General features: G+C 39.5%; 3 protein-coding genes and 2 long non-coding RNA genes across 5 annotated transcripts in view; 4 read left to right on the forward strand and 1 right to left on the reverse strand.

Annotated features, from left to right (window-relative positions):
• The first annotated feature begins 6,911 nt into the window (after positions 1-6,911).
• On the forward strand, positions 6,912-9,727 carry LOC135473811 (cAMP-dependent protein kinase type II regulatory subunit-like). Its single transcript, XM_064753718.1, has one exon. The coding sequence runs from the start codon at positions 7,314-7,316 to the stop codon at positions 8,421-8,423; it is 1,110 nt and encodes a 369-aa protein (XP_064609788.1). The 5' UTR covers positions 6,912-7,313; the 3' UTR covers positions 8,424-9,727.
• A 19,998-nt stretch (positions 9,728-29,725) lies between these two features.
• On the reverse strand, positions 29,726-155,941 carry LOC135473375 (carbonic anhydrase-related protein 10-like). The gene is made up of 9 exons (XM_064753225.1): positions 155,893-155,941; positions 113,216-113,263; positions 110,458-110,594; positions 109,863-110,060; positions 108,853-108,948; positions 106,871-106,937; positions 105,549-105,703; positions 105,062-105,190; positions 29,726-29,893 (listed from the first exon to the last, which is right to left on the reverse strand). The coding sequence occupies exons 1-9, from the start codon at positions 155,939-155,941 to the stop codon at positions 29,726-29,728; spliced, it is 1,047 nt and encodes a 348-aa protein (XP_064609295.1).
• Positions 155,942-181,761: 25,820 nt separating this feature from the next.
• LOC135472711 (uncharacterized) lies at positions 181,762-192,539 on the forward strand. Its single transcript, XR_010444549.1, has 3 exons — positions 181,762-181,848; positions 189,911-189,958; positions 192,510-192,539. It is a non-coding gene; the product is annotated as an uncharacterized LOC135472711 (long non-coding RNA).
• Positions 192,540-207,515: 14,976 nt separating this feature from the next.
• Positions 207,516-211,015, forward strand: LOC135474055 (uncharacterized). Its single transcript, XR_010444618.1, has 3 exons — positions 207,516-207,578; positions 208,071-208,110; positions 209,571-211,015. It is a non-coding gene; the product is annotated as an uncharacterized LOC135474055 (long non-coding RNA).
• A 71,313-nt stretch (positions 211,016-282,328) lies between these two features.
• The window catches only part of LOC135473376 (putative carbonic anhydrase-like protein 2), a 9,461-nt gene continuing 3,431 nt past the window's right edge, over positions 282,329-288,358 (forward strand). The window contains exons 1-5 of the mRNA XM_064753226.1: positions 282,329-282,478; positions 284,413-284,610; positions 285,797-285,892; positions 286,761-286,827; positions 287,918-288,072. Of these exons, the coding sequence (XP_064609296.1) occupies positions 282,329-282,478; positions 284,413-284,610; positions 285,797-285,892; positions 286,761-286,827; positions 287,918-288,072 (666 nt within the window). The remainder of the gene's footprint in view (positions 282,479-284,412; positions 284,611-285,796; positions 285,893-286,760; positions 286,828-287,917; positions 288,073-288,358) is intronic.

A 288,358-nucleotide genomic window follows, 5' to 3' on the forward strand; every position in this document is an offset into this window, starting at 1 on the left:
GGATAAATACGCTTTGCTGCTTCATGATGCGGACTAGCCGGAGATTACACAGTGGAGATAGAAGGCTGCCTAGCGTAGGTTTCTCCGAGACTTCCGCTGAATGTGTCCTCGTTGAAAAGTCAAACAGCTTTCTAACTTTGCAACACAAACTGGCATAAAAGCCTAACCTAGTACTAAATTAGGGTTTGGTGCCTATAAAATAAAGGGCAAAATAAGATGTCATGTGATACATGTTTCGAGTTCTTACTAGATGCAGCTTTCTGCAACAGATATACAATGTACACATGCAGATACGACAAACAAATGTATTTATCTTAACATTTGCAGATGAAACAATCAAAATTGCGGAAGAACAGCATGCTGTGAACACAAGTTTAATAACAATAAATGTTTATGGCACGCAGGCACGTAGTGCAGCCATACGTTGGCTTAGAATTCTGAGAGCTAATTTTTAAAGCGACCTGTGCACAGTGTGATTTGCTGTCATGACAGCTCAGAATTCAACAAATCGTACTAATGTAGTCTGTTCGCTGACAAATCACACCGAGTGAACGTGGCTTAATACCTTTCTCTGATAGATGATCGAGAATACTATAACAGAGAAGGTACTAATTAGGAAGGGGTAATCAGAACAAAAGCCCACGAGTACGACCTTGCACACCGGCCTATACACATGACGCTTACCTCTCTCTCCCGTTCTCCCCTTCTAACGGTACATACAAGAAGCCTTCATACGCTTCACAAAGTCCAAAACCAAGTTATATTTGTCCTATTAAATCTTCAATAAAAACAAGACACGAGATGTTTATATGAATTATACGTGAATGTCCTCCACATCTTTGCCATTACCGCTATTGCAGAGATGCCGATTTTACTACACCTTCATTGTATGTCTCTAATACAAATTAGCCTTTTACGTAAGCGTTGAATTTTTATTATGATGGGCATCATGTGTGGTGATAACTAAAGTAATTAATATCTTCATACAAACGAGCAATTCGATATGGAGACTAGAACGCCTAAGCCGCGGGGTGTTAATCAAGTATGACTGTCCACAAATATGACAACAGCTAAGCCATAGTAAGTTACAGAAGCCGAAGAAATTGGCTCATGTGGCAAAAATATGATTAAAATAAAAAATAAAAAATAATTGCTTTGCAAGATAAACTATCAGAGAAGTAATAGTTGTTATAAATTTGCAGAAATAATCATTGCATTAGACAAGAGCTATAGCTACATATTATATTTATCCAAATCTCATCTTGCACGCACTCATTCCTCCTTAGGTCACAATGCTCAGCAATTCATACTTTATCACGTATATGACCTTAACTTTGTATTGATAGTTTAATGCTTTACGTGCCCATGGTTTTTGAGTGCAACAACGAACCAATATCCAATTCTGTGGAGAAAGGCGAAGTCTAATTTGATAAATTTAGTCTCTGTTTTGTCCTTGTACGGATCATGCGCTTGCTCCAACAGCAGATCTGCCCAAGGCGAGCTTGAAGCAAATCCAGGGAAAGGACAGACATCAGGTGATTCTTAAGTCAATATCTCACACGTCTACTGGTCTCCAGGCTTCCCCAGTGACTGGCTATAGGTCACCGCTGAGACAAACGGTAGGTAACTCCATTAAGAACTGTTGACATTCTTCTCGAGACCAATCGTCTAAGGAGGAGACAAGGATACACTACATGCATTTATTTAAAACTCAGTGGACAGGCTTTAGCATTTAGCACCGTCATTCAATTCACCAACAGTAATAATTATATTAGAGTAAATATTCTCATAGGAGAAAGCAGTCATACGTTTTCGCTCCATTTTACTCATTTCAGTTTCATACTGGCCGTCGCTTACGGCCAAAAATGGTTTCATGCAGAATACTAAACACAAGATCCGTGCAACTCAATTAGTTTTACTTACACGAGGGCTAATCATTTATCCACACAGAATGAAAATGCATGCGCTTGTTGAGCATGTACACAGTAAGTGTAGTAGTTAGGACCAGCGAGGTCAGAAAGAATTATAGTTCTGTGCAGCGTGAAACAATAATCGCGGAAAATCAAATACACCAAAATTAATTTCACCTTGTGTGAGTGATACATGTAACATTTATGACATGTAATGCCAGTGTCAGGCTACAAGAGCTTGAGGCAACTATAAAAGCTTACCTCTTATGCTGATGTGCTAATGACATATCGCTTCCTACACAACTTTAAATAAGGGTGGAGAATGGAGCTACTTACAATTACCAATGCTGATAATCATGGCCATCAACAGCCACCTTACAATTCACCCTGATGATAATGAGTTGGACATAATTAAATTTTCTTAGAACTAGACAAAAACACCACTATTAAATCATACCTTGATATGGAAACGATAAAACGCGTAAGGAAAGCCTGGGTTGCCTTATTTGATTTCATTCTCCTTATTTGATTTTTTTTTTGGATTTGCCTTCTCGTAAACAGCTGCAGTTGTTAATTAAGGTGAATATCTTGTAGATATGATATGCCAGTGTGACGTGGTTAAGTTGTTTTAGTGCCTGTGACACATAGAACGGCGGTCATGCCTTGTGCAATAAGCCCTCCGGCTGTATGTGACGTTCCTGGCTAGTTCAGGCTCCTGCTGGTTGAAGGTTTCACCGGCTAGAATCGTATGAGGTTAATTGAGAGTTGCCCTGATCGATAATAGACCCACACGCCCGCAAGTCAATCAGTTTTCGAAGTAGGAAACTCCATATTTCACTTCCAGGGTTCTAGGCAAGTTAAGTTCATGGGAATTCAATAGTTGTCGACACCTTGCTCCATGCAAAGATGTAGACATTATTCATTACGTCTGTGAGAAGCAACCCTTATTCATTCAGCTACCCCAGAGGCCAAATTACATTAAGAGAGTTGATAAAGAGTCAACGCTGCCTTACTCGAACAAGTCTATCAGGCCCAATTCCAGGCTCATCTCCCTCGCTCTAGGGTAAATTGTTTATCTGATCAACTGACAGTCAGTTGCACCAGACGCCTGCTTGACTGTCTGGACTTTTGATCAGATAAACATGTAAATATCACTCAAAAGCTCAATGCTTGATCTTTGTGCTGGCATGAAGCTGGCATTTTTCTTGGCGCATCCCAGATGAAAGAATGTTTCTAACAGTTTAAATGACCTAAGATTTTCGTCAAACAAATATCGTGTTTCGGTGAAAGTTATTTTCTCATCTACACCACAATTGTTGTTCAGTCTTGATTTTTAGACAAACCTGTATAAAGTGTTATAACACATAAGAGACAGGTCTGACGTCAAACCCTCTTACTGGCTGTACTGTTAGCGTTGTTCGGTGTGATGTCCAGTATAGTACACAGCTATTGCGGGATGGGTCCTTGTGGATAGATCGTCTTTCTGAGACAGCTCTGAGATGGGATGTCTGATAGTGTTACTCTGGAATCACACTGATGGGTTGCTATAGGCTGATAGTCTGACTCTGGAATCACACTGATGGGTTGCCATTGGCGGATAGTTTGACTCTGGATCACAGTTATGGGTTGCTATAGGCGGATAGTCTGACTCTGGGATCACACTGATGGGTTGCCATTGGCGGATAGTTGACTCTGGATCACAGTTATGGGTTGCCATTGGCGGATAGTTTGACTCTGGATCACAGTTATGGGTTGCTATAGGCGGATAGTCTGACTCTGGGATCACACTAATGGGTTGCCATTGGCGGATAGTTTGACTCTGGATCACAGTTATGGGTTGCTATAGGCTGATAGGCTGGTAGAGTTACTCTGGAATCACAGTGATGGGTTGCTATAGGCTGATAGCCTGACTCTGGAATCACACTGATGGGTTGCCATTGGCGGATAGTTTGACTCTGGATCACAGTTATGTGTTGCTATAGGCTGATAGCCTGACTCTGGGATCACACTGATGGGTTGCCATTGGCGGATAGTTTGACTCTGGATCACAGTTATGGGTTGCTATAGGCTGATAGGCTGGTAGAGTTACTCTGGAATCACACTGATGGGTTGCTATAGGCGGATAGTCTGACTCTGGAATCACACTGATGGGTTGCCATTGGCGGATAGTTTGACTCTGGATCACAGTTATGGGTTGCTATAGGCGGATAGTCTGACTCTGGGATCACACTGATGGGTTGCCATTGGCGGATAGTTTGACTCTGGATCACAGTTATGAGCTACTATAAGGTGACAGCGCGACTCTAGAATCACACCTTTTGCCTGCTGTAGGCGGATAGTCTTACTCTGGAGGTCACAGTGAGGATTTCTTAAAATCTGATGGTTTTACCCTGGCACCACAGCGGTGGGTTATTAAACTCGGGTGGTCTTACTCTGGTACCCCTGTGATGGGTTGTTGTAGGTCGATCGACTTAATCTGGTACCACAGTGATGGATTATTGCAGTTTGAACGTCTTCCTGTGAGATCTAAGTGACAATTTCTTACAGTGTGGTGGTCTTACTCTGGTGCAACAGTGATGGGTTGTTAAAGTCGGAAGGGTTTTACTCTGGTACAACAATGATGGGTTGTTGTAGTCCCATTGTCTTACTCTGGTACCGCAGTGGTGGATTGTTGTAGTTCGAGTGTCTTTCTCTGGAACCACGGTTTTGGGTTGCCACACTGTTATGGTCTTACTCTAGTACCGCAGTGGTGGGTTGTTGTAGTTTCATTGCCTTATTCTGGTAGCACAGTAATGGGTTGTTGTGGTTTGATTGGCTTACTCTGGTATTGCAGTGGTGGGTTGCTGTGGTTCGATTCTCGATTCTTGATTGTCTTACTCTGGTACCTCTGGTGCATTGGGTTAATCACCGACCATTCGCAGGTTACTAACACACTTTTTCACGTGTGACGAACAAACATATTATTGGCAGGGGAGAAGTGACATGGGTAAACGGCCACACATGTACGACAAATTGTAATTTAACTTAGTCATACTGGAGCTAAGAGTTTGGAAGATTCTGTACACCGGTAGTGACCTATCAAATTGCATCTTGTAATCACATATTTTTGTTTTAGTTTGCCATTATGGAGAAGGGGTACGTTTCACCTTGAACTTCATGCCTCACGGTGGTAAGTTGAAAGTAAATATTTTGGAAAAGGCAAAAGGCGGCGTTCTGTTACATTCACTGAGTTCGTGTTAGTTATATACCCACAACACCCTAATATTAACTACATAATAAGAACTGACTACAATTTACAATCCTTTTAGTACTGGGTCGATTAAAGTATTATCATTAATCCCTACCAAATATAAAACCAAGTCTTTGCGGACCCTATATCACCCTTTGTTGGGTGATGTCTGTAAGTAAATACAAGACGGTTCAAGTTGCATGAAATCCGCACATAATCCGATGCATAATCCGATCACACATCCGACTAAACTGGCTGGCAACCATTGTGTTATTTGAATGCGGATATGCACCACAGGGCCTATTACAACTTGTAACAGACTTAAGCTACCTTGTACATTTACCTTATAGATGTGAGCGATAAACTGTTACCACTTGCCAATAACTCAGTAGGTTCATGGTATCAGTCATGTGTCCTTAAAATATCGTGGATGTGTTTAAGCTTTGACCTATCGTAGCTTTAGAGGATGGTGATGTTCTTGTGTAATAAATATTAAACTAATTATTACGACAGACAAACCAATATAAACACTTGTATTATAATAAATCATTCTTAGTTACAACACATACATCTGTGATTATTAGGTCCATGCAAAGATATGCCATCTCCACATATCAGTATAAGTACAGTGTATGCCAGTTTAAATAACGACTATATCTGCACATCTAACAGAGACGCCATTTTGTATCAAAGCCTTTGTACAATACATGTGTTGTACTGCAGATCTACTGTTTTAACAAGCGCAACGTATGGCAGGCTATCTGTGTTGACATTCACAGGTTTATCATTTTCAGGAGGCCCTACACCTGTTAGAATATCTGCGTGGCCTTAAATTATTCATACCAACGACAGACAGCTACCGAGCCGACATTATTACCTGTGAAACAAGGTGGAAAAACACGCTAAAATTTCTCAACGAATTTGTCCCATGATTAAAATTGAGAATAATTTGAAACTGTGACCTTCAAGGGCAAGCCATGTCAGCGGCGTACTCTTCCACAGTTGTTTTGTACATCTATAATTCAGCACTCAGGTACACGATTGTCAGAGGCATACACTTGCATGCTATTAAGATATATTGATTTACCACCATACATACATGGATGTGAAACCCAGACCCGACTGGATTCAGCTAATTACTTTCACAAACCCAGAAGTAAATCAATGGAATGCGTTGTTGTTGTGAATGAGGCATTCCTTGGTGAGCCTCTCTGGAGCTCTTTTTGATACATAGATGTATATATTCCCCCTGAAATGCTCACATGAAGGTAGCAACACACCTGCGTTTATCATTGATCATTCATGTTGCTGCTAAATAAATCCTGTTTCGTATAATCGATCTGGGACATATCACATGGGCGATGCCAGTTTGACAGATCTGAGCTCTACATATATGGACGTTTTGCGTCAGCTTTGATATTTCGTCTTCCTACGAGACCTGGACATGTTCTGGCATATAGACATATGAAAAGCATTTTGTTATGTACAAGTCCAGCTAAATTTCGCTATATAGAGATACACTCATAACCCATGGGTCAATAGCTGGTGCTCGCTGAAGATCTACCTGCATATGAACGTAATTATTTGTTAGCACAAACAGACCCGATCCTTACATTGCAGTATTGATCACAGCCCTTTGAGCCATCTGCGTCCTTCCCATTGGCCCAGCGAGCCGACTTCCAGCAACGCTTGGCTGAAACAAGCTCAGTCCGTTCGTTGGGTTAGCAAAGCTGTAAGCCTATAACGGGTGAGCCTCGAAGTGAGCGCATTAACCATTGCAGACGGATAGCAGCTTGGTATAACAGGCAAGGCAAATCAGCTCTGCCTCGATTTTACATTTGTCCAACTGCTCAGTGCGTTTGTTTTCAGAGACTGGACACTGATGGTATGTGGAGCTCTTGAGTGAATCGGTTTACTTGCTGGAATGGTATTGGAACCACCGTCAGATGGCTTTCAAGTGTTATTCGGATCACTATAATCGACATTGAACAGTTAAAGTGCTGGTCTTCCTGGATATACCAAAGTTTTGCGAATGACACTGCTGGAATGAACGGCTTGTGCAGCTGACCCTTGGTTTAGTTCTCTAATAGGAATGTGCAAGGTATGATTGGTATTTGATCTTCACTCTTCACAGTATTCGTTATCACGTAGTTTAGGTTAACAACTCTCGCTACATGCCTTGTGCTGAAATGAATTTCGAAATCCCTGAAGGCCTTGGAGACTTGCTGAGAGATTTCACAGTGTCTGTGTTACGTGAAAGGCCTGGAAACATATATGACTTCGCTGTGGATTACTTTACAAAAATCCGTGAAACCCGGCGTCCTAAGTCCATCCCGATGTACATCATTGTGGACGACGAGGAGGCCGGGGAACCAGACCCCTCCCAGTTCAGACCCAAAACACAGAAAAGTAAGTTCGCCAGACGCCACTCAGTGTCCGCTGAAAGATATGACCCCGAGGCTGACGATGATGACGACGAAAAGGTGGTTCATCCGAAGACGGACGAACAGAGGGAACGACTAGTCCAAGCCGTGGGTGGGATCCTTCTGTTCCGTTCTCTGGACTCCGATCAGATGCAGGACGTCGTGGACGCCATGTTCGAGAAGACCGTGGAGCCGGGAGAACAAGTCATCGTCCAAGGTGACGACGGAGATAACTTCTATGTGATTGACAGTGGTATTTACGACGTCTTAGTTCTGGTGAATGGAGAGAATAAAAAAGTTCACCAGTTTGAAAACAGCGGCAGTTTTGGTGAGTTAGCTCTGATGTATAATATGCCTAGATCTGCTACTATAGTCGCACAAACAAAGGGCACTGTCTGGGCAATGGACAGAAATTCGTTTCGTCGCATCGTACTAAAAAGTGCCTTTAAAAAACGAAAAATGTATGAAGAACTTTTAGAAAATGTGACCATTCTTAAATCACTGGAGCCGTACGAGAGAATGAATCTGGCAGACGCGTTGGTGCCAAAGATTTACACTGATGAGGCTATCATTAAGCAGGGCGACGACGCCGATGGAGTTTATTTTGTGGAGACAGGGACTATTAGGGTAACAATAACGGGGGTTTCCGGCAAGGAAGAAGAGGTTGCCAGAAAATCCAAAGGTGCTTATTTTGGAGAACTGGCGCTACTGGAAAACAAACCTCGCTCGGCAAATGTGTATGCAGAGGGTAAGGTCAAAGTGGCTTTTCTGGAACGGGATTCATTCGAGCGCCTTTTAGGCCCCTGTGTTGAAATAATGAAGAGAAATAGCTCATTATATCAGCAGTACGTAGGCAAATAAAACACAGCCGTCATGAAGTCAACTGAAATCTGGCGTAATTAACTCTGTGGAAAAGACTGTTTCCCATCGCTAATTACTCATGGTGAACTGGCCAAGTGTAATGAGTATTTAGTCGTGACCATCGAATGTTTAGTATGTTTTAAGTCAGCTAAATCAATAGGAGGTATACAGAGACCAGCCTGTGGAGCCCACCTCCCCTACTGCACGGGACGCCATAGTGTTCGGCGCCGCATAGCTTAAACACGAATATAGCCGTATCGGTAGTGAGGAAAACCATCCCCATGTGGATGATATAACATGCTATTCACGTCAAGCAACGGATTAACAATGACTGTTTACGCCTATCACCGGTCACTGGTCACCGGTCCCCTGAAACAAAGCACAACGAGAAGTCTTTGTTAATGAAAAACCTTCGATCATGGTCTGTATTGATACTCTACCAATGTACAATGGGTAACGACTAGGAAATGCTAGGAGTGTATGCGGCAGAAGTTCCGCCGTGTCGATCTGGACTTATTCAAACAAGCCATTTGCAGATTGAGAAAGGCACTGGCTCATTGTTTCCTCGCGGTATATCGAGCTTGTGAGTATGGGATGGTTTTGTGTTGGGGTCTGATCTGAACAATAGATTTACACCACAGGCTTACTTGTGTTGGGGTGTGATATTCAGGAGACCTCCCTGTAGGATTACTTAACCTGCTTACTCATGTATATCCATTTCGTGTAGTGCCGATGGGACTGTGTAGTCCTATGATAATAGTGGTCCGGTCGTGATCATTTCTCCAAATACTTTACACAATTTACTCAATCTGCCTTCACAACGTATAAATGGATAAGATCAAATATTTTGCCATTCGGTTTTTCTCAATTTGTTATCATATTCTACTATGCTAGTTCACGTTTTGTTAAAGTGATGTATACAATATTGTCTGTTGTTTTCACCATTGTATATTTAAACTGTCTGTTCATAGTATTTGTAACACTGTGGTTGTAACTGTTGCCATCAGTTTACCAGAGTAACGTGCTGACATTCCGACAGCAAGTTGTGTATCATTTTAAAAGAGGTTTACATCATTTGAACATTAATTTATCAAAGTGTTTAAATAGGCAGTAATTTGTCTGAGACCGAATGCTCAAGAGATGCTCGTAATTGCGACTGATACAAAAACAGCCCTGGCACCGTGTTGATTTCTCCCGTCAAACACAAGTGCTTAATTAATAAGGCCCTTGTTAATAGGTACCTTTACAATTCGATTTCCAACAAGCTACTCGCAAGTAAATCTGCGTTGGAAAAAATTCGTGATGCTGACTGAATACTAAAATGCTGTAAAAATAAATAAATTTACTTGCATTTGTTTCTGTTTACAAATATTAATTTGTCTTCTGTTTTTTGTTTTTAAATGATACTGACGCTGGCTTTCGGGCGTTTCAAGGCATTGGAGCGGTTTAGCGCCAAACTCTTTGCATCTGTAATTAGAGACACATTTGCACAGTTCATAAATGAATATATATATATATATATATATATATATATATATATATATATATATATATATATATATATATATATATATATATATATATATATATATATAATCAAAGCTGAATAGATATTATTATAGCTAAAATTTACCGAATATATGCCTGCACATGAATGCGATAGATCATTTTTTTGTCTCACAAATATCAGAGCATTGAATAACGTTACATTCATCAGTTATTAAGTAACCTTTAACTATGTATGGTATGTATGCTTAGTGTTTAAAGCCATACTTAACAATTTGTCAGTCAAATGAAGACGAGCAGCTTTTATGTATTGGTGGTAAACAGTTACGCCAAATTCCATGAATTTAATTTCTTGTAAATTTTCTTTTGACCTACGTTACAATATTTGCAGGTGCTACTTAAAAGAGTTCAAACAAATCGAAATTACATTTAAATAGGTAAACATGTAGCTTGGGTTTGTATGGATGCTTAGGGTTTTAACCATTAGGCCACCGAAGTGACATCAGTTGTCAAATGTGTAGGACGTGTAAAGACTTTCACCGTCAGATATGTAAAGCGCCTCGTGACAAAGTGGTCGTAGAATGAGACCTACTATTTTATTTTTCGTGAAATTATTTTCTTTTTACTATACTATGTGTCTAACTTCTTGACCTTTGACTCTTGGTTGTGAACACAAAAGTAACAGAGAACAAAGAATGGTGTGAAAAGCGTATGCGGTTGCATGCTATAGAAAATTTGTCTAACTGAGCAAAAAAAAAAAAAAACAATTGTTCTGACTTGAGTATTTTCAACAACGTTATTTCGCAGCTATGCTCTGTCTTAAGAGCAAACAAACGTCACAAAGGTTGATTTATAGGGATGGTCTTTTTGGGGTGTGCAAAAGTGATTAATTATATATGACTTCTGTTTGGGGGGGGGATTTTAACGCCGTCCTCAAGAATGTTTTACTAATACTACCACTGTCAGTGTTTTGGGTGAAGGAAAGTTGGCAGAGCCATTTTACCAGTTGTTTAATAAACCTCTTGATTTTGAATCTCAGACTGAGCGGTGGAGTATAGCCCCATTGTTCAGTTGCCCGTCAGCTCTGACCAGAATCATTCTATAAGCAAAAGGACCAAGTATACGGCGTACTATTTTGACTCAATACTTGCCTTGTGTGGATAATTAGAGCTGTTTAGTAACCCAAACATCCATCTATATCTTTCAGCTTCTTGTAAAGCATTCTCTATTCTGCGAGTTTTTGCCAAATTGTGAGCAAGGAAGACTTTTGTGATCTAAATCATATTTTGTTATCATAATAACCTTACCTTTGCAAATCTTTCTTTACCTGAAAAGTAAGTTCAAGTTCATTACTGAATGTTTTATTGACCCATTTCACTGGAGTTTTATGACGTACTCAAGAATATTTCACTTGTACGTGGGCGGCCAGCACTAGTTAAGGTCACAGCAATCACATAGAGGAGAGGGTGTTGGGTCGGTGTGATTCATTAGCACGCTAACCACTTCATTGCTGAAAGCCAACATTTGTTTTGATACCTGGTTTTCTCAACAGGTATAAAACATTTGCTTGATGTGTTCCTTAAATATCTCAAAACAATCTGGCCACAATCTGGTTTGGTACTTTCCAAACCAAACAGGCAGCAATGATGGAAAACAGTACAGTAATGTTCACCTAGGATTTTTACACAGTTCGGGCAAATTGCAGTTATTGTGCCCTCGTCTAGTATTCCTTCGAAATACTTACGAAGAATAAAAAGATCATCACTTAAGCATTGTGTCACTGGTTTAAATTTAACAGACAAAAGGAATAGTCTCGCACAGCAAAGTTTCCGTAATTTAACTGCGCTATTTCCCGTTACTTCGTTTTCTAGACTGCTACATTATTGCAAATGAAATATACATGCAGATGTATGTATTACGTTTGGATCAAACATGAAACAGATATCAACATCTTTGGGGTAATAATCAGATTAACAAGATTCAAAGCCAAATTCTTGTAAACAACTGAGCCCGGATTTGTATTTATCGCACGGTCAAAGCAGGTATTTGTAATTGACTGTTAGTATTACGATCCCTACTATGGAAGTGATTGTGGCTGCGACTTGTCTTCACCACCTGCAGGTCCAAACATGTACCTGATGTAGTTTAGCAGCCGCAGGCGATTGTGCAATAAACTGTTAGTGTGAGAGACGATAATTAACATTAATCAGTAGGAATATATAGGAATATGAGACGGACCATTATAGGACTGAATGACAAATGAAAACGTGTCCTGCCTAACAAAGAGCTAATACAACGTAGTTTCTCCCGCTTCAATTCACATGGTTTATTAATGGCTCGCGGTGGCAATAGAAAGATAATTGCAACACGGCTTTATACATCATAAAATATATTATACTGTATTCGCATTACATAATATATTTCTTGTAATAGGCCAGGTTGTTTTCTGTCTTTGAAGGGAATGTAAGTTTGAGGTCTTTCTAATCTATGACGGAATCATAAGACATAAGACCCAAACCAGACAAAATGTACCAAACGGATAAAATGCCATGTTAAGATAGAGTGATATCAATTGCAATGTTTTTTAACAATTTTTTGTCAAGTAGACATACTGTTTATATTAATTGCACAAATATTTACCTGCAATTATCTGTGGTTGGGGTTCATATATTTTTTAATATATCTTGTTTTGTTGCATTAAAGATTAGGAATTTTGGAGATCACTCACCCAGGGGGTAACGTTAAAGGAGAGTAAACAACAATGATTCACTAATATATATGTTTTTAGCAGGTAGTATTTCAGTATTATTATATGTGCCCGGAACGTGGAATGAGGACATCAGATATGAATGACTGCTTTCTTTTTGGCATATACTCTACTTTTAATGTATAATTGTTTGTCTGAGAATTGTCTTAAAAAATACCCTGTGATGTCGATTTTAAATATCCATTTTTTTCGGCGTAAGCTGTGTGTATGTAGGATCGAATCTCTTATCTAACGACATTAGGTTCTAATATTCATATCACACATCTGTTTTGCCCATTGCTCACTTTGTCTCTTCGGTTCCAGGTCAGTATCCAAAGCCTTCGTTTCGTACATTGCTACTTTCGTCCTAGGTAATAGCTCAGCCAGTTTTCTCAAACAGACATCACATCCAACTTCTCCGATATACCTAACATTATAAGTTACATCTGAGCAGGTACACATCACATTAGACATCTCACGTCACATATATCTCAGCCAGTGTATATGACAGTAATCATTTCTATCTGTATACATTCTTTATATATTTGAGCTGATATCTATGACATTATACACCTTATACATATGTGTCGCATCATACATTTTGCCCACATATTATACATAGTAGTGTACATTTCGCCTGATATACATCACGTCATACATTTCGGCAAGTATACATCCCGTTATACACCTGAGCATATTTACACACCACTGTATCTCGGTCGATTTACATCACACCAAACATATCGGCAAGTATACATCGCAGATATACATAACACTGTACAAATCGGCCGATATATACATCGCGTCAATTATTTCGGCAAGTATACATCACATTATACATTCTACATAATGTTATTGGTCGTAAATATAAATTACATTATACATGGAGGCTTATTTGGGGGTTTCATGGCGGTGTTTGAACAGTACTGTGATTTTACTTGGGTTTGGATGGGTTTGCATCTGTCCTGAAGAATATTCTTGGGCCGGTTTTGAGCGTCTGACACTGGATTAGGCTTTTTCACTGAACTCAAGAATATTTGCATAAAATAATGGGCACACAACTTAGGTGGAGTTCTTACTTGGGTTGATGGCTCAGAGTTTAAATATTTAGCAAAACAGTGAGAAAACTTTATACTTGTCTTCAGCCGTTCTGTAAATCCTTATGCAGACTGACAGTCGTCATCACTGTTATTTTTACTGGCATCATTTTTGCAGAATTGACTTTGCGTGGACAATTTTTTCTTGCCTCTTGCAGCTTTCCAGAGAATTTTCCAGCTGAGTTGTGGGAACACTCAGGTGGTCGTGTATATGCTGATTACGTGTAGCTGGATATCACTTTCTTTCCACCAACATCGCAATTACATTAAGCTCGCTGTGCATTGCATTTCCCATTTATTTGGAAAAAGTCGATGATTTACTCTGGTCGCTTTTGTTCCTCAGTCTTACCGTCGTCGTAAAATAGACAAAATCAATTCTTTCACCAATCAATCATTCAGACGCCAATTAATCAATCAGTCAATCAGTCAATCAGTCAATCAGTCAATCAATCAATCAATCAATCAATCAGAAGCCTGTATCAGTGCTTCCGGCCTCCAAGTTATCTGTATATAACATACGTGAACCTCTCAAATTTTTAAATCTAACAAAAAAACCTAAACAATCATAATCTTCACACGTTATGGCAGGAACATTTCTAACCTTCATGTTTGTTTAAATTGTGGCTAACCTTGAAGTATGATAACACTGTCCGTCGTTACACGTCATGGAAGGAACATTTCTAACCTTCATGTTTGTTTAAATTGTGGCTAACCTTGAAGTATGATAACACTGTCCGTCGTTACACGTCATGGAAGGAACATTTCTAACCTTCATGTTTGTTTAAATTGTGGCTAACCTTGAAGTATGATAACACTGGCCGTCGTTACACGTCATGGAAGGAACATTTCTAACCTTCATGTTTGTTTAAATTGTGGCTAACCTTGAAGTATGATAACACTGGCCGTTGTTACACGTCATGGAAGGAACATTTCTAACCTTCATGTTTGTTTAAATTGTGGCTAACCTTGAAGTATGATAACGCTGGCCGTCGATACTGACCACAAGTCCTGTGTATTGCAGATATTTCTTTTTAGAAATGATTACTTTGGTCAAAGTTGTGCCCATATTAGACGACATCATCTAGAGATTTAGTGTTTGTTATGGACAAAAGCCCGGAAACGGCAGATTTGAATTTCGGAGGCGAAATTAACTCAGGTGTTTAATGGTTAAGTCAAGAACACACTGCTGCGCGAACAAGATCTGACTAGTATCTAAATCTGAAGCATGATTAAGTTGTGTATTTGGTATTCATTGTTTCACCTAGCTGACTTTGGCTACTCGGCGGCATTGCCATTATCCATCGTAAATAGCAACTGCATGGGAGGCAGAGTTTTCGCTCGATATCTAACTTTCGAAACGAATTGATAAGATTAAGAGTCCCTTGCATAAACTGTACATAGAAACCGGCTAAGGGATACGATCGAAGACAAATCTGGAGATCCGAGTTTGTCATCACTGTAACCAGGTTGAGGACGAGTACAATTTCCTGAAACCCCATTATATGCAATGCATTCGTCAAAAGCATTTACCCTTTTAAGGTAACCATACTTTATCCAATAATGCATGTCCTTGTATGGAGTTGTTGTGCAACAATAGTGAGAAAATGTCTTGCAAATTGTCAATGTTTGTAAAACATATTTTGCTTTGTGCACTTAATAGTGCTGTAACCATTCTTATTGTTTCGTCGACCCATATAACGTTCATTTCTGGAGGCCAATCAGGTAACGACGAGACTAAGTGCATGGCTACATACGACCCTCTGCGGAATCTTGCAGCAGTTAAGAAACATGGACTGCCATGCAATTCATGCTATATGTTCACGAGTAATGTTTACGATTCTATTCCCTGATGTTCTATACATAATTTTTTAAACATTTCTAAGAATTGGAAATATTATAAGAATACGGTGACATGAGACACCAATAACGCCTGGACTTGATCAAAGCCCTGTCTATGGTAGCCCCACACACATCTGTTTTCATCGTCCCACCAAACCGTGTATATTATTTAGTTCTGCTATAGCCTAATGCTTGCGTCCACGATATGGCCGTCAACACCTAGGAGAGATCCTTCTTGGAGTGTCTATTGAACTAGGTTAGGTGAGTTGTACACAGAGTACAACTGAGTCTTCATCTGTCCTTTATACATTGGTGGGTGGTGACAGCTGGCAAATTTCCGGTAATTTATCAACGTTTATAAGCTAAACAGAAATATTTTAGTCATTGCAACAAAAATGTGCTATCAGCGTGATTTATGGATTGCTCAATTGTGTGTTTTGCATTTAAGTGGACACGTGTACAGTTCCGTCCGCTTCTCACACAATTCTGGCTTACTAAGCATGTATCAGTCCTGATCACAGTTTTGAACCTTTGTAATGTTTAGTGCATTTAAACAAGATGGGATCCTATGCCAAAAAATTATCATGAATCTCTCTGAATTTTCTTATCAGCTGATGAGATGAACACGTTTCGCCATGGCTGGCCTGATGCTTGGTCCATTTTAGTTCATTGCCTTCTAGATTATGATCAGATAATTTGCTCCATGTTCGCATAAAGGTGCCCGTCCCCTCGGGTTCATATCTCTTTTGATGAAGAACATTGGCAATGGACGGCCACGGATATTGTGTTTACAGTGTTTTAGATTAGGCCAAATTGCTCTAACTCCTTTGTAGAAATTCTATTTCTAGCTGCACATGCAGACTGCTTTGTTCTGTACTGTGCAGACGTGTGCACCTAGGTTGACAAAAGGGGCTGGTACTGGTGAGGTGCTTATCTGTTTTATAATACAATACACGATTGTGTAGCTGCGTGCACCTTGTCCACTTTCTCCAGCTTAGATCTGGGGCCGGTTTCATGAAGTATACTTTATATCAAGCACTTCATCTCTCTACAACATACGTCGTCATGGTAGTTAAGCGCAAACTTAGTTAAGTGAGCTTCATGAAACCGGTCCCTGGATATCAAAAGAAAAACCATTGTCGTTTGCAAGACGGCGCATCATGTCTTAAGCGGAATATCATTAAATGTGCTTGTCAAAATAATATTGTCGTTATTTAAAAAGTGATCAACTAGATTTTCAAAAACAATATCATAATATATTTTGAGGAGCTGGGAAACAGTGGAACTGATTGACTTTATGCGAGATTGGAATGAACGAATGATTATGGCTTACCATCACACTAGCAGCATTCAGCTATATCATATGAGAACGTGCAAGAACCGGGAAACAGTTATCTTTTGACATGAGGATTACAATATCCAAAAGAAACGGCAGAAACTTCTTAAAACTCGTCCCCTAAAGTCACATAAAAGTAGTTATACAATATTAAACTACATTGAAAAACATTTTGTGGCCTAAAATGATTCACCTAGCGCAGAACATCTAAGGCTAAGATAAATTTGGCTCCCATTGAAAACGTTGCATGTGTAAATGTCGGCGCTCTCAGAAGAATACTTGCTTAACAGTACGATTGCCGTTATGGTAATACCGGACTGTGGATGCCTGTGGCAAGCAAATATGGACATTCAATGGACAACGCCTGTTAGACACGCATCAATTGTCCACGAAGACTTTATCCAGACGCACAGCACTCAGCAGTTACCGTTTTTTGTTTTTTTTCGGTGTTGACGGCACACACATCGTTGTTTCGTGCTGTTTTGGCTCGTAATGTTATTTTGCTATATTACTAAAGCTAATCTACTGGATATGTGCAAGAACTTTGAAAGCTGTATCGATCAATAAGTTTCACCCCTGTGGCGATTCCGAGAACGAATAACAATAACACATAATGGCAGCAAGTGTGTCATACTAAACACATTGTAAGTAACGGATAAACGCATAGGCATATCTAAAATATGCACGTAGCTAGGCACGATGACAAATCATCCGATACGTGTGACTCATCCACCTAAAACTTTAAAGCCTAAAGCTGTTGTCAGCTACAAAGAAAAACAACATACATCTTCTCTCTTTGCAGGTGTTCCGAATTAACAGGAAACCCCGTAGCTCGATGAGAGTTGGATTAATTGGCTGAATTTGCAGAATTTACAACGACTTTTAATATGACTGTAAAACAGCTCAGTTTTGCTTTAAGATGAGACGGTTGGTACATGTAACATCTATGTCCAAGATTTATTTATTTATTTATTTCATTGGTGTTTTACGCCGTATTCAAGAATGTTTCTTGAATACGGGGGAAACCTACGACCATCCGCAGGTTGCTGGTTGATCTTCCATCGTACGGTCGGAAAGGAAGCCAACATGGACTTGAACTCAAAGCGACCGCATTGGCGAGAGGCTCTTGAGTCATTGTGCTGTGCTGGTTTGCTAACCACCTCGCCCATGGAGGCCCCTTTGTATCTAAGACGAGCACGTTCTTACTAGACAGTGACAAAATGAAAAGCTTCAAAATTTTATGCCCCTATAGTCTGGAGAGGTATAATATAGCCTCCGAACTCGGACAGAAGCTATCGGATTAGCCACATAGAAGTTTGCGGGAAAATTTATTAGGGTTTTACAGCGCTTGGTCATAGCACTGTGGCCGTGAGGTCTCCCTATCATGAGGCCAAGGGCAGTATCAACATAACCTTATATTGTTACACTGAGTCCTAAAGGAAGATATTTAGTCCCAAGTCACAAAGATTTGGCTGAGGACTGTAACCCTTCCCCCACCTCCCTCTCTCTCTCTCACGCACACACAAAAGATAAATGTGCTATCTGTCAAAGCCGGATACAGATATTGCTGGATTAGTATGCGACCAGTGAAGGAATAGTTTCGGGAGCGGTAGATCCAGGGTCAATCCTCGGTCGAGCCACACCTAAGACTTTAAAAGGGGCAACTGTGACTTCCTCGCTCGGCGTTCAGCATGAACGTGCAAGACTGCTTGACCCGTATCAGTATAATGGCTCAGGCGGGGCAGCTTACTTGCCCTCGGAAAGGCGTCTCAGTGAAGCAGCACTAGAGCGGTGGAAATCCGCCCTGCAACAAGGAAGCACATTACATACACTCTAAGGATTCCTTCGTCCTCATATGGCTGAAAAATTGTTAAGTACGACGTTAAACCCGTAGCACTCACTCTCTCAAAATGTTATCGTGGAATATCAAAATTATTTCCGATTATTTAACACTCAGACTGAGATTATTTCCTGTACACTGAAAATTTCTTTAAACTATCAATCCAGTCACAATATATTGTGAGCAAATTTTAATTAGACATTAATCCGCAAGTTTCGAGATATGACGTTACCACAACAGAGTGACGTCTCTTTGTTATATAACGTCGTCACTTTACGGCACGGTAGGGACAATCTGGTAATTTTAACATCCTTTTTAACTAATTAAGAAGGATAAGACTGGTCTTCTGAATGGTGTTCTTGGGTCGATTCGCGTTCCCAATATTGCACAAAAAAATGTTTTGCTGGTACTTTGATCTGAACACAATTAGACAGGCAAGTAGCCTATTGTGCCATAAAGTGGCGTTAAATCTTGCGCTGGGACGTCATTCTGTGGTCGTACAGCGTAACATGAAAACTGCGTATTGCTTTATAACTATCTGTACTTTTCCCAAAAAAATAGCTAAAAACTAGATAAAAAAGTTAATAGAAATGATGAAAAATTAATTGGCAAATCTAAAATAGAAGAGATCCGAACGATTTAAGATTCCACACGTGTAAGAGCATTGAGGATCCCATGTAGGGTTCAGCACATCGTCCGGTATTTCACAGAATGGTATGTGTACGGGCTGCTGAAAAATCCTCACGTTCACACAGAAAGCCTTGGGAAATAACGTGACAGACACAATTGATTTTATTTTGTTTTATTACTTGATTGCATGGTGTTAAACGCCGTACATAATAATTTCTCACTTACAAGAGGCTCGTCAGCTTATTGATGGAAGAAATCGTAATGCCCGGAATAATCTACCGTCCTTCGGGAGGCAACTGACAAACCCCTTTGACTTAAAGCAGTATCGGTCACGGCGAGAGCTGGATTCGAGTATGCGACCCTATTGCCCGAGAGTTGCCGTGAACCAGAGTTTTAACAGTATAAAAGACTTTAATATGTGTTCATTATGTACGGTGTTTTCAGCAGGGACAGGCCAATCAATGTGACTTTAATTTGTGCTGGTACTTTCAGCAAGGCATTCCAGTGGGATCAGGTTGGTATTGGAACTGGTCAGCTGCAAGAGACACTGCGTGGTTTGACCGAAATAATGTTAACACTGACACTAACCCCCAGCGAAGCGAACAACTGCCAAATGAGAGCAGAAAGCCCCCAGCAGCCTTACTTAAGAATTCCTTTTATTACTTACAAAAACATGATTGCATCAACTAGCATAATAATTGCTAATATTTGGAATAGTTTGCATCACTCTTCCTTAACATCAAATATTTGGTAATAATCTTGGTTCACGTAATAATATTTTCATTGAAATGGGACATGAATTTACGGCCATAGCATTGGTGAGAGGTTCAATGGAGCAATGAAGTAAGTCCAAATGTCAACAAACTATGAGACGAATGGTGGATGTATGGGAAGCACCAGTTCGAGAGTCACCAGGTGTCATGCTCAAAGTACATGTATGGATATAAGAGCAGCGAGGACAGTTAATTTGTAGATTGTCACGCCTAACCGATGAAGTCTGCCTCCTCATTTTATCTTATGTGTTAATTCTAACTCATCATGTACATACATAAGCAATGGGGAAGCAGCATATGTTTAATCCCGTGAAGTTACGCTAGTGTGAGGCAGGATTTATTTATTTATTTATTTGATTGGTGTTTTACCCCGTACTCAAGAATATTTCACTTATACGACGGCGGTCAGCATTATGGTGGGTAGAAACCGGGCAGAGCCCGGGGGAAACCCACGACTATCCGCAGGTTGCTGGAAGACCCTCTCACGTTCGGCTAGAGAGGAAGCCAGCATAAGCAGGACTTGAACTCACAGCGATCGCATTGCTGAGAGACTGCTGCGTCATCACACTGCGCTGGCGCGCTAACCAACTGAGCCACGGAGGCCCCGTGTGAGGCAAGACCCCGAGCCATTGTTATGTCGTACAGTCCTGGTAAAGGAACACTTGACGTGAATAAATGATTCATCGACAGCTGAAAATTATTAATCCCTTCACTTGGACAAGGCACCGTTCGGGAGAATCTTCAAACGCACGGTATGGTATAACTTGCTGTGTGCCTGGACTGAACGAAAAGCCCCATGGGTGGTATTAGTTAACCTGAATATTTCCACTAAGTACGTGATCAGAAATGATGATTTGCCTTTCCCAATAGCGGAGTTTCGATGTAGAGCTCTTTTGTCGTTGAAGATAGAAGAAGTCTAACTGTATCATGTGACCTGTCAAAAATGTTAGGCAAATATTTTTGATCACATTCACTATAACATGGGCGTCTAAAAAAAGTGTCATAAAAAGTCATTTAGAGGAGAGGAATGATAGAGAAGATTAAGAATCTGAATGTTTGTGATCTTGAGAAGTTCCTAAAGGAAAGGCGTGTCATTTTTGCCTTTGCAAAAGGGTGAAACTGGTAATCAGTAAATTAATGTCAACAAAGGTTGCCTAACATTTTCACCGTTCACATGACACAGTAGGACTGTTTTTACCTTTGATGACAAAAAGGGTTCAACTCGAAACTCCCTATTCATTATTTCAACGTCTATCTTTTTTACTTCCATATATACACAGGTACATGTTCACACTGGGTGCTTTCCTTCTGATATAGTTTAACGACAAATTACCGTGTATCTTGTTGTATTTACCGGAAAAATCTATACTGACTTAAAGGCGCAAACGGCCTACAAAGAATGAGATTCAAAGATGCCATCTGATATAAATAGACTACGCACCGAGCAGCTGTTGAAAAGGGGCCCTTTCAATAGAACAAACCTGCACAGAGCACTAGAAAGCTGTCTGTGTGGCAATAGTACTCCCAGCTTACTTGTGCACCAAAAGTGGTCATACTTAATAATTCAAAATCAGATAACCTAGTATTGTGTTCACCATAAGTGACGTAAAGAACGTACTCGTCTGAGCGTCGGCATACTGTTGTATCTGGCATGCCATACTATTATGTTGGCACTCTAAATAAGTGGGAATCAGACCACCATTCCCTAAGAAAGGATCATCGTCATATGGCCAACTTATGTTGAAATCTAAATTCAACTCCAGGCAAGAATAAAAATGTAATACATACAGATTCTCAGACCTGTCGGGCACAACTTATGTTCGCTACTTTCGTCATTAGTTTTTCCCTTACTTTTTAGTGTGCTTGTTCCAGAATATATAAACTATTTGTCTATTCTTGCAACACTTTCGTCTTGTTAAGATAGAAATATCTACAGATATAAAGACAACAATAACTGGTATGTTTAGAGTGTTTTAGAGCATTTTTATGTGACCCGATTCTTCGGGACAAATATGCCCACATCCTGGAACAGTGGAGATGGCCGACATTTATAATTAGTTCTTAGAAATGAACTAATTTCATTTAGTTCTGATAATGGCATTTACTGACATACAACAGTTGATCCTGCGCACCACTTTATTGCATTGCTTTCTTATCCATTTGCGCGATCACATGAAAAGAGTTAAGTAACCCCCATCAAATTTGTTTTGAAATTAGAGAATGAGCACTACCACACAGAACAGGCGCCAGCGGGAAAAGAACAGCTTATCTACGGTTAGCCAAGGGCTCGTGCTTTGTTTTTATACATTGCGTGGCATGCAATAATTACACACTAATGTAGTCACGTCACCTGACAATACACCCAAAGGGCACCATTTAAATTGTTCCGAAAGAGCAAACAAAAAGAGAAGCTTAAGTTGGTTTCCTTGAAAATCCCTTTAATATATCCCCTTGGGAATCCAAAGCACTTTAACGGATCAAAGACTGTTCACTAAGCTATGTCGTGTTGGTTCAAACAACAAAAGCAATTATCTTTAATGCAGCCTTCTGATGTGAGGACTCTTTATGTTGCTGCGTAAATTCACTGTTGTATTTGATATATTCGTTTTATTTTTATATTCTATATTTTTAACTTGATTTCCTCATATGGAAATATCATATCGCAGTCTGAGGAGAAATATATGTTCATTGTTTTTCAATGTTTTTCAACACATTTTCCCGACAATTGGACAGTACAGCACACATTAATTACGAATTCAACAAAATGTACAACCGTTCTCTATCGTAGCTTCATGTGTGAAAGTATCAGACAGAATTGTGTACACTCCAGTTTACTTACGAAGCACTTGTCACTGTATAAGTGCACATCTAAATCTAACGGTTGAAACGATGTGTGTCAACGGAGTCTGTACTGATGGACCGAGGCAATATCTTAATGGAAATCATAAAGAGCCATTTGTTAATGGAGAGCTCTCTACCAAGATCTATTCGATGACTTAGAAGTCCTTGATAAGTAGCCGGTGGTCCAGAATAGGGCCAAATTTAGATAGGAAGCGGTGTAACACTTAGACGTGAAACCTTTAGCTGATGAGTATTGACGCGGCCGGGATAAATGTTCACCTGAGGGAGGATAATGGCGGTAAATGCGACTAGCTACAGTGTAAACGCCTTGGGTTAAGGGTCGACATTAACGTAACATAGATCTTTCTGGGGGCGAATTGGCAGCTGTTCCTCTGTAGAACACGCGTCTTGGAGGCACGGCGTGACTCTTTACTCAGTGTGTTAAGTAATGTATCACTAGGCTGATTGATACAGGTTTTACAATATGTGACATAATGAATAATGCAAAAATATCTCAGACGTACTTTACTTAGGGTTTCGCTAACGTTAAACGAAGAATTCGCCTTCGAGATACAAAAGAAAATTCCAAACACATAACCGTCTTAGATGGCATGTAAACATTAGAAATGTTATATTTTGATAAGAAATTCTGGTGGCCAACGATATGACTGTGGAGCAATATTTTATTATATATTTACAAATTCATATATATTTACAAATGCAATCTTGCCGGCTAATTATGCTGTTAGGTAAAAGTAAAATCCTCTGAATCCACTGAGCAATGTCAAGGCTAGGTCCCCATTCGAGAAGGGTAGATTGATAGATCATGTGTACGTGTGTATCGGTTAGAAACTGTTTGTGTGTGGACAAACTTACCCATGATAGCATTGGGGTTTCCCAGGTTTGACTTCACTTACAAAGCTTGTTGTGCACATGACAAAGGTATTCCATGATGGCTACCAGGAGCCCGTCAATTACAAAGCTTGTGCACATGACAAAGGTATTCCATGATGGTTACCACAAGTCCTTCACTTACAAAGCTTGTTGTGCACATGACAAAGGTATTCCATGATGGCTACCAGGAGCCTGTCACTTACAAAGCTTGTTGTGAACACTACAAAGGTATTCCATGATGGCTACCAGGAGCCTGTCACTTACAAAGCTTGTTGTGAACATTACAAAGGCATTCCATGATGGCTACCAGGAGTATTTGAATCAGTTATGTCATATGTCATCACTTCTCTAATATACTTCTGAATACGCAAAGGTTTCCTATTCTTAAAATGGCAATGGGGAAAATTTTGTTTGAAAGGCTCGACTTGGATTTTAAAGAGCCATTCACACTTCTCTTTGGCACTACCAATCAGGTAATGACACACCAGGCAGGTCGACCTAGGTTAAAGGGAAATTATACAGTATGGGACCAAATCAAGGCCTTGTAAGCCTCGATACAGAAATGGGTCATCGTGTATTGGCCTCTACTGATCTTGTGGTTAGTCTGATAAACCGGGGGAATGAGCTTGAGGTCCAAATGAGGGGATCAACATCAAACCGGAAGGTTTCCTCATAATGAATATGACATAGAAACATTCGCTGTATCTTGCTTCAGTACAATAAATATTCCCCAAAATGGGCATTTTCATTTTAAAAATTTTTGGTATGCATCTTTCTTCAACATGTGTTTTTCTGTGTTTTTGATGACATTTATTTACGTGTTTGCCTGTTAGTGTCAGCAATGTACGTGTCAGCAATTTTACGAAAACTGCTACTCAGATATTTGGGTGAAATTATGCACACATGTTAACCTTGGGCTATTGGCTAATCTAACAAATCACCACAAACATGGTCGGGAATCGGATCGGGATGTGGGTTTGATCATTGATAGATCAGACAAAAATGCAGACTAATGTCCTTTGATCTGTAATGCGCAAATTTTTAAATTTAGCTGTGACAAAAGTTGGTGCTCCATATTAAGTGCCATGCTAAGAAGATTGTAAAAGAAAGAAATTTCCTGGCCTAATTTTCAAATAAAATTTAATATATTTGACAATCGATACTCTCAAGAAACTAAATCAGTTAAGATATTCGACACTGTATCTAGCAGTGGCTGGAGCTCGAACCCTTGACCATGTTCAATGGCGAACAGCCTTAAATTCCGATTTCTCCAGGCATCACAATGACTTGAGTACTACATTAACAGCAATGAATCAAACAACAATTCACATATCTTAAAATTTCGTGTTATTTAATTAAAAACGTATATTATTTGAAAATTATAGTTAGACGTTGGCAGTATAATTACTTAATCCATAAGGTTTTCGGAACATTTAGAGATCAACAAAGGCAAATGCCCATCCCTTAGTTTTCGCTACGCACACATGTAACCAATGTTTTTGATTTTCCTTGCACCACGAATATACTGACATTGAATACGTCACCAGTCATGTCGGTTGACTCCGATCAAAGTGAGCGAATATGTTCTATCCACTTAGTGTCTCAGCACTGGCGTGTAACTGGCTAGTTTGTATAAGTCTACTGTTTGTCGCACTAAATCCAATCCAGGCTCTGTACATTGAATTTGTGAACTCCCATTGTTCTTTGAGCCTTGCAGACAATAAGTGATCAATAACACTCACGTGGCCGTCAGCGCTGTCTGCATAATGTTAGTTCAGGACCTTTTATAACGTGGCCAAGCACTCTGTTCTGGCACACCTGTCGAAATCGTTCCAAGTTCTTTTGAAATTTGATATACTTGTAGAGTGATCTCAGTTAGAACAAGTTTGAAAAAATCTTGATCATACATTGAAAACTTTGGAAGCTCGCCAACGGTGAACTTTTGAGGACATAAAACGTGTCTATGTTTGATAATGTTTTCATGTTTTCTGGTGTATTTGACAATGTTTATTCCGAATCTGCTTTCGGATTTTGCCTATCTTTGTAACTTTTTGAGATATAGTCAAAAACTTTTTTCAGTCACGTAATTTCAATGATCTGTAACTCGAGAATTACGAGACATTAAAATTGTAGCTCAAGACATGTTGACACCACGCTACTTCAGAAATAGAAATGTAAGCCTGTGCATTTAACATAGACTTTGGCGGTAACTGTGTATTACTATACATGTGCTGCACGTAACTTGCCACATAGGTCGGCTGCCTGTCACTCAAAACCGAGAAATGAACAACTCTCCAAAGCTATCAACGGACAATTTTGAATGTTCGTGCGTAAGCCAGCCATTTTCGCAATGCTTCATGGGTAATTCTTAATAATCCCAGCGGCATTCCCCCGTACCCTCTAGCCGCACGAATGTGGATCAGCTGATCTAACGATGCACTGACGTGCCGAGCAGAGGCGGCCACATTGACTTCTGGTATCATACAGGATGCCTAACACGTTCTTTGAGTATCGTTTGCAAAATATTAGGTCTTTGACGATGTTGTTTTGTCGGGGTCGGGGAAGACCATTGAAAAACCACACGTGATGCGAAGACCGGGGTTTCACGATGTTACGTGACATGAATTTGATGATTGCGTGAAATTTCCAGATACGGCGGACGTATACCGAAGCGAAGACGTTTCGTCAAAACACCAAAGATTTACTCTACCAGTTGATCGAAACATAAAAACACATATGCAGACATGATTTATGTGTCATCGATGCATAAACCTACAAGGTCAGGGTTTTATTTAAGATTTAATACTTAAGATTTAACACCGCTGTTAAGGTAGGACAGCCAGCTCCTCTGGGATCATTGTAGGAGTGACTTAAGCTGACCTAGCAGCTCTGTACGGTAAGTAAATCTTTAAATCTGCTGTTAGCCTCACTCATGGAGCTACCATATCCCCGTGCTATCACCAAAATAATATAAGTCCAAAGCCATAGCCATATATACCAAAAATTTATGTCCACACATGTACCTTGCGTCACGGCGAACCCAAGAAATGTAACTCTTATTAGGCCAAATTCAACCGTTAAAGAAATATCGCGCTTTCCAGTTTCTTTTCAGGTCAAGAAATTAAATGCAAGCAAGGAAGAGACGGGGTTTAGTAGAGTAAAGTAACTACGAAACCGTACGCCATGGCTTTCGACTGTGTTACGACCCAAACTGTCTGTATTATTGCACAGAGGCAATATTCATAAGAGGGAAAATCCACAGTATAACTGAGTGTATGACGAAATATACACAAAATTCCACAGACAGGGTCCGTGTACTAATAAGCATTGTGTAAACAAGAGCACAGATTAAATATACAAGTTCAGACTGAACAAGTTCTCGGTGGAGATAGGATATAACAAAGCCAGAGGCTATAAAGACACCAAAATTCAGCACAAAAGGCCTACTAAAGTAACATACAGCGAAAGCATCCAAAACTCTCAATAATTCTCCTTTCTCCTCCTTTGACCTGCTTTCATAGGTCTTATATAGACTGGTGTAATTTTCTAGAATAAGAAAATTCTTGAACACTTGTAAACAAACAGGCCCCGAACTGAGCGTATTCTGGAACATTCTAAGGCAGAGGCAGACAACAGGCCCTGAACTCAGCATATGTAAATAGTGGCAAGCTAAATTTAGAAGCTGACGCCAGTTGTGCACATAACAACTGGGGATCTTTTTTAAACTAAACATCACACAACACCGCTTATTCCTTCTAACCATTAATATCAAAATTTCAGATCTTTATAGGCTCCTAACATTTCCTGTCAACTACATGCACTCTGTCCTCACCCGCCCTCAAAACTGAACTGAGCCCAGGCAACCAGATGGGACACTAGAGTGGGGTGATTGCACACCATGTGTCCAGAAACCTTAAATATACATTACTAGGTGCGGTGATCGCTAAGGCCTTACACGGGCAAGACACTGTGGTGGTTTCCAGCACTAGACGCATTTTAAATGATATCTAGTGATGTGGGGTTCAAACCCAGTTGATTATTTTTCATTTTGTCATGCTTTTTCTCCATGTTGTCTGTATTTGTAAATACTGTTACAATTCGTACACTCAGGTTGAATTTGTTGAATTTTCCATTGTCTATGTATTTGGGCAGTTTAAACCAAACTATTCGCCGTTATGTGTGTTAGCATCTGTTCGTAAACAGATGTTTGCCAGCTTAATGTTTCCGATCGTGGCAAATCAGTTTAGTGCATTACTTTCATGCACTTCTTATTTGACCTCGATGCTGGTGCAGTGGTATCGCTGTAAGGAACGCAACAGCTTTCATTGTCGTTGGTGTGCGTATCTGTCGTCAGTAACTTGCCTGAGGTTCACCGCATTACTTACCGCCATCGTGGAAGTGGAAAATTTCTAAATATGGCGTTAAACAACCGTCGAAAAAAATGAATATCTTCCAAATTTTTACATGCACTAATATGTACATGTACTGGAAAAGGTCGCTTTGTGATAAAAATCAAAAACAACAACCTTAACATATCGAATTTCAGCAGAAAATGGTATTCTACAGGTTATATTGCAAATGGCCAGAATTGCAAACCAGGGAAAACAGATCGCTCTAAATAGTCTCCGTGCATTAAGAATTTCACTGAGCAATGGGCGCTGTGGGTGGTAACACACCTGTGCTTATATGCTCACGGTACTGTCAACAGAAGATGATTGGATAAGACGTTATGGCCCTGCCCAGCTGACGTCAGTAGTGGCTTGTAGGGCCGTGCGGTACTAGGTGTCTACAAGTCGTCCACCACTTCATGTTACACATCCAACATGCGATCAATCAATACATTAAGGCATATACCGGATCTCTGATGTTGTGTAAACATAATTAGTCAGTGACAGTCACCCCCACTAACTATCTTCGTTTAATGCCTGCTGTATGTGATGACATATAGGGTAGCCTATTGACTGCGGCCAGGTAAGTAATCAGATAGCAGGTGCTCTCCACATCATCTTGGTGATCACAATCACTAATTATGCCTGTAGTTGTCAATCTGATCCCTGTTGACTTGTATAAATGAAAACGTGGTAAAAGATGGTATGAACACGTCTACATGAAATTTTACTCAATGTTATTTTGCCACTCTCCCAAATATGAACAATGCCATGAGAATGTTGCTGCATACAGACGTTTCACGGTCACACATGCCATCTGGAAGAACTTATCTTAAACAGTTTTAACAGCATTTACAATCTACAATAACACATTTAGGAGGTACAAACTATATTGATTTTGTAAGGCACAGAGCCATTTCTAAAGGTATGCCAAAATATAGACCATTGCGCTGTATGCGCTTTTGTGGCTTTCTTCTGTACACAAACAGACACAAGTCGAGCGTCGGCAGCTAATCCCTTCAAAAATGTCATTTGCAATCAACTAACAGTACGTTTGTTTTTTGCTTTTTTTATTTATTTATTTTTTGTTTGTTTTTTTTTTCTCTAGAATTTCAACAGTCATCAAACTTGAGCGCTTAAGTTAGTAGTTTAGATTATTTGTGTAAAAAAACCAGCAAAGGGCACGAGGTTAAATGGCCACCTTACCGTTCCGCTTAACGGTGTTGCCATGGTACGGTGACAAATACAGATAATAAAGGCCGTGTATTTGAACAGTTGGGTCTCTACTTAACGTTGCGAAGGTTATACCGTATCGGGAGGAACATCTATGTGGTTTGGTATCTTGACGCGAAGCGAAACTTTGTAGCACTCTCAAGCATTAAGTTATCTGATCAAGTTTGGGTTAGATGCGGCTAGCCTAGAGCTCTCTTGTGGGCACGGTGAATAGAACTTGCCTTCAGTTTCATCGGCCCACTGCTCCGTTTCTGCACAACATTTTCCTGCAGTAGTTTTCCGATGCGTTTGGTCCGATCAATGGCCTTGTCACGTCTTGTCTTGTGCTGTGTAGACCCTATGTCCTTCTGTACATCAGTCAGAGGAAAATCAATTGACCCAAATGGGTAAGTCGGGCAGTGCGTGTCTGTGATGTGCGACAGGATGGGACAAGATACATGTAGTGCTCACAGGGAATGCTGTGGCATAATCTGTTAAATAAAGCTTACAATGTTACAAAATGAATATCAAACCTGGTTCCCTAATAAGTAATATGTTAACATATTTCGTCATTATGGGCATATCTTTCATAATACTACATGTACGTCTTCCCTAAAAATTAGTCAGAACATAATGCATGACACAGTGAGAATAATTCAGACCGTATCAAGGAACATCCCCAATGGTAACATTCTAAAATGTTATGATCTCTGTGGGGTGTAATATATATTTTTTATTTTTATTTGGGTAGTGCCGTACTTTTGAACAGTTTTAGGTGGACAGCACGATCGGTGTTCTTGAACAGCAGAGCGAGCTTAGGTTGTAACATATATCACTAGCAGCTAAGTCATCTTAGACGACAATCATGTATATGTAAGACAACCTAATTTGTCTGTCCTGCTCCATTTGCCTATGTTCCTCAAAACCAATGCCATACTGGTTGTGGAATTAGATCAATGCTGATTTGATTTCCGCCAACTCAAGGCCTTTGGTCTGTTTTGAAAAGGACTCTTTAAATCACTGACCCGAAAGCGAATGTCTTTTATTTATACGTATTAGTTTTATTGTAATGTTCTTTATCGGACAGGGTCAAGTCTTGAGGGACAGGGATTGACCTCATGGGAGGATGTGTGAGGTGGGTTGGGTCAAGTGATGAGGGATAGAGATTGACCTCACGCGAGGCGTATAAGGTGGACAGAGTCAACTGATGAGGGACAGAGGTTGACCTCACGGGAGGTGTGTGAGGTGGACAGGGTCAAGTAATGAGGGATAGAGATTGCCCTTACGAAGAGTGTGTGAGGTGGGCGGGGACAAGTAATGAAGGACAGAGATTGTCCTTACGAGAGTTGTGTGTGGTGGGCGGGGACAAGTAATGAAGGACAGAGATTGTCCTTACGAGAGGTGTGTGAGGTGGGCGGGGACAAGTAATGAAGGACATAGATTGTTCTTACGAGAGGTGTGTGTGGTGGGTGGGGACAAGTAATGAAGATCAAAGATTGTCCTTACAGGGGATAAGTAATGAAGGACAGAGATTGCCCTTACGAGAGGTGTATAAGGTGGACAGAGTCAACTGATGAGGGATAGAGGCTGACATCACGGGAGGTGTGTGAGGTGGACAGGTGAAGTAATGAGGGATAGAGATTGCCCTTACGAAGGGTGTGTGAGGTGGGCGGGGACAGTTAATGAAGGACAGAGATTGTCCTTACGAGAGGTGTGTGTGGTGGGCGGGGACAAGTAATGAAGGACAGAGATTGTCCTTACGAGAGGTGTGTGTGGTGGGCGGGGACAAGTAATGAAGATCAGAGATTGTCTTTACAGCGGACAAGTAATGAAGGACAGAGATTGTAATTACGAGAGGTGTGTGAGGTGGACAGGGTCAAGTTATGAGCGACCGAGGTTGATCTCACGGGAGGTGTGTGAGGTGGACTGGGTCAAGTGATGAGGGATAGAGATTGACCTCACGCGAGGCGTATGAGGTGGACAGAGTCAACTGATGAGGGACAGAGGTTGACCTCACGGGAGGTGTGTGCGGTGGACAGGGTCAAGTAATGAGGGATAGAGATTGCCCTTACGAAGAGTGTGTGAGGTGGGCGGGGACAAGTAATGAAGGACAGAGATTGTCCTTACGAGAGGTGTGTGTGGTGGGCGGGGACAAGTAATGAAGGCCAGAGATTGTCCTTACGAGAGGTGTGTGTGGTGGGCGGGGACAAGTAATGAAGATCAGAGATTGTCCTTACAGCGGACAAGTAATGAAGGACATAGATTGCCCTTACGAGAGGTGTGTGAGGTGGACAGGGTCAAGTTATGAGGGACAGAGGTTGATCTCACGGGAGGTGTGTGAGGTGGGCTGGGTCAAGTGATGAGGGATAGAGATTGACCTCACGCGAGGCGTAGGAGGTGGACAGAGTCAACTGATGAGGGACAGAGGTTGACCTCACGGGAGGTGTGTGAGGTGGACAGGGTCAAGTAATGAGGGGTAGAGATTGCCCTTACGAAGAGTGTGTGAGGTGGGCGGGGACAAGTAATGAAGGACAGAGATTGTCCTTACGAGAGGTGTGTGTGGTGGGCAGGGACAAGTGATGAAGGACAGAGATTGTCCTTACGAGAGGTGTGTGTGGTGGGCAGGGACAAGTAATGAAGATCAGAGATTGTCCTTACGAGAGGTGTGTGAGGTAGGCGGGGACAAATAATGAAGATCAGAAATTGTCCTTACAGGGGACAAGTAATGAAGCACAGAGATTGTGATTACGAAAGGTGTGTGTGGTGGACGAGGACAAGTAATGAAGATCAGAAATTGTCCTTACAGGGGACAAGTAATGAAGGAAAGCGATTGTCCTTACGAGAGGTGTGTGTGGTAGGCGGGGACAAGTAATGAAGGACAGAGATTGTCCTTACAGGGGACAAGTAATGAAGGACAGAGATTGTCCTTACGAGAGGTGTGTGAGGTGAGCGGGTTCAAGTGAAGAGAGATAGAACTTGCACCCACGAGAGGTGTGCAAAGTGGGCGGGAATAAATGGTGAGGGACTGAGATTGCCCCTTCGAAAGATGAGCGAGATGGGCGGTGATAATTTGTATCTTGTCCCATCCTCGTGCCCTCCTCCTTCTGCTTTAACTGCTCATTGAGACAAATTACAAACTTAGGCCCATGTTTGAAGATGGACTGTGGTAAGAGCTTAATTTGATCTCGACTGTTAATTACTGTCAGACGAAGAAGAGTTGTGTCTGAGTTCCTTTAATAGTCTATAATGCGACAATGGGCATGCTAAGGGAGATTGCGTCTTACTGATGCTTGGATCCTCATGCGTTTTGAGCGTTTACTGTTCAGCTTACAGCAGTTGCCATTGCCAGGAATCATTCGAGTTGGCATTGGTTTTGACCATTTGTATCCTTCAGTCAATTAGAAAGCGGAACAACTTATATGGCGAGGGTAAGATGAAGCAACATAAGTGTTAATGTTGAGGAATAACTGGTAAGTGTGTACATGACATGTATACTTTAAGTACAGTGAGTTAGAAGCGACAAGCGGTGACTACCTAGAATACTCAGCAAAACAAAAGACTTGCGAAAACTTGGACACACTGATGTTAGTCATTGCTTTGAGCATTTTATACTAAGCCACATTTTTTTGGAATTTAATGTATTTATGTGAAATGAATTTATATGAAAATACTGGGAAAATACCCTTATCACAGGATTAGGTATACTACTTTACACGCATTCGTGTTAGGTTTTTATATGTCTACCGATATACATGTACGTTGTAACATGTAAGTCCATTGTTAAATCTATGAAACATATGAGGGGCCAAATTAACATTTAATCGACAATTATTGATATCGATAAATGAATAATCGATATCGATAAATGAATAATCGATATAGATTATACATTTATCGAAATCGATAAACATTTATCGATATCAGTAATTCTTTTATCGATATCAATAAATGGATTAGTGATATCGATAATTCTCGATTAAATGTTAATTTTACCGAGCATAAAAACAAGCCAACCCTAAATTACTTATTGAATCTAAGCAAATGCAATTTATATGTGCCTTTAAGCATGGAACAGCGCGCATAACGAGCATCTGTAATCCTTACTGCGCTGTATTTGTACAGAGCAAAATTGACTCCAATTGTGCATGTTTGACGCACTCAGCGCTGTTCTGGTAGGAACCTTGGTATTACAGCCTGAAAGCGTGACGAGACATAGTGCTGCTTCAATCCAACAAAAGACCACTTCAAGAATTCCAAGACTCTTTCGACAGTTTCAAACACCGAAGTGTATTTTTGGAATGTGTAAAACAACTTGATAACAAGATATTGTGTCTCTTTCTAATGAATTACACACAGACAGGTTTGTTTACCCAAGATTACCCTAACTTTCGTTAACTTAACTGGACTACATTGAGATTTTAGCCACACCAATGTATACGTCTAGAAACTGACAGAAAGTAAACATATGATCACATCTGTTCGAGACCTTTTTTGGCTTTCATGCATCAGAATTGCATCAGATATCAGATCAGATCTCCAGGAAATATCCAGTAGACACCCTTGTCTAATAAGTTAATACACATCCACACACTACTGGCAACATTACCTCCTCAAAATGATGCGAAAGAGTCCATTGCACTGGTTTAATGTTCTACGATGCAAGAAGTTTGCCTCCCATTCGGCCATTTAGAGCTATTTGCCTATTTCTACAACATGACCAGTTTTTACTGACTTTGACGAGTTCTGAGCATCCAATAAGCCTTTGAGCTGTTTCCATGAAGTAACCAACAATCACTGTCTGGTCGGTAGATGAGCTGTATAAATTTAGCAAATTTATATCAGTGCAGTCATTTATGAAGACGCAATATTTCTCGAGTTTATCGTGTAAATTCGTATGCCAAAAAATCTGGACTACATCTCAAATATTGTCTTGTGTGGTCGTTTTTCTTTCCTGAAACAATTATTTTCAGCATGTACATTCATCATTTTCGCCACCAGACACGTACACAACATGAAGACGGAAAGAATACTTAGCCCTTCGTCAAACTGTTGTGCAAGAAGCTAGGAAAACTGTGACGGATCGACAGACAAACAAACTGGTAGAGGCGAGGAAAATCTATAGTTCCCTCTTGTACCAGTGTAATAATAATATCGATAAAATCCATCGCTAAAAACGATTGGCTTGTCAAACACATTTCTTGGCTCTTAATAAACATGGTGTTTTCCATAAGATGCCTTTTTTGCAATAGAAAACTATTTGTCAAAATAGGGACGCAGAGTAATGTCCTATTTAGATATAAAGTACATCAACAACCCACGAGAAGGACTTATGGTGTTCTATTTATCTTCTTATATGGGACAATCTAGAGCAGGGCAATTGTCGTGACTGCTATTGGTTGCCTAAAGCAGCTGTCCTCAGGAAACACCTAATAAAACCCATGAGAACAATGATAGCGATTCTTGAAGTGAACATAATGACGATATTAAGAACAATGATATAAACAATAGCGTGGTAGATGTAATAACCATAAAGATAAAGCCAGCAACTATTGAGGCACTAGTAATAACACCATTGATAAGGTTAACTAAAAACCATAAAGCACACGCACGTATAGTAACCCTGAGGTAATCACAGAAATTCAGGGCAATAGCCTTAATACCATTTTTTGCGGTACGTGAAATAACAATGAGGGCAATTAGAATAATGATAGAGCGTCCGCCTCGAAATCGGGACACTCCGGCATCAAACCCGGGTTGGGTCATACCAAAGACTTCACAAATCGTACTTACTGCAGCCTCGCTTAGCGCTCAGCAGTGATAGGTTAAAGCAAGGAAACATGATTGGTTGGCCCGATGTCGGTACAATAGGACTGGGTGAGGTGTCATGTCTGGTGTCTTCGGCATAATGCTTCAGTGACGACAGCACTGCGGCGGTATGGACTCGCCATGAACTCGAATGTACATACACATAATGACTCCTCGTTATCATATGTCTGAAAGATTGTTAAGTACGACGTTAAACCCCAAGCATTCAAACACACATACAATAATGATATCAATTCTTCCGGTAACCGTTTATAACAATAGGTATGATATTAGGCAGCAATTATCGAGATACACGTTGTGACTATAATGGTAATGACAACAACACTTGAGGGACACGTATAATAACTATGCTACAGCAATCCTTGAGGTAAATGCAATAAATTTAATATGGCTTCTTGTGTCACTGAGATGGTACCATTAATTCTTAAGGTACACCTTTATTGCCTTAATGACAATGACAGCTCACGGATGGAGTACACATAACGACCATTAGTATAAAGACAGCAAATCTGGAAGTGCATGTACTCGTAACGACCATGAACGTAATGACATATATTTCTTGGGGAACTTACAATAATGACAATTAGCATAATGATCATTTACATAGGCTACACAATTACATGCCATAACTATAAGGTAAATCTTGAGTTACACTTTCTGTAAGCATAATGGGGGCATATCCCCGTGGTACACATAATTGCGATAAACATAGTGAAAGCAATCTGGGTGGTACATGTAGTAACGACAGCAACTCTCCAGACACATGGGCATAAGCATATGCGATATGAGTTAATCAATAAACACAAATTAATAAACCCTTTTTGATGTCGATTACCTCCTGGGGATACATCAGTACTCCTATTGCTACATGTAGAAGCACATTCATAAAGCTTCACTGTACAAACATCCTCATAACGCGTCAATTTATTCTCAAGTGAGAAAAATGTAGTCATCCAGGGATATTTGCTGATCTCCACCGAGATAGAAAGTGGTAGCATGTGCGACAATCATATTCGCTTTCTTATTTGGGTCCTGTTTTTGGCCGTGATATGGTCAGCGCGGATAACAGAAAATTGCTAATCCATCTTCCTGGGAGCCTTTTGACAATCGAAATACTGCATCCATTTCCACAGGAGTTCGCCGTGCCACACGAAGACCTTTCTCTGAAAAATTACACATTGATTATCGGGTAATCCTTTCCAACCAGAGGGTAGTAGTTTGCGGCCTGGGTAAGAGACTCCGAAGATTCTGGCACTGTTCATTACGACAACGACATCATTTTCTCATAATGTGCCATTTGTGATTTGCAGAACATCAAAACTACGATTGACAAGTGCGCTAATTTTAGTACGCTTGTATGGCATACATGTATATCGATTTGCATCACGATTTATGCCATATACAATTTTTATTCTGGTACTACTTGGAGAGTTTAACCTACGAAGTGCCAGCCACGATGGTGTTGCATAATTTGACGTAATTTGTTATTTTTTACAAGTCTCAAACTTCCTGAAGCTCGTTGACAGCTTATGCTCAGTTTAAGTGCAGATGGCATGTAATTGGCCTCATAGTCTTTTTTATTACCACTCCGTCCTTGATTTATCGACTATTATACATTTATATTGTAGCGAGTTGTGTTGAGACTACTTTATAATAAGTTGAGCTGTTCCCTAAATTTCACTGGACTTCATGCATGTTCATTCTAGTCAGGTTGGGTGTATATTGTACGCTGTTTTTCAAGGCTTACTTAACTAAAAGTAATACATCAGCCATTATATACATACTAAACAGTGTTCTTAAAGCGGTGAATTAACTGTCAGATAAATATATAAATCAACAGACATAATCGCATGTGTCCCCAAGCTGACATGCACTCTAGAATACGGTTGTCAAGAAGTGAAGTAATTCGATGTTTAGATTACGGACATATGTTTTCCATCAAATGGATTATTTATAAAGCTGTTCTGTAGATCAATCAGCAATAACCCACAAGTATAGCGCCCATTTAATGGGACAAGCTTAATGCCGCTCTATCTGTTGGTTAGATTTCAAGCATACAGAGCACAAGTGGCATATTAACTTTGACAATTCCAAAGAAACACACTGCTAGCACAGAGATGAAGTAGGCATTCGAATAAATCATATGGCCTGACAGCAGGTTTTTGAAATAATCATACTCAGTTCCGGCGTAAAGGCCAAGGACTATGGTTTCGGTGTAGAAAACGACTTAATTGCTCTCTTCGCAGGCAGTGTTCGCATAGAGTGGTAAAGGCGACGTGAGAAGTCTCACCTCGGTTACAATTGCACAGACGGGCTGCAGAGTAATCAATATTCTGTCAGGAAATGGGAAGAAGTGTGGAAGTATAGGAATCACAGCCACGTGAAACGGCAAAAAGAGGAAAAGCAATATTACGTGTTACTGCCGTGCTTATAATGTAGTGTTTTCGCCTACTAGAGGAACTTACACAGGCGAAATGTTTGGCTTTTCGAAGGAAAACTGGACAGTGTCCGCAAGAAATCGCTCTTCGATGCGCTTCATTAGTGTACAACGCTATTATACAGGGGACTAATGTTTAATTTTCACCAAACCTTGTGAGTTAAAGTTTAAAATCATATTTATCTGAGATAGGCATGGCAATAGTTTATACAAGTTGGTAAATTTACAAGGTATCTCAGCACAGCTATGTATTTTACTGTAACACGGACGGAGCACACGCAATCGTTTTATATTGCATATTTTGATTGGTTTCGGCACTGCTTAAAGGTAGTCGCCATGATCCATGGGTAAGGACTGTTTTCTGGCAGTTTCTTTTCAGTCTTCGAGGTACTTTTATAATATTAAAAAGTACAGAACGAATGAACTATTTCCTTTGGAGTTCATCGGTGTTAAGAGAGTCAAAGACAGCAGTCATCACTGAGTCTAGGCAAACTACACTCAGACCCTGCTATTATAGTATCATAATGGCTTACGCCGATGTACATTTCATCACTTATGTGAGCGATCAAAGCGGTCATCCAAATCTTCTAGCAAAGTGTAAAAGACGAACATTATCACTAAAATGGACATCAACAATTCTGTAATAAAACTGGTGTGAAGGTTTAAAGCCTGCTGTTACGTCTGCGGGGCGGACGGGGAGGTCGTAAACTTCCATTTCCTGTGCGTGCGTGTTTTCATCCCTTGCTGCATCCGCCATCGATTAGTCATTACGTGTATTCTTTGAAATGGCCGCTGTAACAAAAACGGATTACGACCTTCCGCGGACCAATAAAATAAATCACCAGGCGTTTTTACAAGACACAAGAATAGATCACTCTTCGCTGGCATTCACAGCCTGGAGCCGCTTCACCTTCAGTACAACGAACGACACAAACAAACCCAAACAAGGAGATTTGGTGATGGATGGACTGAGTACCGACATTTTAGGACATTGTACTCAGTGTGCCAGGTTCATTTTGATACTACATGGATTCATTCTGAGATCCGGAAGCCATGAATCGACAAAAAGATATGACTTATTGATTCTGGTTTGAAATTCGCTTGTCGCAATGAAGACAGTGCACTTCATATCGTTGACTCAGAACATATACAAATGTAAATGTTTAGTCTTCACACAGTCTACATGTGTATATACAATGTGCAAGTGCATCTTAATTATACTGACCAGCAACATTCACCAACAACCATGAAGTAATGATAAACGACCGCTGGCTGTTCGCATTCTCCAATATACTGTCCTCTGACTAAGGATAAAATGAAGCAAATGCATGCCTGAGTTCCTCGTATGTAGATTCCAATACTACAATGTAAGTCATTTATACCGGACGCTCCATGGCAGTTTATTGTTCTGGTGTAAGGCCATATAGCTCCAGTACGGGAGTAAATTAACGTATGTCGTTAATCACGAAAATGTATACTTAATGCTATTATAACGTCAGCTTCTTGCTCCATGGTAATTAATTCCACAGATGAAACCGAGACCATAAAGGGAAATTCACGATCAATGGCTTGAAGGTAACTGGATCGTGCTTATCGGTAATGAAGCGTGGGGAAATGAGTGGGTATGAACTCCTCAGTTAGTTGCTATGCAAAGTGCAGTTTGGTTTGACGGAGATACAGGTGAACCAGATCAATCTGGATGAAAAATTTACCTTCCAGCTAGATTTGCCAGAACGTCAGTGTGACATACCAGACATTGATAGCTCTAGGACACAGGTATCATCCATTAGGTATAAGAGCTATGCCAGCCCCAGACACACGGCTGAAACTCACAAGCCTATTATCAGCATGCAAGCAAGTAGAAAACACATAAATTACATCTGTCTGAGAATAAAAGCGACATATTCATGCACATATCTCTATGGAAGACCAGCAGGATCAAAAGGGTATGATTTTTTTAACGTGTATCGAAAAAGAAACGAAGAAAAGTTGCTTTTTAACCAAAAATAAGTTAAACTAACCGGAATGCTTATTTTTGACTAAAGTATTTTAAGACAATAAATAAAGATATCCAAAAAAGATTAAGATGTTTTACCTGACAGACAGCGACATATGTCAAAACACCCAGGTATATAAAAATGATCTCAAATCCAGTTTTTGTTGCATTTTAGGGGAGTCTGAGTTTCCACAGCTTCTTTATACAATCTTCTCTTTCACTTGCTTTTAAGGGTTTTCCTGTGATAATTGCTGGAATAAATAAATAGAAGCTTGATTTGTTCAACAAATTAACGCCTTATAAAACAGAAAAAAAAATCTTAGGTTAGAAGGATAACAATTAGCCGCGAACTGGGGAGGAATCTCAAATAGAGGAAACACTGACCGGGCTCTCATTCTGGTCTCTCATGTGTGGGTGTATTAATAGATTTCATAGCTATCAAAAGGTAATGAGATCGAGGTCTTCTTACATTAATTTTCGTTTCTACTACAGAATGATAACGTATTCATCGCTGGCTTTCTATTACTCCTGTCATCTTCCTCGGACAGTCACGTAAATGAAAATATAAATAACGATTTTAATCTAAAATTTGGTGACTTGATCTGAGAAAATATTATTCAAACAGACTGTAAAATAAATACCCTGGGTCAGTGGAATTCGAAGAATTAATGTTTACCTGATATACGTATTAATCCAATGTAAATAATACGATTCCCATCATTCCATTCACTTCAGTATAATGAAACTATTTTGGTTTAATGTTATATAAGTTGTCATTGTGAGTTCAAGTCCAGGTCATGCTAACTTCCTCTCCGGCCGTGCGCAGGAAGGTTTGTCAGCAACTTGCGGATGGTCGTTTGCACCTGGCACTACCTTGTTCCCCCATGCCATAATACTGACGGGAAAAACCAGTCAAACAAATAAACACATCAAATATCATTTAATTGGGATTTTACGTCGTACATAACAATTTTTCAGTCATATGAGATGGGGAGTCATTATATGTGAGTACATGTACTGTGTCAATTTGTGGCAGGGCCGCCAAAGTGCTGTCATCACTAAAGTATCATGTTGAAGACACCAGACATGACACCTCACCGAGTCACATTACACTGACACATGGTCAACCAGTCCTGTTTCGTTGCTCTAACCTCTCACCGATGAGCAACAAGCGAGGCAGCGGCAAGTGCCAGTTTTTCTTAAGTCTTTGGTATGAGCCGACACAGGGTTAATCTCGAGTCTCTCGACTTGGTTGATATTAAGATCAAATTGTTTATTTGGCTTAAGCTCATTAGTGTTTCTTACCTCAAAACAAATATATACAACGCTGACAAGAATAATGATTACACTATTAATTACATGGTAAAGGATGAAAGACAAATTAATGTTGAACACAAAACATATTGAAGGTTTATAAGTTTCAAGCGTTAGCATATTAGTTACGCTACACGTTTATGAGTTGTTTTGGATGATTTGGAAAACAAATGAGAAGACTATAAAACATTTACCATGACCGACAGCAGTGTTATGTATTCGAAAAATCTATTGGATTAATTTTAACCTACTTTATTCAGTTTATTTGGAGAAGGAGTATATTTAGAAGAAGATAATATTTTGCAATATATGTACATCTAGGATGTTCTTCATTGGTTGGTTTGTCCAACACTGACAGAACGTTAAGTGGTCACAGGACACGACACCGCGTCCCAATGTTCCCGAAATTAAGTCAAGTCAGGTCAAGTCATATATGGTGTAAACTGCTGGAAAGCATTCTTTATTAGTTAAAAGGCACTCAGGAGTTATTACTATTTGGTAACGCGATACATGCGTGTTAGAGAACTGAAAAGATTTATTTGTACCACCGACAAACACAGAGTCTGCCTCAAAAGTATATCCTCCAAAATCGAGTAGAATATTTTGGGTCGATCTTCACACAATCATGACGTTAGATGTTAGAATGTCTGAACGTCAAGTAGTTGATTTTGAGCTCGAGTACGTCCTATTCAGTCCACCAACGGTGTTATAAGTGCGCAATAAATGTCTTAGACGTGATCTCTGATTGAAATTCTGCCAGATATGTGCTCTTAACATTGTACCTAACCGGCTTATTATTTTTAGATCTTTGCAATGATTATAGAGCTAGATTTTTAGTCAAAATTTCTAGATATCTTAGGGACAGGTCTTTGTAAGTTGTTTATGTAAACTTCTGCAAAGATTACCATATGACCATGTGCTTCACTGAGAATTTCTGACCAGGTATTCTATTTGCAGAATATCTTAAATCTGGTACAGTTCCATCTGATTGGTCAAATTATTCACCTTGGCACTTTCTTCAGCGCCAGTTGAAACCTGCCAAATCTGCCGGCGTATACAGCTTCCATGGACAACTTGAGAGAAATTATTCATCCCTGATGAACAGATTTTATTACTTCTCCACATTTTGTCTAGAATGTACAACATTCGACAGCCAAATGCCCATTGTCTAGACCATTCTGGAAAGCGCAGGATAAATGTTCGCTCTCGGGCGAGTTCGTGGAGTGAGTGTTTTGTATACAATGACGAGGAATTAGTCTTTGCCTGCATTGAAATTGTCTTTTGAGTTTGTTCAACTAAAGAACCAGTAATTCACGTATTTCAGCCATTGGCCTAACTGATTTAACAGGTGGTGGAGTCATAAATAATGTTCAAGACAACGTATTTCTGACTCTAATACTAATAATACTATTGGAACTGTCCTCTCTGGCTAGTATTACATCATATCGAAAAAGGGATAAAATATATTCTTCCACAGCAAAATGATGCAAAACAGCTTGACTCAATTTGGCCCTTTCAGGACTGTTAATAGTGTTAATAGGCGATTTTAGCTAAAAGGCTTCTATTTCTTTCTATTTGTACCATCTCTCTTTCATGAGTGGGGTATCGGCATTAAAGTCACACATAAAAGCACATAGTTTACCTGACTGACAGTTACCGGTGTCACGTCTAACGGTGAGACAGTCAAATGTACATTTAAGGCAATATAAAAATTCATTCTGTGAAACATTTATTACATTTATGCACAACAGGAATTCTAGTGTGAATACAAAAATGGGAAAACTATATTAGATAAGCATTAAATTTATGTAGTTCAGATTTATTAGTGGATGTTTTTCATCCAGACGTAATAAGTTGTCTATCTAGATGATACGTGAGTTGTCCATCTAGACGTACGTTAATTGTTCATCTAAATGTAAGTTGTCCATCTAGACGTAGGTCAGTTGTCCATCTAGACGTAAGTCAGTTGTCCATCTGGACGCATTATCAGCAATACGTATGTGGTTCTAAGGATGGAAAAGATTGTCATGCTTTTTCTTAGATATGGTCTTCCTCGTACGAACCTCTCCTTGCTGAAAAAGAACCTAATGTGTATTGCCAGGAATACAAGTTTAGTCAAATTACGTCACAAGAATTCAGCTTAATCAAATGACGTCACAAGAAAACATACGTAATGTATTTGCCTAGACGGCGCATAACTTACAAACCTCGAAACTGGTCTTCGCTTCGCCCAAAATCACGAGAACCTAAAACTTGCTGTACCAAGGCAAGATGTGGTACACTGTTTCCCAAACTGCTACTCACCGCTTGTGGACAGTAACAATGCTCACTTACCAAAAATCATGCTTATGCTTGGTATCATTTCTTCTGCATTATATAGTGACGTGAAATTTATGTGCGGCGAAATAATGCTTCTAGAGCAAAATTGGCGTATTATCAGATAGAACCGACAAGTGAACATTAGTGTATCATCTTGAAGATGACAGACTTCAATCGAGAAGCAGAATTTCGTGTGGCAATTATACAGTTGTATCACAGTATAGTTCTTTAGAGCTGCCCCGTTTTAATCATGTTGCATGTGAAGTATTCACATAGATCTTTTGCCCCTCACACTAATACGATAGCTGAAAGTATGGTACATTGGTTCATGTGTCAGCCTACTACGGGTGTATGAGAAAAGGTATGACACTAACCTATATCTCACACATAATTGCTGGCCGGATGTGATGCCGGTTGAAATCAACACACTTTAATTGCCAGGCCCTGGATCTATTACATAATAGTCCCATCTAGGTCAGTACTTCTGATTAGCTGAGATGTGTTGGGAAGCTGTGGGAATTGGGGACAGGATATTTTTTTAGGAATATATATATAGTTATCGCTTTTCCTTCCATCATTGTTTGTTCTATTAATCTTGGCTACGCCATATTTCAGAACTGGTTGGTGGTAGGAATCTGAAATTTGATTTACTCTTTATTTAAATAAATTTATTTATTCATTTACTATATTGTTGCTTTACGTCCAGCCTGACACTAAGTGATTATAATAACTGCTCCCCACCTCGCTGCATCGCCAACTCGCTACCCCGCTGCTTCGTTACCTTGATTCATCGCTGCCTGCGTACTTCGCTGCCTGGGTACTTCGCTGTCTTGCTGCCTCGCTACCTCACTATTTCGCTTCCTCGATGTCTCGCTATCTCTCCCTTTGCAAAGGTCGAGGTAACAAGGCAGATAGGCAGCTAGGCAGCTAGGCAGCGAGGTATCGATGCGAGGTAGCAAGGTAGCGGTGCGAGGCAGCAAGATCATGTTAACCTCGATACATTGCTGTTTTGCATCGCTACCTCGCTGTCTCGCATCGCTGCCTCGTAACCTCGCATTGCTACCTCTCTGCCTCGCCCCGTATTAGAAAGATCGATAGAGCGAGGTAGCGAGATGTCCTCCATCGGTTTCCACACAAATGAGCAGATTTAGCATTTGACAACACAGATTTTGCAATCAACAACTGACAGTTATTCAAGTATTTTTAGAAAACAAGCTGGTTTATTTCAGATACGCAGGAAATAACAAGTCATAACATGTGCATGTATATACAAGCTTCCTGGCCATGCGGTATGGGAATAGCCTGAAAATTGGGATATCCGTAATACAAGTGTATGTTGTATTCCATTGATTCACACTTTGGGCCAGTTTGTTACGTGAACTTCTTCGACTGGACATGCACTAAATTTGAGATTTGACCTCTGGTTTGTTATAACAAAGTAATACATGTATGCTTGCTGAGTTCTTCCATATCAAAGTCCAGAAGCTCTACTTAAAATTACAGTTTGTTAATATTTTAGATAACAATTATTTTGTTGTTGTTGTTTTTTCCCCCCAAAGAAATCCATGAATAAGCAATAGGGGTGGTGGCTGGGCGACTGTAAATACAATTTATTTGCATAATTTTACTAGCTTCAATGATCCTTAGCATCCCGGTAGGCAAAACAGATAAATACCGCAGATATGTACAGTTCTTCAGTGACATTGTATTTAAGTTGATAAACGTTAACATATGCGAATGTTACACGTATACCCTGTATTTTCACGGAAAATATCTGAGTGCAATATGAAGAGAACGTGATCAATATGTTACATTCTCCAGATGATGTTTCCAATTGTTTCACCATATTAATGTTCCTTGAATTTAAATCTGCATAAATATCATCCTTAGTTGGACAAAGATGTCAAGAAGAATATCCCCATATTTTGATACAAACCGGCCTAACAGAAAGCCGTAGCCACTACTCATTTGCGTAACAAATAAGGGTACATTTTTAAGCTTGCTTCTATTGCCCTGGACCGGCCAGATAACATGGTTGGTAGAGCGTCCACTTCGGGACCGGTAGATCCAGGATGAATCCTTGATCGAGTCACACCTAAGACTTTAAAAGAGGAAGTTGTAACTTCCTCGCTTGGCGTTCAGCATGAAGGGGATAGTGCAACGACTAGTTGACCCGTATCAGTATAATGGCTCGGGCGGGGCGGCTTACTTGCCTTCGGTAAGTCGTCTCAGTGAAGCAGCACTAAATAAAAGAGCGGTGGAAATCCGTCCTGCAACAAGGAGGCACATTACACGTACATGCACCCTAATGATTCCTTCGTCGTCATATGACTGAAAAATTGTTGAGTACGACGTTAAACCCCAAGCACCCACTCACTCACTCGGGAACAGTAGATCCGAGTCAATCTTTGTCGGGTCACACCTAAGACTTTAAAAGAGGAAGTTGTAGCTTCCTCACTTGGTGTTCAGCATTAAGGGGATAGTGAAACGACTGCTTGACTCGTATCAGTATAATGGCTCGGGCGGGGCAGTTTACTTGCCTTCGGTAAGTCGTCTTAGTGAAACAGCACTAGATACAAGAGCGGTGGAAATCCGTTCTGCAGCAAGGAGGCACATTACACGTATATGCACGCTAAGGGCTCCTTCGACGTCATGTGGCTGAAAAATTGTTAAGTAAGACGTTAAACCCCAAGACATCACTCACTCACTCTATTGCCGTTTGTACGGAGGAGACCACACTCCTGGTTGCCATGGTAGTTATGATCCTTGTTATTAGTTATAAGACAGTCTCATTTCCCTGGGCTTGGAAGAGTATACAGAAAGCTGAGGAAAATATATACTTCTAATGTACCATATTCAACTTCTGTTTCTTTGTGTACATAAACAATTGGATCTCATCTAAATCAGGGTCCACTTGCACAATTTATTTATGGTATTTATTTATTTGATTGGTGTTTTACGACGCACTCAAGAATATTTCTCTTATACGACATTGGCCAGGGGGACAGAGCCCGGGGGAAAGCCGAGGGAAACCCATAACAATCCAACAGGCTGCTGGAAGAGGAAGCCAGCGTGAGTGTACCTGCATACCAGCCTTATGCGACATTTAGATTATTTTTATGTGATATAGTAGTTTGGAAAACGGAAATAAAACCTTTCAGAATTCTAATACTATTTGCGAGAATGAAACATTAGACAGTGGTTAAAAACGAAAGATAATACTACACAACATCTGCAAGTGGCAGTAGATTAAAAAAAAGATGTTAATATTTATAGGCTAACCTACCATATTAAATTTGGTATAGTTTCAGGATTATTTAATTAGAAGATTTGAACACGCATTCTTTTGTCTGTGGGACAATTTATTCCACTGACAGACGCTATAGGCTTGCTTGGAAAAGGAATGGAGATCTGTACTTTGAATGGATGAGGACTGGTTGACTGTGTCAATAAGAATTACTCCAAGAAATTTGAATTAATAGCTTATAAGAATTTGGTGAAGCTTTCGTTGAATATTCGTTGAAATGTTACTAAGCTGAATGCTTTGATTGACTTCATAACATTCTCTAGAAGAAAGAAAAACTAATTACAGTATTTTACTCCCTAAAGTCAGTTCCACCATTGGATTTTTCCAATTGCAAAAATATGGCAAAAAAAAAATACGTGATTTTTCCACAGGTTTTTATATTGATCAAACTTTTGCTTTTAATTACTGAACTGAGCGATGCCGACTAAATGGCTTACAGAGATGACGTCGTACACGAAAATTTTCCGATAAATTATCGTTTGTTCAGTCGTTACGGACAGTCCGCCTCCTTTCCTTTGCCAGTGTTCATAACCAGGGTTATCGCTATTCATGTAATTAAACAATAGTATTCGTCGTATTTACTCGGGAACAAAGAGAGAGTGAAAAGTGTAATACTACATCAGCCAGTATCTTTTTTTCTGTATTAAACAGTTGTCTACTTACCTTTGCCTTCACATGTATATTTGCACAGTCATGCATTGCCTACTAAAATCATGCATTTATTTGCAAAACCGTAGCTCGTTCACTCTAGTCTCAAATTAACTTACAAACACTAAACCATGACGTGTAAGGCCTAGACGGTTCCAAAAAGCCAACAAGGCCAGCAGTAAACGTATCTGCCAGTGTGAAGAAGTAAGTGATGTATAAATCATCTATTGATATACCTCATTAGACCTCCACCCCATCCCCTTCCTCAACGATGAGCACGGAGGGAACATACGCCAAATCAATGAATAGGAAGCAATTCGACAATACTTTGGTGGGTAATACTGGCGAAAGCGTGAGGCGAATTGATTAAAACGTCATGTGGCATGTCAGGATATCTGAATCTAGCGATTTTTTTTAGCCATGGTGACCAGAATTTGACTTGTAGCCGCGCTCATACATCTGTCACCTATTGGCAAATCACCCTAGTTTGTTTCTTTGAGAGTTCGACTTAATTAACCCGTTCTAGAGCAGAATTTCCTGACGATCCCTCTTAAAGTACTGTAGCGCAATGCTATAGCGATACAAAATGTTTAATAACATTTGACTTTAACTTCATAGCTCTTGTTAGCGGTGTTAGTACTCAATTTCATTTTCACTTAGTTTTATGAGATGAAATGATACTAGTCGCTGGAACGTATATAAACAGCATTTTCATGGTTGAAGTAAGTAAGGAAGAGTAACGAAGATGACCACAGCGATGTCCGATTCGTCCAATACTCTGTACCCAGGCGTAAATGTACACAGCAAAGGTGAGCTAAGTGGATGCTTATGATCCGCTACATTGCTTTCACCGTTTAGAACATCACACATCAACCCTATTCATAAATCTCTGTAAAATAAATATTGATATATTCTCTGTGTGTTCCAATGTGCATCACACGCATAAATGAGAAGGCGGAAAACGTAATGAGAGAATGCCGGACCACGACTGAGCTCAAGCAACGAGCAGGGCACTCATGGTGTCCTCTTCATAAACAACCCTCTTCCAGAAAACGTCGCCAACATGGCAGCTGATATAGTTTTCCGTTATCTTTGAGAGCTATAATTAGTAAAAACGCCGACATAGTTCATCCCCTATTAAAACCTGACTGATCTTGAACAATTTGCCGACGAAAATGTCAGCTCGCCAGATTAACATCGTTACAGTTTCGGGTTCATATCTGTAGTAATGTAAGTCAACAACCCAGCAGACTTATGTCGACATGCATCAGACAGGGTTAGGCTGTACTGTAATAACAACATTCTAAATTTACACCATGCTGCCAAATGGTTGACCAGCAAATCTCACTAAGTACTCACAGCAGTCTGGAATATATTAATTGCACTATATTATCAATTAACAGCATCGTGTACGGTAACAATTAGTTGTAATTCCATGTAACTTTTGTGTGGAGTTTCACATTGTTACATGTTTTAACCATTATGCTTTGTAAAGGTAATGAGAGCAAAACACTGTTTTATTCTCAAATGTATTTTTATCAAGATCAGTATAAAGGAAAGCACATATTTTCCGCTGCTGTAATTATACTGTGAAATTTGCGATCCACCCATTTGCGAACATTTTTGCTGTAAATTTACAAGTTTGTTAACATAGGGAGTAGAATAAATGAATGAATGAATGATTATGGCTTAACGCCAACTTGGCACTGTTGTAGCCATATTGCGGCGAGAACATGTTCAAAAGCTGAGACAGTAAATGGTTTTCATTGCAATGACAACATCCAAAATCAAACAAAAATAGACGGATATTTTCGAAACAACTAGAATACACATGATAGACAGGTTGATCAACAAAATTCACTTAAAATTACTTGAACATAGTTCTTACACAATTTCAATATCATAAAATATAGTTCTTATACAAGGAACTTAAAAATATGTGTTAAAAATCTATCTACAGCATAGCCAGCAACATTGATTTTAACAAATACACACAACACATCTTACGAGCAATTCTGATGTGGACCTTTTCTGTTCACCGGGCCCACACGCCAGAGCTCTAGGTTTTGTCGCTTTTAACGCAAAGCTTATTGATGTCCTATTCTTTTTACCGAGGAGACACCACGGGTGTATAATGGGTAGAGAATATGGAGTGCATGAGTGTTCGAACAAATGGCGTTGACGTAAAGCTTCCGATTTTATTTCAGAATCTAAAATCTGCCCACACTGCGTACTATTTTGGTTGCGGTAGTTACAATTTTGACACCTTTACACTCAAAAAGGTGGTTTCGAGGTGGTTAAGATTTTAGTATCTAGGGCCTAAAAACAATTCTAAAATCACATTTAAAATTTTTAGTGAAGTCAGAAATGGCTTTGTGAAATTGACGTCTGATCTCATTGATAAGCTTGCACAGACACTAGCTGCATGCTGCCTCTAATCAAAGTATCAATGCCATGTCTAGTTTTAACCGCGCTTTTAAAGTGACCGAAATAATTCCACGACTCCAAAATGTGGCAATGAGACAATTTTAGCCCAGTAACGACATTTAAAAAATGACGTTGACTTCTTTATAGAGGGTCAGCAGCTTTTGGGATTATTTGGGGTCCATGCCATAATGACCGATCCCTATTGAAGTTCTTGTAAATCATTATCGTCTTTTCCAAGAGCTCTTCTTGTCAAAAAGGAATGGTTGCAATTTGACTTAGATAACACATGAGGAGAGTAGACATACTTAAACCCCAAAATTCCATCGGCAAATTAGATTTCAGATTAGGTTGGCAATTCTTAACAGATTTTTTTCCCGTTATTCCATTTTCTCGGTTATTTCATCACACAATGATGTAAGTTTGATCTCAACTGATGCATCTTTTTACGGTAAGTGCATGGATGACATTTTTTTTTTTAAATTCCGATCAATTCTTTTTTCTACAGATTTGTAAATGATGGAGACTCCCTGGTAAAACACTTACCTTACACAATATTACCCTCCACCATTCAATTAGCATAGGATCTTCATTGCCAGGGAGCAAATGTATACGGATAAAATTTGCAACACCGTTTCGTTTCTTTCGTCTACTAGACTATCAGCAATATACCAAAGATGCAAAATAGCGTCAGAATATATATCCAATTCAAATCCAGTTTATACCTTTTCATACTTTCCATTTGTTTTTCTATCAAGCTACCAGAAATTGTAACACGGTAATAGCGTGAACACCCACAACGCCGTTGGTTATTCAAAATTTTGAATTTTAAAAAGGAATTTGAATAGCATTCAATGAAATTGTTTTTGGTGCGCGCTGAAATAGAGTTGTGAATGTGTTAGGTAAATGCAATGCATATTCACTGAGTATTGATTGAAACAACAGTTTTCTTTCCTGGCATCAATTTCTGTCTCATCACAGTTACCTTAGTGTTACTAAAGATTTCTCCACAAAACCTGTTAGTGGAGGCAATGGCATAAAGCGAGAAAAGATTATGATAAGAGCTTTTTGAGAACACTCTTCTCTTCTGCTGTAGATTGCAACCAACATCACACACTCATGTTTCGATTTAAACATGGGAAAATTTCTAAATTTAAATATATTGTAAAACACAAACCATGCCTGCAAATATACATTTTTATATTTCATTGCTGAATAACGTCACAATCAAAATCATCATTTTTATGATGGTGGCCAGCTTTATGAGTGGTGGAAAACAGAGTGCCCTAAGTAAACCACCCAACACTGACAAGTTAATAACAAACTTCCCCCACGCACATATATGCATACCTTAATGATGGAAGATGGGTGGTCTTCAAACAATCCATTTGAACCCGCTCCACATGTGCCCCAGCGACGCATCATTTGCTATTCTTCTACGTGCTATTTTTCACGACCACATGCAAGTACTGAGCTACTAAAAAATACACAACTCAGTCACATCCGACAATGCAAAGCCATAAATGAAACTGTACAAATCAGTCATTTTGTCCACACTTTACTGCCATCTCAGTGACAGTGTTGTGTTATTGCCCTGGTAAATTAATTATTGAAAACCAAAGGATCAGCCTCTTTTCTTAATTGTAGAATGGTTGGCATTTCCACAGAGGACACAATTTGGAACCAGTACGCTTTCTATGAGAAGCCAGAATCAGATGTGTCCAGCTTGTCGCCTTCTGTAATGTTTTCATTTCGTTGAGGCTTACGGGGAACTATGGTTTCTCTACAAGTTACAGTAATACATAGTGTATATGCTGAAATAACGATATTGGTAGCTGAACATTGATCTCATGGCTATCATTGCCTCAAGTCACCAAAGGCCAAACATGGAAATTTGTGTGACTAGTTTTAGACTATACTGAACACTTTACGATTGGTCCATTGACGACCCGCACGGGAAGAATGTTAATTTTTGCGTCCAGTGGCCGGTTGGGTAGCCCATTTATTTTACATAATGGTGCATGCGCGCCGGTAACTTGTTCCTTGTCTGTCGTGTAATGACCAATGACAGCTGAAGCTAATGATGTGAAGAACTATATAACCATATCGTCATTTCGGCAAGCTGGAATTGAAGGTGAAAGAATAGGAAACAAAGCAACACTTTAGTCATTCTTTTATATATGGTCAGGAAAAATTGTTTCGACATGTTTACATTTCTAACGTTTAACTAAATGACCAAATCCATGTAGTGGCATTAAAAGTGAAAGAAAATGAAACAGGGAGGCACATTCATCTTAGTCATTGTTTGTTGAGAACAATTTTAACATGGTTGCATTTCTAACACCGGTTGAAGTCTTGCATGTATCTCTTTGTATCTCCAATCCAGATTGCTAGACTGATATAAGCTAAACTAGATCACGATGACTTTGCCAAGTTTACAGAGTTTTGAAATTTAACACTTTCAAGCCATGTATACCTGCCCGTCATCCAAAAGCCTAATATGTCCAGACTTCGGTTTACATCCACTGGTTTCACTGCCTGGCAGCATTCCTGTGGATAAACATCACAGGCCATCTATGTGGGATCAAAATACTAGACAGCTGCCGCACAAGGCAAAAGCTCTCGGGAAAGCATAAATCTCTGATGCGTTGAATATTTCATATGGATCTTCCGCAGAATGGAATGTCAGGTTATGAGTTCCCTATACAGAGTGTATTAGGCCATGAGAAACGCACAGGAGGAACGGATGTGTTACAGCTGTTGAACAAGGACTGGTTTCTTGACTCTTGACATAACACAAACCACAAATAGACCTTATGCATTGCTAAGAAGTCGGATGAGAGCTGACCAGTGACTCCTATCACGTAAGTGGCTGTCGTTAATGTACATAGACAAAACAACGCTGAGTGAAAATAACCACCCACTTATGCGGTTGACTATATGCTGAAAAATAAACCGAGTAAATAATGTGCTATGCTGCACACATTTGTTGACACTTTCCAGAAAATATACTCTGACTATCTGGCAAAGACAGGCTGAGATTTATGCTGTTCACTATCACATTGTCGTGGACAATAACTTGCATTGGTTCTAACTACACCTGATGTCGCGGAAATATGACACTTGTTTATATTTGGGAATGGTCAAAAGCAGATGTCTTCTGCCGGAGGCATGTCAACATGATCATCACTAAAATTGATTGGGGCGTAGGTTGCATGGAATTCATTCTCTAAATATAGCTGTTGAACGGATGGCAGTGAACATGGAGCGGAGATAAAGCTCACGCGCTGGTGAGGAGACACGGAGCATTAATCTAGAACTGGGTGTTCACCGATTGCGTGATAACCAATATCCGTTCAGGTATAATCAGTGAAAAAACAAATATCTAACGCCTAGATGTACATGAACGTAGCCTATATTAATCCAAGCTTTGAAGCTACCTTGCTTCTCACATGGTCGATTCCTGTGGGAATTCACAACAAAGATATCGGACATCATAAGCAAGGTTAAAGCACAATAACTTTGCTCTTTAATCAAATATCGTTCCAAGTAACCGGCTATCAAACACTTGACGCCATTATAAGAGCAAGTATTATGTGCAAACCATCCTTAAAAAATGTCTCGTAAACCTGACTATGAACACTGTGATCGACATTATGTTCAATGAGCTTTCACTACAGACCAGTCTTCCTCCGTAAGTGGGAAGGTCTGTCACAACCTGCAGATGGTCGTGGGTTTCCTCTGGGCTCTGGCCGATTTCCTCCCACCATAATGCTGGCCGCCGTCGTATAGGTAAAATATTCTTGAGTACGGCGTAAAACACAAATCAAATAAATAAATAAATTCCATACCAGCTTCCACTGCATCTTATCCTGTTTAATGCACGAAGATATTTTTATCAAAAAAGGAATGGATTAAACTGTTTGTCATTTTGTCCTGACATCTGACTAATTTTACATATTTAGCGGTACAAACAAGTGGTTACTAAACCCATGACTTGCGCAACATAGCTTAGATTAGCAAGTCGCCTATGGACGCTTTACAAAAATAGGCCCATGATTAATTTACTTATTTATTTGATCTTTATTTAACGCAGTGCACAATATGTTTATTTTGTTTATGGGTGGACCGATGTAAGTTTGTATGCTTGTGGTTTTGCGTCGTACTTAACAATTTTTCAGCCATATGACGATCAGGGATTCTTTAGGTGTGTGTACATAGTGCATTCTTCTGGACTAAAGTGCTGCTGCCACTGAACTGTCTTGCCGAATACACCAATCATGACAGTGCAACCAGTCACGTCATACTGGCACCAGGTCAACCAGTTATGTTTCATTTATTTTTATGTCCTTGCGCTGAGCATCAAGTGAGGCAGCAACAAGTTGAATACAAGGAGTAAACCACCGACCTCAGCTATATCTGTCCGTTTTGAGGGCTTGGAAAATACACTCTGGATATCTATTTAATCGAGTAGATGTAAAGCATGCTTGCCCTCCTCAAACGTGGCCCAAAATAAGTCATAGATCACAAGCTGAAGATTCTGGACACCTCTTACATGTCTTTTTCAAAATGTGACATTCCGATAAGAAAAATTCCACTGACAAGGAAGAACCTGTGGCAGTAAACAAGCCACAGCATGTGGATGTGACGAAAAAGAGTTTTCCTAAGAGGTTAAGACCTTGTTCTTACAAACCCAGAAACTCACCGGAAAATGGATAAATAAATATCATCTGAAAACAACAAGCATATAATTTTATATTTCTTCAAACCTGATTGCGTCCATTTTTTTTATCTCTATTTCATCTGCATAATGCGAGATCAATGTAGTTATAAATTCTATGACAGCTGATCGATTCTGTATTTGTATTTCAAATCATATATTGCATATATGGATTATTACACAAATGTGTGTAAAGTATTTAAACATGGTATTCGAATATTAATATAACTAAACTTGCTGTAGGTAATTTTCTTGTCATATGTCAGTCAACAACGGTTTATGAGGAATGAAAGGATCAAACGTTTACCAATGAAACTATTGTAGGTTTATGGGATTTACATTTGAATCTCGAACAAGGAAATGGTTGTCCAGTGTCGACATGCAAATTGTACACAAGAACGGTCGACACTCCGGGTTGTGCATTACCTTCAAATAAAATTGCATTTGAACGAGACCCTCTACGTTAGATCTGAAATGGAATTATTTAGCTGAAAGTGATAAACATCTAAGCGATCATGATTTATTGGACCTGTAAGGTAGTTAGTATCATGGAATGCTATGTGAGATCTGAGCAAAATTGCGGGGGAATAAAACATTTGAAGTCAAACTGAGATGTTCGGAAGAAAGAGATACATCAAGTCCTCTGGCTACGTTTTATAATGAAATATTGGCTTTCGACTCTTTGATTTCGTCACTTAAAAGCCGCTTATCGTTCATCTGGTCATTTTCAAAAGACAGATTTTTGGTTATTCTTGCCCAATGGGCAAGCCGTAATCAGAGTGGATATAAATTAAAAGGCATAGCGGCTATAAATATTAACAGTTTTTTTTGCTTATGTCAGGATAAAACCGTTTCATGTCCTGCCTTCAGGCAAGATTGTCGGCAATGTTATCTACTCGTGATATCGGTAAAGTATAAGAAGATGAAAACAACGAAAGTAATGCCCCCGACTGTAATTATCCTGATTATTGCATAACCAACAGAGATTTCATTTTTTTATTCACAAGAACAATTCATATACGCATGCATACATATTGATATAATCTGAATCAGTCTAGACGAAAAATAGGAAATGCATATACCAGTAGCAAGTGACATTGTGAAATTCTCTGGTAGGAGGAGAAATTCAATCGACCGGGGTTATTTTTTATACTCATCTACGTTTTTATAAAATTTGTTTGATCGTTATTAAAGAAAACTAAAACATGATTAGGTCTACATGAAGTACACGTTCTGTGAGCAGTTAGCTCTAATTCTCAATGTGTCACCATGTGAAATGAGAGGGAAATTCCAATTACTTACTTGAATGAGTAGAAAAATGAAAATGCTATAAATGACTCTTGTCCAGACGCTACTGGCCTCTCTATGTATGCAAAAATAAACATTAAAAGCCAGTCGGATTATGTCTTGCTTCGCTCTTTTGTTGACATTTTCATGTATGTGACACTGCCATTGGATGATTATCTCTGGCCCCGAGTCATGCCAGGGGCACGAGAAAATCATCCAATGACAGTGTCCGATTGGATTATTCCGATCCTTAATCCGACTGGCTTATTGTGTCGGAGCCCGAGATCTTTTTATGGGAGTTTTTCTTTTTTCGATCTGCCTTAAAAAAAAAACAGAAAAACTTCCACCCGATATCTTTTTAGGGAGTGGGGGGGGGGGGGGGGGGGCGCTTAAAAAAAGATTTAAAAAAACGCACAAATTAGAAAAAACAAAAACCACCAGGTCCCTTTTACAGCTCCGTATTTTACGGCTCCGAATCCACAAATGTCTGGTGATAAATTTAAGAAAGCACTTAGCGTTTTCATGGCTATAAAGCCATAATATGTATTCAGATGAAAAACAAAAATCTCCCTTCCAAGAAGGAATTATATTAGAGTATGCTGAGTGAACGAGGCCATAGTTTAAATTCTAACATATCACTTGTTTCGACTAATTTTGGGCTTCTTCTTAGGTTTTCTTCTCATGTGACTCCTTTTTCTCAGTTCACCAGGAATACACTTTCCAAGCGTTGATTCACTAATTACTAATTAGAAAATGGAATTCGCATCAACAAGAAAAAGAAATAACCTGGACCAACATGAGGACAAACATGGCCTTAAAACTGCCTATGGTTAATAGTTCAAATCTTAGACTTTTGTTTTTTCGAAGAAAAAAGTAAGTAAGCAACGTACTCGTAAAATTGTCGTTATTTTAACTGTGAACACTTTGTGGCCTGAAAGATGTAAATCAACACTGATTATTGTAAGCAAACCATGTGCAAAATGAATATGCTGGGGCGTCTCTCGCAAAACGATGTACGTCAGATTTCTTGTATAATTTTCGTAGGTTATAGCGCGATAGGGCTATAAGATGACGTGATTTGAGACGCAGTCCTTGATGAAATATTTTGTAATATTTTATGCCTTCCTCGAAGCAGGAGTCTTGTTAGCTCTGGATGATCACAAACTGGATTTCCATGAAAACAGGTCTCTAGTCAATGCTTTATGCCTAAGAGGAAAATGATTGGAAAGAAGCCAACTTAAAACTTGACTGTGCACGACAACGCCGAATGTCTCCACACACTTCACAAATGCACCACGCACAGGAAATCTAGGTGTACAGAGGCATCCAACTGTTACAAGTACAGGTTGATTTCAAAATTAACTGCAAACAATACGTGCCGCCAGAGAAATGAGCTGAACCGTTCATGCCCATTCTTTTCTCAGCTTCGTCCGGAATGTGGCCTCTTGTGCAGATGTTAGCGTTATCTATTTTTCTCATATTTTTACCAATAACCACACACCTGGGATCGTTTAGGTTCGGGTCATGCCACCAGCTTACTGTCGCTTTTTTCAGCAATTTTCCTTGACAGTACAAAAAACGGAACCGGTGGCGTGCTGGTGGGCAGTTTATAAGGGTAAAATGTTTTTGTTTTGTTTTCTTACTTTTTTTGTTTTACTGACCAATGAAGCTGCAGTCTCGAATCCAGCTGTCGCTGTTTCGTTTATTTCGTCAACCTGTTTTCTGAAGCCATAAACTTAAACGTACGTCGTACATGTACAAGTAAAGCGTTCTTGAGAACGGCGTTAAACAACGAATCGAATAAATAAACAAGTGAATAGCGTGATAAGGGTCTGTGATAAAATGGCAATGTCGATCATCTTACGATCTGCCTGATGAATTTTCGTCTACATTCAGAAGTTCTAATGAGAGGTTTAATTAACACCAACCTATATCACTGATGGTTGGTCCTTCCAGGAAGAAACACCCGGTACGTGCTACTAACTAAACTGTAATTACTGTCATTGTCTTTCGGACGGGGATCATTGACTGGTAATAAAATTAAATGGCGATTCTGTGTGAGAGGGTAATTATATTTTGCCGGTATGACTTGGAGCTGGAGATAATTGCTCATCAGTTACAAATCAGCCTTGCGCCGTGGATCAGGTCGCCCACGATGATTAATATTAGTTCAGTACCTAGATGTACAACACCTGAGACTGATGGGTAACAGGTGCGCTCTAATATGAGGGAAGTACGATTAAACCTTTCTCTCGTGTATATGCAGGATCTAGAAGCTACGTCAACCATACTAACAGACAATTACATGTTCCCTATAGTAATCAATTGATGGGTCCTTCGTGTTTCAGTAACAAAGGGACATCTGATAAAGATATACAGGTCGGTTTAACGACAGTTGACTATAAACTTGATGTGCACTGTGGAAAATTACCCTACCGTCCAACACGACATTTAAAGAGTGAAAATCGTCACATAGTTTGAATCCCCCTTCATTCGCATGACATAAATGAGCCCCTGATCAAAAGTCCGATTCAATTCGGTTCGGTCAGTTTCACCTCTCTTGCAGAGCAGCTCAAATTTTCCTATGTGTGGTCGCTGGCTATTGGCGTTGACTTTCGCCCCCTGATAAGCCTATCACACACATATTCAGTGGTAGAAAGGTCTGAACTTCTAACGTTGTAATTTTTTTTTTTTCTGTTGGAATCTGTGCTCCGCGGTCCACTGACACCACTTGTGCTTCCATTACGTTACCCAGTTGGCACTGGGCAGTGATATACCCGTGGACAACATGTAAAGGCGTCTTCCCGCTATCTTGATCGCTTGTTGCGTCATAGTCACACTCTGATGCGTCTGTCATTGAATTCTTGAGTGAATCTGGATCCACCCGAAAACATCACATTTGTCCAGCGACAAAAGCCCAAGAGCAGCTGCTCTTCACTCCAACAAACGTCTTGCAGTCATAAGACTGCCCGTCACGAGTGGAACAATCCATTTACTTTATCCATCTGAAATACCGTCTGTGAAGCCCATTACAATTGGTCTGACCAGCTACTTGAACGCGGTTAATTAAACCAGGCCATCAAATCAGACATCTCTATCCAAATCGTTAAATACAAAGGACTTTTCGAGTCAATAAAGACAAATTTCTTAACATACATTAAATATAAATCACCAAAAAAAGAAAATATATATAAATATATATAATTCTAAAATGGAGAGTTGAGAAATTCGTACAGTATGTGTAATATGAGCACCTTGTTCTTCAGTGAGGCGTTTTAAGTTCTTAGCAACGCACAAGAAACTGACGCCTGATTTTCTCCAATTCCTCAATGACACTTTTTCCTGAATCGACCGTAACACTCTATGTTCCACAATTCACGTAAAAATTCAGACAAAAAACTATCATGTTAAAGATTTCACGGCTTTGAGAGAGAGTAGTGGGCCCTCTGTGCGAACCAACTTCTCTCGGGAATGAAGTTTGATTAATAGGGAGGTCGGGCTAGGCAAATTCCGAGCCCTGCTCCTTATGCCGGAAACGTACAGGTTCAAGCAGATGAGACAGACTGATTAGCCTAGCCGTGGCTACGCCCGTGGTATGCCAGTCATGATCAAAGGTTTGTAGCCACACGGGATTCAGAGGCTTACTCTCTTTCTAGCATCATGGAGCCTTCGTCGTCTCGAACCAAACGGATGATTTGTTTAGATAACGAAAGCAGACAAGGAAATGGGTTTTCTCTTTGACAACAAAATCAATGATTTGTCCTGACCTTTGTTTTCTACGCCCGGGAGAACGAAATTGTCAGCATTTGTTCTTACTGTTCTTGCTACTACATGTACCATTGTTTAAAATGTACATTGAATAACCCTAAGGGCGGCATCTTCTATCGTTGAACGAGGTTAAACATATGGAGTTGGATTGATTTTGGAGATAAGTGGGCCTTCAGTGTGGGGCTTACGTGATATATCTTATTTTATTTATTTGATTGGTGTTTTACGCCGTACTCAAGAGTATTTCACTTACCAAATTTATGCGGTAAAATATTATAACAAATGAATATGATTATTTGATACCAAAATATTGCATCGCGTTGACAAATTGTGCATATCATAAATACTCATTGTGCGGCGTATACATATTCTTACGTCCGTTATACTGCTTCCACCAATGTTGCATGCAATTCTGTACGACACGTGGGGAAGTTCGAAAGTAACTTGCCAATGGTCGGTGGTTTACCGAGGAGAACCCGATTTAAACGACCCTTAACACTGATCACCTTGAATAAACAAAACAATTCTTCACAATGGCGTTAAAATAACGTAATATCCACACTGCAGTTTCTCCCTACGTGAATGTCGAGTGGAGGGGGGGGGGGGGAATCGGAGTATCCGGAATATGCACACAGCAACTTCTCCCAAAATTAGAGTATCTTTTCATATAAAATATTAATACAGATTAATAAACAGAATGCTGTGGTCAAGTGTGAAGGTTAACATAGATCTAAGACAAAAATACCAGATTTTAGCGTCTCGCTGTGACGGAGCGCATTTCACGACAGAGAAAAGACTGCCCTGCAGAGAGCAGAAATATTTTTTACAGCTTGTGGAAAGGGAACTCGCGCTATTACCCTTCGCCGACTGGGTATTAATATTACGATGCGATCGGTGAAACGCTAGAATTTCCTTCCGAGTTGATTTCGTGTATATGTGGGATTGTGAAGTGTGATACAGAAATGGTATTCTCCAGGCGAGCCACTAATCTGCCTCAATCTCTCTCTTCTCTAGTCCTCCGTCTTCCACTTCCCATCGACGCTGCTCGAATGTATCGATCCCCTATCAAATCTTTGCGCCTTGATGGAAAAACAGCTGTAATCCGTTCTACATAATGACAATCCCAGGGGCAATGGCTCAGGAGTGGCTTTCTTCATTTCTTTGCAAGCTAGACACGACTGTGGGTTTAATTCTCTCGTGGTAATGTTAACTGCTTTTTTTCTATGGTGCCTTTATACGATCCTGGCCGCTGGCAGTTTATTTCAGCAAACCATCTTAAGGCACTTGTTGGTGGACTGGAACAAAAAATTCTAGGATTCATCGCAGACACTGTTGGTACAGTGCAGTATGGCCAATTCGAGTGGTTTCAATAAGCTTTCTTCCGCTCGCCTCTCTAAGGTCATTCAGCCGGCCCTTGAAGTTGATCTTTGCATTTCAACTACTAATAACATAGCAACAGTCGTGTCGAGAATAGCACGACCGATTCACGAGCAGAAAATGGTCTTACAGAGCTGACCAAATCCCCTGAGAATTTTTAAATAGAGCAGGCTTTATGTTTTTAGCTAGCTAATGATTTGAAATGCTTTCTCTGAGTTTGTCGATCAAGGTCAAGGGTACGTATATATATATATATATATATATATATATATATATATATATATATATATATATATATATATATATATACAGAGCGGCATTAACTATTTATCTGATTGGTGATTTACGCCGTACTCAAGAATATTTCACTTATGTGACGGCGGCCAGCATTATTGGAGGAAACCAGGCAGAGCCTGGGGGAAACCCACGACTATCCGCAGGTTGTTGTCAGACCTTCCCACGTACAGCCGAGCTGCATTAATAGCTACAGCTATAGGGCCACTGAGCTGGAATTAGGATTGTCTATTGACAATAGGAGGTATATGAGGCCGCTATATCCATTTTTAGCCTACACCTGCGTGTACGTTCACATACATATTTATGTATGTATTTATCTATTGGTATAAAAAACCTGACATGATTTTGACAAAATGTAGGCAATCGCCATATGTTTATAGCCAGAGGCGACAAAAGCATAATTATTCGGACCTATCCAGGAATCGAAAATACAGGGCAAAGCACGCCTAAATGTTTAAATTCAAGTGATCCTGAAAATTATGGGAATTCCCATGTTTATCTTAACCGTTATAGCTGTTGCACATACCATAAACATAACGTTTGCTGTAGAAAGTAAGCCCAAAAAAGCAAAGGCTTCGATGAGATACATGGCGTTTCTCATACGTTTGTATCCTTAATCTCCATTTTTCATGGAACTGAGAAGAAATTATATAAATAATAGCGTCTTGGATGATGGCGAGATAGCTGGTATGCCCGACCTTGGAAAATTATTCTGGTGGCAAAGTGTAAGCGAAGGCAGCAAATACTGATTCCGTTTTGTTGGCTGGAGGAAATAAGCCTACCTATGTATATGCTACAACCAAATAAACGGCCAGAACCATGACCGGCTGCACATACATCCCCCAGCAGCACTGATAACAGGAAAGGATATAGGATAAATAATTGAAGAGATTTTATCTGGGTATGAAACTGATTTCACATCACTCTGCAGGATGTCATCACAGTATGGATGTTATTGGTGTAGGGTGGAAGCTATGAAAGCTCAGTGACAGAGGTATAGGGATTCACTTCACAATATGGCATACATTAAAATCTAATATATTATTGACATCTGTCAGTCAAGCATCAGTAGGTATACATGTAGGCCCAGGGAACAGGAAACTGAAAAAAAATTCCCAACTGATAAATGCGAAACCGGTAAAGTTGGCCTTTGCACTGACGTTGAAATAAGACCATCTCCAGGACACTTACACAGACAATGCTCAGTGTCATCATTATTTGTGATTGTCTACACAGAATTTGGTGTAGACATATGCAGGATAATCTACAGAGCAACTGGTGCATTCTGCTAAACATCAAAAAAGGGAGAAAATCGAAGTGCCCGGAGTATCCACACAGCAGCTCCTACCTATGAGAATGTCCAGGAGAAAATCGAAGTGTGCGGAATATCAACCCAGCAACTTCTCCCTACCTGAACGTCCGGGTGGAGATGAGAGTATACGTAATATCCACACTGCAGTTTCTCCCTACGTGAATGTCGAGTGGAAGGGGAGGAGGAATTGGAGCATCCGGAATATGCACACAGCAACTTCTCCCAATCTCAACGCCAGGGTGGATATCGGAGTATCCATAGTATCAACACAGCAGCTTCTTCCTGCCTGAACGCCACGGTGGATATCGGAGTATCCGGAGCATAAATTACCACGACCTTCGCCCGGTAAACATTTATAAAATGTATTCTTGCTGATGTGGGGAATTTCCCCCATTGTCCAAAATTATGAATGTCGTAGCCATATTCGTGAATAAATACTAAATACTTCACGCAACATTGAGAATTAAAAATAAATACATTATTCTTTGCGCAGTGAAATCGCTATAAACTGCGGAAAATCTTTCACACTTCACAGAAACATCGGGGTTTTTAAGCCGTGTAATGGATTTTTCCCAGTATGAGCCGACCATGTCTTGTTGTTTTTTTTTTTTTTTTTTGATTGGTGTTTTACGCCGTACTCAAGAATATTTCACTTATACCACGGCGGCCAGCATTATGGTGGGTGAAAACCGGGCACAGCCCGGGGGAAAAACACGACCATCCGCAGATCGTTGACAGACCTTCCCACTTACGGCCGCATGTCTTGTTGAGGGTTGTTGCATTGATTGAGTCTCCATTCCTGACCAAAAACTGAGAAAGTGGCCGTCAAGTCCACAAACTGTAAAAGTAACATTCGCGTTAACAAATGCTGAGCCTTGGACTGTATTAAATAACTGTGTTATTACCGATGCAGTTTGATGCTGGTAAAACATTTATGATAAACTAAGCTAGGGAGGGTACAATTGTAGTTATCAGACTGGATTTAACTGATAGAATCAGACTAATATAACTTCCATAAGTTCACACCTGTAAAATTAATATAAGAAAAACTGTACAATATTGTTTTCATTGTAACGACATTGAACATCTGTAAACTTTGGACATGTAATATCACCCACGGTGTCAGGTGGGTCACATGGCTGTTGCACGTTTGGAACATATGATTTGCTCCAATACCATGGTATACACATCGCTTTACAATTAAGGAAACGTACTTGGGAAGGTCTTCCAGCAACCTGCGGATGTTCGTCGGTTTCCTCCCACCATAATGCTGGCCGCCGTCGTATAAGTGAAAAATTCTTGAATACTTAATAAATAAATCAAGTTAAAGATAGCCTATTAATTAATCAAAATGGTAGCATTTAAGACATCGTCGAACAAGGATTACATCTACATCGACACGATTGCTTAGTTTAAAGCAATGTATTAAAAGAATTAAAATACATGCAATAACGCTGTTGTACTAGTACATACAAATCACTACATACAAATCAGTACAGGCATACATATAAGTATTACACATAAACAACACATGAGCCACGATCCAGTGATTGGCAGGCCGGTTGGGTAGACCATACATACTGCATGAAATCAACAGACATTCTACTCAATACAAATGCCACAGTTTACAATAAAAACAAATACATAAACGATTTGAATGAAGCCATCTTTGTTTGAAACACGCGTAACCATAGCAGCCGGCTAAGGTCACAGTTCAGGTCGTCTGCTAATAGGAAAATATTCAAACTCAAATTCCTTAAGACTAATTTTATGGATAAAATTAACAGGAAACTCATAAAAATATATCTGTATCATTTTAACGCAAGATAACTATTTGGACGAAAAAATATTGAGCAGTTCCTAATCGCATCTGAAAGACATACGCGTGTTATATCCGATGTGCGCCAACGCCATTCCTCTACTTGACTAAACGCTTTGGGGGCGGTAGGTCCAGGATCAGTCCTGGGTCGAGTCACACCTTGAAAAGACTTGAAAAGAGGAAATTGTAATCTTGTCTGGCGTTCAGCATCAAGGGGATAGTGCAACGACTGGTTGACTATCAGTTTAATGGCTCGGGTGGGGCAGCTTACTTGCCTTCGGTAAGTCGTCTCAGTGAAGCAGCACTAAATCAAAGAGCTCCATCAAAATGGAAACAAGGAACAATGAGGCTTTTACACGTACATGCACTCGTCGTCATATGACTAAAAAAATTGTTAAATACGACGTTAAACCGTAAGCACTCGCTCACTCACTCACTCTACTTGGCCAACATGTAAGTTATTAAAACGTGCACAATTTTGTGTTTTATTCTGGAAATTGCTGCCACTGGATGTTGAAATAGCTTCCAAAAATTTATGCTTAACAAGAGTTTATGTCACAGTACACGTATTCAGACCTCACAGAGATAGGTGTTTCAGTAATAATTACTGAGAAAATTTGAGTTTGACCATGCTGGTAACCTCTACGAGATGTTGCAATCAATATAAAGTTTCGCTCGAATTCATGCACCACAGCGTTAAGAGACTATCCCGCGTGGAGATCGATAAACCTGAATCGTTTGATCACCATGTCGCCCTGCTCCGAAGGCATCTGTGTGACCAGAACGGCTTAATTCTAAATGACTAATGATATTTTGCGCTCCTCTAATAGCTTTGCAAATAATCCATCAATTCGTCTGAGATGTAAACACAGTCTACCTGCTTCTCGATTGTAGGAGTAGCCTTCACAGATCCCCGTTCATTTATATTCTATTTATTTAGATGAAAGACCTGTGTCAATGTACCCAGTCACAGGCTCCAATAATTACAATTCACACGACAGACAATACCGGTGAAAGTAATGACAAGATAGGCTTATACAATTATTTACAATCTATTTATCACCATTATCCTAATTTCTAAAAATTAGCATAATAAAGAGCTGTTTGGTACTGGTTAGGATAAATGTCTTCGTTTAGAGGTTTGCTACGAGCACAAGACAATGATCTCTACAGCTCTTTAGTACATACCGCTAACATTATGCCAGATACATACTGTTTGGACTATACGTATTTTTAGGAACACTCGAGTGAGTGAGTGCTTGGGGTTTAACGTCGTACTCAACAATTTTTCAGTCATATGACGACGAAGGAATCATTAGGGTGCATGCACGTGTAATGTGCCTCCTTTGTTGCAGGACGGATTTCCACCGCTCTTTTATTTAGTGCTGCATCACTGAGACGACTTACCGAAGGCAAGTAAGCCGCCCCGCCCGAGCCATTATACTGATACGGGTCAACCAGTCGTTGCACTATCCCCTTCATGCTGAACGCCAAGCGAGGAAGTTACAACTTCCTCTTTTAAAGTCTTAGGTGTGACTCGACCAAGGATTGATCCTGGATCTACCGGTCCCGAAGGAACACTCGAGTGAGATATTAACAGTGGGCTGTTTACACACCTAAGTAAGTCTCCTACCAGAACAATGGAGTGTATATATAAAATCACCGAAAAGAAAACGGCAATATGCAATACTGGTTAGTACACACAGTTTTTACCAGATCTCTCTTTGTTTAAGCAAGAGATCAGAAGTCCGTCGAGTCTGTTGATTCATTTTATTCCATGTAAGTAACTGACGTTCTTGTGGAATGTAAACACAACTCACTTGTACAAAAAAGCTAACCGGATCCACAGATATTTTTCCCTGCATCTTTCTTTCTTCTGTGCTAATATAACAAAGGAAACTATCTACCTTCACTTATCACGAAAGATATATAACACAGAAGGTAACCGGGTCCGTGGCTATGTGGATAAGGTGTTTGTCTTGCAGATTCGATCAGTGGGCAGTTCGAGGGTGTTCTCTTGTTTGGTCTTGCATGACGTTTGTGCGAGGCCACTTCGCTCCTACCGATACAACAAATGTTACACGTGAGAGAGCTCCATCACCAACCGCCGTGTTTGAATGCATGCTCCTTACAGTGAGGGGAATCATGTAACATCACTGCCATTACTGCTAGACAAGTTGGACCTTTTGGCACACATGGGCTAATTGAAAACATTTCTCAAACAATTAAAGAAAAGAATAAAGAAGGCGTACATTTTACCAATGGGAATTTCTTGGCATTTCTCACGCTATTACAATGCCCCATATACCGCCACGTGGTCTTGGCGTAGACGGTTGATAGTGTTACAATGTTATAACTATTACGGCATCCAACATGCAGAAAGTACATATTTTTTTATTCGACAATGTAAAAACGAAAAGTGGAAGGCTAATTATTATATACAGTGGTAAACCAACCCCACCCAAACCGCCCATATATTTCCAAAATCACAGGGTCAAAAGACATCTGCTTTCATTATTGCACCTTAAGATGTACAAATATGCTAATAGCCAGTAGTGTCAGTAGTTACTTCCCTTGTATGGGCTGCGAGGAATATGCATTCAAACATGGCGGATGAAAATGGAATTTATCCAATTTCACCGGACCAAGTTTATGCTTGTGTGGATTAACTAAGGATGACACATTTGGACATCTACTTGAAATCGACGGCTGAAACGACTATGAGTAGGCCTACGGTCAGACGCATTATTTAGCAATGTACTGAAGCAAACACGAAAAGTACAGAGGTATTCTAGGTAAGCTTATGGATCAAAACAGGGCTGTGATAGTGTACGTAATCACGGCGCTACAGAGCTAGTTTACGGCATGGTCCTATTGGGATGCTTGGTTCTCAGTCCCTCAGATTCACGAGATGTTGATTCAGTCCAGGTCATGCGTAGTCAACTCTTGCGGTTACGCTGCGTGGATGTACGCGGAGTTGTGGCGCCAGCAATACGGATGACATCGTTAGTAGTGCCACTTTACATTGTAAGCGGCCTTACTTAGGCCTAAAGATGGAGCCAACCCGTCTAAAACAAATATGACATGCACGCAGAACTCGCTCCAAGAGAGTCTGTTTGAAAGTTTCTTGTCTTCATAACGGGTTCACAACGGGCACTCCTATTCTTCCAAGTACTAAAATGACTGTTAAGCTGACCGTCTACGTCAAAATGAAATATCAGTAGGTAGTACGCTACATACCAAGGGAGCGAGCAAGCAGCCCTGATCATAGCGGGAGCAATGGTCTTGTGTGGTGGGAACTGACCTATATATAATAAGCGAATAATCTTCTATGATTGGAATAAGGCTTTCTAAAGTTTACACTGTTTAGTAGCGACAACACTAAATAAATGTAGTTATTCTTGGTGTTGATCAGCTATTGAGTTATAGCAGGTCGTGTTAGGTGCAGACTTTTAGAAGTCTTTTACAATCAAACATGATATTCACGTTATAGACACAGTTTCTACAAATATATGCTGAAACTATAGCTTCTAAAGCAGCGTTGCAGCGGTTCAAGCTAGCTTTTCTGGCCTATGCGGTGTCACTTGCGGTTAATTGAATGGTGGTGTCTTTGCATTGCAATTTAGTTAGAAAGCGTACTGTCTTCCAGTCCGTCGGTGTCTTGTATGTACGCCTTATACCATGTATATTTAGAGTGAGTGAGTGCTTATGGTTTAACGTCTTGCTTAACAATTTTTAAGTCATGTGACGACGAAGGAATCCTTAAAGTGCATGAAATGTGCCTCCTTGTTGCAGGATGGATATCCACCGCTCTTTTATCTAGTGCTGCTTCACTGAGGCGACTTACTGAAGGCTATTATACTGACACGGATCAACCAGTCGTTGCACTATCCCCTTCATGCTGAACGTCAAGCGAGGAAGCTACAACTTCCTCTTTTAACGTCTAAGGTGTGACTCGACCCATGACTGATCCTGGATCTTCCGCTCCCGAAGTGGACTCTCTACCAACTGTGCTATCGGGGCCGATATGTATATTTAGATATGACAAATGTAGTAAATCGACCTATCGACTATTTAAAGGCGTGTATGTCGTCTGCATGTTAATACAGCTCGGCGATTTTTACATACAGAGCATATGTAGTCCTAACACAGAGCTGTTCTCAGCATTACAGCCGTAACAGTTTACTGTCACGTGACCTGTATGTATGAGGGGGGGGGGGGGAATGGCTTTTTTCAATATACAAAAGTATACAACTCAGGAAAAAATAAGACTGGATTCGTAATCAAGACATCAAACTACGTGGGGTAGCATGGCAAGAATTCTCAAATTCAATTTTTCCGCTGTATTTCCTTGTCTTGGGATGACTTTAGGTTTTAGGATTCTATCTCTGGCTCTATTTTGGCTAAGGAGATATACTCACTTTGGGTTTTGGAATTTCACTTCCGGTTTGACAAAATTGCATTTTCGGCATCAGCGTTCAAAACTGCATTAAACAAGAAGATTTGCCGGACATCATCGGTAGAAATGTAGAAAGTATTTAACAGCAAAAACAAATTTGTTGGTCACATGACATTTCACAAAATGGTGAGCTTGTACAATTTCCAACGGAGAAAGCACGTATTATCACCCTGAATCACCAACTGCAGTTTAATTTTCAGCTCAATCGTATCAGCCGTTCTGATTGGAGAAGGAGATTTTATTAGGTTTAGCCCAAAATCCAGTATGGCCCCCAAGTCACGCAACCAAATGTTCCCAAAAGCCACAAAGCACAATTTCAGATCCATTCCTAAAACATATTGAAACTTCAGGAATGTGCCTTATGTCGTTTTCTCATAAAATGTATCACAAAATTGCCGAGAATAATAATAAACCGAACAGATAAAACAGGGATTCAAGCCTGAATGGCTTAAACAATTTACTAGCGTCACTGTCGTTCCTACTCTGCGTAACGTATTATCGCAATTTTACACCAAGAAAGCATCTCAATTACTGATATTCTCATATGGTTTGCACGCTTTTAACAATCTGAGACTACCATAACGAATGGCGGAAAAGACGAACTAGTGTGGAAAATTCCCTGTAACTAAATGCTGTGAAGAGCCCAAAATCGTAAGAAAACACATTGCTTTCTGTGAAAACTTTGAAGTGATTGTGTATTACCTGAGTATGTTATGTTTACAAATATACCAAAAAGTGTGAAGTTCTAAAGAAACATGTCCGTAGCGTTTGATTGATTATAGTAGAGGGTCCATCATTACTTGATGTAAGGGCTACACTATACGTCACATTCAAAGTTTATGTTGGGCATATCATACTTATACAAGTAATTCCAATGTAGTGATTGACAATATTGTTTCGTATGGATGGTATAAAATAAGCCCCCATTTAATCTGCATTCTGACAATAGTCAGCTTGTAACCTAGACAACAAAATCCTCTTCTATTCACTGAACACAGACATTCTATCGTGCACATCACTTAGCGTGCTCCGTTCAATTTGTCCAGGCGTGTATAAACTGCATGGATACAATTGCTCCAACCTTAAAAGATATTCATCAATTGAGGTAGTAAGTTTGCTTCTGCGACAACACTCGATCCATTCTTGATCATTATAACCTGGACTTTAATTACTAACAATTATATTAACAATTTCTAATAACTCATTATTTTCACAATTAAACAAAAAAGTAAGTAATACTAATTGATGTTTACCGATACAAGTACTGAATAGAGACAGCACTCAACCAACTAGATGCGCACATGGGCTTTATTTGAGCGGAATTTTTCACATTTAATGCATTTTTCGCTATGGTCATTCAATGAGTGAGCTACTGGATGTGAGTGGGAAGGGTTTTTTTTCCTCATCTGGATAAATGTGCGTCATGGTTTTAAATCATATGGTATGAGCTCCTTAGGTTGATCTCGAGATCCAATAGATCAAGCCTGACATTTTACTTCTTAAAATAGCCTTCTAGCATACTGGCACAAATGTAATATCAGTCATCGTTTTGACAGGTCCAAACTCCGTTAAATTAAACGTCTCTTCCCATTGGAGACATAGGGGTTCTTTATAAATTAATTTCTACTGAATCCAAATGCAGAAAACAAGATGAAGTTGTGATTTTATACGCCGTCTATACCTGAACCATGCTGCAGATTGACTCATGGTACTAAGTGAATGTAACTACCACGGCGAAATTATGCATTCAGTACTGGTTGCTAAGGAAGTTACGTAACTCAACAAGGCCTTCATTTAACTGGGCTCTGCAGCAAATTTCTCTACATAGCAATTGTCTGACAAGATTGATTTATGATACCCCAGGCTAAGAAGTTGTACGAGCTGTCGAGATGACTCTGATGCATATGCATTTCGTCTATTTCGCCCTAATGGGCAGTTAGATTATTTCGCCAGATTGGAAACATTTAAGTGACATGTCAGTGAGAGAAAAAGCCCTGGATTTATTGCCTCGTGGCATTAAAAGCCCACATTTAAAACTCAATACATATCAGTTGGATTCAGGAGGGAATGAAGGGATGTGTGAATCCGGAAATCTATACACAAAATATTTTATGACAATTTACATTATGTGAATCAATTGAAAACTACACCAGTGAACTACAAAAAGAGAACTATGAAGGTAAATTTCAACATCAGTGAACTAAAAGTGAACATACGGTGACATAGAAGAGCCAAAGGCTCGTGTGTGTGCTGAGTGGCAGTCGAAAGTCACTGAGCTCCGAAGCGTTTTGCGCTGTCTATCGACTCAAAATCAAGCCAACAACACCCGATCAAGCAGTATTAAAAGAATATGCCGCTGTATATAATATCAACATGCAAGTAGATAAACTTACTGCCAGTAGCGTTTCCGGCCGTAGCTGTGATGTGGAATTTAGGAGGGAGGGGCGGTTGAGGGGGGGGGGGGGTGGGGTATCACTGCCACTGTCTAAGTAAACATTTGTCGGACAACCTCCAGGGTGAAGTAGCGGTTCAGTGGTTGACGCAGCTTGTGAATATTCATGCGGGATTGCGCGGTGGTGAAATGGTGAAAGAAGTAACTTCTGTATCGTATGTATTAGCTTTTGTTTTACCACATGAATTTATATGTTCATATGAGAACAGAACTGAAAAACTGGCATTAACTGTCCCCTTGATGATAAGGGAAATACACAGCATTGTTTAAGGTGTGGAGAAATGTGCATTTTGTACCAGTTAACAAGATCATTTATTGTTGTAGACGTTAATGGAAAAATTACAACTGTCATTAAAACAGACACTTCAAAATATAATGGCAAGCAGAAACAGAAACCTTTTTAGGGACGTAGGTTTTTTAAACGTTCATGAAAGCAAGTGCTCAAGCAAGGTAATTATCTTGGGATCTTCAAGGGCACTTCATCTCATTCAGTTATATGAGAAAAGGCTTGTGCATAGCAGGTGAAGGCTTCACCTGTAAACAAACCTGCTCGACAGGATGGCCATCGCTCACGCGACAGAACCTGATTAAGCGGTTATTAGGGAAAAAACTCATCTGTTCTTATGATATGCTTAATGCCATACAACGCATGAATTTAATATTGATCATACATTTGAATGTCCTTTTTGGGCAACCTGCCACCGTTATATTTTTCTGAAATGGGGTAACTCTAGATCAGCGACGTCTAATAAATTGCATTTTTGTTAACCAAAGTCTGCTTAAGTTGTGAGGCTAGGAGATGTATAAGTTTAAGTATTTTGTACCAATTAACAAGATTCTTCATTTGTAACAGTTAGAGAAAAAAACCTGAGATAAATTGACAAGCGGCTGAATTTCTCTAGTTTCATGTGACGATTTTCCAACCATCACACTGTCATTACGGTTCTTGTTTTACTTTTTGTGGTACAGTCTTCTATATTACTTGATTTGCATACAACTACAGTGCCACGTGCTCGCGTCGACTCGTATAGTCCGTGGGCCAAGACCCAAAATTTCACACATTGGTACTACCCAGGGTGGCCAAATCTCCTTATTATTGCTAAGTTGGTGTATGTCTAGTTCATGTTTTGATATGATAGCCCTTGCAGATAGGTACATTTTTATGGGTTGTCCCCTTTAATAAATGTACTTGTTTCTGAATGTGCCAACTCATATAATACCAAGAGTCATACAATAGCGGTACTATTTGCCCCCCCCCCCCCCATTCTTCTCAAATATAAAGGTAGATTAATTGATGAAAGTTGACATTTTTGCCCCTCTCTGTCCTTGGGGGGAAAGCAACATGGGCGACAAGGGTTGCATCAGCAATTTTCTTTGCAGCCAGAAAACGAAAGAATAAATAAATTAACAATTTACTCTTGACTTCAGGTCTAGATATCTAAATAGCACACAGTAGGTGTCTTCCATGACAATAAATACCAAAGGAAACTGCAAGGCTTTTGATTCTTTCAGAGGGACTTCCACACTCTCATTTATCTTTCAGCGGGTGCCGTGGATGTTTAACTAACATGTTGCTCCTTAATTTGACCTCTTAATTACACGGTAGCTTTAATTACGGAACCGTGGGTGTTGGCAGTCATTGGTTCATTGTCAGCTCAAGCTATCTGGATAGAGGAGAAGATTTCTCTCATCATCGGAAAAATAAAGTAAAGTTATTCATCCAACTCACCCTGTAACATGATTGTTTGTGGACATTTTGACCATTAAATTTGTCAAGGGCAGCACTTCTTGATTTCGAAGGCAAACATTCCTTATAAGAAGAGCTTTACATTGGATGTTGTCATTAACTCCTATACAGTATGTTTCAGTTCCTCCACTGCACTACTTCTGGAGGAATGAATGAATGATTGCGGCTTAAAGCCGCTATTTCTGGAGGAAGACTCCTCTTTGTGTACAATCTGCAGCTTCTAATGCACGACTGCAGCATTGAGGTCGGCGCAAAATTTCATCTCTACAGAACGAATATTTTGAGATCTATCAAAAAACGTTTTGGGTGGAACGCCCTGGAAGTAGTTGGTGTATCCCTAAGAAATCTCCTACCAGTGATAGTTACAGGTTAACCACAAGCACGTTTGTATAGTACAGTCAAATCTTTGTCATGGTGAAAACGTTAGTGAACAATCAGTCATGTTACATTTTTGAAATTAGCTCATGTTCAACTCCTCTTGCCTGATGTCTACCGCTCGTCGTAAAATGTTGCACGAACCTAATCTCGCGATATCAAGGGTTCAGAGTCATCATCAAAACAATGAATGATGCCTGGCTGCTCCAGTTGCATAGCAGATCTTTCGTCAACGAACGATATATCCATTAAGAACTAATTTGCTTTAGGGTTCTCTCAGTCAATGGATTTATGGCTCTATACAAGTGTGTCTGTGCATTTTAATGTAGTAGTTTAGTAGTCTTCATTTATCAAGTGACAAAAACCTTATGGAACATCACTGTTCGTACAGTGGTCAAAAAGGCCACTCAAGTATCCAGTGTTTTAAAGGCAATTTTCTAGCTCATAAAAATTTGAAAAAAGTGTATTGTCTGACATACACTTCATAATAGTGTTTATGAAGACATTTATACTCTACAAATAGTATTACGGAAATACTTAGTCCGTAATCATAGTGTTTCGCGGAATTTTCAACTATCAGTATTCTTGATGGAAAGTCAACAAATCTGATCAAAGGTTTGCTCTGACACTGCAGTTTTCAGACATGTAGATCATAGGTAAGCAAATGACACGAACGTTTTCTTAAATAAGCTAATCTACATAACTCACCGTAATAATGGGCGTATATAAAATGGGTACACAGCTGGCCATATAAAGGGCTGATAAAATCTTATCAACCTAGCTGAAAACCTTGCAAATCTTACAAGAAAATGTACAGGTCAAGTGAATATTCAGCTTATAGCGTAGTGGAATATAGACAAAATGTGGACTGTTAAATTTTCTTTGCTTCATAAACAATCCAAACACCCTTTAAAATTGGTGTTATTATTATAAACTTATTTACTTCTTCCTTAAGTCAGGATGAATCTATAGAATATGTTGCGTCCCAGAGGAAATGGATCCTTACTGAGGTGTTCCGAACCATGTGGTACCTTGGTCACATGTCATACGCAGTATTTGTTAAACTGTTTGATACGAAAATATTGCCTATACTTACCACCTGTCCGAGTTATGGGGATTCCGAGGTGCTAGAAAAAGTTCAATATTTAACATGTGAACAATTTCTACAAACGGACCAAAGCACCCCCAACCTGATGGCTCTAGGCTTTTTGGCCGATTTCCTCTGGTTTGTAATACCTCAGTAAAATGTGTTCAGTACTGATTAAGAGTTCCTCCTGGGGTTTGGATATGTCTGGGTACTCAGGGAGTTAGGGATATTAGGTCTTCTCTTAGGAATTTTCTTGAACGACAGCATGATATGCACAGGCAGGAGTGCTCTGCATCGGTCAATACGAGTAGTAGATATGACCTCTATAGTGATTACACAGTCAACTTAGAAGGGGAAGCATATCTAACAGAACACACGTTAGCATGTATAAAAACGTTTTTGCTGAGTTCTGGTTAAGCACAGCGGGCCTTCAAATACACTCTGACAGGTTACGAAATACCTCAGGGCGTCCAGATGTTTCGCTGATTTGGTTGAAGATCAATTTCAATTTCAATTTCAATTTCTGCTAGCGCAGAAATTTGTTCAAAGTAGAGACTCAAATCCTTTCAATATGCTCATGTCTACTAAGGATATATCGGTTTGAAAGCTCCTACTAAGCTCATTCATGCAGCTTTAAAATGCGGCAATAATTGCTATAGAATTTGCTGGTATATATGTTACAAAGCTCAAGTGCAAATGATCGACATGATCGAAAATGTCTGTTAACGGTTTTCAGACATATGGTTTTACAACTGAATTTGAATATTATAAACGGAGAGTCCACCATATATTCACGTTTCTCTTGCTTTTTTTTTTTTTTTTTGCAATACTTTTGATCGGGTCACGGCCAATGTGGAGTGCATTTTGCCCCATACCTTGTCAGTAAGCTGGCCTTCTGGCGAGATTGTACGTGAATTGGAAAGTAGGACTATGATATATAGCCCTCATAAACCTGGTTTACTACAAATGGTGTTTTTCTACCTTTTTCATTTAGACAGTTCTCACTGGTGGTACCTTATTTATCCATTACACAGAGGAATATGACAGCGCAATTGCCAAAACAGTGGGTGGAAAAATCGATGGCTTACGAGCTAATGTGTATATTCTTCCCTGGAGACCATCTTTGTAGCGGGTTCATTGTTTGGATCCACTACAGATCCAGGCATTTATTGCTTAGCGAATTTTTTGGACTTACATCCAATGAAAAACATCGTCACTTTAACCAAGGGTAAGTGAGAAGTTTTTACAAGACGAGAAAATTGATATCGATTCTCCATAACGCACATGGGCATACTTGATTATAATAGTGTGTTGAACCAAGCCTGTGATTATATTACGTTTGGGCAGTTTCCATGTAAGCTGTATAGTTTAATGAGTTCTGAAATACAACAGGCCGGAGACTCGCTTATTACAGTCTATTTCTTTTAGAGAGTCCCCTGTAATCAGCTGTTTGTAAAATCAGTCATACTGGTATGTAATAACACAAGCTCTACACATGTATATGTTTTAAGTTCATATTCTTGCTAGGAAAATGAAGTTAGAGCACTTTTTACTCCGTTTTGACGGCAAGAACTCATTGCCTCAGGTGACGTCATAATCATTCAAAAACCAGTGGCATGCTGGGCATTGGGCAGAGTTCAACATGTTCTGAAGAAGAGTGACACTAGTTACCTGAACTGCTGTGGAGTTTACCGTAAACCCTGTTTGAGACACTGCCATATTTGAAATCGTTGGCACGTTTTAGTATTATATAACCATAATAAATAGATTTTACTTTATCCCTTGTAGTCTATGATCTCACGGCAGTATAGTTTCAGAGATTAGTATTAGGAAGTTAAAGCGCTCTAGTTCTTCGCAGAGACAGTACGGGAGGCTGTGTTACTGCATGGGGTTTGTTCTAACCGCTGGCTGGTGCAGCCATTGTAAAACAAATTACTCTGCACGCCCATTGTCCAATTGTTTTTGAATAATTATTACGTCACCCGAGGCCATGAGTTCTTGCAGTCAAAACCGAGGTAATGAAGTTTAACATTATCACTGAGAAAAAGTATTCTAACTTAATTTCTTTGTAATAACTTGGACATTCAAATTATAAATGTGTAAAGCTCGGGTTGTTACGTGACATTGGCTGAAGGCAATTTTGGTAAGGAATATGACTGATTTTACAGACAGCTGAATGTAGACAGCTCTCTAAAAGAAATAGACTATAGTCTGATAACGTATACGAATAAAATAAATCAGACATAGTAAGAAAATATATTTGTGTAAACATAGAGCTGCAAAATAGATATAGGCCTACCTGCAATATACAATTATTATAAGAGAAAACGACTTTCTGCTTCCGCTCGGGTGATACCAAAAATGGTACTTTTTGCTGCTTCGGCTGGCGCTCAACACTGCGAGACTAGAGCAAGGAAACAAGCCAGGTGTCATTGTAATGTGACTGGATGGGTTGTCATGTCTAGTGTCTAGGGCATGATACTTCAGTGACGGCAGATCATTGGCGGCAAGGACTGCTATGCCACAAGAACACATAGTATATGAACACACGTCTAATGACTCCTCATCATCGTATGACTGAAAAATTGTTAAGAACGACGTTGAAGCCCAAGCATACAAGCATGTCTAATTATTTTCGGTCGTGTAACGTTACAAAGAAATTCCTCATGTAGGCCTTCTTTATTAAATGACGTCTTCACTTCAGACCGTTTTAGATTATCAGACTACAACTTACTTTGAAAATTCTTCCTAAAGGAATACGTGGTAAGGGCGAGTTGCCCGACGGCCGAGAGGAGAGAAAAGGGAACACTGAGCTCACAAACATGGTTACTTACACAATTTCAATATTCTATTAGCAATGATGCGTGGGGAAAAATTAGCCATTTGTTAAATCATGCAGGCTGTGTAAACACTGGCCACTTATTGTTTGAGTCTCTGCGCTATATCAATATTCAGCCGCTTGTTGAAACCCCGGCAAACCAGGTTGCTTTGCACTAAACATAACTCAAACATTATTATCCATACATTGCCTCACACAATTAACTCCGCATAATTACATTATTATGCCCCCTACGTTTTAATATTTATCGATTTGATCTGTATGTAATGCGCCACGCAAGAATAATTCACTTATGCATTATACGGTAAGATGACTGTGAGATTTATAGTTGGAAGAAACTAGAGAAAATGGAAAAACTATCACCTCCATGTTCATTGCTCATTGCACTTTTTTTGCATCGTGAAGGTTCTAGCCTTAAGAAATTTCTTTCGAGAAGTGCACCTGAGGTTTTCTACCTTATTGTAATCGGAACAGAAGTGAATTACCGTTTATTTTATCCCATATGCCTCAAGTAATTTACTCACGGTATTCACTCTAGTAAGTCTCAACCTTCCATGTTAAATGCTTCAAAGGCAAGCTGAAAACTTCGTAGATGTCATTTGGAAAAAAAATATAATTTTCGCAATCCGGAGTGCACTAAAATCTGTGCTTCATCTAAAAAATGCAACTTCTGATAACAATATGTTACGTTGAAAAATGTCAAAAAACCCCCAGTTATCTCCCTTCGTCTCTGCATGACACATGACGTGTTCAGCTTTGCGGTGTCTTCAGAGAAATTAAAGGCCGGTTTATCAGGTCCAGTCTTTGCAGGTGAACATGATTCATCACAAATATAGTGGAAGTGAATTTGTATGTGGACTGACGTATCAGTGTAGAGATCGACGTATTGGTGTATCAATCTGCTGGTACACGTGACTAAACACCACTATAATGGGTGTGCATGTATATGTGTGCCTTAGAATGTGCACCGATGTATCAGAATCATAGTTCATGTACACGTGACTGATCACTGCTACAGTGTTTAGTGCTTTGGCATGTGCATTAGTGCATAAACGTCCTGATAAACGTGATTGATCAATAGTATTGTGTGTGTACCTGGACATAAGTATTAATGTAAAGGTCTGCTGTTTGACGTGACTGGTCGCTATTGTAAATTGTATACCTTGGCATGCGTATTGATGTAAAGGTCTGCTGTTTGACGTGACTGGTCGCTGTTGTAAATTGTATACCTTGGCATGCGTATTGATGTAAAGGTCTGCTGTTTGACGTGACTGGTCGCTGTTGTAAATTATGGATCTCGGCATGTGTACTGATGTAAAAGGTCTGCTGGTTTACTCGACTGGTCGTTATTGTAGACTGTGTACCTTGGCATGTGTACTGGTGTTACGGTCTCCTGTTTGACGTGACTGGTCGCTATTGTAAATTGTATACCTTGGCATGCGTATTGATGTAAAGGTCTGCTGTTTGACGTGACTGGTCGCTGTTGTAAATTATGGATCTCGGCATGTGTACTGATGTAAAAGGTCTGCTGGTTTACTCGACTGGTCGTTATTGTAGACTGTGTACCTTGGCATGTGTACTGGTGTTACGGTCTCCTGTTTGACGTGACTGGTCGCTATTGTAAATTGTATACCTTGGCATGCGTATTGATGTAAAGGTCTGCTGTTTGACGTGACTGGTCGCTGTTGTAAATTATGGATCTCGGCATGTGTACTGATGTAAAAGGTCTGCTGGTTTACTCGACTGGTCGTTATTGTAGACTGTGTACCTTGGCATGTGTATTGGTGTTACGGTCTCCTGTTTGACGTGACTGGTCGCTATTGTAAATTGTATACCTTGGCATGCGTATTGATGTAAAGGTCTGCTGTTTGACGTGACTGGTCGCTGTTGTAAATTATGGATCTCGGCATGTGTACTGATGTAAAAGGTCTGCTGGTTTACTCGACTGGTCGTTATTGTAGACTGTGTACCTTGGCATGTGTACTGGTGTTACGGTCTCCTGTTTGACGTGACTGGTCGCTATTGTAAATTGTATACCTTGGCATGCGTATTGATGTAAAGGTCTGCTGTTTGACGTGACTGGTCGCTGTTGTAAATTATGGATCTCGGCATGTGTACTGATGTAAAAGGTCTGCTGGTTTACTCGACTGGTCGTTATTGTAGACTGTGTACCTTGGCATGTGTACTGGTGTTACGGTCTCTTGTTTGACGTGACTGGTCGCTATTGTAAATTGTTTGACGTGACTAGTCGCTATTGTAAATTGTGTACCTTGGCGTGCGTATTGATGTAAAGGTCTACTGTTTGACTTCACTGGTCGCTATTGTAAATTGTGTACCTCTGCATGTGTACTGGTGTCACAGTCTGCTGTTGAACGTGACTGGCCGCTATTGTAAATTGTGTACCTTGGCATGTGTATTGATGTAAAGGTCTTCTGTTCGACGTGACTTGTCGCTATTGTAAATGGTGTACCTTGACATGTGTACTGGTGTCACAGTCTGCTATTGAACGTGATCGGTCGCTATTGTAAATTGTGTACCTGGGCAAGTGTATTGATATAAAGGTCTGCTGTTTGATGTGACTGGTCGCTATTGTAAATTGCGTACCTCTGCATGTGTACTGGTGTCACAGTATGCTGCTTGACGTGATTGTTTGCTGTTTTAAATGGTGTACCTTGGCATGTGTATTGGTTTGTGGGTGTGTAGGTTTCTAATGGTTGTGAACACCAAACATACAAGTAGTGATAAAACGCAGGTAACATGTAAGAGAAAAACATTCATCAGTTTTTAATGTTGCAGGTAAGGGGCGATGTTATAGATTTCTTTGGAGATACAGATCTAAACAGGTGCATAGTCGCATATGAAAACAGTATAAATCTGCCGTAAATGGTATACAATTCGTATCCAAAGGAATATCTGTGCACTGTAAATGATATCATATAATTTTACAAAGATTATATTATTGAAAAATTCGAGCTGTTTGATGAACAATGAAACGTTCAAGGAATGGTCACTATGTAAACAGTATTTATTTGTTACTCGTTCCCCCCATGAATATATACACATATCTTAACACCTAGGGAGTAGTTAATTCCTTTGTGTGTTAATTGAGAAAGTAAAAAGGTCCGCTTGGTCTAGATCTCGACAGGTCATTGTCATGAAGCCTTAATGAAAGATCATTGTCATGAAGCCTTAATGAAAGGTTATTGTCATGAAGCCCTAATGAAAGACCATTGTCATGGGCCTTTAATGAAATATCAGTCATGAATCCTTAATGAAAGGTCAACGTCATGAAGCCTTAATGAAAGGCCGTTGTCATGAAACCTTAATGAAAGGTCATTGTCATATAGCTTTAAAAAAAGGTCATTGTTATGAAGTCTTAGTGAAAGGTCATTGTCATGAAGTTTCGATGAAAGGTCAACGTCATGATCCTTTAATGAAATATCAGTCATGAATTCTTAATGAAAGGTCAACGTCATGAAGCCTTAATGAAAGGCCGTTGTCATGAAACCTTAATGAAGGGTCATTGTCATACAGCTTTAAAGAAAGGTCATTGCTATGAAGTCTTAGTGAAAGGCAATTGTCATGAAGTTTCGATGAAAGGTCATTGTCATGAAGCTTTAATGAAAGGTTGTTCTCATGAAGCCTTAATGAAAATATATAGGATGCAATAATAACAACACGGGGTCTTTATTAGGAAAAGGAAATGGGACAATTGGTCGTATTATAGCCTTATGAAATGGTTAAGTTCAATCGAAGAGATTCATGATCAGATTGGTAAAGGGAGACAATTTGTATACAGACCCAGAAAAGAGTTTTGTCCCTTCTATTGCATACATCCTACATGTACATATCAATGACGACATCCTGGTTTCCTCGCATCATAATCCTGGCAGGCGTTGTATAAGTAAAATATTCGTGAGTACGGCGTAAACTACCAATCAAATAAATAAATGAACCGGTCAATGACGACAGCTAACCAACACACAAATTAAAAACGATCATTTTATCGAGATATTTTCCGGTAATCTCATACAATGGTATCATAGATCTACCTAAAGCTCATAGACCATATTTCCTAACCACTGAACTCAGCAAGGATGTAAAGAAAAATTTCAACGAGAAATTATTAAGTCCTGCCTTTTTGCTTCTGATTTTATTTCACAAGATCATTTTTACCCGCCACGGGTAAGTTTAATATGTTTAAATACAGAGAAATTGTCGAGTATAGAATATATAGTCAATGGAGTCCCGCATGTTAAGTACGAAATCTTAGCAAATCCGTAAAGAATGAATGTTTTGTTCAATTTTGGCCTCAAAATGGACAGATGTCTACTTGTATTAGACACCGATCTTTACGGGGGACTATAGGTTTACAGGTCGTATGTCAGTGCGTCAGTCAGTCAGCCGATCACTAATCACTTTTCCAGACGCCGGATGATATTGAATTGAAACTTGGCTTATGACGAAGTACATTACAGTACCCCATGATTAATTAATTCGACTTTAAGTCGGTGTCGTCCATATTTTGCAAAGACTGTGGGCGTTTTTGTTCTTTTTCGGGCTATAACATACTGTAGCTATTATTCTGACGGCTCAAACTGGCAAAGGACATATAAGTAAAAATTTTCAAATGCTTGTTTTCCCCCGGGCCCTGCCCGGTTTTCACCCACAACATTGCTTGCCGCCGTCGAATAAGTGAAATATTCTTGAGTACGGCGTAAAACACCAATCAAATAAATAAATAAATCAAATGCTTGTTATATCGAGATAGACATGCATGCATACATCTTAAAGTACTTTAATGACAATAGTTTACTTTCAAATATTACCCTCCCCCCCAATACTACCCAATGAAAATAAATAAATTATATGTTTGTGCCAATTTCCACGCATGTTAAGAATTGAACAAGTGCATCGACACAAATATGAGTCGACTGTGCGGAGCATTCGTCGAATTTTCAAATACGCAGTGGACAAGAATACAAGTATTTTTGATTCGATATCTGGCCTGATGAAGGCTAAAGTGGATTCCAGCTAGAACAGCAAACCGTTAATACTACCTGCCTTCGTCAAGACTTAATTGCCACGAGTATAAGATTTAAAGCCTTTGACAGGATGAGCATAAAATTATTTCTGGCTGTACTTTTCTTCGCGCTTAATCGGACAAAGGTTTATGCGTTTTTCTATTTTCTTCATATTTCATCAATGTAGCAAATATTAAGAGTCCTTTACATCAGAAATAAAGGTTTTGGTAAGCTTATTAAGTGTAATGTTGGAGACTGCATGCGAAAGAATAACACACAGGGTTAACCCCGTTTCCGGCTCAATAAGTCAGAACGAGCTAACCTTACTGGTTCAGCTTGAAATGACGGATACCACATCGTATATTAGCTAAAAGGTTTATGTAGTTGATCTCTATGACCTTTTTAGTGTAAAAACTACGCACGGCTTCACTTAGACAAATTACCTCGTAAAGATCAGGTACGGGTTTTCAGTCGTATCCAATTTCAACAGAATAATGGCTGTTTTTGTTCTGTAGTGGAGTTTGGCTATTATTCAAACCGGTATGGAACATGCATGACTTTTGCAACAGTCCCAGAATGTTCGTTTTCTTTGAAATTCTTCCACCAAACTCACGACCTTACCCGCCTTTTAGGTGGACATGACGTAATACCAACAAGACAAAGCACCTGATGGTCAGTTTCGGTAATTATACAACGTTCAAGCGCCAGCTGTAAAATTAACTGGGGCTAATAGGTAAACTATCCTCAGCTCTTTTTGGGACTGTCTATTACATTCTATTTGCTTTGTGACAATGTATATTGTTCCAGAGGCAACTGAATATGGAATTACTGACGTGTAAAGTATTACCAGAAACTTTAGTATCATCAGAGGTTAATTCATCTTTAATTAGGGATCATGTACATCACCCATGTTCTCTAGTGTGGTGTTTGCCTCAAGGAACATCTCAAACAGAAAAATAGCCATTACGGAGTACCGAATAAACACTGAACATTTTGCTGCTAAAGAAAAATGGTAGAGGAGAGGCAGAGGACCAGACGTTAAGGCGTTAGATGACTCTCCGCTAGCTAAAACACATCTACATGTACATCACATGGAACATGTATTCATAATTATTGTAAGAACAATGCAAACTGGTTGAACACCTCAAAGAAGCGCTCATTAAGTGCCACGGCTACTAACATGACAAATTACGCTGAATGCCAGTTACGTATTCGTAGCTTTAAGAGGCCGTTGTAAATCTGGACCTTGAAATTTGCATATGACAGGTTAAACTTTAAATATGTTCACTGGACACTGGACACACTGGACCGGGATAACTTCAGATAAGTCACCTACAAGAAGCTTACATAGAGCACATGTCCTAGATGTTTTACTCGAGAAACCCCATGGTACTTATACGTTATAAACGTTTTATAGCAAATCTTATTTTCTCCACTTTGCCTGACAGAACACTGAGAGAAAAGCAACGATTTCGTTCCTGAGGCCGAAGAGATCCCAAGTTAATTCATGTTGATGTCGGATTAGTATGAGAAAACAGGTAACTGTTACTTTAATTAAAGCAGAGCCAGACCAGCCTTTGTTTTGCATGTTTTATTCGAAATTACAACTCGATTCTGAATACTTCTCATATCTTCTCAGGCATGCTTGATTCTAATAACTTCTCATGTCTTTTCAGACATGCTTGATTCTGATAACTTCTCATTTATTCTCAGGCATGCTTGATTCTGATAACTTCTCATATCTTCCCAGGCTGGCTTGATTCAGATAACTTCTCATATCCTCTCAGGTATGCTTGATTCAGATAACTTTTCATATCTTCTCAGGTATACTGGATTCTGATAATTTCTCACATCTTCTCAGGCATGCTTGATTCTAATAACTTCATATGTCTTCTCAGGCATTTTTGGATGTTTCTTTCTTGGCGGCTTGTGATGACAAATCAGGTATGCAAATCAGGTATCCATGGGGATTGTGACTGGTGAAAGACAACAAGCAAGTCCTCTATTCGACAGGATAATGACGCGAGAGTTAGAAGCTAACCCACGGATATTATGTTAAGCCTCTCTTGTCGGAACCAGATAGCAGACAACTAACCTAGCACCGCTGAATGTTGAATCACTCAAATCTAACACTCGGCAGGTTAGATTGTGAACCGTTTATTCTGGGTGGAAAGCGATAAAGGTTGAAAGGAACAAAAATAAACAATGAGGGCAAAGTTCACAGCGGAAATATAAACAAAGAGTCAAACAATGTGCATCACTTTACAATGGCACACACGAGCAAGGGACAATACTTTGAACGGAATAAATCGTAGTTATCAAAAGTTAGCTCGCTTGTATTGATTTATCACCCGTAACCTCTTGACTATACGTGTACCGGTACCTTTCAAAATATTATAAGCCGGAGTCTGAATATCTCAACTACAATGACATCATTAATTTTACGTTATAAACATAACGTGAAGTGTGGCCGAATATAGCCGTAATTATGATCAACTTCGTAAGTGTCCTCTACTAAAGTCTGTAGGCCAAAAGTCAGGGATTTGCCGTATATGTTCTCGGATATCAAACTCACACAGTTCACAAACTCAATACGTAAACAAGAGATTGTCATGAAAGTTTCTATATGCAACTGTCACTAACACTGTGGTGGGCTCCACGCTCACAGAATCTGTCAGACTACATCGCGCCGTGCGACGAAGGCGCATGGAGTTCTCGCGGGGTTAACACAACTGCCCTTCGCGGGCGGGCATAGGTATGATATGAATATTAAACAGTTACGTCAATGATTGACAGCACACATTCATAATGAAGGTTAAAGGTCGATTCTGGCAGCAAATCGCACATGTTACCTTGCCGATTAGCCCCAGGCAACCAGGAGAAAAGGCTGGACAGTGTATATTATGCCAGAAATCACGGCACCTCTCTGGAGACGTCAGACAATTAGTGAGAGCAACTGAACCAATACCGGATCAATGAAATAAATCAGGCAACCGTAGATACAGATGAGTTCCTCTAATCACACGCTGATTATCAACTTTTCGTGACGACTGATTCGAAACATCAAAGATTTTTGGTCTGCTTTTACCGATTCTTTTGGAGGAGAACAAAAGGCTTGTTATTTCAATATGATTATAACACTATCTGTTGTATTTGGCACTTTACTTGTATAAATACATGTACCCCTCGCTTGGATATAGTTTCTATTCCAATATATATCTTATGTCACAGTATTGCCCACCTACGCCAACTTCAAACGGGAAACAGATACGGAAGAGTTCAGGAAATACCGTCATGACCGATTACCATCCACTTACATCAAGCTATTGTTAATTAAAACAGTGGTATACCAAATGAGAATAATAAACTTATAATCACCAACCCAGTTTAAATGGACACCACTGAGCTGTAATGTTAAGGGTTGTTCTGAGCACATCTAGTTTTAGAAAACAGACCTCCTGATCATCAAACGAGAAACTTCTTTAAATATATACATATTTAAATGTCAGGTCAACAATAAAAGCTACATGTAATACCCACACAGTTTAACTGTTATACACAAATATTGTCGATTTCAAAGAATCACTTCCGATTTACACATTGATCATTCGGTTAAGGGATAAGAGCTAGTTTATTATAAAGGAGGCTCTTTGTTGGAACGTACTTGTCTTTGATTCGACTGGCTGATATTATGACAGTAATTTTATGACCTGTCGTGTTGATTGTGCTGTAGACTAGTTCCGCCGCCGTGCTGTGGGCAGGGAATATAAGGGGACAATGTCTAGTTTAATAAAGAAATGAATAATCTTGGACTATAATATTGCCAATTTGTTAGGATTTGATGATTGTCATATACACACGTTCACACTGGTTCACCATATTTACACATTCATATATACAGTACATATTTACTCATACAGTCTCATGGGTTTCTCCCGGGCTCTGCCCGGTCCCCTCCCACCATAATGCTGGCCGCAAGCGTAAAAGTGAAATATTCTTGACTAGGGCGTAAGCCACCAATTAAATAAATCAATAAATCACATATAAAATGTCGACACAAGTATTCTGCTCCAATTCATAATATAAACATATCAATAGATAAGCAGTTTGATAACCCCTTGCTCTTACTAATACTTCGACCTGCGTCTCGGTGTTGTGCAACTGATCGTAAAGATAGCCTAGACATTGGCTTGCTTTTAATTCGACACAGCGGACCAAACGCCAAATTGGAACAATTGATCACTCCGTTGAGAGGGCATGCGATCAGGTGGCTTGCATCTCGCCACATAAACTGTCAGTAAGGCTTATTTCAACTCCAGTGATATCTCCAGCAAAAACACTGGTTGGCTGGTAAAGCCCTTCGTCACCCTTTGATTAAGCTTGGCGCGATTAGGTACCACCGTGATGCCAAGTGTTCCTCCACAGCTTCCCACTTTGTCGCTGAAGGCAATTAATCGAAGACTTCTGGGTAAGGCTACGTTAGTTAACAGGTAGATTTATATGCATAAACATGATTGGTGAACACAACCAACGTGTCACTTGCTAAATAAGCCAAGATGTAGCATGAGATTAAGAATAACAGTTACTGACCTAGGTGTGGAAATTGTTCAAATAACCTTACGATGAAACAGTGCGCTCGGAAATATTGATTTTTTTTCCTCAGTCATATCGTACCAAGCTGTGTAATCCAGATAATATGGCAGTTTACAAAGGACCTGGTATGGTAAGGCGGAGAATCGGTCCTAGAGAGAAGATTTGTTTTTGTCTTAGGAACCTTACTTTTGTGTGAGTAAAGATGTAGGTCATTTTGCATGAAGTAAGTTTTTATAGTAACTTGAGAGTAGTTAAGGTATGGTAATACGTAATGTATGACATCTATACCTAAATCATTGGTGAAGCCTGCTTGAGACCACATGGGGTCGTCTATCATTAACTTGTCATGCTGTGTGTAGTACGTAGCGGAACTATAAGGCTAGAAGTATAACTATAAGGCTAATAGTTGCATTTGCATTAGGTGCAGCGTGCATGAACTGCATGGTAATAGTTTCGATTGTATGACCTATACATTGCTTTAGTGCATGTTTCGAGCCTGATACATGTAAAGTCTCATGCTTGTTAATCAACAGGAAAAGAGGAGTAAAACAGAATTGAAAAATAAATGAACTGGCCTTAAGAGTGTGTGAGCAGCGGTCACTCACACCTACAGTCAGTTTCGTTTCTTCAGGTGCACAATTTCTTGCGCTGGAACTAATTTCCTGCCTATCATAACAGATCCGTTCGGCAATTTATTGTTGGAAGCAATGTAAATTAAACCTGTATAGCGTGTATATGTTTAAATGCCTGACTACGGTATCTAGTTTTTCATCTGAATACTTAAAAGCCACCCTTAGGCACTACTGAAATTGAATGAAATTAAAAGGAGACAAATGCATGTAGTTCGTATGCCGATGTAAATTGTCGTAAATTGATTGTTTCTCTTGTGTATATATTTCCATTGCTGACATCCACATTTCAATAAACTGTTTTACAGGGCTTTTCAAAACACACCCGTGGACACAGAATGCTATTTTCGCATGGATCATAGTTTCTAATGTCTATTCCTGTAATTCGTGATCAAGGCGAGTCTTGTGGATGATTTCCCCTTAGCTACGGGGGTTGGGAATATGATCGGGGTATTGGTAGCGAAAGCTCAGCTATTTCTACACACCAACAGCCCTTGTGGATTGCCATGTTTCTGATTACCACTGGTAATCGATAGGCGTCCAGGGTATCGTGAGAACCCTGTGTACCCACACCAAATTGTGGCTCATTTACCTCATTGGAACAGGGGAACCAGAAACCAATTAGTCAAATACATCTGCATGAGAGTTCACAGACCACTCTATTGCAATGCTCATTAGCTCGACGAGAAAAAAAAATAAAGACTGTTCGCGTTGACATAACTTGTGGTAATACAATAGCTACATGTAGTTCTTATTAACGACATAAACGAACAATGGATCAGGCTTTCATGTCCACGGATTTACCATGCCAAAATGAACAATAAAGACTGGATAAGATGTTTTTTCTATTACAATGTGCGTACTTTAAACATTTTCATATTTATTATACACAAAAATTGGCCAAACCCAACGCTACGTAAACAACGCTTTCCTTTCAACGCTTTATCCACTTGACCCCTGCCGACACCTGCGCTAGCTTCTGAGAAAGACAAACGTCTGAAAAAGACAGACTCTGTTTTTGTACAAACCTGTCCATTCTCGCGCGATTCTGTTCTCGCCAGCGTTAATGAATGATTGACAGGTGAGATAAATACCTTGAATTTCTCCCTGCTTTGAAACGATGTCACCCAAGGTCTAAAGTTGTTACGAGGGTTATGTCGCGAATCGTGTTTCGATGAATGTATCTCTCATTTAAAGGCGTTGACATCCAACGTTATATGTAGTAGGAAAACCAAAACAATAGTAGAATTGTTCTTTGAACTCCCACCTCAAGATTTTAATCAGAGTTCTGTGAAGGAGAAGTGTTGAATAAGTGGAACAATGAAGTGAGATACATTTTATTTAAAATTGCATTAGACTGACAGCTTTCAGTTTTTTTATAACATTCTAATACAACACCAACTAATTTCACGATAAATCTGAACGTTATGTTAGCCCTATCATTGGAAATTTTGTGGGCTTCTTAATAAGGTTAGACTGTGTGGCTTGTTAGTCGATTGGCGTTTTACGCCGAAAGAGCGAGAGCTAGAGTAGAGCAAGCGACCTTATTAGCTTTGAGCCCAAAAGACGCAACGACCCAGGGCGTTAAACGTCTATGAAATTCTCTGAAGGAGCTAGTGTATAATTTATGTTTTTCATCAAGCTTCTTCATCGATATCAGTCCTTCTTCGTCAAAGTATCCTATTGATGGCCGCCGTCCCGTAGGTGATGCATTCTTGAGTACGGCGTAAAATACCAACCAAAGAAAAAATAAATCAACGTATCCTGACTGTATCAACAATAGCCAACTAATTATTTCCCGGCCGGTTTTCAATAAGGACTTCTCCTTACCATTCTTCATAGAGACGAAAATGTGAAAGAGGAAACTCAAGTCCTTGCGTACTCTCAACCATAAGAATATGACATGATCCAAACCTCCATGGAGTTCAGCTCAGGGGTTATTGAAGTCTCAGCTTATCCAACAGAAAGCAAACCAGAAATGGCATACTCAATCTCAACATGAAGTTCGAATTTCAAATACGACTCGTAAAATAAGTTGATAATCGAACACACAATTTCCAAGTAAAACAAGGTGATAATTGAAAACACGATTAGGAACCTATAACACGAGTTCCTAAAGAAGTATGTAAGAAATAACACATAAAAATGGTAAATAAAACTGTGAACTAATAACATAAGTAATAACGCCCCATGACAGCCAGAGAGAGAACCTCTGCTCATTTTAACCAGAAAGTAAGGAGCCCCTAAGCGGACATTTGCTATTCTTGTTTCATATTTCAATGTGGCCTTTTGTAAGTCACACGTAATACCACAAGCCCCACATATTGGCATGTAGTCTATATTGCTTCAAGGAAAATGCAGTTATAATACTTTTTTCTAATTTACAACATTTCGTTGGCAAAAACTTATTGCTTCAGGTCACGTCATGATTATTAAAAACAAGTGGCATGCTGGGCAATGGCCGTTGAGTTTATTTTACAATTGCGCACACCAGCATGCGGTTAGAACAAACTCCACGCAGTGACACAGCCTACACTGCTGTCTCAGCCAATAGATTACATTGTTTTTTATAACAGAATTTCCTAACATCCAATTCTAAAATCATACTGCAGTGAGACCATATACTGCAAGAGGCAATATAAAATTCATTTATGGAGGTTATATTATACTAAAACGTGCAAACAATTTCAACTATAGCAGTGTCAGAAACAGGGTATAGATTAAAGTCGATAGCAATTTGGGTAACTGGTGTCGCCCTTCGTCAAAACATGAAAAAAAGTTTATGACGTTACCTGAGACAATGAGTTCTTATGCAGATGAGCTTTATGAATTAGAAAAAGGGTTCTAACTTAATTTTCTTTGCAAGAATATGGACTTAAAACATATCCATGTGTAAAGCTTGTGGTGTTACGCGTCACTGACCAAAACATTTTTGGTAGTGATTGGTAGCAATTTTACTCATAGCTGGAAATAGGCGGCCGGCTAAAAGAAATAGTCTACAATCCACACAACTTGTTAAAAATACAATCCAATATAGTCCAAACAGTAGTCTGAATACAATGACACAGAAATTCAAGAAAGCATTCCCTTTACATATTTACATGTACACAATGTGAGTTGTTTTCTAAGCCTTCGACTAACTGGCTTTAGATATGAAGCTTCGTGAAAGGCCTTCGGCGTTTTGTCCCAAACTGGATCCTCTTGATTTGATCAGTCAGTGCAATTCCCTAGCAATAATCAAAATGATTACCTCCCCAAGACCTCAAATATATAATTGGCAACAAAGTACACCGGAAATATATGTAGTTTCTATATGTTTCATTTACAGTCAGGTTTATTTGTCATAAATTATGAGGGAGGACACAAAATTGTGCATAACAGAATTAAATCAACAGTCCATTTACCTGAAAACTGGAGTAAAGCCTTCATCCAAATGGTCGGGATTGGTTATGCAACTTCGTGTCGGCAGATTGTTTATATTTCTTTACCGGACTTAGGAGAGCACAGAAAAAAACTTACGGCATTTTTATCCAAAACCAAAGTGACATGAACATGAAGTACAATAAACTTTTCTGTATCATGACTAATCGCTCACTGGTCAGTCCATTGTGGGTTTTTTTTCCACTTTAACAGATTAGCGAGTCACCATTCATGGAGCAGCATACAATCCAACTGTGGCTGGTTCTGTTGTGGTTTGGAAACCGGACGTTTGTCATCTATTTGGCGATGGAAGTTTGTATGTCCCTCGTCTGGCTTATGTCCTCCTAAATACAGTCTTTACAAATTCTTTTTAAAAAAGTGTTTAAAAATCGATTTCTGTACACGTGGTCTGTGTGCCTTTATAGCTAAAATCATATTGCTTACAGAAAATAATGATACTGTCGAGGTTGTTGAAAGTTGGGTGTTCACATCACATATCCAGACATAGAATGGTGTCACAAAGTGATCAATATTCACGCTAGAATGTATTTCATAGATCCACGATCCAGCAAAGGGGAAAGATATTTCGAGTGCTGAATATCGGTAAGTCGGTAACTCTGGATGCTATAACTCTGGACAACTATCACACGGCTTTCTCAAAGAACCAGGGAACAGGGGCAGTTGTTGACCATCCAAAGGGTGAATACCAAAATTCACGAACCTTCTGTGTGATAAACTCATCCTTGTCACTCTTCTATGGAACCGATCGCAATGAAGAGTGAGTGAGTGCTAAGGGTTTAACGTCGTACCGCAATGAAGAAGAACACCGGTCTTAGTTCATGGCCCAGAAAAACAGTATTTCCTGAGGAGAGCAGGGCGTTGAGTATTCTAAAATACCTCCATGGGGTTCGTATCTCCCTTTGGCGGACTGTGGTCAGTTATGACATCATGTTATGCAATTTCAACTGTAAGCTTCAGTAGTCAAATATGCATTTTAAAGAAATAGTAAGTGATTAGAGGAGCTTGAGTTTACTACTAGACAAAAACCCCGACTGTGTTTCTTTTGCTGCTCAGTATAGTTACAACAGGGTTTCGTATGTAAGACAGTATGTAAGAAATAACACATAAAAATGGTAAATAAAACTGTGAACTAATAATATAAGTAATAACGCCCCATGACAGCCAGAGAGAGAACCTCTGCTCATTTTAACCAGAAAGTAAGGAGCCCCTAAGCGGACATTTGCTATTCTTGTTTCATATTTCAATGTGGCCTTTTGTTAGTCACACGTAATACCACAAGCCCCACATATTGGCATGTAGTCTATATTGCTTCAAGGAGCCCCTAAGCGGACATTTGCTATTCTTGTTTCATAATAACAGGGTTTCATATCCACCTTTCGTATCCACCTAAAACGCATTGCGTGTCTTTAGAGGCGATATGAACATGGTGAGTCGCTATCAAGCACATGGGCATAAGGTGGCTGGAAAATTTGCTACCGGAGATGAGGTAGCTGCACCAATTTGTCGATTGGTCACGATGTATGTCCCTGATAACTAGAGCAGAGAGATGGTAACTAAGATACTAAATCCTGTCAAGATATAGCCTATCCGGAAGTGTGCATAAATAACGGAATGTTACGGATCTTGATCCATCTGTCTTTGTACTCGCAGATATAGTGGCAAATTGGTTTAGACAGAAATCGCTGCCAATGTCTTGTGACGAAGTGGTTATCTTTCTGGAAGGTCGGTCTACTTCAGAACACTTCTTCTAGATGGGGCAATTACTTCTAAAACAAACACAAGTTACGATTTTCTTGATTTACAACTTTTACTGAACGTATTTCTGGAGTAAAATAACTGACATCGGTCATAGTTTGACCACAATTGAGGCTTTGGTGACATTATCTGCTCAATCAGAGTGTGAAAACTTACCAATTTCACAACATTTAACCAAATAAATGCAGGTATTGTGTTACAGTGTCTGACAGAAGATCTCCGTCTCCCTTTGCACTGCATCTGCAGTCACAGTTGTATTCACAAGCTGCCTAACATTTTTTTTGATTTTCAATTTTTCATTTTCATTTTTATATTTATTTGTATTTTACGCTGTTCTCAAGAATATTTCACTTATTAGTACGTGGTGAGCATCCTAGAGCTACTTATAATAATGTGTTATTTTGGGGGAAGGTGTGACAGAAAGCTGCGGATGATCGTGCGTTTCCCAGGGGCTCTGCCCGGTTTCCTCCGACCAGAATGCTGGCCACAGTCGTATAAGTGAAATATTCCTGAGTACGGCGTAAAACCAATCAAATAAATAAATATGTTTCAACTAACTATTGTTTCACTCCAGACTTTTTTTGTTTGCGGTATGGTGTATGGGTGTAGGGATCCAGGTAGAACCCGGGGGAAGAACCAACTGATACCTGGTAGTAGCTAAGCTGATTTCGTATTGGGTAATATATACTCAGCCTAGGAGCTTATCACATGTCAGCCACACTGTACTGATATAACCGCTTCATTGTAACTTACCCAGCCAGAGATGGATTCGAACAGTCAAGAGATCATTTAACAATCGGATTATTATCAACACAGACACACATGTATATTTCAGTTTTATCCGTATGATTTTCCCATTGTCATGACTAAGAGCTCAGAGTTTGACAAAATCAAGGATTCTGACTACGATACCGTACGTATTCAGGCAACAAACAAAGCAACAAAGACATGATCAATGAAAGATAACTATCTGAACATCATAGTGCATTCAAGCATTAGCTTGCCTTTCAATCACTTGGAAGGACAAGATGCTGGTTCAGAACTGGCCTTGGATAGAAAATTTGTAGATACCAGCACTCTGAGTGCATGTGGGGGCTTAGTGTGGTCCTGTGGATGAGTTTGTGCAGCTGGCAATGAAGACCACATGTTCACCACCAATGTGGTGTACATATCTGTACGTCACGCCTCTATACCTTATCACTGAACGCCAGAGAAGTTGAATAAACCAGATATATAGAGAAAAGAGTGTTTAACTCTAGCCATTATTAGCATTAAAAGAAACAATCCTTCTTAAATGTTCTCTGGTATTATTCCTGAACATGCGGGAATAAATGTATAAAACTATCCTTTCTGTTCTCGTGAAACTCTTTTCGCAATTTGTGTTGGGGGGAGGGGGGTGTAGGAAACAGAAATTCACAGCTGTTCACTTACACTGTTCATGACCAAAATCCTTGGGTTACGCCCTGTTGACCTACTTAGCCGCCATATTGAAGATGTATTGAAATCTTCTTCCCCAGACCTAATTGGGCAATAAAGTTTGAGAATTGCTATTTGTTCTTTAAAACAAAAAAGTTTTAATTTGAATCAATTAGAAGTACTTTGGAACTTAGATCGACTGGTAGAAAGATATATTCAAGCGGTAAGCGAAAAAACATCTGTACATAGGGTATTGTTAAAAGCTTATAGTGATCTGGGTCATGGTTTGGAATTGTTATTATTTGTTGTAGGTGTCACTACCAATACGTCCGTCTCAGATTATCCCTTCAATCAACTTGAGTTTATTCAGCTTTCAACCCATATGCCTGGTAATGTAAACGAGCCCCATGGGCCGCACATGCCTAAGGTATAACCGCCCTCATTGGCCTGATTTGTAAAATTGAAGAAAGAGCAGACCTTCGTGTCAGCTAACTCGAAAGTTGAAAAAATCTGTTAAAATGTTTTCAGGTGTATTTTAGGCCGTCGGGGAAGGACAAAAACGAGAAAATAATATCGTTATTGTTTTTATGATATCGTTTTCAGGCCTGATGATAGTATCAGAATATTTTGATGATTACTGAGATGTCATGTTGTCCAACAGTTGAAAGTCGATCGTGCGTACCAAATTAGCTGCAAATAAGAATTACTTGCAAGTGGTGCTGATATTTCAGCATTATTATGATATTCATGTTTTGGTTGTAGCGCTATAAACACATTTCCTTTTAAATAAACTGAGAATCGGAAATTTGCCAGAGCGATATGAATTTGTATCTTGCAACGCCTGCAAGGTGTAGAGTCTTTATGTATGGACAGATCAGGTGACATAGCATCCCGCCCTTTATGATGGGTATGGATACCGTGAAACAGTATCATTTCTAATTAATATACATGCATGTCAGTTAAGTCTTGATAAGAGCACAGGAACATTTCAAGCCATCTGAGTAGCAGAAATTTATATGTTGGCATTCGTTCAGCTGCTGACACATGCGGCTGTTTGTCCTCTTAGTTTAATTTTTGGTAGTAATTATCGTCAAGTATTCAACCCCGAATCCATCGGCTGGTAAAGGTGAATAGAGTTTGATTTTAATATTTATCGACACAGTGGTGACAAAAAATAAAACATCACAACAAATGTGTATTGAAAGGCATGAAGCATCGTACAGTTGTTGAGGCATTAAGTGAGACGAATAATTTCCGAAATGCTAAAAGATCGAGTAAATACGACTTCAGGTACAGAAACGAGGTTGTTCGAACTAAATGTACAATGATTACCGCCCGTAACCACACGGCCATAGTCTGACTGGGAATAAAGTTTAGCAAATCCACGGTAAAGATTAAGATGGCAATGATGAAACTCACCAGGAGGAGGAAATAGAGAATTCTACAGGGCAGGGAATGGATTCATGGAAAGTGTGTTTTAAAGTGCTTGCTTTTCTGAACTTGTATGGTGAGATTCACTGCAAATCTTTCCGTAATTGTGCACATTTTGATTTGAGTATTGTACCTTGACATACGTCATTAGCCTATGAAAACCTCGTTAGTGCCGTCTGTATGCAGCATTAACGCCCACAATAAAGCGTGATCTGTGTTTTGTGTGCGGTCGTTCGTGGTGTTTTCTGTGGAGGCCACTAAAATTGTCCATCGTATGCTGTAAAACAAATTTAACCGAAACAAAAAATAGTCACTCACTTGAACATAACCAAATAGTCAATAATAATGTTTAAAACGTGCACGTGGCGAGGTATGGGTGTGAAATTAAAATCAAGATCAATGTGGAGTGTATTACATCAAAACTGAAAGTAATTGCATTATTTTTTCAAGATCTAATAGTAATTTACCACCATTCTGAAATTGTAACTGTGTGTAAGCCCTACCACCTCGTTATACTTTAACGGTATGTGGGATCGGAATGAAGCACTCTTATTAAAACCCAACATATTGTTCAGTGGAAGTTAAACATCAAAACTTCGGTTCGACTTTTTCCAGCACGGCCATCTTTGACCTCGTTTTGACATCAGTAACTCTGCTCGGTGAGAACTCTTAAACATTATGAAGATGCTTGCGGATTTCTGGCAGTTCAGTGTTGACAAGGATCCTATCAAAAATAGGTTATAGCCTGGTGATCGCAAGTGAAATTTTTTAGACAATTATGTTAACGATATTGGAAACTAACGCGCATTGAGATCAGTCATACTAAACTAGCATCGCACAGATTAGTTATTGTACCGGAAACTATGTATTTTACGGTTTTGTTTGAGAGAAACTCAAGAAAAATTATTAATATTAAGCCTGATTGGGTTACTGCAATATCGTTAATGTTATTACTCTTGTAACTTCACACATCCATCAATAACATATCGTCGTTTTCTGTTAATCTTATCCACCTCGAACATGTTGGATTTAGCTTGGTCTTCATTTCAACCCGAATCTGCTTTTTGCAGATTCTATTAAATACACGACCACATGACTTGCTTTTATCAAAATGGTGATTAATACTTTACACGAACAGTTGTGGAATTTTAATCTTAAAGTGGTTCAGCTGTCAGTCATCCATGGAATCTCTCTCACTGCAGACTACCGATCATGAGAAATGAAGTTGTGGGTTCAAATCCAACTCCATCTGGTCCCGTAACAGTCTAAAGTCAGGACTGTGTTTCATGTGGGTTGTCTCCAGTGAGATTCAGGTGAACGAGACTCCCTGGCAGTCGGCGCAGGAATCTGTTCACCACATATTCAATGACGGGTAAATTTAACTTATTTAACTCTCCTTATATTGCGAATTGTGTTCTTTGTAGTTAGGGCAGATGTGAAACGATGGGTAATGTAGCCATTCAGCTGGGAGGTCGTGCTGATGATGTGTGGGAGATATGAGAAAGACCCGGAAATTAAGATGTTATGGGTGTTAAGCAGTTTATCGGATAGGTGGAGGCCACCCAGACACAAGTCCCATCTACTTCCGGTCCAGCGATGGCGGAGGGATACTAGGTTTGTCGGCAAAATGTCGACTGGATGCCATTCTCCAGGTTGATAAAACCCAAGACTGGCTATTATGTTAGTTTGTAACAGGCAGATTTGACTTTAGAGGCGAGATTCTTCAGCAGATTTAGCGTGACCTCAAATAACACATCAGTAAATCACGTGCATGTATAGGACACGTGATCAAATCAAATTCTTATCACTTATTTGATTGCATTATATGAATGCATGTGTCGAATGCATGATATAAGCTAATGTTCACTTTAGGAGATGCCTAATGATAATCATTTGTAAACTGCAATCGAATTGGTTAATGGTTATTACTCCAAAAACACCTCCACTGCGCAGAACGAACAAGTTTGATTGTTTTTTCTCTCCTGAAGAAGAGTGAAAATCCCTGATCCATTTCGCCGTCCCTATAGTTGTAGCTCTGAGCTCTCAACATTTCTGCTATAGCCGCTAAAATAATAATGTACCAGAAATTGAATATTTAGCGCAATTCTTTATTATCGTCAAAAAAGTCGTCGTTGTACAACAATCGCATGGGCTATTGACGAAACCCGTGGTGTCGGAATAACAGATTTCACTAGATCTTTTGAGTAATATTGACTAAACACCGGCTGAAAACCTTTCAAGACATAGAAATATCCACATTGGTACAGCCTAGTACATGTACTACAGCGGTACGACGTAGTACGGAATTTAAAATGATGGAGTACGAAACTATTTACATTTTTCACACGTATTGCCGATCAGTCAAGAATACTAAAGAATAATTAGAGGCAGCAGTATATTGTATCAAAAACATTGCAAATATGCCACAGTGGTGTGGGTAATATAACCATACTAATAATCTGTACAAAGGGTCAGTATACTGGACAGTTTTGATACGATTTCAGTACAATCAAGCAGGATACAGTACGAACTTTCAAAAACTCGCACGTTTTCTCCACGAGTCCTGAAAAAAGGACATAAAGCTTGTCGGCCAGTAGCTCTGAAACCACGGTGGATCAGAATCGTACTACGGCCGTGATAAATCACACGAGGTACACATGTAACAGGTACGAGAAGTCGACTCAGGGATTTGTTGTTTTCAAAACTTGTGTTCCGTTTAATGTAAGGTCCATTCACACTGGAAGCGAAGGCCACAACGGCAAATGTAATGTCGGTAAAACGAAACTCTCTTTGTTCTCTGAACCTATTTTTATGTACACAGGTCATACCACCACGGACAATCAGGCCGTTAGCGTGTCTTGCTTTTAGTTACGTGTGCTGCTGTCTCTTCGTTTCACGATTTCGTCTCCCTATCAAGAAGACGCTAGACAGATGCGAGAGACATTCATCTAGGCACCGGAAATTAATGGCCCATTGGTATTTGTTTAGTGATTCTTTAGATTTGTGGAGGGCAAGGTGATGTTCCCGAAGTCCAGTTCCGGTCTCCGGCTCACGGGCTTTTGCAAATGCCCCTGCACTGGATGCCATGATTCAAGCTGATAAGTGCTAACAATAGCTAATGCATCGCCAAGAAGGACGACTTTGCTTTGACCTATTGTCAGCATGATAGAAACTTGCTCATGTTTGTGATTAACAGGAAAAAAGTTTTACCGGACAAAACTGAGGGAGACAAAACGTGACCATGAAATGACCTTATGAGTTTTAAAAAATTAATACACTTTTTTAAATAACTCTGAAATATCCTTTAATCTTCTTATATCCATAGATACCAGTTTAGAGTCAGAGCCAATGAAAAGAAAATGTGAGAAGAAATGTTGAATTATTGACGTTATCACTCTGATGAGGTATATGTATTAACCTATACAGATGAAAATGTCCAGCCATTGTTCTTATGTGCAATATATATATATATATATATATATATATATATATATATATATATATATATATATATATATGTTTTCATAATAAAATTTCATAACATGTTTTCAATGGACATAGCGATATTTAAAATTGCCGACAGATGTTAACTGATTAAAAGTGAAATGCACTTTCTCGAAGGCGGGAAATGAAGCCCCGCAGACACACGGAAGAAGTTCCACAACTAAAGAACCCTCACTGCGTAAATAATTACTTAAAACTAGTCCTACGGCTGTTCTATGGAATTATTCCTAAAGGCATACGAAACTTCCCAAACAGAATCCTCCTCAGATGAAAAAGAAGAAAAACACTACATAATTTCCCTGAATTTGATTTAATCTATTTATAGGATAAAGTATTCAAACTTGTAAATCCTTTTTGCTAAGCATTTATATCCTCCACAAATGCTTAACGTAAAAAACGTGTTAGAACTTCTTTAGATAATAGAAAGATAAACCTTGTCCTACTATGGTTTATTAAAGTTAAATTTCATCCTCATAATACTGTCTGCGACTTTGCTTTAAATACAAAATATTTTAAAGACGACATACCAATTAAATATCAAATTGTCCAGAGTGTATCAGGACAACCAATAACTTTTCTTTGTCTCTCTCCATCGCCATTAATCGTCAGATAGGAAATTTTGGTGTGATAAAAACAAGTTATGTTCATAAATATCGTAGAAGCTCATGGGGATCTTCTTCACAAAATGATATCCATGTCTTGAAGGTGCTTAGTCATATAACAGTCCGTGGAATACAGGCGTAGTCAGAAACACTTAGACTGCCTTCAGAAAGCCTTTATCTCGTTACCACATGCAGTTCACGTGTACGTGTCACACTTTGACATCGGCTTCGTATATAACACAACCATTGCATGTTGCTGAGCTGAACAGTGTTGATTTGTCAGCTCAGGACAGTTGATGTAGAACAAGAGCGAGCGGTACATCACCTGTCGAGAGCCCTTAATTGACGACGTTCCACTCTGCAAACTGCAATAGTTTTATTATACCGAATGACACATCTTGATCATGTGACAAGTTGTCCTTTTCCGCTGTCGAGAGCCCGAATACCACGATGTTCCTCTGCAACTTGGAGTAGTTTTATACATCGAGTGACAAATATTGATCATAGATGTGACAGGGTGTCGTTTTCCACGTTGTACTTAATATATACACATGCAATTACCGGTACAAACTAAACTGACTGAAGAAGACCACGCGCGAAGCGTGGAAAAATATTGATAGTCTGGAAACTTTTATTTCTTTGTTTTGGTGAAGGTCTTACATATATTACATGTTATTTACTTTCTGATTTATTTCTGTGTTCAATCACCACACGCTGCTTCATCTAGTAAATAGTCAGGAGATTTGTCCGGTAAGGCCTACATGGCGCAGTGGGGCAAGGCGGTTACTTCGGCTTCTTAAGGCTACCGTGTCAGGGCCGAATTATTGAGTACGTCGTAAACATTCAGCGTTTGTTTGGCCCATATGCTTTCAATGCACATGCTGTAGGAATTTGCCATTATGTTTGGCAGAAGACCACAGAACTTTAATTTTGAAAACTTATTGTCCATCACTTGTTTGACCACCGGAAGGTTAAGAGCAAGGTCACTGTGAGGGTCAATGCTGTGCAATCAGAGAGCCTCTCAGTTAACTGGATGGACAGTGCTGTACATCATAGAGACATTGAGACAATCCATTTGTCCCTCGAAAGTTTTAAGATGCAGTTGGTCCATTTAACATTACGTTAGAGCTATTGGTACCTTACAATCTACTTGTTCTCAAGTGTCAATTGTCAGTTAGGTCTACTATCGTGATCTAAATTACTTAAGTTAACTCAAACACACGATACTCTTGTGCAGACGCCCCCATTGCCACTAAAACCCAGCAAATCCTATTTCACTTTTCGTCAGAGTAACAATTTGTTCATAATCACAGAATTTCCACATTAAGTAGAGAAAGAAAAGTTGTTGGTTTTTGCTGCAAACAATCTTTCTTAATGTTCCATATAGATTGTTTTATACAAATGGGGTAATGTGACAATTTTGCCTATTGCAGTTCCAGTGTGGGCTTATTTTTCTTTTCAACAAACTGTGTGAAACTGTTTGTATGGAAAAAGAAAATACGATACCGACACATTATCAGAAAGCGAACGCTGACTTTTAATCATATTTTTACCTATATATTAAGTCGTCACTTAAAATTCATCGTATTTAAGTTCAATATTGCCAATGGATATCGTAAATGTTTTGTCAAAATATGTAAGGAAAACGTCAAATAGAGACGCAGAGTTATAATGCATCACTGGTGCATCAGAAGATCCTGCGTTCATAATGCTACAGCCAAGCCAAACTGTGTGCTAGATAACAAGGTGCGACAGATTTGATGTTTGCAAAACACAAAATCAGGCCAAAAATCTGGCAGAAAAGTGAAACTGGGATGATAAATGGAGGTGTGTGATCTTCAAGCAATACAAGTTGGTGTGTTTGACTGTCAAAACAATGACAGGCGATTTACGATGTGTACAAATAACCCATTGCACAGTGAATCAAACATATACCCTGTTGGCAATAGGCGGCTTAGTCGTCGAGGGCCAAATCCTGGCTTAACACGCTCGGTATTTTCTAAACCACCTTGAAAGCAAGGAATCATATCTCTCCGTAATTAATACCTTTCAGTACAGTTATATCAAGGTAGTTTTTAAGTGATCTAATTTAGCCAGCCAGTGTATATAAGGCAACATAGCACTGTTGCGAGAAGCAATACGATAGTAATTTCCCCTTCATGGCCATACTCCCGAGGCTTTTCAGTGCAGACAAGGCTACATGTAGCTCCTCGCGCTCCACGTTTTCCGGTTCCTGTCTTCTGCACATTTTACCTCTCATACCAGACGGCATCATGTCACAAATCTGTCATTCACTGAAATATTACAGAACAAAATCATATGTTTAGGACCGACATCTTTGTTAGGACCAGAGTAAATGAGATGTTGTGACCAATCAGATGTCTTTCATAATTGTGCAAATCAGAATTAAATTGCCCTAGACCGATAAAAAAAAACAACATATGGAGAGTAGATACGTGCTGGTAGATTCGATGACCCATCTATGTATGTATGTATGCATGCTTGGAGATGACCCATTTAAGATTAACCTCTGTTTTAGTCTAACTAGTTCTAGCACTGGATGCAATCAAGGGATCCTCTGTAGCGAAGCGAAATCGAACCATTGACAGTTTGTAAACATGTGGTCAAAGCGGCAGGTCTTTGATAATTTCATCCTATACACTGATTCTAAATGCCTTTCTACTAACAGGGCTTTCAATATAGTGTAAATTTGCAGCCTACGATATAAAAATAACGAGTCTTTATACCATGTGGTTTTGTCCTGGAAATTTGTGTGCAATCAGGCGGAGTTTTCGTTTAGTAGGTATGCGATTACGTTGGTTCCAGTGTACGATCATAGCAATTCTAGTACTTTCGTGATTCTAACAACACGACGGATTATCTACTTCAAATTGTAACAACGAGGTTGATCGCGAAGAGTGGAGAGAAACACACACGACCTAATTTTCACCTTGAGAAAACTGTCAATATTAAATGCTGATGGATACCCACTTTGGGATGGGTAATATTTTAGTAACGTGATTTACTTTCTGTTTAAGTCAAAGTGTGTTCGGCTGTCGTATATACAGTCCTGATACACGGCTGTCGTATATACAGTCCTGTGGACTTCTATTGTAGACTGAATAGGATTTGTATTTTATAGGCATGACTATCACATTAAATTACTTATATCAAAGGCTGAGCTTTCAACACACGTGACAACCAACAAATTAAAATTTAATCCCTTTATATACATGGTTTGTTCTGTGGACATGAAGTCATACAAAGAATCCAACATGACTTAAGTAATTAACTCTGGTCCCTTGCTGATATGAGAATTTTTGTTATTTAGCCTTAGACATGCTTTAATTGTACATTTTACAAGTAGGTGTTACAAACACTTATTCTTGAGTATGGCGTAACACATCAATCAAATAAATAAATAAATACAAACAAGACTTTGTCAACATTTCATGCCTATACGTTAGTGTGGAGTTTAGTACTAGCAGCATAAAAACAATACTGCTGGTTATACGCTCGTCCTAACGTGCCTTTCACGATCATCCGAAAACAATATTTCGTATACTTTTTGTCTGATAGGCAGCTTATCGTATGTGTTTTAGGCTTCAATGTGCACATGGCATACCGTATGGTTAGGCATTTCAAACGCAAATGTTTTGTACAACTTTGTTTATTTTTCTACCATTTCTTCGCATTCAGGTCTGATATGGAATCATATTCCACTGATGACGATACATGTCCTAAGTATTATGATAAAGGTGTTCATCTTTGAATCTTCATATTTCACGAATAAGTTAATTAATATTTTTTCACAAGAACGTGATAAATGTTCAGGTTAATATGTGCTTTTTTTCACAAAGCTCTTGCTGGTGCCCTGTGATAATTGTTAAATATCACACTTTTGTGTAAGGAGAACATCGGCCATTTGTAAGATATGACGAAGAGTAGTTTTCCACATACGGAGCTGTGCGACATGTATAGGCCCTGGGCTATCAGTGCTACACTCACCTTCATAAGAAATAGTCCTTTTTCTTTGGCATTCCTTTGACTGCAAAAGGATTACAAGATGTTAAAATTATAATACGGATTTTCAATAAAATGAGATCGTCAAACATATTATGGCATAAATACCAATGCAGTCGCAGTGAGTTCAAGTCAAGCTCATGCTGCTCTCCTCTCCGACCGTACGTGGGAAGGTCCGGCAGCAACTTGCAGATGGTCGTGGCTTTCCCCCTGGGCTCTAGTTTCCCCCTGGTTTCCTCCGGCCATAATGCTTGCCGCCGTCGTACAAGTGAAATATTGTTCATTATGGCGTAAAACTCCAATCAAATAAATAAATAGAAAAATACTTACGTGAACCATGTAAATGGACCGTTCCTTTCATTCTATATCCACCATCAGTATGTTCAAAGCTGCAACAATGTTCTCCATGACACACGCCCGTCACATTCGCATTTACGTATTATCACGATCAAAGGATGCTAATGATTCAGCAAAATGTTAGATTTTTAAGCCGAACGAAAAATGTAGAAATCATGGCAGCTATGGTAAGATCAAAGTTAGTTTTATCATCAGCGCTGTTGCGGGCAGAAAGAGTACCCCACTCAACATTTAAAAATCTTACCTTTTTGCGATCTCGTATAACCGAGATATCGGGGTTAAAATTAAGCGAAATTGCTCATATCGAGAAAATCGAAAATGCCACAATGTTGTTAATTGTAAAGATAATCAGGCGCGAATTTTATTTTCTATAACCTGAGACCACGGCATAGTGTTTCCGTTTTACATAATATGGCGTATCCCACGGCCTAATTCCAGGCTAAAAACTGATTTATAGATTTACCAAGTCCATTAAAAAGAATGGAAAAGACCGTTTAGGGTACCATTTCACAGATTTGTTTCCACCTTTCAACCGAAATAACTTAGGTTAAAGTGTTTCTTGTCTTTTCTTTTAACATACTGAATATGGCATTAAAATGGGGATTTTCGAATTATATTAATAATTACTCTTAATACAAAATACTGTTGGTGCACATAGGCCTATGTCGGGGAGGTAAGATCGCACAGATTGCAAAGAAAGGTCAGTATTATGTCAGGTATATGAAGAGTTCTTGGGGCCGTTTTTGTGTTTTCCTCAACTGAAACTTTTGTTACATCTACATTTGGTACTATCTTGGATAGTATTCCTAGAGACATATATCACATAACCTCACATCAAAAAATGTTCACATATACTAGTCGTCTTGTAATAAGCCCTTCTCCGAAGCCTATGTAGGCCTGATGAGAGTTTTGATGGATTTAAGAAACATAAATTGTTTAATCTACATATACCTGTTGTTGAGGGCGTATATTCGTTCTAACTGTTCGGTTGTTCAATGCTTTCACTGGACGGAAGTTATTCTCCATTTTACTTCTATCTTTTGTCTCGTCTACTTTGTATATGCTTCTTAATACATCAAGCTGAAATAAATGAGAAGAAAATATGAACGAAATATGCGCAAGGTTAGTTGTTGCGTTTGAAAATGATATTTTACTGATGTACATTATCATGATGCTTAAATAGACGTCATCTTACGGCATTTACGTGTACATACCCCTGGCGTTAATGTTTCAATATACACAATTAATAATAAAAATTAGCAAAAGCATTCATTTTTTATTAATCACTTGTGATTAACCACTTTATTTCCAACAAAATAATACTGTTTTTACATTTACCTGGTGATGTCTCGACTTCTTCAGGATTATCACTGAACCCACGTACGACTATGAAAAAACGACTATTTCTAAAGAAATATTTAATTGTTAAATAGTTTACCTGTTTGGTTGACACGAAAAACGGTTTATTTAGAATTATCCAGGTAACAACTTCTTGACAACCTGGGTGAGTTAAGGAGCCTTCGTATGTTATGTAATGACTGGTATTTGGAACCAGTTCCCCGAGGGCCAAATCCGGAATACTTTGGCTGTAATCTGTGAACCCAGAAACGTCAAACAAATAGAAATATATCGCACTTTGACAAATTGGAAAATTGTATTCTAATGCTATAAGGCGACCAGTCTATGAATTATTGACGCCTTAATCATATATATGGCACTTTTGAATTGCCATGTAGCGATTCCACATTGAATATGAGCCATTTCACGTAATGTTGCTTTTCATCTTTCATTTCTTGTCGCCTCGTGAAGGAATTCTGAGTAAAATGGTTTTGATAAAAGTAATGGTATAGGTTTATCATCATTCTATTGATAATTGAGTAAAAATACCTGTTGTTTATGTATGTGTTATGTTTCATGGTGCACTGAATAGAATGTGTGTGATGGCACCCCTATTTAAACGTCATTGCAAAACCATGTTGTTCCTTGAGAAATCACTGCCATTTGTCACATCCATGACAAACGTTCCACCGTAATGCCGCAACTAAATACATACGTCCGCATTGGTAAGGGCTGGTCTTAGGTAACCCATTTACGGCTTGGCCAGCGAGACCGATAAAATGGTGGATTCTGGGTGTAAGAAATACCAGGTCAAGAGCAGGATATTGAGATATATTGAGAATCCTGGTGTACATCAAGGCTGAGGTAAACAGCGTAGCCATTAGTTTCCGTCCTTCACGGATTCACATCGATAGGGGATCAACCCAGGCTGAATAACGCCGTATTCAAAAATATTTCATTCATGCGACGACAGTCATTCTTATCGATGGAGGAAACCCAGGTTCTCAGAAGAAAAAAACACCTGCCTTACAGCCGCTGAACTACACCACATGTGATACACAGATTTTCACACAAAGGGTGAAGTTATTGTATAGAAGCAGTGATGATGGAAGACTATTGATTTCCAACGAAATTTATGTAAGACCACCTAAATATTAGAACTTTCAATGTTTAGTAGGTTTTATTGGAAACAGAATAGTTTTACACGTTTTAATCTTACCGCAACCCGAACGTTGCTTTATCGACAAGTGCGGCCTACTCAAGGATATGCCTCTTTGATGTATATGAAAGCGGTCAGGTTCATATGCGGAACACAGTGGGTAGAGTACAAGGAATATCATCTTATCTTTTCGTGCGATGATTGTTTATACGACGTACTGAACAATAGGAAAATGCCTTCTTCGTTCATAAATCAGTACTCACCTTTATACCGAAGTTTTGGTACAACTTGTAGTATAGTTTCCAATAATTTACTGTTGGGCTCATGAACCTGCAAATAAGCGGAAGAAACAAAAATGCAAGACCAGAAATTAAGACTCTATATGTTTGATCAGAATAAAACAATATTAAACATCGTTTCAAATGCAGAAAGATGTATTTATGAGAATAACGCTCATGTGCGCATTATAGGGATGTTGTCCAAATGTGTGCGGGGCATCTTTGGCTGAGTGGTTTATCGTGCTAGCGCAGCACTGTGGCTCAGGAGCCCTCCCCTATGCCGTCGTTGTTAGTTTCAACCCAACTCAGACTTCCCTTTCGATCTTTAGCGCAAATGCCTGACGGCAAACTGCGAATGGCCATGGGTTTCCTGCGAGCTCTGCCTAGTCACCTCTCGCCATACTATTCCCGAGTTGGCCATGAGCATCACTGAGATAAATAAATAAGTCTAAGTTTGTAACCTTTATGCCATCAGCTGCTGACAGTCACAGATGTTTTAATATGAGCTGTCTAACCTAGTAAATCTTTTCAGAAATATTGCCACCACATTTACACAGTATGGTTTACTTTCCCAGTCTCAAAAAAGCTTTGTATGAAGTGGCTGTAATGTATCTGCTATCTACTGGGTATTTATACAACAGAAACAAACGGCGTCTGGAAGTCTCTCGGGATAATTCCGTGCGGAAATATTGGTCTGGGTCTGGTATGTATTGTCTGACCAGGCCAGCTAGTTATAGGTACGATAGGCATTTCCATCTCACAAACTGACAGTTCCAGTACACATACAGATCCGTGGAGGCCGCCTGATATCCGTTGATCAGCAGTCTTGGTACTTTCCAGCCTTGGACCTCAGCAACAGGGCATAGCTGAGGCACTGGTCGGTTCAGTGCCGGAGTTAATGTAACTGAGTAGTGTCTGCCGTCTTGGACATGGTGCTCCAGTGAGGCAGCAACATAACAATGTGGGCACTGGGGCCGGTCTGCTACTAGGAGGCATCGTCGTGAAGTTAGCAAAGTACTAGTACTTAGAAAGTAGCAAACGGATCCAGGCATGAAGGTTAAAGTAATTTGACTTATGTCCGAATGTTGTAAGCTGTATTCATCTTTGTACATCCTTACCTCATCCTTGCATAGTTTACCGCAGTGTTCTTTCTTTGTGAAAATTTCGATAGTTTCCATTCATACCCCATTCAACACAATCTTTCCTTAGTTGTTCTGTGATATTTGAGGCTGCGGACACGCCAATATCATCACATCATTCTCTGAATATCGTTCAAAGTCGTTAATTTCCCTATACCTTCCAATGGTATCTTTCACCTCGTCATGGGCTTGCTGCTGACTTGTACGGGCGAAGTACCCGGATATCTTTGGTCTCGAATAGGGATTTATGGGTAAAACTTAACTTAAAGTCCTACTTTGTTCACTGATTTCGGGGATTCCTAATGATCAACTGTACCGTCCTAATTATAATCCTGTCCCAACAAAGTCTTCGTTTTTAAATGATGCTTGTCTTTGTCTTGTGTGCAATAGACTATGTTTTTACAGGCAGTGCATATATACGCACGTTAATTTAAAATAACACAATACTACAGATAGGCAGTGTAACACACATTTGTAAGGAAACCTTAGAAGTTCATTCCTGATTTCTGTACTATTCTCCTTTCTTAATTTCTGAATTCCACAGTGCTTGCTAGGAGGCACTCGTTTTGCTTGTTACACGACAATCATATGGGATCCATATCGCGAAAATAGTGCATATGTATATGTCCATTGTACCAGACTGGTGATATCTGTTGTGTGCCATCAAAATAATGTTAGCTAAAAGACCGTACGTTCTCATCGAACACGTAATGGTCACAGCATTCAGAATGTGCAAGTTGTTAAATCCTCATCAAAAGGCATGGCACCTAAAATATGTTTAACGCAAACATGTTTATTTAAAGTTTGAATCATCCTGAAAAAACTCACCTGTCCTAGTAGACTAAGCACCATAATTCCAAAGCTGGAGCGAGAAGCTTGGTTGATATTCAAGAACAAGTCATCATTATAGGCCACCAACTGAATCTGAAAAGGTCAATTTAAGATGATTCAGTTCATCCGGTAGAAACCCAGCCTTTTAAATGTATGAAGATCGACCCCATTTCCGGAGCGATACGTCACAAGCACGACCGCATTAGTCAAGTATTCTCTTTCTACTGAGCATGTTCGATATTCTCATACCTAACTACGTGTCTCATTACCCTGTAAACTGGACAAACTGAAGAAACTGTTAAAAGGCCCTCTTTTTCTTCCTTTTATGTTCATGTGACAATCCCAAGAATAGGCGCACCATAAGCGGGTCACTTGACCCAATATTCTCGCACCTGCTACTTACGGTAATATGCTTCTTTTTAGACGCTGGGTTATTTGTGTGACGGTGAAGATATTAAGCATCTGGATCATGGCTGAAAAGTACATGTGTATCCAACTAACCATGTCCACAACTAGTTAAGCCGGTTATGGCCATGCAGAAGTATCAGTCTGTCTCGGTGCCGAAATCACTACTTCAACATTCGATGTTGTCCTCAATGTCCTGTATGTCTTACTTACGAGAACGGGGCGTTTAAAATCATCACTCACCGCAATGAATTGCTAGCCCCCTCTTGTCGTGTGTGGTAAGGCCTGTCAGCAACCTGCGGGTGATCTTAGGTTTCCCTGAACCTGGTTTCCCCCGGCAGTAATACTGGCCACGGTCGTGTATGCGAAATAATCTTGAGTACCATATAAAACACCAATCAAATAAATAAATGAATAAATCAAATGAAAACACTTGACTGAGATGTATGACTGACTGACTGTATATGTTCTACATTGACTTGTACATGCTCATAAAGTTACAGTGTTATAGATTCTAAAGCGACGTATAGATGACTGCACGGATTATGTGTCAGCTGTGTTGCCTATACACTTCCTAGTGGTGTAGAGTGCAGGTCTCTCACCTCTAATGGGAAAGCTTTGCCAGCAATTCTGTGCTCCGAACCTCTATCATCACTTGCCCCAAAGTGTATTATAAGACGATGGAGGCGGTATTTGTAGGTCAGAGGTCCCCCAGTTATCAGCGGCAGCTCATTTTCCTCGTCCGTGGGACGCAGATATATGGTCAAATCATGACCTGTGTTTATGACATCTCCAAAAAACTGCAAACAATAATACACCCTCATAACGAGAAACATCCAACAAGCATATATCACAAGGATAATCGTAGATATGAGTGGTGGCAACAAGTTCTTATTCCATTAACACTTCCACTTGCCAGAAGGAGAGCCACACTGCATATTATTCTCATATTCTTTTCAAATATAATGCATGACGATTATTATGCATTTGTGCTTACATACATCACTTGCCTATTTTTTTTTCCGGTCAACCATACTTCGGAAGTGATAGATACACCAAGTTTATCCTTCACCACAGACTACATGTCCAGTTTCTTGAAATTCGAGTTGTATCACATATTAAAATTACAAAAGAGAGCTACTGGGATAACTTCTCGTGTGTATGAACACTAAAATGTTGATAAACAATGGCTCTTACATTCCCTGGGGTGAAATTCAGAGGCCGAAGATTTGGGTCATACAGCAGTACGTTTGGGTCAATATCTATTGGTGACTGGTATTTGCCTTGAGTGCAGAGTGTCCAGTCCGGGTTAATAACACCCCAGAAGTTTGGACCTGAGGAAAACAATGATAAAACACTGAAGTCCGAAAGGAAATATGTCTGGATGCAGATCCAAATAATTCTGCATGAAACTCATTGAGAGTAAGGCTAATTCTTGAGTCAGAGTTTATAAACTTTTTAACAAAGCAAAAATAAAAACCCTTGAAATTTCGATTATAAATTATATTCTCACACAATATATAGTGTGAGATTCTATCTTGACAACGTATCCATTTGTTATTGTGTCACACGACCTTAATCGATGTCTTGTAAAACAGTCTGTTTTACAAAAAGAAAAAAACGAAGAGAACATGGTCAGGTTTTCCAGCAAAACGTCATCAAGCGTTATTTGACAAAGGTACGCTCATATTTTTTCACTTCCATTAAAGATTGACCAGACTATAGCATGATGTTGAATAGATACAGAAAAGATATCAAAAATGTAAACCAATTATGTAATACAAGCTGCATCTGCTTTGCTTTATAGATTAACACTCACACAGGCACAAGAAAATGCAGCCTTTTGTTCAAGACATCTTATCGCTGATTGCCTAATGTAAAGTCACACAAGACAAAAATTAGCTTCCTCGTATACCTTAGACCAGCGACGTGTATAGAAAAGAACTCTGTAAACATCGATTAATCCACGCCAAGATTTTAACAAAAGGAACTGGAAAGAGGAACTAAAAGCAGCATTGATTTGCTATATTGTGAAACGACAGTGATCAGCCCAGGTTTCGAAATGAGTAGTGGTGACACGTAGGGGTACTGTGTTTAATGCTTCAGGCGATAGTATAGCCGATTGTATGTAAAGCTGAAGCAATAGTTGACGGGGCAGATGCGAAGTCATTTCTCACCGCTTGTCATGTTCTCGGAGGTAATAAAGGGCAACAAGGAATTCTAGATAAAACCAATCATAAGCCGATCCAGAATTATGGACCTGTCTGCCAGCCCACAGCAGACGTGTGATCAGTGGTAATGGACGGAAAACTGTAGGATATATCAGGCGGACTACACAAAGGTTAAGGCAATATCTATTCATCGTGTTATTCGGGAATTGCATTTCGACGTCAGATTTGTCCTCGTGATTTGACAATAACGACGTGCCGCGCCCCGATAATTGATGACAACTCGCTGGTTCTTATGTTGGATCTACTCAATGTCCACTGCATTTAAAGAAGATATTGCCATTTGGTTATTTTCCTCGAAGAAAATATTTGCGTTCGGTCAACTAAGTTCCATTTCACTGAGAGAAAAATTTTAATTCCAAGCCGAATAGTTCACGCTTGGATAACTTGAACAGAACCAAGTAATAATGCCACCGAGAACCTAAAAGAAAAAACCCTTTTTTGATCTCAAGAAATGGTCCTTGTGTTAAGAGGATGTTTTACTGCTTATATTAAGAACCAGATGCTTTTGATTTTGAACCTAAAATCGCACAGGTGATGTGGCCATTTGCGACAAAATAGTGGGTCTCGTCGCCTCCAAGATTATCCAAAATAAAATGTATACTTCGTTACACACGACCATGCGTTTAATCCATATGAATATGGGTCTGAACTAGGTTCTGAGCCACTTGTTTAAAAACTGGAAAACGTATGGGTTTCACATGTCGAAACTAAAGAAAAACATAATTAAAACGAGAATATGATCGTTAGCCATTAATTACCAGCCGTTAATTACAACTTACAATCGTATAACATGGAAAATCTATGCTATCTAAGTATAAATCTAATTCCACTTAAGCAAAGTTAGGAGCTGTACATGTATAAACATAGCGCAGTTTTAATATCATCGCAATGTTTCTATGAACAGATAGAATAAAAGCGTATAAAAAAGATACTTTTACACCTGCTTGATTCATGACATAATATTTTGTGTAATACAAATATGGACATTGCAATGTTTCAAACATTAGACTGTCTTAAATTACATACTGGGCTCTGATGCATGGTGTAGTATACATTTAAAACCGTGGACTGCTTCTACTTCTTTACACTTACTTACATATATATATATATATATATATATATATATATATATATATATATATATATATATATATATATATATATATATATATATATATATATATATATATATATATATATATATATATATATATATATATATATATATATATATATATATGTAAGTATATGTAAGTATATATACATGTATTATTTTTAAAGAATGTGATGTTAACTGTTGCTTTTGATTAATTGGTTTGAGAAATCCTGAGAGCTTGTAGTAAGCCACTGTAGTATTGCCAGCTACCAGGTACAAAATGAGTCAATACCAAAGGAATTGTACCTGGGTTGTATCCTGACCTGATTGGTCTTTGGCCGGTTGGATGGGATGAGAACAACGCTTCGGTCGAAAGTGATAGTGGAATGCCACAAAAAGATTTCTAAATTCACTGATAAATTGAATACTCTGAAGCGTACTGTATGGTTTCTGACCAGACATACCTGACCCCATTACCTGGTCAACCATGTTGTGTGGTTTCAATCAAAGACGTGAAGCAGCCTAGGACTACTTGACAAGACATACCTGACAGCATTACCTGGTCAACCATGTTGTGTGGTTTCAATCAAAGAAGTGAAGCAGCCTAGGATTACTTGACAAGACATACCTGATATGCCCTCATAACTCCACCACTCCGACCATGTGGAAGAAGCAACTGCAATCGAAACAAGGGATGAATTGTTTTTTCCTGACTGATTAATATTTTGTCTTTCACAGCCGCTTATATCCCCCATATATGTCACCCATCCACCCCCGTCCACATCCATGCACTTACTCAACCCATTCACACACCCACCTTAACCATATCCCGTTCACATACCCACCTCACCCACACACCACTCACACACCCACCTTAACCATACCCTATTCACACGTCCATGTTAACCATACTCAACTCACACACCCACCTTACTCATACCCCACTTACACACCCACCTAAACAATATCCCATTCACACACTCACCTAAACTGTATCCTATTCACATACCACCGTAAGCCTGCCTAATTCACATACCCACCTTAAGCCTGCCCCACTCACACACCCACCTTACCCATACCCCATGCACACACTCACCTAAACCATACCCCATCCACACACACACACCTTAACCATACCCCATTCACACACCCACCTTAACCATACCCCATTCACACACACACCTTAACCATATCTCAGTCACACACCCACCTTAACCATACCCCATTCACACACACACCTTAACCATATCTCAGTCACACATCCACCTTAAGCCTGCCCCATTAACACATCCACCTTAACCATACCCAACTCACACACCCACCTTAACCATACCCCATCCACACATCCCCATCCATTCACCTAACCATATCCTGTTCAACTGCTCGCCTTAAACCTGCCTTATTCACATATTCACCTTAAGCCTGCCCCATTCACACACCCACCTCCACCACACCCCATTTACACACACACCTTAAGTGTGCCCCATTCCCACACCGACCTTAACCATATTCTATTCACACACACATCTTAAGCCTGCCCCATTTATACACTCACCTTAACCGTGCCCCACTGACACACCGACCTTAACCATACTCTATTTACACCCATCTTAACCATACCCCACCCACACCCACCTTAAATCTGCCCCATTCACACACCTACCTTAGCCATACCCTATTCACAAACACCTTAACCATAACCTATTCACACACCCACCTTAACCGTACCCTATTCACACACCTACCTTAACCATACCCTATTCACACACCCACCTTAAGCTTGCCCCATTCATACACCCACCTTAAACATACCTCATTCTCACACCCACCTTAACCATACCCCATCCACACACCCACCTTTACCACACCCCACTCACACACCTACCTAACCCATATCCTATCCACACACTCACCTAAACCATACCCCATCCACACACAGACCTTAACCATATCCCTGCTCACACACCCAGTTTAATCATACCCCATTGACACAACCACCTTAATCATACCCATTCACACCCACACCTTAACCATACCCCAGTCACACACACACCTTAAGCCTGCCTCATTCACACACCCACCTTAACCATACCCCATTCACACACCCACCTTAAACCTGCTCCATTCACACACCCACCTTAACCATCCCCTATTCACACACCCACCTTAACCATAACCTAGTTAAGCGCCCACCTTAAGCCTGCCCCATTCACCCACCCACCTTAACCGTGCCCCACTCACACACCGACCTTAACAATATTATATTCACACACACACCTTAACCATACCCCACTCATAGACCCCATCCACACACACACCTTAAGTGTGCCCCATTCACACACACCTTGACCATACCCCATTCACACACATACACACATATCTTAATCATACCCCATTTACCACACTCCATTCACAAATCCACGTTACCCATACCCTATTCCCTCACTCAATTTACCATACCCCATTCACCCACCCACCTTAACCATATCTCATTCACACACCCACCTTAACCATATCTCATTCACACACCCACCTTAACCATACTCATTTACACACCCACCTTAACCATACCCCATTCACACATACACCTTAACCATACCCTATTCACACACTCACTTTTACCATACCCCATTCACCCACCTTAACCATACTCCACCCACACACCCACCTTAAATGTGCCCCATTCACACACCCACCTTAACCATACCCCATTCACACACCCACCTTAAGTGTGCCCCATTCACACACACATACACACCTTAACCATACCCATTCACACACATACACACACACCTTAATCATACCCCATTTACCACACCCCATTCACACATCCACGTTACCCATACCCTATTCACACACCCACCTTAACCATACCCTATTCACACACCCACCTTAACCATACTCCATTCACACACCCACCTTAACCATACCCCATTCACACACCCACCTTAACCATACCCCATTCACACACCCACCTTAACCATACACCATTCACACACCCACCTTAACCATACCCAATTCACACGCCCACCTTAACTATACCCCATTCACACACTTACCTTAACCATACCCCACTCACACACACACCTAAAGCGTGCCCCATTCACAAATCCACGCAGCCAACATGGGCACATCACACTGTGAATGGAGTCTGACGTAACTAAAACCATTTCTATAAAGAAATAAAATTTGTATTGACTTTAATTGGTATTAATTTATCTGAGCCGTGGCGGGTCGAGAAGATTACAAGGGTATTAGGGTCGAAATTTTGACCTTGTATCCAGTCAAACAAACATAACCTGAATTTTGAGACAGTAGTTCAGGGCATCCGTATGGGTGTGTGAATGGGGTGTGGAAAAGGGTATTTGAAAATATTTTTGTATGGTGGGTATTTGGGGCCAACTTTTGGTATTTATCACTGCTGCATCATAATGTTCTAGATAGGGACGTGATGCCTGATTAATGAATTTATTTGAATGTAAATGTGTTGTTTATATCGAAACATATGCATTTAACCTAAATTATAATCATATTTATGAGCATATTAAAAATATCAATATGATCCAAATTGAGGTTTAATACATTTGTTAGCTGAAAAGAACAAATTCTAGTGCAAAAATATTTATTAAACCTGTGTTACATTCTCATTTATGACATTATTAAACAAAGACTATAAATACCAAAAGGTTATCCCAAATTATTTAAAAATTATTTTGAACTGTCTTTTCTCCTTAATGAAAAATCGGAAGAATAATGAAGACCACATTTATGTATAGCTTTTCGCACTCTTTCATCTGAACTTTATGTAATTTTTATGTTTTCTACATCTTTACGTGAAACAGTTCTCCAAATACAGTATTGATATTAAAAAAGAATGTAGGCCTATCCAAAACATAGAGCATAACTATGTAAATGTTTAAAAGGCGTAACTTATTCTCAGTATTCCTCTGCCCTGGTGCTGGAGTTTTAAAAAATTCAAGAAATTTGATAACTCTCTATGTTTCGCACAGACGGACGGGCGAGCATCGTCATACCATATCACGAACAGTCATTGCTGAGGGCCTGAGAAAAAAGTACTTTCAAAGAGACTTCAACATGTAAAATGGTGTTTTGTTTTGACGCCACTTAAAGAACTGCTGGCGCTAATGGTGTACGCCAATGCCGGGGATTGATTTTCTACAACAGTATCCACCAGAAGGACGAAGATAAAGGAATACAGGTAAAAGTACTGACGTGTTCGATGAGTTAATTACATACATGAGTTTGGAATGGTAGAAAGAAAAAGAAACAAAATTACATGTTATAGGTATAGGCTGTTCAAATGTAGAATAGAAATGTAAAGTAGAAATGTAAAAAAAAGTTTACTTACCGCAATCTACGAATCCAATTAAAACCACAAAAACCTTAGCAAATAGAGTTATAAAATTCCACTCCGGACACGTCATCTTTGAAAAAGTTTCTTTTCTTCGCCCTTCTCTGGATGGCATGTTAAATTAACTGACATAGTAAGAACCTCTCCGCATCTTGGTAGAAAATACTCAACCTCAAAAGCAATCTAAGGAGAAAAATGTGATGAGTAGCAGTAGTCGGTACAGGTCAAGATAACTTGTCAGGCTCAACCACGTGGGTAAGGCCCAATAGAATATTCCTCGTGCATACCAGACACCTAAAGCCGATGCCGTAAATCCAGGAAATAAGATTTCGCAGCATGTGACGGCTGTGAGGGCGGCTACGAGTCCCTTTATGCGTAGTTCTCTGAAAGTCTGTACCTAGGGAGGCTTGTCCTGAGGTACGACCCTTCCAACTGGTGAACAGACCGACAAAGTGTGGCGAAGCGAGAGATTCCTGAGCTTGATGTTAGTGGCCCGTGGATTTCGATCGATCGGAGACGTATGAGTCGCTAAACAGATTTCCAAACCAGAAGTAATAAACGTATTCTATCAGCACCTAATCGCTTTAACATGAAGTTGTCTGGAAGACCTGTTTTCTACGCTCTCGAAGGAATTTGCCATTTCCCGTCGAACCTTCTTGTGTCACACGTCAACGCGATACGATAGGATGCTCCTCAATAAAATCGCAGCTCCTTGAATTATCGCTAACGTCCCACCATCACCGAAAAGAGCCGTACCGTCCCTGAACTGTTTTATTGTCTTAACACAATACTTTGTAAAGTGTCAGTCACCTTTGGAGTCGATTTATTGTCGCACCATGGGAGGTTTTCTTTTAGTTCTTTCACATCAAACACTCTCAATCCAGCCTTCAGTATCCTTAGAGCCGACGACTTCCGGAGCTGATCTCGACTGCCAGCGACTGGCAAATTGCAAATGATCTAGTAGATAATCTGCCAAGGTCGAGTTAAGTTTTTCACTCGGGTATTATGATCCTGTGCACAACGTCGATAAAACCCGAGTGTTTTGCGAGCGCTAGGAATCGATGCAAAGGCTGTATAATGCTTGTTGGCTGTAATGTGTTGTGGGCATTCCAGAACCTTATCATCTGATGAGGTCTTTGCAAAATGACTGTCATTCTCATGTTTCTAAGATTCTGTGACACTATATTACGAAATAATGTCACAGGTTGACGGTCTCATCTCTCCATAGTACCCACATTTTTACAATAGAATTACTTATCAAATACACAGTTGCCGTGTCTTGATATTCCTCGACACCAAAACATCTCATGCCCGTCGACTCTCTACATCAACTGGTCATTAATCGAAGAAAAACCGTTGTGCGTGTTTAAAGTGCTGTAATTTATGTATTTCCCTACCGATCTCAGGAAACGTTCTTTCAAGACAATTACTGATATTTCGCAATTAAAAAGACTCAAGCGAATTTTAGAGTTTTGAAAACATGAACGCTTCCGGTATTGTAGTTTTGAATATTTACCTATTGTGTTGAGAATGCTTGTGGCCTTAGGCAACCTCTGATAGATGGGCCTGGTAATTCCCTGTTAGCTTTAGTAAGCGAATGGCCGTCGGTGAATCTGCAGACGTGCTGCAAGGTGCTCGCATCACTCTTTCAATATTTGTCCTCATTTTAAAGCTGACACCGTGTGTTTGACTAGAGATTGGCAAACCTATTGGGAGCGTTGTATCAACTCTGGGCCGGTATCTCTAATCTTTACCTATTGTGCCTGGTCAACCCGTATTATTGATTCCACAACCTGGGTGCCGAAAGTAGCGCTTTGTACCAGATTATTATCACAATCGCTCGTCAACAATCCCGCTCGTGGTCGTGAACAATTGCTACAATCGCATGGCTTTTCAACCACCCTTTTCACGGTAGTTCTGACAAAACACGGCTGGAAACAACTGAACCATTACCAATGCAAAGCAATCATCTCTGCTTACAGATAAAATCGTTACACATGGTAACCAGTTGCTGCACCAAAGAAACGGTGTATACGCATTCATGTGTACTTCGTTCTCCGATATGACCTCAAGTTTAAAATGGTGGAACTCAATTTGAATGAGTTTACGCTATCACAAAGGTAGCAGGCAGGAATAAAAGCTAACATCCCTCAAGCCTGTCCGTAACGTCATTCTATCGTTTCATTGAGCCATGTCGTTCAATACCTGTTAGTTAATTTTTCTGAAGGCGTCCTGGTCATGCTCGTGGAGATTTCACTAAGTGCTAATAAACAGACTGTCTCTAGCACGCAATGCTATAATCTATGGTCTACGTGATAATAGCCTTATTCTCCTATAATTTGGTTGCCCTTGCGCTTGTTAGGGAACATCTATAAATTACCTAAGGGTTCACAGCTCCTCAATGAGTTAAACCCACGCTCTTTGAGGGACGCTGATGCCAGCAATTCGCTGTTTCAATGTTGATTATTTACTGGTCCGAATTGTCGCCTGTGACAGGATGTTTGTGTGGAGTTATTAACGTCACAAATTAGCACATTTACCGATCATAACATCAAATAATTGCATTTAAGGTACTAACTGTAGTATCGGCACCTTCCCTTAGAGAAGTGTTTATCAATTTAAAAAAGTTCCTTTGGTGATAGGGAGTGTAAAAGTCGAAACTATTTAAGCATTTCCCTAAATAGTTAGATTAAAACATTACTAAGTTAATTTGCCAACGATCACAGTGCCGCTTCGGTGTTACTGGCCGTGTTTTTTAATATAACACCATACCAGTCAATCGGCCGATGGGTTCAGTTTTCCCCTGGGCACATTTCTTTTTTAAACAGGATGAAATGAGTCAAAATGAGAAGAACTCTCATAAAAACAGGTTCTATGGTTTTAGTCAATTTAGTGTAAGATGTAGGTCAACGTTGGTTTCTGAAGATTTGTGTCATAAGCATTAGCCTAAATGCAGGCTAAACCGGCTCCCCCTACACCCCCCCTCCACCCCAAACACACACCCCAAACGTTTCGTGCCTTGTTTCATCCTTATGTGTTCCAGTTCGCGCTTTGATTATTGTTTTTTATCAAAAAGATTACCCAGCTAAGGTTTTGCAAGGACCATCCCCGATCCTCGGCATCGTCAAAATCCAGGTCAAGGCCGGGGTGAAATTTTTACAACCCAGAGATGGTATCTGGGTCAGATCCTTGTGAAATGGAACACTCGAACCTGTAGGATGCAGCATAAATTGTAAACACTGTGAGAAATTTCACTACTCTGCCAATAATTACAGTAAATTTGAAATATAATGAAGAGTCTAAATTTCAATAAGCGCTGCAGTCATTATTGCTGTTCTATATGTTATATCAGTATAGATTTTTCATTTTGGTAAAATAGCTTGGCTGGGCATCATTCAATGAAGGCAGACCGCATACCCCTTGCCTCCGGGCTTACAGGACGTGTTCCGAAGTCTTGGGAATCCTTTTTCCGATAATATCCATCAATATTATATTCGTTCGTGATGAATTTTTAAAGAATATTTATGATGATCTAATTTGGGGAAAAGGTTTTGTCAGGATAGTTTTTACCTGCATTTTGTCAATATTACACTTTCATCTTCTGTTTTTGCTCTGTAAATGTCTAATTCAAACCCAGAAGGACATCCAACCGATGTAGGTTTATAGCTTTAACAAGCTCATTTGAATGTGAGAGCGCAGAGCGCAATCATCTCTGAAGCTGCTTTGTGAATGCAAATATGCCTGCCAAGTCTCTCTGCTATAGATCTTCGCCAATTAAAAGCGCGATTTCTTTCTGTTTCAACATTAACCCGTGTTTAATAATCCCGTTTCCTTCTACTGAATGGATAAAACATCTATAAGAGAGAATTTTAATGTGAAGGCGAAATGAAAAAGAGCAAACTCTATTTGATTAGCCACCAAAAGCGAGAAGATTACTTGTTTTAATGATCGTAGCTAAAACATTACATCTAACGAGTTTTATTCATCGCTTAAAATAGATTATTCCTCCAAAATAGATCTAAAATATGTCGGTAATTCTAAACATGAAAAGCCGAAAATATGTCAAACATTTCCTGCAATAAGCAGACCTTAAAACGAAAGCAGATATATGATAGTATCGACCTAAAAGGCCCCATCATTGTCAACGAGTGGCGGACGAGAGTAAGGATTGACGTTTAAATTACATGTGTATCTTATTTCCCTAAATATACATGTTTGTACTATTGTTATGTGAACAACTGCCGTCAGTTTCTAAATTTAGCTTACCACTGTTTACATATGCTGACTTCAGGGCCTGCTGTCTGCCTCTGCCTTAGAATGTTCCAGAATACCCTCAGTTCGGGGCCTGTTTGTTTACAACAAGTGTTCAAGGATTTTCTTATTCTAGAAAACTCCACCAGTCTATATAAGACCTATGAAAGCAGGTTAAAGGAGGAGAATTGAGAATTATTGAGAGTTTTGGATGCTTTCGCTGTGTATTACTTTAGTAGGCCTTTTGTGCTGAATTTTTGTGTCTTTATAGCCTCTGTACACAGTGATTATTAGTACACGGACTCTTTAGAATTTTTTGTATATTTCGTCATACACTCAGTTATACTGTGGATTTTCCCTCTTATTTGTGCATTTGTGGCTGTATGGTTTTCAGCATTGTGGAATACATGCGTCCGTTTGGACTTGACACCGTTGTACATGTAAGTACTTTAGTATTTGTATAGATACTGCTATCCTTTCTTGTTAAACTTAAGTACTTTAGTATTTGTAAAAGTCTTGTTATCTGTTCTTGTTTAACCTAATAAATTATTGTAAAATAAAATCTGCTGGTTTTGGTTACTTTTTTGTGCGGCTAAACTGTCGTGTATTTCGAACAAGCCATCTCTTTATAATACAGACAGTTTGGGCCGTAACAAATTTGGGGCTTGTCCGGGAAGTGAATTTGAATTGGAATTGAAAGGATTTTGTGTAAGTTGTGTCATTTTTCTAGTCTTTGACCTTGTAGTAAATTTTGCCAGCAGATTTTATTCATCATGTCGGATTTTAATCCCGACGAGTTTATGGAAGCGCCAAATCAGGACATTTTTGATGAGTTAAATAAGGATGATTTGTATGCTTTAAGCAAGTACCTGAATCTTAATATCAAAAGATCCTTACGCAAGAAAGATATGCAGTTTAGTATTGCTAAATGTTTGGTAGAATTACATTAGTTTGATGAAAGTGCATTAGATGCGTACAAGCCTGTGGGCGATGACTCCACTGTAATAAGACTGAAGGAATTAGAACTGAAAGAAAAGGAAAATGAAAGATTGTTTAAAGAAAAGGAAGATGAAAGAAAATGAAAATGAAAAAGAAAGATTGTTGAAGGAAAATGAAAATGAAAAAGAAAGGTTGTTTAGAGAAAGGGAAAATGAAAGAGTGTTCGAATTGGAGAAATTGAGACTTCAGAGACAAATTGAAGAAAGGAAACTGGAAGGAGATAGGTCTGGCTTAAGTTTTTCTGATATGCCTCCAAAATTTGACGTCGCTAGAAACATAAGATTGGTTCCACAATTTCGTGAGACTGATGTAGATAAATATTTTCTACAGTTTGAGAAGATTGCTCAAAATTTAGAGTGGCCTAAAAAGTTTTGGACTACCCTTTTACAGAGTGTGTTAACTGGCAAAGCTATGGATATATACACAGAGTTATCAACAAAACAGGCTGCAGATTATGATTTTGTGAAAGATGTTATCTTAAAAAGATATGAGCTTGTGCCAGAGGCCTATCGGCAGAAATTTAGAAATTTTGAGAAAAGAGATCTGACTTACATTGAATTTGCTAGGCAGAAGGAACAATTGTTTTGAGCGGTGGTCTTCTGCTAAAAGTGTAGATAAAGATTATGAAAAGTTAAAACAGATCATTCTGATTGAAGACTTTAAAAGGTGTATTAATGATTATGTCAGAACTTTCATTGAGGATAAAGAGGCTGATACATTAGAAGCTGCAGCCACTATGGCCGATACTTACACGGTTACACATAAGGTATCATTTCAGAAAAGGCCGTCTACATTTAGAAAGCCTCAACCGTTTTCCGGCAGTTCATTCAACTCACATTCACGCCCACCGAAACAGACTCAAAATTTTGACAAATCAGGTGAGCAAAGAAGGCCTGTTAATTCAAACACTACTCAACAAAGGTCTGACCATACATTTACTGATAGACGGTTTAGCAGGGTTACATGTAATTATTGTAGGAAGCCAAGTCATGTCATGTCAAATTGTTATGCTTTAAAAAGAAGGCAAGAACAGGAGGGTGGCTCCAAGCCTGGTTTGTGTGTTACTGCTAGAAAGTCTGATATAGTGAACAATGTTGATTCATTTGATTATGTTAAAACTCCAGTAGATTGTACACAGAATTCACAGGATAATGTTATGAAGGTTTTTGAGCCATTTATTTGTGACGGTAAAGTCTCACTTAAAAGTGACAGGTCTTGTGATACAAAGATCAGGGTATTAAGAGATACTGGAGCTTCTCAGTCTTTATTATTACAAGATATTTTGCCATTTTCTGATGAGTCATATTCTGGATCAAATGTATTAATTAGAGGTGTAAAATTCGAGTCTGTGCCTCTTCACATAGCTTACTTGTCATCAGATATTATTTCGGGTCCTGTTACTGTCGGCATTAGGCCTACTTTGCCTTTTAAAGGAATTCATCTACTACTTGGTAATGATCTTGCTGGTGACAAAGTAATGGTTAATCCTATTGTGACTGATAAACCTTGTTTAAATCAAACCGTTGATCCTGTTGAGAAAGAAATTCCAGATTTGTATCCCTCTTGTGCTGTAACGAGGTCTATGTCAAACAAACTTTCTGATAACGGCAAAAACAGAGTAATGGACTTACAAGATACATTTCTTACACAAATGTTTACTCAAGGCGACTGTACTGATAATGATGAATCAGACCATTGTACACCTAGTGACATATCACATGTTTCTAAACATCAGCTTGTAACTGAACGGCATAAAGACCCGGAAATTTCATGTTTGTTTGACAGAGCTCTCGATGATTGTGTTATTTCATCTGAACGTGTGTTATTATGTCAAGTCTGATATACTAATTCGTAAGTGGAGACCACCTGATGTATCTGTTGATGATGACTGGGCTGTTAAACATCAGATTGTTGTACCTAAGGCATACCGAACTGAAATTTTAAGTATGGCACATGAAATGCCATTAGCTGGTCACTTGGGTGTTAACAAGGCCTACTACAGGATACTGAACCACTCCTTTTGGCCAGGATTAAAGGGAGATGTAACCCAGTTTTGTAAATCATGTCATACATGCCAGGTAGTGGGTAAGCCTAATCAGACTATTCCTAAGGCACCATTAGAGCCTGTACCAGCTTTTCAAGAGCCATTCAGCAGAATATTGATTCACTGTGTAGGCCCTCTACCTAAGACGAAGTCTGGGAATCACTATGTGTTAACTATTATGTGTACAGTAACCAGATTTCCCGAGGCTGTTCCTTTAAGGAATATAAACACCAAGTCTGTTGTCAAAGCTTTAACAAAGTTTTTTACTCTGTTTGGTTTACCCAAATCCATACAGTCTGATCAAGGTTCAAACTTTATGTCTGGTATTTTTCAGCAAGTTTCAACAGTTAGGCATTAAATAATACAAGTCTTCTGCCTACCACCCAGAAAGTCAAGGTGCAATTGAAAGATTTCACCAAACATTAAAGAACATGATTAAGACTTATTGTTATGATACAGAGAAAGACTGGGATGAAGGTATTCCATTTCTTATGTTTGCTGTTCGAGAGTCAGTACAAGAATCATTGGGTTTCAGTCCATTTGATTTAGTACTTGGACATACTGTTAGAGGACCATTGTTAATTTACAAAGGACAGTTTTTCAATGATGACACAAGTAATGTAAATCTTTTGGATTATGTATCTGATTTTAGTGCTAAGCTTGTCAGAGCATGTGAATTGGCTAAAGCCAATCTTGAATGTACTCAGAAGAATATGAAACGTAGATATGATGAGAAATCTGTTGTTCGGTCATTTCAACCGGGTCAGAAAGTTTTAGTATTGTTACCTGTACCTGGTAAATGCTTTGATGTCATATATTTTGGTCCATGTGTTGTTGACAAAAAGCTCAGTGAGCTTAACTATGTTGTTAAAACACCTGATCAGCGCAAATCAAGTCATTTATGTCACATTAACATGTTGAAACCCTATGTAAGCAGAAATGACACTGACAACACTGCTGTACATTCTTTTAATGTTGTTGCAGCTGACATTGACCAGAGTTGCTATAATACAGATGATATTGGCGAACAGTTGGTTGATTCTAAACTCAATTCTTTGAAGTTCAGAATTCAGATGTCTTAAAACAACTTGATTCTAAACTGCAACATCTGGAACCCATTCGGCAACAGCAACTGTCTGAACTTGTTTATGAGTTTTCACATTTGTTTCCGGATGTACCATCAAGAACTGATGTCATTTTTCACGATGTTGATGTTGGTGATGCCTCACCTATTAAACAGCACCCTTACAGGTTAAACCCAGTGAAGGCTAAGTACCTCTCTAATGAGATTAAGTACCTGTTAGACAATGACTTTATTGAGCCTAGTCACAGTAACTGGAGTTCACCATGTATTTTAGTACCCAAGCCTGATGGTACATACAGAATGTGTACGGATTACAGGAAAGTCAACGCTGTCACTAAATCAGACAATTATCCAATACCTCGTATTGATGACTGTATTGACGCTGTTGGTCAGGCGAAACATGTATCAAAGTTCGATCTGTTAAAAGGGTTTTGGCAGGTTCCTCTTACTCCTAAGGCTCGTGAAGTTTCAACCTTTGCTACGCCCGATGGACTCATTCAGTACAAGGTAATGCCATTTGGAATGAGGAATAGCCCAGCTACGTATCAACGCCTGATGAATGAGGTCACTTCCGGTTTGGACGGGTGTCGTGTCCACATAGACGACGTCATTATCTTCACCGACACTTGGGAACAGCACATTTCCAGAATACGCCAGCTGTTTGAGAGACTTAGTCAGGCTAAACTTACCGTCAATCTTGTAAAAAGTGAATTTTGTTGTGCCACGGTCACATATTTGGGTCATGTTGTCGGCCAAGGTCAAGTTTAAGCCTATTGACTCTAAAGTCAGTGCTATTTCTACACTTCCTGTACCCTGTAACAAGAGGTAGCTTAAGCGCTTTTTGGGTATGGCTGGATATTACAGGAAATTCTGTCCAAATTTTTCCACTATTAGTGAGCCATTGACTCATCTGCTGAAAAAGTCCAGTAAGTTTATTTGGTCAGATGAGTGCCAGACTGCTATTGATGAGATAAAAGCCATAATTAAAAGTTCGCCTGTGTTGTCAGCACCTAATTTTGAGAAAACTTTTAAGTTAGCAGTTGATGCAAGTGATGTTGCTGTGGGTGCTGTTTTGCTTCAGGAAGACAATCTTGGTGTTGATCATCCAGTTTGTTTCTTTTCCGGTAAACTTCAGTTTCACAGAAGTCATTCAACTGTTGAAAAAGAATGTTTGTCTGTTATTTTAGCTCTGCAACATTTTGAAGTTTATGTAACAGCTTCGAGAAAACCTGTGATTGTAAATACTGATCACAATCCACTTGTGTTTCTACAGAAAGTTAAAGGAAAGAATCAGAGATTGTTACTGTGGAGTTTAGTGTTGCAGGAATACGATCTTGAAATCAAACATGTTAAGGGAAAAGATGTTATTGCAGATTGCTTGTCTCGTGTATAAGTTGTGTATAAAATGTTTAATTGCGTGTGGTTTTACAATATTGTATATATTGTTGTTTAACATATATTGTTTAACATATATTGTAAGTAGAAAAAAAAGTTAGGAAAACTTTTTTTCTTGAAGGGTGGGTGTGTTATGTGAACAACTGCCGTCAGCTTCTAAATTTAGCTTGCCACTGTTTACATATGCTGACCTCAGGACCTGTTGTCTGCCTCTGCCTTAGAATGTTAGAGAATACCCTCAGTTCGGTTCCTGTTTGTTTACAACAAGTGTTCAAGAATTTTCTTATTCTAGAAAACTCCACCAGTCTATATAAGACCTGTGAAAGCAGGTTAAAGGAGGAGAATTGAGAATTATTGAGAGTTTTGGATGCTTTCGCTGTGTATTACTTTAGTAGGGCTTTTGTGCTGAATTTTGGTGTCTTTATAGCCTCTGGCTTTGTTATATCATATTTCCACCGAGCACTTGTTCAGTTTGAACTGGTATATTTAATTTCTGCTCCTGTGTACACAGTGATTATTAGTACACGGACTCTGTCTGTGGAATTTTGTGTATATTTCGTCATACACTCAGTTATACTGTGGATTTTCCCTCTTATTTGTGCATTTGTGCCTGTATGGTTTTCAGCATTGTGGAATACATGCGTCCGTTTGGACTTGACACCGTTGTACATGTAAGTACTTTAGTATTTGTATAGATACTTCTATCCTTTCTTGTTAAACTTAAGTACTTTAGTATTTGTAAAAGTCTTGTTATCTGTTCTTGTTTAACCTAATAAATTATTGTAAAATAAAATCTGCTGGTTTTGGTTACTTTTTTGTGCGGCTAAACTGTCGTGTATTTCGAACAAGCCATCTCTTTATAATACAGACAGTTTGGGTCGTAACACTATGCACTGGCATTTCCACAGGATATTGCGTTAGATGCTTGGCATAATGTTCTGATCGTGGGACTCCATTGCCCAGTGGTTAGCACTCCAGCGCGGCGCAACGACCCAGGTCGGCCACGATTAGGTTAAATAGCTATGTTTACATCACCATATGCGAACTGTGCAGGCCTTTCAGCAGAGGTTGAGTAGACTTACGTCTACGGTCCTCTGCATAAGAAAATTTCAAGTACATGTGAATGCCACTACTTTGTAAAGCGGGTCCTGATGTCAGTGACATTAAAAGCGTCACTTGATTTTTCCGCTATGAACTCGACTATTATTACAGATTTCAATGGTCAGTGGGTTTTATTATTCCAACGACACTGTAGGTTGCAATAACCTGTCACGGCCCATGCATTTTGAAAACACACACAAAAATACACAAAAAGGCACAGAATGTATCAGGTTTCCATAAAAGCGGTACTCACTATCCAGAGTAAGCGAGACATGATATCATCAGACACATTCAGAAAGCATCAGTCCATGCTTCCAGATCCCTCGTCCAGACATTTCTGCTGACATTTAGCATCGTCATCTATTTCACTGTTGATATCTTCACCTAAAATCAAATTTGTTTTGTTGCAGTTCAGAGTTGTCTGACACTCGCTCATGAAACGATCGGCTTTTCAGTTTAGTTGTGTGGTTAAATTCATCCTTAAGCGATACTTAATATGACTAGGTTGAGATTTTTGAAATCTGTAAGGGCATTGTAAATGAGCGAAGCGGGAGGGTGAATAAATTTAACCATCTTTGTTGATACAGATCGGGTTTCAAATATGTAGACTGATTATGGTTGGAAATGCGACGCTCGGTAGTCGACAACCTGCCCCTTAGTAAGTTATGTGAATATTGATGAAGACACACCTCCGCCTGGGTAAACCAGATGTCCTTCGACAAAGTTTCAGGTCGATAGATTCGAATAGTCTGTCGTAGGGAGAGCATATTTTGTCGAGATCAATATTTTTACAAGCCCGAAGGGTGAAGGGATATATTCGTCTTCGAGACGAAATGTCGTATATACCGCACGCAACACGCTGGTGTAACGAATTTATTAGAATGAAGAGCATTGTGGATAACTTGCCGAAATTCACGTCACTGCTCACACAATGCGAAGAAGAGCACAAGGCCCGGCTTGGGATCTGGGTTGAGCCCAAAAATATCGCTAATTCATTTATCGAAATCGATGAATGAATTTCTTTTCTTTCTTTCTTTCTTTTATTCACCCAAACAATAATTATGGACATCGTTACACACAAGCCTTGATTTACAGCGGGAATAAAGCCTATTTCGGGCCTGTTTTATCCCTATATGGATACATATTTTTAAAAAAAGAGAGAGCAGGACATAGTCGATATTTAGGTTCACATAAGAGTTATATAGATAGAATGAAAAATTTATCACGCTATTCCATCTGCAACAGTTTTAGTTAGATGAAGATTTGCATGCAAATCCTATCCCTTTCTGATATGACCTTATGTTTTTAACCGTAAGTTTTAAATTTTTAGCACAACCGAGTAAAACTAATAAATATTTTTTCAGGTGTTATACTCGTGCCTGTAAAACCAGTGCTACAGTGTGTCCTTATGCACTGCGCCGTCTGCTGCTTCAAAGTGCCCACCTCGTACAGACGCCCCTGCTTCTACTTCCTTACTTCTTCCATAGCTGATCATGCTAATTGTAATTGTTGGCCATTGTAAATACAGTCTTTCTCAGTCTGTCTTTCGTAGAGGGAGCAGTCATTCCCACTGAAACCAACAATAAACACTATTTATAGATATTGCCATATCAAAAAATATTTATCAACATCGCTAATTTTTTGATATGGCAATGTCTATAAATAGTCAACATCTCGGTGACACTGACGTAAATGTCTTATCAAGTGCTTTAACTGGTTCGAACTACGACAAGAGCGATGGACCGGCGATGGCAGAGTGTGACAGCTAAACACACTGCATATTTACATGCGACTTTGGCAATCCCTGACATGTGATGTTGCCTTAGTTAAACCATAGCGGCTTTCTACCCCCTTCGTTAAACTTACAGTGTACACCGCAAATGGTCCACACCCACAAATACCATGCCTTACAACACTGGCCCCATTTTGTTAGTTTGTTACATAAATTATATCTATTGTTTTGTTCCTGGCTTTATTGATATGCCACTAAGATTAATATTTTGGTTATTATTAATTAATACTGAGATTCATATCACTAATAAGACAGATGGATTACGATGTTCAAGGTTTGATTAAATGACTGATCGGTGTTCAAGATCTTTTCACTCATAATGAACGAATGTGTAAGCTATGTCTCCTTGGATTGAGCCTGGAAACCACCAAGGTTATTGTACTATCTCGGAACCACATTCGTGCTTTATCTGATTAGCTCTTTAAATAAAATGCTCTCTGGGCCCGTGTTAATTACGGTAAACTGACGGTTTGCGAATGTATATAAGCTATAAAGTTACGATGGATGCTGGAAACAGGAAGGTGAAGATGGCGGTAATTTCGTGAAGGATTGGCTTTTAAGTTTTACACCAGGTCTTGTTCAGCATATAAATACTGCAAGGCCTATAAACAGTTGGCTGACCAACGGGTCAGTATGCAGTCCAGTGCTACGCTAGAGGCAGTAATGGCACACCTTATGGCGTTAATTTGACCCGAGCTGGTAAAGTATTCATGACCTGACTCAATACAAGACATTCATTTGCCTGCAATCTGATTTTACAGGGGAGACAGAAAACCAATATTCTTTGTACCGAATGGTAACAGGGGTACAGAAAGACGTGTAGCCTTTACTTGATGTAGGCTACAAGATGTCAGGTCATACATTAATTAAACTCTAAAGCATACCGAGTAAAACCAGAGTAGCGATGTACATGATAGTTAACGAATCGTCACACGTAACCCTTAAAATAACGGTTGTCCTGGTTTGGTTGGCCATGTTTGTTTCAAAACTTGTTCCAGCAACCTGCAGATGGTCGCGGGCTTCCCTCCTACTCTGCCCGCTTTCCTCCCACCATAATTCTGGCCGTCATCGTCTAAGTGGAATACTCTTGAGTACAGCGTAAAACACCAATCAAATAAATAAATAAATAAATAAATAAATAAATAAATAAATAAATAAATAAATAAATAAATAAATAAATAACTTATGTTTGATCGAATTTGAACAAAGACCTCAAGGCAAGCATCTGTTATATACTCGGGAACTTCTGTGGCTCAGTTGGTTAGCGCGCTAACACAGCGTATTGACCAAGGAGCCTCTCACCAGTGCAGTCGCTGTGAGTTCAAGTCCAGCTCATGTTGTCTTCCTCTCCAGCCGTACGTGGGAAAATCTGCCAACAACCTGCTGATGGTCGTGTGTTTTCCCCGGGCTCTGCCCGGTTTCCTCTTACCATAGTGCTGACTGCCCTCGTACAAGTGAAATATTCTTGAGTACGGCGTAAAATACCAACCAAATAAAATAAGTAAATTACATCCATTTTCTGAGTCACTGCCAAAAATGGGATTGTCCTTATTAAGACCATCAGTGCTTTCATGTTAAAAATTATACTGACCGAACGGTCCACACGATTGGCATCTATCTATCATTGTGATCAAGCATTGTGTCTATGCAAGCAAAAAGAGAATAACGATGTAAAGACGAGTTAAACCTGTAAGAGAACGTGGGTCCCACTTATATGGGGATGTGTACCTAATCTGTACAACAACCTGGGCCCAACTTCTATAAGGATGTGTACCTCACCTGTACGAGAACGTGGGTCCCACTTGTATATAGATGTGTACCTCACCTGTACGAAAACGTGGGTCCCACTTGTATGAGGATATGTACCTCATCTGCACAAGAACATGGGTCCCACTTGTATGAGGTTGAGTACCTCATTTCTACGTGGAGGACGTGGGTCGTATTGCATGAGGATGTGTATCTCATCTGTACGAGAACGTGTGTTCTACTTATATGAGGATGTGTACCTCATTTGTACGAGGGCGTGGGTCACACTTGTATGAAAATGTGTACCTCACCTGTACGAGGACCTGGGTCACACTTGTATGAAAATGTGTACCTCACCTGTACGAGGAAATGGGTCACACTTGTATGAGGATTTGTGCCTTACTGTACGAGAACGTGGGTCCAGCTTGTATGAGGATGTGTACCTCATCCCCCTTGTGTGGCAACGTGTGCCTCACTTGCATGGCAATGTGTATCTCACTTGTATGACAATGTGTAATTTCACTTGTATGACAATGGGGGACTCCGCAGCCATCGCCGCGCAATGACCCAGGAGCCGCCCAAGAATGCAGTCGCTATGAGTTCAAATCCAGCTAATGCTAGCTTCCTGTCCGGCCATACGTGGGTAAATCTACCAGGAATTTGCAGATGATCGTGGGTTTCCCCCGAGCTCTGTTGAGGTCGTAAAACACCAATTAAATAACTAAATCAAATGTTCATTTGAGCCACCGATAAAGGGGAGACAACTAATGCTGTTCGTAATGCCGAAATCTTCTGTCCGTCAGAAACAGGGACTCAACACGCGTGGTTGGTGTACTTCTGTTGACATGTCATTATTTTATTACTTTGGTAACCACTTTGGTAACCTAGATGAAATAAAGGCCGAACTGTACGGTCTATACCACGTCTCTCCAAATGGACTACTCCTGTACTTGAACAACAGCATTAGGCGTATGATGTGTCATTTTTCTACCATCCATTGTTTTGGTTTACCAACTTGCATACGTACGTGTAGATGAGGTTTTGGGGATGACAGGACGGGATGATGACGCTGAGAATGTATGCTTTCTTTAATGAATGATTCAGTTACTATAGATCAATACCACGATGCTCCAATGACAGCTGTGCCGTGGTGAGACTACGTTTAATCTAGAAATCAAAATCTAACTTCAAACCTAAAAATGAGAGACGATTAAAAAGCCCTTGAAAAAACAAAACGAAATCACTTGAAATACGAAAACCACATATAAGCTACTTTGTTAATATATATTTGAATAATCGAAAGAATCGATGTCTTGATATACCTCAAAATATTTCATATCTTTGAATATGGCGTGAAAGCATCACCACATGAAACGCCCTGAGGGCAATGCCCTACCGAGGATAAAATGCTAACCCACTTTCTCATTAGAACTACGGTACTTGGTTTCTCCGAGACACTCTTTGTGTATTAGAGCTAAATCTAATGACAGGGCGAATAGCATACAGTTTATCATAGACATTTATTCTGCCAAAGGCGACAAATACATCTAAGAATATCAGACATAAAATCAAAATACGGTTTGTTAATCTTACCTTTATTGCAGCTTAACCTCCCCATCTACAACTTTGTTCCCGTGGATAAAGATATGACTTGGTATCTAATGAATCATAACATATTTGCCTCTTTTATGTAATTTTGTACGCCCAAAGAAAGGGAATTTCATAAATCTTTCCATTAATATTTCAAAAAGTCATGAGAATGCATTCCTCCGTGTACGTATACTGGTATGCTCAGAAGGAAAATATGATTGTGTTCTTGTGGTTGAAGACATGGCAGAAATAGGACAGTTCATACTTGTGTACATACTTATTATTTTTACTTTATTATACATTGCCTGATGTCGAACCACAAACTGTGCTAGGACATTGTGTGCGGACACACACGCGCTAAGATACCATGCAATAACACACACATTCTGATATATCATGCATTGATACAGACGTGCCGAGATATCGCGCCCTGACACACACGCGCTAAGATACCGCGCACTGACACACACGTGTTCGAATATCATGACCTGATGCAGATGTGGCACGAGAGAGTCACAGAAAGTGGTTGCACTACAGAAAAGTTAAGAGCGCAGGCCGCTACGGACGAGATCTTAACGGATGAATTTGAGAAATTTTAGCTGTGTAGTTTTCTTTCACAAACCTGATTAATTCATGATATTGGTGAAGTACGGTATAAACACCATTTAGCATAACTGTATTCTATTTTACTTGTATGATACATTCTCTTTGTTCAAGCGAAATTCAAAGTGACATATATAGTTCACAGGCAATATGTGATACAAACTGGGGGACAAGGGAGATAATTCGGTCGACCGTGTTCGAGAAAAGACTGGATTCTTTACAAAGTCAGATCAACTGAAGGATTTTTTAAAGGACGATTGTCCTTAAATGCAGATTAGAAATCGTCATAAATTTGCAGTATTTAATAGATGTCTTTGGATATTTAGAAGATCCCTGTGTTAAAAGCACTCTGGCATATTTATTATTTTATTGCCCTCATTTCCAAAGAGTTAATTTTGCATGTGATCGCCAGTCTTCCGTACGACGTATTAGTTTGATTAACACCTTTAAACTTGTCCAAGTCTGTATCACCTACCTTCGCCTCTCCACGAACACATGAAAATGAATAAAATGAAAGCAACGGTAAAAACAATTCAATAAACACTGAATCAGCTTAGCCCGTACTGTCTAAAAGAGAAGAGCACGTCTGAGAATCATTGAATGGCTCATTACTTCACGGCAGAACAATATATACAGTTATAAGCCTCTTAATATAAAGAACTACAGAATATGTACAGAGTAAAACCAGAACAGCGACCAAAGCCTGATCGTTCGTAAATGGTCAACGGTAAACAGTGAAACCCGGCATTTTATCAATTTACCACAGTTTATTTACTTAATTAAGTGATTGGTGATTTACGCCGTACTCAAGAATATTTCTTTCATACGTGGAAGGAAACGGGGCAGAGCCCGTGGAAAACCCACGACCATCTGCTGGCTGCTGACAGACCTCCCTGGCGGCCTGAGAGGAAGCCAACATGAGCTGGACTTGAACTCCCAGCTACCGCATTGCTGAGAGGCCCCTTGGTCATTTAGCCTCACTGGCACACTAACCACTTCGGCATTTAGTTTATCACAGTCAAGGTTTTATCCTTTTGCTTTATGGCTAAAGCAGGATTATAGGTGAAAGAAAAAAGGTGAAGTGATGTTGACTGCATTTTATTAGTCACCACTGGTCCAGAAAGGCATTAGTTGAGACCACCTACCCTACAAAATGATAAAATTGTCATTTATTATACTGTATTAGAAGTGGGGTAGAATATAGCGATACCTTCACATCTGTGTAATATTGAAAAGCAGTGGACCTGGGTTTGTGTTGGCGTGATTAGAGGAGACAGTTCATGCTTTTTCAATATCATCAAGAAACACGTCCAAGTTTTGACTTCACAATGTTTACGTCCATCACATGCAAATTTTACTTTTTATGAATTGCATACACTGCAAGTGCCTAAAAGCAAACCATGAAAAGGAAAAATCTAAAACTGCGGATGACACATTGTTCTACAGTAAAGAATCAATGTACAAATTTTAAATTTCCTAGACAAAAACCTTTTGATTCTAGCTGTGTTTGAATTAATAAATTAATAATTTAATAAATATGGGCCCAGGACTGAGGCCGTTTGCATTCGCAGTATTCCAGTGGCTAACTTCTGGTATTGTGTGGGCAGGAGAAAACACCTGGGTGAATGCCCGGTCAACAACTATGCAATTTTAGTTTGTAGGCATTTCCCATATAGGCATATTATTGTTAAAGCACTGCTGGTTGCTGTTTGTCAGATGAGATTTGAAATGAGTTTTAAAATGTAGGGCAAGCAACCACAGCATGCCATAACTTAATGACTATCCTGTGCTTGTGTCCTCGGTAGCGTTAAGAAATATTCCGTTAACCACTCTTGTCCCAACTGTTCTGTTGCCTTGGAAACAGATCAGTGCAGAATCAGTTAGAAGTTATGCAGGTCTAATTAGTCGTCGACATTTCAAACTGATACTACACCAGATTAACGTCATTTGCCAATGGCCTTTTGCACAGACTGGTCGAACATTAAACCCGGAAATTAACCCAGCGAAACGTCTATTATTTGCTATGGTTGGCCCTTTTATTTTACCATGTGTTATATGTCATAGGCCGTGTTGCGTTTAATAATCGTAATATTTCTCTCCTGGAATTAGCATGCCTGTGAGGTTGACAAGGGAAGGCTGTGCTTAAGCGTTGTTCTGAGACTGTTTCCTTGATGACAACAGACACCCAGTCTAACGCAGTGTCCATCTGAAATACTAAAACACTAATAAAGGCTGGCAACGGCCGAGGAGTTGATGGCTTTTACTGGGGCACGACTATTCCTTAAACAGTGACGTCGAGGAATCAAATCCAGCGCCCCCTGTCGACTTGATTGCATCCTTAAGTCAGCAGGGTTGTCAGATATGTTTTATTCGTAAAGATATGCTGAGAGACGAAATAACACATGGCCCTTTTTGTCACGTATCAATCCGGTGTAACGTGTCAGTCCAGGGCCTCTACAGTATACACACCCGTCAGCAAGCGTCACAATAATGCGACCTCGAGGGATCTATGAAGCCTAATAATGTATTAACAAACTTCATATCAGGCAAGTCAAATATGTATGGCCAGTCATGGGGATGCGCTTGTTAGGCAAGAAATGTGTATTCTCTTTGATTGTTAATGTTATATTCTAGATTTTCTTCAGGTTTGTGTGGCCTGTTAATAATATCTGTATCGTCGATTTGAGTTAAAGTGTTCAAGCCCTTTTCCCAATTGTTATCATACACTATACTGTGCCAATTTTATCTTAGTTAAAAGATTTTGTACAGAAACTATCATATTCCTGTTAAAATTAGCGCAGCCATGTTTTACATGCAGGTGTTGCGATTTATTACATCGGGAAAATGTAATATGAGTATACCGTAAATTATACATCATAAATCTAGCCCGCGTTACGATGCCTGTCAGTTCTAAAAGGCATTTTAAAATAATACCTTTATTGAAATCACGTTGTCTTGGAGCTCTGTATTCTCAGAGTTTCTTTATTTTATTTTTTTTTTTTTTTTGGTTCTTCTTGAGTTCGTAATAGAAGTATATTTGCAGCGATTTATTGCATTTTCTTAATTGATGTGACTATAAATTCGCAAAATGTTCTGTGGTTAGGTAACGAGGACAATGAATATATTTGACAAATACGCAGACATACACAGAGAAACTTCACATATTTCTTTTTTCATGTTTTCAGTAAACAGGAGGACATGCCAGATGGGGATGAACTTTTTTCACGTCAAAGAGATAACTAACTGTGAAAAGGAATTATTCTGCACTGTGTTAACGAAATGCAATACATCAAGATTCCATGTATGGATTCAATGGGAACATGTGCGGAAGGATGCTTTAGTATACAGCCACTTCCACGTGTGATAAACGAAGGTCTGCTAATAGAAACACAGTGATGGATTTTGATGACGCTCAATCCCACTCATGGTAGCCTGAAATGTGGTCCACACACGTAACATGCCTTAATGCGCTACCCTGACATATGCCGGATAAATAGGACGCTATCTTTGAATGGGTTAGTATTTACATACTAACTCATTATTTCTATCACCCGTCAATAAGGAATGTGGATAGGGCAACGATGGTGTGTTTTTAGATTAAGCTATCAAAATATGGCTCTATGTGGTGTTTCTGCGATTTGGTTGTAAGATGTCAGATGCCAGATACCATACGTTAGGGTCTAATTCCTGAGTAAGTAAACTAATAAAATAAAATATTTCGGTTGTAAGAAGAGGTTTTATGTTGAAAAAAAAAACACTGAAAGAAATGTGTCGGGAAATACCTTCAAAGTCTCATTGTAAAAACTTCTTATTAAGAGAAACAGCATTTCAAAGTAACATTCAGCCTTCAGCTTGGTAAGACAACTGAGACTGAAAACAGAAGAGAAAAACATGGGATTGAATATCCAATGGGCTGTAAGTTCCCCTGTGATATGTAACTTTCTCACCGGCCGTAAGTGGGAAGGTCTGCCAGCAACCTGCGGATGGTCGTGGGTTTCCCCGGGCTCTGCGCGGTTTCCTCCCACCATAATGCTGGCCGCCGTCGTATAAGTGAAATATTCTTGAGTACGGCGTAAAACAAATCAAATAAATAAATATAACTCTCCGTACGAACGCCCTATAGCAATACATTCCATTGTGTTCATCTGGGGATTTGCAATTGTCGGTTTCTGCCAAAGAATTACACTGCATTGTGCTGTATTGTGTTGACTTTATTTAAAAAAGGGATTATGACTAAAATTCAACTGATCATTGAAATGTGTTCTAGAGTCATCTATATCTCACTGTTCTCTGCATACATATGAAGAAGAAACATGGAATCTCTTAAAAGCCACTGGGTATTGATTTATTTATTTATTTATTTATTTATTTGATTGGCATTTGATGCCGTACTCAAGAATATATCACTTATACGGCGGCGGCCAGCATTATGGTGGGTGGAAAACCGGGCAAAGCCCGGGGAAAGCCACGACCATCCGCAGGTTGCTGGAAGACCTTTCCACGTTCGGCCGCGAATTGGGGTAACTCGAGGAATAAATTAAGCCAACAGAAAAGGGGATTGGAAGGCATCGTTTTTTAATTGCACATGTAAGATGCACATATGTATTACGTATGCTATTCCTATCCCAGACTCTCACATGTTTTCAAACACAATTCCTTTTCGCCGATTTTCTTTTTCTTCTTTATCTGGTTTTATAATGAAGTCAAACCCTCGCACGCGATAAATAGAAAACGACATCATCTCGTAGTTTGTGGCGTGAAACTGTCGAGGGGTCAATGCGCATAAGAGCAATTAAATAAATAAAAGATAAAAAACAGGATTTAGGTGAGTGTATCGGAAATGAGACTAGCCATCTATTTCTAGGCATCATAGTGATTTGAAAGAAATAATGTTGAAAGTCACCATTTCACTTTTTTGTTGGAGAATTGTCCGTCTGACGCCAGGTAACTAGAAAAGGGCGAGGGTTGAGGTGTTTAACTTGCCTCAGACGTAGACAGAGCTGAATGCAGGAGCGCTCGGTAAACCCTGTGTACAGATTGGTGCTGCTGCCGTTCTCCATACCTTGATTCCAACTTCAATGAAGTTCTTTGGAGAGTACATCGGTCCATAACGGAAAAATCTTTGTGGAGGTGGTACATAGTTATCAGCCAATTCTCAAATGACGATCCAGTGGGCTCGAAAGTGTGACCAATTTGTCAAATCTGTGTCACAGTGTATTTTGGGTTTTAGTGTAAGAAAATTCAGCTGTATAGTTTATGCGCTACCTTTCTTCCTTGGGGTCCTCCGTGATCGAGGTGATTAGCGTGCCAGCCCGGCGCAATGACCCAGGAGCTTCTCGTCAATACGGTTGCTGTGCTGGTATGCTGGCTTCTTCTCCGGCCGTACGTGAAAGGCCTTCCAGCAACCTTCAGATGGTCGTGGCTTTCCCCGAGGATCTTCCATGATTCCTCATGCTGGCTGCCGTCGAATAAGTGAAATATCCTTGAGGACAGAGTAAAACATCAATGTAATAAACAAATAAACCTTTCTTCCAAGGTGGGGAAAAGATGCCTGCGGTGAGAAACTCGAAAAAGTCATCTATCTTGGTATTTTGTTTGCGAATTGTCCGGCGTTTTCGTTGCTGGGTATTTGCGGGTCACAATAAAATGCCCATATTGTGTATGGATGTTGACACTTCCCCATTTGTAGCTAGGTAAGCAATGCTACGTTAATACTCCCACGTTAAAATATTAACGCATGACCAGAATGGCTTTAACCTCTTTGTTGATACTACATGTGGCGAGAGTGAGTTAAGTACCTAATAATTAATAAATGAAATCACACTTCAATGAAAAAATGTATGAATTACGAAGTAATGTGTGCAGATGGTAAAAGACCATAAATGTATATTTATGGCTCCCACATACGTGCCGATGTGGGCACGAATATTAATTCTTAGAGCAACCTTGCACGGTGTCTTTGTTCGGCATGTCCTTGTGTTGCTCTGTATACATAGAGATTTTTTCAATGCAAAACTTGCATCGTGTCTCTCCGCCAACGGACAAGTGGTCAAGGCACGGTTAAAAACTCTATGGTATTGTTCTGTGTTTGTTGATAGTTTGACTAGATATGGCGAGCTTTATCCGTTTTCAGGGCGATCATTTGTCATGTAGACTTTTGCAGGTAATTGGTGAGACTAATTAATGTTTACGTAAACAACAGACTGGTAATTTAATGTCATTATCTCAATAACTGATGTATACGTTTTTGTATCGCGACATAATTCTTTAGATACTATCCAGGGACATTCAGGCTCAGCCATGATGGTTATAAGCTTTTTACAATTAAAATGTGCTAATGCTTTTACAGATGGTAATTATTTAAAACATAACATCGTGCACGTAAAAAGTCCTATGTTCCCAAGCGCATACGTATTAGCTCCACTAAATTATCAGTGTCTTAAACTCAGCCTACCAAAAAGAGAAATTCGGACATGTTAGGGCCCAAGGTCAGTGTAGAGTTTTGCTTCCGGCATGCAGGTGAAGGCCATTGGGAATTTTCGAGTTAATTTACCCATGGAACTTTAATGATGTTTCCATGACTGTCCATTTTCTGTCGTACTGAATGGAGGTGCGCATTATACCTGCTCTGACCTGTGGGAATGCCCACATGGATTCTTTCTTTTCTCGGCCTGTTGCTCTAACAAGCTGTGTTTGTGAGACTGCCGGGCATATTATGGACAACGACCTTGTGAGATGCCGAAAAATTAACCAAACGGGTCCGATTCAGGGCCACTGATTTCCTAAAGGCATTCTCATGCAAAAGTTGCTGTCTAAACGATCATGCTGAGTAGATCCAAACATTGTACATGAAACATCAAGGAAAACTGAATGTTAGTGCAAAAATTCACCGTACGGATTGAGTCGACGCTCTCTGACTGAGAACAGGAGATGAGTGTAAGTCGAGGAAACTCTTCATCATGAAAATACATTGCAGAGGAGTTTCACATCGATCTTTACATTATCTTGATGTTTTCTTGTTTGTCTAAATTTGTTGTGGATTTTTGTCATTGAAGACTTACTTATAGTGCTGTCGGCACGAAGAATACGGTGTGAAAGAAACCTGACGCTCCATCAAATCACAGCCCAGTCACACCTGGTCGACCGGCACTTGGCCCATAAAGCGTTTCGATAAGCCAAAGAAAAATTTCACCTCTTCTCACCCTTCTCGGGAGCTACTCACGGGTGTCTTTACATTGCGGACTTGAAACAGAGTTCGGTGTATCATGTTTTTGCTTCATACTATTTTGATGACTTGTTTTGCGATACCAGACTCAAAGAATGGACATTGTTGTAAGACAATTCTTACTTTTTTTAATAAAGCAAGAGAATAATCAGCCTAAAACGGTTTTAGATTTTCTCTCTCCAAAATATTTGTCTTGTTAAATTTCCGCAAACATCAATTACCTAGATTTAGAGACTATAAGTTTGTGTGTTTTAAGTTTGGTTTACACCAATGTAAACAGATGGAGAGCATCATAGCCTATGCCTTGGCCTCGGTCTACCCACTTCAGCTGACCATGTATTACGCACAAATGTAGGTCATATGGGTGATTGTCACGACGCCTCTGTGGTTTTTGAAAAAAATATTTTTCATTACGTCAGGAAACGTCGTAGAATCTGTGCAATACATATTTCAATAAGAAGTGAGATGATTTAGGCTTTGGTATACGAACAATGAAAGTATTTAGGCATTTACTAGAGCCTCATCCATCCACAGAAGTGTACAAACCCACTGATTCAATACTTCAACACAATTTGAAGTATATAGTGTTTTATAATTCTTAGACAGCCATCACCCTTTACAACCTGTCTTTTTAAAATTATTATAAACTTTTACGTGTGAGTGTAATCTCATTATGTTAATCAATAGTGTTTAAATTCGTGCTTCGGGTTTCATATCGTGTTCTGTCAAATGTAAACTGGACAAGATTCCGCAGGTGATCTTGGAAAACCCTGCTGATTAACACCCTGCAAGTTTAGTGCTGGATATGATATAGCTCGTTTCCAACACTGACATAACTGCATTATTAAATTTACATCGATTTCTTGTTCGTTCCGCAAAATTTTCATTGGTTGCGTTATTTACGGTCTTGCCAGGACAAGATTATCGCAGATGTTGGAATCCACCACCGAAGTTTAAGACTGTCTTACGTGGTTGTGGAAAATGGCTTGCCCGAATTTTACATGTAGAGCGTAATGAACCATTATTATATAATAAAAGAATAAAGATGCCCTCCAAGGACTTAAAAAAATAAAATCTAATCAAAGCCCTCATGTTAACTGCATTCCAATCTATTGTATATGTCTATAATCTCCAAATCGAATGCTTACCAATACTATTCTATTGTCCATCTTAGATTTGTCCCAAGGGCATTTGTTCCGTCATGTACCTCTTATGATCGGGTAAAATTGGAAAAGCAATCATTTGTAGCGGGACTCTCTGACTCGTCTTCCGGTAATCAATCGTTCCAATATTTAAAATCAAATCATATTTTAAAAAAATAAATTCAAACGCAATTGGGAGATCTGTTTCTTTCGGGTGCCTTCTTTCAGGTGCATTTCAAAACAAATACTTTTGAAGCCAGGGAAGTCATGTGGCTGCCTTGGGAAACCTATACATGGTAACCTTGCATCCAACAGACATTTCGCATCTCAAATACTACACGATTTATCGACTTTTAAATGTTAACTAGGGGCTTGCAAGTCTACAACAAACTGATGATGTTCATTATGCCTTTGTTTAAACACAGTATACTCTGGACGTCACGACCTGAAAATTGTGGAGATTCCCAGGAGTTCATTTGATACAGTAGGATATGGTTCGCCACGCAAGGTTTACAAATTATACTTTACATTCTAGTTGCAAGCCAGCATGCCAGCGATATTGCCATCATCGTTGACATAAGCTTATTGGAAGCTTTCTCTTTATCACAATTCAGTAGCCAGTAACTTGTCACGGGACTCTGGATCAAAGGGCAGCGTGTAAACAACGTGGAAATGTTACGTTTGTCACAATACGGAAATAGTACGTTTGTCACAATATTGAAATGTTACGTTTGTCACAATATTGAAATGTTACTTTTGTCACAATACGGAAATGTTCCGTTTGTCACAATATTGAAATGTTGCCTTTGTCACAATTTGGAAGCGTTGCCTTTGTCACTCTATGGAAATCTTACCTTTGTCACTATATGGAAGTCTTCCTTTTGTCACTACATGGAAGCGTTACTTTTGTCACCATATGGAAGTCTTACCTTTGTCACAATATGGAAGTTTTACTTTTATCACTATATGGAAGTCTTACCTTTCTCACAATATTGAAGCTTTACTTTTATCACTTTATGGAAGTCTTACCTTTGTCACTATATGGAAGTCTTACCTTTGTCACAATATGGAAACATTATTTTTGTCACCATGAGGAGGTCTTACCTTTGTCACAACATGGAAGTTTTACCTTGTCACCTTATGGAAGTCTTGCCTTTGTCACCATACGGAGGTCTTACATTTGACACAATATGGAAATCTTAGCTTTGTCACTATATGGAAGACTTATTTTTGGCACAGTATGGAAGTCTTACCTTTGTCACTATATGGAAGATTACCTTTGTCACCATTCGGAGGTCTTACATTTGACACAATATGGAAGTCTTAGCTTTGTCACTGAATGGAAGACTTACTTTGTCTCAGTATGGAAGTCTTACCTTTGTCACTATAAGGAAGCGTTATTTTTGTCACCATACGGAAGTCTTACCTTTGTCACAATATGGAAGTCTCAACTTTGTCACCATATGGAAGTCTTACCTTTGCCAATGTATGGAAGCGTTACTTTTGTCACCATATGAAAGCGTTACTTTTGTCACCATACGGAAGTCTTACCTTTGTCAAAATATGGAAGTCTTACCTTTGTGACCATACGGAAGTCTTACCTTTGTCACAATGCGGAAATGTTACCTTTGTCACAGTATGCAAACGTTGCCTTTGTTGTCATAAACCAACCTGTAACAGGGTGTACAGTGGATATAATGTTGTATATGGAAACCCAAGAATTTCGCACAATTGATTTTCCCTACCCCCGTTTCTAGTGGTCTAAATTCTGTGGAAATTATAACATGCAGGGACCTACGTTGTCGGTAAGGTGATTCCAGATAACCTCCGGCAAAATATACAGGATTTTATCGACCAACGGCTGAAATCTCTATGTTTATAAAAATCTGGATAAAAACAGATCTCCATACTTTCGTGTTAACTGAAGATCTGCCAATCGGACTATTTACGCTCAGATCGTCCGCTTATGGACCAGGCGAATTAATATCTCTTTGTTTGGCGTGCTGACGTCGGGTATTTCAACAATTTATATCTTATAATCATATTTGATATATTTATACAATCGATGTATAAAAAAGAGCGGTTTGTCTTGAATTTAACTTTGAATTTCCCTTCATGTAGAGTACAACGCCACACAGAAACGAGCATTGCCACTTTACCACGCTGGCTTGTCGTACCTCAGTCGATAAACGGACAGAGATAAGAGCCCTTTGCTTATCTCTCAGTGCATACATGTACAAACACTGAAGATGGACGTTGTGTCTTAAGACAGGCTACACAAAACACAAGTGAAATTATTGACAGTTTTCAAACACATCATAGGCAATTTGTGCGTTTCGGGACCATGACCAAGCAATTAAATCACAGATTACTCTTGGTCATTTAAGTGCTGTGTTAAGACGTATTGCACTCTATGTCCCCCAGTATGTCAATCACAGAGCTTAAGACACGTGCCGTGCAGTGGAACAATCTGATGGTCAAGCAGTTTTCCCATCAAATCGCAAAGAAACTGTTAACAATCTTTATTAGAGAAATACATCATCGCAACGCTCGTCCCCTATCACCATCGATCAGGCTCGACGCTAGCTTAGGCGATTCGTTTACGACATTCAGCTTGTAAGGCTGTGGAAACACCATCCACAAGAGGGCAAACTAAGGAAAATGCGAAATTTTAGATTATTCAGTAAATGCTGGGTAGTTGTTTAGTTGAATGGTAGGAGAAAATGAAATGCACATTGAAGTGACAAGAACAAACAAGAGAAGATATGACAGAAGTACACCATATAATCTACAGGAAATAATTCTTCTAGTGCCAATGACCACAATTATTCTGTGCAATCTCAGCTCGACAAATTCCACAAAATGAATGTGAGAATGAAATGTGACACAAAAAGCAATGACACAAATCTATGCCATTACTCAGTATTTAATCACCAACACTGCGGATCTTTTCTTATTCATTCTGCCCACCTACATTGGCTGTACAATGTGCTGGTGAAACATCTCCGACGCCTGATCCCTTTGCATTGTTTCATTTCATTGATTTCCTGCATTTTGAGCAAATCTAAACCAGTGACGTCTATTATATTGCATGTAACATCATCTCATTGTTTTACATAATGTTGCTGGTCACGTTACCAGGGGCATGTAATTTGCTACTACTTAAGAGTTTACATGAACGCTTAGAACCTGGTAAATTTGACAAGAGGTCGGATTTCATCGATTACACGTGATCATGTGCCATCTACCAGACAGGGCTCGCTACTCTGGTTTTACTCTCTATGCTGTTAGACTTTCTTGCTATTACAAAGAAATATGAAATGCGTACTACATGCAATGATCGACAGAGGGTCACTCATCCCAGGCAGAAAGAGTGGGGTCTTCGAATCCACAGTTGCTTGTGTGATTCTACATCCAGCTTCAGCATATATCGAAAAACGTCTAAACCGGCAACTGGTTGAAAAGGCAACTAAAGCACGAACCAATACTACACCGTTTAATAAGTACTATCTGCGATGACAGGTGCTGTCTGTTGAAACATTCGTCTAACCCTGCAGTCGAACTGGGAAGGTTCCTTTAGATTTCCAGGATACACAAAGAGCTCACCTTATCTGAGAGAAAACATTCTTCTGAGCAAAAGTAGGACTGCAGGCATAAATAGTCACAGCAACCAGCAGGTAAACTGGTGCACGAAGGTAAGCCAGGTGTACTCCGAGCTAAACAGGTACGGAAGGGCGTTTGGGCTTCCAGATATAAACCCCTTTCATCCGTTTCTGTACCGCCTTTGTGTACCGCCTTTGTGTAACCCCTTTGTGTGTACCTAAAACAGTTTTTAACACAAATATAAAATATATCAAGTCCATAACCGCCTTCCCGGTCACTCAATCAACACTGAGTGAACATCTTTATAGGACAGTACCAACAAAAAAAACATTGCCACACGTTTAGCTAAGTGTTAAAAAAAGCAACCATGTCGTAACAACGAAGTAGCAGATGTTACTGTTGACTCTTATCACAGCACCTTGGAATTAGTCAGGCATTAGTCCAAATTTTAACAGGTCTGAAGTATTTTAAATGTGATGCATACAAGTTACGTAATCAAGTTTTCAGGGGCCACCGTGGCCTCATCCTTGCTTCCTCTCCGTCCGTATGTGGGAAGTCTGCAGCAACATGCTAATTTTTAGAAGATATAAGTGAAATATTCTTGAAGGTGGCGTTAAACACTAATTAAATAAATAAGTAAATGAATAGTCATCTTTCACCGGCCTTATAGAAGGCTATCCTACAGGCATGGGAGTAGCTTTGCTTTAAGAAAATCCACCACTCTCATGGAGTTTGAAAAACAAGGTAATATTTGCCATTCATTCAAATAAATGTTTGATTGGTAATCGAGACAACTCTGAAAACATAAAACTCAATAATACGATGCCACAAAGTACACAAGCAAATGTATGTACAATGCACAACGATTACAGCAGCAGCTGACTCGTAAGATATGTCCTGAAAATGGCCCAGAGTATCAATGGTCTCCGGAAAAAGCTGGATAAGTATCCGGACTGACTTTAATTATGCCAACTTTGATAAATCAGCAGATCAGATTCCTGGGGTCATTTGTTTACGAACTCTGTCTCACCCAAATTTGAGAACTGTAATTTGATGTACCAAATCGATTAATGATCTCTCTTTTAAATCAAAAAAAGTTTTCTTGATAATGGGTAAAAAATCCAACTCTTCCATTTGTGCTGTAAAAATGATGACGTGTGTGTTTTACCAGAGGTTATGTACCTAACACGTGCACCTGTAGCTAGCTTTAACGAAATGGGATGGACTAAGTGGTCCAGGGATTTCTGGAAACCACAAAATCGACTAATGCAACGTAGAGACACTGGAGTCCAAGGGCACTGGATATCTGTATCCGATAAGTCAATGGATACAAACACCCTCAGGGTGTTCACTGATACAAATTCTTGAAGTTCCTTTTTTATTAGATTTTTTCTCCGACAATATATGTCTCACTTAGAGCAGTCATCGGTGCAGCTGTTCAGTGTAATGTGATATGGCGTGAGGAGATCTAGCTCCCTTAGCTGATATTGTGTGCGTGTCCTGGCTGTCGCCGCCTAAAAACACAGCCAATCCTCTCGTGGCGGCAGAACCTGGCACAGTTTCAGCTTCCACAATCTCCCGGCTAATTGTCCCTGATGGGAGGATTTTTCGTAGAGGTAATAAGACACCACGCTCCCACTCCCTCATTATAAGAAGTTAGATCAGACGTTAGGGTAATGAAATAAAACAGTTGATTCATAGCCGTTGATATACCCTTGTTGTAAACACCGATAATTAGGCACAAAAATAACGGTCATCAGACAATTACAGGAGTATACTTCAAGAGAATCATGTCGTGACGGCACGAGAACTACGACCGAATTACAGTTTCTAAATCTCTTAACATTTTTTTGTGAGCCATGTCTGGTCAAATGAGAACAAGTCTTGTAAGGACATTGTTATGTATTTGTCGATACTTCGAAATACATGTAACTATCTCGGTGACCTTTCTCTCTTTTTCTTCAGATGATGTTATCTTGTCAGAAAAAAATGTTCTTCTCTAATAAGTGCCTTTTTATCATTGTCAATCTTATACGTTGAATGACGTTCCCAGTGAGACTGTTTACATTTTATTCTCGTCTCTGTTACCTGCCATTGCATGCAATGTGTTTGTTTTGTATACATCAGACGAAGAATGTTCATTTCCTCTCCGGTCGTAAGTGGGAAGATCTGTCAGCAACCTGCTGATGGTCGTGGGTTTCCCCCATCATAATGCTGGTCGCCGTCGTATAAGTGAAATATTCTTGAGTACGGCGTAAAACACCAATCAAATAAATTAATAAATAAATAAATAAGAATGTTCATAAATGATATGCATGTACATAGATATGTATCTCTTTATTCGTTTTACACAACAATATCTTGAGTATTACAGCAGTACATATCACCGATTTATACCATTTACCTGATCTATAAGATAAACCAGAGCTATCGTACAAAGAACACTATCTCCGGCTACAACTTTTATCCATGTGCGTGTGAGAAACGTAATTTGTGCACATATAGCAATAGATGGTTGCCTAGAGCGCACAGCAAGCCTTGAAGTTGAAGATAGCACTTTAAAATATATCTTGTGGGCATGATTTAAAAATTTATTCAAATTGATCTAAACGTAAACCAGGGATTAAACGTTTTACGCTATTACTTACAATGCACAATGACATCTTTATACTTAGTTTTTACGTAAATGCGTGTAGTTAAGGCACTTACTGTTTCGTGCCGATTTACATGACAACGCGTATGTATACTAAAATGATCTATGGTAACAAGTAATGAACTAATAACGAATGCCAGTAAAAGATTACTTTTAGATTAATTGTAGTGTTGGTGAAATAATTCCATTGGTATTGGTAGTAGTAGCTTTCGCTAGAGATGACTTGCGCAGACTAGTGACAAATGGGGTTGTGAGTATTGACATACCCCTGACTACTCTGTTATTTTTACATCAGGTGGATTGTCAGGTGTCTTCCACTCATGAATCCAAAATGCTAATAAATTATAATACGGAGACATCGTGTTAATTAATATTAATATTTGTAACTGCAGTTGGCGTTTGGAGATTGTACAGCTTCGAGTGCTAAAAGTAGAATCTGATGTCTCGAGATTTTAAAGCAGCAACTGCAATGCATCGGACACTTCTTTTCCCCTGATTGGAGATCAGCGTGAGATCAGTGAATCGCATCGTTGTAAAGGTGAGCCATGCCTAGTGGTTGCAATGATGTAAAAGTATTTTGGGGGGCGAAGTATGTACAACATCGAATATGGTAAGGAATAATATGTACTTATCGGTTTTAGAAAAAGAGTCTATGTTCTCTGTAATTTTTTTGTAGAATTATCAGTAGGGTTTCCAGGCTATTGTCGTATTTTCTCAATAAATTACAGGTATTTCGGCTATAATTTTCAAGACAACTTTTACGTTGTTTGCTTCATGCCACAATAATATTTTCAGACATCTCGCCATTAATGTATCATGCCATATGTTTTATTATGTAACATAGGTCTCTAAGGTGCTAAATTTTGGTTCATTTCACTAGAATCGATATTAATGTTTTCCCGAATTGTATATTAGTTGATATTTGATTCTGTCGGAGATGCCAACTTTCGTTCAAGCCAGCCTAAGAAGTGCCACATATATTTAGTTAAATTCTAGTCACATTCGGGCGATTTTTTTTTCTGACGAGATGCCATCAACCGTTGTATAGATTTATTTATTTATTTGATTGGTGTTTTACGCCGTACTCAAGAATATTTCACATATACGACGGCGGTCAATTATGGTGGGTGGAAACCTGGCAGAGTCCGGGGGAAACCCACGACCATCCGCAGGTTGCTGCAGAACTTCCCACTTACGGCCGGGGAGGAAGCCAGCATGAGCTGGACTTGAACTCACAGCGACCGCATCGGTGAGAAACTCCTGGGTCATCACGCTGCGCTAGCGCGCTAACTAACTGAGCCATGGAGGCCCCACCGCTGTATAGAAGTGTAGAGAGCGCACTCTGCGTACCCGCTTTGATCTCGCCGCTGATTTTGTAGGTATCTCTGCAAGAAGGAGCATTATAGCTATTAGCTAAACTATTAGCATCGATTATATGCATTATCTTTTTTCTGACATATTATGTGCGAAGTTGCCTTTATAATGTTGCACTAACTATTGCATTTCTATAGCTACATACTAAAAATAAGAGTTTCACTTTTTAACACATTTTTATTACAATTTAGAAACAAGTCTTGTGTCTAAAGAGATGTTTTGAATTGCCGATAAACATAAAAAATGTTTATTATAATAAACATGTTTACATGTTTATTGGCATGCTTCAGATAATATAAACACAAGTTATGTTTACTGCAATGTGTGTGTTTACTGAAAATATCCACCTCATTACTATGTAAACATTTCGCATGTTGACAATATAAAATACATCTTTTTAGTTACTAACTGTATCAAAGTGTTTTATGAATATGCACGATAATGAGTTTCTAAACTGGACCAGATATGTGTTTAAAAGGAAACACTTTAAGGGAAAGACACAAAATGAGGAAACACAGAAGGAGAGGGTCACGAGGTTTTAATATAGGCAAGGTGTTCATAATGGATGGAGGCAACACATTATATGTGATAAACCAAACCGACATCCTCAAATAAGACTGATGACGTGTTACATGTGCGACTGGAAATTGCGAACGGCAATTTTATGTAGCTGATCAAATAAAGTGAACATACTGTTTGCCACTGCATATATGTAGACACAAGCAAATAGGACGCAGCTATCACTCAAAATATTTTTAAAATTCTATAAAACTTTGAAAGCCTTTATGAGGAATTCAGCCTTGAGGATATGGCCTTGGCAGACAATTCACTTCAGGTAGTCATGTTGTAGAAGACCTAATGAACTTTTACACGTGAACATACCGTTGAAAGTGTCAATTGATAATTGTCTGTGACGTCAAAAATAAGTGGATTCCTATAGTGGATAGATAGATTTCGGTGCAATATATCGGTTATTGGGGCTATTTTAATTGTTAAACTGGAGCATTTTGGTCCACACATGTATGTTCAGGGAACTGGGAACGGCCACCCGCGTGAAAAACTTGCGTGTTGGAAAGAGACTGAAGTAACCTGTCCGGGCGGGCCGGCAAGAAACCGCCTCGGGAGTGGCACTGCTCGAACAAGATATCGTTATGTTGTATTATATTTCCTTGGCGAAATCAGACTTATTACGAAAACATCTTCCCAACATCTGCAGGAAATAGTTTGCTCCAAATGAGAAGGTACTGGTATTTTCGGTAAATTCACTGATGTCTGTAAAACCAGCTAGGCCTAATGCTGACACCAATGTAGGCGAGAGGTGAGGACGAAAAGGACTGCTAAAAGACGACACGTTCTTCCATGAAGATTGCCCTGGCTGTGACTGTCAAACTAAGAGAAACTTCGGTTGTTTGGAAACGGAACAGAGCTGATATTCTTTAGTTGGGTATCTGGTGTTTGTTGGTATTTTCTCATTGTCACATTGCTTAATACTGGTGGTACATGAGCAGTTTTGTGGCTTATTTAGCTATCACAATAGATACATTAAGTTGCGGACTTTATGTTCACTCTAATACCCCAGGCTCTGCCCGTTTTCCTCCCACCATAATGCTGGCCGCCCTCGTATAAGTGAAATATTCTTGAGTACGGCGTAAAACTCCAAATAAATAAATAAATTCACTCTAATAATATACTTTTCACCCACTGTATCTTATGACAGCTTGTGTCTATAATATACACGCCTGAAGTAAGATGGACATCATTTATTTGAAACCTGTTGCAATGGTCAAGGAAGCCTTTCCTTTAAATTTATATAGGAAATGTTTCTTGTTCATCAAACATCTAAAAAGATGAAAACAATATAGCCAGAGCTGCGTTAGTTGATACTAGCTTGCAATCATTGGCCTTGTTAACAAAGCATTGCCTGTCCTCCCGCGGCGTTAATTCGTGTACGTCATTTTTACGGCCACTGTTCTTTGCTAATGAATATGTTAGACAGTTCACGACAGGATGTGATTGTCGGAAGAAGTGACATAATTTCATGACATTTAACTGAGGGATGACAGCGCTGGCAGTGGCTCTGCACAACCACAGATGATTATGTGGTGCCATCATAGTCTATTAGGTGAACAGCACATTTCACTAGACATCTTGTTACGTTTTTGCACAGACTAAAATTTGCCCAACCATAATTTGTAACAATTACATGTTAACTATATACTTTCAATTATCGTATATTTTGCTTAAAAGTTCTAGAGCAAAAAGTTAATTGCTTTAAGGTGAGCAATTAGAAAAATTAGCAAAAATGCGCAATCTAGAAATGTCGGTAATTTTTATGAAAGTGTGTAACAATACATGTAATATTTTGACACTTCACGCGAATCACTTGGTATATTTGGTAACAAATACAAGTATTTAAGGATTCATTGGGAGAATTTTTGCAAACCAATCCATTTGTTATCAGTTTACCCATGAAACCATCGATTACGAACTTGTAAACAGCAATGAAATAAATAAATAAGCTACATACTCATGAGCTGACAAGCATTGCATGTGTAGACTCTATATTGGAAAAGCATGCAACGTGGTCATGAAGCGACGTTATACGTTACATTTAGCTGTGAGATAAATGCGTTTTCAATGAATTATTCACATAATATTCTCCATTTTCAGAGGCGGACAGATCTAATGCAAAGCTATTGTATGCTACAGCAAGTCACGTGACCTATTTAATACACGAAGCTCACTCTCTATATCTCCTTCCCAGTGTAGTAAAAACTAACGGTGTGCAGATTTCTCCATATGCTGTATATAAATTATGAATGCTTTTGTCGACCGTTTCGTATTAACTCCCTTCAGGGGAACTGACACTCGATCGCAAGGAGTCAATCCTTCGTGTTTGTTATCGTAACACGGAGTATGATAGATAGTGATTTTGTCCTGCAGAGGTTAGCGTCTTTGCCGTATGGAGCCGCTTCAACTCGAATACCCACCCAGTCAATGCTAGCCCTTTGTCCCCTTCCCTTTATACAAGGGAAAAACGGCTTGTAAATCACGGTGCCATTTGCTAACCGGTCGTGTCTTGAACCAATCGGTGTCCCACGTGAAAGTAATTAGGGTTTAACGGATAAAGTCCTGAAGGATTTTGTCTGTGATTACATTTCTTGTTCCCACCGAGACAAGATGAACGTGTTTTACATTTATCAAAACACACAACGCCTTAAAGGAACCCTGCTAGAAGGCCCTTTCCTCTCCTTTGGGGGGTCAAAACCTACGGAAAATAATTAAATTTTTAAAATCTTATTCGGGGCCAGCTAATTACGTTTGCCACGTCTTATTCCCTAGTGAAATCCAGTGTTCGAAGTTACCGTAGGCTGGCCTTCATGGCCAAACTGCGATAAAACTCTGGCTGACCAGTGCAAAATTTAAGTTTTTCTTTCTTATGCGTAGGCATCTTCAGTGTTGACTGACTTAATATAGAATGCTCCAGCACAAGTGTGGGTTTTTTGTCACCATGAAATGCAATTCTCTTCTAAGAACATTCACTATGTGATTAATTTTTTTGAGAAAACACCAGACAATCAGAAAAATGTTGATGAGCACCACGTTGCTTTTGCCCATGCATATTTGTTAGTCATCCCGAAATCACTCCTTTCACTCCAGAATTTTTCTCACATAATTTCATCTGTATTAACTCAAGAAAATAGCAGACAGGCGCATGGCTTAGTCGCTTTGTTATTTCCAGAGGATTTGGTGTACTTATCTTGCTATAATAAAAAATAAATTAAACTGATATTAAACAGGTGGTCAACATTGCTTTTTACTTGAAAATATAAGATACCTAGACAACTTCCTGATTCAAGGTAATCCGATAAAAATGCTGTTTGTTTCTGAGAGTAACATCTTAGAGTAAAGGTAATGAATGACTGCGCGGCAGACCAACCAGATTAATAGTTTAGATATATAAAGCATGATATTTTGTAGAGGAAGATGCTTAACTCCTTGCTGTATTAAAGTAATTGAGGTAGGAATAAAGCGTTATATTCAAAATGCAGCAATAGACAGTGATTATTTCAAGATTTTAAAACTTTTGCTTGCTGCAGACAAAGCGTCCTGTGGACTAAATTTCATTTTAGAGAAGAACCCGTCAAATATTCGGATATGCTTTAGGGCCAATTCACACGTGCTTGCGTAAATGAAAAAATAAAAGTAAAAAATTGGAAGAAAAGACAAACTAGGTCGGGGAAAGGTTCAATTCTGTTGGACATAAAACACCACGAGTTTCCCCCCAGTTCCGCCAGGTTTCTGTCCACAATAATGCTGGAGATTTTTGTAATAATATGGAGCTACATAAGTGCAAGCTATTATATAATATGCACGTGGGTTAAGTTTTGGGAGTTATGACACCTCTACTGCGCAAATGCAAAGAGGGCGACCTTTTCATCGCACATTGCATATGATGCCGATTTACTCCATTACTCTTCTTAGCAGTGAAATTAAAGGAGCTGTACAGTAGACATGCTTCTGTTCTTATCATGTGTGTTTTTTGTTGTTTTTTTTTACAACTATAATATCTCTTCTATCGTACCTCAATTCATCCGCACAGCATTCAACAAACGTTTTTCACTTTATTACTAAATCTTATTTTTGGTGTACACCACACCAGTGGGAGATGCTGTGAAAACGCTTCTTAGTGCACGAAGTAAGACACATAAGTCATACAGATGGAAGACAAATGATCTTCAACGAGCTTCATGTAAGCCCACATAAAACTTTTCATGACATTTATGAAAAGTAAATATTCATGTGACATGTGAAATTGTATCTTGCTGGAAAACAAAGCTTACAGCTCAGAGCAAACCCTTAGTTTGATTGGAAGTTCATCTAAAATGATTAACAAGAAACTTTAGTCCGTTTAGTTTGTCCATGGTCTGAAATATGTGTTATTAACTAAAACGTTACAATGACTAACCCTTTCACCTAATAACATAGTTCTGCAATTTATGGTTTCACGCGTCTACAGTTTTTTTTTTTTGCACAGTCAAAAAAAAGTTATCTATTTTCTGATTTAACCATATGAAACAGACATTTTGTCTAAGTACACCAGTTCAGATTGCTCTAAACGAATGTTGAAGCTAATGGAATATTTGGAATCAATCTCATGAGGGAAGGCCAAGCTCGACGTCTTAATATACTAAGTATCGCTTTGAAAATGATTTCTCTTGATTCTGTTATCCATTTGACAAGGTGATCTATTCAAAACGCCTAAAATATAGTATTAACCTTTTTTCCTTCAGCTGGAGGCGGATACTAATCAGCTCAGCATTGAATTGAACTCATAGAACTTGCTGAAGGTGTCATTCCAGTGAAGTCCAGTTATCTGTAATCCCGAAGTTGATCTCCCGTTTTCAATACCGACAGCCTTTCTGCAGTGATCGCTTTTTCCTGCCATGAACCCTCTCGAGTTAAAGTTAAATCGGATTGAGAGGTGTATTAAGCTGATCAATGGCGACTTTGGTCATGGATCCAACAGAATAATGAGCTTATCATGCGGTATGCGACTGTCTATGACCTTACACTTAAGTCAATATAAGGTTACGCCTCACATTATGCCTGTGTTATATGGCTATCAAACTGATAAAAGTCCATTGTATGATTGGATGATGGCACAAAAGCTGTACGAACGGTGGTTTCCTTTGCTTAACTCCTTACTAATCCTGTAGAGACTAACGAGTTACCAGAACTAAATATGTCTTGAGGAATCAAAAAACACTGAACATGTTGATTGCATTTGGCGTTTGTTCATTACAGCAAAACTACGATATCACCGTCAGAGCTCTGGGGAAAACTGTGGGAATACTCCCTGTTCCTTTGAGGAAAAGTTTGCACAAAGTTGGTCTATGTGTACAACAAGTGACAAGGACAAGAAAGCGGTATGGGTTTCTGTGACATCTGATCCGAAAGGCAATTTGGTTTTTATAGATCTTCTAAACCCTGTCGTTAGACGGGATTGTACTTATACCCCACAGTGAGCTTGATGTCGAGGGTGGAAACGCCCGTCACACACCCTTCTCGAAATGCCGAGATGCCAGAGGTGCAGAAACGGCTAACGAAAGCTCTTTTCTTCTTCTTAACGACAACGATAGCTTCCTCGAGGCACATAAGGACGACTGTCTCGCGGGAAGAGGTGTCTATTTCAGCGTCAACCAAACCTTCGACTCCTGGTCAACGAGGAGGATAACGTTAGGATTATGTCCGTGTAGAAGGGATTTGATTTGTCGGTCGTGTTAAAGAGGTTGGTTAGCGGCATCAACGAGATTGAAAAGAAGCTTACCTTTGTTCGACTGTCCCATCTGGCTTATCTGACCTTCTCCCTCAGCCATCTTGGCCCAACTTTCCGTGCCAGTGTCCAGGACAAGCTCCCCGAGGTGGAGACGTTGCACGAAATCATGGAGGTTTGAAAAAAACATATCCTTCAGGCGAGAGCAATCCACTCGGAAAAGTGGGAGAGTGCCGACAGAGTGCTCGACATCTCTAACGAGCGCCGCATGGGACCAAGAAAGGCGCAGGTTATACAGGAGCTAAGACGTGACACAGAACAGATCACGAAGATGGAAACTCTGCTTAGGGTTTTAACGACTAATAGGTTACCAGCACTCATTTATACACTGTTAAGTGCAATGCTTGGTTAATGTTGCGTACTTCTATAAAAACAACATCGGAATTTATTTATTCCCTAGGATTATGTATATTCAACGCCGTGGTAGATTATCTACATTCATAAATGAATATCCTAAAACCCGTTTCGTTTCACATTTGGTGAAAATGCCCCGGTGAATTCAAAATGGGCAAATTCGAAAAAAAAAATTCTTCTGTGTCTATATGCAAAGTTTTAAATAAATGTTTTTAAAGTAAACATACATGTACTTAATTTGTTTCTTCTATGGCCTTAAGCATGAGACTGCTCTTCAAGCTCAGCAAGCTCAGTAGATCGCTTCTCCCACATGACATGTATACCACAAGGTGTACAGTGCTATGTCCGATGGCAGTTCATTTATAGCGGGCATGAGCTGGACTGCGGAGAGGGCACAGTCCGTCAAGATTCTGTTGAAAGAAGACAATATTCAGTAAGGAGATCTGTCTTAATGATATAAATGTTTTGTTTTTTTTAATCCAAGAGTTATAGCTGACATGGGCAGATTCATTTTACGCATTTTGGCTACTTTTACACCCATGATCTTTAAATTACAGGAATGTATCAAGATAAGCTGAGAAGCTTACTCCAGGCCTGTGTTTATAAAGATCTTGTCTGTCTTGTCTGCCATATATCATTCGCCGGAGTTTCATAATCAAAACAGTGGTTGCCTTTACACAAACTTCTTGAACACGTCCTTGAAAAGGTAACAAAACATCGGTCATTAAAACCATTTCATCTGAAACAAATAGCATCTTCAGTGTTTTTGCTGTCGTGTCGACTGAGTGGTTGTGCGAAGTCTGATAAATAAGTGATAAGAGCGTGCGGGCGTCGTTACGTGATTACCCAGCTACAGTGTGTAATGAAGGCTTCCCGGCACGCGAACTGTGGATAATAACAAAATAATAATAATAATAGAGAACGATGAGGAGAGAGTCAGCCTTTGGCTATGACAAGTAATCATAGCTGTTTTTGAAATTTTATGAAGCGTTTAGCGACAAACATAACTGAACATAATTTACTATTGCGTTTCAGGTAGTGTCAGTTTGCGAAAGGGATAATCGTGAATAACAATTGGTAGACCCATCATTTACATGGCCTTTTAAATCACTTCTCAAGTTCTTTTAACCGTTTTAACAGATATAAATATATGTCTATAATGCAATGCACTTTGTAATTTGACCAATTTTATTTTTATCATATGCCTTTAAAGGCACAGTACACTGTAAGTCCATCACGGTAAATTACGCCAGATCACAATTACGCTCATTTTGTCCTCTGTTAAGCACAGAATGTTTTTCTTTATTTCCAACAACAGATTCATTCAGTGCATCCGGCGTTTGGTCTAGCCGATTACTACCCGATTGATTTGCCAAATGTGGCGCTGAATCACCTACAAGGCGTGGAATTCTGCGTCATTTACATTTGTGGACAGTTTGTTAAATAACTTCGCTTTCAAGAAGACAGGAACAGTGTGAGCTACACGTGACTAATGCTCTGACCTGGGTATTAATTCTTCTAATCAGTGCTGTTGCAGTGGTTTGGGTTGGGTAGAGTGCAAACGTGAACTAATTAATTGTCTATAGCTTAATAACAAATTTGCCATACGTACAATGCCGGACGCTTGTTTGGATTCGTGTCCGACCCTCTGGAATGGTAATGATATAAAGCAGCGTGAAGAAACAGAGAGAGAGGAGAGGTCATCTGTACTGATCCATCCATCAGCACCACTGGACAGTCCGAAATGACGCAGGATCCGATCGCCAGCTTCTATCAGCCGCTTCAATGTGGTCATTTGTAAGCCCAGCCGATAATACCTCCTCCACCGCTTGATAATGGCGCTTTAATCGAACAGCCTCGAGGACGTGGATCAGTTCCAAGAAGTTGAAGTATCCGAGATTTAGGAGTCTAGGGAATGTACTTATTGATGTCATCGGGCGCTGTATCAAACACACAGTTTATTTACTCAGTGGATTATCCCAGATATGAGCACTCTTGATAGAGGTACCATGAGCCAAAAGCTGAAGTTGTCTTGGCCCACCCCCGGCAATATCCAACAAAACACAATGCCTATATATCCACTTTTATTGCTTTAAATTTTGAAGGCATCCACAACATGAATTTCCACGAGTGTTATTGATGCCAGTGCATAGCTATAACTAAAGCCTTACAAAACATTGGTTTTCAACTTAAAATTCATTGATTTGTTGTATGTAAATATTATTTTTTGTTATTACACACACACAGGTGTATATAATGGGGTACCAGCGGTATTGATTTCATACAAGTCATTAAGCCAACAGAATAATTTTCTGAAATTGAATGTGTTGCTAAGAAGTTACTCACAAGTGTTAGTCTCACATACAGCGTATATTACCATTTAATGAAATACGTGTAATTCTACCCATGTTCATTTTGAGTTAGTGTGCTGCACATGTGCGTTTATATGGCTGATTCGAAATAACATGAACACAAAATATGGAAAAGCAGATGTGTTTTAGCCTATAATCCGCCTAATAAGAATTGAACTGCTTTAGAACATGGATGAAGTTAGTTAACCCGCTGTACCACATCATATGTGAGTTTACCTCGACCCTGCCAGTGTATTAAATTCTGCAAAGGCAAACTAAGTTAGCATGTCAGCACACGGAGAAAGTCGTGCCGCAGAGCAAATTATCAGTATATACCGGTAATACCATAGTAAATAAGATAATCTGTCGTGTTAATATTGACTTGTGTAAAATCATTCCTAACTGTCCTTGAGTCGTCATAGGCTATGTTATACATGCGGGCGCTGTGCCACCAAAACACCAGGATACACTCAACGATTTGTTTCATGCTCAGCCGTACTGTCTTATTTAATTACGGGCCCACGCTTTCCCAGCGGGACACTATTGAAATTATTATTATATTCTTAATCAGTTCTTAAGATTGCAATATTTCCAAAACTGGTAAAGATAAGAAAACGAAAATTTTTATTTTTAACAACGAACATTTGAAGCAAATTTCGACTTTTTGTGCTGTTTGGCCAGTCACGTGATGTAGCATCCATTTGTATTTTATTGAAAAGTTTAAAAAATATTCTTCTCCAGAACTGCGGCTATCGAAATGAAATTTTCATTAGCAGTTTCTAAGTGGGTGGCCCTACAAATATTCCAAAAATCCATGAGTTTGTTATGCAAATTTGGCTGTAACTGACGAATAAAACTTACTCAATAGTAGATCAACTCTAAGAGTTCCACAATTGTATCGAATAAAAACATTTCTGTGAATACGTTGGATTATGAATTTGAAAGAATTTGTTCCTATTGAGTTGTGTTTTAACGCAATTCCAATGAACTTTCCAGAAATCGTTCGATATTTCTCCAGAATTTAAGATCCGAGCTTTATGCAAGATTGCATGAAACTTGTCACTGCAGTTTATCGTAGAAACGACCAACGTCTTTGCAACAAGGTATTCTTTCTGTCTTTTGTTCTCGGCTATCAACAGAAGATCAAAGCCGCCTGGTCTCTATGCCGGTTCTCAATACTAGTCCCATTGTAAATTATGCCTGGTAGTCCAGAGTTCAAATTTAGTGCATTCCTTTACATTTTTTCGCGTTTTTCCTGCTTTTTCCGCTCTACTATTTCTTTTCAGCATACACCATATTTGTGCATAGCGTACAAAACTGATTCCCATAGTGGCTGTCTTCAACAGCTGTACCACTAGCCCAGCACTGCTAAGAACAGTATTCTTTTTTGCTTTTCACTAATCTTCACACAGGCCCCAATGTACATTTTATGTAGCTGCCTGTGGTTCAAATCCAGTAAATTCGTGCCCATTTTTTTTTTTGGGTGGGGGGCGGGGGGTTCCTTGTTCCCATTGTCATGAACTTCACAGAAGTCAGGCTACCAGAAGCAGAAGTAGTAAAATATTAGTAGCGTGAACCCCAGCAACGCTATTGGATAACAGCTTTAATTATGCATAAGATTTAAATTTTCATGGAATTTGACAATTAAGCAGTATTAAAAAACATTTTGTTAAAGAACAACCTATCAAAGGTTGTGGGTCTTTTTCAGTCTTAACAACACACAATAGGACGTATCCTATTCCGAGCTCGACATATCACGTCCTACACTATATATGAGTGTACGTTATAAATTGATATTTATTGAAAGTCCCTTTCCGTGGGGACATTAAGGCGATGATGGGCAAACTGCGTACAAATATCAGTAAAAGTATCAGCATAAGGGAATACTTAATTTATGTTTTCTGGTACCCGGCAGTAGGTACCAACATAACAAGCGGGGTATTCACTGATGATATTGATGAGAGAGGGTTTATTGATAGAAAATTTACGAAACATTTAATGTAAGTTCCTTTGAAAGAAGCAAACCTAGAAAATGAGTGATGAATCTAATAGTATACGAAATTCCTTCGAGTTTCGTAATTTTTATATTGAATGAAGAGGAGTAAAAGATTTTTTTTAGCACATAACTCAGACAACCAAATGAAAAAAAAAACATTGAGACGCAAACAAACTGCAGCGTGGCTCTCAGGAAACACTCCTGGCGATAGCAACATGACTCCACTGCTCCAGGATAACTTACACTGTCATCTTTAATAATTTATACCGAACACAGCGAACTGTTCAGAAATGTGCAGAACAAAATAATATAAAACACGATGATTTATGTTAAGAAAACCAGAAAATGGGAAATCATGAGATAAGAGAGAACGAATTATGTTATTTACGTCATCGAGTTCTTTGTTTACCGTTTGGGAATTAGAAATTGTCTCTGTCAGCAGTATTCGAATACAGAGAAGTGCCTCCATCCCCAACAACGCAGTCTACAATGCCGTGCTGTATAAAATACAAGACTATAGAAATTATTTTCCATGCAAGTACACCATTGTGTCGACACAGTGTGTCGAGATGGTATGTCTATTTCAGCGTCAGAAATATGATCATCTCTGTTCGATATGTTTAAAAATCCTGCATACCGGTATCTTAATCAAAGGGACGTGTTAGATGTGAGCAGAGGTTCATTCTGTGTCAGGTGTGGTTTGCGACAAAGCTGTCTTCGACAAACTTTTGCTATGACGTTTACCGTTGATAATATTTAAATCGAATTAAATGTCAATCTCGTCAATTCTGTTATTTCACTCCCTGTTCTTTAGAAATATGATTTATCTCTGTTTTCATCTGCCATTTTAGTCACAGTTTCATATTAACAAAAGCACTTCCACCAACCGCATCAGGAACGAAAATGCTACCACAATATTGTTCCTATGCTTTCAACCAATGGAATTATTGAGGGTATCATGCACCTAATTAGATAACAAAACTATGCCATGGATTCCTATCCCACACTTTGGACAAATATTCATTTATCTGAATATGTTCTGATTTTAAATTGTTTCCTTTTTCTTTGGTATATGGCGAAAAGAAGAGGGCACCATCGGCTGCTGTATGACGAAAGAAAGGGATGACTGGAGTATGACTAGAGTAGTTGATGTATTGTGACTATGTACAAGGCCATGCAACTATGATACCTATCATGATATATTCGGTGGCGATGTTTTCAACGTCTCATTTAGATATATGCCATTCTTTTAACAAAAGGGTGCGCAAAAGCGTGTAAAGAAAAACCATCACAAGAAACTAATCGGTTAGCAAGCTGGTCAAATAGTCTCATAATCAAATCAATTAGTCCAACAAACAGATCTTTAATAAACCAGCCGTGATTAGCGCAACAATTAGTCTGTCAATCCACGTTTCAGTTTGTCAAACATGTAGTCCATCAACCAGCCAGTCAACCAGCCAGCCATACAGTCAAACAACGAGTCAACCAGCAGTAATAAATCAAGCAACCAGCAATATAGTCAGACAGCCAGTCCAACAATAAACCAGTCAGACTAATCAACAAATCTTTTGTCAAAACAATTAGTTCTTATTCAAGCAGTTAATTAGTCAGACGGCTAATTAACCACCAGTCAATTAGTCAGACGAGTAATCCATAACAAAACAGTCAGTTAGTCAGTCATGTCAGCAAAATAGTTTATCACTTATAATGTATGTGTCCATATGTCCAAATATGTTCATAGTCTTGTGATATCACCACTTCATAAACACATCCATCGCCAAAATGTAATCTACCGCACAGTCTATGTGGACCATTTTATTTCTTTGCGTTAACACCTACTAGGCGCCACACGGCATAGGGTGTTAACACCTACCAGGTACCACACGACATAGGGCGTTAACACCTACCAGGCACCACACGGCATAAGGCGTTAACACCTACCAGACACCACACGGCATAGGGCGTTAACACCTACCCGGTACCACACGACATAGGGCGTTAACACCCACAAGGCTCCACACGACATAGGGCGTTAACACTTACCAGGCACCACACGGCATAGGGCGTTAACACCTACCAGGCGCCACAAGGCATAGGGCGTTAACACCCACACAGCATAGGGTGTTAACACCTACCAGGCGCCACACGGCATAGGGCGTTAACACCTACCAGGCGCCACACGGCATTGGGCGATAACACCTCTTCAGGGACCACATGACATAGGGCGTTAACACCTACCAGGGTACCACACGTCATAGGGCGTTAACACCTATCAGGCGCCACAAGGCATAGGGCGTTAACACCTACCAGGCACCACATGACATAGGGCCTTAACACCTACAAGGCACCACACGGCATAGGGCCTTAACACCTACAAGGCACCACACGGCATAGGGCGTTAACACCTACCAGGCGCCACACGGCATAGGGCGATAACACCTCTTCAGGCACCACACGACATAGGGTCTTAACATCTACAAGGCACCACACGGCATAGGGCGTTAACACCTACCAGGCGCCACACGGCATAGGGCGTTAACACCTCTTCAGGCACCACATAACATAGAGCCTTAACACCTACAAGGCACCACACGGCATAGGGCGATAACACCTACCAAGCGCCACACGGCATAGGGCGTTAACACCTACCAGGCGCCACACGGCATAGGGCGATAACACCTACCAGGCGCCACACGGCATAGGGCGATAACACCTCTTCAGGCACCACATGACATAGGGCCTTAACACCTACAAGGCACCACACGGTATAGGGCGTTAACACCTACCAGGCGCCACACGGCATAGGGCGATAACACCTCTTCAGGCACCACATGACATAGGGCGTTAACACCTACAAGGTACCACACGGCATAGGGCGTTAACACCTACCAGGCGCCACACGGCATAGGGCGATAACACCTCTTTAGGCACCACATGACATAGGGCTTTAACGGCAAATCCAGTTGATGCTGGCCAGAAAGAATCAGGTAGTCTTCATTGTTGATAAAGACAGATGGCGGCTGCTGTAACGTGGTGATTATATGGTCATCCATAACTTGCTGTGTCAGTCGAGATTAATTTACAGAAATGTGCCTTACTAAGGAATACCAGTGACAAACAGTTCAATCCAGGCAAAAGTCATTTATTGTGGCTTATTTTGTGTCACGTACATCTATGGTACAGGTGGTGTCTGTACCATTACATTTTACCTTAGTGAGATCTAAGAGTCGTTGTGAAAGCTCCAGACACCGGCAGATCTCCAAGACAACACGTTGGTAAAGAAATATGCGCAGTCTGAAAGGAACATTATCCTCGAAATGCATAAGCATAGAGTTTATTTTGACGCTCGTATTTCGCTGTATTCTGTTGGTGTTGTTAACAGTTTAATGCATTATCACTTAGGTACAAGTGTCATGTAATGATATTTAATCCCAATAAAGAGAAACCAGAGATGGTGACAAATAATGCGGTGGTCCGTTTAGCTTTCTGTGGCATTCGTTGAAAATTCCCTCCTGCTGTGTGAATTTTTAACACTAGACTGAGTTGTGGTACATTCATTTCCTGACATTTCAGGTTTAAAATATGTACCACCTTAAACCTTGAATGGGAAATGCTCTTTGAAATCTAGTGCTTGACCAACATCAGCTTTTCCCTGTGGGGCGTTTTCAACTTCTTGCATTTTAGCGGTAGATTCTACAGTAGTGGGCTAAGCTTAATTCCTCTTCACTACTCTAATTCCTTCAAAAAGTGCCTTGGCAGAGGAAGGCTTTAAATAAATCAACTTGGGCTGATATATACAAAAGGAAAGCTAAATATAACCAGCTCAGAAGCCGATATTTTTATAAGTATTCATCTGCTCACCACTATATTTTAGGTCTCTCTGCCATCTGCTGTTCATAACTTCTCAAGTCATGACTGAAAGTAGGATTTAAAAAAAAAACATCGGCGTAATTTAAAAAGTTATTCAAATAACACGGCCTACAAAGTAGAGCTTACATTTTGTACAAAGTAATATTAGGTGCGAACAAAAATCCGTAAAAATCGAATTAATGATACCTAAGACATACGATGTCTGCTTTTAAATATCTCCATGCCTTACAGTCTGCATGTACTGAATGCTGAAGCAGGGTCCCATATCTCCATACCTTACAGTGTGCATGTGCTCAATGCCGAAGCAGTGTCTCGTATCACCATAAAATGGGAAGATCTGTCAACAGCCTGCGGATGGTCGTGGGTTTCCCCCCGGGCTATGCCTGGTTTCCTCCCACCATAATGCTGGCCGCCGTTGTATAACACCAATCAAATAAATAAATAAATCGTATCTCTTTGCCTTACAGTGTGCATGTGCTAAATGCTGAAGCAGGGTCTCATATCTCTATGCCTTACAGTGTGCATGTGCTAAATGCTGAAACAGGGTCTCATATCTCTATGCCTTACAGTGTGCATTTACTGAATGTTGAAATGGGGTCTCGTATCTTCATGCCTTACAGTGTGCAAGTACTGAATGTTAAAGCAGGGTCTCATATCTCTATGCCTTACAGTGTGCATATGCTAAATGCTGAAGCAGGGTCTCATATTTCTATGCCTTACAGCGTGCATGTACTGAAGGCTGAAGAAGGGTCTCAATGTACTGTTAGTATACTGAAGGGCTTGCCACTATTATTCAGGTATGCACTTTGTGTCAACAAAGGCAAGATAAAGCGTTGAAAACAACTTTGAAATTGCGTAAAGAAAGAAATGCATTTTTGTTTACATCATCAGTCAACAGCCATTGAAGGAGACATTTAATTTCTTGTTTCTCAAGCGTTTTCATAAGATACCGTCTTGTATATGAAGATGAAGCTGGTACGATAGGCCGCACATTCTGGGAAAAGGAAAAGTTATACCAACAGAATGACAAAGGAGATTTTTGGAAGATGTGCTGGGGCACTGAAATTGATTTTACCGAGAACCAGAAATGCCAGGGATCTTGCTTACAGATAGCTGGTGGGAAACATACGCCAGGAGCAGCATAAGCTTGTCTCGAATTAATTCACGAGGTCTATGGAATAACGCCGGGTCAAACGTCAACGGGGTGATCTGATTAGTGCAAAAAGCTGGCTTCAAGTGCCTCGGAAACCTATAAAATCTTGATAACAATAACGCAATTTGTAGTGTATGGAAGGAAGACGGGAAATCGAAGAATTGCAAATAAGCATGGGGAGCAGGCGAATTTGGCGCCCCTGTCGGTGACATACAGACATCAGCTCGGGCTGTATTCATCGCAAGATTTGACAAATTAACGGACCTACCGATTAATGAATTACATTTGTCCAGCGACAGTTTTGCTCGACACCGTTAACCTTATGGTACAACTGGAAGATTAATGGTTTTCCTCTGTGCATTTGTCTGTCTGTGACCATTTCTATCCAGGACCGGCTTACCATTCAAGCTGATATAAATCTTAACAACACGAAAATTGGTTCCTAAATCCCGAGAAAAGTACTCTTTATCAAAGACAAAAGATATATATTTTTCTTTTAGCAATTTCTCTGAGTTTCTTTTTAAGGACAACTTCATTTTTATTCGCATACTTGTCTAAGTTCCACACTGGAAAGAACAACGCATTTGTTGAAGAAGATGTACAGTTGATACAAATCTCTTAAAATGATTCATGTTTTTGCAAATGACATTAAGATAACATGAAGTGGGTGGACGTATATGACATTTACCATCAGAGAATAACGTAACGGTCACATAAATACTTGAAAAATCGAAAAACCTCGAAAGTGAGCGTGTCACCGAAATTCGGTAATATATTATTTCTTTGTGAAATTGTCTTATTCGAGAACATCTCAAAATTAAACTCCAAAAAAAAACTCACATAGTAGGTTTCCAATAAGCCATTGTCACCTAGATGGCAGATGTCTGGATTGTAAGAACACAATAGACAGACCATGAAAAAACCTGTTCACTTTAACTTTATCTTTATTTCCGTTCGTCAAAAATGCATTCTGACGGTCTGTGGATGTCCTTCACCTAATTTTCGCTCTGATTAGCCTAATCATTGTCTACAAACTTATTCTAAATTGCTATGAATAAACGTAACAAAGTAACCAATGATGACTGTCTTGTACGCCAGTTTGCCAAGAGACAAGGAAATCAATACGTGGATCAAGCAGTGCATAGTGTCATTTTTTTCTTTCCAGTGCTATGTTCCATGTCGTATTCTGCAAACCTTGAACACATTATCGTCTCTTTCGAAACTGTAACGATGCCAGATACTTTAGTTCCAGTTATAAATATATTTGAGCAAATTAGTAAAAGTGAATATGTAAGACAGACAAGGTTAAATAAAACCAGCATTTACAAAGGCAATGGACACGTTGAATCAAATCAGAAATAAATTGTTGGGCTTCCTCTCATCACAATGCAAACTAAAGGCAAAAGCAGATTTGAACATGAAGGCTTACATGCAACTTTGATATAACTATGGCACAAATGATTGAGTGAACCCCATTGATAAGGACCACTGCTACAGTTGGGGATGGATGCAAAGTCTATATACTCTGCAAATAGGACAACTGTTATCTTGATACTGGCACGCCTCATGACAACAGACGAAAGCAGTGCTGTTACTTAAAGACCATCCACAAAGGACAGTGTCTTCTTCACCAAAGAACTGTCGGATGGAACCGGAATCAGTAAATTATTGAGGGACTTGCCACGGAAAGAGCGAACGCACACAAAAAAAAACATCCATTTTGACTGAGTTGTCCTAAAACCAACGCTGTAGATTCCAAAGGTTTATGTTTTCATCCTGATTTGTGAGCACGCTTAGACATTTTATATCTGTAATTATCATAGCTGTCTCAAGATCAATGTGCGTTCAGAATCTCGTTCCCCGTTTGTAAAATGCATCTGAGCTTGAATTCCATCTGTAGTCAGTTGCGACTGGCCTGGTGTAAGGTACTGCTCAGTATCTCGTCGATTCAGACGGTCAATCGAAAGTCGATAGCAAAATAAGACGACGGGAATTTTGCTCTTACCAGACTGGTATGTGTGCGAGCAAGACAAAAGGTCATAACAAATGAGCACTAGAGCAGAGATGGAAATAAAAAAAATGCGGACGTGAAGCAGATGTTCATGAATGTAAAAGAAAAGATATCCTGGCGCTTTCTTAGGTTTGTGATTTATTTATTTATTTGATTGATGTTTTACGCCGTACTCAAGAATATTTCACTTTTACGATGGCGGCCAGCATTATGATGGGAGGAAACCGGGCACAGCCCCGGGGAAACCCACGACGAAGTTGTTGGCAGACCTTCCCATGTACTCCCGGAGAGTAAGCCAGCATCAGCTGAACTTGAACTCACAGCGACCGCATTGGTGAGAGGCTCCTGGGATATTACGCTGCGCTAGAGCGCTAACCAACATGGAGACCCCTGTAAGATTTGTGGCAGAAATGTAAGAAGGCTGCATTGATCGTATTTGTTTACTTCACAGTCACATAAAGATGACAGAAATGTAACATGGCGTCATGGCCTGCATTGTCTTTACTTCAGTCACATGCAGCTGACAGAAATGTAATTAAGCTGTATTGCTTTTATTCTGTTTACTTCACAACCACATATAGTTGACAGAAATGTAATTAGGCTGTATTGCTTTTATTGTGCTTACTTCACAACCACATATAATTGACAGAAATGTAATTAGGCTGTATTGCTTTTATTGTGTTTACTTCACAACCACATATAGATGACAGAAATGTAACAAGGCTGCATCGCTTGTATTTTGTTAACTTCACATTTACATATAGATGACAGAAATGTAACAAGTCCTCATCGCTGTGTTTATTTCGCAGTAACATACGGGTGACAGAAATGTAACAAGCCTCCATCGCTTGTATTATGTTCAGTTCACTGACATGCAGGCGGCAAAAATGTAACAAGGTGACATGTCTTGTATTTCGTTTACTTCTCAGCTACGTACAAGTGACAGAAATGTAACAAGGCGGCATGCCTTGTGTTGTGTTTACTTCACAGCCACATCCGTACTACAGCACGTTAACGCCATTGGCACAAATAACAAATGCACCACAAATCCTCCCACGCATAGTTCCACCTAGTCCTCTCCCCAGAAATGTCTTGCACAAATGTCACTGTGCCTGTAATGTTACCATATTATTTGTACAATAAAGGTGAGGCTGTCAGTGCAATATCCAGGCCTTAGAAAAGCAGAACCTGCACTGAGAGGTTTCATGTTAGATCACGTGCTCAATACCAAAAGATCACGTGCTCAACAATAACACTTCAATGCAATAGCTGAGAGGTAAAAGCGTCCTCCTTGAAACTAAAGCCCGGCTTTAATTGTAAAACTTGGGGGCTTCTCTACTTGGCGCTCAGTTCAGATAAACCTACATCGGAATACTGTGGCTGGGAGATTGTTGCCTTTCAGTGAGGCAGCACTAAAGTGACACCGTAATGGTGTACACCAAGTCATGACAAGCATTAGGGAAGAGAATAAAATAACAGTACAGTTGTGTAGCGATCACACGGACCTATCTTCATTGCAATAGCTGAGTAGTAAATGCGTCCTCCTTGAAGCTTAAGCCCAGCTTTAATTGTATAACATCGCGCTTCTCTGCTGGGCGCTCAGTACAATTAGACCTACATAGGAATACGGTAACTGGGTGATTGTTGAATTTGGTATGAGGTTCCAGTGAGGCAGCACTAAAGTGATACCAAATGATGACAAGCATCAGGGAAGACAATAAAATAACAGTAGAATTGTGCCTGTCTTCGTAGAAGGTCGAAGCACCGGAAACACGTGTTCTTGTACCTATGCAGTACAATATCATGCTGAAAAATGTGCACTGTTCCTTTTGCATTTTGGGATATTATTTGGAGTATGAATTGTACATTCGAATATTTGAATTTGAAAGGAGTGTTGTAAGTATAGGAGTATAGGCCTATCTGGTAAAGCTTACTTTCATTTACATTTGTTTCATGATATGCCTCTTACGTAAAGAGAATTAAAGTAAAAGATTTACAGTTTTTACATCTATGCTAGCTTAGCATATTGTTTTCTCAGGCCACTAGAGATTATGTTACTTTCGTATCAAAAGATCGACTATATATTCATTAATTTATTTATTTATTATTTATTTAAGAAAATTGATACTGTAATTCCACAACGCCGACCAGTAACACCCGCTACTCGTAACTTATTTATTTATTTGATTGGTGTTTTACGCCGTACTCAATAATATTTCACTTATACGACGGTGGCCAGCATTATGAGGGGAGGAAACCGGGCAGAGCCCGGGGTGCTGCTCGTAACTGTCTGTTAAAATACTAAAACATAAGTAACTGGTAGCACAAAAAAACAACAAGCACCAAACGAAAATATTTACTGAAAAGCTCAGACTCGAGGAGAACAATTTCGACTTTTAGGTGCAAACCTGTGACAATTTCCGAACAGCATACTTATAACTAACTCTTAGTTGTGAAACGGAGAAATGAACTCGCATTGGTTCCCTGAAGAATTCATGCTCACCGACTTGCACAGACCGAGCATCACCACGCCATTTTGCAGCTGTCGTTTTGTAATGTCAGGGTTTATGACTTTCCGCGATTTTATCTCAGTAATTAACACTCTGTGTACAGAGACAAACCAATGTAGCGGCAACGAGGGGAAAACTCTGTCATTAAACAGCTGCTCATCAGGGCTCTTGAGAATCGCCGGTAACCTCTACTTAAAGTCTTGCACTTCTCGTAACTGTCAGTCTTCGTGCAAGCCTTGATGTCATGTTGGAATTGCGAGGAGCTCAAAAACATGAAGTGGGCTGGAAATTGGAAGTTCACCCAGAAGCCATGTATAATCAGGTAAAATATCAAAGGTATGACTGATTTACGTGAGCAAGACCAAGTTTTATTTAGGGTAAAAAGAAACCTTTATATTTGCACTTCTCGCAAACATCATCACAGCCACTTAGGACATGGAATAGAACAAAAATTGCCTTAAAAAGGCATAATTTAATTGTAAATTAAAGCTTATTTAGAGTGTCTTTACTATTGCGATAATGAATGAATCATTATATTGACTGTTTTTAACGTGTCGCCTGCTTTCAGATGTCTATAAAAGCACTAATACTTATTACCAAAATTGTCTTTTGTTAGTGACACGTCAAACCACACTCTATAGATTGATATATTTGATGGGTATTCGTATTATTGAGAAAAAATACAGTTAGAACACTTTTTCTTATTCATAATGGTACACTTCTTCAGCTTGTTTCCGATACCGAGAACTCATTGCCACGGGGGACCTCATAAATATTCAAAAACAATTGGCATGCTGGATAATGAGCGCACTCCAGTATGTTTTAACTGCAACACCAAATGCTTAAACTCTGATCGAATTTACTCTAAAGCCATGTTTGAAGTCAAGTTTCAGTATAATCTAACCAATGACCAATGACAAATATTTTGATTGCACGGCGGTGTTATGTAAAGAGAGCAATGGAGACAGTATTATGGGATTTGTGGCTGCGTGGAGTCTGCTAAAACAGCATGTTGGTGCTGCTGTTTAATTAATATCCACGTCACTGTCCAGCATTCCACTTTTTAAAAATATCTATAACATCACCCGAGACTTATGGGGTTAATAATAAATTAGAAACGCATTCCAAGTGCATTTTGTTTGCAATAATATTGACGTCCAACATATCGACCTGTAAAACTTTGGTGTTACGATTCACTGACTAAAGGCAACTTTGATAGTGAGTATGAGTGATTTTTCAGACAACTTACTATGGGCAAGTAATTAAAAGGAATAGACTATAACTGCATTTATTGCTATATTAAAATATTAAATGGCATTGTATAATCTGGCACGTTTTTTAAACATTTTGTAAAACAAAAAATCGCTGCTCTGCTTTTACTCTTTACTCTGTTACCCTTTACATTACTAATTCATCTGTCAAGTTTTAAACTGTTCAGAGTTTTAACTTTGTTACGGTATAGAAAGCAGCAACAGAAAACAGACTCAGTGACTCAATATTACAATGTTAACAATGCTTTATATATAGAATGAGACGTACAGTTTTACAGACAGTTAAACAACAACAACAACAACAACATACACATCAGTATTACCGGTCTTTACAAGTTTCCAGTTCACCTTTACATCCCAAGGAATGTATTCCAGGAAATCCAACGTAAAGACCATGGGATAAACACACAATTCACACAAGTCACAAATTGTCCTAGACAGGTACTTCGCCAGATTAGCGAACACGAACACAGTACACAGGTTACACAGAACTGGAACAGTCAAGCCTTTGAATGACGTCACACCCGCAGAGCACAACACAGGGTAAACACAGACATGGAGGTATAATCCACTTTTAGAACAGTCAGCTCCCGCAGAAACTCACAAACGAGCCGTTCAGAGACGTAGAGTAATGTCACCTTGTGGCAGAACGAACGTCCTTTTTGTTTAGAGTCCTTGACGACCTTGTCGGTCAGGTGAGGTCAGCGTGTTAAACAAATTACACAGTCCACACTGTATAATCATAATAAAGATCCGAACACCAATAAACGTGACTTCCGCAGAAATTCACATAAACCAGACATCAGTACTACTGTGGTACACAAACGGTGCCGGCATAAAAAAACTGTCCTCCCAAATGAAACTGGCATCACCAGCTCATATAAACATAATGGACTCGATACGAGAGCGTCTCACACTCTCCTGGCTCCCAGTGGATGCAGCAAAAATACCTCCACTCTGCACAGAAAACACGGCTTATATACGTGCCAGGTGGATTCAACTATTTTTAAACACAGAGTTTAACAGCCAATGAACAGCCAGTTAAATAAACAGAGCATTGAACGAGGTGCTTTCGGCCAGGTCCGCACTGTACATATATAACAGGGCCTGTTATGCTTATAACATACAACACAAAGGTCCGCAGACTAACAATACATGAAGACGTTAAATAGTCATACATAACACCCCCACCCTTCAGGGAAAGAAAGTTTTGCATAAAACTTTCTTTAACATATTCATAATCATGAATAATAATAACGTTTACCACAGTCTTTAAAAACAAAGCTGCAGAAAACCAACTAGACACGTGACAAACAATCAGCAATCACATTATCTTTCCCTTTTATGTGTCTAATCTCTAGATTAAATTCTTGCAAAAGCAAACTCCACCGTAACAATCTTCGGTTTTTACCTTTTAGTTTGTGCAAGAAGGTCAAGGGATTGTGATCTGTATACACAACAATGGGGTAACTTGACGAAGTCACATATACTTCAAAATGTTGTAATGCTAGAATCAAGGACAGACATTCCTTTTCTATTGTCGAATAATTTCTCTGGCACTTGTCAAATTTGCGAGAAAAAAAACATACAGGGTGATCAACGTGATCTGTTTCATTTTCTTGTAACAAAACTGCCCCAGCAGATATATCACTAGCATCAACAGCTAGCTTAAATGGTAAATTAAAATCAGGTGCTATAAGTATGGGGCCGCTGCTTAGCATGGCCTTTAATCTATCAAAAGATCTCTGACACTCAATGGACCACAAGAACTTAGTACCTTTCTTTAACAGCTGAGTTAATGGCTCACTAACAAATGAAAAGTTCCTACAGAACTTTCGATAATAACCTGCCATGCCCAAAAAACGCTTTAATTCTCTCTTACAACTTGGCACTGGAAAACAAGAGATAGCAACTCCAATAGGATGTACAACATTGAGATCAGTGCTATCTCTGTCTACATATGGCTTTAACATGTTAACGTGACAAAGTTGTCTAGACTTGCGCCGATCAGGAGTGAAAATAATATAATTAAGATCACTTAGCCTCTTGTCTACTACATAAGGTCCAAAATAACGAGCTTCAAGTGGCTTACCACTAACTGGAAGTAAGGCCAATACCTTCTGACCAACTTCAAATCTGCGTCTTACTGTCTCTTTGTCATACTTAGTTTTCATACTCTTCTGAGAAGCTGTAAGATTCTCTCTGGCTAACTCACATACTCTGTTGAGCTTAGTACGAAAACTTGACACATACTGTAATAGGTTAACATTGTCACTATCACTAGACACAAACTTTTCCTTGAACAACTGTAGTGGACCACGCACAGTATGGCCAAACACAAGCTCAAATGGACTAAATCTAAGTGACTCTTGTACAGACTCTCTTACAGCAAACATTAACAAAGGTACACCCTCGTCCCAATCTTTCCCTGTCTCAAAGCAGTAAGTTCTTATCATACTTTTCAGTGTCTGATGGAATCTCTCTAGTGCTCCTTGACTTTGTGGGTGATAAGCTGAGGACTTATACTGGCTAATACCTAGCTCATGCATAACTTGTTGGAACACACCAGACATGAAATTTGAACCCTGGTCTGACTGTACTGACTTAGGCAGACCAAACATGGTGAAGAACTTAACTAAAGCCTTAATTACAGTCTTGGCAGTAATATTCCTTAGTGGAATTGCCTCAGGGAAACGAGTTGAAGTACACATTATGGTTAACATATACTGATTTCCAGACTTTGTCTTAGGTAGCGGACCAACACAATCTATTAAGATTCTACTGAATGGCTCACCAATTGCAGGAATAGGCCTCAAGGCTGCCTTGGGGATTGTCTGGTTAGGTTTCCCCACTAACTGACATGCATGACAAGACCTGCAAAATTCAGTAACATCTTTCCTTACTCCTGGCCAATAAAAATGACTGAGAATCTTATAATAGGTCTTATTAACACCTAAATGACCTGCTAACGGCGTTTCATGCGCTATGGTCAGTATGTCTTTACGATAAGACTTGGGCACAACTACCTGATGCTTAACTGCCCATTCATCCTCCAAAGAAACATCGGGAGGCCTCCACTGCCGCATCAATATGCCAGACTTGACATAGTAGTAGCATGGGTCAGGTAAAGATTCACCATCTTTAGCTGCATCATTAAACAAGCAAGAAATACTTGGATCACTGTGTTGTTCAGCAATCAACTCAGTCCTACAAAATGGCTGGTCACCACTAACAAAATTAGTATCTACTTCATGCTGGCTGTCTAATTTGGAAGAACCTCCATCCAACATGTTGTTGAGAAAAGTCTCACTCAAATCAACAGTACTACCCTGGTCTGTACTGACTTTTCTAGACATAGCTCTTGTAACAACACAGGACGGATATAAACCCGCTATCTCGCTTTCAACTGGCTCTGTGACTGAATTCAGAGAAGGCTTATCAACCATTAAGGGATCAACAGTAACCTTATCATGTGCTAAGTCATTTCCCAACAACAAATGAATACCCTCAAAAGGTAATGAAGGCTTAATGCCTACCCTGACAGGTCCAGATATCAAATCTGATGACAAATAAATATCATGAAGGGGAACACTGACAAAGTCACTAGACTCTACACCTCTAATAAGGGCACGAACCCCAGAGTATGACTCTTCAGAAAAGGGCAGAGTATTCATCAACAACAGAGACTGAGATGCCCCAGTATCCCTTAATATCTTTATAGGGGTAGCACAAGACATGTCGCTTCTAAGCGACACTGAACCAGAATTGATAAACGGAGCGAAGCTATCCATAGAGCATTTGGGAATCTTATCCAATCCCGTATCAGCTAACTCAGATCTGCTTTTAACTGCTGATGTAACTTCCGGCAATGTTTTGTGCATTGCAACACAAAGACCTGTGGGCTTAGACTCATTCTGAGCTTCCCGTCTCCTTTTCAACGAGTAACATTCACTCATCACGTGACCTACCCGCTTGCAAAAATTACAAGTGACCCTATTTCGAGGACTACCATTCCAATCTGAACTACGTGAACCATGAGCTGTAGAACCATTGGAGCCTGGTGTAGAACTCTTCTGTATAGAGCTACCTCTACCTGTTGCATGTGACTGGGTACTTCTACGTATAAATGAATTAAATGGCTTACCCGTATATGTAACCTTATGTGTCAAGGAATAATCATCAGCTAAACTGGCTGCCTCTTCAAGTGTACTCGCCTTCTGCTCATCAACGAACACCTTTACATCATTATGAATACAACGCTTGAACTCTTCTACCAGCACAAGCTGACGCAAACTTTCAAAATCCCTGCCTATTTTCATGGCTATACACCAGCGATCAAACAACTGCTCCTTAGCTCGACCAAACTCAACGTATGTCTGATCTCTACCTTTTTCACAGTTACGAAATTTCTGGCGGTAAGCTTCAGGCACCAGTTCATAACCCTTCAAAATTACCTCTTTCACATAGTCATAATTGGAAGCATTCTCTACACTTAACTGAGTGTAAATTTCCCTGGCCTTTCCAATTAGCACACTCTGTAATAACATAGTCCAGAACTCCTTAGGCCACTTCAAACTATTTGCAATTTTCTCAAAATGCAGAAAATATTTATCCACCTCTTTTTCCTGAAAGGATGGAACTAACCGAATGTATTTGGTCACATCAAATCCTGAATCCTGTCTACCGGAAGGACCCGGTTTCTCATCTCTCTCTAACTCTAACTTTTTCATTTGGAACTCCAATTCTCTTTCCCTCTCTCTTTCTTGCATTTCTCTCTCCTCTCTCTGCACTTCCCTCTCTCTTTCCTCTCTCTGCACTTCCCTCCCCCTTTCCTCTCTCTGCACTTCCCTCTCCCTTTCCTCTCTCTCTCTCTGCATTTTCAACTTTTCTAACTCTATCTCATGTTCCCTCTCTTTCTCTTGCCTCTCTCTCTCATGTTCCCTCTCTTTCTCTCTCTCTCTTTCCTCTTTCTCCAATCTCAACTTTAACTCAAACTGCTTAAACTTAAGCTCAGCATCAGACTGACCCTCGAACTCATAATCAGATAATGCAGAACTATCAAACTTGCCTATCTCCACTAAATGTTTCAACAAAGTATGCTGCATATCTCTTTTCCTCCATGAAGACTTTATGGACAAACCTAAAAATGTCCCTAACTTAACCAAGTCTTCCTTCTTTAAACTCTCAAAAACATCCTGATCGGGCGCATTAACAAACTGTTTAGGATCAAAATCTCCCATTGTAAATATTTAGCCACTGAATCATTCACCGTTAAAATTAAGCAATCGCTTCTCACTTGTGTTTAACTTCAAATATTCGGTGCTAAACAAAAGGGAAACAATCATTTCCCGGACAAGCCCCCAATTTCCGTTACGGTATAGAAAGCAGCAACAGAAAACAGACTCAGTGACTCAATATTACAATGTTAACAATGCTTTATATATAGAATGAGACGTACAGTTTTACAGACAGTTAAACAACAACAACAACAACAACATACACATCAGTATTACCGGTCTTTACAAGTTTCCAGTTCACCTTTACATCCCAAGGAATGTATTCCAGGAAATCCAACGTAAAGACCATGGGATAAACACACAATTCACACAAGTCACAAATTGTCCTAGACAGGTACTTCGCCAGATTAGCGAACACGAACACAGTACACAGGTTACACAGAACTGGAACAGTCAAGCCTTTGAATGACGTCACACCCGCAGAGCACAACACAGGGTAAACACAGACATGGAGGTATAATCCACTTTTAGAACAGTCAGCTCCCGCAGAAACTCACAAACGAGCCGTTCAGAGACGTAGAGTAATGTCACCTTGTGGCAGAACGAACGTCCTTTTTGTTTAGAGTCCTTGACGACCTTGTCGGTCAGGTGAGGTCAGCGTGTTAAACAAATTACACAGTCCACACTGTATAATCATAATAAAGATCCGAACACCAATAAACGTGACTTCCGCAGAAATTCACATAAACCAGACATCAGTACTACTGTGGTACACAAACGGTGCCGGCATAAAAAAACTGTCCTCCCAAATGAAACTGGCATCACCAGCTCATATAAACATAATGGACTCGATACGAGAGCGTCTCACACTCTCCTGGCTCCCAGTGGATGCAGCAAAAATACCTCCACTCTGCACAGAAAACACGGCTTATATACGTGCCAGGTGGATTCAACTATTTTTAAACACAGAGTTTAACAGCCAATGAACAGCCAGTTAAATAAACAGAGCATTGAACGAGGTGCTTTCGGCCAGGTCCGCACTGTACATATATAACAGGGCCTGTTATGCTTATAACATACAACACAAAGGTCCGCAGACTAACAATACATGAAGACGTTAAATAGTCATACATAACAACTTGCTTTCACAAAACTTCGCAATATGAGATTAATCACCCTGGTAAATGGGCCAACTAGTATCAGTGATGAGTTTTAGTCAGGTGTGAAGATCGAAATGCCTACATGAATTTTCTCGTTTCACTGACAGGCATAGTTCGTATACTTATACAATGATCTTGGCACAAGGAGAGTTATCGCATACAGCTAAGTACACTGTTTCAAGAGGGGCGCCATGACACTCCCTGGGAAACATATAGTTTCAATCCTTGTTCCTTCTGTACTACCGTATACTTGGCAAATTGGCATGGAACAAATATCTTTAGGAAACTGAAAGAGGTTTTTTGGATGACAGAGTAGAGAAAGGGCATGATGACCGTCCTCACCGGCGATACCCGTACAAAGTGTGGTTCCTCACTGATACATCAGAGGCACGCATGTCAGGCCTGTAATTAACAATTGGACTTTCCATTACACCTGTCCTCGTGCTTTATTTCCGCCTACTTTGTCATTCACTCCGATCATTTCAGCCTTTCATTGTTCATAGGATGTGTTTATTTCACAGAGGGAGGCTGTCTCACTACTTTGTCAGTGGATAACGGCTGTAATGTACTTGTCAGTAGATTTAACGTGTTATACAAGTATCACAGATAGTTAAATATATGTCATTCCAGTACTAAATACTGTGGTTAATCCATAATCATGCATTCATTTCTGACATTCAACAATTAATGCATCTTCAATTCTGATTTCCGTTATCCTCATGCTTCCACCTATTGTCATAAAAGTTATTTATATTTGCCAAAAAAGTATTGACGTATCTTTCGCGTCAAAAAATGATCTGATTTTCCTAAATTTAATTAACCAATGTAGCCGAATGGCAGAGCTCAAAAAAGTTCACAAATCTCACAAATCATGCATGCTTTGAACACCATATGCACCTAAACGTGCTCAGGGAATATTTGTCAAAAAATGACAAGATGCATTTTATAACGGTGTCCAAAGGTGATTAACCGCTTTCCGTTCTGAGTTTCCGACTCTGTCTTCCAGCCATCTGTAATAAATTTCCTAATTCCGCCTGGATGTGAAAAACAGTCATTTCCCGCTATTTAGAGTCTTCCTTATCTTCAATCACACTGTGTCACTTTTTACGACTAATCTGGTTAGCATGATTTATGTCCGACAACCTCCCTCATTTACCGTCACCATGATAGGAAGGTACAAGGATGTGTCTTAGCAAAGAATAAACGTTATCGACGTGGCTGTATGACTTTATTGAATAGAAAGGTTTACAGTTTTCACTCTTATGTAGTATCTACTACCCACTGATTCTACCTTTATTAATAAAAACGTGTTCTATACAAAGGCTTACCTGAGTGAAGCGTTTCAATCCACCGAAAGCTTTGAGAGAGTACATGTAACCCAGAGAGATGACATTCTCAGCTTGGTCACTTGATATTCTGCGTTCTTTATATATCAGGAGAGGTCATGATAACCTCTGATAAGGTCAAAAAACTTCGAATTTACGTGTATTCTTTATCATACACTTTACTTGCTACACAACCCAGAAGCCTCTTAAGAATTTGAGTTCAAGTCCAGCTGGCTTCCTCTTCGGTCCAACGTGGAAAGGTTTGTCAGCAACCTGCGGATGGTCGTGTGTTTCCCCGGGGCTCTTCCCGGTTTCCTAGCCAGAATAATGATGGCTTCCATCGCATAAGTGAAATATACGGCGCAAAAAAATTAAATAAATAAATGAATAAATTTGCCACACCGTGCGATTGCTGAACGTCATAGGAGACGAAGTATGAGTTAAACAGTCTAGGACTCTCCCATTTCTAACTTTTAAATGTCACAGTTCTAGTTTCATATATCTTTAAATATGAAATTGCTTTCCTGACAATCGATGCAGCACGCGAGATTTTGGTCCAAAACAGGCCTTGGACAGGGAATTTATAAACGTAATCTTCTTTCACAGCTTGTGGAGCTTTGGTGCTAATAAGTAGCAGATCACGCCCTTGCGAACGTTTTTGCAGAATCACAGTGTAAAGTTCATAAGGTTGGCAGTGTACTCCGGTTTCCCCCACCCATCATTACATGTAATAAATAATGTAACCATATATGTGAAAATACATGTCATTATTTCATTGATTGTCCTGCTTATGCCATTCATAAAAGCACATGCTTAAAAGTATCACAAGTTATTAATGCCAATAATAGTGTGCCAAGGCCATTCCATTAAACGCCTTCACTCTGGAGTTCTACAATGAGTATAATTCTCTTGTAAGTAAATATGGACAGAGCCTGCAGAACCTGGCGCTCTGCTTCATGAGTGTGTCCAATTCCGCTTAGCCCGCGACAAGGGACTTTATATTCATCGTGTTGAATTTGATCGCCACGTTGGATATATGAACAGTTACAATCAAAGCGCAACTGAGACATATTTTGTTATGGACAACTGATATTCTAGCATGGTACACGCCTTAAATACTGATTCCACTCAGTCGCCTAGAACATTCATTTCCTCTTTCCAACATCATTGAACTGTAGACTGCTTCACTTTGCATGATTCCGTCCTATTTTCGTACTTTATATACTTTCTTAGTTCTTTGGTGTCTAGTGGTATACGTCGTTGTTGTGAATTGGTCCTGCGATTATTGACCTGGAACGTCCTTATTGGTTGACGGCTGGTATACGAATGTCTGTTTCGACGCATAGGTTTAGAATTTTATCTCCTGGAGTTAATCCTTCTATATTTTCCCCAAGTTATTCTAAACATGTTTGCGCTATATTCTTATTTGGATCACCTGAATTCAAGATGTAGGAACATAAATTGATATTTAAATCTGTACATAATTTTATAAGCATGTCCAATAGATTCATCATGCAAACCCGGCAGTAATGTGATTTGATTTCGATTTTACATGTTGTTACCAGTATTTTATTTTGTAAACTCATGTATATGTTAATTTGTGTATATATGTTGATTTTATTGTTGAGGGGACCCCTTTCTGGCTAGTAAGCTGTGGGAAATCCTCGTTAGAGGAATTAAATTAAATAATATCGTATATGTGAAAATTATTGAGCAAAACAAGTTGATACAGGCGTTAAAACAACCATCAAATAAATCAAAGCAAATGATATCTGCTATAATATATGCGGGCAGAATTTGGTCATGGTTCATGGGCAGAACTTCCAGTAGTGATGTTAGTACACTTTATTGTAAGACAATACCTGAAGACGGTTGAGCCCACATGTGTAACGGTGATTGTAGGTCGGTGTTCTAATAGCCCTAGAAGTCCAATAAAACACTGCTAATGGTTGTCTGTCTTACCTAGAAGGCTTATCATGGACTTTCGCCTGTAGTAATGCGCCGACGTTACCCCCGTTGGCGTGTTATGTGTATATATTTAAACAGGATTATTTGCAGCCCCTTCTTTCAGTGGGATCGATTTTGAGGAGAGGAGGGGGGGGGGGATACTTGTAGGCTGGCGAAGCAGCCACTCTCCACTCCAGTGACTAGGCAGTCGGCTGATTAGAGGACGTCTTTGGCTCCCGCCTTCACTGGCCTGGCTTCAGTCCACCTTTGATACAGCCTTACTTTAAACTCCAGAACACTGGTAACCGTTGCAGACCTCAGAGCCACGAGTGATGACAAAACGCCAAGTCTTTGTTCTTTTCTCATACAACGTTCTAATATGATTCCTCACGGTGGCTTAAGCATTTGGACTTAAAACCCTTCTGCTGGTTTCAAAGGTATCTTGTATTCGGGTCCATTAGTTCTTGTCGTCACCGGTTCAGCCGGCAGCCTCTCATCTCGGCAACACTGACGACCGCTGTAGCCGAGCACCTGGTGATTGTCGTGTGGCTCCACATATAGAAAAACCTGTCGACCGTGCTGGAATAGTTATAGACTGACATGGCATGTGTCCTATGGCGATAGTTTTTTGTAGGATTTATGCGTTAGGATACCCTGCTACTCTCCACGGGAAAATGTCTCCATGTCTCTTGACGGATGTTGGCCTTCACTGGTGTCACCTTGGACGCAGTTTCTTCCTCGTAATATTCGTTTTTATAACTTCAGGTAAGATATCATCCAATATATTTTACGTTGTGGTTTGTGTCACGTAAAAGCTTTCTGCATTAATCGGTTAACCTGTAAAAACTAAAGCTCTGAGGATAAATATTCTGCTCGGATGATAACAGAAACTATTTTGTTTGTCCATGTCTGCTTAACACCGTATGGCCTCTTCAATGCCATCTAATCTTTAGGAGCAATGATTTACGTCACATGTAATATTGTATTCATAGATATGCCAATCAACAGTGCAATCCTTTTAATTATACAGTTTGGTCAAATATTGTAATAAGATAAATGTAATCCTCGTTTCGTACGAAATGCATGAAGGAGTTCCAACAAACATATTCTAGGGTGAAAGAAAGCAGAGGCACACATGTGATCTTTATATTTCGTAGTTGCCACACAGATTTCAGCCTGCACTTTTAGCCTGTAAGAAGTGCTACAGTGATATATAGATGTTCGCTTTTACACAAGATAAATTCACTCTGCTCTAGACTAGAGATAAAATGAGTCATGGCTGTAAAAGACTACAAAGCATTTGCAAAGCTTCAAGGAAATTAGTCGCTCGTTTGGAAGAACTATTCTAATATGTTAGTGGGCCTCATTCGCGTAGGTGTGGGGTAAGACTGCTTTTAACTTTGGATTAGCAAGACCATGTTGCAGAAAGAAATGTGCTAAGGAAGACACAGTGTAGATAATATTTCCGTCTATGGTATAATGCGATTCTTTCAAAAAAAATATATCATTTTCCTACTACTCAGAGTGTACTCTTCAAGATAGCTCTTTACTCGGACTCTCGCTGAAATAGATTCTAGCTAATGTTCCTTAGCTCTTAGCGAATCAGGACACGCAATCGAATCCGTTTCACACTGATTCGACGACGACTTCAAGTCAGAATGTTTGTCAAGTGGACTCCCCTAAAAGCGATGGGTGATGGGCTCACGCAAAAACCTGACCACCATCATGTAAGTGAGAACGTCTTGAATACGGATTTAAACATATTTCAGACAAATAAATGTTTAGTACTTTTGTGACGGTTGCGTTGTTTTTCCATATCCTAATACTGAAATCGAAATTAAACTTACCGAGCGTACAAATGATAGCGTGTGTGAAAACCTGAACAGACAAACAACCAAATGAACATCTTATACCATATCACGTTCAGTTGCTGGAAAATTCAGAAATGTTAATTCTGTGTGACCAGTATCGACTTTTGATCACGAGATAATTGGCTTTCCGATCGGGATCCCAAACAGGAGCACAGAGAGGAATACAGCATTCTTTAGAGAGGGGGAAACTAAGTAAAACATCCTTGAGTTTGCCAAAGTGGATTTAACTGCGGATAACATATATTGTAAATAACGTATAAATATCACAGGGCTAGTCACAGAATACACACGTTGCTGTGGAATGACGTGAGGCGTTGGAGAGATTTCCGCCCAAAGCCAGGTCTCGAAGGAGTCGATGTGAAGCCAAACTTGATAAACAGGCCTCAGTCAACCGACATATGTGCTGGCTGGACGGTCAGCCTAATATGTAATCAAATGGAAAGGCGGGTAGATACGATGGAATACACGCGAGGGTTGTCATTTTCTGGATATATTTAGTGTATTTGTCTGGAGTTGACGATATTTCCAGAATCGGGTTCTCCATTCCACCTGCGGCATTACCTCAGGCACCCGGTATTAACCTATCCACGTTAGTCTACATATTGACAAAGTACGAAATCCACCATTTCGCAATAAATTCAACGTTGTAAACTTATCTATCCAGAAATCGAACAACAAAAAATCACCCATATTTTGCCTTGGTGTATTTTCCTTATTGTCTTTATTTCGTGTAGGCCTGAATAATCACAATAGGGCAAAGTATTTGTCTTCGATCCTCAAAGTGTGCCGGTTCCTTCGATGATAAAGTACATGAGTAACAATAGCCATTACACAAAAATATGGTATGTTTCAACAATCTTTAAATCAGCATCTTACAGCTAACAAACGGAAATCTCCACATCAGGTGATGTGGCTCACAAAATAAGATCACCAATCAGCGAGCCATGAAAAGATACAAAAGGCTCCCTCTCTACCCACATTTCGTTCTAAACTTCTGATAATAGCAATATCAAATCAATCATATAAAGTTTATAGTATGTTTCAGCTATTTGTTTAGCTGTTCCGTCGTATAACCTTTGGCATTTAAAACAGCACAGATGGGATGCCTTAGGTGAACACATGAGGATTGTTTTTCATAACTTTCATTTATATGTGAGAAATAGAAAGGGATCGGCACGTGTTTTAGTCGATGTTGTTGTCGTGGCGTATAATTAGGTCAATCTAAATTGATTATCAGTTTATATCTGCTGTGTATATTTGCTGTCAGACAAGGAATTATTTGGGTCTTCTGTTGTGTTATATTTAGTGTAAGCTAGGATGTTGTCAAAAAATTTTTTTTATATGTTTGACATCGGGAGACTCTTAAAATACTAAAAAAGGCAAATGCCGGGCTGTCGTATCTTGTCAATATGTAGTATGTACTAGAGAAAGCATAAGTAATTTACATTGTTAGGCTGTGTTCATGCACGAAAAATAATCTGCAACAGGAACAAGAGTGTGACGTCACAAATATCGTTTAATAAGGGGATATATTTTAACATTGGGGATATAATGTCCAGGCCATAGAGCGTAAACGTTTACCTGCAGGCTATACTGGATGATACAAACACAAACTCACAGACGTAGGCAATTGATGATAGTGGTGATAAAGATGCTGATGACGATGTTGATTATTGTGGGCGTGCAAAGATGATGTTTTATGTGTTGGTGTAAGTGATTGTATAGAGATTGCATACTTGGATAATCCCACAGGTTAATACCGCATAACGCCATGGTTAAGCGGCGAGAGTTCGCTTCGAACAGAATTGATAAACTTACTGTGATGTCACAGAGTTGACCCATGTGGCCGTGCGATACAAAGGCTTGTCTTGAAAAAACAAAACATGTCGCAATGAGGTCTTATGTTAGTACGTTGATTAAGACTTAAAATATAACAATTAGATAAATATACCATGGTTGCTTTCACATAGTACCCAGTTTTGGTGGAATATGTTACTGCATTACCCGTCCGTCCGTTCTTCTGAGCGACTGGGGGTATTCGTACTTCCGTTTGAGCGTCTGTGGTGTTCGTACGTGCCTGTGGTATACACATTCCCGTGCATCCGTCTGGCTATATGTTTGTCAGTCTGAGCGACTTTTGTCCGATGTAAAACGCACCCAGTTTTAGAAGAGTAATGGTTGACATATGACCCTTTAACTCTCAGGAATGTGATCTAGTCGGTTTCCTGGCTCCAAGAGTTATAAGAAAATTGTTTTAATTGATCGCGGTTAAAAAATTACCAATTAACGTAAGGCAGTGCGACTGGTCGATTGCTATATCTACCCGAAGTCTATCACTTGAATGATTTCCTATACGTATAAATCTTATAAGTCGAAATGAATCATCGAATGAACGGTTTATTTATTAAGAATTCGACAAATGTCATGTGAGGCCGCGGTTGACTGAAAAGAGTTTTGCATCTCCTTTTTCTGGAGATGTTTGTCACAGTTAGGTCCATTTTAGCAGTGAAGAGTTCGAAACCCGCATATTTTTTGTGTCGATAATATAATTTTCTTATATTTTGTCACGTGCCATAATTTAGGTAATACTTGGAAATAGGTGTTTTTAACACAACTTGTTGATAACGCCATTAACTCACTCTGCTTGAGTAACATGTCTTTGTTCAACTAAGGTTCACCAAACCATAAATGATATAAAACGATATGAAATGATATAAAACAGACTATATAGTCAGGTCTTCAGAAAATACAACTGAAACACATTGTTCAAAATGTTCCTTATTTGGTCCAACAAGGTCAAAGTGTCACTGAAGTAAAAATTTTTAAATCGGAGAAGTGGATAAGCTTGTGAATAAAAAGGGATATAAGAAAGAAGAGGGAAGTGAAGATCATGCTTGAAAACATGTCCAGAATACTACTGTGGCCTTAGTCCTCTCTTCTCGACTCAATGCGCGTGATATCACCACAATACGGCAGAAGCATTGCCGAAGTAGCGTTAAAGGAGAAGAAAACTTAAAATTATGACAATATAGGCTGAAAAGAGCACATTTTTTTTCCATCTGGTGGTGCCTGCCGCATAATTTTGCGATTTTTCATACACGTAAAGCTTGAAAACAGCAAAGCTGGCATAAATCGAGTCCATCGCGTACTCCATCTTTAACATCCTGTAACTTATGCTGAGGGTGTGTTGCCTTTCAGCCAGTGAGAGTAGTTAAAACTGCCGGCTTGTTCGTGTAAACTCGGAACCTACGTCCAACATTCCGGTGTCCCGATCGTCAAGCGCAAAACGAACTGTACTGTTCGTTACCTTCTGGGAAGAAGAGTTCTACCGGAAATGTACGAACTACACTTCTCCTAACACAAAAGACTTAGAGTTCTTAGGCAAAATGGAGTCATGGTAAGATATTTCTACACATATGCTGGGAATTGTTCACACTTATGTATATCGACGATCGGCTTACAGAGGACGTGACAGTACCTGTCCCTCACCTACAGTCTGTCACAGTCGTTCCCATTAGATCGGATTATGTTAACTGGCCGTGTTTACTTCACATGATCAAGATATGTAAATGATCCTCTTTATGAAGAGAGCAAATCTCTGTCAATTACGGCAAAATTACTGCACAGCAGTTCTGGAATGGGATTTTAGATATTCAGCAAATATCGATAGCCAGGATTCGAAACCATTGCCAATGCGATACCAATGGGCTAAAATCATTTGCACAGCCTAGAAACCGTTTACTATTCCAACGATTTGAATGATGTTTCGTGTTATGACTGACTTACAAAGAGACCCCAATGTATCGCTGTATACGTACAATAAGCTATACCTGGCGTCGACACGTTGTGAAAGGTCAGAGAGACATAGAATCAGTGATAGAGCTTATGCCTCTGTCTACCACGTGCTAGCTCACATTACTTCTAATATCGTGAGGTGCAATCACAGGCCAGCAGCGAACAAATAAACTTACAGATCCTCTGCCTAACTTAAGTATAACAAGTGTAATTTGAGTCTCTTTGTCATAATAAAGGGGGATTTATGGCCATGGCAAGCAGTTTTTAATCCACAATGCGTCCTACGTGTCAACAATAAAGCCGTACAATTTTAGGAGAAAATCAGGATGAAAACGCTGAAGTAATTGCATTGAAAGAACTGTAGGGCCCTTCACATTCCATTGACTTCTTAGAATAATCTTTAGAGACACAATCCTTGGGCAATTTCTGAAGAAGTAAGCGTCAACCCGTGCCGGTAGGATTGGCAAACTGTCAATGCAATTCCTTCCACACCACCGACAAGGTTTCGTCTCGCGCGTTCAGATTCTCATCGGTTCTGTCAACCCTCCGCGTACACTGTTTCGATTCTTCGGGTACTTAGATTTACTGGGATTGACCATCAAACTTGAACACGCTTGAGGGCTATTCCCAGCGGTATTTACCCTGACAAATGCGTACAATATCAAAGGGTCGTAATGTTCTCCAGCAAGGATCGAGTTTTGAACGCCAAGAGTTCAGTGCAAAAGCTCATTGTTTCTCATGGTCCATTCTTGCTAGCACAGTATTCTTATCTGAATGCGACGGCTCGATGATCAATGGAGTGGGATGTATCTTACACATCGACTTTCTCCGCCTAACCAGAGACTGTTGTCACGTGTCAGTTGTGGGGGTGAATTCTTTCAGCAACACCTGTGCACATGCACACCATCTCACCAACAGAGCTATTCCATGACAAATCACAAGGATCTTATTTAAAAGACAGTGCCCCTGAAAATGTAACTTATGTTTCTCTTAAAGCTCTCTTAGGTCTACAGTATCGCTTGACAATACTTTGTCACACAGACGGTATTTTATGGGTTTTATTTGAATGCATTATTTTTGTTTACTTGGCCATTTTAGAAGAGATATGGTGGGGAATCCACAAACAACATTTTGTATAGTAAGACAGAATAGGCTATCACAGCTTTGGTGATTTATTTATTTATTTATTTGATTGGTGTTTTACGCCGTACTCAAGAATATTTCACTTATACGACGGCGGCCAGCATTATGGTGGGTGGGAAACCCACGACCATCCACAGGTTGCTGGAAGACCTTCCCACTTACGGCTGGAGAGGAAGACAGCATGAGCTGGACTTGAACTCACAGCGACCGCATTGGTGAGGGGCTCCTGGGGCATTACGCTGCGCTAGCGCGCTAACCGACTGAGCCACGGAGGCCCCCAGCTTTAGTGATGACCATATTAAGACAACGTGTTAGATAATTCATACCATATTTACACACAGCATATACAGATATCCCATTTTTTTCTTGAACTTTTTAAAGCTATGCTTCGAAGGAATTTTTTTCTAAAAAGTCTGTTTTGTTCTATTATTTTTGTTCTTTCTCCTCAAATTAAAGCTGCAACAGACCATCTGTTAGCTTTCATTTTTTTGAGCTTGCTTTTTCTAATCATTATCCAAAGTAAATTATCCGTATTTCAAGGATGTGATCTGTCGCCAGATGTCTGACTTATTCTGATTGTTTTTTTCCTTTCTCAACATTCGTTAAATCCTTGTGACGCATTACCACTGTACAGCATCAGGCTATTAAAATGCCTCAGTGCAAGTAAAATTTACTTTTAAAGTCGAAGTGAGTTATTTTCTCGTTGTTGTGATTATTTATCTGGTTAGTGATTGATACCAGAGACTCGGTACTCAAAACTTAAAGTGACATGGTCGCACAAAATTTGGATTTTTAAACAAATTCTGATTGCGACGCCTTAACGAAGTTTTAAAATTCGTTCATAAATTAAATCACTCACGTAGAAATAAAAAATATCCATTGAGTATGCAGCTTGGACGAGCCCGGAGAAGTCGTGTCGTTATTCGAATTCAACACAAAGAGGGCTGGTCATTTTCCCTCGTTATTATTCTGCCGGAAGCACCCGAAGCATATGCGCAGCGTTCCGAAAGTTCCGGTCAAAACAAACATGTCGATCGAGCTTCCTGTGGGTGACAGAAACAGTGACAGTGTATTCTTGCTATCTTACCTACACAATCGATATTGCTCCACTTAAGTGTTATACCGAAGATATACGTACTGTACCATATTTTCCTCAATGTACTCAACCGTTCAAACTAACCACCAATTACTTCTGTAGACTAGTTGTCAGCCTGTCGAGCTCTTTTTTACGATTCTTTTGGTCCATCCTGTCACGAGCGAGCCGTAAGTCCTTCTGGGCCTGCTTGTTTACATATGAAGTTTACCGAGCGCTACGCGCATGCTCCATTTCCACTTAATTGACAGCGCCTCATTTAAATATTCTGGCAGACTTTTCAGTTTTCATATTTTTCTGGTTGTTTTTCAACATTCACTTAACGTACAATGCCAAGGGTAGAAAAAATCTTGTAACTTTTACTTCTTGAGAAAAATACCTGATAAACCTTCTCATGTCATTGTGTATTAATGCAAAATTACAATATTTGGGCGACCCTGTCGCTTTAATAAAACACTACGAACGCTAAATGTTAAAATGTAATAGTTCTTCATGTCTATTAGTTATTATAAGCATGTGTAATACAATAAGTTTGAATACCAGATTTCGGTTCTCCTGAAATTTAGTACTGTTGTAAATGTGAGTAATTCGGTTGTCAGTACTCCTTTGATGGCCTACTTCCTCATCCTTGTCATTTTGACTCACAGTGTGTTTTCCCTACAAACATCATTGTCTTCTACATTTGTCAGGCAGTTAAGCAGTCAAGCAGAACAAATAAAGTGAACAAAGTCTGCATTTGATATTGACTTTAATATAACATTGATTTCATGACATGGGAACATTAGCAGTTGTCAAACCAATACACAATTACACCGTGTAAGTCTTCTCATTTTAAGCATACGGAAGGAATCAGGAAGACAGTGACTGTATTAGTCTGTGTAATTTATTCATGAGAAATTCTTCAATGGTATCATTTCTGTTGTAGTCAGCGGGACGTCCTGGTCGGAATGGTGGAGCTATGACAGCATTTCAGGTGACTTCTTCTGCGTCTCCTTTCCTTATCTGTTGTCAGTGTTTACTACAGCCGATTCATACGTCACAACGAGCGTCAGAGAGAGTATAGCTTTTGTTAGAACCCTGTGTAAATATTTCAGAGCTAAGGGCAATTGTAATACGTTTGCATATAAAACAAGTGTTCATGTGTATTCGATTATTGATTGATTTGTTGAATATCTTCGCACTTTTAGTTTACTTAGTACTTCAAATGATATGAGGCATCACACGGAATACCACGAAAATGAGTGAAATTCAAAAGAAACCTCGGTATGTGGGCCTATTCCTAATATGAAAATTCACATCATGGATTTTCAACCAACACGTCCTCTTTTTGCCACAGAACTAAACAATTGCGGGTGACTTTGAGAAAGAACTCGCTGCAGGCAAAAGCAGTGAGAGGCAATGGTTTCCGTCCTGGTTAACGGTGATGATATTTGTCATTCCTACAAGGTGACACATCACTGGTATAAGCGCGAAACTGCCTCAGGCGGCTTCCACGTAGCAAGTCGAGCTTTCTTACTTATTTATCACTTCGTGCGGAAAATGCTGTCAACATTTTTCCGACATGGGCGCATATGTACAGTTGTTCTCGAAAGAATTTCAAATCACGAATCGTCCGAGAGGCAGCTTTACGTTGGAGAGAAATCAAATGGTATGTTAACTACCTTTAGATCAGTTCCGGTCAAGTTTTTAGGAACATGATTTGCCTTTTGGTTCCTCCATTCGAAGACTATTAGAGATAATTACCACAGATATAACTCAACAGACAATTAGACAGTTTCTTCAACAACAGAATAATAATACTCTCTGACGTCCCGAAAATTATTTGTGTTGATTGTTGTCTCTATCAGAAACATTTGAGCTCTTTTGCGATGTTTTTCATGCACGAAGAAAACATTACCGAAGTCCACTTAATTACATGTTTGTGCTCTCACTGCAAATTACAGACAGGCATGGCCCACTATGGGCAACTATACCGCTGTATACATGCATTAAAAAGAAGCCCAAAGCTGTGCTCACATGAAGAAAAACAACAATTGAGGGCTTCTTAGATTCTCGTTTTTCTCCACAAACCTTTGTCATTGCCTGGCTTTGCCTTTGGCTGTTTTTCTTATATGCCTAGTCCTGTGTTAGCAAGACAAGATTAAAGCTTGCAAAGGATGCCTTTGTAACCATACGTGTGCTCTAAAACGTGACAATTTCATATACATGGTTTTTCTCTTTAATCATCGAAAATAACTCCATACGTGCGGTTCCATATATATTAAGCTATAACTGATAGTGGATTTGTGATAGTGGTCGGGAAACTACAATGTATTTGTCATGCCTCTGTCACTCAATTGATCAGCACCACTCACCAGTTGCTTTTTCCCTTTCATAATGAATAAAGTATGTCAATGTGAATTTTAAAAGTTGTAAAAATTTCCCTGATCTGATTAAAAACATGCTTTTCTTTCCATTATGCTTATAAAACTTCTGCAACGAAGTATTGTGTGCACACATTTTAACTGAATGTATTCACAGTAAATCAAAGACAGCGTTAACGTAAAAGGGCAGTACCCTATAATGGACAATTGGTAATGGTATTTAATTGTTATTGAAGGGGTAGCTGTAAATCGGATTCTCATCGTTGATTCTCATGTACGCACATTGGCATTAATATATGAGCCTATACATTACGTGTTAACTGTTTGCGCCAAACAGACTATAGCACAGCAATGCTTGTTACAAAGGCACGATTTTGAAAGAAATTAGGTTTGCTCTCAATCGGAAACTTGGTAGAGCGTCCGCTTCGGGACCGGTAGATCCAGGATCAATCCTTGATCGAGTCACACCTAAGACTTTAAAAGAGGAAGTTGTAACTTCCTGGCTTGGCGTTCAGCATGAAGGGGATAGTGCAATGACTGGTTGACCCGTATCAGTATAATGGCTCGAGCGGGGCGGCTTGCTTGCCTTCGGTAAGTCGTCTCAGTGAAGCAGCACTAAATAAAAGAGCGGTGGAAATCCGTCCTGCAACAAGGAGGCACATTACACGTACATGCACCCTAATGATTCATTCGTCGTCATATGACTGAAAAATTGTTGAGTGCGACGTTAAACCCCAAGCACTCACTCACTCACTCAATCGGAAACAACAAGCTAAACGTGATCACATGACAAATATCTGAGCTCATAAACATGATATGGAGCTGTTTGCAATGCTTCAAATCTCACCGAAACATACTTGAGATAAAACTGATGACGCCTTAGGTAATTAAATTTCCCAAAATGTTAACGGGGAGGTTGACGCGGGTGTTTTACAATGGACACAAATAAAAACAGTCCCTTTGCCCAATGAGTTATTTATTCTCGGCAAATAGACGCTGGACGATCGCGTTTACCTTACATACATGTACAGGGTACAAATCTAGCGGAGATGTTCCGAGTAGAACTTTTCCCGAATAGAACTATCCTATCAGATTTTTCATTTTTATGGGATTCAGACTACTGAAGATATTCTTAAGATCTGACGTTTTTCTTTCCACCAGGCCCAGACTTCTGGGGCTTGATCAACACGGATTGGACGCTGTGTACCCGGGGGAAATACCAGTCACCAATAGACATAGATCCAAAGTTTTTATTATACGACCCAAACCTTGGACCCCTCAACATCACAAAGAAAATGGTAAGTACGTATGTTGCTTAGATGATGATGACCTCCATTAGGTACAGTCAAATCACCGAATTGATTGTTTAATCATTAATTGAAGTTCAAAATGACAAGAAGCGGGGCAAGTCAGAAAAATTCATGTATAGCCGCACTAATAAGATTTGGGGGAGTGGGTCAAACAGTTGACGAATACATTTTTAACTGAGTGTTGAAAAACAAATAGTTGTAGCATGATTTTAAATGATTTAAATTCCTCTCAGATACTCCATCTGCCTGCACCCTTCTCGGATCAGTCTTCTACAAAATATATTATTTTCCAATAATTTTTGGCTAAAGTAACCCCTCCAAACAAGTGTTCTAAATCGATAGCTCTGAAAATGTACATGTTTGTGTTAATATATCTTGGCCATGTGTATAAAACGCCTGCAGTTAACTTTAATTGATTCGCCTTGCCAGCTGTGCGTATGAGAACAAAAAAGCACGACGAAGTAATAGTTAGTCAGGCCAGTCGTAAACCTCGGACAACTTTGATCGCGTTTACGGGAAGTATTGACTAGACGGTTTACAGGAAGTATTGACTAGACCGTTTACGCTTGAATAGTTGACGTTAATGAACTATAGGGACGATGAGCTGTTTATCTGGTTTCAAGAAGCTTCTCTAGTGGCTAGAATTTGAGCGCACCAGAGTTATCAGTGAAAGTTCGAATGGCCACCTGTTGTATGCTGCCAGGCTTGTTTGCCATAGAAAAGGCCACAAAAGAGCTAATTAGATAAATGTATGTTCTCCTTCTTACAAGTCGCCTTTCATCACCCGGTATATGTGAGGGCGCCGAGCAGAAAAGATTGCTCTCTAAGCCGATTGAAGTCCCAGACGCAAAGCGGGAACTATTATTGACTTACTAGCCTTATTAAGTATAAATTTCCACCCATGAAAATGCCGTCAACATGCTATGACTGATTGGCAGATAACACATTCATTACTCTAGTTTGGTTCAGCCTGTTGGACTTGGTCTTTCTAACGACTCGTTGTCCGCCTCGCTTCGTCCATCACGATTTCCTAGACGACGCTGAAATGAGCCGGTGATTTCCAAAAGCCTAATATATCATCATTTGCGTTCGATACCGCTACCCATCCTTGGTCCCCTCAGGGAGACTGCACTAACCAGTGCTTTTTCTTCTGTATTATATTTTATCAATTATGTATAACCTTCACCAACTGTTTTTGCCAAAATGACATTGACATGCGGTGTATAAATGTCGAAAAACAAATCGCGTCCTGCAGAGAAAAATGACTTAATGTGGTGACAAGACTTTACATTCATGTGTCCACACACTCAGCATCTTAGGTGATGTGCCTTCCCCTTTTGTGCAGGAAAGACATATGAGCCATTCACTGGGAGAGCCCAGCAATTCATGGTACCAGACACCAGTAATGCGTTACTCAGAGAAGTGTTAAGCCAGCCATTGATCAGGTACTATATATTCACCATGTGCTGGGTCGTTATTCGTGTTTATGGCTATGCTCCTGTGTCACGTAAATACCATGAAGGGAGACCGGTCAGTGCCGAGCTGACCACGGCCCGGCTGATGGCTGATGGATGGCCGGATTGAAGCTTCCGCCGCCTCTGCTTGTAGTCGTCTTACAGGATTGCTAGTCTGCGAGCCTGACATGCACCGAGCGTTTCCCGACGTCAAACTAGACTGCACTGGTGGGAAATCTTTCCCACTGAAGCGAGCATAGTTTTACTTAATTGGTACTAAGGAAACCATAAAACTTGAGATTTAAATCTTTATCCTCTTGAGGTGTGTTCATGCCAATGTGCCAAAGTGTATTTCGAGTATGCTCATCTAAAAAGACATACAGTGACGTATTTTCACATCTTCCGTGAAATCTGAGACTAATGGGAATGTGCCCTCCTGATCTCCCTCCCCCCCCCCCCCCCCCCCACCCCGCCTAATCCATCCAGGAGCACTATTTCTCTCCAAACATTCCTTGTTCAAGCTGAGAGGCCTTAATCATTTCAATGGCGCTTATTTTTCTGTGTCCTGTTCTTAATAAGGTGAGTGGACAGCACAAGGATCGTGTCAGTATGTGGGTAGAGTCTACTTGTGTACTCACTCCTTACACTTATTATAAAAGTCTAATGCAAGTTTAATGCAAATAGCTGTGAATTCTCATTCATGTTGTACATCTAGATATTGAAACATACATACGTGTACTGCCGTTGCATAAGTAAACATTCTTGAGTACGACTTAAAACAAAAATCAGATCAAATAAATCAATAAAATATTGCAAGATGAATTTCTGTAGCAATTGTCAAGAAAGCATAGAGAGTAAAAAGTAAGAACGCATTCATGTGAACAGAAGTAGTCAACAATTTCAATGATGCCGGAAAGACACAAGGAATCGTCTAGGCCTATGAATTTAGTCAGCATGCATATTGTGTAGAGTGCTCATATGCATTAACCTGTAGTTGTGCCAAACACGTGTATCGCAGTTGCCCTTTGACTGTAAATATTCATACTAGTATATTCAAAGTAACAACATTATTGAACACGATGTACACACATCCCCTGAACCCTGGGTAAGCGGTATTAGACACAGTTATGAAACAGAGAGCGACTTGTCTCTGTGTGAGTTACATCTAGTAGTTATGTAATGTAAAATACCACAGAGAAAATTTGGACAAAAGGCGTATATCAGCGTACACATGGTCGACTGTCGTGGCATTTACGTTTTAATAGCTTTGTGGTTTATAGTTATGAGATGGTATGAGTTGAAGAGCATCCATCAGGATCTTAGTGCAAGTGTTACTTCGCCAGATTCGAACCCTCGTATACAGTAATCAATCTTTTTTTTTTTCAAATCACTTCCAGTTTGAATTCAAAATTCCACCGCTTTAAGATTTATAGTTGAGTTTAGTGCATTCTAGAACCTAAGTCACATTCCGTGAGAACATCATATGTATTATTGTATGCACAATTCTGACAAGAGATTGTCGTACAGCTAATTGTTCACGGTAAAATATTACATGTGTCAGCGGATGTGATGGAATAAATTGTTATTCACCACAGTTTATACATGGAGACCTCCTACAGCTGTTATTATTAATTTCCAGGGGCCAAACAGAAATAAATTTTAAAAAGGGGGTGCTATCGTGTCACATTCAGGATGAGTGAAATGAATTAAAGCATCATCGAAACAGAAGCGTCCAATGTACAGAACGTTTAAGTTATCACTTATGCCATTTACTGGGGGGAGAGGGGAAATCATCGATATTGGATAGCAGTTAAATAACAATTTAAACACTGAATGAGACATAAAATATTTGTCCGCCCAAAAAAAATCCAGTTACTTTTGAATGCATGAACAATTTTCCGAGATGCATTAACATGTTGAGTACTAAATAAAATTCCATGGAATATGGTATGACTCGTGTCATCACATTGCACCTGTGGAATATGATATGGCTGGTGTCATCACATTGTACCTGTGGAATTTGTTCTGGCTCGTGCCATCACACGGTACCTGTGGAATTTGTTGTGGCTCGTGCCATCACACGGTACCTGTGGAATTTGCTCTGACTCGTGTCATCACATTGTACCTGCGGAATATGATATGTCTCGTGTCATCACATTGTACCTGTGGAATTTGTTGTGGCTCGTGCCATCACACGGTACCTGTGGAATTTGCTCTGACTCGTGTCATCACATTGTACCTGCGGAATATAATATGGCTCGTGCCATCACACGGTACCTGTGGAATTTGTTCTGGCTCGTGCCATCACACGGTACCTGTGGAATTTGTTCTGACTCGTGCCATCACACGGTACCTGTGGAATTTGCTCTGACTCGTGTCATCACATTGTACCTGCGGAATATGATATGTCTCGTGTCATCACATTGTACCTGTGGAATTTGTTCTGGCTCGTGCCATCACACGGTACCTGTGGAATTTGCTCTGACTCGTGTCATCACATTGTACCTGCGGAATATAATATGGCTCGTGCCATCACACGGTACCTGTGGAATTTGTTCTGGCTCGTGCCATCATACGATACCTGTGGAATTTGCTCTGACTCGTGTCATCACATTGTACCTGCGGAATATAATATGGCTCGTGCCATCACACGGTACCTGTGGAATTTGTTCTGGCTCGTGCCATCACACGATACCTGTGGAATTTGCTCTGACTCGTGTCATCACATTGTACCTGCGGAATATAATATGGCTCGTGCCATCACACGGTACCTGTGGAATTTGTTCTGGCTCGTGCCATCACACGATACCTGTGGAATTTGCTCTGACTCGTGTCATCACATTGTACCTGCGGAATATAATATGGCTCGTGCCATCACATTGTACCTGTGGAATTTGTTCTGGCTCGTGCCATCACACGATACCTGTGGAATTTGCTCTGACTCGTGTCATCACATTGTACCTGCGGAATATGATATGGCTCGTGTCATCACATTGTACCTGTGGAATTTGTTCTGGCTCGTGCCATCACACGGTACCTGTGGAATTTGCTCTGACTCGTGTCATCACATTGTACCTGCGGAATATAATATGGCTCGTGCCATCACACGGTACCTGTGGAATTTGTTCTGGCTCGTGTCATCACACGATACCTGTGGAATTTGCTCTGACTCGTGTCATCACATTGTACCTGCGGAATATAATATGGCTCGTGTCATCACATTATAGCTGTGGAATTTGCATGGCTCGTGACATCACACGGTACATATGGAATTTATTATGGCTCGTGCCATCACACAGCAGCTGTGGACTATGATATTGCTCGTGCCATCACACGGTGGCTGTGGACTATGACATGGCTCGTGCCATCACACGGCAGTTGTGGACTATGATATGACTCGTGCCATCACAGAGCAGCTGTGGACTATGATATTGCTCGTGCCATCACACGGTGGCTGTGGACTATGACATGGCTCGTGCCATCACACGGCAGTTGTGGACTATGATATGACTCGTGCCATCACAGAGCAGCTGTGGACTATGATATGGCTCGAGCCATCACATGGCAGCTGTAGAATATGATATTGCTCGTGCAATCACACAGCAGCTGTGGACTATGACATGGCTCGTGCCATCACACAGCAGCTGTGGACTATGATATGGCTCGTGCAATCACACAGCAGCTGTGGACTATGATATGGCTCGTGCAATCACACAGCAGCTGTGGAATATGATATGGCTCGAGCCATCACATGGCAGCTGTGGACTATGATATGGCTCGAGCCATCACATGGCCGCTGTGGAATATGATATGGCTCAAGCCATCACATGGCAGCTGTGGACTATGATATGGCTCGAGCCATCACATGGCAGCTGTGGAATATGATATTGCTCGTGCAATCACACAGCAGTTGTGGACTATGATATGGCTCGTGCAATCACACAGCAGCTGTGGACTATGATAAGGCTCGAGCCATCACATGGCAGCTGTGGAATATGATATGGCTCGAGCCATCACATGGCAGCTGTGGAATATGATATGGCTCGTGCAATCACACAGCAGCTGTGGACTATGATATGGCTCGAGCCTTCACATGGCAGCTGTGGACTATGATATGGCTCGAGCCATCACATGGCAGTTGTGGACTATGATATGGCTCGTGCCATCACATGGCAGTTGTGGAATATGATATTGCTCGTGCAATCACACAGCAGCTGTGGACTATGATATGGCTCGTGCAATCACACAGCAGCTGTGGACTATGATATGGCTCGAGCCATCACATGGCAGCTGTGGACTATGATATTGCTCGTGCAATCACACAGCAGCTGTGGACTATGATATGGCTCGTGCAATCACACAGCAGCTGTGGACTATGATATGGCTCGTGCAATCACACAGCAGCTGTGGAATATGATATGACTCGAGCCATCACATGGCAGCTGTGGAATATGATATGGCTCGAGCCATCACATGGCAGCTGTGGACTATGATATGGCTCGTGCGTCATTCCTCACAATTAATCATGTTTTTGAAGGAATAAATCATGAAGCTGTGCAAATTATCAATTTGGCTCAAAACAGCTGGGTAAGGCATCAAAAAACATCACTTTCCCATAAAATACGAAGAAATTTGTATTAATATAATTTTTTTGAGATCATGGACGATACATTATTTAGACGGATAGCAGAACTTTTTCTACTGGAAATAATATAAACCTTATCTCAGTCCTTAACTATTCAGAATTTGTTCCATGTTTCAAAAATCCATTGTTGCAAAATATATATATTTGTATCCAGAGTGCACAGGATAGCACCCAGAGTTAAGGTATAAGTGACACTTTGCAACCAACTATACAGTTGGTATATACATGGTTTCATGAGTTACTCTTGTCATTCTCTTTCGGGACGCAGTTTCCTTTAATAATGACATAACCTCTTTGAAAATAATAGTCTTCTTTGTAACTCGTGCCATCCTGGCAAAAACGCTGGTAGATGAGATAAACGGTACGATTAACGGGACGCTTGTCTGCCACTTCTAAGAACATTTAATATAAAAGCAGATGGATTGTCACTATAATATAATCGATCTTATTCCTGTTGGGAAATTAAGACATTCCGGATGATTGGCATTTATAAAGACTTTGTCAGGAAAACATGCAGGAACACAAAGTCGTGTTCCGATAAAATGGTTGTTTCCTTGTGGAGTTTAGAGACAACTCAATGCCTACAAGAAACCCTTGCTCGGTTATTAAGAGAAGGGCGCACGTGTGGCAGTTTTTCTCATCATATGGAACACTATCCGCTATATTTGGCTTGTCGTATTGAATCCTTCCTAACAATTCAATGTGCATTCTCCGTCGGTCATGCAGGTCCAGGGGATTACCAGACCTCTGATGAGATCCCTTCACACATTAACCGGTCCACTTTCTAATAAGTAGGGATTTATTGAGTATGACATAAAACATGTGATATCTTTTTTATTCAGGTGTCAGGCACTATCATGAATACTGGTCACGATTTAACCCTCACCTTTGATGGAGAAGAGGACGAATACCCCGTGCTGTCTGGTGGACCCTTAACCTATAGGTATCGCATACACCATCTTACCATACACTTCGGGAAAGACGACGAGCTGGGCTCGGAACATCGAATACGTGGAGTGGCTTTTCCTATAGAGGTAAAGGGTCATCTGGACCCTTCTGGTCATCTGGTCATCTGAAGACTTTATTGTATGCCTTATTACAGGTCGTTTCCAAATTACAGAGGCTCGTGTCTGTAGTGATATATGAACAGGCTTTCGCCGCACGTGATCTCTTATGTATATGAAAACAGAATGTGTTTCAATTTACGGCATTTCAGGTGCAGCATAGTAAATTGTACCTGTTTGGAGTACCGGTTTTATTCATAAAAATCGCACAGTGCTGTAGGTGTGATATATATGACGTATTTCATGATCATATACTTTGATTCGTGACAGATTACATGAACCTGCATAGAGGTTGGAAGCATTCCTTGTAACCTCTACATATTCTTAACACCTGACTTCAGGAGACTTAAGGCTAACGTTTCAGTACTCTCCATGTTTTCAATCCTAAAGCTTGTTTGTATACCCCAGGGAAGTGAAGCATTTTTTCTGCACTTACATCGAAAGTGGCCAATTAAAGTATGTGGAAGCCCTCATTACGCCCCTGATGCATTAGCCGTCAGTAAAAAAGGGATGGGAGATAAATTACGTGCGGGGAGAATATCCTTATTAAAGATGATCGGCCTGGATTTTGGTGTATATTTTTTGTCAGCAATTTTGAATTTCTAGCAATTCTTTACATTAAAATGAATTTAAACCAAGCAGTCAGGAAGCAACGACAGATATGCTACTAGTGTTGGGTTTCCATGGTAACGGTAATATTAACAATGGCGATATTTTTATATAAAGCCTCCCCTGTTAAAATAAATATGAATCTCGGTATCTCTGTATCACTCTCGGTCGACCGCAAATCATCTTCCCAGAGATTTCTGTTTTGTATGAAGAAATGCCATCAAATCAACAAATTCTCCTTGCAGGTCCAACTGGTCGCTTTTAACGAAGATCTGTTCCCTAATTACCATAAAGCCCAGTTCTCAAGTTTTGGTATCACGGTGGTCAGCTTACTGGGACAGGTATGGAAATGTTATAATATCCATATGGCGTTGATGTATTCTTTCCATGTAATACACTCCAAGACCCAAACAGTTGTCGTCTCAAGGTATATATGACGACTTGAACCTTTTTCTTTCACTACATGTACAAAATCTTCATAGGCGTACATTTCGTTTGAGTTGCGTCGATCAGAAAGAGCATTAAGATAGTAGATTTGATTTCTGCAGACAAGATGGCAACAAAAAGCTCACAAATCTCACCGGAACCGAGTTAATCACAGTGACCAGAGATAGGTTTATTTGTACATGTATTAAGCACTCTGATGCGATTCCTCTCCGGGAAATTTGGAGAATCAGTATTTCTCCTCAAACTCATTCGACTCATTGGAATTTGTCCTGCTTCAGATCTAATTTTGTGGTTGCAATAGCCTCTTTCCTAACATTATAAGCTACACAATGACCATATCTGAACGTCAGTTCCTACCACTGACATAACTTGATCTCCGGGTACTCAAAAATTCCAAACTCCTGTCCCTCTGTCTGGCCGCCAGCCAGTCAGTTCATGGCGATTACAGCAGTATTCTGTTAGTTTTGCTGTCTTCATATTTCCATTCTTCGCCACTGCTGGATTTGTAGACAATCTCCATTGGGCAATGCTGAAAGCTACTTCTTTGAAAACTAAGATGTAGCCATCAGATTGTATCTGCTAAATGTCTTATTTTACTAAGTGCCCTCATGATCTTAGAGGTTGTACATATGAGAAAACTCGGTCATACGTACACATATAATTAGTTATATTATAAATAGTTATATAAAAAAAACAAGTCTGATTTTCCACGCCGACTGGAAGCCGTGTTTATAGATAGTGAAGTCTGACATCTTGTTGCCGAGTACATACAAAAATTCGTCTCATCTTATAACTCCTTATTCGATATGAATGTAACATGAAACCATAATGCCAAAATAAAAAGCGAGCTATGTGGCTGTCGTTTCTCGGTTTTTGCATCATGCACAAACAAAATTATAATGTTTTATTGGCGATCTTACATTGCAACTTTTTTATCCCGATGTTGAAAATGACGTATTTTATAAAACAATTTTGATTGCATCAAATGAATCGAAACATTTGCTTTTAGTCATTTAGGCTGTTTAGATACAGAGAACTTCTTTCTCTGTCCGAAGAACACATGTCCTGAGGGTGACACGCAATCCCAGATGTAAACAACTGTTACAAAGAGAGTGATTGGGCGGTTGAATGGAATTTAAAAACTGCCACATTTACCACTGTCAGTTAATCTTGTCAACAGTCACCTCACGATTTCTAAGATACACATGACATCGGTAAACCATTTATACCCAAGCCTTTCGTAACCTAGGTCTACAGTCCCCGTTTTTACCATCATATAGCCTTTAGGAATGGATGAAAATCTGAGGACACCGATATCCTCTGTAGGATCCGGTTTTACCCACCTGACCATGTTCTGTAAAGTATTTTATTTTCTATTGTCACCTTCGACGAAACTACGAATGTGGCTGAAAATATGTTGCTATGGTCGTGATGACAAGGTTGATTCCGTCTGCGATTATTGTCCGAACGATTCCAAATCACCGTTGCTGTGATCACTGGAGACGTTTCATTGGATGTCGTGTACATCATGCATGAATATCGAGAGGGCATAAAATGGGTTTTGTTTAATCTGTATTAAAGCGCGGTTGTGGTAAACGAAGCGTTGATATTCCTCGCTTCGGCAGTGACTTAACTACTGAAGCGTCAGATTTTGAACTGATCTGACTTGCTATTCAATTCCGTCCATTACCCGTAATACTAGTCAGATTATTGAGGGACAAGGTGATTATCTGTAATAAGCGATCAACATGTGCGTATCTACGTGGGACGTTTGGCCGTGTCCTTGCTTACCGGCTTTGTCTGGAAGCTAGACCGAAACGGACGCCTGCGGAATTGCACGCCGGAAATATCAGAGGTTCACTTTCCGACATGTCAGCGCTACTGTGATACCACTTCCGGCAACAGGACAAGGTGTACCATCTACTTTGAGGATCACTGCAAAGACCTAGCACTCTTACAACTTGCTCAATTCTATATATGCCCCACTGCGCCACTCTCCAAACCCTACCCGAGCAATTTCCTGTTCTCGGATTTGATTTCATTTTAATCCAAGATGGTCATCGCGGTTGACCTCATATCACTGGATGATTGGATATCTGTCAGATATTAAATACAAATATCTTATAAGCTTGCTCGAGTTTTAACATTTTCAATCACAGAGCAGAGAATTCATAGCACATCTGTGTAAGTATTACTGGGGCTACACTTAAGTGTATATTATTAATTGAGTTTTAATCGGAAATCATGAGCAATAGTTTTGAAAAGATATGTACACTGAAAAAATGCATTCTAGTGCACGAAAGGTATAGAAGTTTGTGGAATATATTCTTATCAGGCTTCGGGAGTGTAATAATCATCCCTCTCGCATTAAGTACGTCTTAGCTAACGGCGAGAAGATCCTCAGACGCTAATTACAAAATATTTCATGCAACAAAAATGCCAGACGGTCATAAGAAAGCACTTAGCGGATTTTATTTTATGTCAGAATGGACATCCTGGTTTATACCCACAACCAACGCAGAACAACCTAGGAACATCAACGTTCGAACTTGTAGAGATTAAATATGTGTGATCTGAACAGATAAAATGCGATCTCAGCGCCGGGTAGAGGATAGTGCCTAGTTTAATGGCCTTGGTTTCAAGAAAGAGCTGCATTTCTTAATAAGTATCACAAATGGAATAAAGGATACGGCATCACAGGTTTGGTGTGGGCAAAATTGCCATTTTCATATAGATCTTGAGAACAAAGAAGGCAGTATGAGGAGATTCTTCATCTTGTGTAGTTACAGCTTACTTAAATTTGCCGAGTTTGCGTTGGTTACACGGTAGAATGTTTAATGCGGGTGTTGTCTTCAGCCTCTAGTACAGTGCGGGAGATTCACATCTGGTTGCCTTGGAAACCTGATATATATGGATAAGGGGCAAGGGTAATTTTCCAGGATCTGTACTATGATTTCTCGCAAATATACACCGACGAAACTTGGCATATATATATATATATATATATATATATATATATATATATATATATATATATATATATATATATATATATATATATATATATATATAATATATGTATGTTAATATATGTAAACATTTATTTTAAACTTCCTGACATTTCCCGTAAAACTACATTTACACCGCTAAAGTAATGCTTTTACACATTTTTTTAAAATGTAAATTTGGAAATGTATGGCTAAAATGTAGGTAAACAAGGTATAGGTCCATAGGTTTCTTTAGAGTCTTGATAATGAGCTATGTAGCTTTACTTTCATCTTTAATTAGGACCTTTTCAGTGCAAAAAAGAGACGGGATTACGAAAAATAGCGGTAAATGAGACGCTCTTAGGTGAAGATAGTCATATCGGGGGGGAAACCCTTCATGTTTTCACTTAGTCAAAATTACACCAAGAGCGCGGGCTTATTTACCTAAAAGCATTACCTGACCTAAAGCATCACGTTCCTCTTGCCTAAGAACAGTGTGCGCGGAGTGAAAGATAAACCAAACCTTTGATATATTTATCATTTTATTAGAGTCACACTAACGTGAATATAAGAGAGAGAAGTTGGACTTCATAGATAGCCCTGACTTAGTACATTCCAGTACTGGCAAAAATAATGACAGGGACGGACGTGGATTCTAAGAGGTTACCATGCATTCGTGTTAACAGCTCGCCTTTTAATCTGCTCGTTCATCTCTTCGTTAATCCAACTCGTGCCTTTCGTCAATGATTAAACTGTAAAAAAAAATCGTTTCTCAATAACTTCAAGAATATGATCATTTGAAATTATACCGACGGTGGGATTAAGATGTAATCGACAGGACGTAAGTAGTGGATTAAAAGCTTCAGTGGCACAGTAATCCATGTATCCGCTGTAAATCGCTATCTCAAGGCCACGGAAGTCGGATGTGCGGAGTCTGTTATCACTACTTTGCTACCATAAGCCATTTTACAATTACCTGACTACGGTGGCTTTCTCTATGTTCTGACCGAATTCCTCCGCCCATAAAACTGACTGTCGACATTTACGTGTTAAACCTCAATCGGATAAATTGGTAATTATTTGAAGAAATAGATAACTGGACAATGGTCCCAGTCATAAAATGAATCTGTTGATTTTTAACAAAATGTATTCTTCTGTTTTCCAAGATTATTCTGTTAAATATAACCGACATGTTGTATTAATTCAACATAAAAATTCTGTTAGATTAACAGGATGTTATGTTGAAAATGACACACTATTACGTCATAATAACAGATTACATTCTAGCCTTACCCAGACAACAGACTTTCTGTTTAAATTAACAGATCATTCTTTTGAATGCAAAAAAATTCAAGAGAAACTTTAAGACCAAGAAGAGCTGTTGATAGAGTGAGTGAGAAATATACCCCTGATTTGTTCTCCTAATAAGCTAATATATATGTATCATTCTAAACTAAAATTATGTAGAATGTACGTTTAGAGCCGTGTTACTAGCCTACTTGATTATCACAAGGGACAGTGTTTGCATGTATCTGCAGAAACCATGTGTCTCGGTCAGTCTAAACCATTGTCCATAACAGTCTGTGTGTAGGAACATTTACAGTGTATAGCTGACAAACGCTAGCTCAAGTTTAAAATCGAAAAAATGAATGTTCTTGTTATATAAAATTCCCTTGCAAAGTTGAAATCAACATTTTGAGAGTTAATTGTATTATTTGTAATGCTAAAGTTAATGATACCTGAGATGTGTGTTACACGTCACATTGTCGGGTTGACACAAGCATTGTGCTTTCCTTATGTCAGCTATGTACATGTCTGTATAGAGTCTTCTATGCGATTAGAAATGTGTAAATCTGGTCTTACGCTTTCCACTGAAAACGGTATCTGGTTAGTGCCATTTGATTAGTTCACAATAGATCAAGGGTATTTGGACATTACATCAGGGTTTAATACATTGAGCGTTTAAAATTTTAGCGCTTTATGGTCGGAGAGCATGAGTAAGAATTTGAGAAGTTAGTACTGGCCAGTAAACAAACACGATGCTCATTTTACAGGCATCATTAATTTACTGACTGCATGATGAATTCTCATTTTACAGGTTAACTCTTCTAGCAATGAAGATTTACATCGACTTATACGCTATGCCGTCAATGTACAGTTTAAAGGTAAGTCAAACACCGAAGCTATGGAAAATGTACTGTTACTGGGAATTCCTCAATGAGCCAGTTAAAATGCTGCTTTGTACAGCTGTATCATACGGATGGGTAATTTCATTGACTTTGCATTAAACGTACGTTACATTTGTTTAGTGTAGCTAAGGCTGTATCATGGGAAAAGGCAATGCCTATTTGACACGAAATCACCTCGATATCTTTTCTGTATCGAGACAGGAGCTGAAAATGTCTATAAGACATGCTAACGTAGTCCGTTATTGTGCTTTAGCGATGAAGACAATGATTTCATATGAGCGAATCTGCCATTCCTGTTGAGGTGGACCCTAAATAGGTTAATCAACGCCTGTGTATATTACTCAAGAGTTTTTAAGAGTGGGTCTCGGTAATTACTTTTCTTTTTTAATTTCGCAGGTAACTCTATTAACATCACGGACGTGTTTCTTGGCGGCTTATTACCCAACACAAAACATTATCTCACCTACGAGGGGTCTTTAACACATCCGGGCTGTCATGAAGTGGTCACGTGGATCATCGTTAACAAACCCTTGTACATTTCCAAAGACCAGGTATGGAGATTACATAGGGCGAATAAAACTATTTACAGGAGAAGTTTCTCCGCGCCGTGTGAAGGGATTGCGTGATAAAGGCAAATGGTTTCCTATACAAACCCATCACAGTTAAGAATTTAACAACTTGATTAGGTTATGTGCGATAGACGCCCGTAAACCGTGGGAAACCAAATAAGGTAAATTAATCCTTTCGAAATTCCATGAACAGACACCAAATTCTGTTCTATTTCATTATGAAACCCCAAAAGGGAACGCCCTAGAGAATAACGCTTTCCCGACATAACTACCAGTTGGTTGATTACAGTTCTCTGCGGGCAATGGAGGAATTCAAGAGATTCACCGAATTTTCATCAGTTTAATACCATACCGGACTTCTGACCTACACAATGATAAAAGCAGTAATCAAGAAGTCGATGCTGCCATTGAACGGTGGCCATTACGGACAGCAAGGAACACCGGTTTGTCTATTGTTTAAATCTGGTGTTCAAAAATGTGTTTAGAAATCAGTGTCATCTGAGTTAAACTTGATGTTTCGACACAATACACTAAACAAAACAAACAATTCATACGATTATGTAAGTTTTGTTCTCAGAAAAAAAAGCCTTGGCCTATGTGTCAGAAAGACATGAGTTATTCACACTAGTATGATTGATTGTCTGAGTGATTCATTGATTGGTGTTAAACTCCGTGTGCAAGAATTTTTCACTTACATGACGGTGTTCACTTCTAATACGTGGAGGAAACCTGAGTGCCCGGATGAAAACACTAGCGTTTGACTGATATGCAGGACTAATATCATGCACATACAACATTATTGTTAACATGTTTATTTTTTTTTTACACAGTTAACTCTTCTACGTAGTATATACAGAGCTGACGAAGACAAAGTCCGGCTTCGCATGGAAAATAACTTCCGTCCCGTAATGCCTCTAAATAACCGCACCGTTAGAACTAACATTCTGCCGAATGACGTGAGTATGCATGCTAAGTTTAAATTACTTCACTAGTGAATAATTAGCTTGAGGAGCCGAAGTAACGTTTACAACTGAATTATTGATATCCTCATGTGCAATATCAGTATTCATAAATACTTAACTTCACTACAGTTGTTCATAAGCTGAGCAATAAGTCATCAGTTGCGCAGTAGCTTCTGTTCACTTCTGGGAGAATGTATGGCGAGAGCTGTATCTATTATGGGTGTTGGTTTACTGCAGAGGCCCCGGGCTGCTACACCCGCAAATTATGTGGTCGCCATGGAAAGAGGGAAACATGCTTGTCTTTGGTGTTAATACACCAATCAAATAAAGGACTACACAACTGCTACCTTCGTACCATTCATAATATGTAAGTTAATCAAATACCAAGCCCAAAGTCATCAGTGTTTAAAACGCAAAAGGTCTGCATCTTGGTGGCACTTATGATAACATTGATGATAATGCTGGTCTCTTTTTGCTTTTTCATAGAATGAAAGCTGTCGTCCTGAAAGAGTATATTCGTACGAAGGTAAGTTTTCAGTATCTTGTGCAAGAATCCGTGTTTTATATTCCGTTCACAAATTGTGGAAATAACGCACCAGATCTCCTACGGGCAGCCAAAAAATGACATTTCTATCAGACTGGACGGCGTAGCCTATTATGGAAATGGGACTTAAATCAAGACTTAATGCCCCGCGGGAACAAAATGAAAACGACAGCCGTCCATCATGTGGGGCCAACAAGACAATCACAGGAATTCTAAATTCTCGCAGCTTCTGAGATATGTGAAGATTCCGCAGGCGTGTAAACCTGTTGTGGTACGCTTTGGAGAACTATGTGCCGTGTAAAGGCACATTCCACTTGTTTGTGAAGTCCCGTACATAAATCAGACCCGTGGCTTGTCTACACAAGCCGCCATTCTCATTAGAGCCTCCTTTGTGCAATCATGTACCGCTGTGTTGACATACAGGTTACACGTCCCCTAGCATCCCTGCATCACCATTCGGTCGCCTAAATACAGTTAACCTGACAAATTGCTCGGAGTATGTCTACCGGAATGAAATTACTTGCCGCAAGCCTGGAATCAATTGCCTCACTGGCTTCGCCGCGGTGATATACCACAGTTTTACACTGGATTTTTCACCATTGTCAAGAAAAAACATCTTTAGATTCCATGAGGCGTGTAAAGCTTTTACTGGAGACAGATATATACATTATTTGAAAACACAGGTGTTGACAGAATAATTGTAATGAGAAAACATCAACAAGAGTGCAATGATTAAAATACTCACACATACTGAAATTAATCTATATATTTGGCATTTTAATGTATTTATTTATTTGATTGGTATTTTACGACATAATCAAGAATATTTCTCTTTTACCGACGGCCAGCATTATCGTTATAGGAAACCGGGTAGAGCCCAAAGGAATCCCACGACCATACGCAGGTTGCTGATAGACCTTCCCACGTACGACCCGAGACGAAGCCAGCATAAGCTGGATTTGAACTCACTGCGACCGCATTGGTGATAACGTGTTAACCATTACGCCTATATGGATGTCGAAATGTTGTCTTCTTATGTGAAGAAGCATAAGACAAAGGAAAAAAATGTTGAAAACCTCCACAATTTAACCAAAGTTACGCTATTCAGTTTCAAGATGAAAGACTATGATTTGTACTGGTCCAGTGAATCATTGGGCATGTCTCAGAGAATTGAAATTTTTACTTTCGAAACATTAGGAATCATTTATGAGTGGCAAAGAATGCTTGCTAACATGTGGATGTTAACTAGCTTGCTAACTGTGGATGCTAATCGTCGTACATTACGGTTGTTGGTCATCATATAATTACCGTCGTAATTGTCTTGGTGTTAGGTATGTTTCTTGTATACATATAAATAGTTTAATCATGGTTTCTTGCACGCTGTGCGTCTGTCCACTAGTTCTCATTCAATCACATCAATAGTTCATTCTCTGTCTTTTCAGTAAATGAACGATTCATGACATGACGGCGATTGAGCGTTGATAGTATCCCAATCACACGTCTCCTGGAGAGAACGGCCGCCAGCTTGTCTTCCACACACCTAGAACCCTGACACAAAGGGCCAGACTATCACAGATATGTTCTCGATTAGACGACCGATACCGTGATGTATTGCCACCTCCTCCCTGGTAAATACGTCCCGGACGCGGTTTTGAGAAGCCGGCGACCAGATAGCGTGCCAATGGAGTAAGAAGAGAAGCAGCAGACGACCGATAAGGCACAAGCCTTCAATTTAAATGCCAGCTCGTGCCGTGTTCAAGAACCTGAGGTTTGGAAATATGTGATTTCTGAATGAAAAAGGGACAATCGATCACAGTCTATGTCGCAGATTAAGGAAACAATGTCAAGCCCAGTCCCATCGTGACGTTCTCACTTTGCCGTCACACGGAAGAATTCTTGTACGGTGACTAAAAAATGCAGTTTTTCTTTGGGGGGGAGGGGGACACCTCGTCTGAGACATTAGAATGATGGGGAGTTCGGCCGTAGGTTTTTTGTTCTCATACCACAGATATAACAATAGAAAGCGTCAACGCCATGGGTCATTTAATGTATCAACATTCATGTGTGGTTACTCAGTTGTTTGCAGAGAACCTATTGCTAACAAATATCTCCGTTTTTTTGAGTGTGGGCAAAGATACATCACCTTCCTGGTACGTCAGGATTAAATATACAAATCATCCATGACATTCATTCAACGGGACAACACATTGCTATGGATCTATTTGTTGTAAGCGTTGAGAGATTTTCTATACTGATTTCTACCGTCTTGCCTGGCGCACTTGCCAATCTAATATGTATTAAATACTTGTTATTCGCGTTTGCTTACAACATTTGCCCTTACGACTAAGAGAAACTGTGAATACCTTGAGAAATGGAAGGACAAATAACTTTGGTCAAAAGGTGCTTCACTCTATGGTTAAACTGTGTGGAAACAGTAATGCCGTTCACAACTGATTCACGGTGTTGCATGCTGAGGAATGTATCAGCTACGTCTGATTTCGAGATAATCGCCCTTAGGGAACTCTTCAATAAGGAGACAAAAGGGATGGATACCTGACAGACGGAGAAACCGGAGCTATATATATGTGTATTTTGGAGGTTAAACTCAGACGTAAGTTTGGCAATTTATTATAATGTTATAACTTGCATATATGGGCATTCTCGACAAACCTATCCCATGAAATCCACGGTCAAATCCCTGTGAACAGAAGGATTTTGATGTACAAAACCAGCATATTACATCGAAGCATATTCCCCTTGAGTTTGCAAAGGTAATAGTTTCGTAAAAACTGTTTCTTTTCATTCCATTCTTGACGTTTTTTGCCTTATAAGCAAATCAGCTTACCGTTTGTATGACGAAAAATAAGCCGTTATAAAGTGTAACAGTGAAGCCTTTAACATTTCAAATAAAACAGTTCGCTGAGTGGATCTGAAGTAAAATATAATTGTATATTTTGCTGAATCTCAGCTCATGCAGTGAAAACTTTCTGTGATTCTTATCTTGCATGGCAACATTGTTCTTACTTTCATTTAGAGAACAACTTGTTCCAAATTTACCATTGACGATTAAGGGTGACCTAGCATTGTGTTTATTTCTTAATGTAGATAATTGGTGGCTTCTTAAGAATATTTCATCAACAAGACGGTCAAAAATTCTATGGCTTCGGGAAACCAAGTTACCCAGGTTTAAGCCAGTTTGAAATCTTATACTGAATAAATGTTTGAGACTGCTCATGTCTTAAATGTAAACGTTTTGACTGCAAGAGAGCCCCATCGGTGCTGGTTCACAGCTGGGAGTTGTCATAGCTACTGGTTTTGCAACTGTCACAAAATGGACCTTTAACGGTTCTTATAGGCGTATTAATAATACCAAGACATTGTTCCATACTCGATGTTCAAGTTGTATGATATGTATTCGTTAGACATTTATATTAATATTAAAGTCGCGTAGTACTTTCTTCGTCTCAACGACATGGGGCCTCTTTCTATATCAATCCATTGTCCATTGCTATCGCGAGTTCGACTCCAGTTATAGTTATCTCAGTGGTGTCGGCGTCTTTTACTTTGATCAGAAGGCTCATGGACAATGAGGTCCATTATTAACGGAATAAGTTGTGTATTCACACAAGTTCGATCCCGTTAACCACAACCATAATCCTGGCTATCGCCACGGCAAATGGAAACACGTATTAGGCTTTGGTGGAGTATTCTTGACATTCAAGTATGTATTTAAAATACATGTCCACAAATTCTTTGCATATTATAAATAGATCAATCTATAATAATACAAACTCTGGCATTTTCGATACTAGATATCTGTTTAAGTCCTTCATATGTAGAAGAGTATTGAACTTTATACCTACTGGGCCACCGTGGTGAATGGCATAGCAACAAAACTTAGACAAGTGGTTAATTAATTAATCCGTCTTATCTGTGGTTTGATTTTATTTATACAAAAGCCAAAGTTATCTTATTGTGATATGACAAGAAAGTACGGCCAACCAGCTTATTACCAAGAACTTTTGCGGAATTGTTACAGTCACTTATCCACTGACACTTTTCATCTTTAATGACAGGGTATTTGTATTAAAATAGTGAGCCAACTTGGCGTTTTCCTATAGCTGTCTATGACTAACCGCCTTCAGACAGGGAGACCTCGCTGCCCGATACTACAGCAATAGTTAACACCCTAACAACTGAGACATTCCAAGAGATGTTTTGACAAGATCGATCCATTCAGTTGGACCAAACGTATATTTTTGTCCGAACAGTTTTCAGTGTGAACTGACAGATTACAATGGTAATCAAACGTAGCTCATAGGCAAAATAAATGTGATCAACACAGAAAAGACAATACTTTAGTGGTCTTTAAAAATTCATATCGCAAAATGTTCCGGGTTGTTTTCAGCACTTAGAGAATACTTTCAATTTTATTTATTTATCGACTTATTTATGTGGGCCTATTTGGGTACATTACAAGGCGTGGAGAGCAGGGGAGGCACTGGTGCCTCTATAATTCTCAGCTCAAGGTTTGCGATTAAAACATAGTGCTAAAAAGACAATCATGAAACAATTAGTTATAAGAACTATGTTTACATTATCTAAATAGCATTATCCCGCTGAGTTTTACTATAGTATTTGTTGGGAAAACTGAATGGAGAAATGGGAACAGCACAGACGCATTGTGTCTGTTGATAATACAAATAGTGTGGCAACCTTTCAAAGGCGCTTTTACCAGACTACAGCTGCGTCGGAAATCTCCATGGATGGTAACACAAAGAAGTCAGCACCGACCATTTCCTTTCGTTCCTTTACTCGTACATTTTTTGCACAAGCAATACCACAGTCTTGCGCAGCAGTCATTATAAGGTTTTAAGGTTTTAAACATCAACCAGCAACAACAAGAATGTATCAATTATTACCAGAAGTTTGGCTCAGAGATCCAGAATGTGCTTCGTTTTGTGCCGGAAAACGAATTTTATATACTATCCAAAAAAAGAAACGCATAGGTGTTTTGTTTTATTTTAAAATGAAATAAATACATTTTGTCTTCATTTCATGAGCAAAATGTGTTTTAATATTGTTAATAGTCACAGTTAGCACACATTTTATTCCTCAAAACATTTCTTGGTTGAAAATGTTGAGTTTGGAGGCCGTTTTTGGAAGAAGTAAAAAATACAGCACCACATTGCATCACGTGCAGTCTTACACGCCGAACTTACGCATGGAAAGCATGCAGTGTGTGACTATAAAACCGCAACTTCGGGCCGGAAATCGGCGTCTTTCAAGTGGTGTTTTCAAGCTGATTCAACATGCCACGTCTTGACACTGTCACAAGAAATATTGCCATTGGAAGACTTCAAGCTGGAGAGTCCCAATCGTCCATTTCTAGGCGTCTACACGTCAGCCAGAGCACGATTTCACGGCTTGCTGCCCGCTACAACAATACCGGGACAACAAATGACCGTCGGCGTTCAGGTCGACCACGTGTCACTACAGCAGCCCAAGATCGCTACATAAGGGTCCTCCATTTGCGTGACCGTTGTGCTACAGCTGAAAGTACAGCAGCCAGCATACCGGGACTGAGGAGGATATCAGGTCAGACAGTGCGGAACAGACTGAGGGAACATGGACTGAGAGCCAGGAGGCCCTATGTTGGGATCGTGCTGCGTCCTCACCATCGCGCCAATCGCCTCCGATGGTGTAACAACGTGACTGCATGGAATCTACGCAACTGGCGACGCATTTGGTTCAGTGATGAGTCCAGATTCCTATTGCAGAGACGTGATGGTAGAAACCGGGTTTACAGACGTGCTCACGAACGTTATGCCCCTAACTGCGTACGCCAAGTGGACAGATTTGGTGGAGGGAGTGTGATGATGTGGGCAGCAATATCGTATACTGGTCGTACAAATCTTTTCCACGTTCAGGGAAATCTTACGGCCGTACGCTACCGAGACACCATCCTGCAGCCACACCTCTTACCTGTCATTGACGTTCAGCGGGAGTTGTTCCAGCAGGACAACGCCAGACCGCACACGGCACGTGTCACAAGGGACTTCCTCGCCGAAAACAATGTAAATGTGCTACCCTGGCCGTCCCGTTCCCCGGATCTTAACCCAATTGATCATCTGTGGGATGAACTTGATCGACGTCTACGCCAACGTCAACCTCAACCCCAAACGCTTCAAGAGCAAGTTGCATGTTTGCAGGAGGAGTGGCAGAACATTCCCCAGGCCTCTATCCAGCGTCTCATCCAGTCCATGAAAAGGCGTGTCAGAACTGTTATTCGTGCCCGTGGTGGTCACAACAGATACTGACATTCCACTCAAGTGGGAGACTCATTGTGAGTGTCTTACCTCAAGTTGATGGCCTTGTTGTCTAGATATGGACCCTTCCTTAATCTGTGTAAAAAAATATTTGCAAAATAGCAATTCTTATTTAGTTATGCATAATTGAAAAGACTGCATCACCTCCGCAAAAAACCGGGTTATGCGTTTCTTTTTTTGGATAGTATAATATGTATAAAAGAAAGTCCACATATATCACGATCAAGATATATTAAAATCATTTCTCACAAAAGATGTCTTCGTGAAATCTTTGCCGGACACCTAGAATTTGAATCTATCATGTTCCAAAAAAACAATTATAGCTATAATATATAGTGAAAAGCCCATAAAGTAGAAAAAATGCAAACATTATGCCCCGTGTTTATGAGGATTTACTGTTGGACCCTTTCCCGATTTTTAAATAGTCACTCCAACAACAGCGAAAGCGTTAAGAGCTATGTGCGAGACATGGCGAATCCTCTTCTGCACAACGGTATATTAACTGTAAATTGCCAATACTTAACTACAGATTATATGTGCAAAGATGTGTAACTCGGCGAGGTCGCAGTGAATTACAGAGGTAAAAGACTTGGTCATGTCATTAAAAGATATCTGAAAAATAGACAAATGGTTTCATCTGTATAATTTGAAAATGATTTATTTATTTATTTGATTGATGTTTTAAACCGCGCTCTAGAATATTTCACTTGAACTCACAGCGACCATATTGGTGAGAAGATCCTGGGTCATAACGGTGTGCTAGCGCGTAACCAACTGAACCACAGAGGCCACCAATATAAAAATGAAGTATGAGTCTTCCCTAAAGCAAAATGAGCCTCAGTGTGACGCATGTTCACATAGACATAGACACACTAACTGTTACTTTATTTTCTTTTTTTTTTCTTTTTTGGAACAGCCGGGTGGGGAGGGGGTGAGCTGAGGATAGACCATAAAAGTGAAACTTGCATTTCGTTGTATTATAAACATTATTTCTTTTGTGTGGAAGTTTTGCGATGTTATGATATATCGGGTGGGCATAAAAAAAGGGCGGTACTTTGATGCTGCATTGCTCCATTATCCTTTCAAACTTTAGAAATTCAAATGGCATGGTTTTGTTAATATACTGACCAATTTTCAAGGTCATAACTTGAGTAGTCTGTACACAGTGTTAAAATGAAAACATAGCCGAAAAAATGCTCGTTCCGGTGACCCACATTGCATCACCTGTCAGATGTCATGAGTAGAGCGCGCGCTGCACCTGTGTGACAATCGTCAATCAAGTGTCGTCTGGAAAAATTGTCTGGCTCTAGTGACAGAGACACCCTTCTGCCAGATAGGCACAAGTTTTGCTGAATCAAGATAGTTTCTCTGCAGCGAACAAGGAATTGATCATCTTTTCAAGTAAAACAAGGTAGAACATGCCCGGAACATTCGTTTTTGACTATTTTGATTTCGGTCCCATGAATAGAAATCTTAAAGAATGAAACTGAAATTTGGTCTGTATACTTAGGACATAATGGCTTTTGAGTGTGTTAATATTTAGAAGCGGTCGTAAGAGAGTTTCAGGAATATTGAGTGTCAAAGTACGGCCCATTTATTTTTTATGCCTATTTGATATAATGTTAACTATCGTTACTTTTTTATGCTAAGAGCGGTACGTACACTGAGGCCTGTTGCTTAATTGGGTTTTAAAAAATTTTACAAGATGGCGTCACCACAAATATTTTCTGTATGGGCCACTAGGATTGTTTTGCGGTAATTTGTTGACTAATATACACTAGTGATCCATTAAGTAAATAACAAAAGCAGCTTATTAGATAAACGTACCTTTGCTCCTTTCACCCAGAGCATTACCAGAAGCGCGGCAGCACAGCAGTTTTATACAGGGATGCCAACTAACCTCTCAAGTTAACACTAACTTTCACATAGTATTATTCAATTTCTTTTTATTGGTACAACTTCTACTCACACTTTTGTATTCAGCGTTTGTATTCCGTGTCCTTACTAAGTCTAAAAAGCTTTAACTTTTTGGGGTCTAGGAGACACTTTTCCACATCAAGATACGACACGAGCGCAAAGCATACACCTACAGGGTACATGTATGATCTCGATTTTTTCACCTGCCCATTCTTGGTGATATGGCCTGTGCCGATAGCAAAATTAAAGCGTCACAGTAGAACCCAAAGTATATAAAGAGAATTGCAACAACAGATATTTAAAAAGAATTTTAAAGCCATATAATCGTTACAGTTTTCAAAGCATTATACGTTTTTTCAAGTTAACAAATTCATCTTTCAGAAAACATAATCTGGATGTTAGACCCCATGCTTTCAACATGAATTACCCGTAGCTCTAGATTACCCATAGATTTATTGACGTAAGTAGCATTTTCAACACTTTACTATTTTCGATTTTTGTTCTTAAAGTTTGTCTTAGTCTGTTACAGCTTGTGTAAAATAGTACAAAAAGACAATTTTACATGTGTAAATAAATGTGTATATCTATTTCGAAAAGATATAATCTCGTACACTGATCAATCGAGAGCAGCGAAAATACTTGCTCTAATGAGACTTGACCTCACGTACAGTCACCTTAAGTCGTGAGATGGAGTCTCACTAAAGTCAGTATTTTCGCTGGACTCGATTTATCAGTGTTGGAAATTATATCTAACTACTAGCCACAAGATAAACTACATCTAAACATGATCTCATTTTAGTGTTATTAGTATGAATTTGAGTTTGGATAAAGAAGGTAATTGAGCACTATTAACGTAAATATTTTAATATGAAGCTGGCGTGACAATGTCTGCTTGTACCAACAAGTCAGGAGGAAAAAACTAGGGTTTGTTGTCGGGAGCACATGTCTCAATTGAAACCGACATTTGTTACCTGGTTGTCTGGATAAGATCGCGAAACACAAGCAATAGACTGTGCCCGGGCTGGTCCCACGGGGAACAGCCTTCACTGAGCAGGAACCAATATCCAAGGAACATGTAGATTGACTGAAATCAAAGCCGTCACAAACACACGCTGTTCTTCCGGGGTATAAGCTATATTAGCAGACGTTTCCGACATGGGTTAAACAAGATTCATGAAGATGAAGCGCACAGTGCTACAGCATCCAGGCAAAATCGGACATAATCCGAACCTGTAGTAATTTAGTGTGGTAACTATTGAGAGGTGAGCGCCATGGTGTGGGCTGAGGTTAACCCAGGCGAATCAGTAATGGTACTTTAACCGAGCCCATCACGTTATCGGTCATTGATTTAATGACTTTATCTTTAGCTTCTCGCTAACATCGATCTAGAGGGCATGAACATGACCAGAGCAAAGGAAGAGAAATGTTGTCCAGTAGTCGAGGACAATGTACGGGTCACACTGATGGAGGACAGCCCTTTGTTCTATTAGCATACCGCTGAAGCATAGACAACATGTCTATTAATAAAGCCTAATGCTCTTTATTCTTCCTTAGCAGGGTAATTTTAATCAGATTTAAATCAAACAAATCTAGCACCCTTACGATAACTGACACGTTAGACTTGACAACACGGAGTTATATATAATTAGGTACACACTTAAGTAAAAATATAAACCAACAAAGGTAAAAGGGTGTGTTTTCTGATGTGGACAATTGTCGTTTTTTCAACATGGTTGTATTACAACTGCAGTTGCGAACGAACTTTTGCTTTCCTTGGAGGTAAAGATCCAGCATCCAAGTTCGAAACTGCAGTTGGAACACAAAGATGTAGAAAAATTCAGACGGAATACTCACAACATTTATCGCATGTATAAACTGTGAATATTCTGTTAATACATTGGTTAAAGTGGAAAATTAGTTCGATAAAGTTAGTTCGTTGCGTACAGACACATGTATTTCTCGTGAAAAATGTTTTTTTTTTAATTTACACATAGCTTGGATTATACCATTGTGATGGTCAGTAGATGTCCAGGTCTTGTGTCTGAATGATCGGGTTCTCTCTACTCATTTCATGGTTCCAAGAAACAAACGCAATACCGGCTAATTTGGGGTTAATTATATTTGGCTAAAATGATGATTAAACGAGCAAAGCGAGGGAGGTTTTCCTGTGTACCTGTGACGTTAGAAATTGACGCTGTACATGCCAGAGAATAACGGAAGAGCCTGTCATTAGGAGACCCGGGGATATAGTTTGACACTGGTTTCATTTCCACACTCGGACAAAGTGAGATAAATCTTACACTCTATGACAACTCACGGTCTGGCTCTTGTAAATACGGATCGTTCTCACCAGCGGAGCGGATGCAATGTTTGCAGAGCTCTGATCAGCGGCCTACTCAATACTGTTCAGCGGGTAGATTAGGCGCAAAGTGATAAAAACGTCCATCAAATATTTTTCAATAAAATCAGTTTAAGCTGGTGGGGTGGTGGGATAAATATTTTATGCGGGATGTCAAAAATGACGCTTTTTTGTGCCTGCAAAGAAAAGTGCAAATTATAAACTTCTTTATCCAACATTGGCTGTTGCCGATGTCATTGTTTTCTTTTTTAATTTATTTTATTATTGGATATAATAAATATGTAATAGCATATAACTGTAGGTGTGAATGATTACCGAAAGTGCTTACAGTCTGCCTAAGAGATTTTAAACGTATTAATTTGATTTCAATCGTATCTGTTTGGTTTCAGTCTTAAAGCTTAAGTTACCACTAGCCTACACTCGTAAAGGAGTCCTTAAGGATGTATAAGGTTTGCTTTGATTTAGGTAAGATGTCATTCCGCCCGACAGTAATTCGTTCTCCTAGCAACAAAAGTGTCCGAACATTACAAAAACACCTTTGCGTGCGATTTATAATTAATGAAGGAGAAAATGATGCCGGTAAAGCACAAGGCAGCAATTACGCGTGAGACGACGGAGCGTGTGCAAAGTCACTGTTACAGACTTTGAATAAACAAATGATTGCCTTCGCATTTCATGTTCTTCTCGATCCAAGCGGATTGTTCATAGAAAAGTTAAACACGGAAGACAACAAAAAGCTCCAGTCTTGCAATAAACAGGGGCAAAGTCCCTGACTAAATCAGTACACACAAATATCACAATAGAAATACAGTGCGTGATTTTAGCACATTTCGCATAGCATGTTTTCCAGAACATATATAATCAGAACATTAAATCAGATATGCATGTTACCTTCATGGCTCGGCCTTATTGCACTGAGAAGGTTGAAATCAATTTTTCATTTCACGACACGGAGCCAGGTGAGATGAGGACACCAAGCCGATTTGCTCCATGAGGCGATTGTTTGACACATCTTGAGATGATCTGTGTCGAAATCACTCAAAGGGAGAAAAGGCAAAACAAACATTTTTGGGAAGATATATTTTTCGCTAATAGTATAGTAGTTAAGTTGGCGAGCATCAAGTTGGCTTTCTGCGAATGTAAAATAGACATGAACATCCTTATACAATGTTTGTAGTTGAACAACGCGCAAAGTTATACAGCCTCGGAAAATGAAAACAAAACTTCCATGTTCTGAGTGTATGAACCATGCTAATTCTGTAGTTTGGAAGACACAATAATATCCTGATGGAATCCAAATAAAATTATTTAATGTGCCTTACCTGACAATGAACGGTAACTGTTAAAGTGAAAGACAGCACCAATGTTTATGTCCAATGAAAGACTACCATTCAAAGTATCTCAAACCAGCATTAAATATTTTTGTAGATTTTTTTCAACCCCGTAAAAATTCAGTGAAATTTTGTCTTGACGCAGATTCAGCACATCTCCTTTATCGAGAGAAAAGTGACGCCCCATTTACTCTAGCTCTCTAGCCTTCGAAGGTGTTTTTCTTATTACAGTCTAAGCAGTAGCCTATCACCGATAAAAGTCGTGAACTTCGGCGATGAAGTCCCAAGTGATAAATATAATTGTCTCGGAAATCGGACATACCAAAAGAAAATTTCTTCCACTGCTTAAATGTGGATACAGTAGGCCAATTATAGCATTTACAAGGAACTCCAGCGACCCATTTTAAATAGGCTAGCTGCAGATGCACGGCTCTGGTTCAAGTCGTAACCTTTGCAGGGTTTGTGCTGGTGATTTTGACCTCTGTTATATGTTTACAAGATTCAGTAGAATTGTTGTACAACTAGATTCATGCTCAGTTCTGAAACACATGGAATTAAATCCAAGCACCACTGAAAACTGATCTAGGCATTCGACTGTCGCTGGATTTAGGTCAGTGCTGACCTATTTAACGCGGACGTCAGGGAAAGCATCTCAGCTTGAACATGGCGTTTCAATTATTTTACTTTATTTTATAAAAGAAAACTGAAAAAAACATTCCCTGTATGCGACAAAGACGAAGGGCAAAATTCAAATTCTTCTTTTGTTATAAATTCACAGAAAAAAAAACTGTATCATAAGATTTAATTAATTTTAACCGTTGTCCGGGGAGATGCCGTCTTCTTAATTCAATAAACCTTAGTTCGGCATCCCTAATGAATTTTGCACTGACTCTGATATTTGCTATTTAGAAACTGCTGACTAAACGCTAAAATTAACGACAAAAAATGATACAGGCCTCCACAACACATTGTGAAATGGCCCTTCGACTACATGTAAAAAATCGTTGTAAACGATCTCAAAATGATGTCTTATTCAGTAATTCTGTGTTATCATATGTCACTTCATGGAGTGAATGGGTAAAGGCTACGTCACAGCTTGGGCCGCGCAATCTGATAGCAACCTGTTTGATTGGATAAAATTCTCAAGATGGCTGCCTCGACTCACACCAGCCATTTGTGCAGTATTGTTATTTTGTTTTATATGTTATTCGGTGAAATCTCATTAGAATAATAAAGTACGATACTTTTTAGAAAGCTTTGAGTATCCTACTTTCGACTGAAATATGTGTAAGCCAGGTGCTGTCTTGTCCTTTAATATATGTGTCGTTCCTATATTGACGAGATAAGAATTGTCAACGCTTTCTAGAACAAAGCCTTGCCGAGAGGAAACAGCGAGGAATTCAAGGAAGAAATTAGCGAGCTCGGAGAGGAAGAATGTTTGATAGTCAAGAGGCAGGCGCCGTTACAATGTAAATGTGTTCCACGGCATAAGCCCTCTCATCGACCGTCAAGCCAGGCGTGTTTATTGATGATATAGCGGGCGGGAATGAACAGCTGCCTCTCTCATACTGCTCTAGGTGGCATAGAGATGTAAACGTCCTCACCGGAAATGACCATGAATGACGCATGATCAATCGGGATCCTTGCGGCCCAAGGGCAGGAGCACGCAACACTTCAAAAGCTGTATACTGGAGAAGACACAGCATCTCCTAATCCACAAGTTACGAAGATTTTGCGATGTGATGCTTAAGCAGAGAAAGTACTGTATTTACTTATTTATTTGAGTGGTGTTTTACGCCGTACTCAAGAATATTTCACTTGTACGACGGCGGCCAGCATTATGGTGGGAGGAAACAGGGTAGAGCCCAAGGGAAATCCTCGACCATATGCAGGTTGCTGACAGGTACGGCCTCAGAGGAAGTCAAGATGAGCTGGACTTGAACTCACAACCACCACATTGTTGACAGGCTCTTCTGTCATTACGCCGCCCTAACCGTTAACCAACTGAGCCCCGGAGGCCCCGAAAGTACTTTAAATATGAACTGTAGACGCATACGCATTTGTCATTCAGTTATATTTTTGTCAGTAGGCCTACAGAGATGTAACTCTTTTTCACTAAGACATACCTCTCTTGCTTGATTATTCGTCAGTAGTCGTTAATACTGCAGTCATTAGTACCGTATGAACATTAGCGTGAATTGCTTACGCAACCATGGTAATCACTTATTTATTTATTTATTAATTTGATTGCTGTTTTACGCTTTAGTCAAGAACATTTCACTTATACGCCCGGGTAGTGCCAGGGTGTTCCTGGCAGACCTGCCCACGCACGGCCGGGGGGAAGTCAGCATGAGTTGGATTAGAACTCACAGCGACCGCATTGGTGAGAGGCTTCTTGAACTGGTTGTAGTTTTTAAACTGTTGTCACTGATTTCCCTGCTGCACGAAACGTTAAGCATTAGTGCTGTCTTTGTGTAACAGGCTTTAACCCGCTTTGCACTTCATACATCATTGTTTCACGTAACCACACACAACTGCCATCGATCTTCGATATTTCTGTAACAGTACAGATTCTGTAATATCACCTAAAAGTATGTATGAATGACTAGCGACAGCACTGCAGCCTTCTCGTGGCGAAAAACTTTCCCACATCTTACGTACAGATACATGCCCACCATATTCGTGGCAGACAAGTACATATAGTCTACAACAAAAGTTAGGCTGTACAATGGTCCCTCCGCTCCGCTTATCGTCACCAAGGGGTCCACAAACTGTGAACGGGGATAATGTACAAGCCCATTGCTGCGAGCCCTAGCCTTGTGTGTCATACCGATAGAAAGGCAAGCAACTTAATCACTTGGACACGGCCCGCTTGTTATATTATATCGATTTTATACCATACTACATGGTATTTTGCTGATTGCTATTGAGCTATTGATATGAAGGCTGTTATTGCCTTATTTTGGATGCAAAAGTTGTTGTCGAAATCGTTTCTGTAATTAAAAATGGTAAAACTGTCACTAAGATGTCTCTTACCATCAGAACTTCTCACATCTCACAAAAGTCACAAAAGTTACAACTTGATACAATTTACAGAAGCTAGCTCAGGAGGCTCCTGAGCGAAACTGTGTCCAGTAAGGGTTTTTGCATTGAATAGCTAGACGCATGGTCAACACAGATGGACATTTCCTGAACATATGAGGAAAAAGTTCAAGATCTTAGATATCGTAGCTCGGTGAAGCCCAGTGATAAACCCATCGTCGATAACTGCGAAATAGCAAAAGCATTGCTCACACGGTCAGCCAAAACCCAATCATGAAAACCTTAGTTGCAGATGCCTGGCTTCTTGACAGCTTGGGATCGATATGCCGAACTTTATCTGCAACGCAATTCATTTCAAGCTAATTCGTTAGCCAATCACTGTGGGAAATAATCAAGTGGAGGGGCTATGTGCTTCTTAGACAAGAACTACTGAAGGGAAATAGTTTAACGAAATGGAGCTCCCACTGAATGTTATTCCAAAGTGCGACTGTACATGAAGGTTCAAAGACTTCCTGTGGCGTTACCTCCTGAAGATTTACTCAGAGAGTCAAAAGACATATTTTCACCGAAGATTTATCGCCGCTTGTGAACCACTGTCGCTACTCACACAAATGTTAGCACAAAGTGTTGTAATACCAAGCATCGGAATGTTAAAACCTTACGCCTTGGGAAACAGAGAGTTACTTGCAACTTAGACACTTGCAATCCATAATATGATGAGGGAGCCTTGGCACGCTCATAGTCAGTCCATGTGACACCTCCTGTAGACGTCTAATTGGTCAGACATCAGGTGTAAAAATGCACTTTGTAATAGAAGTGCAATTTGTAATGATTTTTTGTAATAATGTATGTATGTATGTATGTATGTATGTATGTATGTATGTATGTATTTATGTATGTATGCTTGAGATTTTACATTGACACTTACATTGAGAAGTAGCCATTTCGTGTGTGTTCACATATGGTGTCTTCACATATGGTGTCTTCCTGTGACAGGGGGAGCCCATTCCGCCGAAGTGCTGCCGCCACTGAAGTGTCATGCCGAAGACACCAGATATAACACCCCACGCAGTCACATTATACTGATACCAGGCCAACCCGTCCTGTTACCTTGCTCTATTCTCTCATTGCACCAAGCGATGTAGCAACAGTTACCATTATTAAAATCTTTAGTATCTCCCGATCCGGTTTTGAACACACGTCTCTTGAGGCGGATGCTCTGACCATTACGCCACCCAGGCGATCAAGAATTGTATAAGACAGTATGTTGTTGAACTGGGCAATCTTCCCTAAGCTTTCTCAGAATAGACTTTTTTTTCTAAGTATTTAATCATGCATAAAAAGGCAAATTATTACGAATGTGTGTTATTACGAATGTGACGAAATAGACATGGATGAAGGATCGATACAGTCACTCTATATTTATTCATTTGATAGGTGTTTTACGCCGTACTCAAGAATATTTCACTTATACGACGGCGGCCAGCATTATGGTGGGTGGAAACCGGGGACCATCCGCAGGTTGCCGGCAGACCTTCCCACTTACGGCCGGAGAGGAAGCCAGCATGAGCTGGACTTGAACTCACAGCGACCACATTGGTGAGAGGCTCCTGGGCCATTACGCTGCGCTAGCGCGCTAACCGACTGAGCCACAGAGGCCCCCGTGTCTGCAATTAATTGTATACAAAGGCTACATTCTCTGCGTGTAGGGAGTGACAGTTTTTTCCTCGCAGCAAAAGGACTAAAAATGATTCTGAGCTGGTTGGTGTCAGAATTGCAGCATATGATGACATCACAGCACAGACGATACTTATTTAAAGCAATATTTTTTTCTGGAACTCGATGTTTATTTAAAAGTTGGTTTTCCGCTGATCATTTGAAGTTGTTTTTTTTTATTTTATTTTATAAACATTCGAACTGTAGACCGTTTTGAAAACCTTATAGTAGTATAATTGTCATAAACATCTTTGTTACTGCTCACGCGGTGACATGGGTTATTATCTGTGTTCCAGGGATACATCTATACTGCTGATTTATCAGACACTCACTAGGCCTCATAAACGAGATGTGGACAGCTCACGCAGTCACAGAGGCGACTAGAATCATTATACCGAGTGTCAAGCGCAAGGACATATCGAGATGATGTAAACTCTTAGGTATAACACGATCCTTGACATTGGCCACCATCTTAAATGACGGACACGCTAATGTCTCCGGCATATGTTCGCTTACTTACACGATCAGGCATAGGGTAGAGATAGCAAATAAGCAAAAACACATACACGGAAATTCTGGTAAAAGGGGCATATTGATTTGGTGATTAACAAGTACACATTTATTTTCAGTCATTCTTTCAAGTTACTTTACCATTCGTAGCTTGTTTATTTTGAACAAAAAACGTTAATGTTTTCCTACCATACATCATTGGTTCTCGAATTATCACGTGCTCTGATCAGTGCCAAACGGATCTACGCATTAAGCGGTTATGTTTATGTCTATCCAGAAAAGCAAGTTTCGATCTGATTTATTGTTCCAAAACGGCATCATCCATAGAAACTGGTTTGCTGTGATATGGTCAAGTCATCTTTGTCCTTCAGAAATCATCGTCGCCAATTGTAATATTACAAAAGAAAATACTTGAGGTTATCCGCGGAAGGGCGTTTCGGAAATGATCGAGCATGAAAACGGCCAGTTAGTCTCTGGAGGAGCAATTCTCCTGATAAAAATGACAATCTAAGGCAGTCTCTTACCCTTGGAGATTTGCTAGCCATACACAAAGGACCTGTGTTTCCAGAAATGTCGATTTCCTCTAGCCTACACCGGCAGCTACTCTTATTTCCCTTCGGTCTAATGGTGGAAGCTAGTACAGTCCGATAAGGGCTCTTGTCACCAGCAAATAAATCTAATGTCCTAGGCTTTACCCTATGTGTATACACTCCGCACATCACTTGGACGTCCAGTGTGCAGCGGCGCTGCGATTTTTAAAGGCTTCATGACCACGGCTGTCTGTGTAGGTCAGTAATCAGCCTCCCTTGTATGATCATCTCACAGGGCAGATCCGCAATTACCGTCGCAAACAAATCCAGCTGACGACCTTCCTACTTCCACTTCTCTCGGCTGAGAGCTTCATCTGTTCACATGTCTCTTACACACACGTAACTATCCTGAACCAGGTAATATTTTCTTATATTAGGTTTACTCTCACAGCGAACGGGCAACATTATGTACATTTAGGTATACTGGGGACGTAATATGTTCTTTCTCGCACAACACGGATATCGTTTCGTACGGCTAATTATCATGGTAATATTATGCTTGTATTACAAGGTTTACATAAATCACGTTAAGCGCTCGACTCTCTCGAAGAACGAATACCATTACGTACACCAAACTATCCTGGATACGTAATGCTTACAAAAAACTGGGTTCATTTCCACAAAACGCGAATAGCATTACGTACATGTACGCTACACGTAAGTCACCTGGCAACGTAATGCTTACAGTATACTATGTACATTTTCACAAAACGCGGATAACATTATATGCAGGCCACACGTACCTACCCTGGCGATGTAAAGCTTACATGACTGGATTAATTTCCACAGAACTCTGATAGCATTACGCACATGTAGACTACACGTAACTAACCTAGCAATGTAATGCTTACAGTATACTAGGTACATTTTCACAAAACGCGGAGAGCATTACGTAATGCTTACAGTATACTGGAAATATTTTAACAAAACGATGAGTTACGTATACGTAACTTGGTGGATAGTAATAGGTTAAAATTCAGTGCTTCGTACATCGATCATTCGAAACTCTTTTCCAGTTCATAAAGTCGCTTGATATAAAATGCAATGCTACTACAATTACAAACATAAAATCACGAAAAACTGCATTTCATTAGGCAAGTTATTGGTTACGGTTTTATCACAGAAAATATATCGGGTGAATACATAGACGAAATAGACATGGATGAAGGATCGATACAGTCACTCTATATTTATTCATTTGATTAGTGTTTTACGCCGTACTCAAAAATATTTCACTTATATGAAGGCAGCCAGCATTATGGTGGGAGGAAGCCGGGCAGAGCCCGGGGGAAACCACGACCACCCACAGGCTGTTGGGTTCCCGGGTGCGGGTTCAAACCCGGCATTGGACAGGGAATATGTTAATTCCTTTTATGTTATGTTAATTCACTAGTCATGGCGCCTTGGTGAAAATAAGCGATCTTTAGATGCTACCATGGCCATTTGTGCAGTTTAACGTTCGTTGAAGACCACTTGCCATCAACCAATGTCATGAATGTGGTGTAAACATCTGTACCTCACACGTGGAAAAGCTCGTCAGTAACTTGTCAAAATTAGGTGGTTTACCGCTGGTACTCCGTTTTCCACAACCCATAAAGCTGAACGCCGGCGAAAAATTCTTGTGTACGGTGTTAAACAACAGGCAAATTAATAAATGGATATTCAAGAGTACAAGGTCTTAAATGTATAAATAAATGAATGAATGACAGTGGACACTGGTTCTGGGGGCATTTACGTGCCCTAGTGGCATAAATCTTTATTCCTGGAACAGATAGTCGCGAATATTTGATGTATAAGATCGTTATAACGAGACTGACAAATCACCAAGTAGAGTCTTCAAACTGCATGCAGTTAAGTGTGTGATGAATTATCAACTTGGGCAAAACAACGTGGAGTGGGATGAGTTGTTAAGGCAAGAAAAATATATACCATTTTGGAAAAAAGCTACATCCTCACATATTTATTGCTGGGAATACGTGCTTTGGATCAAGCGGGTGTTTGTGAACCTTTAGCAAGTGTACGGCTATATTTTAGTCAACAAAAAGGGCGATATATATTCCTCGCAAGGTAAGGTGGTGATGGCGTAGATTTAAGACACTTTGAGTGAGTGAGTGTGTGAGCATTGCTTGGGGTTTAAAGTCGTGCTTAACAATTTTTCAGTCATATGACGACGAAGGAATCCTTAGAATGCAGGTAATGTGCCTCCTTGTTGCAGGACGGATTTCCACCGCTCTTTTATTTAGTGCTGCTTCACTGAGACGACTTACCGAAGGCAAGTAAGCAGCCCCGCCCAAGCCATTATACTGATACGGGTCAACCAGTAGTTGCACTATCCCCTTCATGCTGAACGCCAGGCGAGGAATCTGAAACTTCCTCCTTTAAAATCTTAGGAAGACACTTTGAAGACTGTATGTTATGGCGCTATATCAGGTATGTAACACTTAATTACAAGCTAAACACTCTTGAAAACAGGAAAGATCTCTTAAACTGACAGTGTAATTACAGAAAAGAAAGATGAATTGCCTGAAATCCTGCAGTGTGTTCTGCAACATACTATCTAGGTCACCCCCTTTTAAATTGTTTCGGTGCTATCCGCGGAAACAAGTGATTATCAGTTATTGATTCCCAAATTGGCATATTTATTAGTTTTGATTTGTCCTAAACCAGGAGAACATGGAGTCATATGTGAAATCACATCCAGAACGACGCTAAATAGATTCGACCTCAGTAGGCTAGCGCCAGGAATCTGCTCCTCGGTCAAACTCGGCGCCAACTGTGTTGTGTTTTCATGTTAACGGCTAACATTTCCGTGCATGCATATAACCGTATGTGACATTTTATCCGTTGATCAAATATGCTCAGTTTAACAAAGAAAGATCTTACTGCCGTCGGACTTATGCACATAATGCTTGTTCTACATCGTTGATAAAATAGATCAGATATCATGCAATAATGATGGGTTCTTTCTTTCTATAGAAAGAAACCATCGGAAGATATTCAAATTTAGGGTGTGTGGGGTGCTCGATGGATCACATGGCTATCAGTTGTAACATCGTGCAACGCTGTAAACCAACCTCCTGATTTAATAGATACAGTTGACGGAGCACAAAAGGGGCCAGGAGGTTGCCTATAGTGTTTATATCCTTCTCTTTGACATATGACACACGCCTTTGCGATTTTATACGTTTTGACAGGATTGCTGTCTCGTTTTACGTTTCTGGAAAGGAGGCCGTGGAAAAGATGATGTTAGAACTTCCTCACCTCGCGGCACAAATGGTGGGTGTGCGGAAATATAATGTATGGTAATTTGGCAAATATATCTGATGAAGTTCTACGCTGGAGTGTTATTACTGACTCTAAGGCCGCCGGACAAACATTGGAAGATGAATGTTAGCCGTGCCCGCGGGTTTGGCATCCTTGCGTTACAAATAAGATGCTTCTCGGAAATTACAAATATACACGCAAATGTCGATGGCAAATGTGCTTATTAAGATATTAACTTATCTTGCTTAATATTTTTTTTACACCAAATTACTGGAGAACCCTTAGCGAAGCGTAAAAATAGCATGTCATACGATAGAGAATTTATTGGTATGATGTTTCGTTCACTCGCTGTTACGGACAAAATTAGTACATTTTAAGTTTTCCAAATGTAAATTTTTATCCCTCTGGTCGGGAGGAACGCAGTACACCTTGATGGGAAAATATTCGATGACGCATATAAACAGGTCTAAGTATTAGGTCCATATTAACAAATTGCAGTTATGCTCCACTCAGACTTACTTGAACTTGTCAACAAGTGAATAGAACTATATATGACGTCATGAATGGCTTGAGCAGTATCCTGTTAACATGAAGCCTTATGAACACTCACAGAAATACTACAAGTACTACAATGATCACTTGCTCCTCACCATTTTCTGTCAATTTAACCAAATTAAGATTTCCTCCGAAGAATTGATAACGTCCATATTTCAACTCACAAAGTCAACAAAGTTACAACAACATCAACTTCCGTAAGGCCGAGGTTATTAACTCGGGAATATTAACATTGGGTATTCCTCTAAACTGGAGAAACGTCTTACTGATACTAGCTGAACTATGTCAAAGCAAAAGGGGACGAGCTATTTTAAAACCAGCTAAAAAGTCAGTGAAAATACAAAAACTAGTCATATGAAGAGAAGCGGAGTGGACGGTTCACTTAGGGTAGGCTCCCGCCAATTGTAAAGCCTCCGCAGCTATGGCTGTATCAATCTGATTGTGAGTAACTTTGTACCTTGCTTCTAATTTAATGGTGTGTTGTCAGTTATGTCAATGAATACTGTTATCGGGCCTCCTACAAACTTGGTTTACATCGAATAACTACTTCTGATTGCAAGTAACTCATAATCTTCAGTTGTCTTCAAGTTGTCTTTAATCCCATTAAAAAAATTTCAGGTCTTAACTATCCGACATAATTCCGTGACGGTCGACGTAACACCACGTATTATCGCTATCCAAAAAATAACTAATGTTATTCATGGAGAATTCATGGAGTACGCAGTGTCCATCCAAGTAGTTATTAAAGGCACGGTAAATCGATATTTCCACACATTCATCGGCCGGCTGATTGGGGGGTGGGGGGTTCCTCCATGACAATGATTTTCTCGGTGAGAGAAACACAACTACTACGTGTTTAGGTGATCAGCTTGGCAACACTTTTGTTTATGTTTATTCACTAACTGGTGTTCAACCCTCAAGAATGTTTCATTTATACAAAGGCGGTCAATTTCTGGGTGGGAAAAACCATAGCCCAAGGCGTAACAGGCCTTACGAAACATATTTTCCCAAACAACGCGAGCCTGGCATGTATACCATACCGGTGCTAAGCCCGTAATCTTCACGCTCTCGAATAGTCTGCAGGATTTCCCGCATCATGCTGAACATGAACGAACACTTCGCTTGTCGAGCGTTTGAAGGGCGAGCAACAAGCCACGACTTGTCTCCTGTATGTATTTACAAATGGATATGGATATGGGTTACACAATGATCATAGTAACGGTGTAAACTGCTTCCATGTTCTTAGCTTTTCCCATTAATGCTCTATGTAATTGGATTTCTGGTGACTATTCCCAACAACTCGTCCGACATTTCTGATACATGTATTAGAGCCAACTCTAGTCATTTCCTACAATCCCATCCTCACGAGACATTTCTACTCCCTAAATAGCAATTACTCCATAGTTAATAGCCCATTATATCAGTGGTTTGTGAAACGGTCTGCCCTCGATATGTAGAGGCGTTGTAAATCAATCACACATCGGTTTCAATCACAGACACCTGAGTTGCTGTAATTCTCTTAAGTTCTTCAAATTGAATTGATATGGATTTGCACTAGGTAACCGCAGAAAATGTTTACAGATAAACTATTTTCCACTGCGAAATTTCACTCGTTTTCACCTGGATTAGATTCCATTAAGACATGCTTTTCTGCCGTTAACCTGTTTATTGTAAAGGAAATTGAAGAAATATATGTTTTATTCAATATTTCATTATTCATTAGATATTTCCTATACTCGATAGATATATGGCTGTTTATTCGCTCTTGCTGTACTATCTCCACTGGATAGCTGTGTATCTGTTTTATAAAGAATGTGATATTTTTAATATTTTGTTTCTCTCAAAAACTTAAGTGTGGGTTCAAGGAAATATGTTGAGAGACACACACTACTTTGATAACTGGAAATGGGCACAGGTGGTGTTAATCAATATGATGGTGTTAGCCTCTGCTGGCCGTCCCTCTGAAACATTGAATAACCGTGGTTTTAGTGTCTTCTTCAAAACCTTCTGTCATAAATTCGAACTTCTTTTAACATTACAATGAATAATATTATTTAATAATCAAATAATTGGTACCTTATTAGCAATGTAAGAACGTAAAACCTTACACAAACAGAATGTTTGCAATGATTAAAATATCGGATTAATTACCATCACAATTTATTCCGTTATAAAACCATTTATTCAGCATTCATCCAAGCAACATATTTTACACATAGATACTACCAAGTGTTGTTATTATGTATCCCAGCATAAAATTAATGCTTATGAAAAGAACATAGAAATCAAAACACTGTTTAAGTTATGAATATAGTGGTGTAAAGAAATACAAAGACTAAATTGTTTACATTTTGTAAATTTTTAATAGTTTACAATTAAACGGCCCACAGCATTCATGGATACTGTTTTTAAAACGATGTTAATTTTGATATATTTTTGGTTTATCGCACCCTTATTAATTACATAAATATGTAGAAAAAATACTTATTGCACTACGAAGTTCTGCTGAATGTTTGTTTGCCGTCTATTATTATTGTTGCATTAATGTTTGGGATCTCAGATAATTCGCTGACAACATAACAAGAACAGCATATTATATGCATCAAACATTCTGGGATACTGTTATATCTTCACCTTGGATCCCATCGGTCCTCTACAAGAAATTGGCCACTACTTTTACGGCCACCATATTATTTTGGATTTTGAGATTAATATAGGCATCAGATAAAGCTTGTATAAACAAAGAAATTCCTTAAACCTGAAATCATTTGGGGCACTGACACGTAAAATACGCCATCGAGGCTCCTTTTGGTCTGCAGTCTGTAGCATGAAGTTTAAAGTTACTTTTAAAATGAGTCCGGATGAATGTTTGCCCAACCAATGACTGGTGAAAACATTTGCACAACCAATGGCTCGTAGTAAACATTTGCACTAGAAATGAGTGATGATGAACACTTGCACAACCAATGGCTGTGAGGAACATTTGCAAAACCAAAGGCTGGTGAGGAACATTTGCACAACCAATGGATGGTGAAGAACATTTGCACAACCATGCAATGGCTGGCAATGAACATTTTTACCCTTGATAGCACATTATGTCTATGCGGAGATCTATACAGGTTTAACAGTCTCTGTAATCGATGACATTTTATCGAAGAAACATGTAATATGCCCTTGTCAGATTACAAGGAGGATTACAAGGGAAAGGCGGAAATTAAGCGAGTTTATACACTTCAGTACCCTTACTCAGTTTTTTTGGACAGAAAGCATGCTATTTTTTTTATCGAATAGCAATATTCTTCAAAAGGAGGTGGCGAATGGGACAACTTAACAAAGTATTGATGGGCATCAGGTCGGCAAATTAAATGTGTATCATGAACAGATCATTTTCAAATCACACTCCTTCAAGGCCAAATTATTTGTACATGCCAAAGGTTATCAAACGTATAACACTAAAAGTTTTATTTTCCGAGTCCCTAACCTACTGAACAGTTAGACACCTCTAAAAAAATCTCGCGAGCACTCGAGACAACACAAAGTCTGAAACAGAAGCCCACAAACGGCACATATTTGCGCGAGTTTTTATATGCGTGTTTCCTAACTTCATGTTTTCTCGGCATGTGCATGTGGAAATATGCGTTGGCACGGACTTGCGCGTTCATTTGATTTGGATATGGTGTCAATGGCGGAATGGCGAGTGGTTATTATCACGCTAAACTAATGCCATATCGAAGATATAATTCAGTAAATGAAAAATCTAGTAAAACTGTTGCTTAAGGCTTACTCAAGAATTTTTCCCTTATACAATGTCGGCAGGTTTTCCTGATGGAAGAAACTAGAGAACCCGGAGTATGCCACGCACATTGGGCGAATCACTCACGAACATTTCAAGCTGTGGCGTGCAAACATGCATATTATACTGGCGGAAGACCACGCATATCGTCACATTGTAGGCTTATTGTCATCAGGGTCTCACATGCAGTGGAATATTCATGATAACAATATATGACACACTTACTACATTCTTCATCGCGAGTCGTTCATCTTGTCTCTCCTCCGAATTAACTCCGGAATTTATGTGTCCACAGGTGTTCAAGTGACGTACGGGTTATTAAAGGGATGTAGTAACGTAGATTCCATTTAAAAGATGGCAACATTATTTACTGGACCCTTAAAAAGGGAATGCGGAGCTCTATAATCTGTGGTGGTTCTCTCTGACGGCCAACAAGTACATATCCCAGAAAGCTGCTTCTCTTACACCTCTGCCCTGTCCCAAGTACAGAGACTGGATTTGGACAATCGCTTTTGCTTAGCTTAGACGTTGCAAATATAAGGTGTAAAGCAAGAATTTGCGAAAGTATAAAAAACGTTTTACAAACTTTTCACTTGGCACTTACGGGATTTGACGATTTCGCGATTTCCTTCTGTATTTTCATTCATTCCCTCTCCCAGTACACTCTCACATGTAAAGCTCTATACGGGGTCAAAATTTATCACATTGCATCTTAGAATTGTTTTCTTAAGGGGCCTAGAGGTTAGCGTACTAGCGCAGCGCAGTAACCCAATATGAGCCTCTCAACATGCGATGCGATCGCTGTGAAATAAATATATAAATCCTAAAAGGTCTTCTGCTTTCAACTCCTTTTAACTTCAAATATTAAAACAGTGATCTCCTGCCAAACAATGAAACCGTTGTGTAGGTTAGTTACCGCCTTTACTTTCTGTGTCCAATGTTAATGGTCATCCAGTCTCGTCTGCTGCTCTTGGCGATCATCTCAACCTCAGGCAGTAACTGTTACGTACAGCAACCAAAGAACAGAGTAGTGTACACAGTCAGGTGAAAACTCAGTGACAGGATAAAAAATGATTGAGTTAATGGTGCGAAATCAGTTTGGTTTATTCGCCAACACGTCAAGCTTGTTTAAGCTTGATCACTTCATGCAGTATAAAATTCTTTTGCAAACTTAATCATTTGATAAGTCATTCTTCTGGTTGTGATACAGATTATTCCAATGTAAATAGTCCACCTAAAACAAACTTGGAATTTTTGGCATTCATAACATGTCTATGTTATGTTTCAATGGCTTCATGGCTTTATCAATGAGGTCACAAGCTAAATTAAAGCAATCGCTCATTTCGTCTCGGCTTTGGAAAGCTTTTGAGACACACGGCAAACGGCCTTGGTTTAATCTTGGCATGATCTGGTAAGGCGGAGAATGGGCCCCTGATAGACACGATAAGAAAATTTCATAATCCCAGCATAATTCCATAAATTCCCGAATCAGAAGAATAGAATTTTGAGAAAGCGCCAAAAGAAAGAAGAGATGATAGAAGAGATGCTTGCTTACTAATAACATCCTACATAGTTCAGTTAACTAAGTCACTGTGCAGTAGTTATCTCTTTAAGAGAGTTCGTATCCTAATATTACTTAGTGAAACCATGCTTTGATATGAGTAAAGATTTTGGTGTGCTTGTCTTTAATAAGTGTTTACCCGTGAATTCTTACTGGAAAGTGACCTCATAGTAGTGTCAGCAGGTGTTAGTAACATTTATAGTCAGTAAAGCTTAATGATGTGCGCAGCTCTTTGCTCTGGGGCCGATTTACCACCTTACCGTAGCCGTTCCTTTCCTTAATTATTTATTAATAATAAATTATGCTTGTTAATGTTTATTTGTGTATGTATACATTCTAAATTTAACATTCATTGGTCGTCTGAAACAAGGACCCGGGTAAAGTATTTTTATAAGGGTTTGGAGCTTGTTTATTTTCACAAATAAAAAATAGAGTTCTTGCCTTCTTGTTAAAGATTTCTTGCTTGAAGACAATGTCACTAATAAAAAGCACGTTCTGGAAGTTTCTTATAGAACATTAGACGAGATTGAACACTAAAGCCAATAATGATATATACTTACAATTCACATGCGTGATCAGTGGTTGACTGTGCAATGCAATCATTTAGACCTTCAAAGTATATTGGTATAAAAGACTTCGTCCACGCTATACAGAACAGAATGTGCGAATAACAATCAAAGTAGTTTCAGACCCATAGGTGCTTCAGCTAAAGAACACAAGAGATAAAAGGAATGCGACGATTTGAGCAAGTGGAATTGACATTTATAAAGTATTTATTGTGCCATCAAAACTATTCACTCCACGAACTTGTAAATATTTATAGGGTGTGGGTTAAATTGAGCATTAGTATGTCGTACAGCAGCATATTCAGGAAAATGCAAGACTGAATGAACCGAAGCTTGGAGAATGCACGGAACCTCAGTCGTTTGCTTAATAATTCCGCCAAAGGAGTCAAAAGGTTGACCTTTTCTCAGTTTTCCTGTTCATACTATGTTAGACTTGGCACTGACTCATCCATCAGAGCTTTGCATTATGCATTGTGCTCTGTGACAATGCTCCTAGAACATGGTGTCAAATGTCAGATGTATATGTATTTCCATCCCTACGGCCTCCATTTGAGTTCCACTTCATTTTTATTAATACCACCTTTAAGAAACACACTACAAAGGAGTTCTGTTTTCCTGAAATGAACACAAAGCAAGACAGACGTAAACCTTGATGTTACAGTATCTGTGCACATGCTTTTCATACACGGAAACAGCATGCCCATATATAAGGTGCTGGCTTGAAGCTTAATGGCTTTGGGATAGCCATCGGCACATGAGTTCCATTTGCAAAAGTAGATGCTAAAAATACATGTAGTAATCTAGTAAAATTATGCAGCACTTTTATGCCTCGCCTCAGCATTAGTGAGAGTGTGAATGTTTTGTTTGATACAGATAATTTATAAATCTTTATATTCTTCAACGAGCATCTATCAGCCAGCATGTAACATATCACGTATGGATAAACTTCTTCAAGTATTTGGATGTATCTTTGAATGTAACATTGTTTTCAGACCAATTAATGCCGTTTTCATATGCTTTTAGAAGCTGCAATCGAATTGCCTTTAGCAATTACTGCATGAGTTTGTTATGCATAAATAATGAATTTTGCTAGAAGTAATATCTATGTGTACACACAGTAAACCCAGTAAAATATAAACATTAATATGAACGACTTCGAACCCAACTCTTTCTGATTTCTGCCCTGTTCGTTTCCCTGCATCCACAAAATTCGAATGCAACACTGAGTAAACGTGTGACAGAAGAGTTGAAAAATGTAAATTCAAACCAATCTAACCACACCTGTGCAGCCAGTTGTTGATATCAAATCGCTTAAGTTCTATAAGGAGCAGGCAAATTAATACACAAGCCTACGATACGTGTTATTGAAATTATCATTGTTACGCTAAGCTTTGTAAAGCTGCCAGAATAAAGTACGACAATGGCATGGCGCACCAATGGATGACAGGGCTAGGTTTGCATGCAATGATGGATCTCTCTCATCGCTCTAACTTGACAAGAAGTCAGGACGAAAACAACTCATGTAAAAATCGACCGGAATTATTCAAAGCCAATATTACCAGCATGAATATCCGTTTGTGCAGAGGTAATGCCAGATTATTGGATTGAAAACTAGCTTGTCAGAGAGACAAATGTGTTCCATCTTTGCTAGTATTTCGGAAGAGAACTGCCGCATAACAACAGCACTTGAACTGTCATGTGTACCGTGGGCATTAGTTCCCATTTATTTATTTATTTATTTATTTATTTATTTATTTATTTATTTATTTATTTATTTATTTATTTATTTATTTATTTATTTATTTATTTATTCATTTATTTATTTATTTATTTGTCTTTTATTTTATTGAGGGTTGTAGAAACACCTGTTCAGATACCAGACTAAAACATGACAAAACGGGCGACATTGTGGACAAAGTTTCTTTCATACATTCGTGTTAAGAAACCTTAACAGGGCCATGTGTTCAACAGTTTTTCAGGACTGCAAACACTTAGTACATGTACAAACTACGCGCTTTAGCTATTACAGTTGTATTCCGTCTAAAATAACTTCTAGAACCTTCCTGCTGTCAAATAAAAACGTTCGTTACGCAATGCTTGCTATAAGATTTGTTACCATTCCATAAGAAACTATATGCACAGTGCTAATAAAGCTCTTACGGTAACGTAATGATAACAGAAGAGTCACATTTCCATATAGTGCTCTACTCACGAAACATGACATAATTAGAAAATGCAATCCTCTACGTAATCCGAGCCTAGCAGCATTCAGATTATAGGTTATAGTATTTTCAGGGTCGTGCACCCTTTTCGATTTTGTTTGGGAACATCTGTAAACTGCAATGAATATACTCATTACAGACGCAATTGAAGCTGAGGTATATAAATGGCAAAATGTTTACTTTTGAATTCCTTAAGTTATTAGCTTAGTTCTTTTAAGAACTTTGGAGTTGATGTATAGGCTCTGTATTCTTATCGATTCAGTTAATCAAAGAATATACAGTTTCTTCTCCAACATTAGAGATTTCAAGTGTGATTGAGAAACTGACTTAAGCTGCAATGTATGGTGCGACATAGATAACCTTCGGTACGAAATTCTAAGATGTCCTGTCGCCAACAATCAAGTTATAAGCTACAGTGACAATGAAACCTTGAGCAAACTTGAGAGACTAATCAGCTAATGGTATGCTTGAGTTTCTGAAAAGCTACATTCAAGAAAGCAGGAACCACACACATAAAGTCGAACACACAGCAGTCGGGAATAAAGGATTCAAACAGAACATTCGTCTTTCACGATTCTCACTTTTTTACTCTTTCCAAAGTTTGCTTTAATAATGGCGAGTGAATCTTAGCAAATGAGCGATTAGACCGCCGTCAGAGTTTTGAAAACCACAGCTGCCTCCGGGCAACATGAGACGCTGGCTGAGGTAATAAATCAGAACGGAAAACATTGGCACATAGTTGGCTCAATGCTAACTTTTTCTGCGCTCTTTGACAGCGATATTATCTTACATGGATATGAGTTATTGATTCAAAGCAGTGATTAACCCTGCTCTTTCCTCCCCATTTCTCATCTGATCAGACCAGTGACAGCTAATCCTCCAGCTCCAGGATCGCCCGGACAAGCATCTATTAGCGGCCAGTCGAATGTGGTCAAGTCTAGGAACAGCCCTTGGAACGGTTCGTGGAATCCGGAGACTCAAATGCTTCTCCAGTAGCCTCCAGTTCAACCTTCAGCATATTGTGGTCTTTAATCGCTGTCCTATGAAGGTGGGATCACCCTCCCGAGGAGAGGTTTATTGATTGAAGATTGAGTGAACTGACAAATCAGCCGACAAGAATGTGTTTTACCTCGAGCCGAATAAAGAGTCTAAACTATCTTAGCATTATTGATTCTGACGACAAATGAGAAGTAATTAACCTTCTAGGTCCGAAGTGGGACGCAAATGGCGTTACAAAAAATGAAAAGAATACTATACAGCTATAAAATAATTTTTGTGGAGGAATTACATGTTCAACGTATGAAATAATAACATTTATATATATACGAAGTGAGCTATAAGTAGTCCAGTATTCGTCACACCATTAAAAACGCACTTTACTTCGCTTATTTCAGTGCGGTTTTCAATAAACTGACCGATCGAAAGCGGAGAATTAAATTTATATGAGTATAAGTTTGGCTCGTCCAACTCAAACAGTTCCACTGTATTTGGCTCGTTTCTTATATGTATGTGGAATTGACTTTGACATTTATGTGGATACTAACAAAAATGTACAAATCACAGCGTACTGTGTATAGACCTCAGTCTCATTCTTAAAGTGTTCATTTATTTATGTATAAAAGTTTTGTGTTATTCTGTGACACATAATTTAGTTGTGTTTTATTCCTGAGTGTGTCTGTCAGTTATTCTTTTCCTGCGAAGTTGCAGTTCTATTCAGTTTATCCATACATAGTGCAGACATTATGCTGAACAATGCATCTGTGTGAAACTTACCGGGGAGCCTCCTTGGCCGAGATGTTAGCATGTTAGTACGGAGCAATGACCCAGGAGCCTCTCAACCTTGCGGTCGATGTGTGTTCAAGTCCAAATCATGCTGGGCTTCCGCTCCGGTCGTACGTGGGAAGGTTTTCCAGCAGCCTGTGGATGGTCGTGGGTTTTCTACCACCATAATGCTGGCCGCCGTCGTATAAGTGAAATATTCTTGAGTATGGCGTAAAACACCAATCAAATAAATCAATATATAAAACGCTTACTTATTATTCCTTATAGCCCTTTCGTGTTAAAACAATTTGACTGTCCTGAATAAATATTCCGCTTAATTATAATGATGTACTCATATACGTAGCTTTAAATTATGCACACATGTAACAATTATATTTATTTATTTATATGATCGGTGTTAACGCCGGACTCAAGAATATTTCACTTATACGACGGCGGCCAGCATTGTGATGGCAGAAAACCTTGCAGAGTCCGGTGAAAACCCGCGAATTGGCTTTGACATTTCCCAGACCTTCCCACTAATTGCCTAACTGTTGAGGAAGTCAGCATGAGCTAGACTTGAACTCACAGCAACCGGATCGGTGAGAGGCTCCTGGGTCGTTGCGCCATGCTTGCGTGCTAAACCCCTTTTCCACAAAGGCCCCCTGTAATGATTATAAGGATGTACTTTAAGATTTTACACGGCATTCAAGCATACCCAATTTCTCCTACATATTCACATGCACGTGAATGAGTATGCAAATCGCGGGATTTACTGACAAGATTCACATTATGCAGCTTTCCGCATGCATGGATACCGACCGACTACACAGGTATATAGCTGACAGGTGAGCTAACGGTGTACGTCTTACAAAGGATACACATATTTCTGCGATAAACCAGGCGGTATTTGGATCCAGAATATAATTAAACCCAACCTAATTACTTTCCTATTTTTAAAAGATTTTTCAGATATTTAGGGATTCTGTATGTTTTGTATAATAAATCCCTGTGCTGTAACCTGCCCAGTCAAACGCTGATTGTCAGGCGAGATATCTACTCTCAATTAGGTTTTTCAAGCGCGCTTCCTTATTGGCTAGACTTAATTCGAGAGGCGAAGCCGTCGATCGGTCAATTAAATACATGTCATTAACAACAGGCAAGCACTTCTGAGCATGGTCAGAGTCTACAGTCTACAAAGATCAGGGGGTGGTTTCTATCCTAAACCAGACAATATGTGGAATATCCACAAACAAAAATAACATGAATAATAATATAGGTGAATTTAAAAGAAGAAAAAACGTGTGCGACAACAAACAAAAAAACAAGCGTACCAGTAAACCAGATTCATTAATATTGTAAATAGCAATCCCTTAAACATCAATGTCAAGAATGAAATTCTGTTACTGGACGAAGAAGCAGAGTTTTTTTACAACGAAGTGGAAGAAGCATTGTGGGAAAGCTAGCCGGTTTTAAACCGGTAAATGTTCCCTTCTTAAAGTAAATGGTAAACTTTCTAACGTATCATGCACCCTACTGGATCAACACAAACACACTACTTTTGAATGCCAGTATCAATAACTTTCCTTAATTTTAAATATGTAATCCACTTTTTCACAGAGGAGTACCAATAAGATCTGTACAATCATTTATTAAACATTTACTGATCGTATTTTCCTTGTTGGGGTTAACGTTTATCTAGTACAAAAGTCCATGAGCTGGATTTCAACGCGTGGCATGATCAGTCAAAAATCAATGGTGTCGAGTCCAGCATTCGACATGAACGGGCCAGTGAGTATTTCTCGTTTTGCGAAACGCGGAACACGCTACAAGTCGCAAAGTTGTTAACATTAATCGTTGTATTTAAGGGTTTAAAACCATATTTCTCCCAGCTATTGTAATGTTATAACCGCTAGTAAGCATTTATCTTCATTTCAGAAGCAAATCTCGAATAATTTATTTGACACATGTAGGTAATTTACTCAGTATTGAAGAAATATACTATAAAGGACTGCAGTGTAGAGAGAATAGAACTAGAGAAACGACGACAGCAAGAGAGCCCACAAATAGCCACGCGTAACCGATAAAATCGTGTCAATTTAGCTGAGTTAGAGGTTGATACCAACCATTCAAAATACTGTGTTGCCGTCACATATAATAAATAAACAAATGAGTAGAGCCCTTCAGTATTTTTGTTGTTCAATATTTCATTGTTCCAAATAGGAATTGTGGACCTCACAGACTTTGCATGTTGTGGCACTCTTCGTTTTCCACATTATTTCGGCATTATCAGATAATTGGCTTCTTGTAGTAGCCGGGGCGTAATGTCGATATGTTTACAGTGCCGTCTCAACTGTAACACCATGCTCAAGTACTAGACTATTATGCCCCACCTTGTCATAAGATGCCGACATCCAGCCAACAAGTAGGCCTTCATGTACTTGGCCCATCGCATTATCTTCAGCGTCAAGCGAGGACGCTTGTATTAAGATTACAATTTTCAAAGTTTTAGGCATGATTTGACTTGGCATTGGGCCGAACTTATCACTTAACATGCGGACGCTTGAACTATCGGTCTCTGTTATGCTGCTGTACCATATTTCCAGTGATAATAATGACCATGTCATTATCAAACGGCGCTATTCCCCATCACAACCCGCCATCAAGCTCTGTAAAGAAAAGAAAAACATACTTGTTCATGGCTGAACAAACGCCATTATGACGAATCAGACAAAATCTGGATTCCCAAAATTTACCTTTTTCCGCAATTCTCTTGTGAACGTCGGCTCGAAATTAGTTTGTCTTCAGGAGTTGTTTCCCTTCAACTGTATTTACAGTCAGTCTACCTCGTATATTTGTAAACTATTTGAAATGTTTCTTTCCACTGTTAATGCATAATTAATGCACGGGAATTGTTTGAAATTTCACGTTGAAATCTGGGAAGATACTGAGGGACATACAAACGTCTACAAGATAAAAGACTACAATATGCACGTATGCTTGAGTTTTGGATACATGAATGAATACATGAAAAGGTATTATGGATCGAAGGGTAAATGTATGGTTTTAAGGTACACGAAGAGAGATATGCCCCGCTAAAAAGAGGAAGATTTTTTTAATTTTCTGGCATATTTTATATTTCTTAATAACCCATCTATTTTATGCATATTTTCCGTAAGTGGTTGGAAATATTCGGAAATGACGCCATAGCTGATCAAACTGGGACCGCGGGACCAGCTTAGTACGCCTTCACTTTGGGCTCACCTCTTAATTTCCGGACTGACCGCTTACGAACCTTACGTTTATTTATTTATTTGATTGGTGTTTTACGCTGTACTCAAGAATATTTCACTTATACGACCGCGGCCAGCATTATGGTGGGAGGAAACCGGGCAGAACCCGGGGGAAACCACGACCATCCGCAGGTTGCTGCAGACCTTCCCGCGTATGGCCGGAGAGGAACCCAACATGAGCTGGACTGGAGCTCACAGCGCCCGCATTGGTGAGAGGCTCCTGTGTCATTACGCTGCGCTAGCGCGCGAACCAACTGAGCCACAGATGCCCCCTACGAACCTTACGAAAATTTGTATTTAAAAGCCATTTCCAAACCCTACAAAGATAACTGACAAGCTTTTTTACCAGCTTTGTATGTTTGGTCACATTATACACTGCGTATTAAGGCTAAAAACCAAGCGTTTCATGTATCCTGTAGCAATTTTTCATCATATGACGACGTGGAGTCAGTCGGTGTGTGTATGTATATTATGGCGTCTTATGACAGGGCCGTGAGAGTGGTATCATTCTAATATAATCTAGACACCATCTATGACACTAAACCCAGCCACATTATACTGACATCGAACCAGTCATGCAGTCCTGTTTCCTAACAATTCCCCGCTGAGTGCCAAGCGAGGCAACAACAAGAATCATTTTTAAAGTTTTTGGTGTGACCCGATGCAGGTTTGAACGTAGGTCTCTGGACCGAAGTGGTCTTAGTAGTCTACAGCGTACAGAGTACCTCTGCAACAACGCTATATAATGCTGGGTTTAGTGACAAGAGTGTAATGGGGGGGGGACAGGCCACATTAGCCCCATTGTTCAGGTTTTTGTTTCGCTTTTATAACATCACACGAAACAATTTGTTACATTACATAATGATATTACATTATACAGACCTTTTTATTTTAGTTTCACGGGTTGCTACATTACTTGTGTATAATTAAGTAACAGGGCGTTTGCGTAGTCCTACTTTCCATTTGGTCTTCAACCAGTTTTCCGTGAAAGTGAATGCTTGGGAAACATCGTGAGTTGTTTGCTAAATGTTGATGGTATTCCTGGGCACTACGGTTTCCTTGAACCAAACAAGGAAAAGTCTTGTCTTGGTAAAGGTGAACAATTTCGGAATATGTTATAAATAAATCGAATCGAATAAGGAAGAAATACCAATCTACTTAACATTCAATCATTCGCCTTGCGGAGAATTTTGCCACAACTGTAGTAAATTGCAAGATTTAGAGCGGGTGTGGTATAATACTTGTCTGAACCATAATTAAAATACTGTTTTATTAAATAACATCATAAACTTGCATATGGACGTCCCAAAAATTCCAAACATATAGATAAAATGGTTGCATTGGGCGAAAATTTGATAGGTCAGTTGATTCTTCATCTTTATAGATTTTAGATTGCATTTTAGAGCTGCAAATTTACCGCGCAAAAATAGGAAGTAACATTGACATACACAATGGCTTCAGTTCACAGCGAATTAGTAAAACGGCACAAATAATCATAATTTTCGAATTTTTGGTTTGTGTAAAGTGAGTCATTGTGGGTGACTGTATTCTGCTTAAGGGTTGTGCACAACTATATCAACCAAACATTAGTCGTTAACTCTTTATGCTGTACGTCCTTAATTATATTGTATTCCTGCATATACCAGGATTCTGCTGGTAGACTAAGCATCCCAGAGTCCTGTCGTCGCTGCTCTGGTCTTACTCTCTGTGATGTACGTCTTTAATTATATTGTCACAAAAGCCATTCTAATTCTAGACCAGTAACGTCTAATAAATTGTAATTAACAGTACTGCATTATGCTTTTACCTAATTCTGCTTCTGTCATGATGATAGGGGTGTGTAGCTGCTAATATTTACGCATTTACCTGAACAGGTAAAATGAAATCCTAACCGAGGTAAACAGAGCGGATGTATAAAAGGACTTGAGGAGGGTATATGCATCGTGTTGAATAAGATCTGAACGTCAGATATATGGGCAGTTGTAACCAAAAGGAAACTGGTTTCCATATTTTCTTGCCTATCAAATTCCTTGCGCGTTTCATTGAAAACGGACAACCTCTCCTAACATGACATCTTCGTAGTTTCTTACTTTATATATTTCCTGTCTTGCAGTAACCTGCGGATGGTCGTGGGTTTCCCTCGGGCTGTGTCCGGTTTCCTCCCACCATAATGCTGGCCGCCGTCGTTTAAGTGAAACATTCTTGAATACGGCGTAAAACACCAATCAAATAAATATGTATTTCCTTACTTATTGGCGTAAAATGTCACTTATGATTGATGGTTGTTTTGAGGAATATCCGAGAGGCCACCTAGGCTGGAATGCTGTCATACAGATATGTACGGAACCACACATTGTAAAAAAGCATTTTGAGATACGAGATAAAAAAAGACAAGAGAAACACATACTATCTTAACTAATATTTAAATCTTTCCCTCATGGAACAAACTGCTCTTACTAAAGTCTTTTAACTCCTTTGACTGTTTCCTACGATTTATCTCCCTTACACTGTCGGTGACGGTTATGCTAAATATCGCGTGTTTTTCACAATGTGGCAATGATGTGGTTTAAGCGTGATACTGTTAAAGTCATTTACTTTAATATATGTGTCAAAATTTCATAGTGAGTCCTTTAAATATTTTTCTGACAATTGGTATATGTTCAGTAATTTACTTTATAGACGGGAAAGACCATGTCAACACATTGAGAGAACACTTAATGATAAGGTGAAATCGTGACTGTCACAATCAAATCTTTTTCACCACAGTTTAAACCTCCTAAAAATAAACCAAGTGTCCCCTTCTTGTAGTGCGGCACATCACAAGGGCCAGAAAAGCAGAAAGGTATATTAATCAAACACTTTTACTCTCTTTAATTGGTCCCTTTAATTGGTCCCCATACTGATCCGTTGGAGACTGAAGCCCGTGGTACAGGCAATCGACACAAGAAACCCGGAACGGGGGTCATTATTCCCATTTTCATTATTATGAAAGTAATTAATTCTTCTATTACACTGATTACACAGTCATGCCCATTAAAATGAGACCCAAGTTTATGATTGGTATGAATACTTTGCCCTGTTCCGAAATCATCTGCCGATACGCGTGCAAAGCAGACGTAGTCATCTTATTTAACTTTTCCACCCAGACGAGTCGTGTGATGAGTGTGGTATTTATCACGTGCTGAGCCAGTGATTCTCATCCTTCATGTGAAAATAATTACTGTTTGTTACTTATTTTTCCCGCTTAAATCATAAAGATTCTACATGTATTTGATGTATAATAAATCGTTTAGTGGATTGTCAAAAAACCATGTTAACAGCGACCGTTTAGCGGTATTGTTATTGTTAAATTGGACAAAACTTCTTATGGACCTCATAAACAGTCTGAAACTATACAATATCTCCTCAATGGGATGACCTCCTTTTCCTGATTACGAGAAATAACTTTGACTACAGGTTGTCAAATTGGTCTGGTGGTTCAATATCTAGGCCGTTAAGCTAACCAGTGGGACTAATGTCCGTTACGAAGTCTCTCCCAGGCATGCTGCCCGATATGGGGCCGCGGTATGTGACGCGAGGCCTGAGATCATTATTATGGCGGGGAATCGACGTTTCCGCCGTATCATTGTCAGATATCATAAATCTATCGTCGCCTCGTTGAACACCCTGACGGCTTGGGTTTAAAAAGCGGTAAAAAAGATTTATCTTTGATGAATAAAGCAGCAGACCTCATAATGACGGGATTTGAATGACGATTTATTTTTTTGTCTCTTCCTCGACGACAAGCGCCAACCTTATCGCCATTGCAGACTGAGCTTAGAATGGCGTCTGACAGGGTTACTGAGTTACCTGTCTCTATTTCAGTATTGTCAAAATAAGATTTATTTAATTGCTCTATGTGCTCTTCAGACTGTTTATTCCACTTCCTCAGAAGTGACTAGACTGGTTGTTTGAGGTTTCTGGAAAAAGGAAAGCAGATTTGTTGAATGAGGAAAGCAGATTGGTGAAATGAGGAAATCAGGATTGTGGAGTGAGGATATCAGGTTTAGGGTTTAAGGAAACAGAAAATGGGTACATCTCAAAAACACACTGAAACATTTCATCCACCTAAACACAAATCCATCAGATTACACTTTGAACATGCTAGATCGGTGGTCAGTGGGTACAGCCTACAAAAGATGGTTTAACACTACTTCTCTAAAAATGAGAATTAACGTTTATGCATTATGGATATCAAACGTAATCTAACTTTTTCTAGGCCAGACTTAAGTACACGAACTGTTGTTTTATGTAAAGTAGCAATAAGTAGACTTAGTCTAATGTGCTTATTTTTTCAGGCAGCAAATCCAATCGTTTGGAATCCCTGTTCTTGACTAATGTGAACCGGATAATGACGACAGTGTAGATATTCACTGTTCAACATTTACTGTCATCGGAGTTATGTATCTGCGAGCTGTCATAGATCATGGTGAAGATCGTGTCAAAGACCAGAGGTCATGAACTGACAAAGCGACTTACAATCTGCTTAACCAAAACCACAAGATTATGTGCACGAGTTAATGTGATGCATATTTCCCAGGAAGCAATCAAGGGAGCAAAACACAGTATAAGATCTGGTGAAGCTTTCATTTACGTCTTCATCTTTTTGTTGCAGCCAGTCTTTTCAGATATACTGGTTCGAATGCCCTTTTGGCATCTGGAGGCTTTAGTAAAAGTGTTTTTGTCAAAGTAAGGAGTGTGTCTGAGATGTATGGAGATAAATACGGTAAAAAAGCCTTTCCTTAAGTCCGGTGTCACGGCCGCCTTAGGAAAAATCCTGACCAGTGTCTATTTCGGACTATCGAAGACACGAAATCGATTAGTATCAACATTACCGGAGAATCTCACTGTCTGAACCAGCACATGCCGTGATGATATACTTGTACGAAAGAGCTAATAGAGAAATGTTTACTGGAATATAAGTTAGAAAAACAGTTTGTTAACATACAGTGGCGTTAAATTTTGAAAACAGATCTCTTTTTTAAGTTGTTGCTGACAATAAAAACAAAACTATAATGGTATAATATAATATGCATTTATACATAATTGAATTGTAGTCTGTATCCATTGCTAGCGTTCGCCTTAGCCACTGAGGAAGCTGATACTCGGTCCCACATCCGTGTGACAGATAGCCCATGAGTATAGATACGTCCGCGGGGGAAAATGTTACAGAGAGAACCTGCATTCATCATCGCATTTAACTGAAATCAATGTGCTAAAATGTAAGAAGCAAATGTTTGGGAAAACCAGCGTTTTCTAGACGACAGTCGCACGGTCGAAAAGTAGTTGGGTGTGGAAATTCCATGTTGTAATATCCATTTTATCTGCAATTTCACTGAACCCAGTGTACTAGAGGGTTTGCGTAGGTAGCTCGATGCTTTTGTGGACGAAATATAAGATTCACGTTGTTCGTGACCGCGCAAAATACCACGACTTGATTTGTTCTTATCTGGCGGGTATTTTAGTCAGCCTTTGCCGACCGAGGCGCCCCTTCCATCAGTCGCTGATTTAGAACCCATGGTTCAGCTAAATGCCTAAGGTACGGAACTGATGCTTGACGCTAGGAATGACAGAAATATCATGCGTGATAACAATATGAGTAGACATGTACGGTATACTGTAACGCTAAAACAGGGGTATGGAATGTTTTGTGAACATACGATTGGAAAAAGACATTTTTAGACCAGTTGGCAACCAAAATGGACGTCACGGGACACTTGTCAAAGAATATAGACCCACACAGCATATTTTAGAGGCGAACTTGAGTGTTAAAGACCAAACAGTCAGCTTAATTTTTTATTATGTCCATATCAATGATATTACATGTTGTCGTTTTACTTGAAACGGGTAAAAGGTATGTTGCTCCTTCTTTGCTTTCTTATAAGATATCACAGTCATATTTAATTAAAACAGAGACGTTCCCTTATGGAAATTAGACAAAAAAGTAACAAATTTACACTTTAAAATGCTCATTTCAGTTATTCGTGCAATAGTAATGAGTTCCACTTAGGCAACACTTTCAATAGCACGACATATTGAACGTACAGCACCATAGACAATGTCTCAACATCATGGACGACGCCCAGCATGAAGGGCAATGTCTCAGTATCATGGACGACATCCAGAATCAAGGACAATGTCTCAGCATCATGCACGACGCCCAGCATCAAGGACAATGTCTCAGTATCATGGACGACATCCAGATTCAAGGACAATGTCTCAACATCATGGACGACGTCAAGATCGACACCCTACATCAAGGATGACGTCCAGCTTGAGGGACTATGTTCAGCATGATGGACGACGTCCTGTATAAAGGATCGCGTCCTCCATTGAGGATCACCTCCTGCATCCTGGACGATGTCGTCGTTTTGTGAGGAGAAATAACATAAAAATCAAAGCAAGTCAGAAAGGAACCTGCACAAGTGTCTGAAGTACAAGATGTATTAAGAGTAGTTTATGACGATGATTTCTATGTGATTTCCATTTTGGAGAATTTGGTAAACTACGTGTTGTATATCTACACCAGTTATATGATAAACAACACTTTCGACAAAGACCATGGCCAGAGGGTCCCGGTTGATAGCTCTCCGTTACATTTATACAAGCTTACAAATGTTATTACTTATTTATCCCCTCATTTATACAAACGATAAAGAACCCATTCGTTGCTGTTTGTCAAAGCGCTGTGAGGACAGAAGGATTGGATGAGATCAATCACATGTGGGTGTTCACAAACAGCGAGAGCCGTTGAAAACTAACGTCAAATGAGCCGTTTGACACCAAAGGTTTTGCAACCTTTAAAATACAAATGTGCCCGAAGTTTCTCCACGCGGACCGTTAAAGCAAGCGTCTCGCAATCGATCCCGCTCGATGAAAGGTTCTTTTGAAAAACCTGCGAGTACCCTGGAGAAGTGCATACACATCTTAGCCATCTGTCTAAATCGTGCTTCAGCTTCCAAAAGAAATCAATAGAAGCTTTCCGATCCTTTTGAAGATGTCCAGAGAGAAGTGCCAGAAGGTCTGTGGAGCGGTGACAGCATTGTTTGTCCTCTACCTCGACAGGTATGGTAAAAGGGGCTAATCTATGAATAGCGCTTTCCTCTCAGAAGGACCATTTACAAAAGGTCCTGGGGGCCACACAAATTGCACCCTAAATGTAACGCTGCCAACAGTAACTAGTATTCAGTCGTATAAGTCCATACATCCATGCAACCTGTATCCGTTCACTACCTGAAAGATTAATTCAAGAAATACAGACTTTTCAGCTGCGCAAACACGTACACAAGTATGTTATCGGCTTTGTTTAGTTTATATCTAATTCTACTTATGCCATTGTGCACATTGCTACTATTTATGCATTTAAATGAACAGTTAGAATAGTTTGACTGCTTTAAACTGACAAGAGGCTATATTTCACCCCTTACGAGTGACCATTTGCATGTTCGGAATACTGTCATCACTGCTCTCGTTTTAGTCTGTATGTTGTACGTCTTTAATTATATGGTCTATAGCTGAAGCAAACCAGAGGCTCGAGTCAAGTTCTCACTACTTTAACAGCGGCCATTAGTCAGATGTCAAGACGCGGTGGTTTATTCGTTAAATACTGTCTTAAATACCAGTTAGTGTGCATACTTGTACATGGTACGTGTGAAAAAGTTGGACATTAACTTGCCAACAGTTGGTGGTTTATTTCAAGTACCCCCCAATTCCCTCTACCCATTGTCTGACCACCGTCGTACAGGTGTAAGTATTGATATAAGCACTAATTAAAAACCAAGTAGAGAAAACCCAAAAGGTACGAACTTAAGCACACATCATCATACACCTTGCATTATTTTTGACTGACACGAGGAATCGAGCTTGTTATTTCGATCACACGATTGTATCCCTTAAAGATTAGTTGTTCTCGTGTAGAACTTATCATATTGCTTCACTGAAGATGACCCTGTTCGTAAAATCTTGAAGAAAGTAATACAGGTGTTTACCTAAAATGCAGGCATATGGAGTTGAACGTCAGTCAGATAGATAAAAGCAAGGATTGTCAGCCCCGATAACATTTACGCCCAAGTACATGAGCGTACAAAAACAGCTACACTCACATTTTATATGTATGCCATCACGATAACAAGGAATTTGTGACAAAATTACGACCTGATAACCGCAAAATCATCTTCATTAAAAATAGACATGTTTAGACCCCGCCATACAAATTGTAGAAACCTGGCTGCTCTTTGAGTGGATTGTTGCCGGTAATGTCTGCTAATCGCTTGATTCCGTCACTCTAGTGAAAGTACACTATATCAACGATGAAAGATAGCAGGCAGTGGCCTATTTTGACAATTCGTGACCAGTAATCACAAGAACGCAAAGTCAGAACTCCCCTAGGATGTATAGACCAGTCGAAGATTGAAAACAGCATAATTAACACTTTGAAGTCTATGTTACCAATTATGAGTTGTAATCAGTAGACGCGCATGCGTCGTCGACCTTCAACTGTGCGTTCTTTCATATCATCAGGATTGCTCATTCCAGGTTTCCTTTGTCGATGTATTGCACATATATTACCGCTTAGCTTAGAAGGTAATAGTTATATTGATTCATGCCTATGTGTATATGTCTTCATGTTTATGTGTGAATGGTGCTTGATAAAGAATCTAGAGGTAAAGAGCTAGAAAAGAAAGTAAAGTAAAGGTCATGACAGATGATAAATGTCTGCGGGTTAGAAACACTGAATAACGCATTTTCTCAAAAAATAATATGAAATGACAGTCTCATTCTTCGTTTACAGTACCTTTATTCATTCGAATTCACTGTCTCAGAAAAATATTCAGCAAACTGTATTTATTCTAGGTATATATGGAATGAACAGCTCCAGCAGCTAAATTAATTAAACTCTTATTAGGCTTTATTCCTGATTTATTGATCGTAGGCTCGCATTAACAACACAGGTGTTGTGTGGTGATCCCTGCTTGTGTGTGAGCCGGGTAGACACTGATCAGCGGTTGGTGAGTAGGGTAGTTGGAGCTACAAACGTTCGTTTTGTCAGAAAATCCATCAGGATAATGAAGTCACGGAATTGATAATTATCTCACTGATGTGGCATTATGTAGGCCTATTAGAATAGTTTCCTTGATTGCCAAGCACGGTACTTTATAGGTGACTAATTTCTTTTCAACCTGTAATGAAGCCGTTGTTTGATCTGACCGTCGCCACTACTTGGCTGAAATACTGCCAGTGTGGCGGTAACCCACACTCAATCATTCGTTTTTTCATCCGTCTACCTTCCCTCTGGCAGCAGTCTGGGAGTTTTAGTCATGTAATGTAAGGGAATACAGTTGCAAAATGGTAATGATGACCAATGTAATTCTATTCTAACTCGTCATGTAAATGGTTAAATAGTAGCAACTTACTCAACCTTAACCACCTTACAAATCCATTATGTAAGCAAAATGAGTGAGGTTAACAGAAATTAAATAGCTTTAAATAGTCTACATTGCGAAGCGGGGCCTCTGAAAACGAAGCCTAGCGACTCCACCAGAACGCGCTGCCATTTTAAGATAATATTGTCTGATAGATATATCCATATTAGTATGCCAATATGCATTGTACCTCCATCTGTATAAGGATCAGAGAAAATGATCGCAGTGGCTGAATCTCATCCTCACTTAAACGTCCAAAACAATGGCATGATCAGACAACTGTCTTGGTTCATTTACCCTGCACCGGAAGCTATCATTGTTTATAAATCAGCCAACCAGTGGTCAAGTACACCAGGAAATAGCTCAGAAGCAATTAGAAGAGAGTTGCAAGCTAAATTCAACAACATTTCCCATTTTCCCCCCAGACCATAAAATTGCTTAATGGACACAAACCTACTAACTGCATGAATACCTGCCTTTGTTAGTTCTGCTCAGTAGTTTGCATCGCTGAATACTTATCACAGTTTACGTCATTTATTTGTACTGGTTTCAGGGGCTTATGGTTATTATATTTGTACAATAAACCACAAACCGTGTACTTACTCACCTCCAATAAGTATGATTGTTTTATGTACTAGATTCTATTGTTGTTTCAGTGAGTCGCTCTTTCAACCCTATGAACAATATTACATCGCCTAACCGTTATATTTATACTGTAAATCATTGGACAAACCGAAATCACCGTGAAAGTAGTTCATAAGCCAATGTTAATGTTAACCATTCCGAGCGCGACATGACAGGAATGAGCGCATATATTCTGATTCTAACAGACCTTTTATAGGTTAGCAAAAACCATAGGCCCACACATATCTGTATCAAATACTTTATGATGCTACAATATAGTAATAGTATACTTTAATTATAAAGGCCCTACCCCTTCGTATAAGTGAAATATTCTTGAGTTGGGCGTAAAACACCAATCAAATAAATAAATGAAGATCCTGAGTTGAAATTAAGAATTGCCGTTGAGAATGCACACATCTTAAAGTAATGGTTTAATACCACAGACGAGACATCATATCCAGGGGGGAAACCTAATGGAAATCTTGGAGACAGCACCGTAATGTTATTTGATATGGATATACCTAAGCACATGTAGAAGGGACCCCTTGACGTTGACTGTGATCAGCTTTCCACACATTAGCTGATTTAGACACAGATGTCGTAAATAATAATAATGATGTATGTATTCTTGGAAAATATCTACAACAGTTGAGTGTGTGGTTTCATCTGGCATAGCCAGTTGAACGGTTGGGCTGAACATCAAAAGTTTCCAGTTCACTGGAACCACAATTTTCGCTGACCTTGGTACAGTTCGTGTACAATCATTTTGGGTGTTATTTTATGTATTACATGTCAGATACACTCTCTATCCGCGGCGTGCTTACGTTACCGTTACTATAGGCCTTTAGTGACTTCCCTTTAGGTACAGTGGCTTTCCCTGAAATGACTGTTTAGTAATTGCCTCTAAGTGAGTCCCTTGCGATAGATAAAAGCCATATTTACATTACTTTAACCACACTGAATAAAGCCTGGTTTTATTTATGTGATTAGTAGACAGAGCCACACAAATTCACATTTTCTTCTTCCACTGCCTGGTATAAAGCAGCAATAAAAATATGTCAATGATATAAAACTGCAAGAAAATCTGTCCTTGATATAAAGCTGTCAGGGAAATATGTCCTTGATATAAAGCTGTAAGGGGAAATTTGTCCTTAATATAAAGCGGCAAAGGAAATTTCCCTTGGTATAAAGCTGCAAGGGAAAGTTAGCTTTGATATAAATCTGCAAGGGAAATCTTGACATCCGCTTTTACTTCTTTATATATAGACCGAATGATTGAGACACTTTTTTCTTTCGCTTCTGGCACTTTCTGTTGTCATCTATCCCATGTAAACAGGTGGATAGTAGATATTGTCAGTAACAATAAGACTTTACATGATACCAGCTTCATTTGCTCTTAAGATAGTGATTTTTTTGCGTTGTCCTTTGAAAACTGGTGTTTTACTTTGTTTTGGAAATGACTTGCGATTATCTTGGAACTCCTTTTTACGATTTTCGAGTGTTGCAGGAATGTCGAACTGGGCTTTTGGATTAACTACAGTTATATTTTCGTGTAAAATTAGACGATATATGAATGTCAGCAAGTGAGTCTGCCTACTTTTGCTATTTAAATCAAGACGTCACCGTGGAAAGTCAGTTGTGATTGCATCTCTACTTGTGAAAATCCTCTCTGCTCTCCGTGACTGGGGTAGTGTTGTCTCGTGACTGGGGTTGTCTCAGTCCAGACCGTCCAGCTCGATGCAAACCCGATAGTGGGGAATTAGCGGTGATTCTCTAGTTATCACAATTTCCAGATTCATTTCCGCCGCCTTTAGACTCATCTTATCCTCATCAAACCTCATTGGGCTTGAGTAAAATGAGATTTGTCTGCATTAACCTATGCTGAACCAACTACGCTTTGTAAGCTACCGAGCTTGATCTTATGCCCCCATATTGTGTGACTCGTTGCAATTTACACAGAGATCTAATGGATCAAACGACAACTGGCAAGGGACTTCAGCGAGTGACTTCTTGGAGTAGCTTTTCTGTAAGTTTAACCGGTAGTTTATTACATTTTGGAAACGTAATTAATCCTGATTTGTAAAGGCGAGAATTGCTCAGTAAAGTAAATAAGTGAAACGTGTTTGAATATGTGGAAATCATAGACACCAACCATTTCCGTAGTTTCACAGATAATTTTAGACATTCAGTACATGAAAAGGCAGTACATAAATTGGAATGTAATTTTTACGTAAGCCATTATGTTTACACTCACACACAAACACGTGCTAAACATTGTCCTGTGGCTAACACTGTGAAACTCCACTATATCAACTTCCCATTGTCCTGTGGCTAACCCTGTGTTACTCCACCATATCCACTTTCCATTGTCCTGCGGCTAACACTGTGCTACTCCCCTATGTCAACTTCCCATTGTCCTGTGGCTGACCCTGTGCTACTCCACTATATCAACTTCCTATTGTCCTATGGCTAACCCTGTGTTACTCCACTATATCAACTTTCCATTGTCCTGCAGCTGACCCTGTGTTACTCCACTATATCAACTTCCCATTGTCCTGTGGCTAACCCTGTGCTACTCCCCCATATCTACTTCCCATTTGTCCTGTGGCTGACCCTGTGTTACTCCACCATATCCACTTCCCATTGTCCTGCGGCTAACCCTGTGCTACTCCACCATATCCACTTTCCATTGTCCTGCGGCTAACCCTGTGTTACTCCACCATATCCACTTCCCATTGTCCTGCGGCTAACCCCGTGCTACTCCACCATATCCACTTCCCATTGTCCTGTGGCTAACCCTGTGTTACTCCCCTATATCAACTTCCCATTGTCCTGTGGCTGACCTTGTGCTACTCCACTATATCAACTTCCCATTGTCCTGTGGCTGACCTTGTGCTACTCCACTATATCAGCTTTCTATTGCCCTGCGGCTAACCCTGTGCTACTCCACCATATCTACTTCTCATTGTTCTGCAGCTGACCCTGTGTTACTCCCCTATATCAACTTCCCATTGTCCTGCGGCTAACCATGAACTACTCCACTATATCAACTTCCCATTGTCCTGCGGCTAACCCTGTGCTACTCCACTACATCAACAATTCAGACCATGCAAACTGTGTTTTGCCAATACGTTGTAGTACTTATAAGGATTCTATTTGTCGAACATCTCTTGCCGTAGCTTATTCGTCTACGGTCTCACTCGACTTTTAACAACGGTATAACACGCACAGTTATAAGGGACAACACGTTTCAGTTCCCTTTAGAATCAAGGACGTCCTGTTTATTTCAGCCATGGATAGAAGCTGCAAGTAGGTGACGCTACAAAGGCTGACACTGTTTGCCGATAACACATGTATGTCGACAAATACACGGGCTTAAACATCAGCCTGATCAAATAATAGGATATCCGTATTTGTTTTCCCTTTCCTCTGAGATATTAAAAACGCCATTAGCCCAATCAATGCTTTAGCTAAGGGGTGGAAACGGGGAAAAAACAGCAGTTCATGGCCTAATCGATGGCATTCTTAGTTTCAACTGTGTGTTGTGCATGGAATATGGAGATTTCCAAGACTGAATGAAGAAGTGTTTGGTTCGAAACGAAATGCTGACAGATTTACTGATGAATTTTTGCTTCTCCAGTCCATTTACTGACTTTTATAGATGAGCAGTTTGACTGAAAGATTTGCTAACGTCACAATATCAGCATTGATCGTATTGTAAATTATCTCTATGAACAATCAATCAACATAGCTTGATTCTTGTCCAGATTGATTGTTGAATTTCTAGCTAGCTTGATCCATTTATTGCCTGATTCAATCAATTATTGATCAGTGCATCCAAACCAACCAAAATAATACGACAAAAAAAGGTATTTGCTGTGATTAAGAACATACCTTAAAAACTTTAAAATATAACCACAAACCCTTATCCTGTGAAAGTTCATTAACAGAGGTGCCGAGTGTTGTACTTGTACTAGCGCAATCACAAACAACACGATTTAAAGCATTGTCAGATATCTTTCCTATGCATGTTTTCATTTAATTGGTGTTTTACGCTTCACTTAAGAATATTTCACTTACGGTACACGACAGCGAGCAGCAAATGTCGCTGCTGTTGCTGTGATGTGCTGTTAATCACGAATTTACGATTATTGTAACGGCATTTACAGTTTGGATTCGCGTCAACATTAGTTGGTCAACTGAAATTGTCTAGTTTACAGACATCATTTCATACTTAAGAAAATAGAGCCCGAAAGCAAACAACTTTTCCATAGAACATAAATCTATGCTGGTTTCAAAAGACAAAACTTACTCATTTATATGCATGCTTAAGTGCAGTTTTTAGCATACCAATGTCTAAAGAGTTACATTTGTAGATAAAACATAACCTGTTGACAGCTTAAGGTGGTAGCCCATCCCTACATCCTCATTTGTTTACCCCTGACTTTATTTTTAACCTCTGTACTCCACCGGGAGAATTCGATATGTGACGGGCAAACATCGGACAGGAGAAGCTTTGAAGAACAGAAGTGTGAAAATGCTGACATACTGTGAGGGATTTCAGCGACTGTGGGGATAGTGAAGTAACACAATCCTAGGACAAACACACGTTAGACTTTTACCATTCCCAAATGCAGTAGCATGTTGTCCCTTTACTTGATGCCCACGCGACATATACGGTGGAAGTGGCGGTACTTCCTTGGTCAATACAATAGCCTTAGGAAGGTGATCCTGGGGTCCCGCCTAATGTTTGCCCTTACGGGATGTTCAGAAATCACCACTCTGTTGATCGAAACAGCCCATCCGTTCTGACAATGTAACAGTACTAGAATCTTTGAATGGCCGTGAAAGTAAATCAGAGACTGACTATCTAACATTGAAAAAAATAACCCTCAGCTTATTTAATAATGGTTTTATTGGATTATAGATATGATGTCTTGAATTCAACAAACTTACCCATCTCGTTGCGTTCAGCATCTACACGCTTATGAATGGATTTGTACGATACTTCTAACAACAGGGCTTTCCCAAATACTTTGGAAGCTCAACTACAAATCGGTGGACACAGACTCTTGCTCTCGTAACAAATTGGTGAATTTAGTGGTTTTCTCATATTGTCCATTCTTGAAACGTTTGCACACAGGTGGATGTGAGTTTAATGTTAAAATCAATTGGCCTCGAGGTTTGACGCGTTCCTGCTAGTAGGTGCCTGACTGTGAAGTCACTGTAGGCTCCACCATCAGTTGTTACAAGATTCTGAACGACAAAACGGTAAGACTACACGTAACATCTAAACTGGATATCGTTTGCACCTGTTTATAACAACACAAATTTATTGATTTGTCTTGCCATCGAAGATATTCTTCCCATTTATTGCATTCACATCTATCCGTAACCCAGTTCCAAATTACACATCAAACCGTCTCCCCGTGGGTTTTTTCTGGCCTGTTTATGTGACTGTCATCAGAGATCGACTGTGTTCGGTGAGGAAATAACATAATAACCCGTCTAGGGTTACAGCTCTGGTATCACAAAGGTAATCCAGTGAATGCACCCACATGTAAAACAATATACTTGTTTCCATTAGAGTATGTGATGCTATTTCCAATGACCGGTCTGGGAAATATCTCCCGATGAATTTCAAATGCCTGGTGTTATATAATTTAATAACTCAGTCTGCAATTTTTTTTTCACCCTGCCCCTGAATGCGAATGTTCTTGCAGTAATTCCTCTAACTTATTCTAGGCAACGAAAATGCCTTTAATATATCACAATCCGATGTTTAGTGTTAAATTTTTGCACATCCCCTAAGTATCTGATATACATTGTAAGGTGCCCGCAGCCATGACCTTGTCAGTAAATATTTGTGCACATTTCTCACGCGAATGCTGCGTCCGTAAATATCAATGCGACGCTAGATTTCTGCTAACATCAACGTGCAAATACATTTCCAGTGAAATTATTTAGAGACATGCAACCTTCCCTCACGCAAGACATGCGTGCTCTTTGACCTTTTCATATGATTGTATATTAAATGGGATGAGAACACAGCATTTTGAGTACTCATAAACCAGTGATATCTAAAAAATTACAACTAACATCACTGCATTATTTACCTAACTTCTCCGTTAATCATTGTGTAGGAGCGTGTAAATTGCTGCTATTTAAGCATTTAAATGAACAGTTAGATTACAACCTTAACTGAGATAAACTGACAAGATGCCCGAGAGTAATGTTACTCTCAGTGCTGTGATTTTTTATATTTATATCTACTTTATATTTGTATTTATACTTCATGTACGCCATTTATCACTAAAAAATACTGATTGAATGATTGATTAATTCATTTATTGGTTTGATTTGCTGACTAGTTATTTAAGTCAATTGAAACTAGTGTTATTTGTACTCGTTTTATTCATTTCATAAGTAATTAATCATGTGGAGCAGTAATACTGTCAGTGTCTAAGTTTCCGTGAGAAAGGGGTCATCTTGTACCTTGATATGGTAACTCCTTAGTTCCATGGAACTTCAGTCAAATGTCCTGTACTTAAACTTGGTACTTTGGGGGGTTATCCCTCATTTTATCACGAAAGGAACTAAATCATATTTTTATGTAAGAATTTAAGAAATAGTAATTCTTTATTTAGTTACTGCTGCTCATTATAATACAGTAACTGTAAGAGTTGAAATGTTAGATAGAGGTGCGCGCAGGCAGATGAGTCTGTTCTGAAGCGTATGTATCTAAATTTACAGGCGTCGACGTTTAACGTCGTTGAAAAATGTAAATTATAATAGAATACTCGATACTCACCGTAATAAACTGGTGTGCCTTCACAATGAATCCTTAACATATTGTATTTGTACACTCAATCCTCTCACTGTGTTATAAAAATCACCTTTTGTTTTGATTTTGGGCTCTTTTCTTGCAAAATACGTTGATGCCAATACACATATGAAGACATTGACCTTAAAACATAAAGTACACGCATTATTTCAGTAAATATATCTACACCTTCGTCAAAAAGAGTAAAACGGTCGTCTTCGAATCGATCTGTCAGCCGTTATGAAATAATCGGCTTAGTTATAGCAGGACTTGTGCAGATGTTTGTATCGATCCACGACTTTACCTTTGTAAGCTTACACAAATTAAATCCACACTCACCGAATTGACAAGCCGTGCTGAACATCTTACACGCATGTACCAAGGCCATTGTGACTCCGGTGAAAGTGAATCTGTCTAGATCATGTGGGTTGGATAAGTCGCTTATTCAAAAGAAAATATGCACATTTATATATATGTTGTTTTTTTTTGTACATATTGGTACATAAGTCCTATTTTTACAACTCTAAAACCAAACGGCTTACACACGCATTGGGGGCTGGTACTTCGCTTCTCTTGTCACACAGTTTATCTGTTGGTCAGTTCAGAGCTGTTATGAAAATGTAATCTGGAGCCCTTTCCATGAAGCCAGTTTTGACTACAGTCAAAATTTGAAATGCAATTTTAGGGCTAATTTTTTTGGCTCAGTAGATAAAAAATTAACCACATCACCAATGTTATCTTAAGATAGATGTGCCAAAAATTTTATTTACATAACCAAAAACTAAGCATTGTGAAAAGGCTTGAAATTTTGACTTTTAAGTCAGAACTGTCTTTGTTGAATTCGCCCCTGGGCTGTAAATCTCCATTTCATTCATACTCTTTGTCCTGTTCAGTGGTTTGTAATGTGGGTCCTGCATAATCGTCGATATTAATGTTGTTCATTCGCGAATAATGTAGCTCCATATAACTAACACAATCATTATTAATGTGCTTTGGGAGACCGACTACTGGCATTGCCGGTGTCAGTAAAAAATGAAGAATCGTGTCTGGTGTATTTACCGTGCGGAATACGTCACGTCACACAATAAATGGAACCGGCCCATCGCTGTGGCATCACCGTCGTCATAAGTACAATACTGAAACCAACAAATAAACAAAAGACATCTTTCGTTCAATTATTACTGGTTCGAAGAAGTCATCCAGCATAATTCTTACAGTTGGTGTTATTATTCTGCCTCGCCGACATATGTATAGTCCAACTTAATTGAGGCACCATTCCAAACACGTTTGCGCCAGGGACAGTACACAGTCCAGGAAGTACCAAGATTGTCAAAGTTAACGTTTTTGACCTGATCGGAGGTGGGAACCCCTTTGGAGTTGGACGAGATCGTGGAGCCTACGTGACAACTGTCAATCGGTGAGTTGTGACAGAGAAAGGTCAACATTGCAAGTGTCAACCTTTTGGAGTCTCTGATCTTGTATTGTGAAAAGGTTGCCATTGCTTTCCTGTGATAAACGACACACATAGAATTCCCGACGCAAATCACGCCTGCTTAATCAATATCTTGGTATTTGATTGATAACATTTGCATTACTGCGAGAAGTTCGACCTTTGGAAATTATAGTGACTACGGCTTGCTAGCCCGAGATTTCCTAGAATTATTGGAACCAAGCCGAAGTGACAAACGTTGTCGAAATTAAGGGGAAATTATTCACGCCTGTGTCATCATGACATTGTCGACAAGATTACAATGTTGAAATTTAATAAGAAATATCCCAACAAGCTAGGAATGTTGATGGTGAGAAACAATATAAAGACATGAAGAGAACAATAAAATTAAAATGCAGCACTTTATTGTTAAAATGATCAGGCATTCGTTTGAATCGAGGAAGGGTTCTTTTTGGATTGCTTCCTGAAAATGGTAGGCATTGAAATAGACAAAGAGAAAATATGAAAAAACAATCTGGCTGATTGAATAGTGTCTCAAGTCTTCAACAGTCCCTAACATTCGCATCCAAAAATGGAAAACTAATGAATGTAAATGTGTACGTACTTTTTCCACATTAGCTATACTGGCACTGTGGCATTTTACTTAAATCCCTTTCAATAGTAGCTTTTATGTGATTTTAAATTTGATTACATTGTTTCACCTTATACAATCAAAATTATCAGCATATAGTCTAGCTGTGTGCAAACAAGAATAATTTTAGGACGCCCTCCCACGTAATTTTTCGTGTCTCTTTCATGCTACAAAATTATCCCTTTGCACAACGAACGTAACTGTGCCTTTACATTAAACGGTGACATTAAGCGGGATACAATTCATGTCATGCTAAATGCCTTATTAATTTTAGATAACTTAAAATAGTAATGTATTTATAGAACCTATATCAACGTCCAATAATAATGAAGATGGTACATAACCTTTTTGCACCGGCGTAGAGTGCCCATTGTTTACGTTGGATTTCTGACATACCGACGATTTAAACCTCAACAAATACATATTTGTCTGGATTAGATTACAGTGAGCTATACATGTATCACCCAAACCCACAGGGACCTCAGTGGCTCAGTTGGTTAGCGCACTAGTCTCTCACCAATGCGGTCGCTGTGAGTTCGAATCCAGCTCATGCTGGCTTCCTCTCCGGCCGTACGTGGGATGGTCGTGAGCTTTCCCCGGGCTCTGCCCGGTTTCCTCCCACCATAATGCTCGCCGCCGTCGTATAATTGAAATATTCTTGAGTACGGCGTAAAACATCAATCAAATAAATAAATAAATAAATATAAACGCACATAATTTGGTCAATCGCCAAAAGCCGTTATGATTGGTCATTTGGTGCTGTATGCCACCACACTCCATATGACGGTTGTCAGCTTAAGGGTTAGCACTTCATCAGACACCAGACACACTGACCACTTCCTGGACATTGGAGAACTCGGTCAGCGGCTCATCACAATATTGTGAAAGCATTCTGATGTCCGGACTGTGCCACTATGAAAAGTATTTATTAAATCTTTTTAATACCTCGAGAAAACCTTGATTGGACTATGGGCACATTATTTCCAGGAAAAGGTGCATTCCCAAAATTTAACTTAATCACAAAGGTTTGTAAGCTGTCATGTAATGATTTTAAATCAAACATCAGTTCAAAGTATGTTGATCGCGTCTGACAGGACTGGGACCTACAAATTCACAAATCTGCATGGTATTTACTCAGTCATTGAAATTAACCTATGTCCCATTTTTCACGGTCAGTTTTATTCGTGGAGAGAACAGAGGTAAACCACCGACCTTTGCCGAGTTACTAAGGAGCATTCCCACATATGACGTACTGAAATGCACACCATACAGGTGGAAGAGTGAGTGAATGCTTGGGATTTAACGTTGTACTTAACAATTTTTCAGTCATATGACTATGAAGGAATCCTTAGAGTGCATGCAATGTGCCTCTCTGTTGCAGGATGGATTTCCACCGCTCTTTTATCTAGTGCTGCTTTACTGAGACGCTTTACCGAAGGCAAGTAAGCCGCACCGCCCGAGCTATTATATTGATACAGGTCAACCAATCGTTGCACTATGCCATTTATGCTGAATGCCAAACGACTTACTCTTTTAAGGTCTTAGGTGTGACTCGAACCAGGATTGATCCTGGATCAACCGCTCACGCACTGGTGGAAGAGAACTGGTCTTCACAGTTGAACTACACAAACGGCCAGATGGTCGTTAATTTATACAACAGGATGCAATTTAATGTTAAGTTTTAGCACGCTCCAACAATACTCGAGTTGTTTTACAGGCGCCTACAATATATTTTTTTGTTTCTAAATATCTGATTTTATCCTTTGTTTGCATTCTCTCGAGCTATGTTTGGTTCTGGATTTCATATGCTCCATCAACTCGTGTGACAGAAAAATTCGTGAGTACAGTGCTAAACGTAAATCAAATAATTCAGTAAATGAAATTCATGTACGCCTGCTTGGCTTGAATTAAATTATCGTGTTTTAGAAAGTTTGTCAACGTTACTTTGTACTAAAGTAACATGCGCTGTTAGATAAGGTTTTGTGTTTTGTAACTCTGTTCTACAGTCTACGTAGCTGTTCATACACACAGGTTTAAATAAACATAATTAAATGTAAGAAGCCCATAAACATGTAAAAGTGTTTAATATAGTACAAATGGGCATACATTGTCAACACTTTTCCATGTTTACATAATAAACACTTTCCCATATATATAGACTTGTCACACTTCATAATACAAAGTCATGTTTCCTGGATTATTTGTTATTATTGAAAACCTCCACCATATTAATATGTAAAAACATGCCATGCATTTACTATAATATACACATCTCTCTAAATACTAAACGTAATCTTTAAAAATGATCACTAGGCGACGTATATTAAGTGAAACAGAAATTTGTTTATAAACTGAACGCTTACTTTTAGAGTGCAACCTGATGTTGTGAGCGTTTAATCCTCCATCCCACCTAAGAAAAAAAAACAATCAAATCACTTTCAATACACAGTACATTGCCTTACCACATTCAACACAACAGCAATGCTGTGATTTAGTTGAATCTGCTTTTCATTTTTGTCAACGTGACACCCTTTGTGTGGAACTAGAGAAATTCAAACATTAAGGATGCCATGAGAAATGTATGTAATTCGTTTAATCCGTCGGTCTTGGGACGCGTTGACTAAATGTTGTAGGAAGACAGCTACAGAGAGCCGTCAGGTGGATGTAAATAATTAACAACTAGCTAAGAGATTCACTGGTTCATTTGACGCCTTTGGGCGCATATACCGCATCATATTGGATATATGTACCTGTGTTATTCTCCACAACTGCTATGTTTGATGGGAAACCGACTGCCTTTTCCAAGATACCTGTTACTCTGTGAACCCCAGTCTTCAAACGAAGCTCATCAAGATCAATAGTTCATTATTATACCGTATGTTCTTCATAAATAATAAACACTCGCCCTCAGAGAATACGCCATCCTGTGGTATTATTCCTTTACCTCACGTTTGATGTAAAATCAGGTAAATATTACACATCATTTACAGTCAGCAATCCCAGAATTCCATCACTCTCTTGGCAATCCCGCTGGCACAAAGCCCATGACGACGGCAACAGCGTTACACGGAGAATATTATTGCGACAGTTCAGGCGTAATTGAGGTTCAAACTACGCCTTGTAATTAAGTCTACCAATTTCTTCATACCGTTTTCTACTACATGCTTTCGTCCTTTGCTGCAGACATATATGTAACATTTGTCTATTATGTTCCTTAAGTGATATTACTTTAAATAAATTAGTTGATCAAGAACATACATGATATCGTTTACAGAGCTGAGAGTTTCTCAACAAATGAGTCTATCTGACTAACCAGTGTTTACATAAACGTACGAATTTCCTCGATTGTTTACCTTCAGTTATGTTCCATCGAGTGGGTACAGTAAGGACAATGTATAGATAGTGTTTTCAGAATTCTCTGTAATATTTTACACAAGTTAAGTTTTATATTTCTGTCAGAAAAGCGAGTTTGTGTTGTCAGATGCAACCGTTCGGTGTTCATGTGGGCATAATATACATGGGGCTGATTATCAGTCCCGGTATACTGTTATACAATAAATATTTACTGGAAAAACATACCGTTTACGATGAATCATCAAAGATAGCACCATTTCATCATGGTGTGAAACAGATAACAGCTGTTATGAATTCCAGTCTTTGTATGGTTCTATCACGTTTACAGCTGTTTGAGTGCGTGAGACTGTAGACATCTCTGCTTGGTTGAGCAATTTCTCACACCAAATTGTACCATTGTTTTCCTAACAGAAGATGTCAACTTCTGAAATTATGAATTGGCCAGTCTGCAAGCTTGTTAATAGTGTCCTTTCATAACTGAGAGAAATTCAGGAAGAAATTCAAAAACAGTAACAAGCCTTAGTAGACACTGTGCTTAGTAAAAATTCATTTTAATAAGCAGTTCGTCTGTCACTGAATCCAGCTAAATTACTAGGAACGCCCCCCCCCCCACAAAAAAAAAATCGCGGGTCATTGTCAATATAGGACGGAGTATCAAGAGGTCCTTGTTGACCTCATACAAGTTTGACCTTTATAGCCTTTATCTAGTGAACTTTCACACGGTTCCTGAAGGGAGTTTCATTCCGCTATACTTCCTCTCACACGTTAGCAATGGTGAAGCTGTCAGGGATTAATACCGACATTTTTTCATCAGCGTGAGAGATATCCTCAGACTTCCTCAGGCGACGTCGACACATAGGACTGCCATCAGGTTTTTATATTTAAGGCGTACAGAATACCAGAGATATAACTCTTCTGTCGATTTATCCGCTTGTTTCAGCATCCGGTTGAAAAATGACGAAAACGTCCCAAGGTTTTCTTCATGCAATGGCTATGTATATGAAGCCCTAGTTATTTTGTCATTAACCTCATTAAGATTTTCAAATGTAAAAGATCCAAAATATGAATGCAATATAGAGAGTTTTGTGCATTTCTTACTCTGTGTTTATAAAAAGCAAATGTTTTCAGCAGAAGATGCAGTCGGCTTCTAACAGTAAGTTACATAAGACGAAGGTCATTTGAATTTAATTTCATTTTTTAAATTTTATTCTGAAAACAGTGGTCGTGGAGAATGACAACAAATTAAGCGAGATCGCATACGCTCCTTTCACACTCCAGAAATGCCATGCCATATTCTGTGACTTACGCCTTTTCACTATTTTATCTGATGTAGTATTTACACATGCTGTTTGTAACAAATGTGATGTGGCTGGATTATTACAGTTCTTTATCACATATATAGACCGAAGATTGGTTGCTATACTGTCATGAAAGCAAGGTATTGTTCGCTAGATATAATGCCTTTGCCTCTTTGGGGTAACATTTGTGGGGAATAAATTCCTTTCCTGATGAGCAAAACATAAATAAATAATGAAATACGAATGAATTGACATTTGAAACAAATTAAGTCAAAGTCCCTGGTGGATAGTGCGTTCCTTCCAGATATATTGCTAATCCTTGAATACACTCAGTCTGTGGAACCCAGCGCTGGCTAAATATTATTGAGCCATATTCCTCCGGGAATGTGGATTGAAGCTTGCTCTTCAAGGATACACCTGTTTCCAATACACAGCTCCATAAGTATGCCCGCAATTAATTATTTTTTACTTTCCTCAATGTATATGCTGTGTAATTCCCATGTATTTATAATTTCGTTTCAGTGTCGGATCGTGCCAAACGAAGAATCGACCTATCATCTCCACCGTCAGTCAATATCTTTCATCCAAATAGTTAGTTTAATACACAATGTTCCTCGCATGGGATCACTCTTTCAGATTTACTGAGGTAACCGCCTTGGTTCCACCCAAAAAGAGATCAAGCAAGTGTATCTCTGTCAGATAACTGCAGTTTAGCCTCTATGTGGCTATGTGATTACCTTTATCAATTTCTAAGGTCCGAATAAGTATCTATGCGTAATTCTTGGTTTATTACCACGACCTTCGCATGTAGGTATTAACATCATCAAGAAAGTCATTCGTTAATGTTCATACTCACACGTTCCGTTGATTAGCCCAGAAGTTCTTGATCCATGTATATCAAGATCTAGATCCTGTCTTTAGTTTATGAACAGCTTTGTATTTTAACGTGGTCTAGAAGAGAGACATTGTAATCCTCAAAACTGATTGAGTAATGACCTTGTTTGGTTCATTTTGCTTCAAACAGGCTGTTTTAAAAAATTATTGGATTTGACTAAATAATTACAGCTTACAGACTCACTGGCAACACCACAGCTAAAACTAGGATAAAGAATGATCATTTTTCATGGCCATACAAGTGTGGATGTTTAACATTGTCCACATGAGTGTTTCGGCCATCTAACGAGACTGGGAATATTGCAAGCGTGGTCTATCCTAAGTAAATACAATGCCACATATGCAGAGCAGGGGGCCAAAGCAAGGTATCCGTGAGACGTAAATGGACACCAAATCGGAATAGGTATTGGTTTCTTCCCAATCAAAAGAAGATGTTTGTTGTTAGGCCTCAAATTCACAAGTTCGGGACTTCTATTATCCACACTTACCGGGCGAGCAATGCTGTTAACCTGTGGTGAGTGTAAATCATAACTGAAACCAATCTTTCCCATACTGACGTACGTATTCGATCCCTCCATTCCATTCCTCGATTTTCTGTGCGTGTCATAATGATTTCTAAACTGGGTTGAGTAGGAGATCACCGAAGGTGAAAAGTCATGTGTTCACAGAAATAACAGGATTCATTTCTAATTTGAAACGAAGACAAAAAGCAGTTACCGCTGAATTGTGTGTTGACAAGACAAACGCATTGCGGTCAGGGCTGTGCTATAAATTAGTACTGGTTGCGTTTTGATGTGATATTAAATAATGATTTTCGCAGCACGTAAACTGTAATAAGTCCCCTCGAGGCTTGCTAGAAAAACCCAGCCACTTCACTTTGGAGTAATTATTGTGATTATCTGCTGCTGCTCTAATGTAATAACTTGAGATGAGTAAAACTTTAAGGCAAAGCGCCATGCTGAAAACTGTCTCGTTGATTGGCCAATGTGTTGGCTCAAATAAGTTTTATTTCATTTCTGATGTTTCTTTATTCAGTAATTCGTTTACCTTTTCTAAGCCTAATGTGTGTGTTATCTTGTGACGATAACATTATTTCTAAGTTACCTAGACTGGTGCTACTGGTAAGGTTGGTATTCCTGCCACGAGGTACGGGGGGTCAGGGTTCAATGCCGGCCATGTCCATTGAATTTTTTGATTTCCCCGCTATCATTGTATGGTGACAATAAGCGATCAGTGACTTACCCTGTACACTCATATAAATGACCAGCGCGGCGCAGTGATTCTGGAGCCTCCCACCAATGTTAGTAGCTGTGAGTTCAAGTCCAGCCTCATGCTGGCTTCCTCTCCGGCCGTACGTAGAAAGGTCTCCTGTTAACCTGCGGATGGTCGTGGTTTTCCCCCGGGCTCTGTCTGATTTTCTCCCACCATAATGCTGGCCGCCGTCATACATGTGAAATACGGTTTTGAGTACGGTGTAAAACACCAATCAAACATATAAATATATAGATAAATATAATTAACTGCCATCGTATAGCTGAAAAATTCTTCCGTGTTACGAAATCTGACTGATTTACTGAATCAGTGTATAATTTTAAAATAACGACAATAGGTAAAAATGTGTGACAATAGGCATAATCTATCGATATGCAGTATCTATAATACTAGAATGCAATGTTGGTAACATAGCTATAATGCTGTAGATCATTTATTACCGCCAGTAAATATCAATAAAATCGCTGGGTTACTCGAACCTAGGCCCAGAATTCAAACAGGTTTACTTTGTGCCGAACAAACACGCAATAAGTGTGTAAGCCGTCCCATTCTCATGGTTCATGTGACGGTACGAATAGTGAGGTGTGTCGGGGAAAGTGTTCTTGTGGGACGCTACATCCATTCTATGCCAATGCTGATGTGATTGTGGTCACATGATTAGCCCATCCTTTACAGTCAATCTAATCGGATTCTACACTGATGATGGCTGTATGGTGACTTGAGAACATTTGTTCAGTATGTCGCATTACAACCCATGCGGATGATGTAAAATTATGATCGTGTGTATGATAACAACGAAGGGTGCAAACTAATAGTTGTTTACCAAGAAAGGTAATAAACCAATGATGATTGAGGCTGAACGCCACATTAGCACTATCTCAATCATATGGGATCGACAGTGAGATGATGGAGCTCGGATGTTTGGGATTTGAGTCGAGTTCGATTCTAATGAAACTGTATTCTCAAGAACGGACATTTCCTTCAGTGAATGGGACTGGTGGAAATCTGGAAATAACATGCCAAGTACATCTAGGTAGACGGGAATCTATGTTTATGTTCCATTTAATCTGACAGCCGATATAAGACCAGAGCAAGGTGAAATGTTTACACATTAATTAAAGCTATCCAAAGTCGGCTATCCATTTTGACATGGATAGCGATCTTAATTGATTTGTATTTGAATGTTCTATCATCATTTTGGAATGGATAAAATACTGTGATAGTATATTGTGCTTCATGATAAATGCCCGTGTTAGAAGGACGTCTGCCATCTGGATAGAAGGAGAAGTACAGGATTTATTTCAGTTATAAAATTTTATTGCGCCGAATTAGAATCAGATTTGCTTATTGTTTTTAACGTGCATTACGATGGTCTACTTGTTATGTCCTTTCTGTGCATGAGAAATACTGTATCAGTAAAGGATCTGACGCAAGTTTTAAGACAATTTAGTTCCCCTGCTGGAGGCAAGGGTTAATCCTAGTACACAATCAACAGGAATGTCCCGTTTCCAGACCAATTCTTCTTTGAAGACTGAAAGTATCCAGTGACCACGCCTGTAGTGAGATTTAGTTTGCTATCCCTGTTATGTTTGCAGAGACGACAGTGTAAGCCGGAGTCCCCACAGGTATAATGCTCCGAGAAAGCAACAGAGCTTTCAGATACTAAGGGCAATCAGTGAATTGAAAGCACCGTGCTCGCCAGGTCAAGTCGTGACCAGAATACGACAGACGTTTATTACGAGCAGGGCGTTTTCGTGAGCGATGTCTGTGGCTTGGTCACGCTGGCTATTTAAAGTACAAAAAAGAGGAAGAGAAAGATGAAAGTATAGCAGTCATGGAAACTTGGTGGTTCTGATTAAAATTAACACAATAAGGTCAAGATGGTCATGTGCCGCTAAACGTCCTCCAGCAGGCCCTTGGATTATTTCACCCATGTATCGATCCGTTTCAAATGGAATAAGCCCGAAATTGCTGTAGGAATCAAATTACGTGCATTTTTATCAGCCATTCACAACACACTAATCGATCCTGTCCAATACAGCAACTGTAAGAAAAAGGCCACTACTCCAGAAGAAAATCCCATTGTGCTAAATCGATCCGGGCTAATCTCACCTGTTTCCAGCCCCGCCGAGAAGCGCCCTAATAAATGCTTGGCGTGATTCCCGGTCGTTTCCGTAGCCTCTACCACTTGCCTGGGCTATATCCTCTTCAGGGTGTGATTACGCGTTAAACTCCTACAAGGGTTAATCTGTGTAAAGGTGTTTCTTGATTCATTGTGCCCTACAGCCAAGTGGGGCTTTTTTTCTTTTGTCTTTTTCTTGGAATCTTAAGCATCACTGGGTTATTGAATTTCATTTCTGTACCATCTTGGTTAGATGGTTAAATAAACTGTGCATGATCACTATCCAAAAAATTTCCCAATAGGCGTCACTATAGCTTGGACTCTCTTCTATTGAAATGCTCTTATTTGTTTATTGTTGAAATGTTAGAGGACATTGTTATAACCGCGCCTTCGTGGCGACGATATTCTTTGAAAAAATGCTTTGTGAGGTTTTCTTTTATATCATTTTTCATCATGAGACATGCCAACCATTTCATGCATTTCCTAAAAGCGAAGCTGTATTTCTTATATCGTTTGTTTAACTCATCAGAAAGATGAACATACAGCAATATATGACCATCGCTGATCAGCAGCCGGTTGATTATTCACAAGTGAAGTCAAGGTTATTTTATGTTCAAAACTGTTGAACAAGGTATTCGTCTAAACTATTTAGTTATAATTTAAAGTCGATATTATTGTTTGTTTGCTCTCGACTTCTGGAAATGAGATGCGCTATAGATTACAGGCTTGTGATATGAAGAATTCTTTCTAAGATTTTTGACGGTTGCAGCCAGTCGAACTGAACCGAAACAAGGGCGGCGGTTTGACAGAAAGTGAACTACACACAACCAATCAACCGCCAAGTTAATAACCAAGCTGACAAAAAAATAGGAAATGGATTCAAATTACACCAGTTCAAAACAACATACATGAGAACTCCGTAGTGTCATGCGCAAAAAGGCAACGTCTAGAAAATATCATTTGCCCTCCGTCGCTGCTTTAAGAGAGAAGCAAAAAGCTCTCAGCAAGCTGTTAACATTTGAAACGTAGAAGGCTTTCCCAAAGGTCAAGGCTTCGTCTTTTCTTATCCCAACAGCTGAATCCATGTTTGATCTATTGTTCAAGAGATTACATCGTTGTCCATTACCGGATCATGGGAGAAGAAACGGTTCAAATGAACTGCAAATGAACACTAAACACTGCCTGGTGATTATTAAGAATATGCCCCAGTTCCACTTCAGATGGGGAGGTCTGACATTGTCCGAAATGTTGGCAGATCTCAGGACAGTTCCACCTCGGATGGTGAGGTCTGACATTGTCCGAAATGTTGGTAGATCTGAGGACGGTTCGGTTGGGATGGTGAAGTCTGATATTGTCTGAAATGTTAAAGTCAAAGAAAGATAAAATATGATGTAAGGTTCATCATATAGACAACTAAAAATATGCGTAAAAATATTTTCATTTATTTTTTAAGAGTATTGAAAGGCTTTCAAATATTTAAATGCTATGGTGGGCTTTAAGAGCCATACTGACGGAATATAGAAACTCTGACATCACATCAACTTTTTTTCCTGATGTTCACCAGAAGGAAGGAATTTTGGGGAAAATTGTTTCAGTAATCTTTTACTAATGGGTAAAGAGTTATTCCAACATTCAGTGTCGTGATTAGAGTGTAAAACACGTCCTGTTAAATCCTAACCTCTGACAGCATGGTCCATAAAGCCCACTTTATAATCCAAATTTATGAACGCCTTTCTATGAAAGCCTTTCTATGAACTTTCCAAATCTATGAACTCTTTTCAACAAAATCTAAAAAAATGAATGAAGGTATATTTATGCAGTTTTAAGTGGTCTATTTAGTGATACCGACTTCGATTTTTAGAGGTCTTTTCTTTTATCAGCCTTGACAACAATCCTGTTCTTCTCTCACAAACCTGAGCTACCAAATATTCTTAAGAACACAAGACAATATATCAATGAAATAAATAAATAAAAAAAACAAATTGTAGGTCTTCCATCGGCTTTAATGTTTACGCAATTCAGTAATGCAGTTAAGATGGTTAAATTCACTATCCCGAGATGGATGAAGTGTCTTAGGAATGTTGCCTTTCTGCAACAAATAGATCAAACAGCCATTACTTTTTTATAAGAATTTCTGACAAGGTTCACAAAGTTCAGCTTACTGAGTAATGTAGGCATGCACACCAAAAGCCGAATTCCCGATACATGTTCGATAAATATAGAGCAAAGACAACCTCAGGCAGGTTCACGCTTTTACTGTGAACCTCGAAGCATATATTCCGGTTAACCAACGTTGATGAAATCTAGGAATGGCTAGACCTAGCTCTCATCAACCGTCCTGGTTCATTAGTGGATCATTTTCTGCTTAACAAACATGAAAGTATATTCATATCTTGCTGGACGCTGAACTGAGCATTGTAATGAAATAAATAGTAATGTTAAATACTTTGGGTCTGTAAATTCTTTAAAAAATGACATCTGTACATTGTCTTACCTTGCAGGTAATAGCCGTCAGATAGTTTTGTAATTTGTGCGCAATCAGCCAAGACAGTATTGAGTTATTTTGTGAAACTACGCGTAAATCGGGAAGTTTGCTGTAGGCAGGCTATCTGAACGTCTGGTAGTCAATTATGAAAAGGATTGCTCCAGCACGAAAAGCAATTACAATACTGTAACCAGTCCAGAAAAGAGAAAAAAACAGGTGGTTGGTCAACCTCAGAAGATTGTGCAGGCCACCAGGTTTTGGGTAATCAAGCTCCAATGCAATGTTCATGAGCGCTGGTGCTTAAACCTTCCGTTTGGCGCCTGTGGCATGGCACCAAGGACCGTAAAGAACAATTCACGCCGTCCATGTTTTAGGAAATCTATCCCAGAAAATGAATACAAGGTACTCTAGGTTTGCTCTATAATTATACAAATTGTCATATGCTTCAACTGTTTTAATTAATGTGGTGTATTTTTCATAAGGTTCTAGTCACACCAAAAGAAATCTCCACACATGAATGTAATAAGAAATTACAAGAAGTCAATTTAAATAAACCTGAACGTAAATGCATGATTATTTAGAGATGGATGTATAAACTGCATACTGGAAGAGAGTTGGTAACATCTATAAATTATCACACTATTTCTTTACTATCAAACATAGTAAGTATATTGCCGAATCCGAAACGGATTTCTTTACATAAATGCAGTTAGGATACAGTTTCTATTGTGCCCCCCAAATAAAAAACATGATCTAAACATTTTTGGATGAATGGTAGAAGTCCAAATGTTATTCTGTTCGATAGTTTCAGCATTTGGAAAGCCCATTGTAGTCCAGATGCTTCTTTGATCCCTTGCAACTAGATGCTCAGTCACAGATCCTCTGCTAAGTGACGCAAAGGCTTGCCGTTAAATTAACCAGGATAATACCCTTTTCTGTCTAATGTTGGTATTTTAAACACGTTTTGTCTTACGAATTATACCATGAATATATGACAGTGTCTTTAATAGACATTCATTACGAAGGTATACTGATAAACAGGTGCCCCTTCTCAATGTACTTGTACGATATGCTGTTAGCCGGAGTAAATGTGCATTATCTGTATAGATTTACAATAAAGTATCTAAACTTATCTAACATATAGCTTGAACAACACATGAAGAAATATAAAAAAAGAATTTCTTTTCTTTTTTACTCATTATCCACTTTGTTAGGCATTAAAAAAATAGAATGCAATTATAGGAAATATATGAAATATATTTCATATTTAGAAATCATGAAATATTAAGGTGAATATTCCTCTGAACTTAAATTTTTTCAGTTTTGTTTTTTCGATTTATAAAAATATCATTACGTGAACCAACACGATAATTCGTTATAGCTTACTACCCCCTTACTAGACACCAAATATATGGGAATGATTTTGGTTCAACTTATCATATTCTTATTATGAAGGGAACTCTGGCAGGAAAACGTCTTAAAATAACAAAATTTGATTTTGGGCCTGCTTTTGCCTTTTGATAAAACAACAAGTATAAATCGGAGCACACCAATTTTTCACACTCATGTTCTTCAGTAATTGTACTTCAAATTCAAGGCAGTTTTACTTGTCACTACTGCACCGATTTCCCATCCATGTAGTTGCAAGGGGTTCTTTTAGTGAATATCGGACTAGTACCCGTACTATGTATAGTGTTAAAAAGGTTCCAAAATTTTATAAAGTTGAATGCGACCCGCTTTGTAAACTACGTATTTTAATATCGATTTTCAAAGGTAACATAAACACAAAACGAGGTTTGATAATTTTGTGAAACGTAATTATTTAGGCTACTGTAAAATAACAGAAAAAAAATTCGGCTGTATATTCGCTGATCGATTTTTAGGCCACAAATCTTCGGTAGGCCCTATAGCCTTTTTAAGCAAATAAAAAATGATTCTTCGTGAAACACTGAAGGAGAACACCAGTCATGCAAATGAATCCAAATCATGTTTAAACGCGTTCACCTCTACTACCACATTCACGGAGCGTCATTTGCAAAAGAGCTGTCAACGAAGAATACCATGCACAGCCACTAAGGCAAACCAACTTAGCCAATTGCCAATGGTTGCTGTCGGCCCAGTCTCTTGTTACCACATCATGGAGCAAGTGACATAGGAAGGCTCGGTTTTTATTGGTCATCGCGCATGTCGTAAGTAGACATATATGACTGCGTGATTTTGTGTGCAGCATGACATACGGACAGTAGAGAGTGAAACAGAGCCCTTCTAAAGCAACTTACCCTCCATTACCTCTAGTTCATTCGCTCTTCATGTCCGAGTTTGATTGTTTAGTGCAGTGAACATAATTGATAAACGCTCTCCGACGGGCTGAAGCCGTTGGTGGAAAGCATTCTACTTTGCCATTGTTTTCAATCCAGAATGCTTTTTATGGTATTAACGCGATACAATCATCGAAAACAGTGACATTTTCATCAAATTAAAAGCACTCATCAATTTACCGGGCTGCCAGTGTAACAGTTGTCGAGTTCCCTTGACGTCATTGTACGCCGCGAGCATTAACAGCAGGGTAGTCGTTTAGCTGTATACAGGCACGCTGGAAACTGTTTTACAGGCACGCTGGAAACTCTTTTACAGGGTGAGGTTATTTAAACCACGTATGCGGCTCTTATGTTCCTTTGTGGCACACTTAAGGTTCTCTTTTGCACTCATCACGGGTTATTTTTCATGGAGTTTTAATGCGATTATGCAGAGCACATCGGTTTCATTCTCAAGATGAACTCTCGCTTTGCTCTCAAACACGCGGCATGTTTTACATGATGTCGAATGGCCTTAATTAGGACAGAGTGCTTCTTTTCACCATTATTGTATTATTAATCATTTTCTGTGGAAACACCATGCAATGCCATATAGCACTATGTAACCATGAGGACAAAGGGGGATAGTGTGTCGTGGGCACTGGGTGGGCCATTACCGCCTCAGAGGTTTCGTGCACCCAGAAATAACTCTACACTTTCACACCCTTGTGTAAATAAGGTCAAACCCTAACCTTTGTGTTGTGAAGTTATTAGTAACGTGGTGGTACAACAATACTCGTCATTCGTGGTGGTTCCTCCAAACTTCTGCTCACCATCGCCAGAAACCCAAAACCATTCTACATTCTATGTGTTGTAGATTCACACACAAATCTTAAAAGTTATACCACTGAACTGGTGAGTGAGAGTTTTTTATGCACGAAATCAAGTAGTTTAATGACTAGATTTCGATGCCTATTATGGTAAGACACTAATATTAAACCTTCTGTACTAAAACAGCTGAAGTTTTGAATTTACAAAATTTACTTTCCACAATCAGTATGTAGCTGATCGGTAATTGAGACTGTACTTTTTGCTTACGTGTATTTCATTTAGCCTTGGTGTCTTAAGAAACAGTTATATCGCTATTAGGGATTAGCTGAGACCACTCTGGGTTTCGAACCACGGACGATAGGATCAGGCACCTGTCCAACCGCATTACATGACATTTGTCGTTTTCAGCACTTATATTTGTGTTATATACAGTCTAATATGTAATCTATAATAACGATAACGTTATTACTTAAAAATCCACGTTCTGGATATTTGCAAGTCTTTGGTGCCTTAGAGAAAACGTACCACTGGATTTTCAAAAATACAAAATACAGTTGAGTTAGGGGAAGGTAAGGGTGTAGAAATAGCCTAGTATTTTAACCCAACTGAAATGGTGTATATTTCAAGTTTTTGAGACCTCCATTTTTTTCCAATAACGCGACGGTATGTTTTTTGATAAAATAGATGAACAGCTATAGGTAAACATGAAAGAACAAGCGTGTGTGGAATATTTGACGACAGCACCAGACATTATAAATACGTTGGTTCCGGTAAGTGTGAAGCTGAACAGTGTGTGTCTGTCTTCCCTGAAATACAGCCGTGATCAGCTTTAACATGTAACTTTACATGTGTAATGAAACCAATAGGGCGTTAGAACGGAAATTCATGGGATATCGATAGTCAGATCTCTGCTAGGAATCATTTGTCAGAAATGGACTTGCTGCAGTCATAAAAATATTAATCACATGAATGGCTTTCTTGCGTTCACTTGCTTATAAACCAGCACTACTGTAGTCATTAGACTGTTGTATGCAAATGGAGTGCTGCAGAACTGGACGTGTTACATGACTAGTCGCCCATTTGCTCCTCTCTTTCAGGCGTTCGCCGTTTACGTTTCTATGGCCTCCTCTTCTCACGATAAAGTCATTAACAGATGAATGAAAAACTTGTAGGACACCTTTCTAATTGTCTCATCTGTGTTTCCTCTCTTGTTAACATCATCATGCGTGCGATACTAATTGCCAAATTACCATGCATCTAAGAACTGTTCAACGTATTCAAACCAATGATTCCGACAGAGACGCGCCAGTGCAGGGAGAAATTAACCGTGTGCCTTAATCTACTACAAGCATGCAAATGTCAAATTGTGATGCAAGACGTTCAGAACAAAGGCATTTTTTTCCTTACATGTATGCCCTATCAGTGGGATGAACGAAAAGCTCAGGTAATCCTGACACTGCCGGTCAAAGGCCCTGGTTAAAATATCAGCATCAAAGTCGTCAACCACGGGGTTTGCTGCTTTGGTAACTCCTCTAACTGTATTGCAAGGCCATAGAGCGTCAGTATTTATGCGACCGCTAATTTACTGGCTATTAAAGCCTATTAGAAAGATTTCTACCCAGTCCTTAGCCTGTCGGAAATATGAACCCCCATCCTACTATGAAAGGTAATGACTTGGGCCAGTTATCGGACAGAACATTAGCAGGACGGGCATTATCTGCCGGTCCGATCTGAAGCCCCAGAGTTACATGTGTATGCAAACCAGCTTTAGAGACCTCTAGTGAGAATCGATTTTCACTCGTCTCGCACTATTTCAGGCGCGGTCGGCCCAATACCTATCATTCTACCGGCGTTCCACCGGTGCAGCGAAACATTTGAGAGTGTGGCCGCTACGGAGACAGACTAACTTTGCTGGGTCATGGAATCAGCGAACTGCCTACCACTGTTCCCGAACATCATGTCTCTCACTTAAGAACTGCGCCTAGTGGGAATTGGCCAAGAAAGACTTTTCCTGTTCTGACCCCTCTTAGCCGCTTTCAGCAGACTCCAACCCGCTTGCTTTGCCAATCTTCCGATCTCCTCTTCGGTCCGTTCTGACAGCTTATGGAGGCAATTTTTATCCATACAGAAATGAATTGATCAGGGAAGAGACGCTTTTACGGCTGTCGCAGTCTCAGATCCTTGGAGATACTTCTGCAGAGGAAGTCTCAATTTGTGCGAGGCTTTGTTCTAGCTCAAAGGGTGTAATAGTTCATATTATCCATTGTTTCTTCCAGTGGTAAGGTATGTGTCGTGTTTTTCTGACAGATCTCTAATCGTGAACCTCTCTGATTTCACACATCAACATGGAACTCTTTGGTACAGCTACGGAGTTCGGTTCGGGACTACCCGGTGTCAGACAAACGTTCCACACAATTTTGTACCTATATTTCCACGTAGGTTTCGGTAAGTACTGATTCATGTTTTGAATATGTGTAGTTATTGCTTTTCCTGATAGTGGCTGGTATTGTTCTTGTGATTTATGTACCTTGTGAGCAAACCTGTTAATGCAGTAATTGTCTCTTTCAACATCTTTCCCGTATTAGGCTCATTTAGGCTAGAAACACATTTTCTCTTTAAACGATAATGCAGTATCCGTATAGGCGAATGTCTTCATGTCGTCGGCCAGACATAGTTAGACAACCGAAAATCTTCATGAGCCGAGTACCAACAGATGTAAAATTGATTTCCCAACATGAAATTCATTCTTCAGCATTTCTGTCATCTCTTGCTTTCATCAGATCGCCGTTCAAACAGCCTTCACAATTTTCACAGGAGCCTATTACCGAAGTTAGAGTCGTCGGCTCTAGTAATTCAATATGCTTCCCTGAACACAATCATAGCGTATTATACGACAAAGGAAAGGCAGTGGACTTGTTAACTGGACAGCACGATCCTGTCAAAGATAGTTATTATTGGTGGAGTTTACATGGTCGAAAGTCATTGTGGCATAGAATGCAAAAGGACTATGGAATATAATCCGCCTTCGATGAAATTGATCGGGACTTTCATGAGTTTACACCTATTGACACCTAACGAAGGCTGTAAATAAGAGGAATACACACACGGCCGGGTTTGACACCATCACATCGTAATTAGTGGCACCAAGAGGGAACCCCTTGTGTCCGACTCCGCTTCGACGATTCAAAAACCACACTTGTCCCGTCAACAAAGACCCCATTATAGATCTAGTTTTACTCATTTTCAACAGATGAACAGCTTTTGAACACATTGGCGACATTACCACAACAATTGACAGTGCCTTTGGCCCTGACTATCCAATACCGCAACCCCGAAGTGTCATCAAAGGGCGATGTTTGATTGGAAAGATTGTTTAGCAAACACACTAAATCTTTCATTGAGCCTCCAATACTCACCTCTGTCTGAAGCTTCGCCATATTTCTCTCCACACGTATCGGTTTCTGCCGTATTTGCTTTATTAAGACCTAAAGTGCATGTAAATTGGCGACTGATATATGAAAGCTACCGTGTTTTCTTTGTATTTATTACACTATTTTGCTCATCTCTGTATCCCTTTAAATATGTAGTAATTAATTTAAAATATTTTATTTCTCTTTTGGTAACCTTGCAGCAGCAAGCTCAACCTGGGCAGAATGGTGGAGCTATGACGGAATATCGGGTATGTTCTTCTTTAAGTGTTGATTTAAGATAGTTGAGTATGAAAACTAATCAAATTTAGATGCTTCATCCTCTTATATACTCATAACAGCAATAGCTTAGAAATGGCTGTGCGTAACAACTGCATAACATATCTAGAATTTGTGGTTTACTCACAGACAGAAAAAAACGAAATCAACAGTAGACCTGCTCAACTCAGCTTACTAAGAATTCAGACTCAGGGTCCCACAGGCTTTTATTTTTAATTACTCCCCACGAGGTCAACTATATTCATGTCGAAAAAGACGAAAATTACTGCGTCAGCATTTCTTTTTCACGGCGCATATATTTCATAATCTACGAAGCTAGATCATCTCTTGTGTCTTGGCCGGCTGTGTTAAAAAGCAAGTGTGTGCCACGGTATACTGGCGGTTTACTGTGTTGATTCTTTTGTGACTTTTTCTGTGCAAACGGTTTATATCGCAACACGTAAGATCAAAATAGGACGAATTCGACTCTGTCTTTATTTTAAGTCTACATAGAGAGTAAACATTCACACATCAGCTGAAAGACTATCATAAATTTTAGAAAAATGTACCATTGCATGGTTTCCCACTATTATTTCGGGAGACATGTAGTTCAAATCTTTCTGCAGAATTCATCTAGCTCTGACGTGAGCAGCGGTATAGCTTGATCCACATTTTGTTCTCTGGGTTGACCATGTGCCGTTAGAACTACTCTACATTGTGACCTCTGGTCGCTGTCTATAATTACAGCAATTCCACTTTGTGTCATTTGAGTCGGCCGCGAATGGTTAAAGCAACCCCCATACTGCGTTGTCCGTGAGGGTAAAAGAACTTTACATAGTGACCTCTACAGGTGTAGTTGTCCCTTTGTGGATTCATCTACACAGCACAGCGTCGTAGATATAAAAAAATAAGTAGGCATTGCTGATGCCAAGTGAAACACGTTGATAAGGCTGAGTGTTGTCAGATGCCCAGCCTAGATTGCTGGAGTCATTTCACGAGTTATGTTCAGGATTTTATTCCGAGTAATCATATCGGAACAAAATAAATACTTTCTACTTTTGTGGACAATATTATTCCGATTCACAATCTGTCCAATCTTTTGTAGTTTGGGTTCCGTTCTCTATCAGAGTTTTGATGATCTTCAATTCTTTTGATAATCTTTAAATGGTATATTAAGATTTGGCTAGGATAGCATATGAGTATTCCGCTTAAATCCAACATCCGAATATCGTGCTTTTCAATGTGGACGGATGTTGCCTCTTAAAGTATCATCTAACATTATGATAGCATACGCGTATGCTAGCTTTTTGTGACAGGTACTAGATTTAAGACGAGTTGGCTTTGGCATTTATATGCTTGGGTTTTATATATGGAAGAAATAAATTCAACATCCGTTTTTACGTCAGTCTGTTTTCAATAAATATGCCATTAAATATCGCAGAATTCGGGTACACCAACAACGCCCTGTGCTGACGTCAGCCTACTGGGAGGCTTCGGGGTACCATTACTGGATACTACATAAAAATTACATCTACCACATTACATCGTTCATACACACCGGGTAAACTTATAATCTATTTTCTGCCAGCGATTTCGTTGAGGCGTGTGAGGCCTAACATCAAGGTCGATACATTCATTAAGAACACCTTCACCCAACACATGAAATGGCCAGCATAGTTAGATTAAACCTGGAGTTGCTTGCAATACGCTGAAACAAACTCAACCAGGGAATTCAAAGTTCTCTTATATTTCAACGAAAGAAGCTAGGTTTAAGTCGACGTGTGGTTAAAAACTTGTATTTATTTATGTACTTGTATTCAAAATTTCTTGACTGCCCGGATTTAACCATCGCCCATCATCAGGCGACCAATAAACATTCTGATTTAAATCGTGCACCGAGAGCATTATCTATTTATATCATATTCACTTATGACTGGCCGAAATCTTCATAATAGGATATGACAATACATTGAAAGAAACATCGGCCAGTGGTATTTACAATTTGCAAAAAAGCACGTGTATTTTATGCATCTGTTAGGGTGGTGGTTATCGCCATTCTCAAAAGCTTTGACTTATGCTTATAGGTTTTATAGGTGGAAAACACAGGGGTTAACTACCGACCTTTGGCAAGATTTTTGGAGTTTTGAGTATTATATGTTATAACTGATGTATGTTTTAGGTCCCAATTTCTGGGGTCTGGTGAACCCCGATTGGACCCTGTGCTCTCAAGGAAAGTATCAGTCCCCTATCGACATTGATCCCAGATCTTTGCTGTATGACCCTAATCTCAGGCCATTTAATCTGACAAGAAACAGGGTGAGTAGCAGAGATCATTAATCTAATCCGATGAATTGTTAATAATTTGGTCAATATTCGGGAAATGAGACAAGGGAGTCGGTATCGGATTTTATGTTCCTGTATATTTGCATTTTCCATCCATCCTTCCAAATAGTGAACTGGAGTATTGGAGGAAAACTTCAAAGTATCGGCGCTGCTCATGAACAGGACAAATGTTGTTATATTTTACCGTGTTAACTTGTTTGAAGAGATCGGGGGTAGAGACAGATTAGCATAAGGCCATGTGATGCTTTGCGCCATGCATTATGTATGAAACTACTGAATAATTCCTTGTATAAGTCTCTCGATGTGGATATTGTCAGTAATTCTCCAGACAGTGCTGCTGGTGAAAATAATCTGCATCGCGGAAATATTGATCAATTCTCTTTTTCCTACGTAATCATAAGACTGTTAATTAAGCTAGGAGTAGCTGAGAACTTAAAAATTTGACGCATTTAAAGTGGGATGAAAGCGGATGAGATAAGAGGAGCCCAAGCCGGGAGCTGATCGTGCAAGAAACATCCATCAGAATCCGACCCAAGACCACAGAATGAACAGTCTTTCTGATACATATCCAAGTAACAAGGCTTAGCTCGGAGCAAAACTCTGTGCCTATCAATTTTCTCAGATTAAATGAGTGGTGTAATTTCAAGCCTTGAGACAAATAGAAGTTGCACCATTCCTTTGATAAACTCGCTGCCGTCGGTCAGTCATTTGGCATCCTTAATTTGACAGGCGTAAGGTTTCCCCGATAGAGCGGTCTAGAGGACTGGCTAGCGGGTTATCAGGCGGCCGATTTACGTCCTCATTGCAGCACGCATCCAGCCTCGATCACACCGAGTTCTGCACCCATATCCTGACACCATCAATGTTCTGTACTCAACCAAGCCTGGCGGAATAGATTACTTTTTGTGGTGTAATAGAGTCGTCTGATCCTGTGACCTCACATCAGCGTTAAACAGGACCAACTTAAACAAAGACAACACCCAGGTTACTATAGGCGGTGTTCCTTCACACCCACCTCTTACCGTCAGACATTGGTCATGGGCATGTATATTGCTTGATTGATTTATTTATTTATTTGATTGGTGTTTTACGCCGTACTCAAGAATATTTCACTTTTACGACGGCGGCCAGCATTATGGTGGGAGGAAACGTAGCAGAGCACGGGGGAAATTCACAACCATCCACAGGTTGCTGACAGACATTCCCACGTACTTCTGGAGAGAAAGCCAGCATGAGCTGGATTTGAACTCACCGCGACCGTATCCCACCGTTCAGTAGCGATTTGCGAGGAGAGGTTCCGCCGGCTACGTGCTCACTGTCATTTCTCATGTATTTGACTTTCTTCAATGCCAGTTGATCCTTGTTCCCTTGGATATCTAGTTTGGAACAGAGAACAATTCCACATTCTTGGATTCCATCGACGTAAATTTCAAGTGACAAAAGTGCTTCTGGGAATTAAAGCGGAAACTGGGACTTCCTCTGAAACCAAGTTACATTCATCTGCAACCATTTTTCTATCGGACAAGTTTTTTGATTGGTCAATTTTTGTTCCTTATTTCTTAAGACGTTTTATGTAAGCTGTTCTGACACTTTTCCCAGTTCTCTATACGACAGTTAATTATGCAGAGAGTACTCGTCTCTCTACGTGACCCATAAAAGCCGGGTAAATATTGACTGGGGTCTGTTACAACAGTCTGGGGACTCGCTCTCTTACACAGATTAGCAAAGGACACTTGAAGAACACACAAGAGTTTGGAATTGCCAGCGGAAATGTCTTCAGAGTGCCATCGACCCCGACATATGAAGGGAATACCAACAATAAATCCCCGAAATTTATGTTTTACCCTTATCATTTTCCACTCACACCAGTTCTCGCGAGACCTGTAATCTTTCTATCTTTTCCACAGGTCTCCGGAGTTATTGTGAACACAGGCCACGAACTCAAACTCAATATCGAGAGCGACGAGGAGATGGGGCAAAGCGCGGTAGTCACTGGTGGCCCACTCACATACAAATACCGGCTGCATCACCTATCCATACATTTCGGCAAAAAGGATTATTTTGGCTCCGAGCATCTTGTTAATGGGACATCATTTCCATTAGAAGTAGGTCGTTTTTATGATCTGTGGAAATATTGGATATCTTTTTAAAATGTTGAATAGGTTTGGAAAAGGATCAATCTGGCAGTTCAAGCAGATTGTCAAATTGATTTTCATTCACTTTATTTCAGATAATAGTTCATGATCCTTATAATATGTAGGATTTGAATTTAGTTTGCGTGTGTCACGATCTCTAATGGAAAAGTTTCATGTTACCGATAGAAGTTCTTAAATAATGTTACCTTTTGCTCTATTAAACTTTAGCGTTAAACGGCGAGTCCATCTTTCATTGCTTTGCACTGTCATGTGACATGTGAGACCCTCTTCACAACTTTGTTGCTCCAGATGAGTATCTGTATTTGGGCTTATATTTAACCCATCTCATCCTTTTATCTATGATTGAAATTAAGAACGAATCGATTTTCTTAAATTTCTACGACATAAACTTCACAAAATCGCTGTTTTGCTTACATTCCTTACACGTATGTATGCTATGTATGTATGCGGTGGGTTTTACGTCGTACTTAACTATTTTTCACATGTCACTCCTCGTCGTCATGTGATGATGAGAAGTTATTAGGTGTGTGTATATATACAATGTGTCTTCTTGTAGCAGAGCGAGTCCATGCCGCAAAAGTGCTGCAGTCACTGAAGTATCATGCCAAAGACACCAGACATGACACCTCACCCATTTACATTACACTTACATCGGTCCAACCAGCCCAGTCCTGGGCTAAGCAGCAACAAATGCCATTCCAAAAAATCCTTTATGTGAACCGACCCAGGTTTGATCCCAGGTCTCCTGACATCGAGGCGGAGTCTATAGCCATTAGGGCACCTGTCCTTAACACTCGCTCTCTGCACGACTAAGTCCGACGTTGTTGCCAAATTTTAGTACATGTACATGTATATGGACTTTTATATCTTCAGCTTCTTTATCTCTACCCTAAGATTGAAAGAATGTAATTCTCATATTTAGAACCGATCCAAAAATACTTCCGAATTTACTTGAGTTAAAGATAAATAGATACAGATTCAAAAATGTGAGACTATCTGTAGTTTCGACTTTTCAAGCTGAACAGCAACGACAACAGCAGAATTCATAATTAAGTGCTAGATTTCTAGAGTTTCCAGGTCTCCTTAAGCTTTAAATAAATGCACATTTAATCAAGCCTTATTACTTCGTTTTCAGCTCCAACTCGTTGCCTACAACGAAGACTTATTTCCTGATTATGAGCACGCAAAGTTGTCCAGCTTTGGCGTCACCATTATTAGTTTGTTAGGACAGGTATGTTGACCCTTATGCCTTAAGCCTTTTCTCAAAGCTCTCATACTTCTTGTATGGCGTCTTTTTCCGCCGAACTACTGAGCAACACGGTAGATGTGACAGGACAGAACTGCTCTGTGATCGTGATCGTGATCGTGGATTCTTAAAATGGGCAAACCGGGCTTCCTCTGAAGAAGTCGAAACCAACCAGACAGCCTCAAAGTGCCCTCAATACTTAACGTGTGTTGTTATTGGATCCAGAAGTATTTTGTTGGTATTTATAAACTCGAACAACGACAGGGACATCCACTGATTCAGTTTTGTAAGGCGTTGCACCCTAACAAGCCCTAAGTCAGTCATATTGCAGGTAAAGATCCAATACGCACTATCTCAACTGTCTGTCTGTGCACATCTTTCAAATACATTGTCCCCAAGGCTCGACCAGGTTGTCTCCATCCATGCACCTGTATAGAATTGAAATACCCTTGATTACGGCGTAAAACACCAATCATATAAATAATAAATAAAGACATCCAATAAGCCCGATGCTATCATAATTACAATCTCGTGTCTATCACAATTACACTTCTCGGGCTGCCTTGTTCAATTTCCAAATCAATGAGATTGTCTGTGTTGAGATATTATATGTGATGCTGTTTGCTAAATTCTGCATATTTTCAGTATTGAAGATTTCACTGGTTAAGTGATAGGATTTACTAAAACTATAGAACCATTTGTACTAATTTAGTCCAACATAGTTTACTGCTTGATAGAATACTTGTAAATGAATGACAAAACACCAGATGCGATACATGTTTATCAAGGCAGATGAAAGCAAAGTATGCATATTCAAAAACACCTTTTTTTGCTTATGTCTTTTTAACTTTAGCTGAATTCCACAAGCAATATTTACCTGGATCGGATAATACGGCACGCCGCAAACGTGAGATATAAAGGTAAGAGAGTGAGTCGGTTCATTTGCCTCACAATTTCACACCAGACCGGTTCATACCAGCACACAACGCCAATGGGCTTTTTAATCCATTCTGCTTGAGGAGACGATAGGGGATAGGAAAAAAAACAGAACATTGATGTCAAGCCAAAGGCAGATCCTGTGTTAAAATAAGTTTGTGAGTGTCCTGGGACAAAGCAAACATCTGTTGAAGATTAAATCACCTTGTAGGAGAGTTCAACTGTGTTGGATTGATTCGTCCCAGCGTCCCAGTGTATAATTGAGTTTCTGCCTTAACTGACTAAGGGGGATAACGTGCTGAGATGTCTATTTAAGCGGTAGAAATATCATATAATGTGCAATTGTAAGTCGCCAAGCCGATCAGTGATATGCGGACATCTTCTTATACAAACGTTGAAACTTTCATTGTGAAATTGTCATCGTGTTCTTCTCGAAAAAAAGCCTACTATTCACACTTATCCAAGCTTCTTTGCTACATCTAGAACATCGTGTGGTCAGGGGGTTTCTTGATAATTTCTTCTGGTGCCTAATTGTTTTAGGTATGTTCGTCAGACATTAATGTAACTTACAGTTATTCTCTATGCTAAGTTTTGCTACTCCAGGAAGGTAATGTGTACTTATTCCAGAAAACAGTTATAATATCCCAACCTTAGCTATGAATCATTTATTCTGTCTTCCCTTTTAGCCGGTAAAGTTAAATCATAACGTATTACTCGGCGGTGATTAGCATTTGAGCAGGCCTGTAATCCCTGATACTAAGCAAGTTGCTCAAATGACTGTCTATGCTTCCTTAGATTTTGGTAAACTAAGAAATCCTGGGAAATTCTATCCATCGCCTTTGAGAAAAAGACATTGTCGAACGACAGTAAGTTGAGATAACCGCTGATATTATCTTCAAAGGCATCCCTTGTCTTCAAGTTTTTTCAGTCCAATAAGGTTTAAACACAGTTTTGATCGGCAGGTTAATCACCAGTTCTGCCGCTGTCCACGATCTGTGTGTGTACATGTAGCTAAGCTTTCCGACTGAGAACTTGTCATTTAACGAAATATCTAACCACACTGTATTCTTGCAGGTAACTCTATTAACATCACGGACGTGTTTCTTGGCGGCTTATTACCCAACACAAAACATTATCTCACCTACGAGGGTTCTTTAACACATCCGGGCTGTCAAGAAGTGGTCACGTGGATCATCGTTAACAAACCCTTGTACATTTCTAAAGACCAGGTTGGTAACAATGTTTGCGTATTTAAAAAAATTCTACACGTTTTAACGTGCTTGAAACTGTGAGGACATAAAAAACCTTTGTATATTTACTATGGCATTAGCTCTGTGCACGCAATTCCTGTAAGTCTTCCCTTGGTCAAAGTTTCTTGTCCTCCCTTCATGTATGGTGAATAGGACAAGGAGACAGCCCAGTGGTAGGTTTGCTTGACGGTGTTAGTCGTGGTCGACATGAACCCATAGCCTCTGGCCACTGTCTGCTCGTCCCAATGACAATGATAAATGTGGA

The sequence above is a fragment of the Liolophura sinensis genome, chromosome 8 (genome assembly GCF_032854445.1).
Source record: "Liolophura sinensis isolate JHLJ2023 chromosome 8, CUHK_Ljap_v2, whole genome shotgun sequence".
NCBI lineage: Eukaryota > Metazoa > Mollusca > Polyplacophora > Chitonida > Chitonidae > Liolophura > Liolophura sinensis.

Bases quoted from the DNA above. Each gene is read 5' to 3' on its own strand.
- LOC135473811 (XM_064753718.1), top strand. From the start codon at position 7,314: ATGCCTTGTGCTGAAATGAATTTCGAAATCCCTGAAGGCCTTGGAGAC.
- LOC135473375 (XM_064753225.1), bottom strand. From the start codon at position 155,941: ATGGCTGAGGGAGAAGGTCAGATAAGCCAGATGGGACAGTCGAACAAA. The intron at 106,938-108,852 runs GTGAGTTTTTTC...GCTTATTTGCAG, and splicing joins TGCTTAGTCTACTAGGACAG to GTTCATGAGCCCAACAGTAA. The intron at 29,894-105,061 runs GTATATGTAGAT...ACTGATGTACAG, and splicing joins ATATACGCCCTCAACAACAG to AAGGACATAGGGTCTACACA.